Source organism: Pezoporus occidentalis, unplaced genomic scaffold (assembly GCF_034315485.1).
Source record: "Pezoporus occidentalis ecotype Australia unplaced genomic scaffold, CSIRO_AGI_Poc_V1 ctg199, whole genome shotgun sequence".
In the NCBI taxonomy this organism is placed as follows: domain Eukaryota; kingdom Metazoa; phylum Chordata; class Aves; order Psittaciformes; family Psittacidae; genus Pezoporus; species Pezoporus occidentalis.
In genome coordinates this window covers 642,509-900,573 of record NW_026913844.1, presented here as the reverse complement: position 1 = coordinate 900,573, position 258,065 = coordinate 642,509, and the positions used below count along the sequence as shown (strand labels likewise).

At 47.2% G+C, this 258,065-nt stretch overlaps 3 protein-coding genes and 1 long non-coding RNA gene across 9 annotated transcripts; 1 reads left to right on the top strand and 3 right to left on the bottom strand.

The window, feature by feature from the left end:
* Positions 1-1,824: 1,824 nt before the first annotated feature.
* On the bottom strand, positions 1,825-42,521 carry POU2F3 (POU class 2 homeobox 3). Of its 4 annotated transcripts, none has more exons than XM_062617627.1 (14): positions 42,177-42,521; positions 38,247-38,300; positions 37,388-37,456; positions 26,594-26,628; positions 14,024-14,128; positions 12,680-12,782; positions 9,472-9,554; positions 9,170-9,352; positions 8,642-8,783; positions 7,631-7,767; positions 5,819-5,980; positions 4,223-4,289; positions 3,497-3,608; positions 1,825-2,584 (listed from the first exon to the last, which is right to left on the bottom strand). In XM_062617627.1, exons 1-14 carry the CDS (start codon positions 42,460-42,462, stop codon positions 2,545-2,547), a joined length of 1,578 nt encoding a protein of 525 aa, XP_062473611.1. In that variant the 5' UTR covers positions 42,463-42,521; the 3' UTR covers positions 1,825-2,544. The 4 variants fall into 4 exon arrangements, with proteins under 4 accessions (XP_062473611.1, XP_062473610.1, XP_062473612.1 ...); XM_062617626.1 differs by having other exon boundaries at positions 3,497-3,629; positions 42,177-42,520; XM_062617628.1 differs by lacking the exon at positions 38,247-38,300 and having other exon boundaries at positions 3,497-3,629; positions 42,177-42,514.
* Positions 42,522-46,478: 3,957 nt separating this feature from the next.
* On the bottom strand, positions 46,479-54,575 carry OAF (out at first homolog). The gene is made up of 4 exons (XM_062617624.1): positions 54,324-54,575; positions 49,167-49,301; positions 48,512-48,692; positions 46,479-48,059 (listed from the first exon to the last, which is right to left on the bottom strand). Exons 1-4 carry the CDS (start codon positions 54,558-54,560, stop codon positions 47,785-47,787), a joined length of 828 nt encoding a protein of 275 aa, XP_062473608.1. The 5' UTR covers positions 54,561-54,575; the 3' UTR covers positions 46,479-47,784.
* Positions 54,576-82,598: 28,023 nt separating this feature from the next.
* Positions 82,599-104,936, top strand: TRIM29 (tripartite motif containing 29). 3 transcript variants are annotated; one of them, XM_062617619.1, is made up of 9 exons: positions 82,599-83,640; positions 90,705-90,800; positions 92,019-92,252; positions 92,615-92,813; positions 95,639-95,722; positions 98,519-98,578; positions 99,793-99,894; positions 101,020-101,096; positions 103,902-104,936. In XM_062617619.1, exons 1-9 carry the CDS (start codon positions 82,783-82,785, stop codon positions 103,962-103,964), a joined length of 1,773 nt encoding a protein of 590 aa, XP_062473603.1. In that variant the 5' UTR covers positions 82,599-82,782; the 3' UTR covers positions 103,965-104,936. The 3 variants fall into 3 exon arrangements, with proteins under 3 accessions (XP_062473603.1, XP_062473604.1, XP_062473605.1); XM_062617620.1 differs by lacking the exon at positions 98,519-98,578; XM_062617621.1 differs by lacking the exons at positions 101,020-101,096; positions 103,902-104,936 and adding an exon at positions 99,979-100,114.
* A 15,302-nt stretch (positions 104,937-120,238) lies between these two features.
* LOC134163068 (uncharacterized) lies at positions 120,239-206,510 on the bottom strand. Its single transcript, XR_009964550.1, has 4 exons — positions 206,168-206,510; positions 154,552-154,873; positions 129,212-129,327; positions 120,239-120,406 (listed from the first exon to the last, which is right to left on the bottom strand). It is a non-coding gene; the product is annotated as an uncharacterized LOC134163068 (long non-coding RNA).
* Positions 206,511-258,065: the final 51,555 nt, after the last annotated feature.

The window sequence follows — 258,065 nt, the reverse complement described above, 5'->3', positions numbered from 1 at the left end:
TGCATTGGCTCACCTTAATCCGCTGTGGGTTTTATGCCATCCAGAGACAGGAGAATTCCCATTCCACCCCCTCTACCTGCACATGAGTACAGGTCGTACCCCACCAGCCTCCAGGACAGTTCAATGCAGAGGCTCATATGAAATTAATCAGGGGAAATACTCAAGTGCAGTAGCAACCTCAGTTCTCTCTCCAGGAACAAAGATCCTGTGTGTGAATAAAAACTGGTTCCAGTCCCTGGGTGTTTTGAAACAGCAAAGAGGTAGCTGAGCTTAAATGCAGTTGTTGCAGCACTACAATCCTGTTGTAGGATCGTTCTCTTGGCTGGAGGAGAATGCGTTTTCACTTCCAGAACCCTGTCATTAAGGCACACCATAGAAGAATCTGTCATGTTTAATTCCTGTCACTCTAGCTGTAGAAGACAGGGAAGTTCCCACAAGGAAGTCCCTGATAGAGACAGTAATAGGAACCTTAAGAACACTGCCAAGAGAATCCACCCACGTGGCTGTACTGAACCTGTCCCAGCTTCTCTTCACAATGATTATATTCCAATAGTTCATTACACATCTCTATATGTAGTGGGAAAGCAATGGAGAACAAGGCTTGAAATCAACCCAGCCAGCATGCAAGGAAAGGAAGGCAGAAAGAAGGGCCATAGCAACCAGGAGAGTCGGACTAATACTTCCCGTCTGCATGTCTTTTTTTTCCTTAGCATGTTTTTTAAATCACACCAGATTTTGTTGCCCCAAACCAGAAGTTTCCTTTAATTTTAATGTTTCCATTGAAAAAACAGATACGATGAAAGTGTTTCGAGTTAGAGGTGAAAGAGTGGTGATGGGGAAGGCAGGAAGCAGAAATACAGTTTTTCCCTTGTTTGTATTAGGGCATTTTGGAAAAAAACAAAACCAAAATAAACCCCAATTTTATTATTTAAAAAAAAGAGATTTTTTTCATTTCTATTTTCCCCAAAAATGCTACCCTATCTTCTCCAGTTGTCATTATCAGTGTCTGCTTCTGTAACAAAACCTTACTTAAAGCAACAGCTGCTGTTCTAGATCAACGTGCGTGTAGGGCTCAATACTTTGCGTGAAGGTAGCTGATACACTCTTAAGGTTCACAGACTCCCTATAGCAATGATTCATCATGATGAGTAGGATAAGAAACATCAGTATTTCACCCCCCCCAGCAATGAAAAAGGATAATATTTACTTTAAAAAAAAGCTCACATTTTGCCTAAAAAAAAGTCCTCAGGAAAAAAAAAAGGCTCCTCAAAAATATCTATTTACAATATCAGGTACTCATTTACTCTAGTTCCACTGAATCCATTACTTGTACCCATAGACAACTTGACCAGGGACGGGTAGCACTCAAGTCTGCTTTAAATACCCACCTCTGTTCAGAGGGACAGTTGCAAAGTAACTGCATTTCCCTGGTAATGCACTGTGAAAGGTGACGTTTCCTACACTTTGGCATCCCATGAAGTTAAGAACCACTTGCACACACAGACCTCGAGATCAGCAATACAACTTCTCCCCCCAGCACCAGAAGAGCATGCTGCAGGGAACAGGCAAGCTCCATGACTTACAGTTCAGGAAAGGCCGGAACACAGGCACACCTCTGCTCCAGGTTGGTTTTGTTTGGTATCGGAGAGAAGCCAAAGGATGAATGAAAGCAAAAGGGAAGGTCAACACTAACCCTTGTCCCATCAAATCAATGCAAACTGCTTCTGTGTGCAATGGAGTCAGAAACCCAAGGTTTGCAAACAGTGACATCCTCCAGTGGGGCATTGAGGCCAGTTGTGAACAATAACAAGAGCTGGACACGGATTTTGCAAAAGACAACCATTTTTTTTTTTTTTTAAAGGAAAAAAATAAGAAGGCTCTAAAATATTAATAAAAAAAAAAATAAAAAGGAGAAAGAAAACTGGGGAGGAAAAAAAGCCCCTTTAGAAAGAGAACAGAACGGCTCAAAGCGAAGCAAGTTTGGTAGTGGGTAAAGCACAGTGCCATCAACCTTGGGAGTCTATTGGAAACCAAGGCTCACAGCTAGACACAGGTCTCTGGTGAAATGAACTGGGTAACCTCGGCTCAGTTTGGGGGTTTATGGTATGTGTGCGTGATAGTAACAGCATGATAGACCCTTCTTATGGGAAGCTCTGAAATGAGCGAGAGGGGAAAAAGAGGGTCCTGACATAGAAATCCTTCCAGATCAGAGATTGCCAGGCAATCCAGTGTGAATGCAGAGATTTGCAAGCAGAGGGCAGTGTTTCATGCTAATAGTGCTAAGCAAGGGCTCGTTCTTGAAGTGAATGCCTGGAGGAGTATTACAGTGTCACTGATGGCGTCGAGAATCCTTGGGGAAGGTCAGCTGCAGTTTGAGTCCCTGGAGAGTTCTGCTGCTATGGGCTCCCTTAAACAAGACCTTCATTTGGCAGCATTTTGAAGGCACTGGAACACCAGATGTTGCCCCAAGCATTGTTCCTAGAGAAGTTGGTCCATAGCTAGAAGTCAGAAGCTCCTTTTACACATGGTGGAGGAGGAGTCATCTCAGTGGAGGTAGGTAGGTTGATTCCATCGGTACCAAGATCTGTTTGCAACATAGGGAATCAGAGCTACAATTGCCATGTTGTTAAACAGCATCCCTTTGCAATAAAAGGCGTTATTATTCTGTAACCTTAGTTTAACTTGGCAGCCAGTGAACGATCCTTATAGAAAAACCTCTGCCTTTCGAAGCAACACCTTCAATTGTGCTCAGGATTTCACATATTACCTGGCTGTTGGACTTCCTCCACGTAAGAGAAGGTCTGATTCACAGCACAGGATGATCTATGACTCAAAGCCCAGCAGCTACAGGTAAACGCCCTCTGCTCCCTGCTGCCTTCCTATTAACACAGCGTTCTTTATGTGATGTAGCAGGAACTGCAAGTGCAGAGAGGCCTGAGCAGCTCAGACTGCAGCAGAGGCATGTTCAGTGAAATAACCACAAGTGCTCTGAGCCTGTATGTGTGGCTTAAAGCTTTTGTAACCTCTAAATGCAAGGTAGAGGAAAATCGTTGCTCTTATTTCATCTGCCACCGTGGAATAGTTATTCTGCAGCAGTCCCAAGTTATCCTACTGGGTGGCACTGCAGGAGAGGAAAGTGGCTGTGCAGGGGGTTATCCAGCAAAATAAGCTTTGCTCTGCTTCCTCCACACAAGGAGCTAGTTTAGGGCAGTCCTTAAGGACAGTGTTTCCATTCAGTCCATCCTTTTTTAACCAGCACAGGGTTTTGTTTAGGAAAAACTTGATTTACTATTTGTCTTCAAGCTGAAAAAGAGCCGTATCCCAAGAAGCTTCAGGTTAGATATGAAGCTTTATGTAAGAGCATGCCACCATGTAGTTCCACGTTGCTGGACTCTCTAAGGGCTTTCATATTCTTCTCTAAGATCCCTTTGCTTTTCTCCCAATCCCCCCCAATTCCTTTGCCAAGGAGCAAGCTGTCACCCCCCCAGTGCCTTACCCTGAAGAGTTGAAACCAGTAGAGTTCATTGCAGCTTTGGAGTTGCTCTGGGCTGTGCCGGGGCTGCTGGCATGGAGTGCACTGCCAGGGGACGAGGGCCTGCTGGAGTTCCCTGGGGAACACGATGATGTTACTGCGTAGCAGAGAAAGCACAATAAAACCGGGATCTCCTTTTCCTGCCCCGCACAGCCCAAGCCCAAATGGTCCCATCAGATCTCGTACCCATCGTGTTGCTCATCTCATTCACTGCCTGCCCTGCAGCAGCAAGGCAAAATCCGTGCCCCAGCCACAGAGAAACAGGGTGGGCTCCAGTACTGCTGTTTCTGTAGTACTTGATGGCTATTAGTGTGAATCACACTTCTCAAAGGAGATCTGACAATGTTCTGCTGAAGAAAGGCAGTAACCAGTAACCTACCCCCAAGCACTCCTCTTGTTTGGCTTCTAGGCGTGCCTGGCTCCCAAACCTAAACATCCCAATAAAATTTGCCTAGGATTATCCTGGGAATGTTATCATGCCTGGGAAACTTCCCATGTCTTTGTTCCAGCCAAGAGACAGACTCAGCTGGTTTTATCCCGTGTACACTAGTTATATGGGGGTACTTTCCCTGGCCAAACCCAAGGGTCTTAAGTGGCCTGCAAATGTGACCTAGAAACCAAGTAGTCAGAGAGCTGGAGCAGAGGAAGGAGGGAAGGAATGGTGAGTGAGGCAGGTTTCTCAAGGCTTACCAGTCCCAGGCATGGTGTTATGCACTGGATTGACGGAGAGGGGCCCCAAGGACCCTGAGGTAGAGACCTAGAGAGAAACAGAAGCAAAGAGTAAGCAGTTGCCATTGTGAGGGTACAGATCACAAAGCACCGCTCCTTTCTCATTCCCTTTAGGTGTGTGGGCTCCCAGGTAGACTTCTTAGCCACATCTGAAGCTTCCAGAGATATTTCTGTTCACACACTAGTGTAAAAGCACCATTCCCATATCCAGGGCCATGGAAAGAAACCAGAATAAGTATTAGTCTATATATATATGTTTAAATTTGTGGATCAGCTATGGAAAACACTGAAATTATCAAACACAACCCAAACTTCCTGGAAAACACAAAATCCGGTTGCTAGGAGCTGCTGCCCTTTGGGTGTTTCACATTGGATGTCCCCAGTTGAAGCTTCCCAGCTCACCCGGGTCTCGAGCCCAAATCATCCCTTTTCCTTCAAGGAGTTCTTGATGGGTGAGAACTCTCAGGTGACAATTAGTAATGTGGTGCCTGCAATCAAAGCGAGCCTGGGGCGTTCGTTGTTCAGCCACGATACTCGAGCTCCGTGTTGCTCAGAGTGACTGATGAGCAAAAGGCACACTTTGCACAACGCATCCACAGGGAAATTATTCACCAAAGCTGCTGCTTCAGAAATTCATGGCTTGCAAGCAGCGTTTTGTGTCTGTGACTGTGAACCCAATGTGTTGTGCAACAGGTGACCAAGCTCCTTGTGATGTTTTCCTGCCTTCTGATGGAGAAGTCAAAACCCCAGATTTCAAGATAAAATACTGCTTGCAAATATGTATTCTGCCTCCCACTCGCATGTGCTTCAGCACTAAACACCGTAGGGAGGTTCCTGCTGCTTTTAGATGTGGAAGCAACTATTAAGCAGCAGAAATACAATAGTAGCTTGTTATCCACAGTAGCCACTGACGTTAGGTCACAAGGATACGCTTTCACCATCTCTCAATAGTTTCTCCTTTTTTCCTCCTTCCTGACTTGCCAAAGTGTGAATGCACAGCAGGAGAGGACAGTTAGCACTATTTAAGTATATTCAGCATCTCTGCACAGATATAAACCAACAATCATGGTAAGTCACCATTACATTTCAGAACTAAATTGAAATGATTGGATGTTATTCCATGGAATGCTGATTCCTTCTCCATTGGCATTGGAAAGCTTTTCTTTACCAATCTCAGGATTGAAAGTTTTGGGATAGCACCTCTATTCCGATAAATTACCTACAATTAAACTGACCTTCTAGGAAACTTGCATTTTCTTCCTATTGTTCACTAATAGAGTAAAGGTAAATGCTCTGTAAGTGTGGGCATGAGATTCCATTCAGGTTGTGACGTGGATTATATGTGCAATCCGTGGCTAGCCCACCTTTCTCTCTGCACATTCCTGGAGATACAGTCACCCACTGCACTGTGAAGCGGCCTTGCCAGCCACTGAGGGACTTGTGTGTACAAGGAAATGTCCCGTTTCCTTTTCCAGCAAACCCTGCTGCATTTCCCCCCTCCCTTTTCCCTTCTTGTTTGAGCTGGAATGTAGAACTCCTTAATCCAAAGCCCCTCACCAGTCTGGAGTTGTAGATAGGTGATTTGATGGGGGATGGTATTGGGCAGCTGATGCGTTTTTCCTTCTGACGCCGGTTGCAGAACCAGACCCGAACCACCTCCTTCTCCATGGAGAGCTGCTCTGCTATCAAGGATATCTCCTCTGAACTGGGCTTGGGGTTCTGCTGAGAAAGGGCAAGAGGTTAAAGAAAGTCCCAAAGAGCTGTAATTTACAGCATCAATGAAGGGTGGAAAGGCAGAGGACAACAGGGTGGGGTTGGCTGTAAACTGGGGAGGGGACAAAATGTGCTTCTAAATCAAAGGGCAAATATTTGGGTGGGAGATTATGTCCTGTGAACCAGAAAGTGCCTCTGAATCGACATCAAGTCTCATGGAAGCAGTGGGGGGTGAGTCACAGTACCTGGACCTGTTATTGCATAAGGCACCACACTCTTTGATCTTAACAGCACCCTAAATCATTGCTTGGGGGGAAGCTTATGGCTGCTGGTGGTCTTATCACTACACAGGACACACAGGCTCCAAGTGCTGTTTGTACACCAACCTGCAGCATCTCAAGAAAGCCATTTCATTGAGTCATACAATAGTCAGGGTTGGAAAGGACCTTCAGATCATCCAGTTCCAACCCCCCTGCTATGGGCAAGGACACCTCACACTAAACCATGTCACCCAAGGCTCCATACAACCTGGCTTTGAACACTGCCAGGGATGGAGCATTCACAGCTTCCCTGAGCAAGCCATTCCAGTGCCTCAGCACCTTCACAGTAAAGAACTTCTGCCTTAAATCTAACTTAAACGTCCCCTCTTTAAGTTTGAACCTTGTCCTGTCACTACAGTCCCTAATGAAAAGTCCCTCCCCAGCATCCTTGCAGCCCCCTTCAGATACTGGAAGGCTGCTATGATGTCTCTATGCAGCCTTTTCTTCTCCAGGGTGAACAGTTCCAACTTTATTCTCTTTCTTCCTCCATCTCTCATTTATGAAGGGAAATAATAGTACTCATCCTTTCTTCTGAGCCACTTATTGTCTGCTGCATTTGACAGCATTTAGCTCTGTGGGTTTTGATCTGAGTTGGAAACTCAAGGGTCAAAAATACCTAGCATGGAGATGCCAAGACAGTTCTCCAATTGCAAAGAATGGCTCATACTAGCTAAAAAAAAGAGGTACCGATAAAGATGTGACAATGAGTGTCTTTTGTTCTCATTAACAGTCTTAGAGGGAATTGTGATATGATCAGATATGAAGGAGAAACCAAGAAAAACAAGGGCTGGTCAAACCCAGTTTTGATGAGCATTTTTCAATGCCCAGTTTAGTGCTACTGATTTCAAGCTCTGTTTGCTCTCTGCAGTGATTTTTTTTTTTCTTTTAAAATCTTGATGCCTCAAAACTAAAAGGCTCCACTTGTGAAGTGATTCAGCAGCAATTAATGGAGCAGCTACTTCTGGGTCTCAGAATACCTGCTTAATGGGGCATCCTTTCCATGCTACTACGTGGCTGCGCTGTTCCTGTGGTACAAGGTCACAACTCAGAGAGAGAAGGGTGCAGGAAATCAGCTTTGGTTATGGCACTGGTCAGTGAATGAGAATGGGGAGCTGTGGGGATGAAACTAATTCCTTTAAAACTCCATTTATCAAGGAAATAATGGGATCTGATTTCTTTGGTTTTGACACTTTTCCTGTTATCCCCTTTCTTCTAACCTGCTATCAAAGCAAGCAAACAAACGAGACCTCTCTTCTTGAGGATTCAGTGCTACTATGACCTAGCAAATGCCAAACCCAAAGAGAGCCCACAACGCATGGAAAGATTTTCCCCTCACATCTTGAAATCTTTTCTCCAGTGTGGAGCGAATGTTGGTCTCAATGCTGGTTCGCTTCTTTCTTTTCCGTCCAAACATCTCATTCACTGAGGGGTAGGAGTTGGGAGTGCTCATGGAAGAATCTAAAGGAGCAGATTCTGGGGAAAGAAGGAGGTCATTGAGAAGACGATGAGTTATTTTCACTCCTTGAGCTTTTCTGTGAAATATAGCACCTCTCAAAGTAAGTAAAATGTTCCTACATTGTGTCCTTCCTCTGATGTTGATTTAAATGGCTCTAACAGTCCCAAATCCATCAATGATGGTGTCCAAATCAGGAAAGAAATAGGAATGCTAAAGTTTTAATTAACACACTATTTTTCCTTTTCCAGCTTGATTTCCAGCCTCCTCCGACAGGGACCAGGCATTTCCCAGTGCCTTAATTTCACACAGTTAAAGATGCTGACTTAAACCCCATGGATCAGGTCTCATGTAGCTGAGACACCTCCTGGCTTGGTAAATTGGTCACCTCCCAAATGGCTGTGTGAAGCACATTAGACTAATGCCATTCCTAGACCGGTTTGCAGCCAGCAGAGGACATCAGCCTAATCCTGCTCCTACTGGGGATTCCCCTTGCAGTAATACCTTCCTTTTTTAATTGCTGCCTAAGGGCTGATCTCTGAGCACTTTCCTAGGAGTCCCTTCCTATTCTGGTAGTTTACATAGGGAGGGACTGAATGGACCAGCCCAGTGATTCACCCCAGGCCATGCAACAGAGCAAGAGGTGATGCGGGAAGTGACCGGCCCAAACACCAAATCACAATGTGAATCCCATATTGCCAGGGAGAAAAGACAGATGTGGTCTGATATCCAGGCAGCTGTGTGATCCACAAAGTAGTCTATTACCAACTCAGCTATGGATATTGAGAGATCTTAGCTCCAGCTTTGATTTCCCTGGCTTTCATTGGAGGTTCTCGGGTGGATCCTCTCATCCTGGCCAAGGCTGATGGCACTGATATACGTGATGTCACCTACCTGCATCACTCAGCCACTTCTCGAGCAGCGGTTTGAGCTTGCACATATTCTTAAAGCTCAGGTTGAGAGCCTCGAAGCGGGAAATGGTGGTCTGGCTGAAGTCATTGCCATAAAGCTTCCCCATGGCAAGTCCAACATCGCCCTGCCAGGGAAGATGCAAATCACAACGTGAGCTCAGAAAACGTCTTCCCAGCTTCCTGCTGCCAGCCCTCCTCTCAGGTTGCTTCCAGAATAGAATCAGCCTGAGTTCCAAGGCCTGCCTTCCAAAGAAAGTGTATTCTTTTCCCATGGGAATCTACCCTACACCCCTGAGTCTTTCTATATTGAAGAAGGTTCAGTAATGAGATCACGGTAATGAAGCAGCTGGAAGGGTTTGTCTGTTATGTGCTTGGAAGGGGATTCTCCAAAGGAAGCCAAACTGTACCTAACCCAGCCCCCAGTGCACCCATGCCTCTGCCACAAGCTCCCCCAGCCCAACAAGTCCACATCACAAGAGACACCGCTCTTCCCTCTGATGGGGCTGCTCACCTGCGTGAACCCCAATTTGATTCGCCTTTGTTTGAAAGTCTTTGCAAACTTTTCCAGCTCCTCCAAGTCACTGGGCTCCTCAGAAGCTCCTGATGGAGTTAGGTGCTTTGCCACTTGCAAATGCTGGGGTACATCCAGGTGGGGTTCAACGGATGAGCCAGGGAGGCCAGAACGCCCCACAGCCTGTTAGAATGAAGATGCATAAAGTCACGACGACGGAATAGTACATTTGTCCTTAATGAAGCGGCACCTTTTGTGGATGGGTGCTTCTCATGGTGGGATTGTATGTTGGGGCAAGTTACCTGTGATGCCAGGCTGGGTCCTGGCTGGGAGAGGAGAAGGCTGCCCTGTTGCTGAGGGAAGGAGAGGATGTTTGGCTGCAAAGCTGAGGAGACAAAAAGAGGCAGATGTGATCAGATCAGCTCCTTCATCAGCATCTAGGCAGCTGAACATCACCCGGCACCAGAGCGCCTCAGGAAGCTCTCAGTGGAAAACATCAGTTAGCTCTTGTTCAGAATATGAGCATTTCAGCCATTACAAATGTGGATGGCTCCAAGTTGGATTATGAGAAAGAAAAGGTTCTTCCCATGGCTTCTTGGCCTGAAAGGGATTACTGCAATAATGATATAGGGAAAGTATCCATTGATCCCAGCATGGAGCTAGTTAATCTAAGGCTGAACTAAGGCACAGACATTTTACATAGACACCTAACTTTGATTTCAGATGCCAAGCAGCACACCCCTAGTAGTGATCTCTCCCAGTGCTTAATCATTGCAGCTTTTAGAAGAGTGCATCTTCTTTCCAATATAAGCTTTTCTGACTCCAGCTTTCAGCACTGATCTTGTTAAAAGTTAATCTCATGAGCCTACCCCACTTTGCTTCCTACTCTACATTTCATTTTGAAGCATCATTTTGAAGCCATCTGACCCTTTCTTTTCTGCTCTACTGTATTTCAAATAAATTGAATTTCTGTTGGAATATATAAGCTGACAGAAAATGATGAAAAGGAAAAAGAAGGGGAATCTATAAAACTAACAAAACCCAGTATTATGGAGACTGCATAATTGTTTAGTTGACAAACTGCCTAGTACAAGCCTGTATCTCTTACAAGCAATGCCCTGAAGGATTAAGGAGTGACCAAAGCAGCGTAGTTCCCTAGAAATGCAGTCAGATTCTTCAAGTCTGTTGTGAGTGAAGCCTATAGAATTCAGCAAGGATTTATTACCTGTCTTGAAACAGTCAATATGTTCTATTGATTGCAACTGACAGTCACAGGGAAGCTATACAAATTTATGGACTCCTGCTAAAAGAACTGGGAAAAATATCTCCCGAATCAATCACTCCCCCCTTTCTGACTTCCCTCTTTTAATTTAGATCTGAACGTGCAGGATCCCATTTATTTATTTAGATTGGAGCTTCAATAAGCCTCCTCTAATGCTGGAACAACTTTGAATTTCAAATGCAGGCTGGTAATGAGGTGCACATTTTGAACAGTGAAGGTAATTAATCACTGGAATGGCTTGCCTAGGGACATGGCAGATGCTCTGTCATTTGGAGTCTTTAAAATCATGATTGAACACCTTTGCAAAAGGAAAGCTCTAGCTCAAATGAAAATGATGGGCTGGAGTCAGGAATCACCGGTTTGACAGCTGATGGGACCAAGGCTGTGTTTTGCTAAGATGAAGACTTCAGCAGCGATATTTTGGCTGACAGTATTCCCAGCATCTACCTGGCTGCTTGCTTCCATCTTCACAGTACAGAGCTCTCACCTCCTTATTTAGGTGCACCAGCATTAGCTGCTTTAAGGGCTTTAATAATCACATCAGAGCATAATGAATCAGATCTGGGGACAGATCTGGTTTAAAACCAGCATGAAAACACAAAAAAACAAACCAAGATGTGTGCTCACAGCCAGGTCCCTTTGGCCATGAAACCCATGGACCGATGTACCCACCAGTCAGACCTCAGGAACATCAAGGGTTTTCCATGATGGCCTGAAGGACAACTTCAGGAATATTCCATGCATCTCTTTGGTATGAAGAATGCTCCACTGTATCTGTAGCAAACAACTAATTCCACAAGAAACAGTCTATGCCTTCACTTTCACTCCCCACTGGCTGTGATTGCCCATGGCAAAGGGTCATTAAAACTTGGCAATCATCTGGTCCAGTGGAAGTGCTTTTGCACAAAAAGCCAGAAAATCCAGTCTTTATCATGTCTGGAACCAAAAAGGGTCATGGCCAAGCAAGCGTCCATGTGTTTCAGGGGTTATAGCTGCCAAAAGAAGTCACTTAACACAAAAAACTCACTCTATAAGCACAAACAACAGTTTTGCAGTATGTTTCCTATTATACATGAATGAAAGCAAGCAGTGAGCAAAAGATTATCCTGACCCTGCCATTCAAACTAACTAAATACTAGATTATTGGGAAATATATATCAAGTAGTTTCTTTATACAGCACTCAGCATCATTTGGCTGAGAATAGAGTTTTTATGCTGCCAAAGACAAATAGGTTTCCCACCTGCCTATAACAAACATTTTCTTTTGGGGCTTATGTATCAGTAGAGTCAAGCTGCAGAGATTTTAAGGTTTTAAATCTGAATTTTGGGTCACGTGGAGGGACCTCTGTGCTGGAATAAATCAAGAATGTGAGCAAAGGACCCACGTCCCCTTTCATCTGTCTGTCAGGTTATGGATCAAGGCCTATGTTTGTCCGTCTACAAGCAGCATAAAACTTTATCAATGGCATGCTTGTATCCCCGTTGTTGGAGAAATGCCATTAAAATTGCTAGTATAAACAGAAACACAGAGACTTTCTCTAGCAGTGAGTTTAGTCCGCAGTGCTTTCATCCCTTTCATGGGTCTGATTACACTGGGTTTCAGTAGTTCTGCCTCCTGTCCTCCTCCATGGCTTGGAGCAAGATTTGGGAACAACTGCTGGCAACTCCAAACCTCTGAGCTCTCATCCCCGGGTTTCTCCTGGCTAGGTTAGACCTATTTGTTCTAGTACCAGCGCCATCCTTCCATCAGAGCAGCTCAGTTCCATCCACGGATTTACTCTCTGTAAGGTACCTGAGATCAACTCAACCTCTCATCAGTTTTCTGCATGAAATGAAGAGTGCTAACCCAGCGATGCTGGCAGCCCAGGCAGGCTGCAGCTGCTCCCCACGGAGCAGGCTCCTTGCCCTTTTCCTGAAAGCCAGCCGGAATTCCAGAGGTGCGATCCCTACCAAGTCTGCAAAGAGCGGCCCCAAGGTGGCACTCTTGGTGTACACAAGCCGCAAGGTGCCAGGAGCATCTCTGGGACTGGACCCTTCCCGCAGCAACTACACGCGTACGGGATCATCCCAGGTGTGGGAAACAGCATCTGGTAACGTACAGGGTAAAGACGCCATCATGCTTGGGTAAAGTAACAGACCAGATTAAAAGCAACAGCAAAGAGAAGAGAGGTTTTCCCTAGATAAGCATCTGCTTATAACAACACCCCTTCAGCTTTTATTGCTCTTACCTTGTTGCCCGGCCTGTGATTGAGACAGAAGAAACTGGGGAACTGACTGCATATGACCAGGAAGCAATACAAGCTGCTGCAAGGTGTGGAGAGAGCTCATATCCTATAGGGGGAAAAACAAAGGGAAGAACAAATCTCAGATGTCTGCTCTTCATACAGCATACAGAGGTGCTGGCAATCAAACCCTGGTTGTCAGAAATCACAGGGAAACCTTTGGGATTCCAGTTTCTTCCAGGTGGTTTAGAGAGGGAACTCCCTAAAATTCCACAGGGAAGCGCAACTGACTGTCCCATCTCACCGAGAGCCTGCTTTCCATGGAAGGCTGCTTTCCCAGGCAGCCGTGTGCTGGCATGGGAAAGAAGCAGTGCCCAAGAGAGCCCGATTCACTGCACCTACAGCAAATACACTGTAATGAACACAGTGACCAGATCTAAAAGTGTTTCCTGATCTTTGCTAGAGGAAATGATATGCATCCATCACATCAGGCAATCCTGAGAGATTAGGATTACATGCTAACTCTCTGTCACATTAGTGGGGTCCCAGCCCCAGAACCTTTGTTGGGAGTAGGGGATAAGAGTTTGCATTTGCTTGGGATAGACACAGGCACACACATGCAGATGCTCCAGTAAAACCAACTCTTTAGAAGTATATTTTTAAAGGAACTCATTGCTCAATCAGAGCTCCTTGAGCTTCCCAAGAACTGTTTTGAAGCTTTGGGGAAATTGAACAGTGCCAGATTTTGTAAGGGATCTGAATACCCTGCAAAAGAATAGGGAAGATAGATACTACTGATTGCTGAGCAGCTGCGTGGCCTTCTGGCATCTAACTCACACTAGCTTTTAACAAGAGTTAAGTGCTCAACTCCCATTTTTTACCTTAGGAAAACATCCCTCAAGGAATTTCTTCTCTGGGTGTAAATCAACTTGAGGCAATACACTCAAGGATGGATATACTGGTTCACATCAAGAGTTACTCTAGCTGAGCATCCTGTCTCCAGCAATGGCATTAACCAGATGTTCACGAAAGAGAAAGCAAGCATATCTAACACTTCCCCTTGGTGTTGTCTCAGCCTTCAATTACTTTCAGTTCAAGAGATTTCCTGAGTTTACCTATTTAGTAAACCCTCAAAGGAAATCATTTTCAAGTACATGTGCGGTCTACCTTTGAACCCATGTGTAACCTTCTATGGAAAAGAAAGAGGCTGAGGAGGAAACTGACTTTTGCCAACAGACTCCTTTCCAGTTCAGTGTCCATCATACCCTGAAGCCTCCTCTTGTCAAAATACTAAGTACCTCAAAGTGCCACTTCAGATCTCGGAGTCTGTGAAGCACTGGAATCACTTACCCCTGCAATTTGGCTTCCGGGCATCATTGATGATCCCTGCACAAGGTGGCCTGACCTAGGGGGGATTGTAGATTGCAAGGAGTCACTGAGGTCTTCAGTTTTAATCTGAAAAAGAGCAATGGAATTGTAGCATTAGGGAGCAGAGGCAAGGGGATGCAGGCGGTGTGGGGTGCCTAGAAGGATGAGAGGCAGGAAAGGATTGGGAAGGGGCTCCTTTCAGGGGAAAGTTAAAGGTCAGGGCTCACCGCTTCCATCCCTGGCTTTGCAGTAAGACACGATTGTTCCCCCACTTTGGCTCTCCAGTTTATCACATGTACATAGTTTTCCTGCTCTACCAAGCCAAGGGAAGGCTCGCAGTTCGCTCTATCAAAATACATGAATTAAAACACTCCAAGAAGTAATCAAGTCCCAGTGGCTTAGCGAGGTTTAAAGCATGTGAGCGCTTTCCTCAGATGGAACACTGAGTTATTTTGTGGAGTTATAAAGGAAGACACAAAGCTATTATCCTTTATAGATCACGACTCACAGCTCGATGGTGGGGCTGGCTACACATAGCCTCTCATTTTGTTCTGGAGGTAGGAGAGAATGGTACAAGATAATGGGAAAGGAAAGGTCATGAAGGAAAAGACCTCAAAAAGCAGCGTAATCTTCCAGATCTGAAAATGCAGCACCCCAGGCACCAAACATTTGTGCTCAGCTTCTATCAGAAAGTGACAAAACCTGTACTCATCTGGCAAAGGAAAAGCTGCTTTCTTAGCTAGAACAGGCTGTGGAGAAAGAACTGGAAAACTTCACTGATGGTCCAGTGGTCAAAGCTTGACTTATTTTAATGCTCAGGATAGATTCCAGTCCACAAGAAAATCACGACTTCTGAGTCCACATTCTGAAGAGAAGAATTTACCCAGGGACCAGGGCTGTAGGGAACACAGCTGGGGTGGTTCTAGAAGGTTTTAGGTTCATTCCTGAAAGCTGTATGAGGAGTTTCTATGCACAGCTACCACGCACAGGAGATGGAAAAGTCACAGAGAGCTCTTGTAACACATCTTGTTTTAAAAGAGATCAAGCAAACAATTTCCAGACTTCAGCTCAATTTTTTCCTAAGCATGGCACTGCATGGAACAACATCATGAATCCCATTCCTCATCTAAGCCCTTCTAGCGCAAGAGACAGCTTCGGTTTCCACAAGCTGGAAAAAGCAGGACATCATCGGGAAGGAGAAGGCTTGGAAACCCTGTCCATGGGCTCAGCAGCTTAGGCTCACTCTGATTACTATGGCTGAACCTCAGCATCTCACATCAAATTACTCCAGAGCCCGCAACGAGGGTCACGTTTGCCGGGGTTTCGTGATGCTGTGGGCTTTAGGTCATGCAACCTCCTACCAGCAGAGGGGGACAAGAAATTCAGCTTGTAAAAGGAATGGCCCAAGCAAGTATTTTTGGTTGAGGGACGTTTTGTTTCAGTTTGACTCAAGCAGAAGAGCACGCAAACCACCACAGGAGCAAAGGAGAAAACACCATCGCAAGAGGCTCACGGCTGAGAGCTGGCCACATAACATCACCCTCTGCGCTTTGGAAGGCACTTTGCAAAGGGAAGAGACTTGCAACATCTCCCTTCGTTACAACTATAGCTCTGGACACTGCCGAAACTAGTTTTGCAATCCTACCAGCTCCTTGCAACAAGAGTTACCCATGCTACGAATTCCAGTTCTTTCCTACCTTTCAGGTTGGCATGATCATCCCTCTTAGCCTGGTGAAAAGAAAAAAATCAGACGGAAAGATCTTCTTGATCGCTATCGATGCCGATAGTGTCAAAGCTGCTAAATGTTAGACAAAAGGCTCAGGAGGATACACCGTTACCCCTGAGCCATCCAGTCATTGCAGGCAAATGGGTTTATGCACGTTTTCCGTTCTGAGGGCGCGTTAAAAAGGAGTCCTCCGAGCCAAAAAAGTGAAAAAAATAAATTACCCTTCCTTGCAATTCATGTGTATCTGCCTCACACAACGCAGTCATCCGAGCCTCAACAGTCCCAAAAAGAAGAGTTATCCGCGTCTTAGACAACAAGGCACTTGATCCCGCCTAAGTTATGATCCCAATAGGAGTGGAGTGTTGAAGAAGCACAAGCCATTTCCAAACTGAAATCAATTTTTACAGCTGCCAAGCGGAATGATTTGGAAGGGTTCCAGGGTGAAAGGGGTGTGTAGCTGCATCCCAGCATCGCACAACACGAGAACGGGAGGTGGGTTTGGCAAAGGACCGGTTCCCGATTTAAAAACAACAACATCTCCCACTGCTCCTTCCCCCATCCCTGGAATTCTCTGGCTCCCTCCTGCGCAGTGGGCGGGAACCTGGGTGTTCTTGACAAATCCTTCTCCCCTGCACCTATTTTCATTGGGTTCGGGCTCAAATTTACCTCTCCCTCCTCTTCCTCTCCCCAACAGGTCTGCAGCTGGCTAATTGTTCATTAGCAAAAGTTCAGGGTATATCCAAAACTTTTGGGATGGTTTATGCAAATCCTGCACCTTCGTTTTTGTTGGTTTTTTTTTTCCCCTGGCTAAACCGGCAGTATTACCAAATGTACATTAAAAAAACCAAAACCCCAAACCCCAAAAAACCACACACATTGTGGGCGAGGCCTCTCAATATCATGAGACTCCCTTAAAATAATGTAAATTTCCAGTTAATAAAACAAGGAGAGGAGCTGCCTTCTCCTTTCCCAGTGCATCTGCCTCAGATTTGCAGGCATGTGCTACAAGCATGAGAAAAGTCTTCTTTAAGGATCCAAACCCAGTTGAAATTATCACAGAATCACCTCACGTAGGGATGTGATGAGAACCCTGCTGCAAGCGAGCAAGAGTGATTTGGATCCCACTGTGGGTCTTCAGGACCTTGGCTTCACGTGACGATCAGGCCAGATAAATGGGGAACGAGAAGTCATTGAGAGCAAATCTGAGTTTCTTCCCATTGAATTCGATTTGGGGATGTAACACAATCTAAGGAGAAGCTTGGAGAGCAGCGGGACCAGGTAGCGCACCGCGAGCACATCCTGTTCACAGCTCACAGCTGAGGCGAGGTGCGGAGCCTGGGCTGCTGGCTGCGAATTCAGAGGCACCTTCTTCCCTTTGGGCTGCAGGGGAGTCTCCGGGCAGGGCCGGGAGCAGCTCCGAGCTCCTCCCGAGGAGGTAACGGCAGGTGGCGGCACCGGAACGCAGAGCTAAGGAGGGCTCTGGGATAGGAAAGGAATCACGCTTGCAAATCTCAAGTGGATGTTTTCGCAGCCTTAAAATAGGGTCAGCAGCCCTCAAGCTATGGGAGTGAAAAACACAGGAAGGGTGACTGTGTGGAAAGAGAGTCCTTTCCTTAGTTGGCTAGCACATCTGCTGGGCCTGGGCAAGGACGGGTTGTTTCTTCCCTATCGCTGGCCTAAACGCAGAAACAAAAAGCAAAACAAACTAAGAAACATATTGAGGGTGATGGAAAGTGATCAAAGCTCTTCAGCCTGCTTGCGTAACCGATTTGTGGAAGGTGTTTCATAAACATTTCATAAGAAGGAGAATTATGAAGAAAACATCTCCCAACCTGCCTGCAATTACTGCACAAACTCTTCCTTACCAGTAGGAAGAAGGGGAGAGGGAAAAAAAAAAAAGTACATCTGTTTTGTAACTGATCTGTGAACTTTTGGCAAGCGTTGGGCTCATGAAAACATCCTGCAGACATATTGAAAGCCGTACAAAGCCAGCCTTACACAAGGAAGTTGCAAAGATTCACCTTAGCAGCTCTGATTTCACCACGTGGAAGGCCATACCCTTCCAACAGACTGACCCACATTCGATTCAATGAACGGATGGTCAGATCCCATTGGTTGGGCAGGATGCTGGTTGCAGCCCATCTCTTATAAACCCAGTTTAAACACTGCTCACTGGTAATCTGAATTGGTCTTCTTCACCTATTGGACACCAAAGCAGGCAGCTTGAATGCAGCTCCTTTGGATGAGCACTTCTGATGTAATGTAAGCATTGCTCCGTCATCCTGCTCACAAAGGTGGGACCCACTGACTGATTCAGCACCCAGAGCTTCGGATGCGTGCCCCAGATCTAGGTAAGAGATCTCCATACCCTGCCAGAGTGGGGCCGTTAAAGCCATGTCAGCCTTCTCCAGCACCAGGTAGTAGGCAGCAACTGCGGTCATCAGTGTGAGATAGAAGACAATCGTATTTGTTGTGTAGTTTCTATTTAGACGGTAGCCTCTTTGAAACAGATATTTATCTGCCTTCATATCTGGCTTATCTCATAGTCAGCAACTCACATCTGTTTAAGAGGTTGACTTACTCATATCTGTCCCTCCTCCCCTCCTGCAGAGTGCTAAGCCTATTTCACTACGTAGCAGAGGATCAGGTACACTCAGACTTTAGGTCTTGAACCAATTGTCCCTCACTGAAAACAAACAGCGCAGGGCTCAGTCACTCCCAAAGCACCATTCAATACAACAGAGCCGTTTGAAGCTGCCCAAATTGATTTGCCTGCAGTCAAGGGAGGAAGCGTTAAGACAGAAGCAGGTATGAAAACTGAATCCAAGGCTATTGCACTTAACTAAAGCCTTCCCACCTTCCAATGGCGTAAGTGTACTTCTCCGTGAATTACCCGCACACGTGGGCACCATAAAATAAAAAACACACTAACAATAAATTATAGCAATAATAATAATGGGCTTGCAATTACAATTTCCACATGTACTATCCTGCACATACAGCAAGGCTGAACAGACTCGCAGGGAGAAAGCAGCAAACCCTTATGTATTCACCCTATAACACTTGATGTGCTTTCACAGGGAAGGGGGGGATTATTCAGGAGCAGGCAGCATGACAGAAGGGAAGTTAATCTCATGCTGGATGTCTAACAGACTATATCCTCAAACTCAGCAATGACAGCACGCTGGAACATTAAAATGCAATCCCTAACCCTCAACACACCTGCACCGCAGCTATATGAGGCTTTTGAGTTCATTAATTGAGGCCTGATCTGATATGCTTTACCCTCTGAGCTTCAGCTCGGGACGTGAATAGTTGTGCCTTAGCTGTAAGTAAAAGTGGGGGTGGGAAATCAAAACTAACAATAAGCAAGCCACATGCTTCCCCAAAGAAAATGAAGAGAACCACACTGAGCTCTGCATCCACAGGCTTTCTGATGCAGCATCCCTTTAGTGTTCCTGCAGTTAGAGAACAGGGAAAAGAAGTAAGCTGCCCCTCTCCCCTGTGCCGGCAATAAGCCTCAAAGTGACCACACGCAGCACAACAGGCTTCAAAAGCAGGTGCTGGGCGAGGGAGGGGAAGAACCAAAACCAGAGGTGGGAAGAGCACCTGCCCTGAATGGCCACGCTCGTATCAGCGCCTGCTCAGTAGGTGCATCCTGACCAAGGGCTGCTCTCCACGTTAGAGACTGCAGCCTCCGCAGGAGCATCAGGAGCGCAGGAGCTAACTACTGCTTTTGGAAGGTGATCTGTGTCCAGGGAGCACAGAACTCACAGAAAAACACTGAAAAGCAACCACTTGCAGCATCTTCACTCTTACTGTTCGTCCTTGGGCACGGGGCACCTTCTCTGCAAAGGCCTGTGGGCATGCCAAACTGGACATACTGTTAAGAAGGGGAGGAGGATATCCCATTGTCTTGGTCAGAACGGTGAGAACCTCCAAACAAAAGCATGGAAAGCAATTTTACCACCATTAAGGCTGCCAGCTCGCTCATGTCTCCATTCCAGGACTCTCCCTGCCCTTTCCTCCCTAGCCATCCTCAGGCCAGGGGTCCTGCCCTTCTGCCCCAACCTTCTCATGCGTTGCAGCGCTGCTCCCTGCATTTCTCTCAATTTCACTTGCCCAACTCCCAAAGCTCTCCAGAGCTCCACCTCTGCCTACACCTTTGTGCTTATCTTCTTTGCTCCCACCCTGGGCTGCATCCCTGCCCCTTTCCTTATCAATCCGATTTCACACACACCAGCCTTCATGGCTTCTCCCATGCCCTCTTGCATGCTCACACAGGTTCCCCAGAGCCTAATCACGTTCCTGTTGAAGTCAGCAGCAAAGCTGCCTTATTGGGCTTCTCTGGGGCCAGACCCAGACCCTTCACCATTCTCCTGCATGAAAAAATCTCCCCTTTCCATGGATCTCTTCTCTAGAGGGAGGAAACTGTGATTGTTCTGGATTCTCTGTGCCCTCTGGCTTCCAACCAGTCACCAAACATCTAAATACCTGGCACTGCCTCCCTGCTGTACAGTACTGATGTCCCCAGCTCAGTCATCCACGAGGAGGGCAGTGCAATGTCCACCTAATGAGTCATGGGGCAGGTAGCCCTCTCTAGCAAGGCTCTTTCCACCACATCCCGTACTTGAAAGGAATTAACTTGGAATCAGACGGCTCCCGTGACTGGGGCTGGCTCCATCCCAGCTCCGCAGGTTTCTCTGATTGGTTCCCAGTAGTTTTGGCACCAGTTGCTGCGCCCCAGGGAAGTGGGACACAAGAAATGAAGCTAGAGGGATTGCATTAAATACTCACAAGTAACATAATTAAAAAAGAAAGGGAGAGTGAGAAAGATCAACTTTGCTGGAGCATCACAGGTTTTCATTTTGGGTGGAGGGACCGAAGTCTAGGTATTGAAGGGAAGAGGGAGCTCAGAGCCAGTTCTGGCACATCTTGTTAGCTATGGGCAACTTCCCTGTGTTGGGAAGCAAGGCAAGAGGGCTTCTTGCTAGGAGAAACCCAATGTCTGACTCCTAAGGGGCTGAGCTGCCCCAGTTCACCCCACTGGTTTCACATGGAGCGCGAGCAGATCAGCCCCTCTGGGAAGGGAGAAAGCGCGCTCTGATGTCAGGCTTCCAAAATTAGAGGCCTCTCTTGAAACCCCATCACCTTCACTTTCTTGTGCTATGACTTGCCCTTCTGCAAAACGGGTGTAGGGCCCCACCCTTGCTGGGTGGTGCAGGCTTGTGATTGAATTCTTGGGGCTCCCCAGATGAAAGGCCGTCAAGAACTCGGAGTCCTCTCCTTATTACCGATGAGCCATTCTCCAGCAGGCACAAGAGTCATCTCCGTGCACAGTAGTTCGTGCAAGTCACCGCTTAAAAGGGTGCCGGGCAACCTCAGTAGTGGTTTGACAGCGACAACCATGCCTTGAGCTTAGTTTCTATTGTGGACACAATTGTTACATCCCCCTAGGCAGGTCCGTCCTGGGCTTGTCCCCTATGAGCTTAGAAAACATCTCCCAAAGGGTGATAGAAGCCCTGTTGGAGCAGGGAGTTTGCACAAAGAGATGTCTCTGTCTCTCCCTCATCTCTAAGATAGCTTAGAAATGGCTGTACAGGATACATTGCCAGTGGACCAAGGCCACAAGTGTAGGAAATGCCTTATGAACGCAGGCTGCTCTTAAGCCTGGAGCAGGAAAGCAGTTTATGAACTGACTGCAGCTGGATCTTAAGGACCCAGCCATGTCTGAAGCCAGTCTGGGTTGCTGTCAACTGTCACTGGCTAACATAACCAGCAGTCTCAGTCCAGCTCTTGAGAAGAGGTTTTAAAAGGCCAAATCCTCCTTCCTACTTCCATCCCCCTTTCCCTCATAAGCTTCCCTAGAGACTCAGTGGCCTGTTTTGGAGTTCATTCCCAGCCATCTCATCTGAGGGCCTCTGCAAGGCACCAGAACAAAACTAGCTTGAAGAAGGGGTTCTTTTACATATCTGTCCTAAGCAAAACAGTGCCATATATAGAAACAGAGGACTTTCCCTCAAGCCAGGGCTTTCTCTGATGCTTTCCCAAAGGGCTGCATTTCAATGAAGAACCAGAACACACATACAAATTTATGCAATCAGTCTGTCCCTAGGACAGAGCAAGGAGACTTCAAAAGGGAAAGGCCAAGGTAGTGTTCAGCTTAGCTGCAGTGTCAGTCAAGGCAGACATGGGGCAGCCGGGCTGATTTCCAGTTCATGAAGGCTCAAGAGATGAAAAACAGATGCAAGGCTTAGGCTGATACCCCGAGGCGATGCAGAGAAGAAGAGAGAGTGAAATCTGAATTGATCCCCAGAGGGGAGAAGGAAGCAGGATGTGAACCTCCCCTTGAGAGGAGGGCAAAACAGGACTGGGATGGAAATCTGGAGGGCAGACTGAAACCTGAACTACCCACAGGGAAAAGCCAAGCAGGAACAGAAATGACATCTAGGGAACAAATGAGATTAGGGGGAGGTGGGAACACAAAGTGGAATGAAAAACTGAGAGAGATCCCTGGGGGAAGGGAAGCCCTGATTGAGCAAAATTAAATCTGCAGGGAGTTTTGCATCCCAGATATTAATAACAAACTACCTAGCAAGTTAGGCCCTTCTTTCCACCTTCAAAAGGATGGAGGGGAGGAAGAACTTGTCTGTGGTTGAGCACAAGACTATGAATCAGAGAATCAGAGTCCATGTCCCAGCACTGCTAAGGAGCAGGTCCCTGGATTACAATACACCTTAATGTCCACAGGCAACTCTCCTATAAAGCATCCATTGATTTCAACAGCAATCGCAGTACTCAGCATCTTTGGGAAAAGCCAGGTAGTCAGTCTGTGTCTGCTTCATCTGTAAGGCAGGCTTAGACACCTCCCTACCTTCAGAGGCACCGGGATTCTCAATTCACCAGCAAAGAACCTTCAGACGTGTGGGTGGAAAGTACCAAACAGGGGCAGAGTGTTAGTAATGGCACTGAAAAAGAGCCACCAGTGAGTTTACATCTCAGGTGCAGTTCGCCCACTCTGATTTCTCATATCATGCTTCTACAGGACATCAGCTATGAAGACCTGAGACAACTCACTGCTACCCCATGTGCAAAACTAAGTGCTGAGCTAATGTGTGTAAGAAACACGAGGCCACTTCAATTGCATATCCTCTTTTCTTATTTTGTTCAGGATGCTTCTGTTTGCGTTCTGAAGACCCCTCCTGCCCCAGCAAGACGTCTCCAAGCTACCTACTTCCCCCAGGTAAATCCATCCTAAGATCCTACTTCTAGGAAACCTGTGGGAAAGAGATGTACATCCCTCTTAAATCCCCTAACTGGTGCAAATTGAAGACAATAAACTAATAGGAGGAGAGAAACAACAGGAAGATTCAAGCTGTGCTAAGCCCAGCCCTGGACTAGCCAAGCACATTAACGCCTGCTTGTCTGTCTTAAATACGGTAAAGCCTCACACAGGATCACCTTCACATTGATACAAATATCAAACCTGTCATTAGCATTAAACAAATGATAGCCTGTCTGCAAGGGGTAGCCTTTTGCTGGAATGAAATTGCACGACACATTTGGATACAGAGCACATGCACATCCTGCTAAACCTTTCCTGCCCTGGCCACACATAACCTGTCAGCTTGATTTCAGGGCAGGCATTCTCTTCCAACACAGTGTTTGAGAGCATGAAGGGGCTTGGAGAGCACCTCTCATTCCCTTCTTTGGAAGTAGGGGAGATCCAAGCCTTTGCTCCTCCCTAGCTCTCCTCTCGGAGACTGCATTGCTGCAAGGACCGACAGGTGACACGATCCTACACATCACTTCCTAGTGGAAAAGAAGTCAGTGATTCAGCATCTGTGTATTTTCCTCCTCCAGCTGCAGACCGATGCACAGCACTATGTGCTGGGCTACCGTGCACACAAGCCCTGTCGTCTCCCAAAACCATCATCTTTAGCTCCGTATGCGTATTCCAGAAGGCAATATGAACTGCGGGCACAAGATGAATTACCTGGGTCTCTAGAACAGCTCTCTTCAGAGCAGCCTACAAAAACAAACAATGCACTGTTTCCTTAAAGGCTCAACACTGCATATACCAATGGGGAGATAAACCAAACCAGACCGCAGCGGCATCACCACATTAGAGCAGGGAAAAGTTCTTGTTTCAACACTTTCAGTCCGACCTTCCCCTGGTCCCACACAATGTCCTTTCATGGCAAGACTCTGAGTAAATCTCCGAGTTCCTCAGCTCTGTTCCTGACATGCTCTGGACACGATCCCAAACCATTGAGAAGCAGATGGCCCTCTCCAGGTTGCCAGCACTGAAGGTGAAAGTTTATTACTATCTCTTTGCATTTCCCTTGATATAAACAGGAAACAAACAGCATTAGACTCGCTAAATGAAAAGCCAAACCAGATAGGCAAGGCAGAAGATGCTGCTTTTTTCACACACACCCCTTTCCCTCTCATTCACATACAAATTACTGTTGCATCCAGGTGGGAGGAGAGGTTGAAGAGTGGAGGGGTGGGGGGGAAGAAACGTTTGCCAAATAGGTTGAGGGATCAGAAGGCAGCTTTCTCATAAAGCACAGGGCTGACCCACAAACTGCCTGAAAACCTCAAACTCCACAAGAGTTTCCCTCCTCCCCATTTTCAGGGTGAGAGCAGCCACAGCAGGGAATTGGTAGGCAAGTAAGGGGTCTAACCAGGTCACTCCACCCTTCTCTTCCCGCCTGGAGCGTAACATGGGAGGGAAACAGACCTGAAATGTAGGCCATCTACAAAGACTGGGGGAGAGGCTTAAACGATGTGAGATTTATGATCTTCAAAGGGATTAGCGCCCAGCACTCCAAATAAAGTCAAAGAGAGCTCAGCAGCTCTTGCATTCGGGTTGCAGTTGGGTTTCAAACCATACTTCTTGGGCTTCAGTTTGAGAACTTGAATTGCAAGGTAACAAAAAGAAGAAAGCCACCCAAAACCGACCTCAAACCCCAAACCAAAATTAAAACCCCACCAACCTCCACCCCCTAATCAAAGAGCTCAGCACCTGATCTCACACAAAAACACTCTGAGATTTCCATGTCTCCCCTCTTCCTCTTTCTCGGCACTTGAAATTTGCTTGGTGAATTGAAGATGAATTCACCAATAGCTGAGGTTAACCCGAAACGTGAGTGTATAACCCATGTGCATCTGGGCTCCTGCTCATTTCAAGTAGCTGTAATCATAATGGCTCAAGTCTACCCATGGCCTTGCTTGCTCCTGCCTGCGTCCACTCGCATGGACTGTTACAACCCGAGCCCTGGCATGGCTGGAAGAACGCTTCATGTGGGGAATCAAACCAGATTAAAGAAAAACCCCAAACAACACAAGAACACAACATTAAAATAAGCTTTCTCACAGGCTTCTGCTTTTCAAACCTCAATAGGTCGCCAGTCAAGTTTGATGCTCAGTGACACAACCAGGCACAAATGAAAGGGAGTTTGTAGCACCCTTGTGGTGGAAGGGGAGAAGAAGTGGATGCTACAAAAGGCTGTCACAAAACCCCAATCTCTTTTTGGGAGGTGGACATTTCTATGAAGCTGAGTCTGGCCCAGACCCTACTGAAGCTGTCTGCCCCATCTGCTCACTCAGTGACATGCAGAGGACTAGGACCTCTAACAACGGGTCAGATCATCAGCGGTTGTAAATCAGCACTGCTTCACCACAGTCAATAACGTTTCCTTGATTAACCTCAGCCCAGCTTCCAGTTCTAACATCTTTGTGGTGCTGCCATAGGAAAAGTTTGCAGTATGCAGCGATCTTCTACTTTCATGGCTTATTTCTGTCTTGGGGGAATTTTCTTTTATCACTACTTATAAGCAGATTGGATTCCGCTCTTGGCGTGCAGAAAGCCTGTGCTCTGGGCTCTGCAATCCCCAGAGCTGGAGACACAAGTCTTTTTGTTTTCAGCTCGGTATTCCAAAAACCTGGAAGATGGCTGAACGTGTTAAGACACCTTTGATAGGAAGTTCCGACCCACCCAAAGCCAAGAGCAGCCAAACCAAACAAACAAACAGCAGCTTGCTGACATCTGTCAGACCAGAGCCACCAAGGCAAGCTGGAAGGACAGAGAAGTCACAGTGAGAAGCTTCAGCTGCCCATCTGCTGCGAGTAGGAAGCCTTTGCATTCAAGGAGACAGGGGTTGCTTTCAGCTGTATGAAACAGGAGGATAACAACGACCACAGCAAAGACAACGGTCCCTGACATGTTTGCTTGCAATTAGGGCTCGCTTGCCCTGCAAGAAACACTTCCTTTTATCTGCTGTCCCTTTCCCCACTGTCTTACATAGAGGAATCTGTCATTGGAGGCAGGCCTGGTCTTGACCTGTGCACTCCAAGACCTCAAACCACCTCCTCTTCAGTCCTTGCTGATACTCCTGTGAGTCAGCCCTGTGCTCTTAGGCTCACATACCACAGCGCTTTCAGCGCCACTGTCACAAACAGTGGAAACGCATGGGGTTTTGGGGTGGGATTTGCACGTTTGCCAGTGTAACTGAGGTCCCTTTGGTTTCTAAATGACAATGGGAAAAATTAAAAAGCCAGAAAAAGCCTGAAGCAAATGGTGATTTAAAGAAACTCTATAATTAACTGAACTTCTGTGAAATAGGAAGGCCTGGAAACCAGGAGTTTAATCTGTCATCCTATCCCACAAGGGGAATTGCGAAGAATTTATGTGGTCTCTTTAATGGTAGCTTCTGACCTAACAGTTTTATCTCTTAGCAGTAGCTGCCTGAGACTCAGCAAGATGAGCAATTAAAAAACAATAAGGCAAGAAAGCAGGAGAATACCAGGGAGCGTCTTACCTGCCTGTTAAAGTCCAGCCCATTCTGTTCGTTCCCTACAAGAAACAAACAGATATCTCAGGATTAATGACAGCACTGATATAACTTTCCCCGACTTACAACACACATAATCAAAGACACACGGCTGGCCCAGCTCAGTTTGCTGTAAGAGCAAGGAGAGGAGGAGGAGGAGGAAGGTGGAATCAACGCGAAGGCAGCAATGGAAATACAAAGGCAGCTTTTGCAACGTTTGGAGGTATCAGCCTTTGCTGAAGTTAAACAGAAGAGCTTCTGCCCCGGAGATACCTGGCCAAGCAGTGAGGGTGGGGGAAAGCTCACTGACTGCAAGGGAGATTCCAGCAGAGGTGAGCTGGAGGACGATACAAATACCCAGGGAAATCCATGGCCATGGCACTGTACATAAAAGAAGAATCGACTGTGGGAGAAGCTAGCAAACAGGTGGCCGAGGCTGTGAACAGGGATCTTCGGGAACCCATGTGGCACTGAGTAATTACGGGATATCTAAAGGAACAGAGGGTGCCGTGGGGTTGTGCTCAAGAGGCGTCTCCTTGATTCCAAGAGAGATTGGCAGGCACAGGGGGAAAAAATCAGACAGGTTTCAGCCTGAAGGTACCGCACAGGCCCTCACTCATTCCCCTTTGATGATAAACATTCCCCCCCCCCTTCCATCACACCTGCCAAATTCATCAAGAATATCACAGAGGAAAAGTTGTATGCTCCATAGATATGAATGCTTTAAGGGATTCCACGAAGCCTCTTTAGTTGCAAAGGCAACCCCAAGAAACCCCTTCCCTTTGCAATCCATTCCCTAAGTCATTCTCTTCTAATCCAACTGAGCTGGTGGTAAACAGCCTGAAATTGCTCACATCCCACAGGCACAAGCCCCCAGGGCCTCTTCCTTCTGCTCTTTGGGTATAACGTTCCCCATAAAGCATAGCCCATGCCCTGTGATCTGATCAAGCTTCAACACATCATGTTTTTTCGGGAGTTCATTTCTCGCTTGCACAAAGTTGGAAAGTGGTTAATAGAGCTTGTGAAGGCAGGGGTGCAAATCCAGCGCTCCCACTGACTTGCTTTCTTCAATGGAACAAGCCTCTGTCCTATATTAGCACACAGTTTTCCAGCTTGCACCATATACAATATTCCCAGGCAAGTCAGCATGGCTCTTTTTGACCCTGAGGGGGAGCATGCTTGGTGCAATTATTAGATGGCAAAATGTTTTAGAGTCAAACCATAACGATTTCATGGCACCCTGTTCTCTGCTATCTAGAAACAGCTCTGGAGATGTAATCTTCAACGTGTTAGCAGCGTTGACTGTGGAAGCTGAACTGCCTTTGTTGCTCTTGTGAGGCTGAGCTGTAGCTCTTCTCCTCCAAGCAACACCACAGCACTATTTCATGGCAGAACAAGCTGTTTCCCCCCCAGCTCTGAAATCTCCTCTATCTTCTCATCATCTGCAACTCAACCTAGATCCAGCTCTGCACCTTCTCCCCCAGCCTGTCTGCATTTCTGCTGTGCTAGAGCCTGCCCTCACTTCCTGGCTTCCTCCAGACCTGCTTCTCAAAGCTTTTCCTCTTCCCAGTCTCAGGTCTTTATCTCCTTCCATGTAATTCCCTACTCTGCTACAACCTCCAACTTGCCCTGCGCTTCCATGCCTCTCACCGTAACCATCTGCTCCCTGACCACCCTTCTCCAGCTGCTCCTGCCGGGGGAATCGGTTCATTCATTGCGTTCCAGCTCTACGCCCCAAGAGCCAACAACTGCACACAGAACGATGGGAATGCTGATAGCGTTAATAGATGATCGCAATCAGTATCCACACACCTGAGCAGGACGGTGTGAGGATCTTCAAGGCCTGCAGTTTCTACCTTTGAAACCCTCGGCGGGTTGATGCAATCTAGAGGCTGTAGCTAAAGGGAAGAAAGGCAAGAAGAAGAGAAGGAGGAAACAAAGTTCCCAGGCGCTAAAGCAGAACAGGAAGGAAAAGGTTATCTTCTGGTTTCTCGGATACAAGAGTTTTGCTCGTGTTCAAATGCAGCGCTTTGATGAGGCAAGATCCAAAGACCTTGAGGTTAATCCCTAGGTGCCAGTGCTGATGGCTCTGAGTCACTATCGTACACCCCCAAACCTTGGAACTTGAGACACACAGCTGGAACAGAGATGCATTGCTCTGCACTGCTAACACCACATCCAAGTTCTCCTGCGTATTGTTTCCTCCTCTTCCAGCCTTCCCATCTCTTACTTTTTCCTCCCATCACCAGCATGTGCAGCTGACAGGCTTCTGCCTTTCTTTTTCCCTTGTTCTCCTACAAGGCCAGACACAGCTTCCTGCAAGTCCTACCCTCTGCTCTCTTGCACATCCCACTGCAGATCACCAGGGGTGTTTGGGAGCATCTCAGCCAGGTATTCTGTGACAGTGAAGCCTATTGCAAATATGCATGGAGAATGACATTAACTCAGTCGCAGCTTGGGCGTCTAAGTCTGAGATAACTGCCCCAGGCTGTCTTGGTAGACAGCAAGAAGAAATAGGCACCTCCAGAGGCCATTCATTTGACCTATCTTAGACGCCTATCTTAAGCTGAGATGAATGGCCCTCTGGAGATGACTATTTCTCTCCATTGACTACAAAGGGACCCAGGGGCAACTAGTTCAGCCTTAGATGTCCAATAGTGAGATACTTAAAACGGGGCGAGGTTATTTCTGTTCCCAGTGGTTATGTAAATAGCAGCTGGATACACAAATGTCTTCAATGTTTCAGCAGAAGTGTTTGTGCACAGATTTATTTGCAAACAAATCTTGTCTTCGTCTATTTCAGTAAAAGCTTGAGTTTGAGCAAAACTGAAGGGATTCCAGCTGCAAGCCAAGGTTTGGGTGCAGTGGGGACAACAATTCTGCTCTTTCTCTTAGATCAGTAAAATTTCTTACAAATATCATCAAATTAGACTCGTTTTCTCACAGTTTCCATCCACCTCAGGACTCGCACTGAAGCAGTCATTTCTCTCCTTAAAGGAGCAGGCTCTTCAAACAATGAGGATCTGCACTTAAGATTTAATCTTTTCTAGCTCCAGGAGATAAAAAGAAAGGAAAGCGTGTAAGCGGCAGCAGATTCTCTGCTGCTGTAAACTGCCAGGACTCCACTACTGTTAATGGAGCTTCACACCAGCCAGCAACTTGCCTCTTGCTACACCAGCCAGGCACAATGGATCCAAAATATCTGCTAGGTGCAGTCCTCGCTTCCTTAAATTCCACCAAGCAGGGGAAGCCCTGGCATTTAAATGGAGAAGGATCACTCCGAACCCCTTGCACTGCGGTTCCCAGCAGGTTCCCCATCAAAGAAGCCTTCATTGCCCTCTTTACATGTGTTCTGGACAGGGGAGGGAAAAAGGCAGCGATAAGCTCAGCACAGCAGGCAAGGACTCTGCTGCTCTCCTTGGTTCACCTGGCAGCTGTTTTGCATAGCACTGGCATCAGATCTGGTGCGAGTTTGCCTGGGGAGGTTTCTCTGGGGATGGGAGCAGCAGAACAGTTCCGGACAGCTCCCCCCCCACCTCACCCGCTGCCATTCCCCCCGCCTGGAATGCGGTGCTTGCTCTGAAAACCAAAGACAAGCAAGTGCTCTATCAGAACCGACACGATTCCCACTGGAAGCTGCTGAGCCAGTCCAGCGCTTGAGGATAAGAGCACCGGAACGGGAGAAAAGTAAAATCAGGATTGCAATGCGCCTTCATCTTTGCCAGGTAAACACATGCAGGAACATGCAGATGTCACCTATAGGGAGTGACAACCGCCCGTGGCTTCTCACCCCGTGACAAAAACAGGGCTGAAACCAGAAGGCTAACCTTATACCCCTTCCCACCCAACCCCACACTTAATTCACCCCACGGTTTGATCTCAGCTGCACAGAGGGACAGGGAATTAAAAGGTGATTTCAATCTTGAACAGGTGTTGGGGAATTCCCACAGGGAATCAGTTTTGTGCCGCGTGCATCTAGGAGGGAAATTCGGAACAGCTGAACGGCGATGGAGGAACAGTGCCAGGCAGACACCAGGCAGGGGATGCAGCTGCCTGGGCTTAGATGTCTAACTTTTAGGTGTCTAATTCAGAGCCAATTGCTCTAGGCTCCCTTTACAGCCATGGAGAGGAAGCAGGCGCTTCCAGAGGGCAATTCGTCTTGCCCCCGAGGTAGACGGCAGGGAGATGAATCACCTTCTGCAGATACCTATTTTCATCATTGACTGTACAAGGAGCCCAGGGTGAGCAGGTCAGACTTCAGCCTCAAAGTATTGAATATCTAAAATTAAGATGAATCTCACCTATCCTGAAGATTTTAGCACTCCAGCTGATAAAGCACAACACCATCAGGGACTGGCAAAGCAGGCCAGATGCAGAGTGCCTTTCAATGTATGTTTTCTAGGAGCTGAGAAATTCAGCTGTTAAACTGAGACAAGAATCAAATCTCTCGCCTCAGACAACACAGGAAGATAAAAGATCACCCATGAGTGGGTAAAGAGCAGCCACAATTATTGCCACTATAAAAAACACTTGACCCACACACTGGAGATGGAGCAAAATGCTCACCTGCACTGAGAATAATGTATTCTATTAAGCAAAAAAGATGCTCAGCATCAAATACACTTAGAATTTCAATTCGCTTCAGAGACTCAAGCAAATCCCAAGTCATAGCCCTCATGCTACTCTTCCCAGCAGTCAGACCAGCTTCTCCTCCAGAACTAGCAGGGAAAGGAGCTCACTTTAATCACCTTCTCTCCATGTTAGTGGCTGCTCCCAATTCCCTCCAGCTGCATCCAGTGGAAGCAGAAACTGCAGCTGAGCAGACACCAGTCAGTTCCCTGGATCCTGCTGGGATGCTGCTCCCAAGGCTTAAGTGCTTTTGAAAGGGAGCAGGGGAAAGTGTGAACAGGATGGGGAGTTTGAGGCAGGCGGATGGAGCTGCAGCTTTCATCTTAACCATTCTCTCTAAAGACAAAACCAGACCAAACCGGGGCATCAAGAGCATCGCCATGGGAAAGTTAAGGCTGGTTAGTGAGAAAAGTGAATCTGTGCTGACTCAGTCAGACAGCTACAGACTCCAGGGGAAGCTTTCACTAAAGACAAGTGTTTCATTTGGGTGGAAAGCCCTGGGTTACAAAAACACCTTTCCTTTGTCAGCAGTGCTTCAAAGAAATCCCATCTTCTAGTCCCATTGCAGCTCCAAGTGCGACGTACCCTTCGTGTGGAGCAGGGGGGAGAAAGGAGGACAAGCAACTGTGGGAGACTGGGGCAGTTTCCAGAAGGAAACCCGAGGGCAGCAGTTGTTCCCACGGAAAACATTTCACCTGCAGGTGCTGGGAGAGGGCAAGCCTCTTCTCTTAGACCAGAGGCAAGAGGCAGATCAGACCAGCTCTTCCTTTGCCCCTCTAATTCAAGTCAAACCAGCCTTTTGTTCCCCTTTCCCCTCCCCATCGTTTTTTATCCTCTTCCATAATGGGATGTTTAAGGGGAAAAAAATAATAAAATATATAAAATATAAAATAACCCAACCTCAAACCCTAATCACCTTCATTTGAATTTCAAATACCCCCCCTCCTGGCCTCCCCCACGCCCCAACTGACTCGGAGCTGGGAATATGGAAATTTCTCCTGCTCGCCTTAAATGTGGCTGTGCTATGAAAATCATCAGCCTTATGCAAATCCTAAGCAGGCCCAATTGCCATAGCAACCAGCTGTTTCCAGCCCAACTGCTGCTGCTTTCATTTATCCGGGGCTTGTCCTGGGGCTGTGCATGGCTGCAGGGGGAAGAGACAAGAGAAATCCTGGAGGCTTTGAGGGAAGTTTCACCAGGGAGAGCAAAGGCGTAGCCAAGGACTGGGCTCAGTGTGGGGCCAGGGAAGGCCAAGTTTCCTCAAAAGGCTTAGGGCTGGCAACGTGCTCCCAGCCCCATATGAAGAAGTAACAAAAGGCAATAGAAAAGCTCAAGCTGTTGCAGCCTTTAAGCTTGCCTGCGACAAGGAGTGTCCCTGCGCACCCACCAGCTCACCTCACACAAGCCATTGCATTGCTCAGTCTGACATCCCTCGCTTGTGCATGTTTCCTTTGGCCCGAGTTGGAAGTTGACTCGGACGTCAGAGCCATCATACCCTGTCCCAGCGTGAGCCATTGCCTTTAGAGAGACCCTATCCCAACACCTGCAATTGGAATGCGATGAACAGCCTTCCCAGGGCAGAACAGGGCTCTGCTCTGCCCAGAGCTGTGCACCCATCCCTAGGAAGAGCAGCACCTGCATCACAGAGCTTACACCCAGGCAATGAGGTGGGAGAAGAGGTCAGGACGTTCACTTTGGAGCCGAGGAACAGACATAGACTTAATTAAGTTTGCGGCAGAGAGACAGACTGAGACATGGTCTCTGCTTTTCCATCTGCCCTGGTATGGATTTAATGCAAAAAGCACGGACAAAGAAACCGGAGCACTGGGAGGAGGTTTGTTTGGAAGGAAGCTCTGGTGTCCAGTTTAAGAGCTGCCCTTGGGCTCTCTCCTCCACTGCCATGGGACCTTAGGTGTCTGGCAGCAGCAGAGGAATAAAGTATCTGATGCTGACATCCCTCTATAGGCACAAGGTAGTTGAAGTTGAGGATGCAGGGTGAGAAGAATGACATGCATCGTGTCCAAAAGGGACACTTTGCAATACCATAGGAGAGGATGCATAGCTCCTTACCCTTTTCATTTTCTGGGCATCTAAAGGAAAGGGTCTTTCTTACTGTCAGAGAGAAGGCATCTGCCTTATTGCTTCCCAATGCACTCAGATAGGTTACCAGAGGTGTGAGGGCTATATAACCCCGTTACCATGGCCACCAGAGCCCATCTTTCTGGCTCCATGTGCCTTCCCCAGGAAACCCCACTCCTCTCCCTGGCTGCTGCTCTTCAGGATCCCAGAGCTGAGCAAAGCCATGGGGTCAGCCAAGCACCACCAACCCGAGGAGTGATAGCGACTGCTCCCAAGGCAGAAATAGTGCTGTGGGGCTGCCCTATATTGCACCCACACATACACACCCCAAGTGCTGGGGTGCCCATCGCACCCCGCCCTGGGCTCCTGGCAGGCTGGCCAGTTCCCCGTGTTACAGGGTGGGGAGAGAAGATGTTCGGAGCGCCTGCAGCTATTCAGTTACCGATGGTTGTGTTTGAAGAGCTTCCCTATCGCCCTTTTGGCTTCCCCCCCATAGCCTCAACAGATGAAATCAAAGGGAAGTAGCTTTGCTTGGTGTAACCTGTTTTGATCAAGCAGATAAACGGGGAACAAGTGTCTGACACAAACAAACAGACAGACAGAGGCAAGTCCCACCTCAGCATTTTGTTGCATCAGATAGAGAGCGCTTAGATAAACCACAAGAAGGGGGAGATCTCTGCCTCTCGGCTGGAAGACCAGGGGCGACACTCTGCAGTGCCAAGCCCCCACAGTTCCCATAAAAAAAATCAACCCAGAACTCGCTGGCAGGGCTTTCATCAGTTTAAAAAGATGAAAAGAGCTCCGAGCCAAGTAGAAAACTCACGCTTGTCATTACCCCCCATGGAGTCAGCGGAACTGCCTGTGAGCCCAGCCACAGCCGAGCATTAAACCGGGTTGGCACCACACAGGACAGGGTGAAAAGGACCTTCAAACAGCAGAGATGACCCGGTGCTCCCGTCGGGGCCGACCTACACAGCTCCTGGGCCATGGGGGAAGGCGGTTGAACCTACATCCCATGCAGGAGGGGCTCATGCCTATCATGTACCTTGATAACAAAGGCAGAGTTAACACCAAAGAAGAGTTGATTTACAGGACTGTTTAGGGTATGTGATATGCCTTAGGTTTATATATATATATTTTTTCACTCTGTTTTCTGTGAAATGGCAAAATTTCACTGTAACCAGTAGACATGGAGGGGTGGGTGAAATCAAGCAAAGACAGGGGTTTGGAGAGCATCTTATTAAATAGAACAACTTTGAAGCCTTTCCTGTGGAATTGGTGTGGATGGAAAGAAAAAAAAAACCCTTAACTTTCCTAACCCCCTGTGAAAGATGAACCGTTTTGCCAATTTTCTCTAAAAAAGAACACCCCCCGCTATTATTTTAAACACTTTCAAAGTAAAACAATGCCCCAAATTACCCTTCCCCCCCCCCTCCCCAAGCCTAGAACTGGCGGAGATATGAAAGGATGAGATTATGCTTTTGACTACTGACACTTCCCATCAGATCTTCAGGCATCAGGTTTAGATCAAGGGCTGGGTTTACAAAAGCATTTTGGCACCCAGCTCCCTTCAGTACTTTTTTAATTCTTCTTGGAGCCAGTCTGCATCTTTTAGTGATGAAAGGCCCTTGTAAATATGCACCTCGAAGGATTTCCATTCTTTATAAGCTCTGTTATTGTTAGGTTGGTAAACTGCCCTCTCCTTTGGGGGTAACAAGAGTCCCGGGGAAGCTGTGTGGATTGGGCCAGTGCATCAGGAAACGGGTCTTCAATTAAGGAGTCATTGGGAAAGAGATTTTCCCACATGAAGCTAGTAAACAAAGCGCTGAACTAGGAGGTGTTGCAGTAAATATTCCTCTACCGACGTGGATAAGGGCAAATAAAAACTTCCAGGGAAGTGCAGTACAAAGGGCTCTGTTGTTTATAAACAGAATGGTCGGGAAGAGGAGAGAAAAAAACGAAGCCTGACGATGATGCGCAGAGGCTTTAGGTAAAGCAGGAAGCCGACCCTCCGTGCGCTTGGCTGGTGGGGATTGCCAGTGGGGCTGATGTGCCAGGTTACAGCGCATCGACTGCTGAGCAAGAGCTTGTGGTCCTGCCCCGAGCATCCCGAGTTGCTGTGGGACAGGAGCGCTTGTGCTGGTTGCTAAAGACCCCTATAAGCAGCTCGTAACTGCCTGTAGAGTTTCTCATCATAGCCAAAGCTCTTGTGGTGATCTCCGGAGATCCCAAACGGATCAACCACTCACAGGCAAAGTAATTTAAGCAGGTTCCTTGTAGCAGTCCGCAGGGAAGTGTGGCTCTTGTGCAAATGAAGGCGATTGACTTGCTCTGATTTCCCTGCTTGATTTGAGGGCTCCTGGAGCAGAGCGAATGCTGCTGCAAACGTTTTTGTTATTTTAAAACAAATTGACTTCAACTTCTCTGCTTTCTTTTCTCGGTTACCACCCGAAAGAGGTGCTACAGCTAACACTAATGGCTCTCTGGGAAGCTTAAGCTGAAAAACACATTATCCAATCAACCAGGGTGCCAGCTTCTCACCTATTTAACACTATTGACTGCAACATCAGCAGCCAGAGTCTCCCACTGCATTGATGCGTCTCTCGAGGAAGCTTTCCCTAATCTTAACTCAGCTTTGCTATCCATTAATTCTGCATGCCAAGACGCAGGAAAGACATCAACTTCAGGATTTGTTTTAAAGAGCTCGGGATGTTGGGGACATATTTGTTGCTAAGTGGCTCGGAAACAGTCTCCTTCAAGAGACGGTTTGGAGTCATTGAAAGCCCTGAACAAAAGCTGACCGGACCAGAGTCAGTCAGAGCTCATGGCCGTGAATAGAACCAGGTCCCATCTCTACCTTAGATTATGTCAAATAACAGCTTAATAGCTAAGAGCACAGAGGGTTTCTAGTCCTCAGTGTAAGGTGTAAATAAAGGGGCAGTTTTAGCCTCATTAAAACATTCCTGGAGCTCCCTGCCTTTATCAGGGTCTCTTTATTTATAAGTAATCTCAAATGACAGAAGAGAAACAGTAAAAATCATTCCATGTTAATCTGCTGTTACACATCCACACCCCCCCCCCCAGGTTTAGGGCTCTTCATTACTCAAAGAACAATGATCCTTCTACATTATCTCTACCAGCTTTGGTGTTGAAGGTGTTTATTTCCAAGCCTATAATAAACCACAAGGTTTCTAATAATCTTAATTTCTTACACCAAGTGGGTGCTAAAAATACTTCTTACTGCTGTTTATTTGCCTAAAAAGGAATCTGACCATGAGCCTCTGTGAAATTATATTCCTGTAATTTCACAGATTACAGGTGGAGGCAGTCAGAAGTGATGCCAGAAAAGACAGAACTGATTTTCCTGGTGTGTATCACACCTTGTGGCAATGCAGAAGCTGGCTGGTAACCTGGCAGAAATCAGTGCTAACACCAGCACTATCATCTTCAAAGGATCACCCTGTTCCTCAGCTTTACATATGCAAGGAAAACTGGGGTTTCCAGCCTGGGAGCAGTGAGAGTCTGAGCAGCCATCGGGTGGGAGCAATGAAGATGAGAAACCCAATCATGCTTCAAGGTGAAGAGCAATAAATTTTTGCTGGAACTACCTGGCTGGATTTGAATATTCCCCAAATCCCTCCCATTTTTCTACATACATGTGGCCAAAAAAGGCTTAGTCCCCAGGGAGTTTTGTCTACAGAAGCATTCCTGATATGAACCCTGGGTAAGACGAAGAGGTGTTTGTGCCAAACAGAGTGGACCAAGACTATTTCAATAGCATTATTCCTTTGCCAAGCCATAAGCATATTTCCATGCTAAAATCACAGAGGACATTACTGAGGCACAAACTGATTCAGTGCTGCTACAGAAGGCTCTTGCATGCTGATCAAGATACAAACGCAATCCTAGCCCAGAGCACATTCTTGATCAACTCCCAGGCTGGTTGGAAGAGCTCAATGTACCAGCAACAGGAGTCAAGCAAAGCACAGGCAGAAACTTCCAGCACCCATGCCCCCCATTTCTTTGCTTTCCCCTCCCTCCTTGCTTGCTCCCCACATCCCAGACCCTCCTTACCTGGCTCCACCTGGTCAGGTTCATGCCGAGTATCTGTGGAATCTGCTGCATCACCGCTCATCTTGATCTCTGCAAAAGGAGGCACAACTGATTTTAATAACAGGTCACAGTCCCAGGCAACAGGCACATGTGGCTTCCACTAAACAGCACAAATGAATGTGTAATTATAATAAACCATCAGACTTTCAAATTTCTGATTCCTCAACATACAGTCACTAGAATATTCATCAGCTCCGAGGATGCACTTTCCCTCCTGTTGCTCTTCGTATCCCTCTCCCCCCTCCCCAATTTGCTGCTCTGCTCTCACTTCTTACATTCCTTCTTCTCCTTCTCCTCTTCTTCCACCTTCTTCTCCTGAACAAGGGATGAGGAGCCATTAAAGCACTGAGAACACTCTCAACCCCACAGACCTCTCCCCTAAGCTTTATATAGACTTCCCAAGCCAGCTGGTGTGGCTCCCAGGTTAATGCTGCGCTCACACCTGTGGAGGCAATGGATCCCTCTCAGCCTTCCCTTCTACATCCTTTCCTTGTCCCTCAAGATGGCTCAGCCAGGCCAGTGCTTGGTGCTCTATGAAGCACATGCATGGAGTACCGGTCTCAGAAAGATGCTCTAGGGAGGGTAGTGAAGTCTCTCTTCTCCTCTCCTCCTTTGCAAACCCAGCTTGTTTCCCTTGGTACGTTTGATCCCTATGTGCACAATATTTACCCTGCTTTCTCCCACATACCTGTGCTCACAGCCCTCGCAAAGCACCAAGAAGCTGCCTCGCTCCAAAGCGCTGTCCCCAGCCCAGGAGCAAGAAGAGTGCTCCTGCATGCTTCCCCCCATCCTTATCAGTGCCAATAGGTTTGTCATTTACCCTTGAAGTGATGGCCGCCACCACACCCGGGGCCACTTTCTCCTTCGGGGACAGCTGAAAGAAAAGGTGGGAATAGTCAACTTCACACTAGCTTGCTCATCCCCTCTTTAAGAGTCAAAGTCCACACCAGGGAGAGAAGGAAGAATACCTATTCAAATTGAGAGGGACAGGACACCCCCCTCACCTCTCCTACCCTTCCCATGGGGATTTTAACTCTTTCCCGGCTATCTGGGGAATAAAACCCCCAAAAGATAACATTTTGGTCTGAAGAGCTAACTGATTTGCATGTGCTTCCTGCAGCCAGTCCCTGCCACAGAGCTCACCCCATTTGCATCGGGTAATAACAACACTGTGGAAGCGGGACCGGTGTTTGCTGTGGTTTTGCCGGGGTAGAAAAGGCAGGTGGAAGCCTTCTTAAAGGCATCATGCAAACCTTTTCCTCTTTCCTAGAGATGCTTGTCTGATTTCCTAGCAGCCAAAAGGGTGGGGAGAATCCTATAGGTTTTTATACCTATTTCCCTCTATTACTCACACTAAAGCAGGCAGGCCTTTCTGTTTTGTTTGCTCAGGTTTTCCTTTCCCCTAATCAAACTTCCCAGTGTACCAATAGCTCCTTTTTCGGCCAAAATGGAAAAAGTTTTGCTTTGGTTGAAGTTTGAAAGTTTTTATTCAGCAAATGAAGAAAGGAAAAGACAAGATCTTATACCAGGGACCAAATGCAGAAACACTCACATACTGAACAAGCTTCTTTTCCTGCATTGAGGAGCAAGGTGGAAAAGGAGAGAGAAGCGACTTGTGGGATTTTCCTCCTCCTCCCCCCCCTTCAAATAAACCCTCTGCAATTAAGACATGAAAATTTAGTGGGGCTTCTAAGCATTTCTACTGCAGGAAGAGTAATTATCATCAGCTATAAACATCTTCTGGTCTTGTCATACTGCCAAGGGACCCTAACTTAGGCAATCTACAAAGCGCAAAGTTATACTTGGTGCCAAAGAGTATCTTAAAAGAGAAAGCTTGATTCTCATAAAATAGAGGAAGAGAAATCTTGAGCCAGGCAGAAGTTCAGTGCCTGCTTTAGTGAGAAAGAACCAAACCAAGATATGCTCTGATTCTCCCATATGTAGAGCAGAAGTTTATTTTCACACATATTCCTCCTAGGTACACAAGTTATTGCAGTTTAAATACCATGGGGAAGACAAATAACGACAGCAAGCAAAAGAAAACCCTTTTGATCAGAGCCTGATCTCAGTGGTGTGGGGCTGGCCACCTTTTGTACGCCTATGGACAGCAGTGAAGGCATCACCTTCCAAGGGATCCTTAAGAACAAGAAGCAGGCATACAGAAGAACCACTTTCCAATACAAGTGTAGCCAATATATGGGCAACACCTTATTTATTGACACCCAGTATATATATCTCATATATACACCCAACATATACAGTCCTCTACTATAAACAAGGACAGAGTGATGCACCTGGATTTGACTGTTCCTTCCATCTTGCCTCAAGACAAGAGACAGGCTGTGAGCCTTTGAGCCCACCCGAATGCAGGCTCCTTCCATGCAGCTTTGCAGGGCTGGCAACAAGCAGGGAATAAGCAGGCTTAGGAAAAAAATCTCTGGGAAAAATAAAGCAACTTAGGCCTGCCTAAGTCCTAACCACAGAGCTATTAGGAGCCGCCACTGCGGCCTGGGCCATATTAAAAATGTGCTGCTCTACCTCAGCTAGCAAACATACCTGGAGTAGGGGTAGTCTGGTTTGTTCACCCAGACCAGTGCAGACACTTCTCTGGGGATGGATCTGCATCTCTATTTTTGCTGAAACAAACGCTGTCAGCAAATAAAGCTTTCCCAAGCCCTAGGAATATCCTAGTGGTTGTTCAGACACGGGCACTAGGGTAAACCAGCCTGATGACTTTAAAAGGGAAAAAGCAAGCTGCTGGTGGTGGGAGCTCAGCTTGGCTTCAGACCTGAAGCTGATTTGAATTTTCTGTGCTTTAAATGCCCAAGCCCCTCTGGAGGTGAAGTACCCAAATGCCTGGGGAGGAGGTGGTGGTAATGCTGCTGCAAGGAAACCTTCTGAGCAGGAAGCAGGGCATGCAACGCCCAAGCAGCCCACCTTCACCATGCACATTGTGTCTTCACAGGCAGGGAAGAAGCAGCACCTCTGCAAGCTCTTGCTGCTTAGGGACTCCAGGACTGAGCATGGCAGTTGCCTTTGCAGAAGGGTGAAGAAACACACACACACACACACACACACCATCAGTGCTAGGGTCTGGCACATGAATTTGGGCCCAACCTGGTGTCCCTCCATGCAAAAACACCGCTTAAAACTGATGCCCGTCTGGAAGGCAGCAGGGTGGGATGATGTGGGAGAATGGAAGATCAGCACGCACCCGGCTCTGCGCAGCTCCCGGCCAAATCCACCCTGGGAGTGATGCCACTGGCTTTGACAGCGGGCACAGTATCGATCTGGGGAATCTTCTCATGAAGAAAGAGTCGCCCACAAGCCAAGCAGATGGGTGGATAGGAGCCTGCGGGGGATGCGTCCCCGAGAGACAGCACACACAAGCACACCCAGCGCAGGTGCTCAGACTAGTCGGGCTCACACGCCGAGCCAAGACCACGAGCCTCACTCCTCCCGCAGCCTCTGCTCATGGCCGGCATTGGGGCTCCCCTGCTGCCTTCCCCATGGCTGGCACAGAGAGCCTGCCTGCACAGTGGGGTGCTGGTCGCCTCGGAGGGGCTGCTGGTACCCCAGAGCCAGGGGGAGGTTGCAACGCACCCATGGAGCAGGGGCTTTGGCCATCTCTGCAGGCTGACACATTGTTAAGTGACGGCATTTCTGCAGCATCTCCCTTGCCCTGCAGGCCTGTCCACGAGCCCACCTTCAGGCAGAGCCTGTTGAGGGGCTGCAAGCATTGAGCATGGACCCCTGGGTCTCCCCTTCGCAGCAGGACCACCAAATACCCGAGTTTCACTGCAGCGTGCCAATAGGTACACAAAAGGAACGAGACTGATGGAGGTATCCACCCTCTCCCTTCCAAACCTGGGGACAACACGCAGTGTTTTGTGCTGCACAAAGCACTGGACATAGGTCAGTAGCAGGGTACATGGCTCCCAACACCCCACTGCCTGCCCCTGCCGCAGAAGGGGCTGTCAGTATCTGGCCTTCATTGCTTCCACTGCTCTGCTTCTGCCCCAGCATCATCCTCAGCCCTGGTATACCCGGAGATGCAGTCGTTCCCCTCGAGCACAGGGGCTTGAGCTGGGGCAGAAGTTAAGCTCACTCACTCTGTTTCTGCTCAGTCTCCAAAGGATTTGGCAGTGATTGCTCTGGTTCCCCAGCTGATTGTATAGGGGAGGTCTGCTCACAGGAGATGTGAGGCTACCCAAGCCGTATCTCCAGATCAGACCCCCTAGAAGGAGTCTGTCCTCCTGAGTATCCCTGTTCATTCGTTCCTCACTCAGCCCAGTCTCCGACAGCTCCCTCCTCATTCATTTCTCCCTCCTTTTCCCTCTTTGTCATTAACTTTTCCCCTTCCAACCCATGTCCTATCTCACTCTCATTCACACACACACACCCTCTCACTCCTCCCAGCTTTATCCCACAGGTCAGGCACTACACGCTCACTTTCCAGGTACCCGAGAGACTTCTGCGCTCTGCTCCCTGACCCACGTTAGGGCTGGCAGCGTGAGCGATGCGCCCACATCGTGGGCATGGCTTGGCAGCCCCCTAAGTAGGATCAGGGCAGCATCCATCCCCAGGTGGGAATGCGGGCACTTAGCCTGGCACTCCAGCGGGAGAGAAGAGGAGGGAAAGGAAGGGAGGGGAGGTCACAGGAATCACAGCAGCCCCATTTCCTGCCCAAGCCCACGGTCTCAGCCACACGGCGAGCTCCAAGCCCGCTCCTTCCTCAAGTGCTCTTTACCTGCGTGCACGGACTCCAGGTTCACCATCCTGCTGGCGGAGGGAAATCCGCGGTGCGCCCAGCCTCCTGCCGTCAGCCCCAGGTTGCCAGGGGCTGCCAGTTTGCCCTCCCTCCTCTGCCACCCGCTGCCTCTCAAACCGGGCGTGGGTCCGCTCCCGAAGGGACCTAGAGCTCCATTGCCTGTTGCCATGCAGGGCCAGGTGAGCATGCGGCTCCACGCCACGCCTCGCCCCACCTCCGGCTCCCTCGGGTGCCCTGACACCCAGCAGCCTGGCGCCTGGCCCATGCAAAAGCTCCCATTTGCATATTAGTAACTCGGGAATAGATGAGTCCCTGCAGCGCTACCAGGGCGTGGGGTGGGGTGGGAAGGAGGGGAGGGAGGAAGGAAGGTGGTTTTGCCCGCCCTCAGCTGCACAGATACACCCCGCAGCACCTGCCTGCTGGGCTGCGAGCGAGGGGCTGCGTCCCAGCTGTGCCCTCGTGGATAAGCTTTGAGCTCTGCCCTTTGCAATGCATGGGTAAGAGAGGCCGAGGCATCCGGCCAGGATGGGCAGCACCCGCAAGGGAAGGTGTGCACGCTGTGGGAACAGTCCCCGTCCCCCCCCCCAGTAAGCAGAATGTGGCCACTGATAAACCCCAGGGTCTGCTCACAGTGAACCTGTGTGGCTGAGTCTTTGCATCCCCTAAGTCTGGGCTGAACCTGAATGATGCTGTGTGAAACAAGCAGCACGAAGAGGAAAGGTGAGAGCAGGCAGGTAACCTGACTTGGCTAAAGACACGTGGCAGGGTTAGGATCAGCACATGGAGACTCCCCTTTCCTGCTTTGTGCTCCGTGTGGTACATCAGTATCCTTAGAGTATAGGAGAGTAGCAGCCTCTTCCTTCTCCTCCTGCTCCATGCTGTTTAAGCTGCAGTATTTAAGAGACTTCCAGGGAAGCCAGGGGGGAAAATCCCCTAACGTTGGCTTCTTCTGGAGAAAGCCACCAGGGGCCAGACCCACATCCTATGCTCAGTGCTGGGATGGTGACCAGCAGTCACCCTGCCTAACCCAGGCACCGTCCCTGCTGTGCGCTACCTTGATGCTCCCAAATCTTCCCAGGGGTAGCAGGACGCCTGCATTAAACACCTGAGCTCCGGCGCTGCTGAAAGCGTTAACACGCTCCATCGGTAGCTGCCAGGTACAAGCTATCACACATTCATCTCTCCCCGGCTAATTCACGTTCCAGGGCTCTCGGCTTTCCCACATACTGCTCTCCCTCCCTGGAAAGACAGGTTTCTCCGAAGAGATGGGTGGGTGGGTGGGCGGGCAGGCTCTCCAGCCTCACCTCCAACCCAGTGTGACCCAGTTATGGGGCTGGAGTGCCTGCCCTCGGCTTGCCTGGTCAGACAGGACATCCTCAGGAGAGGGCAATGTGCCGTGTGGAAAGGGTGGCTGTGTTAAACAGAGCTCTAACGAGGAAAAGGTGGAGGGGAGGTGAAGGAAAGCAGGGAGGAAGGGAAGTTCTCAGGTCAGGCTAACATTTGCAGGACAGGGCGCAGGGCTGCTTCAGTGCTGCTCCAGGAAGCACAAAGGTGACACGGGGTGGTTTGTTATAAGCTGCCGGAAGGGCTGGACTCCTGCCACCAATCCCCAGCCTGTGGTGGAGCCCCAGCCATTCAGGCCCTGATCCTCGGGGCCTTCCTGGGCCTATTTTCTAGTGTTTTCAGCATGCCCCCCACGTCTGGGTTTTCCCCATCTCCAAGGCTGACGCGATCAAGTGTCTTCACTGCGTCAACCACGGATTTGCTGGTGGCTTCCAGCCAGCTTGAAGGGCTTCTAGGGCACAAGAGAAAGGCTTTGGAAAGGCTGGCGACCACGAGAGCTCTCTCCTTCCCCCCTGCATCAGAGCACCTTTTGTACACCGAAGGGGAGTTACACTTTACTCCCATCTTTTCTCTCTGCTCCATAGTGTTTTTCCCTTGCTCCCGAGCGGAGCAGCCTGTCCCGGAGCCCCAGGATGTCTGGTGCTGCCCGGTGGCACTTTAAGCCGGACAGGAGTCCGGGTACCCTCCGGGTGGGGATGCTCTGCCAGGGCCGCAGTGCCCTCTCCTGGCCCCGCGGGGGGCAGCCAGGTACGAGCGGAACCTTCCGTCCCCTCGCTGTAGCTGCTGCGATCTGGTTCTGCTCACTTTTACCTTATGGTCAGTGAAACAATCAGTATTTAATCGCTTTTCACCACAAAAGCTGCGGGAGAAAAGCCCTTCACCTGCGTACTCTTGGCTTCAGTGACATGCTATGCAGGCAAGAGAGAATTCATCATCCTTATCAAGCTACTCAAAACACCTCTGCTACCCAGAGAAAAAAAAAACAAACAGAGGATGGATCACAACATCCTCATTTCTGCTGTGGAAATAGGACCACCTTCTCCAGGCAAAGGCAGATTTGCTTTTCCCTGAGATGGTCACTCCCAGATGCCAGCGGATGCACTGCTTCTTTTACTTTGCCATGGCCATCAATGACTCATCTACCCTCTCATCCTCACCGTCTGTATGCTCCTGCTCTCCTGCTGCCAGTGTTTATTCCCCTCCTGGAGGAAGATAAGCTCTGCAGACAGCACTTGATTTATGGGGTATGGCCTTTGGACAGGCCCTGGAAACGTGAACTGCAGAAAGACGTTACAAAATCCCCCACTTTCTCCCTAGCAGCAAGGATTTATACCAGCTCTCCCGGCCAACTGCGCCTTCTCTCCGTGCCAGGAAGATCTCCTGTCTCTGCTCGCAACAGCTGCTTTTCCAGGGTGTTATTTAAGCGCATCCAAAAGGGGGATTTCTCTTTGTAAGGGCACACGCAGTGCAGCGCGGTTCTCTTACAGCAAAGCAGGGGAGATAGGGAGACCTTGCAGCGCTGTGACTCGGGGCATGGACCACACGCACCCCTGCACCGGGGCGCTGCGGACCCGGCTCTGCCCGCCCTGGCCCGGGTAAGGCTCCGCCGGCAGCGCGCACCGCAGCGCCGCGCTCCGCCAGCGCCCACTTGTGGCGGACGGGAAAACTGCACCCCCGGGCTCCCTATCCCAGGCAGCGCTCCCCATCGACTCTCAGCACTGCCCATCGTTAGTTGGAGCTCATGTCCTTCACTTACCGGCTACTCCCAGAGCCCCCACGACACAGCATTGGCTTCTGCTGCACGAAAAAGCTCGAAACACCCTGCAACCTGCACTGCTGAATATGGGTCGAGCTCATAAAAGGCTCCTCCATCACCCCACAGAGCTGAGGTGATGGTCTGGTTCTGCTGTGCACCATGCTGCTTGACCAGGGTGTGCTGGAATACTTCAGCTCGGTGCTGCTAAAATAACTAAGGAAGGACTGAGGTGTTTCTACAGTCCAGGCTCCCCAGAGCCTTACTGCTATAAAATAAGCATATCCAAGCTCGCCAGGATATGACCCAATGCTCCCAGAGGGAGCTCGTATCCCCTCCCAGCAGCCCTGCACAGGAGGCAACAGCGGAAATGGGCTCCACAGGGCTCCCAGGGGAAAGGCGCACAGCCACCCTGCAATCCTCTCCCATTCCGACTGCAGCCCATCTGCCCCCACAGCTGGATTTAACTCCAGAAAGCAGGGACAAAGTCCCATGATGTCCCGCTGCAGCAGGACAGAGGCAGCAGAGAACATACCCTGTAAATGCTGGCCGTGAAAGTGATAAAGAAGCTACTTCAGCTTCCCCAGAAATCACAGTAAGGGGATCGGCTGCCTTGGTGGCTCAAGCAGAGAAGGGCTGAGGTTGCAGCAGGGCTTGTCCATCTCTGCATTCACCACACTAGGGGGAATCAGCACTCCACGTTTCACTGGCCCAGAACTGCCGCCCTCATCTCCCCTCAGCTATAGCTGCAGAGGAATAGACAGAGAATACTTTATGGAGCCTGCAGGACCCAGGCAAGCCTCCAGCCACCTCTGCATCATAGCCCCTCATGGGACCCCCTCCCACATCACTTGGAGAGAAGAGCAGGCACCACAATGGGTGACCCGAGGACCTGCTTCTACTGCTGGTCTTTTACTTACCAGAGTTTGGGCTCAAAGCTGCATCAGTTGCTTGAGGTGAGTCAAAGCTGTCTCCCTTCTGTGGGGCTGACCCAGCAGGAGGCTCCCCCCAATCCATGAGGCTTGAGACTGACCCATAAGGGAACTACTCTTGACCAAGAGCCCAAGCAACTGGAGCCCACACAGATTACAATGCACAGAGAAACTTTTACTACAGGGATCCTATTAAAAAAAAAAAATCAGTTTATTTAACCTTACAAACGATAAATAATTTGTTTTAAAAAAAAATCATTTCAAGTGTATTTTACTTCATGTTGCAATATTAAAATACCTTTCCCTTCTCCCCCGTTAAGTGATCAATACAAAAATAATTGTGACCAAATCTTTTCATCAAAAATGTCTGTGTTTTAGGCAAAAAGGCACATTGTGAAGGCTTTTCACCCGGAGGTACAGGGGAACACAAGGACCCCAACAGCCTCCTTCCCCCCCACCATGCTTGTTCTAACTGGAATGGAAGGGGATACAGGAGCCAGGCAGCACTTCTGCAGTGCTTTTCGCCTGATGCCCTGTGGGTATATACCAGGGCCAAGGTCAGCTTCGGTGTCACCCCTGCTCTATGCATAAGGGAAACCAAGGCACAGCAAAGCAGTACAATTACCTAAGAGCTTCTTGTGAATAGCTGGCAGAATAGGACATGAAACTGGACGCAGGTTTAGAATGCTGCCTTCTTCAAAACAACAGCGTGAACCCACCTGGGACCATCCTCCCGCCCCCCTTGCAACCACAGCGTTGTGATGGTAGCCACAAGTCTCTCTAGATGCTTCTCTCTCAGTGGGAGAGTCGCAAGACCAACACAAAAAGTTGGGCCTTCACTAGTCTACAAAGGGATTAATTAAAGCCCTAATTACTAGCCCTTTAGGGCCAAATGTCATCGCTGGGATGTATCCCTCCCATTACATCTTCTAGCCACGGGAAGGATTTAACAGCCAGTCGGGCACTAGGAAAAGCTACAGGCAGGCTCTTGCTTTGGGTAGGCTTCGTACCTTCCTTGTTCAGGGTATGTGGTCCCTTGGATCAGCTGTTTTCCCATTGGGAAACGCTGCTGTGTCACCAGGAGATGGTGAAGGGGCTTCTTCGGTGTCAGAGATGTTTGACAACCCAGGTCATCGAGACCATTTGTCTCCCTGCCCTGACCACTCATCAGGATGCTTGAAGCTGGTAACTGATCAGAGCTGCTCCCTTTCACATCGGCTAACTGCAGAGCAGGACAACACACACCCCTCCCAGTGCTTCACCCTAGAAACCTGCATCTCCTGCTTCTTCCAGGGAGCAGCATCTCCCAGCAGCTGGCAGGAGAGCATCAACACAGTGAGCTGAGCCCGCTTGTCACAGTATGAGGCAGCATCAGGTGGGGAGGGATTCACAGAGGGCCAGAAGGAAAGGCACACATACAGAGCTCTCCTGGTACAAGGCACCACTGTGAACTGTATTCCTTCTTTGGAGCAGCCAGCTCCAGGAGGCCCTTAGCATCACAAATGGTGGCTAAGGAGGGCAGATGAGCTGCCCCTTGGGAAGATCTGGCCTGGCTCTGCTAGGTCTCCTCATCCCAGAGACACAGCTGCTTCTGTGGCACATAGTAATCAAAGGTGTAGCCCTTCTGGCAGCTGCGGATGCCACATTTGTAAGAGGAAACCTTGCCCCCAGCATCACGACTCTTGCAGTACTTGAGCATGCATGGGTACCACTCGATGCTCAGCGTGTAGCTGCAAATGCAGGGCTTCCAGCGGTCTGCGCACAGCTTGCAGCGCTGCAGGTCAGGGAGATCTGACGTCTGGGGCAGGACCTCGAACATGGAGCCATCCACCCCTGCAGGAGAAAGCAGAGAGACATTGGTCAGGGCACTGCCAGAAGGTGGGAGCCACCAAAGCCAGCGCTGCTCCGTCTGTGCCGCAGAATAGAATGAGGTTATACAAGGGCTGCTTGGACACGAGGCTGAAGAGAAACCATGGGAGAACAAAGGGCCCTGGGGAAAGAAAGCCAAAAGATACACAAAATGCACTAAGAACATATTTCCTTTGGGTGGTGGACCAGGTGAAAGGTTACCTTGAAGATACCTGCCTAACTAGGTTCACTAGGAGAGCACCACCAAAACAAGTCAGACACACTAACATAAAGACTACTGCGATGGGACGTGCAAGTGATGTACACGCCTTATCCACTGTTAGAGTTAGAAAGAAGCCAAAGTGATCTGTGCTGATCACCAGAAACCTGGCAGGATTGATCCCAGCAGAGAGCCAATGAAACCGAAGGAAACTCACCTTTCTCCAGCCAAAATTTGACATCTTCTTCTCGGGTGTAAATCGCTTCTTTGGCTTCCGCACAGACATTGTGGATGTGAGAGCTCAGCTGGGCCCCCTTGCTGAAGTTGACAGCTACGTCCATGCTGAGATGCTCCAGGCCACGCACCTCCTCAGCCTGCCGCACTGTCCTGGGATTCTTCTGCAGAGGATAAAACAAGGAAACTCGAATCTTGGCTGCAACAATTATTCCTTACAGCATGTTGTGATTTCATGCCAACACAAGATGGGCAAATGGATGTTGCTCTGCAAATGCACCGGCATCTTATCTGGATGGAAGGCACTTAAGCTTCTGTTGAAGCTGAAACTTATGCTAGTTTCTCTCTGCTTTGATTTGTTTCTCAGTGAATCAGTACTTACTTCACTGGGCAGTGTGGGGCAGAGATTTTCATGCACCTATCCTTCGATGCAGACTAGGCTGAACTAAATCATGCCTCCTTCTAGTACATTAGTAGAACAGAATCAATACTGTTGGCAAACTTAGTTTAATACAGAGTCTCTCAAGCAGGAGGAGTGGTCAAAGGTAGGTCTAATAGCCAAACAGTCAGGCAGCTGCCTGGGAAGGGTACCCAGAAACCCTGGATGCACTGGGATATGGAGCTGGGGTGCCTCTTACCTGCCGCAGCTTTGCCATAGACTCGCTGGGGATGATCTCGTTGCGGTGAAGCCGTGTGACGAAGCAGAGTGCTTGGAACTGGCTCTGGCCCCTCTCCAGCTCCCCTAGGATTAAGGCACGGAAGATCTTCACCTCCTGATAAAGAGATAAATAACGGGACTGAGAATCACAGCTCTTTGGCATCACCGGGGTGAACCGAGAAGTCAGGGTCAAAGAGAAAGGCTCCAGCCCAAAGAGCAAAGTCAAAGGGCTCATACTTCTGCTACCTGAACACAGGGGTGTAGCTCCCAGGTTCAATCCCACCCAAAAGCCTGCAGCAGAAATAATCGGTGCCTATAAGGAAGGAAGGGTTTTCGCAATCCCACTGTGGCAAGGACAAACCGCTGCCAGGTCTCATCCCACAAACAACAGCTGGGGGTTTCTGTCCTTTACCAAGAAGGGAGGCAAACCTCCAAGGAGGCTCGTTTTGTTAAACAAATATGAAATAGCGATTATCTCCATGTAGTACTTAGGGCAAGCAGACCCAAAATTGCTCTGCAGCCTTCCCTCGTTTGTCCCGGCACAGTCCAGGCAGTGATAAGCTCCCTCCCAAGTTGGTTCAGGTCCCAAAGTGCCACTTACAGTACACAGAAGGATTCAGTAACATTTCAGTGATGAACTCAGACACAGGTTTTAATTATTTAAGTGTTTCTGAATACATATAGGAAAAAAAATGTGCAAAAATCACTGCTGGATACGCTCATCGGTAGGGGATGGAAGGATGCTTCTTCCTGCATTTCCAGTCCTGCTGTCCCACTCCATGACACCTAAAGCAAGCCCTGCTTCACCCTTATGTTGCAAAGCCTTGTTTGGCTTTCCTTAGCTTCCCGGCTCTCCCTGCCCTGACTGTGCAACCTCAGGTGAAGCAAGACCCAAAGCCTGTCACATCCAAACCACGTCCCGCTTCTCACACGGAAAGAGCCACCGAGTTTTTCCTGCTCAGAGAGGGCACCATTCCCTCCCCACCAGCACGAGCGGGGTGAACCAGTGCCAAGGCAACAAACGACACCTTTAATTCTGGGTCTCTGCAAAACTTCCCAGCAGGGAACAAGCCCCAGCAGAACATTGCCTTTGCAATGCGGGGACTCTCCGGATGAGCTCATCATGGGGGCGATGAGAGTCCTTGGCCCTGACCCGCGCTCATGTGGCGGGTACAGTTACAGCTATTGTGCAGCTTCGGATGACACACGCTTGGTGCGAGGGAGAACAACCAGTTCTGCAGCCCTGCTCTAAGCATGGCACTGGAGGTAACCGCAGCCTTGGCCTTCACAGCGAGCAGAGAGCAGCTCCTCTTTCCTTAGAGCAGAAAGGAAATCAGCGCGCAGCTCAAGCTGCCTGCACCCACCAAAGGCACTTCCTGCAAAGACCAGCCTGCATGGGGGAGCAGGGAACTCATTGAACTCCTTACCTCCTTTCCCTCCAGACAGTCACCTGGGGTGCGAGAACAATTCAACCTCCATTTCTAGTCCATTATCCAGTAGAGACTTACAAGCTTGTGTGGTCTAGATCTGAGCCCAGCATCTCGACTTCATGTTGAGTGGAGCAAACCAGTTCCCAGGGAAATAAATCATTTCAATGCCTTCCTCCCCGCAACCCATTCTGCTTTCCTGCCAAATTTCCCTCCCCAAGGACATCAGTGCTGCTGTGGGACCACTTTAGGCTTTGTTGTTGCATGCCTGCTCTGACTGGGGGATACACGCAAAGGGGATGTGCTGCTCGGGGCACCGGGTAGCACTGGCACTCCTGGGCCAATTCCTTGCCAGGTCAGCAGCGTTTGCTGTGGTCAGGGCCCTGCTGCACTGCCCCAGGGGAGCAGTTAGAGCTGGCCAGAATGTCCTTGTGCTTGTACAACACAGAGAATGTGTTACTGCATCCACGCTGGGGGCGGACAGCCAGCTGAGTTGCCCTGAACGGGTAGGGGTCACGGTTTTAACCCTTAGAACTGACTAGAATGAAGAAACTTGGCTGTTTTGCCTCCTATATCACAGTGTGTACAAAGGTGAATTAAGGATGTGCTGGGAGGGGGGGGGAACCCACATTTTCAGGAGCAATAAGGTTTGACCCTGATTCTTACAAGAACTGAGCAGCTGGAAACCCTCACGTTGCTCTGAGATGCTTGGAAAAACATCCTCTAGTTAAGCATCCTCACGCTCAGCACCCACAGCCTGAGTGATGACTACAGGTAACTGTCAGAGGCCACTTATAACCCTCTTTTATACTTGTGGTATCCCTACAGAAGAGAGCCTGCTTTCCAAAGCACACAGATACAATCTTTGGACAGATGCTTTCCTGTTTCATCTGTCATTTAGCACCTAACATGACAGAACCCCCAGGCATAAAGAAGTTCTCAAAACAGCCCCCACCAGAATATCACATAACAGCAGCTTTCTTAACAAGGAAACTGAAAGGACTGGCAGCACAAGTGTTAAAATACCATTACCCATGCTTGCTCCCTTGTGTTTCCAACACAACTTTTCCAGCCATCAAGAGCAGAAAGAAAGGTTTCTATATCTCTGTGCTGACCTTGGACTATAACCACCCACTTAGTTCGCAGGCCACTGCAGAACAACTGGCAAGATCATGCTATTCAACTTAGACGCAACATTTAGGGGTGCTGTCTCCCTCACTCGAAAGCATTTCATGCCTGACAACACTACACAGGAAGAGAAGAAGCGCTTTCATCACATTCACTATGAGAAATGAAGTGATCTTCACCACTGCACTGCCCAGTTTGGGCTCCCACTGACCGCACTAGAGGACAAAACTGGGGTGCTCTGAGGACACGAACCCTTCAGGTTCAGCTCTGGAACAGAGCCAGGGGTAGAAGAGCAATTAAAATCCCAGCCTCTGTGGGAGACTCAGCCACCGCTCAAGTCCCACCCAGCTCCCACCACTGTCAGAGCAGAGCAATGTGCTGTGATCTCATTCAAAGCCCTTTCTTCTCCGGTCTGGCAGCAACTCCTTGCCAGCAGAGGAGAAGGGAAGGTCTGCCTTTGGACTAACCCCCTGCAGTTCTAAGCCAGAGAAGTGGAAAAATCATTTGTGCAAAACCCCAGCATCCTGGCCGCAGCATGACCACACAATCAAGCTTGGGAAAGCCAGATCAACAACCCCAGCTGCTTTTACCCAGGCTAAGAGCCTCAAGACCTTCTCTCTGGAGAGCAGCACTTGTGTAATCTTAGAGGGATGAGCACCAGAGCAGGGAAATGCCTGCGTGCAGCCAGAACAGGTCAGCAGGGGAAGCCTGGCCAGGCAGCTGCCTGCTCACATCGTTACTCACTGCACCACAAACTCATCTCCTCAGTCCTTTATGGGTTTTCTAGCTTTTTCCAGCTACTTTCCAGCAAAGCCAATGAACAGAGACAACCGGAACACAGTCGCTCTAAAACTGAGCATTAGCAGTGGACTCCTGCGAGCCTGATGCTTGCCAAGCCTTCCAGCGACCATCTCCTGTGTCCTGCCAGCAGGAGCTGAGGGGATGCATGGAGCTAAGGATTTAACACACTCAAGTCAAGAGATGTTCAGAGAAGCAGCATCTAGAATCAGCTCAACTATAATAAGAATGAGAGTGAGATAAGAGCCAACATACACTCTGTTGGGTCTGTAGATGAGACTTGAGAGCAAGCTCCCCTCAAGAAGAGCTCAAGGAAGTGAAATGATCAGCAGCTCAGGACACCAGAAGTCCCTCTGTCACATCCCACTGATCCCAGAGGCCCTACTTAGAGGAACTGTAATGAGTTTGAATTTCCCTTGGCCAAGAATACACTACAGTATGCAGGTTTTGCCTTAAAAGCCCTTCCTCCCTCCCTGAGCTTCCCTGATGTGCCATGTCTTGCCTTTTTTCAACAGGAATCATGGGACTGCTTTCCTGCATGTGTGCTGCAGTACACAGAGCACTGCCATCACCTCCAAAATCACCATGGCTTTTGCTAGCATCTCACAAAGAGGAGGGCTCGCCCCTGCATCCTCCACTTGGAAGAGGACCATCCAAGAGGCTTGCAAGGAGACTGGGACCAAAGAGTGTAGCTGGAAGCAGAAGAGGCACCAGAACCATCCCTGGCAAAAGGCTCCAAGGTTCACAACAGGTAGGGACACAACGCCTTCCCATCTCATGGCTTTGAGCTTCCTCCTGCTGCAAGCCAAAGTCCACGGAGCAAACACTTTGAATTGAGGGTTGGAGCAAGGTAACACCTCTGTGTCACCGGACATCCCTACCACCCACATGGGGGCAAACAGCTCTTCCCTAAGCAATATAAAGCTTGATGCACCCAGCCAGGCTTGGTGTGCTCTGAAGCATGCCAGGCTGGCCCAGAAGCTACCATTTACTGCTGAGAAGAATGGGATCTTGGGCTTCAGCTCAGCAGGTATCACTTCCCTGCAGGGAAGCCATCTCTTGCATGCTGGGCCAGAATGAAAGGTTCCCTTATGGGGGGGGCTGTTGTCAGTCCCACAGACTGCTCTCAGTCAAGCATCTCCCACACCACAAACACACACGTGCACCCAAAGGCAGTGGGAGTCCCCTTAAGGAACTAACTGTATCCCACGCACATCGTGGAGAGAGATGTCCTGGAGATAGATCAGAGCATCAAAACCCCATCCAGAAGGGTCTCCCCACCGCAGAGACTCCCTGCCCAGGGTATAGGTGTAACAGCAGCCTGCTTAAAAGGCTTGGAGCTAAACATGCATGAACTGCTCTGCAGAGATTGCAAAGAAAGACCCCAAACAGTGCTGGATGGACTTTTCCTTGCACAAGCAAAGGGACCCTCCATCCCTCAGCCAGGGTCTTCCCAGGCTCCAAGTCAGTCCCAGCTCCGAAGGGACCTCGTGTACCGCTATCACCATCGCTCACTGCACAGAAAGCACACACTCTGCGGAGCCCCGACCCGATCCTCTTGCCGACCCCCGAGGTGCGATGCGCCAGCATTCCCACACCGCAGCCTTTGATCTCCTCGGGGAACCACCGTGGGAGACGGGACCGGCGGACAGCGCTGCGGGTTTACCCCACCGCATCCCTCCTCGGGGCTGGGGGACCACGGATGGAGGCAGGCTCCCCGCGCACACATCCTCCTCGGGGAACCCTGCTCGCCGGGGATGCGGGGCCGGGCGCCCGAGCCCTACCTGTCTGAAGTCGGCGGTGAGGGTGACGAGGGCGCCGTCAGCCGTGCGCAGCTCCAGGCTGATGCAGTCGGAGCCGCTGTCGGCCTGCAGGCTCTCCTCCGTCACCTGCCCGCCGGGCAGCCGCACCCGCACCCGCAGCTCAGCCCTCGCCGCGGGGCCGGGCGCGCCGGGCAGCGGGGCCAGCGCCAGCCACAGCAGCGCGGGCAGCGCCGGCAGCCGGTGCCGCGGGCCGCGCATCCCCGCCCGCCCCGTCGGGGCACGGAGCCGGGGCCGGCCGCTGCGGGCTCACGGCAGCGCCGGCATGGGGCGGGCGGCGGCGTGCGAAGGAGCCCCGCCGCGGCCCCGGCCCCAGCCCCAGCCCCAGCCCCAGCCCCGGCCCCGCTGGGGTGGCTCTGCGCGGAGACCGCTCGCCCTTTTCATTCAAGCCCTCGGCGGGCTCTTCCCTCGCCCCCCGCCCGTCACTTCCTTCCCCAGGCCCAGGGACCTGCCCCACCGAGGCAGCGCGCCGCCCCGCCGTTAAAGGGCCAGCGCCGGCCCACGGCTGCGCCCGGACGGGGAAGGGAGAGCGGGCAGAGCCCGCAAAACGGCCGGGGTAGGCAGCTCCGGGCAGGGCAACGGCCCCGCTCCCTCCCGTCCGCTGGGTGCGGCGGGAGGATGGAGACAGACGTCCCCTCCGGGCAGCTTCGGGGCAGCCCTGCGCTTGCTTTGGGTGTTTTCCTACAAACTGCAGTCGGGAAGGAGAAGGGAGGGCAGCGTTAACAACAAAGCCCGGCTCTCCCGCCTGTGCAAACGTGCGGTTGTAGTGAATCAAACGCCATTTACATGACTGCCCAGGCAGCGCACCGTTACAGGGCTGCCACGACCCGTGCTGGATGTGTTCCTGCCCCTGAGCATGTAACGTGGGCCACTTCAGGTGGTCCTCCCCAGGCGTGTGGACCTGGGTCGCTTCAGACTCTGCAGGTCACAGTCGAAAGGCTCCCGATCTGCCCTTCACCACCATCACCCCCTCCCCGGTTCCGCAATCACTTCCAGATGGGCAGATGCTCGTGAAGGGCCCCTTTGATTTCAAAAGGTCTCTCTGCAAACACAAAGGTCACTTGTGGCAGGCAAGATCAGGCTCTCAGTGAAAGAGCTTTGCGAGGAGGAGCACAGAAATAAAGAGGAAACAACCGTTTAAATCCACGCTTCCAGGCAGAGATCACTCTTCTCCAAACAGTGCTTTTTGTGGGGCCTCACGCAAGTTTTAACCCTAAATTTTCGCAGCCTCCTTCAAATTGTCTCCTTGAAATGCCCTTCAGGACAACGGCAGTGCTAAGAATGAGAGATGGGGAGAGGAAAACGTTAAGGGGTACACACAGGGGAGAAAAGAAATGGCTCAGCTTGGACGCAAGAGAGGAAGGGCCCACAAAGTAGAAACATACAAAGAAGGCCCCTCTCACAGCGTATTAATTCAGGATAAAGACAGGAGGACCCCAGCAGGGGCTGGAAGGAGTAGTGCCATGAGGTCAGTGGGCACAAATAACCCTTGGAAGACTTCCAGTCCATAGGGCTGTACTTGCTTCTCAGCCCAAATCCGGAATCCACTTCCCTGTGGCACAAGGGCTACTTCAGGTCCATCAGCTTGCAGCTGAGCCCCAAGCACCAGAGCACAGCGCGGTCCCCTCTCTGTGCTGGACGTGATGTGATGAAGCACAAGGAGGGAGAAGCCTGTCCTCTCTGCAGCAATACACATTTGTAGGAATACACTCTTTCAGCAGTGCCCACTGGGTACCTGCATCCTGGGCTGCAAGAGATAGTTCAGGAGCGTTCCTCCCGTGTTGCCAAGCTAAGATTCCAAACAGTGGCAGGCGAGCAGAACTGAAGAGCAAGTAGCTCTTTGGCACATAGCAGAGAACAGAAGAGTAATGAGGAAGGAGTGCTTTGCTGAGATTTGAAAGAGACCGAAAGCTGACAAGGGAAATGGACAGACACTGCTGGTCAGTATCCCAGCAAGAGACTCTGAACGGGTTAGTGGCGAGTGGAGATGTACTGAATGGCAAGCACAGCTCAAAGACTCTGGGACAAAGTGAGTGGCCAAGCAGCACTTTACTGGTGTCGCTCAGCCTCTTTATCTTTGCCGTTTGCTAGCGTGGGACAGTTCTTCGTGCACACAACCTCTTCTCTGAACTGCAGGAAAGGTGAAACATGCCTTACAGTTTGATGTTCCCATTGCAGGTTGAGTTACTGAGTTACATTTAGTTTTACTGACTGTTAATGGTCTGGGCCAAGAGTTTCTGTTGCGTGTGCACACTGCAGTGTTTTTCCTGGGAGGAAAATTCCATTAAAATACCTCAGCCATGTTTGAGAGCAAGGTTAAGGGGGAAAAAATGCTGTTAAAACACTCTGTGCCGTGCTTTGTTGTGATGTTCCAGCAGGGCAGTGCGTGGGAGCAGGGATTACAATCTGACACAGGGCTTGCCTTGATGCCTTAGATGAATTCTTTGTCATCCCCAGGGAAAACCGCTGATGTTTGGCCAAGCTACAAACCTTCCTTCCCTCTTCCTCAAAACTTCATTTAGAGAAGCTCAGTGTCACATCAGCACCTTGGAAAAACAGGAAGGATCTTTACCTGGGCTTAAAGACAGCCCTTGCTTAGAGCCCTCACAGGCAGGGGATAAACAGAAACGGAGAGCGTGAGAAGTCCGACAGCATCCCACACTGTGGGTAAGCTGCATGCAAGAGCCCTGCTTTTCCTGCATGCAAATACACCAGGCAAACAAAAATGCTTGTAGCCACCCTGTCTTCACCACTTACCACCCACTTGCTATTGCGTCCAGGCTGTCAAACTGGATGATGCATAAATACCTGCACCATCGTCTCCCTTCGTCCGTTCCAGGAATACATCTGTCCTGTTCCTCACCATCCCAAAGAAATCCACAATCAGACTGTTGCAACTCTCTCTTACGCAGCCTAGGATGCTTTCTGCCCAACCAACCCCCTGAATACAGGAGCATTTAAGACCAGAGAGAATGAAAGCCCTTTTCCCTTGCTGTTTCACCCCAATGTGAGTAATCAGTCAATACTCTAGAGGCCATTAGCATCTGAAGTTTACTCTCCCATGGAGGACAGTAATAATGACTGCTACTTTCTCATCAACTTACTGAAAGGCTTTGTGGGCAGTTTTCTTATTATGAGCATGAGACCAAGGTATTTAAAACACCACAACAACAGTACCACCAACACATCAAAGAGTGAGGATGTTTGTTCCGAAGGAGCTGCTTATTCTAAGAAACAATCCTGGTACCCGGGCAGTGGGGAAGAGCACCTGACCTCAGTCCCACACAACTCTGCTGTTGTGGAGACAAGCTTCGTCACTGCCGGCGTGGTTCCCCTCAGACAGCATGCTGAATCAACAACCACAGTGGTTCCCAAGAAGCTCTAGGGCCTCCAGGTTGTCTCTGCTTCTTCAGAAAGGCCTCCTGTTTGCCATTTCAAGCTGCCTTTGCCTTTGGAGGCATCACGCAATCTGTGGGACAGAAATGCAGTACAAGAAGCCACAAAGCAGCTAGGAAGCCCTGGCTCTCAGGAAAGGTGCACCAGTGGGGTTGCACTGGTGTTAATCTCAGCTGAAGCTGGTGCAGCTGTGGTCAGGGATCAGACCCAAATGTTCTGCCTCCATCTCTTTAATCTTCCGCCCTTCATTTTCATGCCAAACTGAAAGAATCATCAGTGCTGTTTGAAGGATTCAGTCAGGGCAACTATTTTTGGGATCTGAACACACAAAACCCAGCTTTTTACTATTGGTCACAGCATTGCAGAGCCAACAGAGCTCTGGGAGAGTTAACTGGATGTTTTTTACTCTCTTAGTCCCCAGCTTGTTGTCTAAATCCCAGCTATTATCAGGAGTATTACTACAGAGGACCTATGGCTTGATCTGAAGCTCTGGGAAAGTATTTGTGTTGTGGTGCTCAGTAAAGATCTTACTGTTACAGAAGGGAATGGGGCTTCAAGTCATTTTTCATTAATTAAAAACTATTCAGCGTCCCTTTTGAGTCTTCCCTGCTGCCCCTCCTGAATGCCCTCCTTTTCTTGGCAATTACATAAACCAAGCTTCTGAATGGTGTTTAAAACAGCTTTACTCTCTTTAAACAATGCCTATCATCTTCTATTTCTGACCTGTTTACGACGCTGTTCTCTGTCTTGGGCAATTAAGAGGTTGAGAAGTACAGCAGCCTGGGTGTAATTAAATGATGAGGCCCCAGTGGCGGGGCACTGGGAAGTTAACTGAGTGCTCAACCTCCACAGCCCATGCAGACTCTCTTCCAGAGATGCTCATGTCCTGATGAGATGCACACTAATTGAGATCCCATGCTCATTCATTCAGAGGCTGGATGCAACTGCAGGGAGGATGAGAAAGGCAGAGGAAAGGGGGAGGAGAGCAGTTGGAGAGGTTCTTCGCCTGCACAGAAGGGGTTCTGCCCCTTTTCTTTTGGATATATTCACGTGAAGGGGCTCAAAAGCATGAGCCTGCTCCTGCTGTGGTCTGTGTGATAGATAGGGTAGGATAGCGAAATGCCACAGAATATAACACCCGTGAAGGCACAGTACAGATAAGGATCCCATAAGAGACAAATCCTCAACTATGGGAGCTAGTGGGGATTGTCCACTAACAGTAGTCAAGATCTGGGCTGCCCTTCCTTGGAAAGGCCACGAGAGCTGGAAGGATCGTGTGGAAAAGTCTGGTATGTCTGAGGGAGAGACTTCAGAGTTCAAGCTGATGGTGTACATCTGGGACCTACTAAGAAACGCTTGGGAAACTCTCCCTCGTGATAGACACTGTTCTATAGCTCCTTATGGGAGCAATAGCTGCTTTTGTGATGCATTGGCCGTGGATGCCTTCTCCTCTTGGATCAGGGGAGTAGAATTTAGTAGTTTTTGCAGGGTCAGTCTTTCTTTTGCACTGAAGATTTGGGCAGGCTTCCCTATTGGTGCAGCTTCTGGAGGCAGAACAGAAGTTGTACCTGAAGAGATGAATTCATACTCGTTTTGTGTTCAACTGGTGTAATGGGGAGCACAGGCTTGGTGCTCCTTACTTTCTCCTGCTCCAGCCTTTTTCTGTCCCGCTCTCACAACTCTGCTCCTTCCTTTAACATCTGGATTCAACTACCAAGCAACAGGCTTTCTGTAACACATTCCTGGCCTCCCTCACTGCTTCATGCCTCATAGGGTTTGTCCTGTTCACAGAGGGAATAAACACAAAGAGGGGGAGGGCAGAGAGAGACAAAGAAGACGCAGCAGGACGAAGGCACTGGTAGGTGAAAAGCTGTTTTCCTTTCCTGAACCCAACTCTTGGCCTGTTTGACATGGGCTCCGAAATGCCACACGAATACAGGAATCCTATTCAAACCCGCTGCAGAAGTCTTCTGAGCCTGTCCCATGAAAGCTGCCCTGCAGTAATCACTGCCGTTTCCAGGGATGGGGAGGATGCGATTATCTCACTCAGAGGTTGGCTTTCCCCCCAAAGCACATGAATTTAGATCCCTTCTAGCTGATTTCTTATGCCAGTATGATCAGAGCTGGGCAGGAAATACAAAACCAGGTCCTCTGTGGCTGTTAAAAGTGGCTTTCCTCCGGGTGTGATCTTGGCCGGGATGCTGGGGGACAGGCTCTTGCACTGGAGCTTCATGTCCTGCAAGACCGTGGCTCAAAATGAGGACTGAAGGGGCATGGCTTCACCCTGGTGCCTGCTTCCCTTGCACAGATACCATCTCAGGGGTACCAGCAAGTAGAAATGCTGAAGAGGGGGATGCCACTATGGCTGGGGTTAGCAGCTCTGAGCATTCCTTGAGATATGTGAGTATTTTCCTGGAAAAAGTAAAGTGGAGAAGGAAATGCTTCCTCAACTCCCATTTGCTTCATGGTTAGGGCACTTGCTTGGACAAGAAGACTTGCTTGGAGCCTATGTCACCCAACTGGACGCTGATCCCAGAGTCTTGCATCCTGGGAGAGCACAGTTCTGGTTCCCTGTCATGCCAGGAAAGTGTGCTCAGCTTCCCTATGATGGTGTGATATTTAGTGTACAGGAAAGAAAGGAATAAAAATGGTATCTCACTAACTGGACTTCCACTGGGTATTCTGAGGAATCCAGTTAGTGAGATGGTCTCCATTACATTCCTGCTGGTGCTGACTTGGAAGAGGTTAATTTAAATCAGCACAGTTTGTGCTGGAATGATCCCAGTGGAAATTAGTGGGGGAAAAAGCAGGTGGTGAGTTCTTGCTTCATATATCTAATTGGGATGCTGACCAAAGTCTAGATAAAGCAACATCGGTGTTGAGTTAAGCAATATCCTTTAAAACAAAAAGGATGCAAATCTTCCATGCAAGACAAGCTTAGTAAAAGCGATACTATAAATCTAAGTGAAATCCTCAAACTCCAAAGGGATATAAATCTAATTAAAGTGATATACACTGTAAATTCAGCCAAAATGATATCCATCTAAAGAAAGCAATGCAAATGCACCAGAAGCACCATAAATAAAACCAAAGCAACACATAAGATGTAACGGAAGCAATCTGAAGCCTAAATCAAGCGATAGAAATAGAATGATATGAACCTAATTAAAGTGATTTATAAAATGGACATTTTGAGAAGAATACAGAAGATGAGAAGAGCTGAATAGAGGGCCCAGGATAGGATCACGAGCCACAAACACCTGCAGCTACAAAGACTAAACCAAGGTTAATTAGGTGCTGTGCTTCAGGGCAATCTCCAGTTGCAGAAGGGGTCGGGAAAGCTGCTCTTCTCTGAGTACAACACTCGAGTCGCTTCTGACCCACATTATGTGAATGGCATGAAAGGAAAATGGGGACGTTTTGCTTTGGGTAAATGTAACAGAGCGAAGATAATGCCAGCTCTGTTCACAGGAACCCCCTGAGTCTTCCAGCCCAAGGTCCTGGGAGCTTTGGGGGGTAGTTAGTTAAGCAGGAGTTCATGGGAACAAGCATAATCCCCTTGCACAGTTGAATGCACTCATCTGACTCCATCAGACCTGACGCAGCAATGTGGGCTGGGAGAGGCAGCCCCATGTTGAGGGTCGGCTCTCAAAACAGTCAAGAGAGATCGGAATCAGTTTAAGCCCGGAGCAAAATTGTTCAGTTATGAACAATAAGCCCCTCCTTCCCCCTTTCCCTCCCGTAATTAAAGGCCAAACTGTCCCAAACCTTCTGTGTTTGCACAGAGCCACTGGTTACTATTTTCCCCTTAAACTGCAAATATCTCCTTGGTAGTTTCCATTCCCATAAAGGATCTTTTGCTTTTCACGTACGTCACTTAATAATTGAGCTACTATGACCCCAATACAAATAATTAATAAGGCTGTTGCTTGACTGTAGGGAAAAAAAAAGATCACTTTCAGAGAACAGATCTGCTCAAAATTCTGTCTCCCTTTAGCTAAAAGAAAGCTCTGCCTTTTCATTCTGAATAACAAACCATCCTCAGTTCGGCTTTACAATTGAGCTCTTCCCTTCTAATCTTATTCCAAAGCAAAGCGCCATATGTTTTATGCTTACGAATTCAACATTTTCCCGTGCTTGAATGCAATTTGGCATTCGAGCATCTGCAGCGGCCTGAATTTCAAGTTTTCCAGAAGAAAGGAAAACATCCATTTTGTGCACACTTAGAGAAAAGCAGCAACCCCCAACCCCACCAGTTTGGGTTAGAAATCAGCCTGGAGGGAAATGCAAATATTTCTCTTGCAGATGTAGCTGGAAATGTTTCCTATGCTTTCCTGGAACATTAATGCAGAATCAGGCAGCCTGTTGGACTGATGTGCCCACTGAATCAAATAGCTTTGTAAAAACCCCAAGTTAACCAAAATGCCTCTTCACTGTGTGCACGGACAGATGCACTGCATTCAGTGTCACCTAATCTTGCTCTCCTTAAAGCTCATTGGAAATAGCTTTGCAAGCTATTGTTATGTTATATTCTTCTCATCACAGCCATGGGTCTAACTGTAAGTGAGGCTGGCGGCACTCACTCCCTGCTGTGGGCTCCAATGGGGGAGAAGAAGGGGTAGAGCTGGTTCGGGTCCAGGTTATAGTGCTAGAGTTGATCATAGCTCTGTCCTAACTTGTGCTGGGGGCTGCCAACAAGCCATCAAAAGAGATGATGGAAAGAACCCCCCCTGCCCTCCTTGTGCCAGCTCCTGCAGCTCCCAAACCCTGCTGCTGCTTTGGCTCCAGCTCCTGGGTGCTGCTATCCCTGCGCGTGGCTCCTGGAAACAATCCACCCTCCCTCATCTCTATCTTCCTTCCCCAAGGTCCTCCTGCCTGATGTCCCCGCAGGCAGTGAGATGGAGGCAGGCCAAGGGACAATCTGTTCCTCATTGAGGTCATCCTGCAGCTTGCTGCTGATGTGGCGTTTGGGGGATGGAGCTAAAGAACTGTGAAATAAAAGATCTCTGCCTCCGTTCCAGCACTGCTGGGGACTGCTAAAGTGTGAGAAGCACCAGGCCAGCGAAGGAAACCGAACTCTTCCAGGTGACCCTTTATACCCCCCATCCTGCTCTCAGACCGGTGGCATCCCACCGGCTGGGCACACTACCAGGACTTAGAGGAACGTTTGCTGTGTCTCTATGCAGTCTTTCCGAGGTCTGTTTCTGGTTTTGCCTCTCCCCCAGTTCCTTCAGAGATGGGGCTTCCCCCACCACTGCTCCCAAAGGCCATGATGGGAAACTGCCCTTCCCCACAGCCCATTGGAATGACCCAGCTCTGAGTGCAGCTGCAGAGCTCGGGCAGTTACCAGTGAAAAATCACAGTTGTCTGAGAGTTTCCTGTTGCTTTGCCTCCCCCCCATTAGGAGGTGGGGAAAGCAGGAATGCAAGAGCTTCAGAGCTGGGAAGTTTATTCTTCCCTCCGTTGCATCAAAGGCGAGATGCTTCAGCCTTCCCGTTCTGTGGCATGCAGGAGAGATCAGCAGCAAGATTTGGGAAACATCCTATACCAAAATCCCGGAGCTCCCAACTCTCCCTCGTGAAAGGGCTGGGCTGTGGGTTTCAAATACCCCAGCGTGTGAAGAGGTTTGGCTCGAGCTGTTCCTCTGGAGCTCGGGATGCGTCTTTGCAGTCATGTGGTGGAATAAAACCAGAGCCTGCTATTACATAGCGATTCATGGGAGCAGAGGAGTGTGAAAGAGAACAGAAAGGGGGCACGAGAGCTGGAGGAAGACAGAACTACTGCTGGGAAGACTGGCAAGTCCCCTTTGTGTGCCCAGGGTGCTGCGGCATGGAGCTCAGTGCTTGGCTAAGGACAAAACAAGATGGTCCTGCTTGTAGCTGCCCTGCCAACCCCTTCCAGGCTGGGCAGCAGGCGAGTCCCCAGGAGCGCCAGGCCTGAGGGCATACATCCCACTGCTCATGGGGTGCTGCTGGAAGGGAGCCTGTAGCCCAGAATTAATTGAGTGGCTCTCAGCACCGTAGGAGAAATCACATTATATTCCCTTCACAGCTCGTGGGGCAGGATCGCAAGAGAACAAGCATCCCTGACTGGGATGGAGCCACAAAAGGGTCATGGCACTCTTGTCTATATTAGCAAGGAAAGAGATACCTTTTGCTTGAGATAAAAGGCACTAACCCCAGCGGGAGGGAGGCAGAGCCTGGCACTTTGTGCTCTGCCCCTTCAGAGCAGAGGCAGGAGAGCACAGAAGCTCATGAAGAGCATGCTGTACCCTGCACAGAGGGGGTCCACTCCCTGCAAGCATGCTTTTGCAACCCGGGGCTGGATGAGGGAGGAAAGCTGCATCCCTGGTGATGCCAAGCAGGTTTGTGGAACCATTGGCAGCAAAGCCTGGGTTGTGGAAAAGAAATCTCCTTTTCCTTCTCATTGACACTCCTGCCCTAGGGTCCTAAGGTCTGCCCCAGCTATCTGATGCTGGAGTGTTTCCTGGCCCTGACCAAAAGCTGTTCCCATGGGAAGAGGCCAGCCCAGCTGCACCAGGGGATGAGGAATGACCCCTGGTCTCCAGCTCCAGGAAGCCATCCCGCTGGTTTATGATTCACGGCTGCAGGAGTGTGGAGGCTGGTACATGCATGTAGGCTCTTGCGTGCTAATCGCAGCTGAGGATGGAGAGGCGGGGAGGTGGGAAGTGTAGGGGGATGAATTCCTGATCCCTGGCATGAAGAGATCCAGACAGCCCGCTGAGTCAGCGCAGGGTCAGCAGGGTAAGGCCAGACAGGCTTTTGAGTCCCCCAGCAACTGGCTTTCAGCTGGTGCCTTCCCACCACCCAGCTCAGCCCTTCGCACAGGAACCACGTGTATGAGGGGAGCTAGCTTACCCCTTCGCCTCCCTTTCTCACCCGTAACCTTAGCTGGAGCCTTTCCCCGCCATCACGTGGAGAGCATGGCTCCGTTTCAAGGGACAAAGTGCAGGAGTTTCTCATTAACAGGGAATGAAAACTGCCTGCTGTGATCCAGCTGCAGCAACTCCACCGAGGAGGGAGAAACAGCGCTGGGGGGGGAAAGAGGTAGGGAAGGAAATCAAATAAGCAACTGCATTGCAAAGCCTGGGCCTTGTGGTGCTGCCCCTGCACTCCTTTCCTCGTGCACCCCACTGATGCTAGCATACCGCAATGGAGAAGACCTTGCTCTGCTCCCTGAGCCTCTCGGGGGACCACAGTTGCAATGACCTCGACTTCTCTGGACACACAACATCTGTCTGGGGCTTCCCTGTCTTGCCCACGCACCTGCGGCCCATCCCATGATGTGGGGAGCAGGAAGAGCACTGCCTTCCCTGGGTATTTAGGAGCAGGGAACTGCCTGAAGAGGAGGAGCAGGAGAAAGGGAAGCGGTTGCTGCAGTGTTTACGTCTCCCCGTTATGCCCCCCAAAAGAAGAAACTGAGATTTGATTTCCCTGAGGCAGCTTGTGAAGAATTTACCCGGCATTCAAAGGAAAAGGCCTCTTTATTTCCCACCTACAGACTTGGCTGCAGAACCAGCTTCTTGCTCTACAAGAGGAAAAAACCCCATATTGTTAGTGAGAGCCCACTACTGCCAAACAGACAGACCCACGTGGGCCGGGGCTGGGAGTAGGAGTGAGACAGGGAGGGAATGAAGTGGCCCTTTATCTGGTGCCTGCGTTGGGGCTGATGCATAGCTAACATAACTGGAAAGGTCATGTTTTGTAACAGCCTGAAGAGGGGGATCTTCCCTCTGGGGGAGCTAGGGGAGGAATAAGGAGGAGCATCTGATAAGGAAACAGCCAGATGGTCATTGACTTACTTGTGGCCTTTTCATACTGCAGGGGAGAAGAGGTACTATGGTAGGATGTGCTCTGTGCCTCACCTAACCTCGTGAAGGGATGGGAGAGTGTCCCAGCCAACCTCCTGCAGCAGCAGCAGATTCCCAAACCATGGGGATGAAGGAGAGATGGAGTGGCTGCAGGAGAGATGGGGTGAGAGCGCGGGGCGGAAAGGAAAATGCTGGGTTTGAATAAAGAGGGAGCACTGTTTTCCTTCCACTGCACTGGCTCAGCATCAGGGAAACCCAGTCCCAGGGGGACTGTGCTTGTGATTGTTTATGGTGAAGTGAAAGGAGCTGCTTTCCTTTTACCCCCAACACACACATCCACTCACTGGCACTTTCTGTTAGCGAGCTCATCTAAAGGGAGCGAGGACCTGCCAGCATCTGCTGCAGCATCCCCAGTCCTCCCCTGCCCAAGGGAAGTTACAGACAGTAGAATCATCCTTGCATTGTCCTCCCAGCAAACGCCTCTGCTTTCCCCCAGGAAAAGGTGGTGGTGTTGGCCAGGGTGGCAATACCGTTCCCTTCCCACCTCCTGGTAGAACCTCTTGTTGAGGGTGAAAGGCAGGTTGCAAGAGACAAAGCCCTGATCCTATTGCCATGGAGATGTTAATTCAAGCTGAGTTCAAAGGAAATTTGTTCCAGCTAAAGCTAACAAGCCTGGCAGGAAAGCCCTGCTGTCAGTTGAAAGAGGCCAGCTTCTCGTAAAAGGGGAAAGGAGGTGGGGTCAGAAAGAGGGGCCCCATTCAAAACACAGGCTCCAAATAGATGCAGTCCTATTCCCTGCCTTGGAGCAAAACCTTCCCCCACCACCAAAGCCACCAGCGGGGCAGCAAGACAGCAGAAGATGCCGGGCAGCCTTCCCGTGCTTGGAAGCAGCCAGGAGGATGGAGAAGCTCGCAGAGCTAGATCCCACCCAGGGCAGATGTGGCGAGCATGCACGCAGGCTGTATCATTTTGGTCCCCCTGCTGTGGTCATGCTGATGGTGACAGCAAGCACAAGTCCCAGGCAAGGCTGGCTGCCTCCTGCCGTGCACCAGCAAGCAGTGGAAGCACAGAGGGAACCCCTGGCACCAGTGGCAGAGGTTTTGGTGCCACGCAAGCATTAAATGCACCATGTGATAACCAGGGCAGGACAGCGAAGGGCAGGAGAGCTCTTGCTTAGTGTGGCACTGAAGTCGGTCAGGTTTTCACGTTGCCGATGCAGTTTCAGGGTTAGTGGAAGCATTACATTTGGGGTAATGATTAATCCTGGTAGGTGAGGCATGTCAGTGGGGATCAGCTCGTGTGGTTGTACCGGGCTTTAGGGAATGCTTTGACTCTGGGGGCTGGTGATGAATATTCACAGCCCTTCTGAGGATGGGTCGGACTGACCTGGTCGTTGTTTGGCACTGCTGGAGAGCGTAGGGGTCCATACAGAGCATCCGGGGAGAAAGCAGGTGTGCTCTCCCACTCAAAACACCTCCAAACTGAGGAAGTGACTCAGGGAGGTGCGGGGAAGGCAGAGGGCACCCTCTGGGGTGGACAGGAGAGTGCAGAGCTGCAAGGTCAATAAAGAGCTTTGCAAGAGATGATGAGGCAAAGAGCTGCCAACCCCCTCCCCTGCCCTGCAGGAGCACTTTGAACATCTCCTACCCTGAGTCAGAGCAGGAGCGGGCCTGCTTAGTGCAAGATTTGGAGGAGAATTATGAGCAGCCTAGCTTAGCATTAGAGACATTAACTGTGGTTAGAAATAAAAGAGCAAAACCCCAAACTCAGAACAGACTCTTCCAACTGAGCTACAATATCTCCCCATCTGCTGCTCCAGTGCCAAGAGGCAAAGCAAGCACTGGAGTCAAACTGCTGCCTGCCAACCAGGACAGCAACAGGAAGAGAGGAAGCTTTTGTCTGTAGGAGAAAGGCAGCCCTGGAGAAACTCCTGGCTGGCAAAGAGAGGAATTAAGGGAGTCCTTTGCAGCTCCTGCCCACTGCTGGACCCTGAGATGCCTTCAGGGCTTGGAGGAAACTGCTAGCTCTATTTGCCATAGCATCCCCTCCCACTGGCCCCTAATCCCCATCTCCCTTCCCCTCCTTCCCATCTCCATTGCCTTCCTTTGCTTCCCCTTCCTTTCTCTTGTGAGCTCACCCCGCTGCCGGGCTCAGAACTACGTGGCAGGGAGCAGTAAGAAACTGCTGACAGCCGGTTAGTGCTACGGGTTTCACATCCCTCTGGTTTAGCAAGGCTTGGGCCCTCTCCCACCTCCTCTTCCTTCTCTTTCATCTTCCCCTGCTTCCAGGCTGTAGCTTGAGGCAAATGCAGGAGGAATTTGCTAACGGACAGCACAGAGACTTCGCACAAATCAGAGCAAGGAGCGTTGTCCCTGGTTCTAAGCTTTTCCTCTCCTCCTCTCATCATCCCTTCCCCAAGCCCAGGCTCCTCTCCTTGCCAGCTGGCTCCTCTCCTCCTGTGTCAATGCTGAGAGCACGAGGGGCTCCCTCCCGAAGCAGCGCTGACTTTTGGCCTGCTCAGCAACGTGCCTGAGCAAGAGAAGTAAGGAAAAGGGGAAGGACAGACTCGAGTTACTGTGAGCTCTTAGGGCAGTGAGAGTGCGTGCAGTGAGGCGGATGAGGAGACCTCAGTAACAGCACTGATAGTTGGCATCCCTCCAGCCTCGCTCGTCTTTGCACTCAGATGGGGTCACAGCATGCCCCTGGCTGCACAGCCCAGTGGCAGGAGAGCCAAGAGGAACCCCCATAAACCAGAGCCTGAAGTGCCTCTTCACTGTGCAGTTAGGAAACCTCCAGACACTGAAGGGCACTGCTGCCTCTATTGAGTCCAACCTGCTCACCCTGCCTTGGACAAGGCACTGCTGAAGGAACGGGCAGCACAGTGATTCAACTGGGAGCCCAATGCAATTAGACCCCAGGGTAAAGCACCTCCGTGGCCACTGCTACCAGCACAGGCGTGCATGTAAGCTGATCAGCAGCAGTGCTTCTCAGGAGCCCGGTCTCCTCCTCCAGGAACAGGAAAGGATCTGCCCAGAGTCATAGGAGAAACTACATCACACACTTGCTTCCTTGAAATAGCTTGAGCTTCATGTTAGAGCAAGTCAGAGAGGCTGGTTATTTCCCCCCCTCCCTTCCCCAGGCTCTATCTACAACTTGATTTATCTTAGGGAAGAAAAACAACTAGGTAGAAAAACAACTGTCCCTCCTAGGCAGCCATAACCCATTTCATTTTCCATTCACATGTAGCCTTAACTCTTCGAATGAGGAAAGAGGTGGCGTTTCTGTAACCCACTACACCAATCTCTCCCAACCCAGTCCCCTTTTTACTTGCAGGTATTGAATGAGGTGCTTTGGTCCTGTGATAACTGCACCAAATGAGATGACACGGGGTTGTTAAAAACCCCGATGGAAGAGATGTGATTTCCTCTGCTTTTCTAGAACCAGGGAGGAGAAGGCATTCCCCCACAGAAAGTGAATCCTGTTCCTACCAGGAACTTGTCATTTTCCCCTTGAATACCTTCACTTGCCCCTCATTCACCCCTTTCCTCCACTGATGATGAAGTCATCATGAACAAGGCAATATTTAAGACCCTCCTTAACCTCTACCCCATGCTGATTGCAGAGCATCACCATTTCTTCCTTCCTTCCTTGCTCTCTTTGTTCTGCACCTGAGGAACTTAGGGCTAGTTATTTTAACGCCCATTGCAAGGCTAGCCAGGTTGGCTTTTGACAGCTCTCATTGATTCCTCCACACGCCAACCTCCAAGCTGCTGCTTTCTCTGCTGATCTGGCTTGTTTCTACATCCCCTGCAGGCATTCTGGTGGCTGTTAGCATCCTTTTGAGGTGGTTATTCATTTAGCTGGAACTGGAAACCTCCCTTGGAAGGTGCCCCCACCCCCTGCATCTCAAACAGCTTAAACTTTGGGCTTTTTTTTGACTTGGGAATATTGCAAAAGTCTCCCCTGAGCTCCCGAGTCCAATTTTCATTCCTGTGGATTTCTTTTAGCCAACAATGATTTGCCTGTTTGAAATCCAGAACCTTATTTGCAAGCTTTGTTTATCTTTCCCTTTCAATCTAATTGAATCAGGAGTTAATCTCTGCATCCAAGGCTGAATTTCTCAGTACGGTGCCCTCATCGCTTATCAAAATCCAGGCCAGGGCAATACCTTTCCTCACTGGTTCAGTGGACGCTGGTGAAGAGATTCACCCTCTATCACGTGCCAGAATATATTCCTTACTGGTATTAACGACACTGATTGTTCATGCTAAATGAGAGACTTTCACTTCCTGAGGAAGAACACACTTTCACTCTGTATCAGGCAATGGACTCTGTCCGTGTCCCAGTCTGACCCTGGAAATCTACACAATGCCAGGACCAGCCCATCTCTCTTCCCCCACTGATCTTCAGTCTAATAGATCCCTTTTATGGCATGTCAGGACATAGAACTCCTTGCCGTAAGGTTCTGTATTGCCCCTTCTACCACATATACCCCTAGGGAACTGTGATTATTTCACATCCCATCTCAGAGCAAGGTTTCCAGCTAGCCTGCTGTTTCTGCACCTCATCAGACAGATACTGCAGGGCATGGTGCAATGTATCCGCTGCCTGGAAAGCAGGGCACACTGCAAGACCGGGATCAAATGCAGTTCCCTGAAGTAGGGATCCACTGAAACTGGGATTCAGCACAGAATGGACAAAGCTTTTTCTCCTTTCTCCTTTCTAATTCCTCCAGCTCCAAAAAGCAGAGTTAAAAACCAAGGCTCTATGCTTAGAGCACTGTTTCTGTTCAGTCTTCCTCTCAGCTACCATAACAGCAACTACTACATACATAAGTGTAAAGAAGCAATGCAGGCACAGGGCGAGAGTACAAAGCATGCCACGCACCAGTACCTTGCTGTAATGTGTGGCAGGGCTCATGAAGCAACAAAGAAGTTTGCTCCAGTGTCCTTACATCCCTGCAAGAAGCAAACAAAGATAACCGGTGCAGAACGCCAAAGGGATTTCCTTTCCTCCCTCTTTGATCTGTATTTGAGTTCCTTACTCAAAATCTTCTGTTTCACCTCCTCATGTTTCTGCCCCTTCCCTGCTCTTTAATGGATTACTTCAGCCTGCTAAGGTGGGCATCAGGCCAGGCTGCTGAACGATACTGTTTGCTTAGTTTAGCACTGGCTCCTGTCAGAAGCAGCCCCGCTGGCTGAACATACCGTTTGTGGCCATATGTGGTGTTATTTACATGGGGAAGGGAAGAAAAAAACCCCATCTCGGTGAAATATGGGCTGAGAGAGAAGAGAGACACAGCAGAGCAGGGTGGGAATGCGCCCATCTGAGAAAGCCACCCCAAGCCAGACTGTGGGAAGAATTAGCACAGTGCTCATGGAATGGAATGCTGCTCCTGAAGCAAGCTGCGAGGGTCTGCAGCGAAGCCTTACAATGGGAGAAGGAATTGCACAGGCTTCTGGAATCACTGCACGGAAGCTCAGCTACCAGCTGGGAGACTAATTTAGTTTCTGCTTTTTTCCCTTGTCCCCATCCTCCCTCTTTCTCTCTTTGAATAGGAGAGCAATGCAGCCAAGGGCTCAGCTCCAGCCGGATTGTGCAGGCTCAGAGGGGGAAGACTGGGTCACTCAGTGAAGGAGTAAACATCATGGAAAGCTGAAGGGGCTTTCTTAGGCTGTGCTTGAGCTAAAATGCTGAAGAAGAGCACAGGAAGCACTTGAAATCCCCAACAGGTCCCAGCCTGTCTGCATCCAGTTGCGTTACCCATTGAGAGGTAGAGCAGCCTGAGGACTGCTCTAAATCCCACAGCAGCCATGGCAGGTAATGAAAGCAGAGACAGGCAAGGGCTGAAGGTGGTGAGTGCTCTGTTGTCTTCCTGCTGCTTAGCACAGCAGTATTCTGCTCTTTGAGTGGTCCCCAGCTCCAGCGTTGCAATTGTGCCACCCCAAGCCCAACCGATCTCTTCCCAACACAGCCCGTGTCAGTATCCTGATGTGTTTGCCGAGAGATGCCGTGCCAGCGGAGGTGCCATCCTTTGGAATAAGATGTAAACCCAACTGTCTGACAGCCTGGACTGTAAAAGTTCCCTTGGCAGCTCCTGCCAGTGTTATCTTCCTCCCTCAGCCAAATTCCAGGTTAGAAACCGAACAAAGCAGCAGTGATGAGCTGCCAGTATTTTAATGAGCAGTTCCCACAGACACCTTCCTAGCCCTGCCTGTGATGAAACTCCACAAGAGCAGGTGCACGTGTGTGCTCCCAGAAAGGGAGCTGTATTTACTCCTCACTTGTTCAAACAGCAGCAGTTACAGAAACCCGCTCTCATAACCATCACTCAAGCGGGGAAGTGGCTTATTTGGCAAAGAAATTGCCATCAAGAGCAGTTTGCTGGAGATGTTTACATTGTGTTTCTGAGGGGATAATGAGTGTGCTGATAAGATAGTGTGGGGAACTAGCTGACTCGAACGAGGGGGGTGTATGTAGATGGGGAAGCTGCAAGCTGTATTCAAGATGTTTGGGAAATACCCTGCTGACACCCTCCAGAGGCAATAGCGTTTACTCTTGAGCACTGATTTCAGGCCGCTTAGGGAGAAGGTCTTCCCAGGACAGCAAAGCAGGACTGGGAAAGCTGGGATTCCCAGGATTATGTTTTTCTCCCCCAGGAAGGAATCGGGGATGTTTTCTCTGCTGTAAACCCAGTCATCCCTTCCCTGCAGCTGGGGCATTCCAGCAGGGAGGAGGAGAGGAAGAGGCACTGGGCAACCCCCCAAGGAGCTGAGTACCTCCTGATGATTAATCATGGATGCACCCGCCCTGTCAGGGACCTTGGCAGGACAGGCATGGACCAGGGGAGCAGCACAAGGAGAGGCTGGCTCCAACACAGGCAGATCATTGCTCCTTCTGTGCTTCGGGACCTGGCTCAGCAGCTCTCTTGCTCCCGAGGGCTGGCTGCGTTTCAATGGCGGTGCATTTAACTCTCTAGCAAAGCACAGAAAAGCCTGGAAATGAGCTATAGTAAAGCTCGGGTCCTGTCCTCTGCCCCTGGCCTCGGGGAAGGCTCTTCCTCCTCCTCCTCCTCCCGACCCATCCAGGACACGGAGCGGGTTCCCCCATGCCCGCGCTCCGGAGGCTCCGTTCCCCGCGGCGCTCCCGATACCCGTGTGCGGGTTACGGGGGACATCTAGCGGCTGGCAGCCGTACCGAGCAGGGGGCCCCGAGGATGCTCACCCCATGGCACCCCCGGTGCGAGCTCCTCTCCCACCGTTCATCGCCCTGAGCTGCCCCTCTCCATCTTCAGTGCTCGCACACAAACCCCAGGACCACGGAAATCACGCAGGAGGAGGAAAGTGGGGCTCAGCATCTCTGCCATCCTCCCCAGACCACATCCTTGCACAAGCTGGCTGTGTAGGAGAGCATGGTGTAGGCATGTGGCTGCAGAAGGTGAGTGGGGAGGAATAAGCACCTCCCGTGCACATCTAAGCTGGACTTTCACATCTTCCCCAGTACGGTGCAGGGCATGGGGATGGGTCAGAGAGATGCGAACACTGAGTCTGGGAAAAGCTGTGCACTGAAGCCTGCCAAGCGAGCGACATGGGAACCTTCCACGGTGTCCAAGAGATGTTCAACCACCAGAAACACCCTTTTACAAGTCAGCAGCTCTTCAGGGTGCTGGGTGGCATGCACCCTCCTCAGCGAGAACCAACATGTACTTCGTGTGTGTCCACACGTACACGATGCCTCTCTCCCTGCTGCCACGGGACCAGGATCTCCAGGAGAGGTACAAGCAAGTGGGTGAGGTGGCCCTGGGTGGCACTGTGCCCCCCTGACATGGGAACTTACCCCAGAAAGCTGTGCCAGCCAGCCCAGAAGGCAGGATCATCGCTGCCAGGGTGCAGGGAGACAGGCAGGGAGTGTGAGGCAAGGGCAAGCATGCCCTTCCCTGTACCAGAAGAGAGCTGCAGCTCCCCCAGGCTTGCAGCTTTCTCACCCCATCTTCCTCCACCCCCTTGGCTTTCCTTCCTGGGTGCCAGCCAGCCCCATGACGCTACGTTAGGCTGCGTTTGGACTTGATGGAGCCTCAAACTTAAACGCAATTAATGTAACAAAGGCCAGCAGCTAGCGCATGCATGGAGCCAACCGGAGCAGCAGGGGCAGCTCCCCGAGTTGCCCAAGCTCCAGGTGTTCCCTGCCCATGCACAAGCAGCATCCTTTCTCCACTCCCTGGCATTCCTGCAGCCCGCAGTGCTGCAGTGCCAGCACATGGCTCAGAGCTGCCTGGGAATCTCCCCCATTAGTTTTCCCTCTTTCACAACTATACCACCAACGAGGAGGCCAAATCCTGCCTCTCTGCCAGCGCTCGGTGCTGGAGAAGCAGGCTCTGCCAGGAGGTAGCGAGGTGGGGAGTCAGGAATGCAGGAGCTCTGGGCCCTCTGGGTGCTGGGCACCTTCCAATGCTCACATGCAGCTGCAAGAGCTCCCCAACCTCACTGCCCTTCCTGTTCCGCAGGGCCAGCAGCAGTGACAGTGCTGGCTGGCATGCAAGGCAGTGTGGCAGATGCCTGGCCTGAGGCTGTGCCCCTTGCTGCTACTGCCAATGTCCAGCCTGCTACCCTGCACCTTATTATGGGCACTTAACTGACCACACAGTTAAGTGGCACCGCAGTGACAGAGCTGCCACCAAGGCCAGAGGAGAGCTCCACATGCTAGCCACATAGAAAGCCCTGCCCTGGGGAGGTAGGCGAGAGGATGGGATGGACAAGCAGGTATCCATGGGCAAGGATGCAGCGGGTGGCCGTGCACGGGCCACCAACAAGAGGATGATCTCCCCTGACTTTGAGTCAGGTCCAGGGTTCTGGAGCTAGAGAACCCTGCACAGGTTTGCTTTGTTGGGTAAAGACGGAGAGAGGAACAGCTTTTTCTGCCACCAGACCACATAGGAGCGAAGCAAAGAAGTCCCAGTTGGCAGGAAGATGGAGGCTGGTTAGAGGGTGGTTGTGAGGGGGGATTCAGGGTGCAGGGGACTCTTCTGGGCTGTTCAGAGCAGTGAGGATACATCTGGAGAGAGGCAGTAGCCAGAACAGAGAGCTGGGATGGCAGGATGAGAGGTGAGCCTGGAGCTCAGTGGGGCTTGGAGGAAGGTATAAACAGGTGCTGAAGGACTGTGAGCTCAGTGCCAGTGACGTGAGAGCTACCGTGATCAGCATTTCCCCAGCTCCTTTCCAAGGCAAACATCAGACATTTTCCATCAGACGCTGCTTTCTTTGCATGCCAAATTTCACTCCCATTTGTGCAAGCCAGGGCCAGTGTCCACATGCTCCTGTTGAATGGCACATCCCTTCCCAAGCCCCAGACACTGAGCGGCCGCTGACAGAAGCAGATAAGGGACCGAGGAAGACAAGCTGTGTCAAGGACTGCCTTCTCTCTACTCCCATCTCCATCTGAATGCCAGCAACCCAAATACAGTCTTTGTACTGCTACCGGGAACAAAAGCAGCCTTGCTTGCTTCCCTGCACCTTGCTGATCCTGTTGCTGTCCTCTGGAGATAGGGATGGCATGACAAAGTCATTTACCAGGCAGTTGCCACCACCCTAAAACCAGAGGGTGGGATTCAGCTACAGAGGGATAATGCTGACCAAGGGCAAGCAAGTCCAGGCAAGGCACGCAGCGCAGCACTGCTCCTGATGAGTAAGAGTGGTGGATGCTAACCCTCCTCGAGGTCTGGTCCTGACCCAGCTTCTGTCACGTTATCCTGTATTCATGGCAGTGAGCAAGGGAGGCTCAGGCCCCAAGTTCACTCTTATCTAGGTTTTATACTTCTCTCCCAGGGCTGTTCTGATATCTTTCTCATTCCTCCTTTTCCCAGTGTTTTCCCTCTTCTTTGTCTCTCCCCCTTCACTTCTGCCTCGTTTTTCTTTTGCTGTCATATTTTTTTCCTTCAGTATTTATAGGGGAAGAGGGGAGTAAATCAAGACACACACGCACTGGATGTTTGTCTTGCTCAGTCACAGAGTGAATAAGCGCCCTTGTTTCAACATGTTTTCCTAGTGAACTTCCCAGGGGCTTTTCAGAATGAGAATTCCTCTGAACAACCAGACGCAAGAGCTGAGCTCTCACTCATTTGCCCTGCGTGGTGGCCTCATTCCTCAGGCTTCCCCCTTGTCCTGCACTCCTGATTTCCAGGAACCCAGCAATGACACAGAGCGGGGCCCACCCACCGCCTGCCCTAAAGCCTCCCTGGCAGGTAGGGAAGCCCAGCGAGGTGAGGCTGCAGCTTCCCAAGTGCTGAGCTGTCTCCTGGTGTGATGGAGCAGCAGGTCTCACATGGGCAAAGCCTCCAATGGAGGTTTCTGTGCAGGGAAGAAGCCATGGGCAGCCAAGACCTTGCCTGCTGGGGCTTTTCCACATCTGCCCTGGGTGGGTGCGGGCTCCCCATCCCTCTAAGCAGCATCCCTCTAAGCAGCATCCCTCTAAGCAGAAGGGTCTCTGAGCCTTCAGCTGGGATCTGACTTGAGACACTGAGGCTCTTGCAAGAGGTGAAGGAACATTTAGGAGGGATGACACTTCCTCTTAGCAAGGAAGACACTGACCTAAAGCTGATCCAACAAGCACAGGGGCCCCTCAGCAGCGCCTGGACTGTGAAGAAGGACAGGGAAAGAAGCATCTACCCCTTCCTTCGCCCCGTTCTCACTCCTGCTCTCCCATCATGCTGGGTTGCTCAGTGGCCACGCAGACCTGGAGACACCTCAGGAGGGACAGAGCCACAGTTTCTGTCTCCAGGGCAGGCCATGGCAAGGGGTGCTTCTCCATGCACAGCTCTCCATGCTACCCTTGCTAGAAACAAGCACTGCCTGGAGGGAAGCTTGGCTTGATATTGCCAAAGACAGGTGATTTCAGAGTAGTTTGAGTGTTAGGGAGACTTGATTAATAGCTCTCTGTCCTTTTTCTTCGCCTTTCAGCATTTCTTGCTGAGATGCAAACCTACAGAGACCTGCTGCTGTGGACAACAGCAAATGATGCTAAAAGTTACTGTTTCCAAGCATCAGAAGCTAAAAAAGAGCATCCTCACAGAAGAGTACACTAAGAGATCCTGGGGGCTGTGTGCTAACACCTATACCACAGGTCCCAATCTCTCCTGGAAGGAGTATAGTCTGTTGCATCTATTTGGGTATCAATAAATCCTGTTTTGCCAGCTGCTAAGCGTGGAATGTTTTACTACTTCTTCTCCAGCCCCAAAATCATGAGATGATACAAGCTGTCAATTTTACATACATAATATCTATCTCTTGTAGTAGGCTTTGTTCCTGGAGATCCCAGAGCACTTGAGAAGATTATGAACAGGTTGGAGCAGAACAGAGAACTGAATCACAGTCTCCCGAGTTTGCCTGTGGAACCATCCATGAAATCACAACCGTGTGGTTACTGAGGCTGACTGTGCCCAGGCTGCCAAGAAGCCAAAAAGGAATCTGCTGGCCTACAGCAGAAGGTAACACAGCTCCACTGGCCATTGCCAATCCAACCAAGGAATATTCCTTCCCGATCCCAGATTTGGAGATGGGGTTTTTGTGCTGAGCAGACACCTGAGAGGTGCACCCAGCTCCACCCAAGCTCCCCATCTCCGGTTGTGCCAATCTCCAGCGCGTGAAAAGGAGGTGGAAAAGAAAACAAAAACTGAAAACCAACGACACAGAAACCAAGTTAATCATCAAAGAAGGGGGGTGGGAGCAGGAAATCCTTCCTGGCCTCTACAGGCAACCAGCAGAAGCCTTGAAACACAGGCTTAATTAATGAATTAAAACCAAACTGGACATGGCGCAACAAGCCTTGTAAGCACATTGAAGGCATGCAGTATCATCCATACAGTTAGGCAACGTGTTGATGACTGCAGCAAGCTGAATACAGTTCAGATCCTGGTGCCCAAGACTGTTTCAAAGGCCATGCCTGAACTATGCCCCTGTGATGTCTAGAAATCTTCTTCTAATTTCTAGCCTATATTTTTACATGAACAGATTTACCCTGCTTGATCTTACATGAGAAGTGCCCTTTGATTCAAACAGATGTTCCTCCTTAGCTGGTATTCCCTTCCTTGTCCTCCCTACGAATTTAATGCTGAGTAGTCATTTTCCCCTTCAGCCCTTTCAAAGTTGAAGACTCAGCATAACCACTAGAAAGGGGTCCTCCCCCAGGCAGCACATATCCTCCAGTTAATGCCTGTGTCCTGTCACACACCCTCTCACTCCTTCCGTGATTCACCCTCCTCCTGCACGCTCACTGAGTATCGTTGTTACACAACGGGCACTTACATCGTGCCTGTAACTTGTTCCAATAATTAAGATTCCCCGTGGTCCAGCTCATAGCCTGCAGGCCTGATATAAGCCCTGGGAAGCTTGTGATTGTCCTGTCATGGTACCCTGGAGGAGCTATTCAGAGGCTCATGCTACCCCAAGAATTCACACCCTCGTATCTGAAGCCAGGTCCTGACCATCCTCACTGAGCTCTCGATGCATGCTCCCTAGCATGAAAATGCATCCCCCAAACAACTTGGTTCTGTTTTCCTTCCCTTCATCGCCTACCCTGCAACACACAGCTGAGTATCACATGAAGGCGGTGAGCCCATGTTGTCACAAGTACCTGAATGTAATTTTATGCCATATAAATTGAGTCTATCTTCTATAAATCACCTGTATGAAGCTCTGAGAGTATCTGTAGATCTGCTTTAAGCACACCTGCAGCATTGTTTTTTAACCCTATATACCAGGGTAGCTCTGCTGATCTATCTGGATGCATTGCTGACTGAATGTGATACGTGTGAAAGCAACACGAAGCCTTGAACTTGTTTTGCCTGCTCTGCTCTTACCCTGGGAGCTGGTTAATGCATGGGCATTGCTCAACGGTGTCTACATGCTCGATGGGTTGATTTCCTGTGTTTTCTTGTAGCAGGAATAGCCAGCACACCATTTTCTGGGCTGTGGATTTGTGTTACATAAAGGTGCAAGAAATGAGAAAGGACTGAAAATATGTAGGATGTGAAAGGCAGTGTGGATTAGTGGGTAGAGCACAGAGTAGGCAATTAGTAGGCAGGTTCCCTGCTCCTAGTTTGGTTGGAGTTACTGTGAGAACCAGGGCCAGTGAATCACGGGCTGGTTGATCTAATTCTCTGTGACTCCCCATGACTTCATCAGTCACTGGCGTTTGAAACTCTGCTCCGGAGCCTGTCTAAAGGAGTGCCCCAGGCTTGGCTTAACTGTTTCTATTCTATTTAGTTTGAAATGGACCCAATATTTTCACTTTTTCCATCCTGGGGAAATTCTTTCTAGCCACGAAGAGTTTTGTGAGCACATCACACAATGGAAACACTTGAGTACAAGCAATAAAGTACTTAAACTTACTGGTTAACAATGAAAAAAAACCCAGGTTCAAAACAAGAACAAAAGCATCAGCAAAAACATACCGAGGATTTAAAGGGGTCACAAGCATTAGAAATAAGAGAATGAACCAACAAAAAGGCTGCATAGCAACTTCAGGCAAAAAAAAGTGTCACTTTTTCCCTGCACCGTTTCAGGCGGTTCCACAGTCCATGCCTCAGTTTCTCTAATTGCTCCATGGGGTTAGCAACCCAGACCTATTTTGTGAAGGTGTTGTCAAGTTTAATTTGTGAACCTTTGAAAAACGCTCCGAGTTTTTCAGATGAAAGGCACTGCAGATGCCAAACGTGGGTGGATGCTCTGAGTCAGAGGCATAGACATGGGCATATTGTGTGATCGGCTTGACGCAGTGCACTAGATAGGAGACAGTTGTCTTCTGCGGGAAAAGTAGGGATAGCTAGCACAGAAATCACAGAAGATGCTTACACAAGTGTGAACTCATGCTACAGAAATCAGGAACCTCCCTCCGGGAGGCGGAAAGATAAAGCCTACAATAAAGGAACGTCCAGTCTGTACTTTGGCTTCTAAATTGCCTGAAATACACGTGTGTGCACAAGTCTTCTAAATAGGGTTGGGAACCGAAGCACAGGTTGTCTGAGAAACTACCCTTTAACTAACAAACTGCCCTTTAACTGCTGTAGTCCTCCTGTGATTCCCAGGCAGAGTTAGCCAGCAGTGGCAGTGGTTACAAGCACCATGTGCTCCTCAAATCTCAGACAGGCGTGAACAGCAGATTTCCCAGGACAGGCCAGAAATAACAAGAGAGACATGAGCAAACAGTCCTTTGTCATGAAAAAAACCACCACGATAAGGTGTGATGAAGTGCAGAAAGAGGCTGGGGAAAAGGTGGGCTTGGCCTTTGGCTACAGATCAAAGTAGCAGGGTGAGTGGCAGCAGAGGTGATGCACTTAGCTCTTGCTGGTCACATGTGGGCCTGCCACGCTGTCACAGGTATTTGCAAGCAGGACATGCCCAAGGCACTAATTCCAGGCACGCGGGATGCTTGAGAGTGAGCTGAGGGTAAAAGGGGACCAGTGAAAGTGTCCCTGATACTGATAGGGGATGAGAGGACAACAGGGCTGGGAGGATGACAGGCGGAGGGAGGCTGACATGCCATGGGAGGCCAAAAGGGGGTGGGAGACCTTCAAGGAATCCAGTTTGCACTTGGCTGCATTAGTCTGTGTGTGCGTATATGCACAACCTCCCTCTTTCTGTCTGACACAGCATTTAAGCTGAGGATACTCCAAAACTAAACAGCAAGGACAGATGCCACCCCTTCAAAAGCCAAAGAAGGACCTGCAACTTTATGGAACATACCAAATGTTTTAAAGGCAGACAACAGCCCATCTGATTCTGACTGGAGCAGCAGATGATAAACATTACAACATCTTACATCCCAAGCATGGCCATACTTCACCAGTACTGTGACAAATGGAGGAGCTAATACCATGGCTGGCATCAGGGTAGGTCAGGCAAAGCACAGCCATAACCTGACTTACTGCAGGATGCCAGGCTATATGTGCCTCTGCATGGAGAGGAGAATCAATAATTAACCTCCTCCTGGGTCCAGATACTCCCAAGCCTGCCTCAAGTAACAGGATTAAACTCATTTACTCTGGATTTGCATCAGTAAAACCAAGATGAAAAAAATCGGTCCTTAATCTTTTGACTGCCTATTCCAAAATCTTCACAATCTTTCCTGCCAGGAAAACAAGAGAAATCAAGGCCACCTTCTTCCAAGTTAGACATTTTATAAGGTCTTAAGTTTTAGCTGTTTTTCTTCCTCAAGTATTAATGCTAGTTTGGAAAAGCTCTGCTGATTCTCTTCTGTACACATGAGAACAGGCAGCTCCACCCTCCAGGGTTTTTAATCACTTGGAGATCTACAGGACTGTTAATGCTATGAAGATCAGCTCAGCCCAGGAAGCTGGGGGAAAGAAATACGTGATTGTCAATCAGTGCCTTCCTTGTATGAAATTTGTTTTGAAAAAGTAGCATTGCCCTTTGCTATGCCATAGAATGAGGAATGACTCACAAAAGACTATGGTCCTCTTAATAAAAAACCTCTCCATTCAAAATTACTGAAGAAGGTGTGGCCTTTTCCAACAACTATTATCCAAAAAAACCACTGTATACTCAATCATTTCTCATCTATAGAGAGCTATAATGACATACAGGCTGTAAGAGGGACAGGATCTATGAGCCAGGGGCCCTAACCACATTTCTGTTGAAGAGGAGAATGTTTTCTCTTTCCTTATCTCTTTTTGCACAAAGCCCTTAGAAACTAGATCTGTTAGACAGGCGCTTCCTGGCTATCTCATTCTCATATCAGACCCAAAATGTATGCTGCTCTTGGTTGGGGTTGCACCTCTATTTCTTCCACACCTCAAAAAGTGGTGCTAAATGTAAACCTGGCTTTTTACCTCCAGTACTTCAGACACTTCCAGCCAGGCTTTTGTTACAGGTTTAAAAGGAGACATTATTAAAGCCGGAAAATCATATTCTCCAGCAACACCACCATTGCATTCTGTGACAATTAGATTAAGCATAAATCTTAGGCATGGTTAATTTACAGCCAGGGCATTAATCTCAGAGCAATCTCTCTGAAATTCAGAACATAATCTATGCTAAATTGATACGATACGAGTGGAAGATCAACCTCCTTCTTTTCAAGATGATGGCATTCACAGTGCTTGTAAGAAGCCTTTTCTTCTAAAATCTTCTGTGAGTCCAACAAGTTGAACATTTCCCAGGAATACAGCTACTGGAGACAAATCTATTTTTAAAACCCTTTCCCAGTTCTTTTTTCTTGCCAGAAATATTTTTTGCCTCTTTAGCTGTAAAATATTTCTCCTTCCAGGTACATTACAGGTATGTCTCAGTTCAGTAGACATTTATGGGAAGAGCTACATCAGGTACACCTGAACCCTTCCCTCAGCGAGACCGTACAGTGAAATAGGGAATGGGGGTTTTATTCTACTCATCACATTAGTGGAGATTACATGGCCTGTGGGAAAAACAGCACTAGCCCATTTTAAGTTCAGGTCAGGCTGTGTTCTTCCCTGGATGGGTTATTTCTAGGTCTGGATGGACGGACCTTGCACAAACCCAACATCAAAATAAATATAAAGGTAATAGGGTCTTTTAAACCCAGTATTATCCCTGTGTTTCCCCTCCCTGTCCTACTGAATGCAGTAAGCCCTCAGGGGAATCGAGTTTAAGAATGCTTTATTCTAGGCGTTCATTTTAATTACAGCCATAATTATTTCTGTGCATGGGTATGACCCAGTTAACAAACCCATCTTCTGCATCTCATGGTCTCTCCGACCCTGCCCATCTCTGCGAGGAGGTAACCTCAGCTCCTGGCAACAAGGAGCAAACTTATTTTTGAAACAAGCGGTCGAACTGGTTGCTGCATCTTAATGAAAACGATTTTTAAAGAACCCAACACATTTCTATGTATATAAACAGCCCTTCCTCCCAAACCTGGTTAGACAAGAATGTTCCTGGGTGTGGACTGCCTTGTATAATTAACTGCACAGCTGTAGCTTCTGATCCCTGGTAACTTCTTTCTTTCTCCCTGCGTCTCCCCAACATAATCCAGGCGTTCTCCTCCTCCCTGCTGGAGCTCCAGGTGCGTCACTTGGGCAGAAACTTTCCAGCATTCTATCGTCATTCCTTGCTGAGACAACGACTGGGCAGACATACCCACTTGGGGCTGAGAGGCAGGAACTGGAGGATAGATTAAGTGGTGAAGCTCATTTGCCCTGTTCAGACGATGGAAACGGGGAGCGCAGCAAGGACAAATGGTACCACTGGGAAGCCAGAGGATGTGAAGAGCCCATCTGCCCCCAAAAAGGAAGAAGAAGTGAAGAAGAACACAAACGCTAGTGGAGGCGAGAAGGAAGCTCTGAAGGGCACCGGCAGCGCATCTTTGGAGACAGGGCAAATCAAGAGCTCCCTTTTCTCCGGGAGTGACTGGAAGAGGCCCATCATTCAGTTTGTGGAGTCGTCTGACGAGAAGAGATCAACCTACTTCAGCATGGATTCGGCAGATTCAAAGAAGATGCAATATGCCAGTGGACAGATAGGGGAGATGAGGAGACCACCGCTCTCCTTTGCAGAGAAGGGCGATCTCAGGAAGTCCCTCTTCAATTTGGATTCCAAAAAGAGCTTCCTGCCTAGCGAAGGGGAAGGGAGGAAGTCATTGTTCTCTGGGGGGCAGATGGGGGACCTGAAGAAAACTTCCCTCCCTCTGGTAGAGACAGGCGACCTGAGAAGACCCCCCTTCAACAAGCCTGACAGAGCAGCCGGGTCATGGCCCAGGGTGAAGCTCGAGGATGTTCTGTGCGATTCCTGCATTGATAACAAGCAAAAGGCTGTGAAGTCCTGCTTGGTGTGCCAGGCTTCCTTCTGTGAGCTGCACCTCAAGCCCCATCTGGAGGGAGCAGCTTTCCGGGACCACCAGCTCCTGGACCCCATCAGGGACTTTGAAGCAAGAAAATGCCCTGTGCATGGGAAGACCATGGAGCTGTTCTGTCAGACGGACCAGATGTGCATCTGCTACCTCTGCATGTTCCAAGAGCACAAGAACCACAGCACAGTGACAGTGGAGATCGAGAAAGCAGGAAAAGAGGTAATGCTCTTTTTATTGCACGTTGCCATCAGTCTTTCCAATGCACCTCAATATTACACCACAGATTTTGCTTTCCAGTCTCTCCTCAAATCATGTCTGCAATGTAATTCTGGGATGCAGGGGTGGTGGATGGGAAGCGTTTACTGGAGAATGGGTATTGCCTCGGTTCTGCTGCCATGGGGTCATTGTTCTAATGGCTGGTTACAGCAGCATAGCACTGGACTGACGGAGTGGAGAACCTGGCTTCCACCCCTGGTTGCAGCACTGACTTTCAGCAGAAGCTGAAGCAAAGCCCAACGTGCTAAGTTTTGCTTAGTGATCCACTCAGCCAGAAATGTGGGCACGGCTCAAGTTCAGGACCTCCAGAATGCAGGTAACTGGAGGGGTGGCTGCTAGGTTACTATTGGAAATCGCCATCTCAGCTACTTAGAATGAGATGATGGGTGTTTGCTTTTTCTCTTCTGTTCCGGATATAGTAGTGCCAAGAGCACCTATGGGAAGAGTATTTTGAAGCTTAGGTGAAGAAAAATCCCTGGTGCAAATACAAAACTCTGTAATTTCCTCTGACATGTTACTAAAATAGGTTTAGAAGATGGATATCAAAGGAGATGAGGCTGGTGTGTGGGGCAGTGCTCACTAATCAAAAGTCTTCCACCTTTGTTTGCTTCAAGTCTCATGCTGTTTGATTTCTGGGTGGACATATGATTAGTCCACTAGATGCAGTAAGGATCAGGGTCTCACCGTGTTTGGTGCTGTACATCCCCATACTAAGAGCATGCTTAAAAACCTTCTAAGCAGGCAGGACAAGAGAGATTACAGAAAGGAGCCCCATGACATGCTAATGTAAGCCAATTTGCCTAGAGTCACACAGCCAGTCCACGACAGAAACTGGAAGGGCACTGAGTAAGATCTGCTAAACCCTACTCTTAGGCACAGTGCTCTGATGTGGTGAGCAGGCAAATAAAAGTGCCCGCTACTAGAAATTCCAGAGTTATCCTTAACTTGGAAGAAGGGTTGAACTCTCTCTAAGGTGGTAGGAAGATGTATCTCATAAGGCTGAAATAACACCTTCTGCAGAGCTTCCCTCCGTCTTCCTGTGCACGTATTTTGTCTCTTCTTGCAATGTCATCTCCAACTTGCAGACTTACTGAAACCAGACAACATTTCTTCCATGTCTCAACCAGTCTTTCATAAAGAAATTCCTGCAGGGCTCGCTAGCCTGCTGTTTGTTTCATAATTGCTTATTCTTGTGTTTTTGATGTCGGCTCTCAACATAGCATATGCTGACTCTCATAAAGCTGAGTCTGGTGTCTGCCAGGTCGTCCAATTCCTCTTAGCTGTTTCTACCGAAGTTAACAGCTGCTCCCTGAGGAACCAGAGCTAGTCACAGCCTTCTTCCTGTGGTTGGATGGACCTAGGACACCTTGCTCTTAAAGGAGCTGTTCTTTACCTAAGATTTAAATGATGTTTGATTTCTTTCTCAGAATCCTTTTGCCATTCTTGTTAGCTCCATGCTTCAGTTCCTGTGCTGCCCTTTGCTGTTTCTGCTGCTGCTAAGCCTAAAGGATTTAGGGCTTTATCAACATGAATCATACACATGTGCAAGTTTCTCCTGACAACGAGTTTTGATCATGTTGTGACTTGAGTATTCACTCAGACAAAAACAATTAGCAGGATAGCTGCTGCTTGCAAATGTTTATTCCTAGCCCCGATTTATTCACCCTAGGTGGAGCCTTAGCAAGAACCAGAAAGAGGAATGAACATTTCCAAGTCCCTTTTTTCCCCCACCTATTCTTTTCCAGTCTTGCAAATCAGCTGAACCGGGATGCGACCACAAATTGGAAGAGTGGCAAAGTATGGTTGGTGCTGCTGGCCTTTGTGGAAAGAACAAACGAAAACCCCACTCTAGGTCACCCCCCATCCTTGACCCATTTTACAGCTTGCATCCAAGCATCTCTAGGGTAGCTTTAGTACCTCCAAATTCGCTAACTGTACCCCTGGCTGGTGACCAAAACACAGCGTTATCTACAGAGGCCCTTTCACACAGTGTGGGTTGTCAAGGAACAATAGGTTTATCTGCAAAGGTTTCCCAGTCCTTGGCTGTGCTGCAACTCCAAACCTGGAGAGGATTCCAGCAGAACTTGGTGTGGGGGGACGTATGTGCGTGTGCTGCGATGCACCTAAGCCTAACCCTCAATCTGGGTGCTCAGCACTGTCACATAATAAGGTGTAACAAGCTTGTTTTAGGCAGATCTATTCCTTTCATATGGCAGAATTAATGCAGGTTACAGTCTCTCTCATGAGTCTACCTTTGTTATAGGGCCTGTAGGGAAGAAAGGTGCTTCGGTTCAGGGTTGGGAAAGCAAGGGATAGTTTAAGATCCTTGTGTAAAATTAGGTAACTGCTTGCTCCACAGTGCAGACAGAGACAGTACAGCTTAAGAGAAAAGGAATGCAAACAAGCCAGTAAACAGACACCTACTAGTTAGAGCATTTAGGCAAGCAGTGGAAAGACTGATTTTTGTCTGTGAGACAGAGGGAGAATGCAGCAGCATATTCCACTTTCCAGGAGCCTGGGGTAAGAGGCACTCATCCCCCTTTTCCTGGTGTGCTGACAAGACAAGAGTGAAAGGCACAGGGGGTCAGACAGCTTGGCAGGGAATCCCAGTCTTTTTTTTCCTGATTTTCCACACAATGGTATTTGCGTTTTTTTACCCAGCAAACCCTTAATGCCTTCCCCAGAGCCACTTTGCATTAGTTTCCTGCTACAGATTTAGAAGCAAAGGAACACCCCCACCAGAATCAGCACAAGAGACAACCAAGAAAAAGGCTGTGAGGCTGGGTAATAACCACACACACAGCTGAAAAGCGGAAACTGTCAATAGCAGCTTGTACACCCAAATAAAACCCTCTGGCCAGCTTGATTTATCAGCAGAGCCAGAGCCCCCCTTTTGGACAGCATCCTTCATTTTGAAAGGGGATCCTTCATTCAAAACCTGTTTTACAGGCCTAAGCTCAAAATGAAACAACTTCACATATGCCTGCCAGTCACAGAGCTGTAAATAACCTGTCGTTACTATCCAGCACCAGCCTTAGTACTCAGCACGTCAGGTCAGTTCTAGTGAAAAGCACTTTGATTCTCTTCCTTAATTCTTTACCTTGAAAGCAAAGTTCACATTGCAGAGCAGGTTTAAAGAGGCAGCAGAGAACTGCTCTGCAGAAACGGGACCTGGGTGTTCCTGCTTTCAACAAAGCCACTTTTAAAAGGGGAGAATTCACAACTTGGGCTTTGGAGTCAACCATCCACAGACATGCACCCAGAGGGGCTTCCATCTGAGCCCTCTCTGTATTGTTTTCACTGTCTGAATAGAGAGCAAACACGAGTGTGTTGGCCCTTTTCACTCATGCAAGGTTAGGGGCACAATGTGGCCATGAGACCTTATCTACACAAGTTGTGGTTGCTCTGTGGACACAGCTTACAGTAGATGCTCTTTCCACAGTGATGGTGCAAGTTACCTGCAGGACGTTCTTCCTAGCTGGAAGGCTGGGGAAGCTGACCTGCTGCCAACTGATCTGCCTGTTTGCCTGCATTCTGCATTAGTGCCGCTGCAGCGAGGGCAGAACACAGGGGAAACCCACCAGTTTGTCATTAAGGAATTCCCTTCAAACGCTGCAAAGCAGAGAGCCTTTCCTGGCCTCCGCTCATGTCGTGACTAGTGGCATTAATGCAGGATGCTGGCAGAATCTACAGAGACTGTAGCCCCCTGACACCCACCTCTGCTTAACAAAAGCTTAGACAGAAAACTGCAATGGCAAAAGCAGCAGAAATAACGTCCCAAACAGCTTGCTGACTTCTCAGCGTGCAATTTCTAATACAGGGCAACTGGTTTAAACACTTCTCTAGCTTCATTATTGCATCTGGTTGTTGCTGTCAGGTAATTAGCATAGCTCTCCCAGGCTGGTGACACAGGGGTGTTCCCTGATTCAAGGCCTAGGTTCCCAGAGCATTAAGGCATGATGATGCTTGTATTGCTGCCTTGCAAAAATGAGTCACATCGTGATGCAAGACCCATAATCTCTAGGTCCTTCACAGCACAAGGGCTGGGTTCAGCTGTGGATGTACACTCTGAACTTTCACTTAGGCCTCCTGACTGTCCTAATTAACCTAGACTCTTACAGAGGATCCTCTCTTAGCTCAAAGACTCTCAGTGCCAGTTTGCTGTAGTCAAACCAAATGCTCTAAACCGGTATTTCCTACAGCTTCTTCACTGTTACTTCTACACTTACAGTGGGTGGAGGTGCTATATCACCACCTGAACACCAGGTCTCACCCAATGGATTTGTTCTGGGTGGTCCATCACATAAGGGGATCAGGAGTTCTTGACCCTGGAAAATCTGAGAAATATGAAGAAAGCTGCGAGAGAAGTTTCTTGATAGGGAATAAAGTGGAGAAGTGGACAATGCCTAGTACCTGTAGCCAGCCTATTGTAAACGTAACACAGGATGTGCATGGACAGCCAAAGCAATCTTTCAACCAGTGCCAGACTGATCAAGGCCTTAAAAACATCACTTTCGCTTAACCCCGTATATTGTGGTCCATTTCTAGAGCACCCCTACTGAATAAGCCTCCTTGTACCCACATCACCAGTTCCTGCACTATTCCACAGCCTCCCTGAGCCTCTTTTTAGCATCTTTTATGCTTAATGTTTAAATGTTTGTACTACTGTGCAATGGAACACCTCCCTTGCTGGTGTCTGTGCTAGTGTTTCCTTTTGCCCTCATTATGGGTGTTTTAACCCATGTTGAACCTGGGTGACTGTGGTGTTTGCATTCTGGGTATTGGAACTACCTCTGTAATTTCCACTTGCAAATCACAATTCTCACTCTAAATGGTAGTGTGGGTCTGCTCTTAAATAGTTGTTACATCCCATCCCAGAGGCACCCAAACTACCTTTCTGGGTGAAGGGATATTATAACTGCAAGTTAGGAGTTAGGATCACTTTTGAGCAAGTAATAGTTTACAAAACTCCTTTGATACCCATCTTAATTAAAAAGTACTATAACAGCATAATATTGCTATCAACATGTTTCCATCCACCACCTGATTCTTTATCCTGTTACCTTTCTTTTCAAATCCCTGTGTTTGAGAGTGTCTTCAGAAAAATCCCTCCACTCCTCCTCTGTATGATTTCACTCATATTCTTGTAGTAGGAATGCCCTGATATTTAGGGGTGAGGAGGAAGGAAGACCTCCCATTGCCCAGGAGATGCGCTTTTTATTTTGCTAACAATTAATGCCATCTTCTCTGAACCCCTGTAGAATATGAGCTTCAGCTCATCATGGTATTTACTTGACTGTTGAAGGCTGTCAGGGTGTATGGAGAGTATTTCGAGGGCCAGTGCTCTCCACAAACAAGGACAATCACAATGGCAATGTGAGGACGCAGCTCTTCTGGCACTGAGATACCTTTGAGTACATTTGCCTTTTTTGTTCCCCCTTGCTTTTGTTTTATCAGGCAATACAACAACTATCAGATTGTTTTCCCTCTATAAATAGAGATTTTGCTAAATTGGAACAGCTAAAGTCAATGGCTCTCAGATGCAGCTGTGCATGATTCAAACTTAAGAGGATGTTCAGACACTATGGTGACTGACACCAAGACAAGAGCCCTGATGGGCTGATTTCCTTGGTCTGAGCTGTTTGACAGCTTGTTGCATGCTTTTCTTCATCGTGTGGTGCTGTTTTCTACTCCTTGAATGGAGAACTGAAAACCTGAAAACTCCCACCCCAAGGGGAACCACGATCACAAGGGAAGCCTCAGGTTTTCATGCTGTGCTATCTTCTTGAATGGCAGCAAAGCAGTGGGAACTACCACTTGTGTTTTAACCGCAGGGAGACCTCACTGTGTCACTTGCTGCAGGAGTGGATTTATCCATCCCTATCTCCCTTGCCTCTAACTGTTGGCCTAAATGTAAGTGCTTTTGGGTAATACAACCGTTTGCCAAAGGATCCCACATGAACAGCAGGTTTGCAGGACTTTCCCAATGTGACCCAGCTCGGTCATGGAGCACAGGTAATTCCTGCAAACTGCATAGTTCCTAAACAGCTCTTGGGAGAGGTGCTCCACTGCCAGATTGCCTGTAGTTACAGTTGTGCTGTGACCAACCTGTACACACATGAAACACAGAAAGGTCTTGAAATGCGTAAACAAAGGCTTTGTCATGATCTGTTGGGCAGGGACGTGGTGAATGTGAACGACCGAGGGAGGGGTTGCCCAGAGTTAACGGCGCAAGGCATTACCAAACAGCCAGCTCCTGTTTAGTAACGTCCAGAGACATGGCATGCACACCACCCGGCATGTTACATCAGTGCATAGCTGCCCAGCCCTCCATGGGCTCCAGTTCTATGAACTGCCTTGCATGCAATTGTCTGGTCTGAGCTTCTCTGGGAAGCCGCTGCAAAACGAAATGCAAATGAAACCCGGTGAAGTTGCTGATCTAAGCCAAGCAATGGTTGACTACACCTCCTCCCTCCTCCTTCTCTGTTTTTTATTTTTTCCAAGCATTCCCCAGCTTCATCATAACATGAAAGCTCTCAATTCAGAGCAAATTAATCCACAATCCTGTCTAAACAGAATTCCTGCCGGAGGCATCGTCCTCTTGTTGCAACACCCGTCAAACGTCATTCCGTAATTACATGAAAACTGTTATTGCTGCAGAGGCACACCCTGGGATGGGCCCTTCACTGCATACACAGCTGAATTTTGAAACAGGCCTCTTCCCCCTCCAGCTAATGACTCTAATGTGATTAAAAGCGGCACCATGACGGTAGCCTAGTAGGTGGGTGCTTCTGCTGCTGTCTTTGCTGAGGGAGCTGAATGTCTTGACCCAGCGAGAAGCTCTGGGATGCTGTCCAGTGTCAGCACATGATCTCCATTTCAAGCAGTGCCAGGAACCTGTACCTCCCAGCTGTTATTGTTCAGGGCCAAATGCATAAGTGGGAGCAGAGCATCTTTGAAGTAGGCCACCCTCAGCCCCAGTTCATGAGACTCTCCTCTCCTCACAGGCTGAGCTTTCACTGCAGAAAGAGCAACTGCAGCTGAAGATCATTGAGGTAGAAGATGAAATCGACAAGTGGCAGAAGGAGAGAGACCGCATCAAGGTGCGTATGGGATATTTGTTTCAGTTCACATCTCTCTTTCTGCTGTACTTGTCGCTTTCTTTTCCACTCTCTCACATCCCTCTCCTCCTTTCCCCAATTTCTCTGACACAGCCAGCTCTTATTCACTCCGTCCCTTATCCTCACTCTCTCTCATCACTCTCCAAAATTCACTCATGCCAAGTCTTGGAAACAACAACTCCTACTAAATTACCATTGCAACATACCCTGCAGGAGATCAAGAAGAGGCAGCAGAGCCTTGTTACAAAACGATCCAAGGCACCTCCCTGCTTTCGGTCCCTTAGAGTTCTATCACTGGTAGCCAGGCTGATTCGGAAACAAAGGTGTGCTGCTAGACCACACACACAAACCAACTCCAGAAGGGTTCTGGATTGCCCAAACAGAGATAAGGCAACAAGAAAAGATGCAGTCACACCAGCAAACACCTGATTTATGGTGGAACAGCTCATTTCCATACAGATACAGGGCTCTATTATTATTCTTTCATCACGCTAAGGGTTGGACTATAGTCGTGGTGTTATTTTTGTCATTTATACCCTAACTGAATGGAGGAGTGAAAACACAATTTGAAGACACCCCAGAAAATCTGCATAACATTAATAAGCAAAGCCATTCTTCTCCCTTTTATGTGGTACACGTACATTGTCTTGGCAGTTCTGCTTTATTACCATTATTACGATTATGACTATTATTACTATTATTACTGTTATTATTATTGGAAACCTGACCTAGAAATTTTAACTCTGAACGGAGTTACATTCACAGTCCTTCTGAGGGATGTTTCAGAGGGACCTAGAGGTGAGGTTTGTAAGAAGTGTTTTAGCACCTTTCACCCTTGGCAATGGTGGGAATTTGGTCCTCAAGTTCTTGAGGAGCCAGAACCATGATTTAGAAAGTTAAACAGTGGTTTTAAATATCACCAAGGAGTGCAATTCAGGAACTGAAATATATGCTCTTATAATCAGGAAGACAGCGTGCCCTTTAGATTACATACACGCAATTATTGCAAGAACAAGTATTACTTCTCTGGTGCTAAGACTTACATACCCAGAGTCTCTGTAGTCACAGTCTAAATGGGAATGCTTGGACATATCTCCCCTACTCTGTTTCCCTCTGTCAGATGACTCCCTGAGAAGTTTAACACGTTATTTCTCCTGCCTCTTTCCTGCTGCCTCCTCTCTCTGACCCTTCCCTCTGCAGAACTACACCACCAATGAGAAAGCAACAGTGGACCAGCATTTCAAAGAGCTGATCCGTGACCTGGAGAGGCAGAGGGATGAAGTGAAGGCTGCCCTGGATCAGAGGGAGAAGACTGCATCAGAGAACGTGAAAGAAATCGTGGATGAGCTGGAAGAGAGGGCAAAGCTTCTGCGGGAAGACAAGGAGAACAGGGAGCAGATCCACCAGATCAGTGACTCCGTGCTCTTCCTGCAGGTAACCAAGATCTCAGTTTAGTTTTCTTTCTGTGAAGACAGTATTTGTCCCAAAGACAAATCCCAAGCTGGTGTAAGATGCGTTTATCTCCACCAGTTCAATGCACATTTACAGCAGGAACCTACCCTGATATTCAAAGCTGTCTCTGCTCTGGTAGGTGAAGAATGAGCCTCTGCGTGCCACCTCCTGGTGCTTTTGTAGGTGGCTGGAGCTCACAGGCAGAACATTTGTCTGCCCCCTCCATCTTCCCTGTTCTCCTTTGCACTTCATACTATTTGGAGCCTAATAATAGCCAGTTTCCTAGGATCTAACCTCCAGCTCTTTATGTTCCTCAGTAACCTCTCTTCCCTTCTTTTTGGCAGGAGTTTGGTGCTTTGATGCGGAATTACGTCCCCCCTCCATCTCTTCCAACGTACAGTGTGCTGCTCGAAGGGGAGAGCATGAGCCCATCTATGGGACTCCTCAGAGATGACCTCCTAAATGTCTGCATGAGGCACGTGGAGAAGATCTGCAAGGCAGACCTTGGCCGCAACTTCATAGAGAGGAACCACATGGAGAATGGTAGAGTATCTGAGATCTACCCCTTCCCTCCCTCCCTTGGCAAAGCCTAGCACAGAGTCAGAGATGAAGTGTGATCAGCGTGCTCTCATAGAGCAGAAAGTAAGCAAAGACCTAGTGGGAGAAATACTACCAGTAATGGGTTAGTACCACAGCCCTGCAAAGAGTCTTCCGAGTCTTGCTTTCCATGTCTCCCAACTAGTTCTGCAGAAAGAACTTGTCTTGCATCAAGCTTACACATAATTTTAGGGGGACAGGGAACTAGAATGGGATTCCACAGCCGAGTTTCACTTCCTAACTCTCCCACAAAAAGCTTCTGTAACCTTGGGCAGGTTAATTATTCCCAAAAGATGACCTCCTGAACTAAGAATAACAGGGATTGCAATTAATAGTTATCTCACCAGGCCGCTATAAGGATATAATCTATTAACAATTGTGGAACCTAGATACCAGAACAATAAAGGTCAAGAAGCTGGATAGGTAACATGAAGATAAATTGCACCCTGCTGTTCAGGAGGATGCGTGACTCAGAAAGATGCAGGGATAATCTCAAGTCCAGTTCATGCAATACAAGCAGCTGAGGAACTCTGCTGCAAACCTGCAAGACCACTGATGTTTCATGCAAATTCACAGTACTAATTCCTGCCATATTAATACACCACCTTCTTCCTGGGCAACAGCCATGTAAAGCACTCCAATTTCCTTCCAGAAAAGACAAATTCACATCAAAAGATGATATGATAAAGGAGGAAGGGAAGGAACAACCAAAAAAATATCCTCTAAACCAAAAACCCAGACAAAAAGCAGCCTGTTGAAAAGATGCATAGCAGTCAGAACAATGTGGGTTCAGTTACTGGTCAACATGGCAATGCTTTTCAGAGCCTGGGTTTTGTGAATCAGCCTGCCTGCATTCACAATCTAGAGCAGTAAGACTGAAGGTGACAGGGGGCCAGAATACATTTAGATCTGTAATGAGAATCACTAGTATTCATCAAGTGACAGCCTGCTGCCTCCCTACATTAAGGAGAGAAAGAGTAAGCCCCTGGCCCCAAGGAGCCTGCACTGCAAACAGTTCATTAATGTTTATCTAGTGCTGTCAGTCTCCATTAGACATGAATTAGATGGAGCAGATTCTTCTGGTCAGAACTGAACTTCTTAGTTCAAAGTGCTCATGATACATAGCTAGAGTTGGATTTTTTAGCTCTCCCTACCCTTCAAGTAGCACCAGAAACTGAACATTACTCATCTTCCAACATTTAACGCTGCCACGTACCTTGTTGGATTCTCAGTGCTCTCTTTTTGCCAGTCCTGAAGCAAATATATCTGACTTGGCTATTTGTACAACCCAACAAGCGTATGTTCAGTCCTAATGGCTCTGGATAAAAACTGACTACTTCTTGATCCTTCTTAATCGGGGCCCCTTCCATATTACTGATGTCAGAAGTCCTGTGGAATTCAAGTGGCAATCTGTGGGATTCAAGTGGCAAAATACGAGTGGGGCAACAATTAACTACTGCCAGAAAGGTGGGCACTTAGGGCAACTTTACCAGGGATTTAATGGACACAGCTTGGAGTCTGCCTAATGAGAACAACAATGGTATCCACTCAGCTGGGAAATGTTATTTAAGGTGAGTCTCAGAAGCTTCAGAGCTCTCCGTTTTTCAACCCACAGTTACACTTGAAAGAGGACAGCACTCTGCATCTAGTGACTGCAAGGAAATAACTCTGCAATTACTTAATGGATTTAATTAACTCAGACTCCCCCTGAGTCACTGCAACAAATTCATTTGCAACTGGCTTGATCTTCTAGTGTAAAAAACTTCCCAGGAAGAAATATTGTATTAATGGAACGAAACCAGCTTAATAGCAGACTCCAAAGGGAATCCACTTTCTTTTAGTTGTCATAACAGGTACCTACTTAGTAGTGTGGCAAGGAGGAAAATAATCAGAGAACATCCAGGGATTTTAAATAACACAAAGATAAATGGGAGAAATCATATAAAAGTTTGTTCAATCACTTAAGAAGCAAAGAATGGAACTAGTGAAACACAGGAAACAAATTCACCCCCTTGCAGAGAATAACAGGTTTATAGAACACTTGAGGCCTTAAAAGAAAGTATTTTTGTGAGCATCTCTACTGATAGAGAACTAGATCCTGTGGGTCAGTGTCAGAAAACCAAGACCAGGCTGTGTAATACCTGGGAAAAGGGTAGGTTTCATCTACTTTGCATGGAGCCTGAAGCAAACATCCTTGTCCGAGAGCCCAGGAAGTCAGAGCTGTTTGCAACTCAGGTTTAGCATTGTGCTTTAAAAACCGAAGAAAGCAACTGAGCTCTCCTGACACTGATTTTCTTGAGCTTTGTAGCACTTGCAGTTCAAGATCTGCTGGTTGGAAGCCAGCACTATGCATAGGTTAAACACATAAAAGAAGCCAAACCACTGCTTTTGAAGTGGGATGCAGTTTTAGCCACACGGCAGTATTTTGGTAGGAAAATGCCTCACCCTCAAATCTCCCTACGGATTTTCAGGAGATAGAGTACCTATTGAATGGCCAAATGCTTCAGCTATGCTATGGCTCTGAGGGAGCTTTCTCCTTGCTCCCAGCTTGGACCTCTGGGCAGCTACAGCACTGCTTTACCTCCCAGCCAAATAGCCCCACAGAGGTATTAAGAAATAACAGATAAACTTGTTTTCAAAGAGCAGAACCGTCTCTCCTGCAGCACTTGAAGAAGCAATTCCAATCTGTTATCCCCTTCCCCCTATTCCCGTCCCTATATCAAGATCACTCAAGAGCCACCTCCAGCTCATGCCCTCCTCTGCTTCTCCAGGTGACCACCGGTACATGATGAATAACTATGAGTGGAACCAGCCTGACAACTTGAAGAGATTTTCCATGTTCCTGTCTCCCAAAGGTATGGCACCCTAATGGTGGCCTGGCTTCCTCCAGACTGGGAAGCAGTGAGTGCTCAAAGCCTAAGCAAGGCAATGCCTTTAGAAACACAAAACCAGGAAGGGTAGCACAAAATAAGTAACCAGATTTCCTCTGGGCTCTAGACCTGGATTTGCCAGGTGTTTACAGCTGCTGTTCTGCAAAGCCAGCTGGTGGGCAGTGTGAAGGGATATGCCAGCAGTTAGCCCTGGCACTCCCCTGAAGGCACATTTGGAGCGCAGCGTTGCCTGCTCTGTTGTTAGGGTTCCATGGGGATAACCCAGATCCCAACACTGAGCCCTTTGTCTGTATTTTCCGCTTTGCCCTTCTCCACTGTTCCCAGCCCATGCCTGGCAGCTCTCTGGCAGCCCTGCCTGGCGCCATGGGGATGAGGATGTCCTTTGGAGCGGAGGCAGCATTCCCAGTTGAGCATCAGCAAGACTTTAGCTGGACTGGTTCCTTCAGGCTCCCCAAGTTAGGAGACAGGCTCCTCATCAGAGACTGCAGGGGGGCATTTTGCCAGTGGTGGGTTTGTTTTGCATGGAGCCTGTCTCCAAACACTGCCCGGATGGTTATAGCTGCTGTGCTGCCCCAGCTGCTTCAGAGCTTTACAAGCCCCGTGCTGTCAGGAAAACACATGTTCTGCTAAGTGGAGCTGCAGATGCTCAGGAGAGACCACAGGCTCAGCCGTGCATCCAAAACCCTTTTCAACCTGAAGGGATTGGCGGTAAGTTAGATCTAAAATTGCATGGTCTGAACCCATCTCCACCCAACTTCAGGTTCAGGTGGAAACAGCCCATCGTGCATTAGAAGAGTGTGGCAGGGTATGATGGGAGGAACACAGTAGACAATGCTATTTTGCCATCACTGCTCCCACGTGTGTGAAACCTGACATGGCAAAAGGAAAACCAATTTGTGACAGTGCTACTGCATGGCATGGCCTAGCTGCTCACTGCTCCAGATCAGAGCAGGGACTTCCTTCTTCTCCTCCCTGGATAATTAATTGCTAAGACCTAGGAGCAGGGGCTTACTGGCTCCCAGCTGGGATCCAGCATCCCAGCTTCCTGAAGGATGTGCCTAGAGAAAGGAGGGATGAACAGGAAGTGCTAGATAGAAGGTATCTTATTTAATGCTCTTTATTGGAGCCAGTGGGGACACTTGCTGGATGCAGTCAGCTAGAGCATAGTGTACAGCAGCTTGCAGTCCAGTGGGCCACTGGTCCAGCAATGGGTTTTTGAGTATACACATAGTGGGGGAGCACTTCTGCCTACGCACATCTACCTTTTCCTCAGGGCACAGACAGGTTGCCTTCCAAAACTCCTCATTCTATGTTTTCTACCAACAAAGTCACTTCATCAAAAACAAAACCTAAGCACAATCTCTGCTGAAATGGGGTTTGAATAGCACAGGGTTCTCTTGCCAGGATGAGGACTCAGGCATGACAGAAAGGAGCCAGCTGCTGAAACCACACTGATGGGGTGCTTGGGAATGGAATGAATCAGTAGGCAAACAGGAGACATGACCCATTTAGCTTGCATGCTGCCTAGCAAAGGATTATCTGATGAATAATGTGATGTACCCATAATCATTTAACTCTCTGGAGATTTCTGTGCACTATGTGTCGTGTAGAAGTCCAGCAATGCCTCCCATTGCATCTTTTCTGAGGAATTCCATAAAACGGGATTTTAAGAAACAGAGGACCACCCTTTGCATTGCACAGTACACAATATCCTTGAATATTTCATGATAGCTTTGTAACACACCCTTTTTCTCGCTAGGTTGGATCACTGCAAATCCTGCCTGAAGCCACAGTGGCAAGCGTGTTGGCTGCATTGAGGAAGGCTACCCAAGCTGTGCTCTGTGCTAACCACAGATGCCCACACTAAGAAACTGCTTGGATTTGAGCTGAACCTATAGGGTTTTTAAGCCCTGCTTAAATTCAAGGAGACTTTACTGCCCTAGTCATTAAAAACAGTATCACAGAGCATCCGCTTGCAGGGTGTCCTAATGAGGCAGAGGGGAGACATAAAAGATTTCAAATGCTGCCTAAAAGACAGAGGAACAATCTGTTCCATTGCTCGGCACTCCTTTCTGTCCTCTCCACTGAGCTTTCTTCTCCTGATGTGGCAAACAGCTTGGCCAGAGCCAGGAGGAGGTTGGAAAGATCACCTCGTGCCTTTGGAAGTCTTTGGATGAAGAGTGGAAGGGATTCGGGCACACAGAGGGAGAGCCAACTGCTTAAACAGGAGCATTGCTTATATAGGAAACAGGCCACAGGATGGCAGCATAACAGCTCCAAGTACTCACCTCTTCCACCTCCTGCGAGTCCAGTGCCTCACTAAAGGGGTACAACAGCGCTAGTCTCCATCACAGTATGATGCGTTAGTGAAACCCTAGAGTGGCTGAGACAATGTGTGCTGGAGCAGGAAATGTTCCTCTCTTGTGTCTCCTTGAGCTCCAAACCCAAGCCTCTGCCTGCACGACTCTTTGCAGAAGAGCCATGTTGAGTAGACAAACCTGAGTTGGCAATCTAGTGCAGCTAAAGACAGTTCCATGGTGGTTAGTGCTTTGTTCTCTAAATGAGAAGGCTGTCCATCATTCATTCCCTAGAACCCAGAGAAAAAAAGACCAGGCTTTTCTCCCCTCCATGGACCCAGATTTCTGGTTTGGGGCTGCTTTCCAGACTGGTGGGGACTGTTCCATAGAGCAGTGCCAGGCACAGGCCTTTGAGCCAGCTCATCAGGAGCCAACTGCTGAACTGGATGCTCTTGTTTTACAGCCAGTTTCAACCCACGATCATGGGAATTTTCCTCCTTCCAAGCGACTGAGGAAACACTTGGTACGGGTAATTCCGACTTGAGTGTGAAAGGATCTAACCCCCCGTGCCACAGCTTTCTAGCTGCCTAACCAAACCTCTGCTTCCCCTCTCAGCTGTCCTGTCATCTGTCACTCACTGTCTCACAGATCCATCTCTTAGCTGGGTTATCAGCACTGTCTGCATAGACCCAAACTCAGGATCTCACTGCTCTAGATCCAACGTATACAGGAGGGAAAGGCATCCCTGTCCTCACTGTTCAGACAGTGAAAGAAGAAGATGGAAAATACAGATGCCAATCTGTAAAGATCCTGAGATTCCTCACCAAGTGCCATCAACAGGAGTGCCAGCATCATCCAAAGCAACCAGTGGAGGATGTGGTGGATTCCAAGCACCCACAGCCAGTCTCAGGAGCACAAGGCAGCTCTTCTCCATCAAACACACACCTTTTGCTTAGCTTATAAGAGCCTGCCCAAAGTTGACTGTACAGCATCGAGCACGATGAGGAGGGGATGCTTTGAGCTAGTGTATCAAGAACCCCAGCAGCTGCGAGTCATGCCTTTTCTTCCCAGATTCCCACCTTCCTTTTCCTTGCCTGTATTTTCTTTCTTTGCTTTGTTCATGCTCAGAGGGTCCTGCCTTGCCTTTCATTCAGAGGCAGCCCACAAGCATCCATGCCCGCTCTACCTGGGGGAGCTCTGGTGACTCACAACCACACCTAAGTTGTTCCTGCTTTTCACGCCACAGGCAGGGCTGTTTCCCTCTCATCATCCTTGCTCTCAGATTCATTCTGGCAGCCGGGGCCTGACCCCAACGAGGGGAAGCCTTGCTTTAATTTCTATGGGCTTTGAATAAAGCCTCAACTGCTTGGAGGCAAGGGAGCTTTGGCAGTTACATGGTTTTGCCTTGTTACTCCTGTCTCTGGAGATGCAGTTTGCCTGCCAGGGAGCTGTTGCTCTTCAGTCACACCTGCACTCTGGGTCTCTCAAGAGAAAGGCTCTTCCCTGCCTGTCTGGAGCACTGGGATCAATTCACACTTGCACACTGTGTACACTAGGACCCCACAACTGACTGCACTCATCTGCCTTTTCTTACCAAGAGAAAAGGGACAAAGCTGTTAGTTCCCATTTCCCTCAAGCCAGTTGAAGGTAGTTTTACAGGGTGTGTTTTGAAATGCTTAGGCTTCCCCAGTGCAGCGTGCAACACCATGGACTAACACAACCTCTTCTATCTTCCAGTCGGCAATGGTACTAAGCTGCCTTTTCAATTCTCCTCGGTGGGACAGAATCCGCCTGGTGACTTCAGCAAACAGTCTGATGGGAGCCTCTTCACTAAGACCGGTACTAGGCATTTGGTATTTTATCCCTTCCTTCTTGCCCTTTTTTTAGGTGATAAGACATTTAATCCTCTTCTTGCTCCCCCAGAGAAGGCCTGGAGCAGTCCTGCACCTAGCCCATATCTCCTGTCCTGACTGTCAATCTCTTAGATACACACATGTTCACACGAGCAACTTACTCTGCTGAGCCAGGGTAACAGGAGTTTGTTAAAGAGTGTTAAAAAAACATTAAAAAGTTATATCTAGTGATATCTAGCTGAAGTGGTCTTAAATTTTGTGTGCAATGGGTAAAGATGAGAATTTTAGGTGATTTTAGAGGCACAGAGACCAGGCAAATACAATGGGAGGCGATGCTTGTGGGCATTTACCCCTTTTGCTTCATCAGGGTTTTAAAAGAGCTATCATCCTGAAAGAATAATAGCCACTAAGCACAACCTTTAAAACAATGTGCAGTATCTGCCCGTTCTCCTTCATCTGAACCAGAATCCCCCATTCACCATCCCATAATCCTCTTTTCACTGCTCACTAGTTCAAGGGCACCAGAGGTGGAATCCAAGAGCATCAGCACCTGCCAAGCAGAGCCAGGTCTGATTAATCTCTGAATGGGAGATGGTGGGGAAAGGCCATTGTCTGATAGGGCTGGAACCGGTTGTGATTCAGCAGAGCTGGTGTTATTTTTGAATCAGAATGGAGCTGCTGTGGTAGAAGAGGGTTAGGACTTATCACACTGCCAGAGGGACTGTCATTAATTTCTGACATGAAACCCAAGCCTTGGATCCTTGCGGTAATTAAATAGCCTCTAGTGTTCTTTGCAAGAGTCAGAATGCTTAGCTCGGGACTTGGCCTAAATTTAACTGGACTGATTGCATTCCACCTCTCTGCACTCCTCAGACAGTTTAATTAGGCAGACCTTCTTTGCTTCCTCTTCCTAACTGATTGGGTGGTGGAATAGAGATCTGTCTGATGGCTGCTGTGTCCCACACCCCAGAAATGGCTGCATTTCAATGTTAAGCAATGCAATACTAATTACGTGGCACTTCCAGTCCTGCTACTCATCTTGACGCTCGCAAGGGGAGACGGGGATGGTGGCAGGGACTGATCTATAACAGGTTGTTTTGTGTTGTCACAGCTTATCCTTCAATAGTGAGACATCAGTCTGCAAAGGTGACACCACAGACATGGAAATCCTCTAAGCAGTCTGTCTTGGTAAGAAATATACCCTTGGTGTGAAAGCATGTGCGCAGCTTCAGCAAGACAACTATCTGCTTTAGGGATACCTGAGACTTAAGAGACCAGGGCTTGGGTTCTTTGGAGATGGGAATGTGAAAGCTCCAAGGCACAGCTTCTATTGTTTTTCCCCTGTGGTTAACTGCATCCGCAGAGGGATGCAGGTTAACACCACTGCCACCACAGCTCTGGGTCGTAGGAATAATCTACACTTCAAAATGACGTATTGAAGGTATTTTGCCCTGGTCTAAAATCTGATCCAGGCTTGTAGAAGCTATAGAAATACTATAGCACACATGCTGCAATCTGTAGTACTTTTCCTCCCAGCATGGATACCATATACCCTTGGTCCATGACATCTAGAAAGCACAGATTGTGCAAGTGACACCATATAAGGGTATCTTGCTAGTTACATCCTACACTGCACAGATGCGATATCAAAACTGAGGGGTCAGACTATGACCATAAATCACTAGAACATCTGTAAGTCACTCGTAACAATGCATTATCAGGGGCAGAGAATAGTGGTATTTTAGGTCTTATAATCTCAAACACACAAGGTTAACAAGCAGTTAATGCATAGCCACAGAAACACAAAGTTCATCTATTTTTCTTAACGTCCATTCACACCGTGCTGCATTAAGATCTTGCATGACCTCAATTGAGATCGTCAAGCTTTTGCCCCCCGTCTCCACGGATGAAATCTGTGTTTTGAATTCTGATTCTACATTTGTGAAAGATTATTTACTGTTACTGTTTCCTGGAAATAAGACTTGTAAGAAGCAGAGGGTCAAGAACTGAAAGGATTCCCACACTGAAGGAAGAAAGCAGAGGAAACACGTAACAGTTAGAAAGTGGCTGGACTGAGGTTTAGTCTGTACTAACTTCTCAAGGCCCTACCAGGGGATGAATGCCTGTGAAAGGGATGTACCTGGGTAGACTGTTTCACAAAATCCAGCCTTGAGTCTCTGGATGTGCTACAGCAAAATGTACCTCCTAGGAACAGCAAGGTTTTGTAGTGTCTTCTGTCTTGTGTTTTGATCACTGCCTTTGTAAAACATCATCTGCTTCATCATGTGTGTGCTCAGGTGGAGGATCTTCCCAGTGATTTTAGATACCAACCTGCTTCCTAATGGTGGTGGTATACAGGGAAGTCTGGTCAGGAAAGTGAAGTCTCTATAGCACTGGTGGATGCGAGTAGGGTGGTCCTAGCGATAAGCATCCTGGTGCATGACAGGCAGCATGCTGTGCTTCATGAACACAACCCATGCTTTCCTTAATCCCCATAGAGACAGCCTGGATAACTTCTGCCACATCAAGCCATCAGGCTTTTTCTTTCTCCCTTTCTCTCTCATGCATACACTTGTGGTGGTTATTTTGGTTTTATAGTCTATATTCACCAGATAGGCCTGAACTTAACAATTGACTTGATAAATATAAGCATTAAAAAAAGTCCCAAAATAGAAATACATGCTCTGGACTGCAGGAGCTCTGCAGGAGCTTTTATGGTCTATTGGGCCAATAATCGACCTTTTAAAGAGTCTTAAATATGTATTTAAGTAATACACATTCGGAAAGTGTCTGTAAACACGAATTTTCACAAAGGACTATACTGTTTAAGGAGGAATGTCTTTTTAACCCACAGGGAGTCCTTTAAAATGAAGCCTCCCTCTTTCATATCTTAATTATATTGGAAATTAAAGCCATAAAATGAAAAGAGCTTCAACAAAAAGGAACATTGAGCACGAGGTATGGGGAGTCAGCACTGAGCAGGAAGACGGGTTGGGCTGGGTTTGCTCTGCCCTTGCTTCCAGCCTCCTGCCATGCCCCATATTAACTACAGCATTGCACAGAATGTTCCTGTGAGTTCTCTCCCACCTTCTGTAAGCAAGATCTGGGCAGTGGGTCAAACCTAAGACAGATAAGGCATTACAAAACCACAGCTGTTCCTGTTTACCGTGGGCACCATTTCACCAGTGTAAGCGTATTCTCATCCAGGCTAGAGATTTTGCCTTGAACAGTGCAACCAGGTACCACAATCAATTAATGGGCTTTTGTGTTTTGTGATCATCCCAAGCCAACGCTAAGCTGTGCAGCACAACTTTGCTTATTAGTAATGGTGCAGATAAGAATGGAATTCCAGGGGTAGGTCCTGAGGAGAAGAGATATTCGGGACTACAGTAAACAGAGCTAGAAAGACAGCAAATGGCAATTGCTTTAGGCTCTGCCGCTATCTCTCCCTTACACTTCTGTTTACACAAGCGTTCAGTACTGGGCCCTGAAACACGTGCAGGTGTGAATACACAATACACCATTGTGTGAGGGTTTCCATGCACAAGAGTTTGGGCACGAATAAATACCATGCGACTTAGTTGATTGCTCACATAACTGTGCATGGCTTTAAATGTGAAACCTCCCGAGAGTTCTCAGGTTAGTGAGCAATTAAAAGACACTGACAGAAGCATAAAAATAAAGGTGACATTCCTCTTCTCCGAGAAGCCTCTCATCAAGCCGTGAGTCACAGTCTGAGATTTTATATGATGCACAGACTCATTTGGCTCAGGAATGAGGTCCATGCAAAGCATGTGTATAAATCAAAAAGCAACATCACTTGCATTTGATCACTTCAGCACCTCCAGTAGTCAAATGAGGCAGTGATGCTCTGCAAGTGAAAAGACTGAAGGTGTTAAGCTATGTATGGTTGGGCTACTTAGGAGGGTGAAGAATAGGTGGTCAGAAAAAGAAGGTAGGTCAAACTCACATGCCCCAAATTCTCCATTACAGTCACATTACCGCCCCTTTTACGTCAACAAAGGCAATGGAGCCACTTCCAACGAGGCACCTTGAGTCCTGAAGATTTAGGGAAGAGCTGGCAGCACTTGGAGTGAAGACTCAGCTGCGGATTTTCATGGATGTACCTGCTACTATATTAACCTTACTGCTCTAATCTCTGCCAGGGAGAGGGAAGGTGCAGAAGGGAATAATAGCCTTTACTAGAGGAAACAAGGACTTTTTCCAAATCACCTAATCGCCTTGAAAGCTCCGCAGGCCTTAACAACGTAACCCCATCCTCTGCTGTCACCTCCTTATTCCGTCTCTGTCAATGCCCTTCCTTTTGCTTCTGCAGAGCAAGCTGCTCTGCTTCTCCTGGGAAGCATGCATGCTTGGGTAGCAACCCCTCCAACTCTATTGTACCAGTTGTCCCCTTGTCCTAAGCGTGTTTATATGACCATAGCCATTAAGTTCTGATGAAGGTCCTATGCTGGGGGGGCCCAAAGGTCTTCCTGGAATGAAGAGGCCCCAGCCAGCCACTGGGACAGGCTAAAGCTCTTCCCTTTCCCCTTTAGCCTGTCACTCAGAAACAGGGAAACAGCTCTCACTGGCATCAGGTCCAGTGCTGCACCTCCCCAAGACCCCTGCACACTCCCCCCCCAGCCCATGCCAATGGCAGCACACTTCCTCAGAGCCCTTCATCAGCTCAGCTCTTGCTGCCTACAAAAAGCCATCCAACAGGACCCAGTCAGAGCTGCTACAGCCCAAGGCCAGCTACTGGTGGAGGGCAGAGAGGCTCTCTATCCCATTAAAGTACCCCCCCAGCCATCTTTTCAAATTCAGGGATAAAAAAGAAAATCCATCCTACTAACATAAGATTGATTAGATGCCATAGGTGGTGGGTGCTTTTTCGTTTCGTGTTGGCTTTTTTTTTTAATTCCCCTAAACCAAAATTGATTAATACATTGTGGTCTAGGGCTTGTTTTCGGATTTTTGTTTTTTTTTCTGCAATGGGCAATGAGAATTAGTACCATAGCTTTTTGCTCAGGATAGACAAACCACAGCAGCACCCAGCCTGCAAACCAGCCAGGGCTGGTTAAGCTTTCCATGATCTCACTGAGATTATTTTCCTTCCCCTTGGACAAAGCTGAGAGGTTCGGTCCATGCTGTGTAGAAACCTCCCTAGGCCAGGCACTGGGAGCAGATGGCCCATTGCAGGATCAGAGCCCTCACACAGTGATGAGCAGCTGCCAGAGAAACAAGCCCTAACAGCTACTTTTCATGGTTTGCTCTGTTCAAGCAGTTTTTGGAATGGCTTCCCCCCACCTTTCCTACCCCCAAATGCTTGCAATACCTTGCTGAGAGGTCACACCTATTCACTCTCTGAAGATGACTTTCTTGCTGGGCAAAGATAGTGCTTTTTAATGCGACACCTCAGAGAAAGCTGGTTGCTCCAGAATACCTGAAACAGCTCTTACCATTTTGTTCCTAAATGACGAGAGGGGAAGGGGATAGCATGGCAAGGAAGGATGTGAAGAAAAGGAAACTGTGATGGAGTTGCTAGGAAATACACTGAAGGGTTTGAGTATGTGTGTGAAAGGATAAAATAAGTCCTTCCCCAGATCTCACTGCTTGTTTTGCCCCTGAGCAGGCATCCAACAACCACTTGTGTCCCTTATGTCCCAGTGAAACCTTCTACCGCCTCCTTTCATTTCCCAAAACGTGGGTGTGATACTTCCCTCCTCTTCCAAAACCTGGATATTAAAGTCCACCCCTTCTTTCCTGCCCTATAGAAGGCTTTTTGCAGTGCCAGCTGGGAGCTGCACTGCCCCTCGCCCAGCACTCAGACGTAAGAGCGTCCCCTTGTCCCACTGCCCCATCCCTGCAGCCTGTTTGCTCCCTGTCCTCTCCTCACTTCAAGGGCCTCACTCAGACCATACACACATGACTTTCCACACCGGCACATTCCAGCAACAGGAATGGAGCTGCTCCCTATTTGTGTAGCCTGGGAAGATGCCGGAGCCCCCTTCCAGCCCCACTGTACCTCACTAGGGAACCAACAGCGTGGCTTCGAGGTGTATTGTGCATGAACTGTTTTTATCGTGTTTGTCTTGATCAGCAAAGCAAGAGGAATTCCACCTCCTCAGACAGGACACGACTGCGCTGATGTAAGTGAGGCCCTTCACGTGTGCAACATACTGCAGAAATAAAGGAGAAAGCTCCATGTCTGACCAAAACCAATGGGGATGAGGTCTGTCTTTGGTGTTTGTGTGCTTGCAAGAGCCTCAGTGAAGTTAAGCCCCTTCAAGAGCCTCTTCAGGCGAGTAAAGGGTTTGGAGAACCCGTTTTCCTAGAGGCTTTCTTTTCACAGCCTTATGGATGAGTCAAGGTCATGTCAAACCATCCCACATCCTTGAAGGTCAGACTGATGGATGCAATTGGAGTATAATCCTTTGAGACTACCCTGCAGATATTCCCAGCTAGGTCATTTCCCAAACAAGTCCTCTCCCCTGCCAGAGTTAAACCTCACCAGTTCACACTGAGGAAAGCTCTTGCTCATGCATGTGCTGGCCAAAATCAGCTTGGAAAAGACCAGGCTAAGAGGACACAGGCTGAGGTGCTGTTTTGCCGCAGCCTGAACCTGAGTCTCCCTGAGAGGTTGGTTATGGGCACCACTGGGGCCCTATATCCCCTTGAATCCTTGTGGAGAACCAGACCTCCGTTTCTGCACACCTCACATTGCTTGCCTGTATCACGGCTTCTCTTGTCTCTGAAGAAAAGAATAAATCTCTTGCGGGATGCTCAAGATGTGGGTTCAGGGCCAGACATGCATAGATGTAGCCCTGACAGCCACTTAAAAGTGCAATTGCACATGTGAATCTGTGGGGATAAGAACAGAGGCAGGCAAGGTTTATTCATATACCCTAGATACACATTCCAGAGGATGCCTGGCATATTTCTTCTCCCAGGTACCACATACCAGCACTTTCTCCCCAGACATTGCTGACAATCATTCACAAAGAGCAAGGATACTACCAATTCACTTGAGAAGCCAGTAAATCCTCCTTGTTTACCCCACATGGGAGTTACCAGGGAACAGAGCTCAGCTCTTTCCCATCAATTCCACTCACTGCCTCTGTTACTGTTATTACTGTGATTAAAAAGCAATCAAAGAGAAATCTTCTTCCTGTCCTGAAATTGCTGCAAACGTCTCAGTTCCACCATTTAAGCATGAGAAGAGCAAGTTACAAGCACGCTCTGCACTCCTGGACTCTGCAACACTAGAACGGATAATGGAGCTCATCTCCTGAGCAGTCAGAGGCAGTGAGCAGGACTGGCTGTGCCGGTGGCATGGGGATGGAGTAATGAACCTCGCTGCTGCAGGGCTGGATGCCTGCTTAGGGAGTCTAGTCAGAGCAGCCCCAGACACACATAATGAACTTCAGAGCCTGGAAGTGTGGCCTGAGCTCAGCGCTGCTGCATGCCCAGCTCGGGGGTCAGGCATGAGCTCTCCATCCCAATGAGATCTCTGGGAAAAGGGGTGGGAGTGGTGGGTCCCTCTGGTCCAGGCAGAAGGATGGAGGATGCTTGGACACCCAAAGCTGGGCTCGGTGACAAAATGTACAGTCAGTGTGGCTCAGAGGGAGAAGTGAGCAGCTGTGACACCTCTTTAGAGGGCCTGGATGCTGATGAAACCAGGAGAGAGACCTCTTTAACACCCAGCAATTTGTAGAGGCCAAGGCAGCCGGTCTCAGTGAGCCGCAGTGCTTCAGAGCCTGGCTCTGCTGCCGTGCTGCCGAGATGCAGGGCATGGTCCTGTGCAATGGGCTACCTGCCTGTAATCACAGCCTTCTGGTAATCAAAAAGGACTGACACTGACTATCAAGCAGATAAGAGCAAGCTCATGCTGAATTTTACTAGGCTATCTGTAACTGCGGGCTTCTGAACTAGAACGATGTGTGATCTGTGTTAGTCCAAGGTAAACGTAGATAACACAGGGACAGACCCCCTTCTTGGATGCCAATTGGCTTCAGCAGTCAGTGAAGAAGCAAAGCAAGTAGCTCCAAAAGCTGATCCTCACTAATCACCCATTCAGCTCACTCAATCAGTTCTGTCACCACAGCAAGACAGGCAACAGTTTTATCTTTGTACATATCAACCATAAAGTTTTTAAATGAACAATTCTTCAGGGGCATAAACAATAATAATAAAATCTAATTGCTTGTGAACCTTTTAGGTTTTGCAGTATTTTAATGAGATAAATTTGCCACTCTCTTGCACAAAGATAGCACAGAAATAAAGGTTTTGAATTTCCTAATTAGCAAGCGTAAAATACAGGGACATGTTCTTAATAAAACTATTGGGATGTTCAATCAAAGAGTACGATAGCGTTTGAATTCTCATTGCTAAGGATCTGATCTTTAGACTTGGAGCTTTTCAGGCTACAAACCTTGAAATGATGCAGCTTTACAAAGCATTTCCTCCAGACCGTGATGCACTGGACCAGCTCACCATAGCTCACAGGCTGACAGATAGAAAACACTCTGCTGCCCAGTACAAGCGAGGCCCATGTCTCGACACAGACACCCATCCATAAACCAACAATAAATACAAACCTGGTTCAATATGCTCCTTTTTACCCCAGCTAAAAATCCTCTAACTTGGATTTTGAAACAACTCTTAAATAACTCAATAGAAAGAATTTTTTAAGTCATTCTAAACAGAAAGAATTGCAAGGAAACCCCTTTCAGGTTAATGTTGTCCTTAAGCTGGGAAATAAAAACCATTTAAGCCAGATAAAACATGCATGGATAGCTGTGGTAATTAATTTGCACATTTTACTGCACTTAAACTAGTAATCTTACATACTTCCATTAATCATATATTTAGTCCTGGCTGGCATAGTTGCTACGCACTGTCAGACAAGGCTTCCTGCATGTTGCAGTAATGAAGGATAAACGTTTTGCCCTTTCTATCACTCGTTATTACAAGATCTTCAGTGGTTTGGAAATACGAGGTTTCAACACTTTCTCCCTGGGAAAGTAAGCAAATATGGCCTCACCAGGAGACACAGGCACAGACCAAAGGGAGCAGCTTCTCCTGCGCTGCTGATGCTGAACTCTGTGTTTCAAGGGGGATTTAAGGCAGATTTCATCAAGCTCTGCCTCACCTATTGGTTGGCCTAATACAGATGCTTTACAACAGCCTTAGCCAGTCTCCCTTGGATTGCAGTGTTGGACAATCTTCCTATAGCTGGTACCCTAAACCTGGTTAGCCTGATTTTGATGAGCTTTAGGCAAACCTTGACAAGTCCTAGGTGGCCCCAGCCCCTGTTGAAGCTGGAGCTAAATAAGCCAACAGATCCCTAGTCTCTGGAGGTGTGCCTGCTTTGCTGCTGTCAGGAGCTGCTCATCAGCCCCTGCCTGCATCAGCAGCATCAATTTGCACTGGTTTTATTAAACAGCTCAGCTCAGTTCCTTGTGAACTGCTTTTGAGTCCCTGCAACTCAGGCTCCTTAGGACAGCATGCACAGAAGGTCTTTTTGTGGGATCTTTGGGAGAGACCTGTCCCAAACCCCATGGCAAGGGCATTAGCACTCAGGAGTCCAGCCTTGCGTTTCCCTGCTCCAGCAGTTTGACAGACCCCATTACCTTTTCACATGCCATTTGGCTGCTGTCAGAAGGAAGAAAGCTTCTTAACGGGGAAACCTTTAAAGGCCACAGCCTGCATATGTGTGCTCTTTATGTGGAGCCTCCTTCAAAGGAAGGATTTACTTCACATTTTCTCTTTCCACTCAGGACCTCCAGGGGACGATAGCTCCATAGCCATGCTCTCCTGCCTGCTTAAGGATTCTGTGAGTACTTTCCCATTGCAAATCCTGGAGGATTTAATATCCACTCTGTAATCTACTGGCACCAACAGGCATTATCTAACTAAACCTTAAATTGAAAATGCTAGTCTTTCTATTTTCCCCAAGCAGTTGTGAAAAAGTCGGGTTCTCATAGTCCGATGTAATTTACTCTCACTCTAATTAAAATACACTACACAGCTCCTCCTGGCAAGATACTCAGCTGGCTGATGCTGGGAATGTCAAAGGCACATCAGGAGCTGGCGGGTGGGACAGCAGTGCCCTGGGTCTCCCAGCCTGACTCTGCTTTATCAGACCTGCCTCTATTCTGCTTCCCCACCGACAGCAGGAGCAGCATATGCTGAATTCTCCACTCTGTTTTGCTGAGGTTCTGGTCCGTCAAGTTTTGGCTCTACTTAGCCCAAGGATTTTCACTGAGAGCATCCAACTCCTTGTCCTAACCTATTACCAAACTTGGCAGCAGTGATCAGCAAGGAAACTCTTCGGTAAGTGGTGGGAACTGATCGGTGTCCACAAAAACACCCTCCAGCCAGCTCACTTCCAGGGCGTCTGATGGCAACAGAAGATGCTACCTGGCTAGGCTAGCAAATACACATGACTGGGCTTGCAGTGGTGACCTGGTGGGGAAGATAAGGCAAGAGGGACCGGACACACACATTTAATGCAGACAGACAAAGGGCAATGATACAGACTCGTGACCTTGACCCTTCTGTACTGCCGTGTGTTTCCAAGATAAAGAAACACATTAACTGTAGCTCTTTCTCCCTCTCATTCATCATACTCCATTTTGGCTAAATCACCAAAGAACAAACTCCAAGTAGCAATATTCATTTACAAGTCCCAGTTTTATTAGGAAAAAAAGAAAGGTTCAGTCCCAATCAAGCTTTTTGTATGTATCGGGTTTCCACATGGATAGGGTATAGATTCTGCTCTGTAGTAATCAATCCCTATGGACACACAGCAAACGAAAAATGGAAACTCTGGGGGGGGGAAGCAGTCAGGAGATGCAAGAACAAAGACAACGTTAGGCTGAATTGCAGAGCAAGTCCATCTGGTTCAGAAACCTGTCTGACAGTACCAGATGCTTCGATGAAGATTCCAGTAGACAGATGTGTGATAAACTGTGTTTAGGGAGAGCTATTTCCTCATGACCGCATCAGTTAATACTTAGCTTATGCCCTTAATTAATACCACTTTTAGTATTTTTAAATCCTATTAACTACATATCTGATGTGGCTTCCTATTACTATAATAGCTGAGCATCAGCATCAGGATTTCTGATGCATTTATTATCCCAACACAAGTGTGAATCCCCGTTTTATGACCACTGGGAACAGGAGCATAGAGAAGGTGAGATTTGCTTAAGGTCATAAAAGGAGTTTGTAGCAAGGCAGGAACTTGAGGTCTAATCTCCAGCCAGGAGAGGATTACTTTCCTCAAACATATCTAATCCCATTTTGAATCCACTTGTCCCTTAGCTCAGGAGTAATGTGGTAGCAAAGAGCTCTACAGTCTCATCTCATCAAAATGCTTCTCTGAGAACAACATCATAGCACATTTGAAAACCACTCGCCAGATTAAGGGTGTTAGTACTGCGAGGAACACAGGATTACAGCACAGCTCCAACTTCTACCTGAAGAGACTACTGGCATCACTGGGAACCTTGGTCTTGCCAAAGGAGAAAGAGGATGTGATGGATACAGGGATTTCCTCCACCTTTTTTGCTCTGGTGTAGCGCGTTTAGTGGGACAAGAACCACATAGGCCGAAATTGTGTGCAATGCTCAGGAGATGGTGGAAAGAAGGAATAACGCACACGATCAAAGAAGTAGAGGAACTTAAACAGAGTAACATGTTTTCTGGGGAAAATTAATAAGAGAAAAGAAAACTTTCCCATCTGACACATTAATTATTTGATACACTTTTAGGAAAAATAATTTCTGGGAGATGCAGTAACTGAATATTCCCAAATCCATGCACTTCTGCTAACAGAACAGCTGCACAGGAAGCAGAGGGAAATAATCAAGGTCAAAAAACCCACCCCAGCGTATTCTCACATTCAGTAGGCATAAGGGACTTTTGCCCTTCATAACTAACATAACAACTTTGTGTTTGCATTACTCAGAGAGATGATTAATTCCTATCTGAACCTTTCTCGATGCTCCACTTCCATCACATCTAATGCACCGTTTCACTGGGATATGTAGAATTAAAAAGAGGTCTAGGCCAAAGGACTGACTTAGACTAATGAAATACATGAGCAAGGTCACAAACCTCTGAGCGCAAGCGAAAACGCAGAGCTCATCTCTCAGACCTGGGACAGCAGCTCTGGGCTCCCATCTCTGTTACCACAGTTTGCATTAAGACATGGCAAGGTGTTCCATACTGAACTAGCCAGGTAGGAGTTCAAACCTGCGTGCTATACTATGGTGCTTTATTATTATGGCTGTTAGGAACATAAGGCATCAGTTTTTATCATAAGCTGATAGAGTTAGCACCAGTCAACCCAGTTATGCTAATTGTTAGGAGTTTTTCTAAGGGTAATATCTTCTCATTCCATAGATAAGACAGGCTAAGTGTGTGCAGAGTCACAGTGGCTTGGCTAATGAGCAGTAATCTGTTAAAGGAGCAATTAACTTCAGAAAGCAGTCCATGCTTTCCCTGGCAAAGGGAGGGACGGAGTCCACACTCTTCAGTTCCTAAGATGCTCTTGTCACTTGTGGTGAGGAAGCATTTGCCTTTTTCTGTTCATTTCTAGCCCCTAAAGCACAACGTGGAGAAGTCACAACACCAGCCACGTGACAGCACATAAACTGGCTGGTATCTAACAAAACTCAGTGGCCACACATCAGTGCCCTCTGTGTGACCAAGGCACTGGTCCTTTTCCCTCCTATTTCAGACAGTCTCAAGGCAGAGAGCAGCCTGCCCTCAGCAGCTCTTCCTTTTGACACCCAGACGGGTTTAAAAGAGCCCAGCCACAGCAAGGAGCAAGGCTGCAAAGTTCCTCTCCAAGACAACTGCATATCAAGTAGAAATCACACAAGCACTCTTGATAAACAGCAGGCAGCCCTGCTCCTGCCAGCTAACAGGATTAATCTAAATGCACACAGACACAGCTGGGCAAAATCAAAACATAGAGCAGAGACTAAATTACACCACTTAATGGCAAAATGTCTTTAAGGCTCCCACTCCACCTACTGCCTTTCGCCTTCTGCTGCAGCCATGGCAAGGAGGAGAAGCTGCATCCCTGCCCCTCCATAGCTCAAGTGGCGAAACCCAGCCACCCGGTTCTTATCAGAGCAACAGGTAGGAGAGAGCCAGGTCTTCATGGATGAGGAGTCACAGCTGCTGAAGGGTCAAGAGATTAGCTTTTGAAGCAGTAGTGATGGCAAGGTCTCTTCCAAAGGGAGAGGGCATGGCTCTGTGGTTAGCACCACAAGATACTGAGGTTCTTGTGGCTCTGCTGCCAACCAGTTAATGCCAGAGTTACCCAGTGCAGCACTGAGCCTGTGGTTCACCCAAACCACAGGAAGCAGGGCTTTAACGCCAAGAGAAAAACCTCCCCATGTTACAGCAACAGAGTAGAGGTGAAATAAAGAGAAGTGTGTGTTCAAAAGGCTAGAGTCATTTTTACATGGTTGGAATTAAAAGCCACTGAGGCAGTGTGACACAAGGGGTCTGTGGATTTCCTCATCCCCCTGACACAAACTAGGGGATCCTGAGATTGAAAAAGATGGAGAAGACCTGTCATAGTTTCCCCACATTGAGGTCCCTGCCTCTATGGTGGGAGGGAGATAGGAAATGATACAGCTGCAATCACCACTGTGACTTGGAAATGAAACTCAGGCACAGGGATTGGCTTCCTGACTCCATACCTCAGTTTCATCCTGTGCACATCTTATTTATCTTGGCTCTCCCAAACCTCTGTATAGAGTTAAAGAAAAATGTAGCTGTCATGGCTGGTGCCCCAGCATCAGTTTCCCAGAGCTTATGGTGCTGTGGGCCGGGAGATGCAGAAAGTACTACAGCAGGCACCAGCTGGATGTAAGCTGACAACCTTGTGAACACTGGGAATGGTTTGGGTTAGCTCTGCCCCATAGCCACATCCCATTTAGAACCAGTAAGGAAGGCTTTGTGTGGGCTGGCTTCATCCCTATTGTGCTCACCAGAAACAAGACAAGCAGTCATCTAGGAGGTAATTGCCTGACTCACCTCACGTGAATTGTTGTAGCAAGCAGAAGCTGAATCTCCTCTCTGTGAGAGCAGAGAGACCTCAAGATGGCCAAGAAAAGGTCATATCAAGCTGTGGCAAGCTGCCCTCCTACCAGCTACTGATCCAGGACAGGTTATGAGCTCTGCTTCAACTTCAAACCTGAGTGAGCTACTTCCAAGTGTTTCCTCGTGATACCTGTGCACTGAAACAGACCATGATGATGTCTGGTATACCATGGGGCAAATCAAATTTCCAGCTCAAAGGATGTTATTTTCTTTAATCTTTTTCTTTTCAGAGCATTTATTATTTTGCTTTTTCAGCTGCTCAGCATTTTCCAGCCTGGAAGCAGGTCCCTGGAAAAGATAGAGCTGAAGCTCAAGCAATGTAGAAACTCACTTCCATGCGAGTGGCTGTTTCCTCCCTATGGATAATTGTAAGTCTGTACTTCACAGCAAAAGGGAAAGATGCTTTCTATTTAAAGCAGAAGGATTAAGAGTTCAGGAAAGGAGGATGAAGAAAGAGGGAGGAAAGGTTCTTGGAGATGTAGGGAGTTGAGAGTGGAGATAGGCTGGCATTTGGCAGACAAGAAATTACACAGGGCAATTTGTGCTAAGAACTATTCTGACCCATTTTAAATCAGTTCTTTAGAGTCTCCCCTGAGGTACCACAGTAATTTCCTTCAGCTTTTACTCAAAGGCCAGACTCTCCTTTAGGCAACTTCTTTTTCATGGGTTGTTTGGGTTGATCTTAAATGGCAATTGCATTACCAGTAAGACCAGTTGCCTTTATTTCTGCCAATCAGCACGCTACAAACTCTGTTACCTGCCATAGAACACAAGGTTCCTGCCTGGGGCTTTTGTTTCAGCAGCTTTTAAACCCCCGAGTCCCATGTAAACTTGATGCAATGGCCAAATCCCCAGCTGGGCTGTCTACCACACCTCATAGCAGCCTTGTACAGCACTTCAAAGAAAAGCCTGTTTGGCCTCAGCTCAGGGCTGCAGAGCAGGATGCTCTTTGTCCTGGGTCAATCTGAGCACTTCACTAAGGGGCCACTGTCCAAAACGTATCTTTGTAAGTCTTTCCAGGTGCCATGTTTCCACCAGAAAGCACTGCATTTCTATGGCATTCTGAGGATCTTGCCTATTTTTCCTTCCTCCATTATTTTAAGCATCACTTGTTCAACTGTTCTTGTCAGGCATTTCTAGTTCTAACCAAAAAAAAACATGTCTCATTGCTTGGGTTCATTGCAGCTGAGGGTTTGAAGCCCCCTTGTTCCATGTATTTGCATTGTGTATCTTTCAGTCGCACCACATCTATGTCCGTGTGCACCCTGTTCAGAGAGATCAGACTGCTGATCACCTTTAAGACCTTCTTATTTCCCCTTTCCCTCATATTCCTCTTAACAGAGTGATGCTTACCTGCCCTTCCCCTTTGCAGCATGTTTGAAACAAACAATGGCTTGCTTTGCATGCGTTTTCTCTTCTTCCCTAAGAAACCACAGAGACAAACCCCACAGGCCCAGAGCAAACCAAGAAACCCTGCAGTACAAATAGCTAAAAATATTTCTTACAATAGTCATCTTGTTATTCACATATTTGTTCCCAGCCTCCCCATCTAATTAGACTCTGAATCCCATATTCACTTACGCTGGCAGATAGCTCCATTGTTTTCATGTTTTGGGTCTGTGACTATCTGCAGAGCTACAGTATAATCCCATTTACGCTTTCGGTAGGCAAAACCAAAGAGAAATGAATGCCCAAGCGAGGAGGAGCCTATTTGCAAAGACTGAGGATGGCCAAGGCAATTCTAATGCAGTTAATGCTATGGACTCAAATATGATGCAGGGCTCAAATATAGGGCAAAGAGAGAAAACCTTATTCAGTCCATAGATGTGTTGGATCACATGAGGCAGGAGCTAGGCAATTACAATACAATCCAAAGAGAAGTTACTGGATACCAAAAGAAGGAATATCATTGGCAGAATCTGTACATTCAAGTGGAAACATCAGTGGGATATGACAAATACAACAGAGGCAGGAGGAGTATCCAGCAGGTTGTACAGGGACTCGGATTACCCATGTTTTAAGAGCTTCAGTGAGCTGCTGTCTCCACATGCGGACAAAGCTGAGGGGAAGAGAATCAGATCGTACGTGAGCTGTCTCCTGTGCGTGTGCAACGTGAAGCAAGCAGCCCTGAAGCAAACCTGGAGCAAATGTGGCTGTTTCTTCCCGGCTCAGATAAATTATGGGCTTGCAGAGAAGCCAAGACATGCTCAGGAGGAGCAGACTTTGGGATGCAGCCACAGAATCGCCAGTTCGGTAATCGATGCAAGGCATTTGGCACGACAGCTTCTCAGCTGGATTTGTGAGCTGAGTGTTGGCCAACCACTATAGCTCCAAGCACATTAGTAGGGATGTGGTCATAAATCAGTAAGCTCCTGGCCCAGCAGCAGGTTCAGTAGCAAGGACCACACCAACTAACATGAATGTTCAGCAAAGAACGTTGGGGGATTACCCCCAAAGCATGATATAAGCATAACAAATGAGAGAGAGAAAAATGCCTGAACAAGCCTTTAGGGTAAACCTGAGTTGTCTTCTCCACACATTCGAGCAGCTACATCTACCTTCCTGGCAGCTGAATATCTGTCCCAGTATCAGGGTTGGGTTTATTGCTGCTGCATCTTCACAGATTCAAAAGTAAAACCAAATTCTATCAAATCAGATGACTTGATTTTGATTAAGGGCAAAGGGGAAGGGGAGAAGAGGAAGCTGTGAGAAGGCAGCACAAAAATTAAATGATCTGAAAAGAGATGAATTGAGAATATTTTCTTCTAACTCCCTGCCTGCTTCCCTGCCGTGTGGAAGGATGATAACATCTACATCTGAGGGATAGAAGGAAGCGTGCTTCAACAACGTGTGCAAAATCCATTTGCCATTCCGGCATGAAAGGGGCTATTGAGATGTGTGGTATTAACTGAGCTTTTATCTGATACCCTGCAAACTTTTGAAAGTCTCTTTTTACCCACAACAGGGTCAACAGCCACGAATGGTGTGGCTGAGATTAGGCTGTGCTGCTGGCACCGAGATCGCATCCTGGCATCGTGTCTGGTACAGAAATAAACTTATAAGCTTAGGGTTTCTCTCCTGTTGCTTAATGCATTAGACAAAAAAGCAGCCAAGAAAGAACCCTGATGTGCCATGGACTAACACAAGAGAAGCTAATGGCTAGAAACTAAGGAAATTCTGGCTCCCGAGCCTTGCCCTATTTGTTTTTTAAAATGCAGCACGCAAATTACCTTGATTTTTACGAGGTGTTTCAGGGAAATGCGCTGGCTCAAGGGGCTGATAAGAGACCACAAAACCTTTCCACCCCTAGGTTAGAAGCAAACCTACCCTGCTTTGTTACCAGCAGGATGTCACAGGGGGCTGATAACCTTGTAATTGGCATGCAAGTTTTAGGCTGCACAGTACTAAACCTGTAATAGGGGAATTGTAAAGGAGGCAGCAACATCAATTATTGATCCCAAATAGAATTAATAAAGAATGAACATTTACTACAGCTGATAAAATGTTCCATGCAGGATCTTTATCCTCAGTACAGCAGCAGAAACAAGACAATAACAGGCAGGGGTTGTTTAGCATCCCCTTCATGCCAAGCAAGACATGACGCCTTGTTTCTCACAAGGCAGAAGACTATGGAGCTGCCCAGGACACGGAGTTGGTTTCCATCATGCAATCAAACTTGAGCCATGCAACTATCTGATTCAAGCACTGGGTTTCAGTGCAGTTGCCCACCCTTATAGCTCATATAGGGGGAAGCAACGTGCTGTTCTAACCCTTTGCAAGCCAGCTGCAGATTTGCAGACAGACCTTGAAGCAGGCTGCTGTGCACAAGCAGAACTGGCCAGATTCTCTCCTCAGGTAAATAAACCCTCTGCTCAGAAGGCAGTGGTGAGGTTTAGGTGAGGGCAGAATAAGGCAGCTGAACCTGAAAGCACACGCAGGTTTGTTGTTAGTGGCAGAAGCATAACCATGTCCTATTGGAAGGGATGAGTGGCACTCAGGGTTCCGTGGTGTGCTTTACTGAGCTTTCAGGAGAAGCTGTCTTTCCCCTTGCCATAGAATTTCAATAGCAAACCTCCCTGGGTATTACTGTGTTTCAAGGCTGCTCTGTGTTCAGGCACGGGATTTCTCTCTTTTGAGGTTAAGATGATTTCTCATTTAGTTTGGATAGAGAGTTGCTTCCCCAGGCAAAGCCTCTCTGGAGACCACAGCCTCTGCTTGCTGTGGACATTTCCATTGATGATACTTTTCTTACCCCATCCTTTTGGTGTGGATGTGATAGCACCTATGTACATATTGTCGGTTCACACAAATCAAGCCCCATCCAGTAAAGCTCTGATAAGCAGCAGAGACCAGATTAAGGATAAAGGACTAGATTGCATCAAGGCTGTGCAATGCTTTGAATTCTCTTGAAGTTACTCTGGTTTACACCACCTGATGGCATAAAGCAAAGATTCTCCCATTGCCTTGAGGCAGGATGTTTTATGACCGAGTTCTATTTATTTGCACCCAAACTAAACTAACCTGCATTACGAATTATAGCTAAGGGAGGGGGTATTATTCTCCTTCTTCCAGAAAACTTTGCATTCATCAAAGTTAATTGTAATCGGCCGTGAGCTCCCATAAATAATCAGATGTATTGCTGAGACACAGAATAAATCCACCCAAATTATGGTAATGAGCAGGATTCTGGAAAAGTTTAATCAAAACTGTGATAGAGAATCACAATCAGCAGAAAACTGCCTCTTCTTAAAGCTCCCCTGTCTGCAGTCATCACAAAACCCCTAAACCCAGGAAAGAGTGGAGGCTTCAAGGGTTGGATGTCGGAAATTAAATCAGCAAGGCACTACTCTCCTCTATGCATCTTCAGGACTATATTTATGTTGTCATCAGCATTGTGACAGGAGTACCATATGTCTTGCTGCTGCTTAAACAGGACCCTAGGAATGATGGGATAAGCACAGGATAACAAGGTTTTGGGCATCTATACTAGACAGGGTTTTATACAGCCCTCCTCCTAAAAACCTTCCTATTGCACAGTTAAAGAGCAGCAGTCATCACCTTGCTTGGGCTTTTCCCTTTTATCCTGTAGCTCCAAACAGCAGTTTCAATACATCACTCCTGCTAAAAGCTCTGTCTTTCAGATCAGCTCCCATTTTCTCTTACAAAAAACGGGTGCTCCACAGGGTGGTCTCCCCTCTACATATCAAGGGGCAGAAACTCCCCCAGTCCTCACTGCTTGGGTGATAAAAAAGCTACCATTGTATCCTCCTGCTGCCATTATTGCTACAGCCCTAATAGCTGGGAACTGCCCATGTTCACAACTGATTGCTGTGAAGTAGCTGATGGGATTGTAATTTCATGTCTTATGTTGTCAGGGAGTAACTGTAAACTCAATTAAAAGCTGAGATCAGAAGAAAGAAAAGAAAGGAAAGAAAGAAGCAGGGGACGTGTGTATCCATATATATGTATGCGTGTGTGTGCCTGGGACAGAAATGATGATTGGTGTCCCTGTGCCCCACAATAGGAAGTATCTGCTTTTGATGAAAAAAGGGGGATTCAGAATGAGCTGAGGAAAACCAGGAGCATGACTGGGAAGGAATCCAGCTGACAAATTACATTGAGAACAGATCCTTCCAGGCGCAGGAGGCAGCGAGTTGCAGTTCTGATTGAATAGACTTGTTAATAAAAATACATTGAACAAAAAATGAAACGGTGAGCAAATCCTTTCAAATAACATTTCAGTCCTGACTTAAATCCGTGCCTTCGTTTCTGTGCTCCCCCTGTCCTTGCTCACTCAGCAGGACAATAGAAGAAAGTAAAAGAGGTGCAAACAGACTGAAGCCTGTCATGTGCCCCCCCCCCTCCAAGGATATAGATGGGGAGCAGAGGTGTGGAAGGACATAAGCCACAGCAGCCTAAAACATCTTTTCCTTCCCATTGCTTTAAAGTTACAGCTTGTTTTCCTGGAAGGGGAGGCAGCAAATCTTGGTCACTGTATTATATACCTAGCTCTGTCCCATAACAGGACAATACTGCACCTTTATAGCAGCAACACTTGTTTCTTCTGCTTGTTTTCTGCTACATCAGCACCCTAGAGGTCCACAGCAGGTCCCCACTGTCAAGTATAATGGCTAGAGAACTCTGTTAACCAGGAGCATGATCTCCATCAACTCCTGTAAAGAGAGCTCTCTTTATGATGACTCTTCCTGAACAAGTTGCTGGGGACTCCATGAAGCACCAGCCTATCTGTGCTTGCTTCACGTTGCTGCTTGGACCACTGTTTTCCTCCCTTCTTTAGCACAGAGACATGGTGAGCACCACTGGAGGGCCCACGTGTTGTTTGAAGGAGTCTATCCTATATTTGCCACCCCCTGGAGTTAAAATATAATGAGATTTATAAATAATAAATAAATCAGCAATTCTTTTTCATGTCTATAAAAGGCCGTTCTCTAAGGCTATAGAACCTTTAGAATTTCTAATGGAAGTGCAAGGGGAGAGCTAGAGAGTGTTTCTTCTTGATTTTCAAGCTACAGACATGATTTGTGGAGGTAAAGCTACAAGAAAAGAGAAAACAAGCAAATTAAATGTGATGAAATCAACTCTTTCAGTCCAGTACGGAGGAAAGAAAGAAGGAGAAAAGTGAAGTTTTGCATGGAACCTCTTAAGAGAAACAGTTACATCCCCTAGACAAACAGATCAAGGTTTTTTTAGTGCATCGACAGCATGGCAGTTTGAGCAACTCCTTCACATGCAACAGGGTGTTGAAAACATGAGCTCAGTGTCTGACAGATCAATAAAGAGGGAGACTAAATGGGGGAGAAGATACTGAAAAGCACTTATTAACCTGGGTCTTGTGAGTCTTTCTGTGTTGGAGAAACAGGACAGACTGCCTTTAGGGTCATTTAGTTCAATGTGCAGGGCGTAGGGTATTAATACAAATCCTTCCATATCTGAAAGACTGAGATACTAGCAAATAGACTGATATTCAAGCAAAATATCATGGATGAAACTAGTGCATCTGAGTTGAGGAAGAGCAAAAGAAAAGCCAATATCACACCCCCAGGTTCTGTCTGAGCAAAGCCTGCTCTGCCTTCTTCCTTCCTAATGAGGCGTTTTACAATGCTGATGGGAAAACTCCCTGGTGGAATAGAAGCACCAAGGTGGGAGCTAGGGATACACTAAAACTTATATACAGCAAGATGAAGGCAGGCACACAGGAAGGGAAGCAAAGCAGAAATGAAAGGGAATCAGGTTGACTTGCTCTACTGCACAGACCTCCACATTTGCTGTGGCTGTTTACTTCCATCACCACTTTGCTCCCCCCTAGAGAACAAGCCAGACCAATACAGACCCATGTTTTTTATTTACTAGAACCTTCTATTCAGTTGCCCCTGGTCCAGCAGAGCTTTTTTTGCCTTTGTTTTCCCAAGCACCAGAACAACACTGCTAATCCTACACAATAATATTAATGTAATCAATATGATTATGCCCATGAGAGAACGTCAGCCACTGTAAAACAACACAGCCAAAGGGATCCAGTAACAGAACAAAAACAAGGACAGGAGCTTATTTTCGGATTTGGTTTGTTCTGCTGTCGTTTCCTATGCGTTTTTTCTTAGCACTATGTAAAATAGGAATAGGTAGAGCAGAATTCTTGGGCACTGCCAAAGAAAGCCAGCCTTTTGATAAGGCTAAATACCAGAGGCTCGAGCTTAAATATTTGCTCTTCAGGCAATTGGAAGAACATACCCAAAGCTGTGACTTCCCCATTGAAACCCAGGTAAGTGCTGCCCAAGCTGCCTGTCAGTCAATGTTTGGCTGTGTGATTCTCTGTCTAGTACCACTCTGACAGGGGAGATTGTCAAACTGAGCCTATTGCTGCTTGGCTGCACGGTGCAGGCGCAGCAGAATCTGAGTATTGCTGTCCCAAGACAGCCGTTCTACATGGACTGTGACTGATCAGCACAGGGCAGAGGCCTCGCTTAGAGATGACAAGCACTAGTATTTCTTTACACTTGAAAGGGCTTGGACCAAACACAGAACAAGCAGAGCATCTGCGATCTTGACAGCACTGCCCCGCAGAACTCCAAGTGATTTTCTAGTGCTCTCACAGCCATACCTGGATGCGAACTTGAATGCTGCACTCACACTCTGAGACTGCATTTGTGGAATGAGTCATTTCCTGCCAATCTGGGACAACCTGGGGTTTGCTTTTGAAGGCATGGAGTTTTCTTCCTTGAGCAGTGCAGAATGCAGGAGCTGGCAGGGGGGCTCGGCCGCACGTACAGTTGTGTCTGCGCCTCGTGTTGCTAGGCGGGTTCTTACAGCATGATCCTCACTCTGATAATAGCTACCAGCCACCCTGCACACAGCCACATTGCTGAGAAAACTTCTGTTTAAGTTCCCCTTTTGGGGGTCAGCATCTCCCGGTTGGCACAGCCAGTCCCTTCAGTCTTTGCCTTCGCTTCATCTCTTTAAATCTCCCATTACTCCCTCTTCTAAAAGCTCTGAGATGGTCCCCAGAGGCCATACAAGAAATTGAATGAAGATTAAAATGCTGATCCAGCGCTGCTAATACCCCTCAGGAATTACACTAACATCCACTTGGAACGAGTCCCATCTGGATAACAGCAAGAAGTGCTCAAGAACAAGCCCTGAAGGTTAGTCGACATACTAGCTTTCTCTAGATCTCACGTCCTCTTCGACTTTCACCCCTTTTCCCTGGTGTTGAGGAATAGCCTCGAGACTGTATGCAGTAAAGCTCTGACAGGGATCACAGGGCTTTAGCCAGGTAAAAGCTGCCCCTGGTCTCAGGGCTGTAATGAGCCATGGACTAAGAAATGCCTGGATGCACTTCCAGGATGCCACACAGGACGTGCAAGTGTCTCATGCACGACTGGCCAAGTCCCCTTGCCTCCCTGAGGGGAGGAAGGGTTACAGCACAGCTAGGAAATCAGTGCCATTTAAGAAGGGCTGGACTCACATTGATCAGAAACAGAGGGAGCCACTCAGGTGAACAGGAGAATTTGGGTTGCCCCTTAAATAGTACTGTAAGCATAAAGGGCAAGGTTCAGCCCTTCCAGTGGAGATAACTCTGGCACAACCACCTTATCCAGTGACTGGAAACCAGCAGGGAGAAATGGACACTTCTTCAGTGTGGTTCATCTCCTCCTGAGATGAGCTCTTTGCCTGACTCACCCCCAGTTTCGCTTTGGACAAGGTACGGCGCTATACTCCCTGCTTCTCTTGTGCTTCTGCCCTCTTTCCTATCTGCAGGCAGTTCACTATTTGCTTCACCAGTTCACCACATTCTCTTTTAATGCCTTTGTTTTTGTCATAGATTTTGATGTGTGCGTGCACTTGTTAAATCTGGGCAGGAATGTGTTTGAACGCTTAGCCAGATTAGCCTGGGTTCTATTTCTTCTTGCTGAGACGTGCACTCCAGCCCTGGCTGACATTATATTAGTTGCTCCTGTTCCATTATCCATTTACAAGGAAGTGGGGGTGCGTGAAATGAAGAAAGCTTCATATGCCTTGCAAACACCTTTTATCTCCCCTTTGATTCCTCACCAGCCTGTTCCAGGATCAACATCCCCTTTGAGCTAGTAACCCTGATGCTTCTTGCCTCTCCCTGTTATCATCCCTGTCCAGGATGTTACTGATTTCCTGCTCTATCCTCCACCCCAGGCTCTCCTAATTTCTCCTTTTCTCCCTGGCTTGCCAAGGTCACCCCCTCAGTGTCCACATTATGAGCAATGCACTTTTTGTCTCCTATCCTTCTCTTCCCTGTATACCCAGCCCTTGGTATCAGCCCAGCAATCTGCAGTCATGGGGCTCAGGTCTCCATCAGCCCACTAAATTCCTGCTAATCCCAATGCCCACAGATGAGACGTTTCACTCTGGCTCTGATAGCCTGTGTTCTCATCCACAACCAGCTATCTCCAGACTCTTAGTCTATACAGTAATACTCCAGTTTATGGGGTCAGGATGCGGTGAATCTGGGATGCAGCAGAGCTGCCTATGGCAGTGGCCTGATTGCACCTTCCTTCGTTTTGGAGTAATAAAAGTAGCAGGTACCAGGTGCCTCTTGCTGCCTTTCTGTGCTGGCAGGTTATTTATATGCAAATTTCTTGCCGGTGTTTGCTGCTTATACACAAGATAACAAAACCTTCCATGGAGATGGGGATGGGGGAGAGGCATGCAAGAGCCTTTTGATCCAGCCAGGAGAGTTAATACAGTATTATTCACAACCAATTAGACTTTTTCAGACAGGAAGGGATAACCGTACACTGAGACACAGTTTGTTAAACTGAGATTGCAGCTGGGGCTTGGGGAAGGCAGAGGAGAAAAGCCCCTAGACAAGTATTCAGCTACAATTAGACCATATGAGGATCAAAGAAACACCTTCTTTGTGATTTATGTCTTTATTTGCAGTGATGCTACGTGTATCCCCAGTTTCTGGACCCTGCTTGAGTTAGAGCATTACGTAGCCAAGTGCATTGGCAGTCAAGTTACCTGCAGACCTCTCCAGACTGGTAGTGTGTTGCTGAAGGTAACTCACAGCCATGTCCTCTCTCTGTGCCTTTGCAAAATAAGCTTTGATTAACTGAAATATAGATGCTTTAATATCCTTAGATAACAAGTATTAGTGTGGCTGTGAGAACAGTAGAATCACAGATCTGAAGAGGCCACACTTACCAATGAAAAGCCACTGTCTACCCAGAATAGGCTGCAATTTCTCTACGAGCAAAACTGTATCATATTTAGAGCCCATAATAAAATCCAGAGAGGTCCTGGGTCTTTAAAAAAAACCTCTTAGCTGCCCATTACTGCCGAGAGTAGCATCTGCATACCCTGCTCTCAAACTGGCATTAGCATTAAGTGTTGAAGGCTACAGGTTTTGTTGCCTGGGTTTTTTCCTGGGAAGGCAGGAACAGAGAAGATGGAATTTCCTGGGAGGCATAATTTATTTCTTCCGGTAGAAAATGAGCAGTTCATGACTAACGCCATCAGCTCCCTGGAAATCAGGGCTGCTTTCCAAGGGTGCAAAAACCAGGAGCTTGTATCCCTCCACTCTCAGGCCAGTGCACAACATGCAGGCACCACAGCTCCGTACGGGAGTGAACCGCTTGGCCTCACTGCTAGCTCTCAAGCTTTACCTGTCGCCTTCACCAGTTGGGCAGCTGCTACCTCCAGGTCTCACCTGGACACAGGGATGAGCGGGGCAGTGAATACAAGGACTTGTGTGCTTGCTGCTCTGTGTTAAGCAAGGAAAGCAGCCTGGCAGAGGCTTTGCTGCTGGCTCCTGCCTCCCTCCAACCCTCAAGGGGCCATTCCTGGTTTTCTGCCGCTCCTAAGAGGAGATGCTGATGGGTCAGGCACATCAGGCACTGTGTAAGCCTGCCAATCCCTCCTTCTGCTTTCCCAAAGAGGAGGACTAGAGGCACTGCCTGTCACAGTGGATGTACCTCACCATGACAGACCCTGTCAGCTCTCGCTTCCCCTCTCTTGACAACATCAGGAAGAGGCTTCACAGAGCCTCAGGCACTTCAACCTGTCTTCCTTTCCAGTGCCTGCCACTGCTGTCTAAGCACGGAATGGTAGAAGGAAAGAAAGAGGATGAGAAAAACTACTCCAAGAGGGAGGGAAAGACCAGCAGAAGAATTCAGTGCAATAGAGCAGCACTCTTGACCAGCACATAGAAGCCAAGACTAAGCTCAGAAGCACACTCCTCCCTCTGACCATCATGTCTATACTAACAAGCCAAACAGGCAGCCCTGCTCCTTCCTCCACTGCATCCTCCTGCCAGCCTCATTTCCTGCTCTGCTCAGCAAATGCCTTTGGGATGGAATGGGACCTCAGCAGTGCTTAAATAAACTCTAGGCCTGATTTGACCCCAGCTTATGCCAGGCGAGGTCACCAGCCCTACCACAAAAGCAGTGTTGGCATTACCTCCACCTCCATCCTGCTCATCCAAGCACCTGCTCCTGTTTGGGCTCCATACTCCTATGGCCAGCCACACCGCTGCTCGGCTTTGCCAGCTGGCCAAATCCCTGCCCTGGGGCTTTGGAACAAAGATGTTGGTTGTAGTTTTCTGTTTGCTGGTGCAGCACTGGCAGAGGCTGAGCACTGAGTCTGCTGCTTCCCAAGAGGATGTGATGATCACTATGGGATCCACCCATCCTCAGGAAACCCTGTTTTCAATTGCAGTTTTAATTACGGATTAAATCAGGAGTGTTGGTGTGAAGTTAGTCCCCCAGCCAGGCTGACACAAGCAGCTGTTTTGGTTTACTCATTTCCTGTCCTCCCTTTACCTCTTGGCTGCTGAGTTATTGATGTGTCTTCCAAAGACATAGTGCTGCCAAGCCCTAAGACGCTTATTATATCATTTGTTTGGCATTTTGGAGCTTTTGCATGGTCCAAAGCAACAACCTGCAAACATGCACACAGACAAATCCCTGTTCCCCTTCAGAGCTCCAGAAAAACATCCTTGCAAAGAAACCAGTGAAGCAGCAGCTTTACCTGGGGGCTGCATCTCTAGCCCGTCATGATAAACTACCCTTGCTCCTTGACTCATTTCTGCCTGTGTTCATTCTTTATCTCCGAGCATATTTAATTTATGCTGTCTGAGGAGAAGACCCCCTTCCTGCCGAGCACTTAATCCACCATAGGGATTGAACTAAAAGCTCCTAACCAAAACCACTATACAAGTGAGATATTTAACTCACTACAGTAATCCCGTTATAACAACATCACCAACTCCAACAGTACTGAGATCTAACTTGGCCCAAAATCTCTGTATTCAGGTATTCTTCTCTCTTTTAAATCCTTGCCTTATCAAAACTAGGAGTGTACTTTGGGGACTATTCCAGATTTCAAGCCTGCTTTAACGCTTCAACTCCTTGTGACAAAGGACACCTGAATAACTAAGGAAGTTCTGATTTCCCATGCATCTCTAAGTGAAGGAGAAGGGAATCTGGGTCCTGAGACCTTCATGATTCAGATCACCTCACCATCTCCAGCCCATGCTTTCTGGTGAGAGAAGAGCTTTAGCCTCACAGACAGTGTCCCAGGGACACAAACAGGGATTTCATATCGTTACCTCTACCTTTTTTCTATGGAGTGATACTGAAGCAGAGAGCTTATGGCAGAATGGATGGCTTGTGGGGCAGAGGAGCCTCCTCTCCAGCCTCTGGTGCGAGTCAGACCTGCCCACCTTTGACACATGCAAGGAAAATGGATGAAGACCTCTCCCCAGACTCCCTCAGCAGATGCCAAGTGGACTGCAGCAGGGCATAAGCAGACAGAGGGAGCAGCAAATGAGTCTGACGAGCTCCATTTGCTATCCTGGTGAGTGACTTCCCCTGCAGAGATAGAGGCTGTGATCTCTGGAGGAAACTGTCAAATACTACTAGGAGCTGCACAGGGATTTATGCTGGCAGGGCCACGATATTTCACTTCGATGACGCTTGCTTTCTTAATATTTTAATCATACTGTTAACCTCCAGACTTGAGAGACACAGGCGGCTGCCACCCTTCCCACTGTGCCTTCCGCTGATGAAGCCAAGCCCTGCAGCACACACCACGCTGACAGCGTTCCGTACAGCATCACATCGCACCAGAGACCAACTGGGTCCCATTTGTCTTCCACCAAATTCAGCGGTGCTCATGCCTCAGAAAAGGAGCACAGAAGAAATAGGAAAGAAAGCCCAGGTCAAGGCAGCCAGAGCTGCAGAACTCACTTCTGCATTCCTTAATAACCTAAATGCCACGACACACTTGCTTTCCAACCCGTTCCATGCTGCATTCTTATGAATGAATGGTAATCAAAGCAAGAAAAAGCAGAGTAAGGCAAGAACCCCCGAGCGTTCAACCCCACATAGGATCATTTATCGCCTAACAAATTCCTTACGATTTCAGTGACTCAGGAAATTTATGTCCTTGATCTGTTCTGCTTTCTTCCCTCAGGTTGCTTTAGCTTGGGAGCTTTTGGGTTCGTTTTAACTGTATTATCCTAGCGTACTCATATCCTAGGGAAACGCTTCCAAGACTTGTGCATACAGAGATTTTCGCAATGCTTGTGGACACATTTGTCATGGGACTGCATACTTGCAGTATCTGATAAGGCAGATGATTTCCTCTAATCCAGGGTCCTGTGTCATATTAGTGTAAACTGAAAATCTGCATTGATCATATGCAGGTGGTGTGTTTGCCTGATGCTCGTTCTGTATGCAAGAGTAACCAGGCTCTCTCAGAGATGTACAATGGGTATGAAAGAGGAGCCCGTTCTATAGCAGAGAAAGGCAGAAAAGTACTAAATGCTTTCTTAACCCGGGAATTCAGACATGAACACTGTAATGAGTTTTCCAAATCTAAATAATAGTCTTTTCTAAGAGCAAGAAGCAAGCAAATGCAAGCCCCAGACAGGGGGAATTACAGAGCAAGTCAGAAGGCAATAACAAGACATCCCAGGCTGCTCCTCAGTCTGTCAAATGGGTTATTCCCTATGTTCTGCATGACACGAGATTGCAGGCAGGTGTCTGGCCGATCACAGGAGACAGGGTGATAAATCCTTCCTGCCACTGACTGCACTCCTGCTCTTCGCCACTGTATTTTGACAGGGAGAGAATTGAATAGTGTCACTAACAGACAGAGAAGGAATTATAAGGTTCATTTAGAAGGCAGTAAAGAGGGAATTTTCAATTTCCTTTTAAAATCACAACATAATAATTCTTTCAGTGTTTCAACAGGAGAGCAGGAGCCAATGGGACCTCAAAGTATTTCAGTATTGGGATGGGTCCTTACGCCATAGTTGAGAGCACAGCTTGGAGACCACAGTGGGCAGAGGAATTCAGGCAAATAGAAGGGTTGGTGCACATTTGTAACACCTGCAAAGCTAAAACTATGGCCTCTTTATACTGAAGCATATTACAAATGGGTAAGGAAAAGACCCTTTTCCTTAAGGAGCATAAGGAAACAGGACACTGTACTATCACGGGGGAGCAAAGCCCTGAAGACACAAGATGACAGGACCAAGGCCTTGTTGACAACCTGTGGCAGTACGAAGATCGGATTCCAGGTTGGGCCCAATTTTAGTGTGAACACAAAATCAGGCTTCTGTGCTGTGTGTGTGTGCATATATATTGTATAAAAGTCTAGAGTGTGTACGTGCTCACCCATCAGTGCACTGTAGGGAGGGTACACGTGACAGCATTAAAGTCCAAGTTCTGCCATTAATTCCTGTTGGTTCCTTGTATGAAATGACTGTGATTTCAGGAGCATTCCTAGAAACCTGGAGCAGATATTAAGCACGTATGCAAGCATTGATTCATGTCTTTGAGTCAGTATAGATTGGTATGCATGAGCGAGGACAAGGTCTTGGAGAGGAAATGAATACATCCGCATGCCAGAATTATGGAGTCACCAATGGAACAGGCACATAAGCAAAGTATACCTTTGCAGCATGCTAAGCAAAATAATCACAGGCTTTCTCAGTTAACTGTTTTCCTATTCTTCTTTCTATCACCATGTGAATAGCTACAAACTGGCCTCAGCTGGATGCACAGCGAGATGATTGATGCAATCAACTTGTATGTAATTAGTGACCAAAGTAATAAGGGCAGTCTCCTAATGTTTTGTTGGGATCTGATAACGATGCATATACATCACAGAGACATACACATGGCATTTTCACACACATATATTCATAGTTATGCCCACGGTTACATGAATAAGAGCCATGAATAGTCCTGAAGGCTCTAGTTTGCTGTTGTGTTAGGAGTTTTGGGGGTATGCCAAATGCTGATTGCTGCTACAATGCAACAGTTCCTGTTTGGATCAGAAAGGCCACACAAAAAATGTATCAACTGTTACTTAAATTCATTGTGCAATTTCTACTCTTTTCATTTATTCTATTTTATACCAGCATATTTTTCCATGATATGGACAAGAGTTTCATTTGCTAAAGCTAAGTGCGATGCCACAGAAATCAATAGCGTAATGATAAACTTTCTGTAGCTCGGGATCTGATTCCCAATCTTTTATCTGAGTTACAGTATTGATCGGTGGAAAAAAATGGATTACACATAATACAGGACAATTAAATGCTATGCAATTAGCACTAAGCCTCAAAATGACTGAAAGACCAAGGAATAGACCTCAGTAATCAGGTTTTGTTCCTACTTTTTTAAAGGATGTAAATCCTTAAGTCTCAGCACTCAGGCCAGCCTCTAATTGGTGTATGTTAGGAACACACTTTCCCTATGAGCAAACAGTCCTAATTATCCACTGGTGAATTCCTCTCCAGCATCTGGAGCAATTTATTGTGGGAGGTAGATACTGTTCTGGTAGACCAATGGTTTGATCTTCTAAGGCTATTTGTCTGGGAAACTAGCCAGGCTTGAATACCAATTATCTCATTAGAAATCTGGACTAAGTCCATTGACTTTATTGGGAATGGTTAAATTTGGAATAACTTTCATACAGTGGGCTCATCCAGACTAAAATGCAAATTGAGGACAATATATTTCAGTCTCAACTAGAAGGACCTCTAATACAAGACCACTGGGAATAGAATGAGAGAACAGGGAGCGCATCGAATGCTGTTCTGAGGTAGTGGGACAAGAACATTCCTGCCAGGAAAACAGGTCACAAATTAGTTCCATGAATCTCTGTATTTTGCTGCTATCATTAAGGATTTGTAGATGCAGAGGGGGAAAAGAAAGGGCAATTTAATTTCTTACTTTGGAAATAACAGCGAGGCATTCACCGGAACAAGAAATGTTTTTGGATACATTAAGCTTGACCTTTAGGTTATGCTATGGTAAAGCACTTGGCTAATATTATTCTTCAAAAGCACTCGAGCAAAGTTGCATACAGGCCTTTATTTCTGGTACATAAGCACTGTAAGTTTGATAGCTCCCTGTTAGCTGATCTGTGGCCATAGGTCACTCTCAAATCTTCATTTATGTCAGGTAATGCCATGCATCATTGATTTCAATTGAGGAGATGCTTATTAATAAGATTTAGTGTATTAGACTGTAAGACTAACAGAAAGACCATCTGTGGCATCATAGTGATCCAGAAAGCTGGAATAACTCCTTGCATCCCTATATAATTTTCATTAGATGCTTGCCATAGTTTTCAGTGTTAACAGCTTGTTTAGGGCATCAGCTTGTTTAGACCTATTGCAGGTCTGATGATCTAAGACCTATATGGAAAACTATGTGAAGACTGCAACAGCTTCTGTATTACAAGACATTAAAAATGTGAAGGCTAGATTAGTTTTGGAAGAGGATGAGTAAAAGGTAACATGACGGAGGCATGTAAAGTAATAAATGGCACAAAGAAGGTCAGCTGGAGGCTCCTGGTTTTACTTTTCATAATACAGGAACCCAATTAGATTAAAAGGCTATTCATTTAAAACTGATAGGAGGAAATACTCTTTTCACATACAGCACTATTAGGCAGTGGAATTCATGAGCACGAGGTATTACAGAGACTTTAGGATTGTCCCAAAAGAGGGAGTGTTCACAGAGGCAGAACATACATCTTTAGAATAAAAGGTTTAAAGCGGATATAGACTCATACCTTAGGCTACACATTAAGCACAAGAGACTTGGTACAAAGCTCAGAAAAGCTGGCCCAGATACTGACTTTCATTTCAGAGGGATTTGTTCCTATCCGTGGCACCTTGTTGATGAAGGGAATGCCCTCATATAATTTCATTCCTGGCCATAACGGGAATGATTAGCTTTCTGTCCTCAGCAACTGCAGCAGTAGTTTTTGGTGTTGCAAGTCCCAGACTAAAGAAGCCATCAATCTGAGTGTGATGACAGTGACAGAGGAGCAAATATCCCTAATTCCACTCTTGAATGAAAAAAATTCAGCCTTACATTTAACTGACAGAACCTTATATATCTTTCTGTCAGAAAGATGAATAATTATAATAAATTAAGAACAACTTCTTAAAGAAAACCTTTAGAAGGCACCTTCTTCAAGTTAAGTAACTGTAAGAAGACTCAGGCAATAAGACAGTGCCTCATCTTGGTGACTGCTCATCTGATATCCCAACACATCCGTTACGGTAATGATGCAATATTGTTTTCGCATTGTCATTATTTATTAGCACACCAAAAAAAAACGTTATCCAGATTAGGCTCCTATTATGCTGGGAACTGTGTATACACATGGTAAGATAAGTGCTGCTAAAAAGCACTTGTGATCTCAATTTAAATTAAGCACAACAGGCATAAGTAACAAACAAATGTAGACCATGAGAGAAAATGGCTAAAAGCTCTAAAGATAAGTGCCCAGAGGCTCTTCATCTTTGCTGTTCTTTTTTAAGAAACATAGTAAATGAACTGTTGGGGAAAAAGTGTCTTAGGCACGGGGCTTGAAGTGGATATATCACTGAAAAACAAATTCTGAGAGTCATAATCATAAACATTTATACAGGAAATCTGATGCTGTGATTTATGCTTATCCAATCAGGGATTTAAAATATGCCGTGTAACCACAGACAAGAATCAAAGCTGCTCCAAACACACTTATAAAGAACTGACAAGCTTTAGACCAAGATTTATCAGTAGAAACTATTTCGGAATATCGTGTTGCCAATAGACATGTTTCAGAAAGTTGCAATCACAGAGTATTCACAGAAAGAAGAGTGGATCAAACTGCCACCAAAATCCATTCCGAATCAAATGAATGAGGACTCGAATGGAACTGTTTTCCCTTTGAAAATGTCATTCTTCCAAAATCAAAATATGTTGTGAAATTGTGTTAATTTTGGCCAGGAGGTGTAAAAGAATATCGACAATGATGACATGTCTTGGTTTGGAGTTTTAGAATAAGAATCTCGGCTGTTTCTTTGTGAGATGATTGAAATTCCCCTTTTTCACCTGATAAAATACAAATATCAGCACCAAAGCAAAACAATTCTGTTTTGAAAGCTGGCCAAGTTCCACCTAAAACCAAAGGGTTTGGTTGGTTTTTTTTCATCCATTCCTGTTACATCACTGCTTATAAAAACCTGCTCATGTCTGAGCTAAATGTATTCATGAACCCATCTGTTAGGTCCTTTTATAGCTCGAACAAGACGACATGGGCTGAGACCTACAAAAAGTCATCCTCAGAACAAACAGTACCTCTCTAGAGCTGGCTGCAGGAGGGAATCCATCCTCTGATGGGTTTTGAAGCTGAATTTGCTTAGAAATGTCAAAGAGTTTGAAATACATCTCCCTTTCTCCACTCCATTTTGCAATGCTGAAACAAAACTCAAGCTGTGCTTTACCCTTCTGGGTTGCATGTTTGCTTTTACTTGCGCTGGACTGCTCCTGTTCAGAGCCTCATACCCAGTCATAGAGATATGCACTACCGAAATCTTATCTTTTCTCTGGCTGCATAGCACATGTGGCTGAAGTGTTTTGGTGCCTTTCAGTAAACCGGAGAGGAACTAATTTGGTTCAATCTCTAGTATTAAGTAGCCTTGGCTGGGAAATCCCATTCTCCCACCTTCTTTTTCCATCCCATTTTTGAGCTGCTCCCTCCATTCCTCCTGGCTATTTCCTGCCATTGCACATGATCTGCAGATGCGCAGTCCTCTCAAGACTAGGGAGGAAGGATTTGACAAAGGTCTCTCAGGCAAGGCACTCTAAAAGTGACAAAAACCTAAAACCCTGCTGAGCTAAATGCAACGTGAAAAGGGCAAAGCTAAAGTCGGCTCAGCAGAACCAGTCCCTCCTTTTGCTCAGAAGACACTGTCTCAGCAGAGACCAGGGCTGGCCTGCTGTTACCTTTCAGGTTTGAACAACAGGACTTTTAATGTAGCACTCAGGTGGGAGAAGGAGAAAGTCTGTGCCTGGTGACATTTCTTGTCTCTGATCTCATCTGTGGCCGCCGAAGGTTCATGTGGCATCTTTGAACATGGTGTCTGTCTGGAAGGTGTCACACTGCCAGCAAACATTCTTAAGTGGCTGAGCCGTAGCATGAATTCAGAAGGGAAAACCTGTTATGCTTAGCCTGAATGTCTGAATTAAAAGGAAGAGCTGAAGGTGTTAAGAGCAGATGTCTCCCATACTGTATGTCCCTCTGTTTATTACACAAGCAACCTACTGCTTTAACCCATGCAGAAATAACAAAGGTGCGCAGCCAAAAAGAGAAGTCTCAAAGGGAGACAAAAGCTCCAGAGATTGACTGGGAGGTCTCTGAAGATGTGGCTTCAGTATTAGCATGTGGGGATCATGTCAAAATCCACAGGGGATTGACCAGCAGATTTGGGCTGACGGTTGATAGAAACAAGATCATCCCTGCAAGGCCGGGCTGCATGTTTCAGCTCCTCCACTCCTGAAATAAGTAGGACAAGGCTCTATTGGGTTAAGCTTGTTGTATGGAAAAGTAGTGTGGAAAGCAAACCAGCTGACCTGCATTCACACCAAAGCCTTTTTCACTGCTCTCCCGTGGGGGTAAGGTGTTTCATCCCCTTCTGCCTCTGTCCTCCAACTCACAGCGCACAGTGAGATTTGGAGAGCAACAAAACAATTTAGCTAAGTATTTCACACGTAAAGCAAAACTTTGGCATTCATCAAGCAAGGCATCCACTGAGAGGGGTTTGTGGGCATGTGTGCCCGTGAGTGGGAATTCTTAGGCTCAGTGAGGGACTGGGATGATTGGCAGGAGCCACTTAAAGGCTGCAAGCCAAGCACAGTAGAGACACTGCTGAAAAGATGGGCATTTGGCACTACATCACCTAAGGAAACAAAGATGACGAAGGTGTGGATTCAACTCACACATCCCTGGAAAAGTCCTGCTCATTTCCTCACCAAATAGGCTCTAAATACTGTGAATCACCCAATTCCCAATTTAATCCTGAAAGCCATTCAAGAGAAGGAGAACAGCAGAGGAGCATCTGTGCTGGTAACGTATACTGGGACCCAGATACTGAACATCATTTTGATGCAAATTAAACTTTTTCCCCTTCCTCATTCTTGCAGTTGACAAGAATCTTCAAACAACTACAGGGAAGGAAACAGAAGCATTTGGCAACACCTCAGTGGTTGCTTTCTCCCAGACAGCTGCTTGAGTGAGGTTTTTATCTGCCCAGAGGTTACAGCTGACTGGTTGCGCTAATACCATCAACAAATAACATAAGAGACAAACATCCATTTATCCCACTCCTGGTCTCTAATGGTGGTCACCGGCAGATGTCTGGGAAAGAGTATAACCACAAGACAAAGGCTGTGCTGCCATCCCAGCTTTCCAGACTCCTGGAATGTGACTGCAGGATGAGGTATCTCAAGGTGTTTTCTAATTTCTCCCTGTAGCTGCAGTCCAAGCACGCAGCACCCACCTCCATGGGGTGGCAGGGATATAGGCTCCCTTTATTCCCTATGATCAGATCTTCATGGCAAATAAACTGCAGCGTGGGCCAGAGAAGAGCTGTAAAAGAGCAGCAGCTTGGATGCCGAGGGGCTGAGGATGCATGGCTGCATACTCACAACAAGGAAGGCTAGCTGCAGCTCTAGGGACCGCTCTCATACGTCAGGATTTCAAATTACATTCTAGTGCCCCCTTCGGATCAGAATAATATCCTCTGCTTTGGTGACAGCGGAGGGACCATGAGCATCTCTATTGCTAACAAATGATTTTGTATCAACTGTGTCTTGAAAAACTCTCCAGCAAAAGAAAGAGAAGAACTCACATCTTATTACTGGATTTCTAGAGAGTTTCTTGGGACTTGACAAACAAAATGCTAGGAGGGCACTTTAACTTGCTACTTCTCTGCTTGAGCTCATTAATTAAGGGCTTGTATGAAAGAATCCCATAGCTCTCTCCAGGGGTGGCCAGGCTGCTCAGAGTGATGCTGCTGCTGTTCCTTCAGGGCTGTTACTGCAAAACACGCCTGAACTCTGAACTAACAAGAGAGATGGGAGTAGCAGCAATAGGACAGCAGAGCACTTGCATCCACAATAAGATGTCTCACCTGAGAACATAGTTTTCCCCTATTTGCTTTCCCCTGCTCCAGATTCCTTGCATGCAGGCTCAGAACACTGCCCATTGGATTCACACTGAAAGGACCAAGCAAGGAAGCACGGTGTGTGTATATGTATTTAAAAGAGGGAAAAGATCACAAATCATGCACAGATAGTAACTATGATCAAAATGCTAAATAATTGACAACAGGCATAGCTATATGTAAGGGGGAATGAGTACACATAAGGTTTCCATGAACATATTTAGGTTGAGAAATGGAAGGTTTCTATCCAGCAGAGCCATGAAGCTTTGAAAGAGGGAGGGCAGCAGGGAGGGCAACAAGCAGCCTACACAACCTGGCTCCTTTCAAGGCAGAGTCTGAACAAGACACCACCATTATATTTTCACAAGGAGCCCAGAAAATAAGAACTGCAGGGAGGACTAAAAGGAAGACAGAAAAATGACCTTTTAAAGATCATTTCAGATGAAAGAGCATCATCTTCCATATCATATTACACTTAAGATTATATACTAAGGTACAAAAATGTCCCTAAATATCAGGCTGGGGCATTTACAGTCCTAGTTTAGAGATATATAGATCCCAAGAGCAAGACAAATCTTCATCTGTCAGTGCTCCAAGCAGAGGGAAAGTCTAGACACTCCTGGAGTTTCAGTTTTGCTCTGTTTTTTCCCTCCTAAGCCTCTGAAGTCAATGTCACAGAAATCAGACCTGGAAAGGGAACTTTTTGATGAAACTTTGGGATAACCACTGATCTTTTCCTTCCTTTCTGCAGTGGGGGGGGACAGGAAAAGGTATCTCCAAAATCCTATGGCTCATTTCAGTCCATTTGGGCTGCAGAAGCTGCCTGCAGCTTTCCCCACCCTATCTGCAGTTAAACTGGCTGCAAACTGAGAAGCAGCCCTGTCACCCTGATGGGAATATCTGCCATGAGGGACTTTGACATTGCTGTTTTCAACCTCTTTCCCTCCTGTCCTTAGCAAGCAGTTTCCAATCGTCCAGCATTTCTCATCTCTCTTCCTCTCCCCTTTAAACCTATCAGACAGATGTTGCTGGTAGTGAATTCCTTTTGGAAGAGGGAAAAAAATCGGCTCCTTCCATTTTCTGAACCTCTAAGCTTAATTAGGCTCATCCTGCTCCTGTCTTGATGACACACAGGAAACTAATGGAACCTGCAGCCATTTCAGACTTCCACGTGCCCTTTGGGAGCCTACAATTACTTCCACTATTGGGCTATGTCAGGGATAAGAATAAAGGACTTTAATTATTGACCCTGCTGTGCTGGGGAATGGCAAGAAGATGGATATTTGGCTACATCACACGGTCAGCACAGGACCCTGACAGCAGCATTTGGAAGGGAATACTGCAGAGGTTGTCAGGAGCAAATAAATTCTGAGTGTGAAGCCTCCCAGCAGCCTACAGAAACCACAGGTCTACCTGTGCTGGCAAATGAGCCAGGGCAGCATGATGAACAGTGCCACTGATGCTCATGGGACAACTCGTGATGCATGTTTCTGAGCATCTGCACAACCCAGTCCTAAACAGGAGTATCTGAGCATCCACGGACACACCTCTCCATGTACAGCTCCTGACTTCATTCCCATTTGCTTTAATCCTACATAACGCCTCTGACTTGGTGAATGCAAGCTATTGCATGACCTTGAGGGTGAGAGAGAAGAGAGATTATGTACAAGAAGGAACATGGAAGTCGACAGGTTTTTCATCAAAGGTATTTTCCTGGAGTAAAATACTTGTACATCAACATAGAGAAAAGAGCAGAGATAAAAATTAAGGAAAAGAGGGTTCTTTTGGAGAGAATCAAGTAAAATACAGGAAAACATTCACAACAGAAATCATTTTTGACAGCAGAAAACATTAACCCCATGTTTTTTCATGTTCCAAAACTGGCTGTGAGCACACCTCATCCCAGGTACGTACGTGCTTGTTTACAGAACAATTCCAACAAACCTATTTCTCAGAGAAGCAGCAGGAAGCCAAACAAAAGCATACTCCAAAGCACTCCCCTCTGCCATTCATCACTATTCACTTTCCTGCTAATTCCAGCACAGAGTTCCTAACTTGTGGAGCTGCCAAGGTTCTTTACTGCTTTAGCTTGCATCAGTCCATGACCACAGCTGTACATTGGGCCCTATTCTAATATGTGGCACGAAACCGGCTCTTTCCTAATGCTGCTCTTTTCAAATGAAAACTCTGAAATGCTTAGGATGGGTGAGCTAAGTATGTCAAGAGGTTTTAAACAGACCCAGCTTTCAAGTCATTATTTCCAGTAAATAATTCACTATTTCATGTAAAAGAGGTGACATTTATTACCTATATTTTTATGGAATACCCAATGAACTTTTGTAGAAAGTGTTTGTCTTCTGATAAATCAAACCCAAAGAAGAGAGGATTTGTCATATCTCTATTGATGCACATCTATATTCCTATCAAACGTATTCGGTGTAGCTATTCCCCAGCAACGGCAGCGTTACATTCAGCTGCAAACCAATGGAACTGGGTCTTTATGGACCTGCATACCTGCCACTGTCGTGTTTCACATTCCCCAGCAATGCGTCACACCCAGTTAGCATAGAAAGTGTGTGGGCTGCACGCCATATGGAGTAACGCGAGCAATTGAGGGAGATACGAAACATCTATTTGGAGCTGGATTTAGCCAGGAGTCAAGTTCTGCTGTTTGGGTTTGGGGTTTGTTGATTGTGTGTTCTTTTCTAGGAAGGATTTTTAACTTCCATTGGGAGAAAGGTAAAGAAACCCCGCATCCTGCTTCCCCCTCCCTATACTGGCTTATTTCCTTATGTCAGCTCATAACACTGTTCTCCACAGCTCTTGGAGTACAGGGCAGCTAAAACTAAGACCCACAATAAGGCTGTGTAGTTATGAACTATCTACAGCAAGAAGGCAGCTTCATCTTCCCTATCCAGAGCTTCCCAGACCATAACCTTTTGTCTTTAATATATCATTACCCATCTCCAAATCTGGCCACCACCTTCTCTTAGAGCTCTCGTGATTCTCTCCCCCATCCTGCTGAGGGGCGAGTGAGTGAGTGGCTGTGTGGGGCTGAACCACAACATGTTTTTAAGACACACAAAACCAACAAAGCCTGACACTATATGTAGGTGTATATGATGTATGAAGGACAACTTCACTCAATCCTCCAGCTGAATAATGGCTCTTTAGGTAATTAGTATCAGATATTTTTAAACAGATGGGTCCCTCTGGCTGAGGGCAACTATAAGATGAAATCAATCCTGAACAACGATTCTAATCGTTTCAGAGATCTTTGTCTCTGCGGACAAAAACCTGCTGTCTTCCTGTGAATGTTGTAATGATGAGAACATTAATATTAGATAATTACGACTTTGAAAGATTAAATGAAAAAGGTGATGATGAGGAAAAAGGCATTATGTTAACTAAAACTCCTGCCCATGTAGGATGTTAACACTCATCTGTTGACAGATTCAGGCTGGAATAAGAAAAGCAAGAGGGAGGGAGAGATTGTTTCTGTCTTTGTCCAAAGTGGCAGAGGTGCAAGTGTGAGGCAGGGACTCCCAGGGAAACAGTTATTCGCACAGAAAAAGGCTTTTCATTGATCTATAGCAGAAATGCTTAGCCCCTGTTTACAATGCTTTTCATCGTCAGAGCTTTTCATCTTTTTAGTGCATGTTCAGCACGATTATGTTCATAGCAAAAAACACAAAGCACTTTAAGAATCTCTCTTTGAAGGATCTCAGGATGCCAGGGAGAACATCTGCCTAACCTGTGATATGGATGACTTGTCTCATCTAGCATCAGAGAGATGCCATTGTACAGGTCCGGGGCGCAGGTGGGCAAGCCTTGAAGTTCGAGCCCAGCATCTGAAGTCAAGATCAAGACTGAGCATCTGAAACTACAAACAAGAATCAAGGTAGCCACCAAAGACGTGGGGATGAAGAAAGGATCAACGAGGGGAAGATCAGAAGATGGCAGTGGAGCAAGCTGAGAGGTAGAAAAGGAGCAGGCTATAGACATCAGATGCTCCAGCTGTCCTCCCATAAGGCAGCTCTTGTTCCTCCATTTTCTCAAAGCTACTGCTCTCACTAGTCCATTACCTACACAACAAGGAACAGGAGCAGCTTCACACATCCCTGACACTGCCAATCTTTCCTTACAATTCCAAACCTTGCCTCTTGCTCCTGGGATATGCCCAAACCAGAGAGAAGCACAACTGAAGAGGTCGAGACCAACTTGTTCTCGCCTGTGTCATAGAATCACAGAATCCTTTGCTGAAGGCTAGCACAGGGCAGAATTTTAATTGCTTGCCCAGCCCCATTCCAGGGCAGGAAAGAGGCATGTTTGAGTCCTACCTCTTTTTATTTTGCTTGCTCTGAAGGAATTTTATGAATATAAAAACCTTACCACTGTGTAATAAGCACAATCCTCTTAGAGCAAATCTGACAGGCACCGAAGGTACCTTAATGGATGCATTATTTCAAATGTTCTCTTGTGTTTGATATTTGGCAAACAGAGGGAAATGTGATTAGAGGATGCTGGGGACACTGTATAGCTGACCTGCCTTCCCACCTCTCCTATTCAGATTATTTCCCCCCTGTTGGTGACCTTTGAATCTGGCTCTGATCTGGACCTGGACTAAAATTTATGACCCTTGGATGAGAACAGTGAAAGAGTTTGTGTGTGCTAAATTCCTTTTCTTCTCCTTTAAAAAACCCCCAGAAAGTTCTTAAGTAAGCCTCTGTTAAATCCTTTAAGCCAGTTGCTTTTATCTATTTTTATATGGAATTTGAGGATTTATGTCTTTTTTCCCCCACCTCCCTGTTGGTTCCTTTTTGATTGAATTACATCAGGAGCTGAGAGTCACAATGTTCATTCTAGCTATAGTAAAACTCCCGTTAAACTCTAAAATCACAGAAAATGCATCACACATCAGCACTGATTGCAGCAGTGATACCTCTGGGTAAGGATACCTGCAACTCATTCACCCTCATCATTGTTAAGGTTATAATGCAGATTCGGCTTGCAAGCTGGTGAGATGCTGCAGTTTTTCCAGCTGCAACCAGACACTAATGTCCAGCCATACCAGGCTATCCATTAGGAGCCATGCTTTTACCTTTGCCTTACCCTACTTGATATAGAGAACATTGTGTTTGTGGCAGACCACTTGGGAGTTCCATGGCTTGGGCAAACCTCCTCACTACTCTTCCTTGAGGAAGATCAGGGCAACAAATCCTCATTATCATAATGACAGTACTTAGGACAGGATGATCTAGGAGTACCTGCATTCAAGGAGCAGTCAAGTTCCTTATCCTCCATCACCCCTCACTAAAGACAGACCTGACCCCCTCCTCTCCGCAGCAGGCTCATGGGATGCAGGCAGCCAGAGTGCTGTGATAAGCAAGGAGAGGGAAATTCCTGAGCTGTCCCAGCTTCTGCTGTGGTTATTCAAAGTAAATTATGTGTCAGAGAAAAGTTGGAAGCCACACTATGCAACAAAGGACTCCTGAACCTGGATACTTCAAAAACTTGATTGAATACATTCCGGACTTCAAATTTCACGGCCCTGAAAAACTCCTATTGATTGTAACAGCATAGATCAGGTCCTGACGCACACTGATTTCCATTATCCTTCTCCCTCCTTCTGTTCTGCTTCTACCGCCCATTCTCTTGGGATGCGACAATCCTATTTTAGCATACTGCTTCCTCTGCAGGGGATATCGCTTCATTAGCAGTCTCAAAAGGTGGGAGGGAAGCGAGTTAGCTCTGGGACATATGGCTGAGACAGATCTATCCCTGGTGTAAATTCCAATAACTCAATGCATTCATGTGTTCTAGAAGCAAATCTGGATTTGACCTATTTCCACACAGGAGACATGCTCTCAAGTTCTTTGCTGGGTTCTGAGCAAAGCAGAGCCCCATTATGGGTATGCCATTAGCCTGCGATGAGACTGATGACCAAGGATCAGTCATCTGCAGACAGAAATAGAGGGAGATGAAAGGACAGAACAAGAAACACATTCTCACCCTTATCCTCAAGATCTCGATAAGGAAGAGGCAAGACAGGTAAAATTATGATAATTTGCCTTCTCCCCTTCAGTTCTTTCCTCCATACCCCCCCCCCAAAAAAAAAAACACCTTTCAAAGAAAGGAAAGAAAAAACTCCCAAAGCCCCCAAAAAGCACATTTTCTCCATTAAGCTTATTGATGGTCTCAGCAGACCACAGCAAGATCAAAGCAAAAGAGAGGAAATCAGCCTCTAATTAGAGAAATAACTGAGTACAAGACAAATCTCACAAAGCAACACAAAGCATGACATCGATGGGGATGAAGGCACAGCCAGACCACACCAGTGCGAAGCCATCAGCATTCAGGAGACTGCAGGGAGCAAACAGCTTTGCCACAACAGGGTGACAACAGACTAAGCTCAGTCTAAATGCCTGTTCCAAACAACATATGCCTTCAGTGTGGATCAAGCAGAGAATGTGACAAATTCCTGTGTGGCTCCCATTTGCCAAATCTAAAGAGGCTGATCCAATGTTCACCAACGTCACTGGCTCAGCCTTCCTTTATCTCAGTGCTCTCATCAGCCACTGCTTCCTAGCTCAGTCATCAAGCTTTTAGGGAAGTTTGCATACCCAAGGCACCGGATATTCCAGCAGTATCCTCACTTTATGCCCATAGGTATGGTGCCAGGGGAATCTCATTGCAAGGAAGCTGTGCAACTATCTTGCTTATACGGTCACTGGAGTGTTTGTTTAAGGCTTGATTTTCAGAGGTGCTAAGCAACCTGTGGAGCTTAACAGGAGCTGCTATCACATTGGAAAAATCAGGACAAGAAACATACTGTCACGCCAACAGGCTGTGGGCTGTACAAGTCAGTAGGAGGATTTAGTTCTGTTGATCTAATGATGGGGGGCATGGGTGTACCAACTTGTTCATCACTCCTGGCTGTTAGTAAACACTTGCACATCCCTCTCAAACTAAATACATCTCACGTGCAGATGCACTTACACACGGATAAACTTGCACAAATATTCATATAAATTCAAATTAGGGAAATATTGACATGACAGGCACTAGAAGCACTGCCAAAACATAAGAGGAGAAACCTGTCTGAGGGAGATATGATTAAGTAGCCAGGTTGAACACACACCGCTTCACCTGGCATGGGAAGTGGACAGATACAGCATAAAAAGTGGGGAAAGCAGTCCTGCATCACCGCTTATGCCAAGGCAATCTGAGGCAGAGTCTGGGTTTCCTCAGCCAATGCAGTCTCACTCTGCAGCACATCCCTGGCACCCACTCCCTGCCTCAATGAATCTGCTATGCCAAAAGCTCCTTGTATTGCCAGGATGCTTTCTGGAATGCTCTTTCTTCCACCCAACACAGGTTGTTCCTTCCCTTCCCTGAAGTATGTTTCCTTGTCAACTGTCATATAATCCTGTCTCCTCTCGTTGTCTCACACCTCTAAGCTTTTCGGACAGCAATGTATGGGAGCGAGCCAGAGTCCCTCAGCACCTTGGCAGGGCTGATGGAAACAAGGCATCGGTGCGTTCTGCCTGCGCTGAAAGGTCCGCAACCGGTTCAGACCAACACCAGCAAGAATTAAGTTGCAAAGCTACAGGTTGTAAGAGACGTGGGTGGAAACAGCTGGGAAGGGTCCAGCACCTCAGAAATGAATCATGCAGAAATCTGCGCTTGGAATGGAATTTCCCTCCAGGTTATGAGGGTGCAGCTGACGGAGACAGTTGTGGTTGGGAAGGAATTTTCCCCAAGGGACCTTGGCAAGGGTTGAAGTTGAGGAAGGAAGGGAAAAGAGATAAATATTTTCCTCTTGAGCACAAAGCAAGAATTCAGTGGATGTGCTCTCACCTTTATGGAAACATTCCTCTCTAACAGTCCTCAAGTCCCTACAAACACCAGTTTTGAATGGCTGTCTCTTAGCCTTTTGAGCTCCTTTTCAGCTCCATCTCTAACACAGTACCATGCAGGAGAACCCTGAGCCTTTCCTCAAGTGTATTTCAGCTGACCCCTCTACCAGTTCCACAACAACATGAAATGATTGGGTTGGGTCAGGCTGTGGGTCCATCTATGCAGCTCTTGCCTACCTCAAAAAGGGATGGTAGCAAATAGTGAAGAGCAGAAGGTGTAAACAATTATTCTATGGATTATGGAGAGCAGGGAGCGATGATGCCAAGAGACTTGATTTTATGCATCTCCAGATAAAAGCCAAAGCGTAGAAGATCAAAGCTAAATACTGCTGCCTGCTGCATGCACATTGACCTGTTGTTCTGTGCTACTAAGTTATTTCTGCTTACAGGAAAATGAATGTTTAAAAAACCCCTGGTTCTGATGCACCATTAAAACAAAAGGCACTTGCTATTCCAAATGCTCACAGTAGCTGCCTCCACAGGTGACTAAGTAGACCTCTAGGAAGATATCACGTTTTGTTTGCATAAAATTATGAGGTCTCGAATAAAACTAGATATTTATGACTTCTCAGATTGCCTCTCCTCCCCAAGTTTGCTGTGAGCCTCCTCCAGCTACTGATTCAACAGTGAATCATGGCCTCAGTCCCTGGGTCAGGCAGGCAGTGTTTCTCACGTGGCTGCCTTTATGCTCCTTGATTTCTTCCATGAAGACAAGAGACCTTTCCAAGTAGCACCCCTGTGGCACAGAGACGTGAGCAGAGGGACTGCTGTAAAGGTAGCAGTGCTGACCATTCCTGCAGGGAGACATGGGCTGCCATGACAAAGGAGAGAAACCTATACTTTCATAGCAGTCATCATTTCTTTGCATTCAACCCTCATGAACTTCTATCTAGCTGCTGTCTGTGGACAACAGCTGTGTTCCTCCCCACTAAACCCACTCTTCAGGCAATATATAATCATATAGACACACGTAGCTCATATCTATGTGTGTCCAAGGGCAGAGCCTAGCGGCTGGTTAGAACAGCACACAAAGACAAGGCAAAAGGGGTTAGGCCAGGAAGTAAAGGAGAATACAACATCTATATGAAAGCACAAGCATTTTAATTAGATGGCAGGACACAGTTACTCACATTGGAGTTTTGCCAGCTAATATCCATGCAAAATACCCACAGGTTTGAATGGACAAAAGGTTTTGGTGAGCGCTGCTTTGTATCAGCGAGGACACAGCTATCTTGCTCAAGGACAAAGTACACCAATCTAGGTGGACTGCAGGGCAGCCAGGCAGGCTGATATCTGCCCCTGCAAAATGCAAGTCGGAGCAATAAAAGGACAAATGAAAGAGCAGCTCTCTGATGGAGCAAGCACAGGTGACCGTGGTGGAAAGAATCAAGGGACAGAACACAAAAGAAACCCACTTTTCCCTCTCCAAACACAATATTAAAACACATTTTGGGCCAAATTCTAGACTTCAGCTTGCAGCAAACCTGGATCTTACTGAAAATCTTCTATCTGCCTCTGCTTCCTGACTTCAGCCCTAAATGACAGCAGATACTTGTGTGTTCGTCCACATGTTGCCTTACAGAGCATCAGAGCATTGGAAGAGCTTTCCTTAAGTGCAACATCCCACTCACTCAGATCAGCACTGCAGTAGAAAAGAGTATGGTGTTGCAGGGAACAGCATATACCTTTATAGGGCAAACAGAAGTTGAAGTGGAGCGGGGGGGAAAGAACCCAGAATCCAGACAGGCAGCCCACCTCCTGCCCCATGGGAAGGTTTGAGTTAGAGGATCTTGCCTTGCCTTGGCTGATTGCAATTACACCATCCGCTGTCTGGCTGGAAATAAAATGAAATTGCAACGGAGTTCCAGCTTTAATTGAAATTTCTTGGGATCTGTTATTACACGGCAGTGATTGTTCTGCAGCACTAATGAGCCTTTGCTCAGATGATTATCCAAGTGTCTCTCCAGTTGCTATTTCATTATTGTATTATTAATGATCAGATAGGATTGTCACAGCTGAGATGAAACCTGAACATCAGACAACAGAGCACTACGGCAGATCAGAGCACACAAACATGACTGCTTTGACACCTATCCCCCTGCTATGATGGCTGTAGCATCAGTGCTGGTACACGAAACACAAAGTGCGTGTCGATTTTGTTGGGAGCAAGTGGGACCTTTTATGTTTCCTTTTTGGTACACAGCACTATTAGCCTGTGTGAACCCTGCCATCCAGATAACCTTTTGTGTCCGGTTCTATGTGAACTGCTTTGAAAGCTGGTACTCTCCAGACTTTTCCTTCCAGGAAAGGCTTTTGTTCTTGTTATGCTCATTTTGTGATTCCCCGAGTGTCCATCTGGGTTTCAGGGCCTGAACTGATCACTGAAATAGCTATAACATTTAGGAGTTGCTTATCCAAACTACATTCTGTTGCTTGGAAGTAATTCAAACCCCCCTTGCATTCAACAGATTGCCCTGTATTGAGTCCTGCATGAAATCAGGCGGGATCCTGCAAGCTATCCACTTGGCATAAGACTGGGCCAAGACTGGAAGCTGTTAATTTTGGCAGGAGGAGATCTGCAAGATTTGGCAGTATAGAGAAAGACCTGGCTCACTGCAGCCCTAACTGCTTTGGGAAGTAGGTTTCCCATGTCTCCAGGAATGCAGTTGTACAGGGTACCGATGCTGAAAGGACATAGCCACATCTATGTGCAGTTACGTGTATAAGACCTACCACTCTTCCACTGCTGGTTCTCTGATGGAGAGATAAGCAAACACACAACCCATTTCCTCCATCATCTTTGGGTCTCAACACCACAAGTCAAAAAGCCACCATTTATAGAAAAGCTGCAACAGTGTAAAGAAGTTTATAACCTCAGGTTCACAAAGAAAAAAGGTACATTTTCAGGCACCTGAAAGGCTTATTTCCCTTTCTAAATAAGAGTAACACACCCCACATTTCTGCTTCACATACAACATATACAAGATCCACACAACATACCTAACGTATGTACAACATGAAGCACGCAACCTCACAGTGTAACCCACCACTACAAAAGACCATCCAAACCTCACTGCTCATTGTCAGCTCTTAACTGGCAGGAACACTTCAAACAGGCAGAAGCATTTCTCAAACAACTCCCAGCAACACTGCATGTATCCCTCTGCTAACACAAATCCTTGAAATACATAATCCTTCTTTGCTTTTGACCAGAATCCAGGAGCTGGTTTTGGTTGGTTGGGATTTTGTTCCTAATTTCACACGTTCCTTCTGCTGCGATGTTGGGCAAACCACTTTTCTATTTCAGTTACTTCAGACGGAAAATGGGGCAAAAAGTTCAGCCTCAAAGCTGGATGGCATTTCAGTTTCCTTGTGAAACGTAGCCAGAAACAGGAAGGGAACAGTTTGAAAACAGCAGGAAATAACTGCAAAAACCCAGGGTGAGTTAAGGCAACAGTTTCAGTCAACAGAAGTATCTGTACTAGATTCAGAACTGCCAAAACCTTTATTTTTGTCACTACAATTATTCCCCCCCCAATTATTATTTCTTCTTGCTGTGTTCATAAGTTAAGCAAATGTATTGTTAACCCATGAATGAAAGATAATGGCTCCCTTAGGGCTTGCTGAGTGCTTCAGCCTCTGTTAATTGTTTAATAGGGTTTTGTTGCCTAAGATCCTGAGCATGTGTTAGTAATTGGACAAAAAAAGTTCATTTCCTTGCCATTTGGTTTTACCATTAAATAAATACTCAACCTTTTTCAATCAGGATTACAAAAAGTTTTATGATCTTCCTGGGGGAAAACATACTGCATAAGCACTTGGTGGTGTTCTTAATGGTGGTGAAAGACAATCTACATGTCCAGGAATCACTGTCTTAAAATGCTGTTCTTGCTCTTATTTTCTCCTTCTCGCTCAGAAACACATCACACACGATTAGATCATTATGGTCTATCAATTTGTCATATTTCAGCAATTTTTTTTGCTTTAAGGATCCAAGATGAGAAATCACTAAAAAGGTCTAAAACTAGAGAAAAATCATTTTCCAAAAACAATTGCTCCATTTCGATGTCAAAACACACAATATTCCTCTCCTTTGAAAGAAGGTTAAAAAAATAAATCTCATCACCCTTAGCAGCAATCATTCCGCCTGCGAGTTTTGCACATTTAGTTGCAGATGCCTTTCTCAGGAATGATAGTGAAGCTTTAATTTACATGGCAGTTGCTTTCCTTTTGAGGCTCCACCTTAAAACAAACCCCCATTTCAGGATACAGCCATCTTGTCTATTTGTTTAATCTGCATTTGCACATACGTATACACATGTTACTGTGAGGGTGGCTGAAATTAGAGAGTAGGTGAGATTCAAGAAGTTCCTTGTTGGGAAGGGGATTGGCACAAGCAAGCGAGACCGTTGCTTTCCAACTTCTCAGGCAAGCCTGGATACTGCAAAGCAGTATCTGAGCCAGCTGACTCAAAGCTAGTCTAGATATGGCTATTCAAGCATCTCCCCTGTTCATCTGCAAAGCAGACTGGTTGTGGTGTACAAGAGCTATGGGATTAGCTCGGGAAGAAATAAAGGTATGATGATAAGACAACACTGAATTCAATTGCTGGCCCAGACTGACTCCCAGAGAAAAAAGCAGTCCCAAGCCGTGACTTCAGCTAAATGTGTTTCTGCAAGTTCTTCAGTGTTACTGGCTATTCCCTGCATCCCCAGACCATTAGCGTGCCACACTTGTAACTCAAGGCAGACAAAAAGGTCCCAGTAGCTCCCATCTGCCCCACTAGAAAGGATGAACTGATTATGTTCTACATTCAATCACAAGAAATAATCAATCTGTAATTAAGAGACTCCTCTCCCACCCCTCTATCAGGTCTTTGCCTCATCTACCCTTCCATCCCCCACCAAACCTTCCAGCATGAAGTCAATTTAATGAAATTTCTCTGTATCAAATGACCAGTTTGTAATAATTATATTTTCTTCTGCAATGGCTGTAAAAATGATTTAAAGCAGAGAAGGCTCCAATTTATTAAGCATCAAATTTTCTGTGGTGAACTTTTAACTATGAAAAGAGCCTTGAGACTGAGGGAGCTCTCCTCCCCCACTCTGGGCTTTGCCATTGCCCTGAAATATTGATGGTCTGTAGATGAAAACTTGACTCCTTTATGAAAATAAATGAACCCTGTGGTGGGCAGAACCCAGCTGCGTTTTCTACTCTTTCATCAAGCCTTATGGCAGAATGGTAAGGGAAGTGGGGAAAGAAGGATAACAAAACCATGCTCAACCAGTTCAGTCCCATATTTCCCTAGCTAATATTAGCACAGGAAGGTCTAACTGCTGGGTATCTTCCAGCTATCAGGGAAAAGCCCAGAGTCAGAGGGAGTTCAGGTTCTCACTGTGGTGCATCTAAGCTTGGTGAGCTTACAGAGATGCTGAGAACAGAACAGTCATCCTGAACAACATAAAGCTTGTGGCTCCTAGCCCTTGAAGTACCAAAATCCCAATTCAGCTGTGCTACCATGTGTTTGCAGCTCAGAAACTAACTTTAGGGAAAGCTTTGAACTTGGGGATTTACTTCTTTCAAGACGCAGCTCTCCTCTATGGGGTTAACTTCCACATTGACTACGTGCCCTGCCCACTGGTTTCTTGATCTCTGACACATTTGGATTTCTTTCAGGCCTTCTACCCTTCCATTAAGACTCTTCTATTGGAGTCACTCAGTTCTGTTCACGTTTGAACCCTTTTCACAGCAGAAGCCCACGTGACAGGCTAAAAACCACTCAAACTCCTCCACAACTTCCTTGGCTCTAACTAGGACCCTTTCCAGTTTAGCCTGGGACAAGCAGGCAGCCACGACTCTCCAGTCAAGTTGGTCAATGGTTAAAAGCTACCAAGTCCCAGTCAGCTGCTGCTGTTCTCTGAATAATACCATAATCCTCTTGTTCAGGCTGTGAGCCTGAGCGCAGGCAGCCCAAAATAGAAGTGGTAGAAGAATGAGAGAATTGAGTCCATGCCATGCGATAAGCATATTTCTTCAGGGATAATTATGGTGAAACAGAAAAACGCAATACTGCTTCTTTTTTCCCCCCTCATTTTAGTCACTCAGAGGAATGAAGGTGAATTCAAATCTGCCCTAACGCAACAACCAAGCAGCTCCCCAACACCCCCAAAGCAAAGGTTTGCCTGAAGTTTTTCCCTTTTGTCACTAGAAGTTTTTTGCAAAGTCCTTAATTTATTCTCTGGTTTCTCCCATATGCACCTCAGCAGCTCTGAGAACGAAAAAGGCAGTTTTCTGTAGCACAGTAGCAATTGCTGAAACAGCTCTCAGCATGGAGTTCATTGAAATGCAGACCAACTCGAGCACTTTCTTTTACCTTCAGCTGAACAGAAAGGGAAATGGCTTCTACTAGCTGATTGACCTTTCTGCTGAATAGGTTGTCTTGCTCCAAAGCTATGATCCGTGACCCCGAGGTGGAGTGGCATGGAAAGCCATGGATAATTATAACCCAACAGAACCATCGTTGCTAAAACAAGAGGGTATTCGAATAGCTGGTGCTGGTTTCCTATTTAAAGCGGCAAGCAATATTCACAGTAACCGATCCTTCCCATCTTTCTCCTCCTTGTCGTCCAAGGAGGAGGGCATGGATGCAAATGGCAGATTTCTTTAATTAGAACAAGGGGTAAACTGGGGAGACAGAAGGAGACTGAACAAGCCTGGCTCTCAGGGGAAGAGATTATTTTAATGAGACCTAATTCTATTACATGAAAGATGATGAACAATCGATGTGCAATCATGCTGACAGGATGTGGTTCGAGATTTTAGACTTTGGTATGCATGAAAAACCAGAGTTTTCTACACCTAGTGGAGAGAGAGCAAATATGAAAGAAAAGATAAAAGGAGCTGGGTCCTTATATAGGGTAATTGGCACAATTTGACTGTTTTCTGATTAATACCAGTGAAAGACATGGCCGAGAGTGTTAACCTGCCTGTTGCTTACCGATGACTGTTGAAATCAAGCATCATGCTTCCAAACACACTTGTTACATGAACCTCCACCAGCACACCTACAAAAGGCTGTTAATTAAATTCATTGTCTCCGGTAAACGGAACCCTAAGGGCTCCCAGAGGTAACACACATCTTGGCACAGAAACAACACAACTGACAGGAGCATCTGCCTTGCAGAAAATTACAGCACACACATAGTGACATTAAACAACAGAGAAGCAGCCAAGTCTCTTTGTTCCTTCCTAAACAGGGGCAAAGCATCAGTCACCAGCCCCTGGCTCATCTCTGGACCAGGCTAAGTTCTGGAGCAAGTTTTGCAGGCCCTGAGGCTTAGGATCAGGTTTGCAGCCTGCACAGAAAAATCTCACTCTGGCTGTAGCTCCAGTGAACCTTACTGGCATTTTTTGTCACGATCTCCATTCCTTCTGCCACATGCTGGGTATTTCTAGTCAAGTCAAGTCAAGTCTTCCAGTATCTGAAGGGGGCCTATAGGGATGCTGGGGAGGGACTCTTCATTAGGGACCGTAATGATAGGACAATGGGTAACAGGTTCAAACTTAAACAGGGGAAGTTCAGATTGGATATAAGGAGGAAATTCTTCCCTGTGAGGGTGGTGAGGCACTGGAATGGGTTGCCCAGGGAGGTTGTGAATGCTCCATCCCTGGCAGTGTTCGAGACCAGGTTGGACAAAGCCTTGGGTGATTTGGTTTAGCGTGAGGTGTCCCTGCCCATGGCAGGGGGGTTGGAACTGGATGATCTTAAGGTCCTTTCCAACCCTAGCTATTCTATGATTCTAAGTGTACAATAGCATATAGCTGCATAGCCTTATATTACATGCTTAGGCAACTACTTGTGAAAGCACATCCTCTATTTGTGCATGCCTGCTAGTTGTATGTACATTCATGTGGGTCACGCTCTCAAAAAGAAGGTTTTCATGTGTCTAGCTTGAAGATTTCTGCACACAACAGCCTCCTGTTCTGTCACATTAGTCCTCAGAATCAATTTTTGCTTTAGAAGCTAATGAGGCCATTTTTAACAAGGTGAACTCAATCACACCCATGGAAAGGGACTTAACAGCCTGATGATTTCCACCAAATCGACTAAAACAAGGCATAACTTTCTCCTCAGCTATTTACAACAATTGCTGGATGAGCTCTAACTGAATAAATCAGATGAACCCCAGCCTCTTCAGTGAAGCTTTGCCGATATTTGGAAGCTGAAGATCATGCTCAGAGACCTTGGGAAGGTCATTCTACAGACTTTCTAGAAGGATCCTGTCTCCTTTATCTTGCACAAGGTCTCGTATCCCAAGGGATGTATTAATGTTCTTTCTTACATGCTGCCCACAAGCTTCTCACAATTTGTTTCATTTTCTTTTTATCTACCTCTGACAAAAGCAGACATAAAATAGTACAAACCCATCTTACCAGCATTTTAACACTTAGATGGTCTCAGTTACTGCATAAAGGCCAAAGAAGAAAGCTGCCCTGACCTCAAAGTTAATATCATTTGAGCTTTTTACATCGATCATTTCATATTTATTACTACATTCCTTTATGATACAGGCACACACAAACCTCCCTACAACTCCATTGCTGCGGTGGAAATTTCACTCTAATAATGAGATGCCCAAGTGCAAACAGCTGATTATTTTTAGCTTAAGAAGCAAGAGGACAAGCAATAAAAGAGCAGGAAAAGTGCATCATGAAATGTACTTTGTTCATTTGACAACTGCAGTTTAGTTATAATTAATTATGATAATACTTTATAGCATAGCAGTTAACGCTCTGTAGTATAATTTGCTAAAGCCTCAGTAACATGAAGCATCCCCTCCAGCCGTATGCTGCTAAACCTTTACTATGTGCTAGGGAAAAGGCTGACATTTTGGGGGTGAATATTACGGAATAAGGGTAGAAATTACAAGTTTGCTTTGGGAGATCTGTCAGGGTTACATACACAGAGACAGGGGCTGTAGCAGCTTTACATTTGATTTCTAAGAGAGATATAAGAGCTTGCAGAGATCACTGACACCGTATAGAAAGAGCCTTCTGTTGTCATTTCTCTAACCTTGCAATACTCTCCTGACAGCATCCTTCCTCCGCTGATGTCATTTTAAGATGAAACCCTCATCTTTTCAGGTACCCAGGCCTACAGAGAAGGGGTAAGAAAGCTTCTCTGAAGCACTTCTATTTTGCCCTAATAGTTTTCTGGATGGCAGCTCAGCAGGGAGGCAAGGCACACAACAGGCCACAGTCGGAGCGAATCCTCTCCATCTTCCAGAGCACTGGTGATTAACCACTTCTTGGAAAGAAGTGACACAGAGACATGAATAAAGAGATGCTGGCTGCTAGACTAAAAGTGCAAGTGGAAATTACTCATAAGCCATGGGATTCAGAGAAATCCGTGATTGGTAACCGAGCATATAATAACTGTATCACCAGAGGAGCTCCCCGAGTGCCCATCTCTCCTCCTCCTCGCACCGCTGCAGGCACCCATGGTGCCTGTCAGCTGCTGCGCTGAAGCTGAGGGAAAGCGATCGGGATCTGGATGGAGACTGACATCTCCCCTTTTAGGCAGTGAGGTGGTCTCTTGCATGATATTATTTTTACCTACTGCTAAATGCAACCACTGTTGCATTTTGTAAAGTCACCTAAAGTTGGAAAAGACCCCCAGACATCACCTAATCCATCCTATTGCTCAGAGCAGGACAACTACCACCAAAAGATCAGGCCAGCTATGGCTCTGTATCTCTCAAACCTTCCCAACAGTGCACCTTGAAGTAGCAAACTTCAGTCTTGCACTGCCTTGATAGCAAAGTTTTCCCTAATGGATTCAGCTTGCCTGGAAAGCCTAGGAGAGATTCTTATGTAAAGAGACCTTTAAAAGTCCAAACTGAGCATTCTTACTGTATAGTGCTTAGTACGAAACACTAGCTGTTGTTTTCAGGACCATAGTAAGAAGCAGAATCCCTTCAGACTGCTTAAGTTTGAGTGGCTTCATGTTCTTCCTCTGCAACACACTCCCTCGTGCCTTCCTTCTCTTGCCCAAAATCTCCTACTATGTAACCGCTATAGTAGTCATTAAGGAGGACCCAACCTCCCTCTGATCCTTAAGCTGTTCCCATAGCATAGGTAATAATAAATATAGGCAGATTTCAGTATAGAAGAATTATCAGGTTTCAGTGGCTGTAACAATATCTGAATTATCAGGTGAAAGCCTTATGGAAAAGCAATTAGGTAATAACAGACTTGTATCAGAGTCATCTTTTCACACTGCACTGCAAAATCAGGACCCAAAATGAATTTGATTGGATTAAATAAAAGAACCAATCTAGCCTCCTCATGATCTCCTACACAGAACTGAAGCTTTAGAGAGACCTGAAAAAGCAATCATAACGTTTTGTTTCAAGATTTCCTTCATTCCTTCCCAATCTTAGGATAAGAAAACGAAATAGGAATCACCTCTGTCCACCTTCTCTCCCAGACACTTTCTGCTTTATTGCATTTTTCAGGAACTTATCAGAAGAATCTCCAGACCCAAAATCTCACCAATAAATGAACAAGGTGAAAAACTGACCTCGTTGCTGCCACTGATGTTTCAGAATGCAAGTGTGGAGGAGTTTGTGTTGCTTGTCCATTCCCAGACTGCCTGGAGCTTTACAGATGACACAGTTGATTCAGGGTGTATTCTGTATCCAGCAATCTGAATAAAGCAAAGGCAACCAGCAGCCCATGAGAGCCACCTGATTTACCACAGCTGTAAAACAGATACCATCTACAGCAGTCCCATAACAGAGTAATGCTAAATTCTTCATTTTGCACCGTATTTTCTGCTCTTTTTCCTTTGTAGGATGCCTTTTATTCAGCTTCCTGTATCTTCAAGAGGGGTGCTTCACCTCCTGGAAAACAAAGGAAGAGCTGTTAGGAAAAGGCAGAAAGGTAGTACAGACAGACAGAGGAGTTTCCTATGTAGGCTAGGGGAAGATGAGAGAGCAAGGGTTAACAGGAGGTAAACTGCACAAGGTCTTCAAGTCAGCAACAAACCTACCAATACTCAGTGATTGTCCTGGGATCTGGAGAAAATTGCCATCATTTTAAGGAAGAACATTAAAAAAAATAGAGAAAAAGAACGTTCCCCCCCCTTTCTGTCCCATCTGAATCTATCTTGATTCCTCCCCTTACATCAGCAATCTAATGACTGATTCTGGTTGAAACCAACCAAACAAAAAGGCATTCTCTGTTGGTTTTGGGGAAGGGATGCGACATGCAAACAGCCAGACTGCTCTTTAAGTGGCCAATGGGCAGACTGGGAGCTGAAAACACAACTGAAAGCAAAACAACTGAATTGTACAGACCCACCACTAAATTTCCTAGCAAAGGCAGGAAAGCATGAAAGCAATGGGAAGGAGTTCCAGATCACATGCAGGACAGCACTGGAGGTTCAATGTGATAAATTTAGGCAAGCCAAAAGGTTTGCCAACTTAGTTTACATTTTTACTCTGGTCCCTTTGCTCCTTTTATTTCCTATGCACCTGTGATGATTAATATCCGAAGGTATTATTGCACTCCCGATACTCAAACCAAGCAATTTCAGAACCTGGAGTAAGCGCTGACAAAAAGGAAGGGTAGGTGGTGAGGTCAAGCTCTCTCGCACATCCAAGCTCTTTTTCTATTGACATTAATACAGGGAAGAGCTGAACGCACAGGGAACACACAGGAAATGTCATCTTTGTTCATAGACTTTTGTATTAAAGATAAGACCTGAATATTTATCTTCCCTTCCAGCCACTTAACTCCACCAGTCCATTAGCTCGGGGGCAGTCATGTTTGACTTTGGAGAGTAATGACAACCGCTATGCCTTCAGGATCCCAAACATCTACCAACCCTTTCAGGTGCCTCTTCTCCTTTCCTTCCTTAACTGAAGGTGTGAACATGCTGCAGAACTGAGAATCAAAGGGAAGAAAAAGAACCAATATTTTTTTTCTTTAAGCTTGAGGAAAAAAAAAAACCCAACCAAATAGTTCAGCAAACATTATTTAAACTAAGGGTTTTATAAAGTGACTTCTGCCCCTTTTCTAAACTGTTTATTCTCTCCTCTCTCCTTACTTTTCTGCCACTGACTGACAGCTCCCTGATAATAGATTCTCTCAGTTGGTAGGCATGTTTTATGATGTTTCATTCATGGCACTGCGAACAAGAGGGTCCCTCTGTACCTCCTCCCGTTTCTCTCCCTTTCCAATTGCCTCTAAGAATGATAGCAGCAAAGAGTGCAGAAATCAAAGGAAGTGCCTTCACATGCACCGTGTTCGTGCAGTAGCAATAAAGTGCCTGTTTCCTAACCTGCAATGAATGCTTCCACACAGGAAAAACAGAGCAGGAAACTCAGATTAATGCAGAGGACAAGTAATTATTTTGCTCTAAGTATGCGATGTGCTTCTCAACACACTCAGTGTGGCCGTACTTGGCACCACCAGCCCTGTGGTACCCCAACATGGACCTGCAGCTCCAGAACAGTGGCACCTCTAGAGCAGAACAGCTCATGTTAAAAGCTTATTGTATTATTTCTTAGGCAACCCAAGGGATCTGACCACTCAAATGGCAGATGAATTCAAAACTGATGGGAGATGAGAAGATAACCACGGAGTCAAACCGCTTTTGAGTGAAAACAGCAATTCCTTTTCAGCCTTGATCTCAATAAAATACTTTCCCTTTGTTGTGCAATCAGAACCTAAGACGCAAATTCAAAAGAGGCTCAAAATAAGTCCGTATTTTCTGCAAGAGCATTTTGCACAAACACTGTGTTTTCCATGTTTACTTTGTTTGCCAAAATTAGACGTGAAAGCCAGAGCAGCAGGATGGGAGACACTCCCTTGGTTAGAATGACTTCCACTTTTCCTTGGGGTTTCTTACTGACAGTGTAAATTTGGGGCTTGTTAACACATTACAAGACATCAAGCATCACACAGCTTTTAGGTTTTCAATCTGCTTGTTTCTGTTGCTTAGTTGTGGTGATGGTTTAAATCGGAGGAGGAGGGGGAAGCCTTTGTAGTGGAAATGCTGGCTGCCTGTCTGCGCTGGTTTTGCTTTCAGTTTCTGAAAAAGGGAAAGAAAGGTCCTTTCTAAATAAGGGGAAGTCACCACCACCATCAGGCTTGGAAGCTGGCGCTGCAGAGGGGCTCATCATTTGATTCAGCAAAATCTCTAGTAACAAAGCAAAGAGGGAGGGTTGCGTTTACTCTGCTAATCCTAACTTCCAGGTTCAGCTCCCTGCTTCGATAAAGAACCCAATGAGGTATTTCAGGTAGCAACTTTGAACCACCTCTTTAAATAGATTAAGCTTCTAAATGTCTCAGTAGAAATTAGGCACCTAAATGTCTTCGAGGATCAGAGCCTGGTCTACAGCCAGATAAGATTTGCAGGAGGATTTCTGTGCCTTAGGCTGTGGATAGTGTCTGATGAGACTCACAACAGACACATTGCAAGCTGCCCAAACCCAGCTTGGCACTGTAGCTTCCCATCAGAAAAATTGGAGATAATAACACTCTCTTGTCTTACCAGGGTGGAGGGAGGAGAAAGACATTAAAGATGGTGTGATGCTCACCTAATACAGCCCTAGGGAGCAGTTAAGTGAGATTTTTCTCAAGTATTTTAACAGAACAGCTCTACTGACTTCACTGGTGAAATGGAGCCAATTTGCACAGCCCAAGGATCTAGCTCTTGATGCTTCTCTAAAGCTTCTAGGACTACAAATGAAGGCTGCAGGTATCACAGGCACATCCTGCTGTTTGCTGCTACGTAGAGCGGCACATAAGCAGGTGTAATAGCAGTGTGAAGTTTCTGGTGACACTGCCCTCAAGGTAGGTAGCGTGTAATGTGCATTTCCTTGCTGGCAACGCATAACAATGAGTAATAATTCTTCTGCTCGTGGTCCGGGTGGGAACTGCAAGGTGCAGAAGCCCTCGCAGGGTGGAAGGAGTCATAGAGAACTTGCTCTGGAAGTAGGTTCAGCTCCAGCCTCACTTCTGTTGTTAGAGCAGTTTTTCCTCCACATGATCTGGCACATCACAGCATCAAGAGAGCTGTACAAGACCTTGGAGTTCACTGTGCATCTCAAATGCAGTCAGATTCCTGACTCTTCTTGCCCTGCCCTTCAATCAGAATCTGCAGCCTCTCCGTGATCCCCAATCGAGTCAAACGTTCTCTTTTCAATGTCTCACAATAGGTTGACTCAATTTTCATCACCTTCCCCCTCTACAAAGCCCAAGGTTCCAGACTGTCAGGTTTCCCCCAACTGTGTATTTGCCTCTATCTTGGTAAGCTGAACCAGTAGCCTGCATACCAATGTGTCTCTTCCCAGTGCTTCCTACTTTCAGATTCCACCAAGATCTCCACTGAAGATTTCCTAGTGCCTACAATAGATTCATTCCTGACGGACACACAACTGCCAGAGAAATCATGCCCATCCCGGACTTGCAGCACTCCAATGTGACCTGTGGGTATGACCAACACTTCCCTCTGCACAAGAAATAATCTTTCTTGGTCATTTACAGCAACACTCTTACTGCTCACCAAGCCTTTATACAATCAGCAGCTAGGCTTTTTTTAATGGTGGGTATAGTTAAACCTTCAAGAGGAGAAAGCAAGAACAACCCTCGAGTCTTGCAGTTAGAAACCAACATAAGAAATCTGACTTGCAGCTATGTTCACATTCAGAAAGATCTGACGATAAATCCCACAGGTTATAACGAATAACTTTAATCCCTCTACAAGGGAAAAGAGAAGACGGGCAGATACAAATAGGATGAAATGCTGGACATCAGTTTGGACTGAACAGAGCATATCTGCAAAATGTCACTGCCAGTCGGCACACTTAGCCAACTGTGAGGCATTAAACTGATGCCTGATGCAGGACTGAACACAAATGGCATGCTCAAAGCTGGGACTAGCAGGGGACATATTCTCCAGGTGGCAAAGAGCAGGTTGCTCTGGCTAATTACTAGGTAATCAGGTCCACTATAGTAGTTTTCTGAGCAGTAACCAATTTACCCTGCATAGGTTTCCCCTGAGGTATCTCCTGCTCATATTGGATATTTCTTGATTGAGGGTTTTTCAGTTTGGTAAAGTAAAAGCACCTACTGTGTCAGCTTATAAAAAAAGAAGTCTGAAATAGCATCAAATGCCCAGCATGTGGTTGGTGGTTGCAGGGGAAAAAAGGAAGTCCATTCCAACGCAAGCATGGAATGGACTTCAGAGGAATCATTGAAAGCCTAACTATGAAAAACCCACTCTGACCCCTTTCTGGCAAAGCCTGTTGTGACAGCTGCAACTCCGGAGTAGTCTTCCATGCCCAGAGAGGTATGGCTTGGAATAATCCATCATAATTTTGCATTTAGACGCAGAAAACTTGTTTAAAAATGCACAAAATCAACCAGTGCAAAAGTGACAGTTGGGGAAAAACCAGCTCATTTGATATATTTCCAGAGAGCGTTGGAAAGTTCTGCCCCAGCCAGAGGAACTTCATACCACTGTCTGAATAGGACAAGGGAGCAAGCCTGAAATAATATGCTTCCTGAAAGCTGGGAGTTACAGCTGAAATGCTGATGTCAGCTTTGTATCAAAGAGACTTAGAATAGTCATTTTTAGTGCCAAGCTGATATTCAAATGTGACAGGGCAGGTAGTCTTTCTTGAGAGGATCCCTGGAGGAACAGAAAGGAGCTGAACTCCAGGAACCCAGTAATTCCTCTGGGAAATGAGGGTAGATGGAGAATATGGGGTAAGGGACTCATCTCCATTCTGAAACTTCTCTGGACTTGACAGAAATATGAATGGGATTTAAGTATTGTGCAAATCTTGGAAGAGTTTAATACAGAGCTAGAATGAATTCAGTTAGTGAATATAGGAGATAATGGGAAGGACCAGTTGGTACATATGTTGTTTTACGCGACACGTCTTGAATGAGATTCACTATATTTACTAACCTTTCTGCATCGAATGGTCAGGTGCCTCAATTCAGCTAAACTTAGCCTCTCTTTCAGCCTTAAGACATAGCTCTATAAAGCATATGAGAGGCACACCATGATAAATATATATGTTTTGTCTCTGCGGCAGCCTGGAGCTGCCCCAAGTCAATGCACATAGAAAACTGAGACAAATCAAATGGCTCAGCTCCAAGCTGGCACCATACAAGGTAGCAGAATTTCTCAGACAAGCACACAAGGGCTGGGGAATTTTAATACCTTCTTCCCCTACCAGTAATTTCCAGTGTTTATGCTCTGTGGAGCTCCTTAGGAGTGTCAGAGCAGAACAAATGTCATTTTTAATGGACTTGCTAAATCATAAAAACCATTTGCAAAATTGCATCTGATTAAAACAGGAAAACGTTCCATTATTCACCAAAGGATCCCAGGCAGCCTGCAACTGTGGGCTCCACCAAGAGAAATCTTGGCCATCAGGACTTGACTTAAGCAGCTAAAAGTAGTCCTATAATGTACTCCAGCCAAATACAGAGGCCTTTTCCTGGAACAAAGCTTGGCATCCGTCATTACATCACTGATTCCTGTAGCAACTTATCAAAATGCACAACAATCTGCATTACAATGTACACGCATTGTCATTGCTCCTATTCAAATGCTTCCGAGATACAGATCACAGCTCCCTTTGGGAGAACAGGCCGGCTCTGGATCAAGCCAGAACATTTAATATCTAGGGTGGTTGTCAATAAAGGGGCTTCCTATCATTTATCCCCATTCTACCCTGCTCACGTTCCCCCCCCAAAATGCCTCTTGCTCCATATGGAAGGGGAGTAAAAATGGAAAGTTCTTTCCCATATGGACAAAGCAGATGTGATATTAGTGCATATATTATAAATAGGAGCTGCTTTAGAGTAAATAGCACTAAAACCAGAAAGGATTCCCATCAAAATTATGTTTTATCATTTACTGGTGAAAACAGAGAGGCTTAGCTCTAACTATGCTCTCTAGATGGTGATGCAGAATAATTATGCTTTAGTTTACCGAGCATGTCGCCTTTGGTAACAGTATATTCCGAGAAGTGACAGAAAATGATTTAGCCAACACACACACCACATCTAGGTAGCTGCCTACATCCTAGATGTCAAACAATACATCAACCTTTTACTGTCAAGCTGTTATTTAATTTCCAGGGGGTTTTGGAAGCATATTCCTTCTGAAAAGCATGGGTTTTATTTTATTTAACTTAACAATGCAGCTTCAGGGGAAGAGGTAGGAAGGGAAACAACATTATTTTCAGAAAGGCAAAAACATACCACTGAAAAACATCCAAAGCCAACACATTTCATTTCAAAAGGACCCAGACTTTCCATTGTGCATGTCTCAAAATAGCAGATTAAGTTCTGGTTTCATGATGGCATTTCTATGACAGAACTGATATATGTATTGCTTTCCAAATGGGTAGAACACCGCAAATAACTTCAGGATTGAAAGGTTTTGTTGTGAGGTTACCAAAGCTGATTGTGTCCCTTGTGGGTGCAGATAGACCCTAATCTGACCACCTTAGCATGTCTAGTTTCAGGATTGTGACAGGAAATGCAGGATTACTCACTGCACTGACTGATGCCGGCAAGAAGGCAAAGGGGATATTCCTCTTTTAGTGCCTCCAGATATGTATGCTAGGAAACAGACTGATACAGCATCTATGCACATGCTGCAAGGGTCTACTGCAGACTTCACTGTACAGAGAAATTCACCTGTCACGTGTCGCCTGGTAAAGATTTGACCAGAGCCAAGAGCTCTGGATAAATGGATAAATTCATTATGGTAAAGGTGCTTTGAAATAGTTGAATGAAGCTGTCAAGTAAGAGTAAAAATCAGACTATCAGTGCTGCTGCTGTATTTTTCCCATATGCCAGACAGTGTCAGAGAGATGCTGAAGTTCAGCTTAAGCAAATTTCCTGCCATTGCGCAGTACAGCTTTCATGCAAAGGTTAATAACTCCTGATACGTTCTGTGAACTCAGCATTTCTCCTTAATTTCAGCTTGATGTACTGCCCTTTTCACCATGAGCACATTTCTTCCTGCCTGCCTTCCTTTCCCTAATCAGTTTTATCAACACAGCCTCAGGTAAAGAACGGCTTTCAAGATATGTGGACTACTAGATAGAAATTCTTGTTTAATGCAAATGATAATGGTCAACAGAAGCCTATTAATAAGCTACAGAAAGCCAACCACGGCCCAAAATCACAGCTGATGTAAACAGAAACAACAGTGTCAACTTGCACCAGAAGGAGTCTGCTTTTGCAAGTTTATAAATCTCCATGCTCTTTAATAAACAAAACACTAAATCATTTTGCCTGAGAGATGAGAATATCAATTATATTGCTCCGTATCCCTCACCATACCACTGATTTGTGCTTCCCTGTTTTAACCTAGGGTTTTCAAACACAACTGAAATCTTATGGCTCCATTCTACGGAAGGGAAAACTGAACACCTTCTGAAGAGCTAGTGGTCAGTAAGCTATGGGAATGCAACTTCTCATATTCACCCCAACAGGCTACAAATGCCACTCTTACCATCCTGAAAAAACTCATCTCTTCTAGCCTAAGAGCGCAGTCAGCAGTCTTGAAGATACTCATTTTCACAATCAAATGACTTGATAGTGTCTCAGCACGTCTATAGAGAGACCCTGTGTCTCCTGGTGAGTCTGGAAGATGGCAGCACAACGTCTAATCTTCTGGATTCCCTACAATGAATAACTCCAAGAGAATAAGATGCATTACATTATCGTATAATTCTGCAGGCACTATACTTAATCCTTTGCTCCTACCCAACGAACACCTTCTTTTGAGTTGTATGCAGTTTGGGACTGGGCTAGAGTAGAAGAAGCTGGGCAATTAATGCTCACTGCAAGACCTTGCTTCTGCTAGACTGGGAAACAAGGACCCCAAATACTGTCAAGCTTCTTCTCCAAAAGGCCACTAAACTGGACAAGACCGGGGTGAGTCAACTGTGTCTTTACAGTGGTACACACCTTTTCCCAAGGAAGGATGGGCAGCCAATGCTCCCTTGTCTGCCAGCACCTTCCCTGCAAGGTGCTGTTAGAGGTCACACTTCTCTTTCTGTGGTGAGGACACCCCAAAGTGATCCCTTGCTCCCCAGGTTCTCAACACAGCCAAAGCAGCACCTGACCAGTGAGGGGCTAAAGTCACATCACTTAAGCACCCTATTAAACGAAAAGCAAGGACAACAAGCAACAACCCTTCTCCTATCTTATCTGTTGCAGAGCTGCAGCTCTTTTAACTTAACACTAAACTAGGGACAATGGGAGCTGGAAACACAAGCCTGAGATGAGCAATTACCTCTCAAACGATTGCAAACATTATTTACTAAATACCCATCTTTGGTTTACAAGCACTGAGATGGTTCATGAGCAAGTGGAAATGAATCACTGCATTAGTTTTGGTTTGCCCACACGCTGCCTTCTCCCTGAGAGGTTTACTGCAACATTAATTTGAACTCTCCCCATTAAGATCAGTCACTGCCATGACTGGAGAGCAGAACTTTGTAAGGTACGTAGAATAATGTGTTGCACAAGGAAAAAGCACAACTCAGAAAGATGATAAGAGCAAAAATTGCTTCACTCTTTAAGGTCTACAGAGATATGTAGCAAGATACGGAAAACCACTTTTGGTATGGAAACTTCTCAGCCCTAGGTAGCAAGTAGCACCTAGTATTCTTGCTACAGGTTTAACTCAGAATTGAAAACCAGAAAGACAGCAAAAAAAGCAAAGCTGAGTTTTTCCTGGTGATTCTCCTGGGTGTGATGACAGGAGATTCCCTGTGGAAGCCATAGGCTCTTTGTCACAGGATGACTCATCGCTGCTTTTGTAAATCCACTAATACCCGAGATCCCAGCACAAACATTGGAGGCAGGAATGTCTACACGCAGGAGATCTCTACTTCAGTGAACTGCAGAACTGTAGCCAGGTCATAGCTTAGGCACTGCATATGTCCTAGCTAATGACTGCATGGGATGTGCCAATAAACCTTCTGCAAAAGAAGTAAGGAAACCCCCATGAATATCTCAAGAATAACATTCAGTCAAGGACATACCTACTGCAGCTTTGAAAGACTGCAGCCAGAGGCAACAACAGAACTGAGCGGATGATAATCACAGTTTCTCTCTTCAGTATTCATTCTGTAAGATTTACAAGCCAACTTTGACCAAAATGGGGGAAAAAATTAAATGAAGGACTTCTAAAGATGCAAGGAATTAATTACGTGCCTAACTACACTGCAGAAAGCATCAGAAGTTTTCCTTTTAATTTCCTGCCCTCAGTTCCCCAGAACTTGAGTTAATTTTGAGCCAATGTATTTCAAAGCTCAATTCTTCTTCAGAAAAGCCTGATGGAAACTAATTGATGTAAGGAAAACTCGAGCGTGACACAGAAAATGCTTCTCTCCCAATCTCCTTCTTGACACTTCATGGTGCGAGAATGGCTGGTGGGAACTTGTAGTTCATCTTGTTAGCACAGATCCACCAGATCCTATTCTCAAGTGACACTTCTTTCCCCTAAATGTCCAGCAGCCACATAGGAACATGGGGAAGAAAGGACATAGAAAGTCTCAAATCTTTCTAGTTGTAACAGACCAAAAGGAATAGATTTGGAACTTATAGAGAAGGAGAATCTTTCATCCAGTGGCCCAGCTACAAAATGCCTTCTCTGGAAATTGCCATCCAGGTTGATGGAGCAAGCTCATGGCATTGAAGGCTCTAACCTTTTCCTTCTCCACTGCTCAGTCGGTGTCATTGGGTGGGAGGAAGAGACGCTATGGAACAGAAGGAGAAATGCTGAGCAATAGCTCTGTGCCTTCTGCCAGGCGCTCCTGATCAGTCTGCCCATTTGCCTTCCTCCACATGAGGAAGCTTTGTTTTGCTTTGTCTCTTTAGACTACAGCATAAAAACAAGCCAAGAAAGCAGATATAAATGTCCACAACATGACAAGATTATGCTACAGAGCTGAGATGTGGGAAAGTGAGAGAGGAGAAGAGGTACTGATAGCTCTTAATAGAAACCACAGCCGATAAACAGTAAAGAACAGGGAAATCTGTGCTTACTTCTCACAGCCCTGTTTATGCTAACAAAGGCTTGGTAATGAATTACTGGTAAGTGGCCTCCTTTTGTGGGGAATTATTCAAGCAAGCAGGTGCAGCTTAACAAACATTTATCTTCTTAGGGCTGCAAAGCACTGCAGGAGACACACTAAAGGGACCATAAGGCAACAGCTACTTACACTGGCATCCATAGTGCAGTGTTAAGAGGTGGCAGCATGCACAGGCAAGAGACTGTTGGGTGTATGTGGGCTGGGAAGATGGCATCTTCCCAGTCATCCATCCCACCTGATGCAAGCACCAGCCCTAAATTCAGCATCCCAAACAATATAGCCCTTGAAATCTTGTTGGCCTCCATAAAGCTTATATTATCGCTGAGAAGCCCATTCCTAGATTGAAGAACATGAGGAAAAGGGTTTGAAACCCTAAGCTAGGATTCTGCAAGCTGAGCTCTGGGTACCATCAGCTTTGCTTGTAACTTCTGGCAAGGCACATCAGGCCCGACTGGGATAGTTTTGCATTCACATCTTCCCAGGGTTCTCACATCAGTTCCTCTGCTTTGCCTATGCTGGAAGCAAAACCCCATTTTTGCTTGCAAAAGACTCAGGCCCTACTACACTACTCACCGTTACAGTTCCTAGATGGATGACTACTCTCGCTGCCACTTTAACCTGTCACAAGGATTTGTATCTGCCTTCATTACATCCCTTCCAGTCACAGTATAATTAAATCCAATGTTACTTTAAGTCTCAGTGAGCAAAGGGAAATTCAAGAGATTTATCAGAGTATTTTTCAGAAAGAGTTCTAAAAATATTCTAAATAGACCAGAAAACCAGATGAGTGGCATTCCCATTTATTACAGAGCCAAGCTCTGGATACGCAAACCAATTGAGTTGATAGATAACACAGATCATCTGCCTCTCCTATTTCATTCTAGAAGCTCTCATTCAGAGCCAGAGCAAGATGCAATTCGCTCCATTATTGTCTCACTCACTGGAGTCTATTTTTGGATGTGTGTTTTCAGCATGCTCTCAAGGGGTGTGCTGTTGTCATGACTTTGAATTAGGTTTTTCCTTTCTCAACATCCTCATCCTATGATATATTTTTTGGAGCACGTGTGTCCTAAGATACTCTTCAATTCTGCCCTTCCAGAAGCCTATGAGAATCCTGTCGCTGCTTTCATGCTGCAGTCATGATGTAATCACAGACATGGAACAGAAATTTCCCATATGATTCTTAAAGCCTGGACCAGCTTTTCATTATGCATGATCTGACGTTTACAAAGCAGTTATTGCTGTTTAAGCCCCTCAGCTGTTTGCTTCTGGCCACTTCAGCCCCGATACAACAGCTCAGCTTTCTGCATCAAATACGTTTGTCTATGCCTGTTTTAAGAGTAACTCCACAAGGTTCTTAGCAAGCTCATGTTCTGACTGTAACCTTGCATGCTTTGTCACAGCGGCATAGGTCTACTGACTGGGCAGAACTTAGAGCTGGTTTACATCAAGAGCACAAGAATGAAAGCAGACACTCGTCATTTGCAGCTGGGCCAACCAAGCCGTGCAAAGGGGATGTGAATATTCCCATCGGAGCATCCAGAGAGTTCTGGTCCAGGGACACCTCAGCGTTAGATCAGCGTCACTTTAGCTGCTACTGAGATTATTTATTATAAATAAGTGATGCAATAAAATAAGGTGCTTGCTTTCCATGGTGTAAATGACCTTGAAAAGGCACAAGAGGGCGGTCAGTCTCTGAGCCTTGACTGTGGACTCCTGCTCTGATTCAAAAACACTGAGCTAGTGCCATTTACTGACCTTGGGGCAGCAGTTCTGCAGAGCCCAGGCTGCCAGAGCTGGTGCCACATCAGCACCCTCTCCACACATGTTCATGCATTCCCAATCCACTTGGGTCTGACAAGCACCAGTAGCAGTCAGCTCACAACCAGAGGCATTCAAAGCTCCTGACATACCTGGACTGTTCACAGGGCTGGAACACAGCCCCCAGGAGAGGTAACTCATTCAGAAAGCAAGAAATATACAAACCAGTGTAAGCTCTGGAGGAACCCAGCTTGCAATAGATTGCCTGAATAAACTATGAGCAAAGGGAATGCGAAATGGGCAGTATGCCTGCAAGATGGAAATTACATAGGGAAGAGGTAGGTAGCACTGGTGGAAGGAAAGGATATTAAAAACAGAGCATCATGATTCAATGCCAAAATTATTAGGAAAGCAAAGGAAATACACTAGAAAGCAGCATAATCCGTATCAGTCACTGGATGCTGTTCTACTGGGGAAGGCTGGAGGTGCCAAGGTTGAAAAGCCTGCCATTCATCATTTTTGATTTAGTGCTGTACAGACAAGAAGATGCATTGGTTGTATATGCTTCTATTGATCCCTCAGATTTAGTTTTCTAAACTTACTATCCATCACCCCCACCAGTCCCGCTCAAATTCCCCTTGAGAGGAGGCTGAAGAGAAGAAACTGTCCCATCTCTCAAGACCAAGGACCAAGGTTTATGAGAGCCAAGGACATATGAGAACTTGGGTTGATCCACTACCTTTATGATGGATTGGCAGCATTTACAGATACTGCTTTAGGATGGCTTTGCTGAAAGGCAAAAGAAGCCTTGAGGAAACTGTGCTCCCAATCCCACTTAGGTGAGACAAACTGTTCATGAGAGGGATTCATCCCCAGCTCATGCACCACTCACTCCACTAACACTTCATTCCACCTCCATGGAAACCAGCCCTGAAAAACCACCTCCTCCTCCAGTACAAACCTGAGCTTTCTTTCTAGCTTGGCCACAAGTCTTGACATCAGGATTTAAGGACACATAACTTTAACTCTTTTCCCTGTTCAGCCTATACTCAGTTATTTACCAGGGAGCAAGTATGTCCAAGCAGCGGTACACAAGGAACGTGCGAAACAAATGCAAACCTTGCTTGAATTAACACTAGGGAGAGGCTGCAGGTTAACCATACTGTTGCTGCCTGTACCACAAGTCTTCCTCTGCCACTTAGCTCTCCCGAACCAGACCAACACAGCCATAAGTAGTACTTGCTGGCAAGGATAATACACAAGAAAGCAGGTTAAGTAGGTACATGGGATCTCCTAGAGGAAACACAACAGGTCCCACAACTCAACTTTCATTACTGGGTTCTCATCTAGTCTATGGAAACAGAAAGGCTCTTTTAAGAGCATCACTGGCAAAATAGGGAGGTATGAATGTCTTCTATGTATCAAATAGTTATTCCTCTGTTGCCCCATCCCAAGCAAGAACACTCCCTGAAGTCAATACCAGACAAAACTCATGAAAAGCAGTGGCAGTTTTGCCCCTAGCAAGGACCAAGAAAACATCCAGTGAATTGTTTCAGTATTCATATCCCACACGTCCAGCTATCGGTTTCTTTTGCTGTGCTCTGCAACACGTCTCGCAAAAGCGTTGATGGATCTGACAGTCTTGAATCCATCAGCTTAATTCTTACAGAAGCTCTGGAAGGATCTTGAAAACAAGGCTCACAAAGCTTCTTCACCCCAAGCCCCTTTCTTGTAGAAGACGCAGATGTTAAGGACACAAAGGATTATTCATTTCCTCCCTTTCTGAGGTCTCAAGTGCAAAGAAAAGGAAGCCAGGTACAAAGAGACCTGGAGTTGAAGAGCAATCTGTCTATGCTCAATAAGAGATGGTAAACAAGAGAAGTTGTGCATTACTAATCTTCTGTTGCCCTCCAAACTCAAACAGCGGCAGCGTTAGGGGACAGGGAGAGTTTACCAACCTATAAATGGCTCCAAGGGAGAAGTACTCCCTGGGGGAGGGAGAAGTGTTTCTGCACAACAGGTTGCATGCCAGGAAATCTCAGCGTTTGGAAGAAAGCTGAAGGGTTTTCAGAGAAAGGTCTTCAGACAGCTATAGAAACTGGGTCCGAGTTCTGTTTCTGAGAGTTAACTAACCCCCCTTGCCAACGTGCCACGAGCATGCGAAGAGTCCCAAACACATGCTTTGCAGTGAAGGCAAGCACCAAACAAGGAGAAAAGAAAGCAGAAGCTAACTGTGCCTTATGTTGCATTGGCCCAGGTACATGTCACAGGTTCAAGCTAGAAGTGCAGCCAGAACACAGCCAGAAATAACCTTGTCTGGAGGAACAGCCATGATATAAGCTTTAGGTTCAGCAAAAACCTACCTATATACCAAACAGCTCTACTATTAACCAATTACTGAGAGGCAGCTCTGAGCAGCAGTGCTTGCTGGCATGACTATTATAGCTGAATATTGCAGGGCCTATTAATGGGAGATAAATTCACGTATGGGAAATTGCATGCAATTAGAGTAATTTTAGCAATAGCTCACCATGGAACTGACCTTTGCTTTCACAACAGAGGTCCAAAAGAAATACATTTCATTTGTTGTGGTATAAAGCTTTTGTTTATGCAAGAACCAGAACTTACCTAAGCAAACCATGATGTGAACCAGGGTTTAGAAAACGGTCTAGTACTTAAGATCCCTGCATTCTATTCTAATCTTTGTCATCAACTCAGTGTTACAGTAATTTTGTCTTGCTAGGACTCATTTCGCCCATCTTTAAGGCTTGACTGACTCAACGCTTCCTTGTAGTTCTCAAATCTACCTTTCTTTTTATTTGACACTTCCCTTGTTTGGTGTTGACACCCTCACAGCACTTACAGGCTATTATCAGTTTCCATTGATAATCCACCTTGCAGTCAGCTGAGCAGTCTGGTGGGAAATCAAATCATTCCAATGGGGAAATTCCTTTATTAGGATAAATATTAAGGGTCTTTTCCAAGCCTGCTTTCTACGGCTGATGCACAAAGCGGTCCCTTAGATGGTATCTGAAAGGCTTGAGCTAGTCTTAAATAGCACTACCATTTCAGAGGTGACTTTAACCAAACACAGACATAAGCAAATCTTGTTGTCTGCAGCCAGTCAGAAGTGAAGGGACATCAACCCCAACTCTCATTATGTTTCCAAGTCTTACACATCTTCTTTCCTTTTCCTCCGCTGTTTTGTGCACCCAGCAGTGCCCCCTCATTGCTTGCCTAACCTCAGGGTCTGTAGCTACCAGTCAAAACTCTTGGATGTCTGGCATTGTGGGCTTAATACACAAAGTGCTTATTTTAAACACAGACTGATGGCTTTTCTCCTAGATAATGATGATTGATTCTGTTTTCCATCCTTTGTCAAGGCTCAGCACACGCCTAGAATTTTAACTAGTGCTTCTTCTGATAGGTCCATGCATCCATCTGTTCCTCTGGATCTCATTCTCCTGCTTTAAATAATGAACTTTGCTACATTCAGAACAATCTATTAATAAATAACAATCTCGGAGATTACACAAGCCAATTAATAGTAATGCAGCATCAGGAACAGAAGTGATAGATGCTGCTGAATGGGAGAGATGTGGGAGGGTGGTGAAGCTGCCAGTCCTTGTACACACAGGGTGAGCAGAACTCTACAATAGCTGGGGGGCAAAGTTGTGCAAACAGTGCCATAAACAAGCTCACAGTAATTAAGCATGCACGCACTCCTTTGCAAGTTAACCCTAAGCAACATGAAGCAGGGAGCAGAACTGCATTAGCCTCAATATTCTCTAACACACACAGTAAAAATGTTATTTGCAGCTGCAGTTCAGGCACATCAAAGAAAGTCCAGCTCAGTGAGCACTGGGAATAAAATACCATTGATGAATTTTTCTCCTTTAACTTTTTGTTTGAACATAGCATGACTGACCTGGTAAAAGACATCAAGGATCTCCTAAATCTGCTCCTTCCTTTGTCCTACCAATTGCTGTGGTTTTGCTCCCACTTGCAGAGATACAGCAAAACCCAACTGGCATTGCATCATTCAAGATCCCAGGTAAGGCTTGTTCACTTTCTTTGCCTCGCAGCCCAGTGGCATGTGAAGTAAAGGATGAGAAATAGGAGTAGCAAAAGATAAGACGACATATAGGATACAAGGCATCTCGCTTCAGCTAGTAGACTCAGTGGGAATACCTGAGTTACCCATTGCCAATGAAAAGGGACAGAAGCCTTCACGGAATGACCGAGCCCATCCGTGATCTGGAAGAGCTTACTCCTTTGGCATTACGAGGAGATGATGCATCACCCATAGACAGCTCTGTCAGGTCAAAGGGTGGCTCTGCAAGGCTACCCAGTTGGACAATGCCACCTCAAGTTTGCTGCTTCTATTTCTGCCTTCAGTTCTTCTGTCCTTTCCCCCTTATCCTTTCATTTCTCAGGCCAGCTCCTGTGGTTTTTTCCCTCATTTCTCCTCCTCTCAGCCCTTCATAATGACTTAATCTGCCAGGCAGTGTGACAAGAAAATGAATCGAACACAGTTTTCCTGCACTCCAGATTCATTTGAAGATTTCTCCCAGATGCAGCTCTAAAGCCCCAGATTCTATTTCCCTTTGACATAATAACAGAATTAGTCTCATATTGTCATACATAAATTACTTGGAAGGCCAGTGCCAGGAGAGAAAGAGGGAAAAATAAAGAAGAATAGAACTCAAAGGAAGGCGTGACTGTGACAAGCAACAACAGAATAACAATAGGTGACCAGTGGGTGACATCTATCATATCTGACAAACAAGGAGAAAGCCATCTCTATATCAAACATAAGAATTATTTACCTCTTCCCTCAGCCCTTAAGCCATTAAACCTGATACTGAGGATTTCTGAGTCTCGCAAAGGACACACAAAGCCTAAATAACTCACAGATTGAAAAATATTACCTCTGACTTCCTTTAGCTGGGTGCTTTTTTCTTCCTCACCAGACACCATTCATAGAAATAACCCCACTGCCCTTAGCTGGGAGAAAAAGACTGCTCCTGTGAAAGCCATTAGAGATGAGAGCTGGACAATGTCCTTCCCATCCCCTTAAACTGGTTTAAAGACTGCAGCTCCTCCAGGCTTCTCTTCCTAGGGGCTGCTGGCTGGGACACTGCATGCAATCACTGCTCCTCAGTGCAAGCTCTGAGCCTCCTGCTCTCAAACCCTTACAGCTGCCTGTGGGTTTCAGAGCTCCGGAAAGGATAGCTCAGCCTGTGCTGTATTGGTTCAGCTCCTACCTGTCCACCACCAGCAGCTTGAGAAGAGACAAGCAGAGCCAAGTTAGCCATTGGAAATGACCCAATTCTCTCTGGGGTGAGAGGCAGTGTCAAACAGGCATGCGATATTGGTCTCTTCCTGCCTCACCCAATGTTGCCTTTCAAAGGACTCTCCTCTTCCCAAAATCCAGACCTAATTTTGTGGGTTTTGGGTTTTTTTGGGCCAAGAGGTGGGGGAGATTTAAGGAGGAAAAAAAAGGGACACAGACATCAGCCACATTCTGAAGCTGGAATGAGCTTGAGCACTTGAAGGAAGTCAGGTAAGATGACTTGGTGAGGCTCTCCTTGACAAAAGTACTTGCAAAGAATCCAGGTAAGTTTTGTCAGTTGAAATTCCAGGCTAACTTTGAGGCCATGTACTAAAGGGAGCAAAAAGCCTAGGAAAAGGGGCAAACACAGATGGTTAAAGTAACTCCTTCCTAGAGAACTGCAAGCCAGACAACTCTTAAAGACCGTGCACAACACTTAAGGCACAGACACTGTTTTCAGGGTTGCTGAACACAACGCACTCAGTGTCTGTGATTGAACACTGTATTTCACCCTTTTTTTCTGCCTGCCTCACCACTGATGTATGATCATGCATCAGCCACGTATGTACATGTCACTGCTGATTGTCATTTGAGTGGCACTGTGCCATGGGAAGGCACGCTCAATGGCAGAGCCCTGAATTCTCTTGAACAGCCATCATTTGAAGCTTTACACCGCATCTCACTCTTCACCTACCGAAACCATTCCTAGTCATAAAACAAACTGACTTGAACAGAGACTGCTCTGAATTCCCAAGGAATCTTGACAACCTTATGTCCTTGATTAGGTGGCTTCTGCCCTTCCCTTTTGGTCATGCAGCAAACAGCAAATTGACAGTTAGGAACTGAATGTAAGCGATGAGATGTTGAAGATAGACGCCAGCAAAGGGCACTTGAGTGATGGATTCATAGCAAAGCTGTGAATACCTGTAGGCTGTGCCAGGTACTCTGTTATACTCCAGCTCTGCTTTGAAACCCTCAATTAACTTCACTTGCTAGGGATGAGCAACCGACAGGATGCTCACAAACCCCAGAAATTCCAACACTGGAGCATCAGTTCTCATAAGTGCTTCTAAGGGGAAGAAGAGAGTGAAAAAGGCCTGTTTTCCTCTGCTGACCCACCCTTTTGTTAGCTGTGTAAATACTGACTGCAGAATGACATTACTACGCCCCATAAGAAAAAAGGTACAAGGAGGCCCTGAGTTCATAAACACAGGGGGGAAAGTCCAGACCACATTGCTCTGTAGGTGACTAAATACCAGCCTCAGGGATGCTGAACTTCAAACCAAAGCCAGGTTTTATGTGCCTGTTGACAGAGTGAATGGGTTTGTTGGTCTTTCTAACCCACCTCTGAGACAGTAAAGGTCTTCTGAATCTATCAAAGGCATAACAAAACCTAGTGCCTTATCGCTGAAGCGCTCCAGGCTGGAAGTAGGACATGCCTTATACTTTTCCAGCAGAAAATGGGGATTTGTGTGTGTGTCCCTCACCAAAACTGCCCATCTCCATCTTAAATACAGAAAAGAATAAAACCAAACCCAAAACTCTCTTAGTCAAGGAAACATTACAAGATTATCAAGGTATAACAAGGTATGTTTCCTGCCATGGCTATACAGAAACCGGACTCTTAATGTCCTTTCTGCTTTCAAAAATCTGCAGAAAATCCAATTGATCTTAAGTTTACCCACTGTTACAGAAATAAGCACAGTCAAGAGCAGGAATGGAATCCATCAGGGAACCATTTTCCATGCAGTTTAGGCAATGAAGAGCGGTTCAGCATCACAGCCTGGAGACCCTTGCAAATGCAAGCACATGGGAAGCTGTTAGGAGTTTAGAAGATGCTCTGAAGAGCATCTTCAGATGCCTTTGCTGACTTTCAAATCCTGAGCTGCTGGCACTGCATGAAAACCCCACTCCCATTTCCTTCCAGGAGGTGCCAAAGCCCCTCAACAGAACTGAAGGAACTTTCCATAGCAAGAGGCTGGGAGATCTCTCTCCCTCCTCCTTTTCCCCCCATTCCATGAATAATGTCAGCCATTGACCTTTTCAAACACAGTGCTTGATGTAAAATATTACGTTACAGTTATCACCAGTACCAGTGGAGGAAGGGGCTGGAGAGAAGTCTCAAGCCTGCTAGCCTGCCACATAAAGGGCTCTATGGTTGTAACAACCTACAAAGGAATTTTATGACTATATCTCTGGCATTTAAAATTAATATAGTTATTAAGAGAGAGATTGTTTTACAGCATAATGGCTTTTTAACAAGGTGAATGCCATGAACCCCTGCCTCAGAGGAGAAAAAGAAGAAAGGAGGATGGAGGGTCTCCCCGTGCATTTGTGACCCTTGAATGAGATCGTAACAGAGGAGTTTTAAGGACCAGTTGCACCCCTCAGTTGAGACTGGATTTTAATCTATGCCACTTCCTTGTTATTAACCCTCTGACTGCACACGAGGTCCCTGAAGAGCAGAGGAACAGGACAGGTTTAGCCAAAAGATGCTTCTATCGGTGTGATGACAGGCTGATGATGGACTACTCCAGGGCCAATAAGCTCTAGTTTCATCTGTGCTTTCAGTCCTCCTCTTCTGCCCTTGTTTCCTCAGCTGTTCAGGAGGTATCTCAGTACAAAACTGTCTGAACAGTTTGTGCCTATGGTATCAAAAAGCACCCCTGGAGTAGGGCACAAAGATGAGGAGCCTGCACTGATTTTAAATCACTGACCTTTATTGCTGCATTTAACCAGATGTTTTGTTGGCTTTGGTGTTTTTATATAGAAACCAATGACTCAAGATGCGAGAGATGCATTTTGCCACTGGCTCAGTAATAAAAACATTATTTGCAAAGCTACCAGATTAAATTCTGCTAACCCAGGCATGGTCTATTCACAACAATGTCCCTTTAAAACGCCACAGACTGTGCTGCTTCTTCCAGGGGCTGCAGAGGTGCCAACACTTTGAACTGATGCATTTTGAAGATGTTTTGTTCAGGAGGCTGGGTTCTCTCCTTGCTCACACCAATTAGCTTTGCTACAGGCAGGATGCTTTCAAACCAGGGTGCAATCACATTCCTCTGTATGGAGAGAGGATTTGACCGCAGAGTATTGTGCAACATGTACCTGGTAAAAGCAGTGCTGCAGATGAGCTAAAACATTGTCCAGCAGGGCAGGAAAGGTCTATCTCTGGCAAACTACTAAGTCCCAAACCCTAGAATTGTAGTTCCTAGATGCATTGGATGCTTTTACTTGCTACAGCTCAATTTGTTGGACTGCAAGCATTTAACCAGGCAGTTTGCCTCACGTTATAACAGTAACTACATCACTTACAAATCTTTGCATCATCTGCAATCTAGCCCAGAAAACTGCAGGGATCATCAGCTAAACCATTCATAAAAGTATCTTAATTAATTGCCTTGGACCAAAATAATCCATCCCTGGGGAACCTGCTGGAAGCAGCCTTCTTCACTGATGCTGTCCCTCGAACAACTGCCTTTTGAGCTCTGTTGCTGAGCCACGCTTTCATCCATCGAACATGAGGCTTATTAATTCCATCTCATGAAAGTTTTTCTTAATCAGAATATCAGGTGATACCAAGTGAAATGCCTTAGAGGAAACTAAGGATGTGCCACCACCACCGCTGCCCGTACCAGCCAGATCTGTGTACCTGCCAAAACAGACAACAGGTTTGTTTGATGGGGCCTCCCTCAGAGGACACTGTGCTGACTCACATCGGGTTTATTTTTATGCCTTGGTTTGTTCCTGCCAAAATACCAGATCAGCCATCCCTCTCTGTAAAGCAGGTTTGACCTCAGACTGCTGCTTCTCTCACCATCTGGCTTGCCTCTTTTCACCCTTATTTAGTAAAGATCTCGCAAACACACAGGAGGATTTGGCAGAACATCTCAGAGACAGGACTGTGAAGGGTTTGCATCTTCAGCTGGGCTAGAAGCCGTATCACCACACAGGCACGGGCCATGCTCAAACATACATCCCTTCTCTTTCAAAAGACCTTACTAGCTGATGTAACTACATGTTTTCCAGACACCAGAGCTGGCTTGCATCCAGCCAGATCAGATCAAGGGCAGAATGAGCTCATGTCTGTCTGTATCCATTCATGTAGATGTTCCCGTAAAGGGAGAAGAATTTAAACTCCCACCTTGGTTCATAAGTAGGCATCTGGGAGCTGAGTAGAGATGGGACATTGTAGCCTACATTCAATGCAGCTAGGTATCAGGTATGCCTTCAGATGGATAGGAACGTCTTCCTTTTTGGGTCATTTAGGTACCCTGACAAAACAGTGTACATAAAGGTCAGCACTGAGACAGTGTAAAGCTGGTGACACAAACTATCTTTCCATTATAAGAGCCAGACGATTTTGATTCTTTATGTCCCTGCATAGCATACCCAGAGAATTTGTGGAAGCAGCCAAATCTCACCTCAGCTTAGCTGTTTAATAGGGGAGGAGGAAGATGCCTTTATTCCAGACTTCTGAAATCTCCTGTGTTGCTCCTTCCTCCAATTGAAGGTTCTCCCCTAAACCTCACAGAAAAGCAGCCACCCAGACAAAAACAATCTGGAAAGGGATGTTATTTCCAGGCTACACTTGGGCAGGAGATAGCTTCCCTTCTGTGAGTGTCATCCAGCAGAGCAGGCAACCAAGCGGTTAAATTTCAACATCATCCTTTAGAAGAAAGAGGGACTACTATTCACCTCCATGAAGCTATCAGCATCTGAGATGTCAATGGTTCTCCATTTTCTTCATCCTGCCCTACCAGAGCAACGTCTCCCACAGCCTAAATGGTGCTGAGGCACTGAGGCACGCAAGACTGGCAGTGCAGGGTTAGCCCAGAAGAGCAATGTACCTCTCTGCTTTACAGGCAGCAGGCACTCCAAAAGTCTTTGCAAGGAGAGGGAATAAATAAGCTCTGAGTGACACAGTTTTTAACAACAAAATCATTCTATGGACAGAGTGTGTAATGAGCTCCAGTCAGAGGAAGTTATGGAGAAATAATTTCCTAGTACCTGGAGCTAGCAACCACTTCATGGATGCTTTCTATTCCTAGGTTGTAAATTGATTTTATACATCATTTATCAATGGAGACCTGGCTGTATAATAGGTATATTTTAATATTTATGCCTCTTCACCTTCCTGCTCAGCAAACAAATGGGAACAATAGGATATGGTTGGTGTTACAAGTCACTGGGATATCTCCTCCTGCTCCTAGGTAAGGGTGATGAAGGTCTGCAAGTGACAGATAAACCCAGAGAAATTTGATTATGTTATGCAGAAAGAATGGCTCCTGTGTTACTGAAGAGGATTAAAGAAGTGCTCAGGGCCTAAGCTGTGTGCTACATTTCCATATATTGCCTTTACAAGCCAAAGGCACCAGCATCCAGAGGGACACACACCAGGCCCCCATGCCCATAGGGCTGCAGGTATGCAACACAGAATGTTTCCCCAGGACTGTGCTGCCTTGAAATGGATGTGCTCAGGCTGTTGCATTGCAATGATCCCTCCAGATCATGCTAAACAAAAGGAGCTGAATGCAGACAGCAGGAAAGGTATATCCCTGCTTTGGGCAAAGGGCATGGCTTCTGTTCTGTGGCTATTCCGCAGGTGTGGAAGGATGGGTAGCAAAGTGCCTTTGCACCTCCTCTAAACACTGACCTGCCCTGCTTTTAGGCATCTATAGCTTTCAATTTCAGTGGTTTACCTGCTGGGAAGCACCTATTCCAAACGTTTTCCAAAACATTTCATGCCTGTTTCTATTTTCATCAAAACTGTAAGTAAAACCTTTGACAAGTTTCTTCCTTCGTGCTTGGGCTATCAGCTGTGCTACAGTATACCCAAACAGGACTCCTGCAGAAAGATCTTGTGCTAAACCCCACTGCTCCAGGGATGAAGCATTAATATTCAGCAGAGAAAGTAGGAAAATACATTTACTCCCTACTCACAGCTAAAGCTGTTCTTCAGGCAGCTACTTAATCTGTGGACAGTGCGCTATTTTACTTCCAGAAAGGAGATGAATACTCAGAGCTCTCCCACTGGGTCTGCTTCAGAAAGCCAGACATAATTCATGGTCCTTCAAGCCAGAACCACATTCACAGGCTGCTGACAAAGCCTGTGTTCTGTCCTATAGCATGGTGATATACCCCTCCAGAGCCATAAACTGAGGGAGTTACACTCCACAGCTTTCAATTGCAATAATTATCTCCCCATTATTGAAGCTGATTAGATGAGAGATACGCTCTGTGTTAAATACCATTTTTGTTTATAGAGATAAGTACAATCAGGAAGTATCACAACCTCAGCCAACAATAGCAAGGCAGGAGCAGCTGAAATACACACCTCATTTTCCTTCCCACACACTCACATACCACAGTTAATAACAAGATATTGTCAACATCTTGCAGCCTCACTTAGCCCTGTACCTCAAAGCGCCTTCCTGGCTCCCAATGGCATTTTGCCTTGGGAAGATGAAGCAGAGGAGTGAGATGACTTGAACAACAGCTGTACAGCAAAGCACACCCATTGAACCCTTCTTGCCTCTGCTTTAGCCATGAACCCAAGTGCTCTTTTTCAAGGGCATGCAGGCCTTGAAAGGCAAAACATGGAGCTGAACGTTGTAGTTGCATCTCTACAGCTTAATGCATTACTGTGTGTCAGTCATGCGTGCTCTTAGCTTGCAGGCAATGAGGCTTAACATCATACGCATTCCTTAAAAGATTAGCCACCAATTTATCTGCCTTTACAACTAGTAATTGTGCTCAATATGGGGTGGAGAGTGGAGGACAGCAATGGTTAATCAGGCAAGCAAACAACCTCAGTTTGACAGCACACCTTAACTTCATTGTCTCTTGCCAATAAAGGAGAGCATTAGTGAAAATTCAATTGAGAGGACAAGGCATAATGTAGGTAATGTAATGTGCCCATCACAATCTCAGACTCCAGGTAATAAGTATCTGATGAATGCTCTGGAGAATGGGAGCCCTGATCACTGCAAGCAGGAGGCAGAAATAAACCCACTGAATAGTTCTGCTTTGAAGTAGTAGGAAGTCATAAGGATCCCAAGGATGCTCTTTCCCCCATTCTTATCTGGCACTCTGCCTCTGCTATTTGTCCAGATTTTAGTGAAAAATCCCAAGTTTCAATGAACTGGAAGGCCTTTGGATAGCAATGTGGCTTTGCCTATGTTCTGATCTTAATATCCCATCTCCTGATAGATGCTAGCTTAGCAATGACCAAGTAGATGGAACCTACTTTACAATGCAACAGATTTGAATACATTGGCTAATTAGACAAGAGAAATTCAACAGCATTCACCTGGAACTATCAGTGGTATTAAACCAGTAAGAGGCCACTTTCCCCACAGTGGCTTCCAAGGTCACTCAACAGAGTTATTCAGCATCAGAGCCTCTGGATTTATTGGGCTTGACATGTCAATTTGATCCTACCAGGCCACAGGCCAATGCCTTGGAGGAGCCACAGCCTGTGGCAGTGTTGAGAGACTAACCAGAAAAGGAGCTTTGGAATCACAGCTATGCCCTGAGCAACACTGGCCTGACAAACGTCATTGCAATGTAGCTAGGATGCTGCAAAGCCAGAAAAGGGGGTGAGCAGCCACAGCCCTGTCCCTCGCAGGAGGCCACAGAGTTTATTTAGAAGGATGCGTTTAACCATTCCACTTAAAGGAAAGCTACAGTGTCGGCAGAGGAAGCTGGGCTTGAAAAGAGAGCCTTTTCCTACCATCCCCTTCAGCAGCAAGGCTGACATGTGAATCAAGGTCAAGTCTGTTTTCAAACACAGGGAGGAATTTGATGGACTTGGTTTTGTGCTTGCACCAGCGCAGCTGCGTGATGGGACTCTGAGACTGATGTCTCACCAGGTCAGCTGTGCACTTGACTCATACTTCCTCAGACAGTTAGAGGTACCAGAGAGAAAGCAGGAGGTCTAAGCTTCCTTCCCAGCTCTACCATGAAGACCTGCAAGATCCCAGTTAAGTTACTTAATCCTCCTTAGCCTTTGTGCTACTTCTGTTTGGATACAATGCTAGCATGATGGAGAGCTAGTGCCCATAGGAGCCCGGGGCACTGGAACATAACTAACCATACTGATGGAGAGCATGCATAAAAGAGCATCCAAAAGGCTCCACTGCTGACTGCCCACCTGCCAGATGTCTCATTCAGAGCCAGAGTCCCAAAAGCACCCCAGTGACCAGTGTCAGGGCCAGATATTAAACGATGCATGACTTAACCAGCAGTGGCGGCTGTCTCTTTCCTGCAGAGGTCCCCATCCCTCCTGCTTTGGTTTGTCACAGTAAAGAAAGGGACAGGGAGATACAAACTTCATGGCCCCTTAGTCATCCTCTTCCTTCCTTATTACTCCCTCCCCATGACCCCAAGCAACACATCTTGCTTCTGGGACTAAACCCATGCCTCAACACCTCTGGCCACACACATACCCTCATATGACTGAAAGCAGCAGAGCCCAGCCTGGCACCACAACACTGGTGATTAAGATCTCCTCCCCCAGTCCCCACTATCCCTTTTTAACCCCTCAATTCCCACCAAGCTTCTCTTTGTCCTAAACCACAACTTTATCCCACTGTGGTTCCCTGGGAGCACTCAGGTTGCTCCTCTTCTGAAGGGACTCTTATTTGAAGACTAAGTCATTGAATCATTCTGTTAACATCCCAATGACAAAGAAATGTTCTGGTACATAAATAGATAGATATTCATATATTTATATACCCTGGAGAAAGGAATATAGATAGATAGGTAGCAATCCCTGCACAGCCTTTCAGCCCCTCACACTTTCTAATGGCTCTGATTCCTTTTTGTCACCACTTCCCTATTCTTATACTGGTGCTTGGAAGGATGCACAAAGCTAAATAGGCCCTGGTAACTCAGCTTGTAGGGCAGAAGGTCCTTCCTCTCTTTGCCGTGCCTGTCTCTTCTGATACACTGGTACATAGAAACAATTTTGCTCCTAGATGGGAAACATACCCTTACCTTGAAAGATCAACTCGGCTTCCCACCAATGCATTTGTAATCTGTCACTCCATTCTCCGAATACGTCAGTCATCAGTAAAAGTGCCACCTGCCTCCTGGTGCTTGGGAACAAGAAAGGTGGGAAAAGGAGAGGAGATCCCAGCACCCTTCGGCACAGATTAGGTTCAAGGTGCTGTTATGAAGGAGAAAACTAACACTAGAGAAGGGACTCTTCCCTACACAGCACCTTTGTTGTGGCCCTCAACTTGATTATCTGACAGAGCTACCAAGAATAAATCCCTCCTGTCACTAATTTGCTTGTTTTAGCCACCAAGATCCTTTGCAAAGTCCAGAGAACACAAGGATATAAAGTGGCTAAAGCTGTCCACCTGACATCAACATTATGCATCTGTACCGTGTAGTGTTACACAGACATACCTTGTACAGAGCACTGAAAAACAACCCCTGCTCCACAACACTGACAATCTGAGCAGGAGTTTTGTCTATCACCTGCTCCTCAACCTATTCCTAAGTAAAAAAGAGATTGGTATTAAAGCCACCCCTTTCTACCTTAGGTGGCCTTTGCTACCATTCCAGTAGGCTCATGGGTGGGTGGATATAGAAGCTGAATTAGAAACCTTGTCTCCATAGCAGGAATTGGCCTGTGGGGCAGTGCATTACAAAACCCTAAATACCTTTTAGCTGCTGATTGAAGAAACACCTCTTCCACCATAGGAACACAACCATTTCTGGGGGAGAACCTGGGAGTAGCAAAGGGACGCTGTGATTTAGAGCCATGTCTCCCTTGGAGGCTATACCTAATGTCAGTCAGGAACTTTTAGCAAAGCTCTAAAGCTCACAGCATATGCCTGTATGGCTGTGGAGAAAGACTCCTGCTACTTCTTGATTGCAGAGCAGAACCTCTGTGCCTGCAAGCTCCAGGAGGAATCCCTGATAGCCTCATTCAACAAGCCCTCAGGAAAGAAACGAGGTTGAACTTTGTATTCATTGATTATGGTTTCTCCAGACCTTGGATAGCACCAAACGCCAGCTTTTCACCCAATCCCTTTATCTCTTTTCTTTTTGCCTTGAGCTGAACTGCCAGAAATCATTTTTCTCAGCTCATAAACACATTTCCATTTAGGAAAAGAAGTAACCTTTGTTGCAGAATTGCTTCACCCTTCTTATCAGTGAGAGCTCCTATTCTTCAGTTTCTACAGATAAGGATTTCCCAAGGGAGATGGAAGCTGCAGGCAAGCAAAAGGGGTTTAGTGCAGATTTCTCCCCCTCCCCAAAATACACCCTGGCTTATCCCCCTGTTCAGCGTCAATAAAAGAACCTCAGTACAGTCTGAGTCCGTTGGTTGAAAAACCATTACAGAGCAATGGTTGATGTTGGGAATGCATAGGGGACACCATCATCATCTTTTCAATTACCATGCGTTGAGCAGTATTTCTATGTTGCAGATGGGGAGCAGCAGCACAAAAGGTTTAAGAAACTCCTCTGTGGTGAAACCAGAGAAGCTGTGTCAGAGCTATGCCTGCTTTCTCTCTCTGAACCTGCCTCCTCTGTACTCTCTAGCCACATGTCTAGTAGTGTAATTTGTTATCAAGACAGTACTTTTTGGAGTATTTAGCTCTCTTGAAGTATTTCTTTACATATTTAGCATCCTCTATATTGCAGGAAAACATCAAAGGCAATTTTTCATGGCATCCCATTTTTGATGGAGAACAATACATGTTCTTCATCTTCAAAACTGGTTCGCTTTTACTGGATGATTAGGATTGCCATGTACATCTCCCATATAGCAGCCAGGCTGTGGGAATGGAATGTGCCTACCCCTATTCCAATGCTACTTCCCATCTATGAAAATCTAAAGCTTTAGATCCTTGATTCTTTATCTTCTCTTGGGAGACAGTGATAAAATGCATTCATTACCTCTACTTCAGTGGATGGAAAATGAGGGGAAAGTGGTTGTTTATTAGATGTTGAGAAATACCAAACCCTTTTAACTTGTACTCTAAAGAAAGGGAAAAAGGTAATTTTCCAGGAAGATCCTGTCACTATTTGAAAAGAGAGAGTAAAAAAGACTGCTTTTATTATCCGTTTTATTTATGGTTACTTCATAACGACACAGACAAGTACATTAGTTGCTCAGCCACTTCCCTGCTGCTGCCTTTGTAAAGACAAAGGAGCAATCAAATGTATGCCTGTTCGCTAAAAGCTGAACTCTACAGTCAACTAACGATGACTTTCATGTGTCTGACTTGGGAAAAGAGGTGCAGTACGGAGAGTTAATGTAGATTTATATGATCCTGGACCTTAGGGCAGCAGACTGTAGGGAGAGGGGTCCACTCTCAAACGCTCAGCTTTGGGGCTGAGAAATGAAACTTGGAAGGGTTTGAGGGGACTGAATGTCCCAGTCTCTGATATTTGCTCTAATTGAAATTAGTATTGGTGTCAATATGGGCAAATGCTGGAAGACACAACTCAAAATAAGGGAACACAACGCTGTCTCTATAGCAAAGTCCTTCTTCAATACTTTTCATACTTAAAAACAAAAGCAACGCAGATGTTACACAGTGTGTGAGCTGGTGTCGGAAGAGCCTTCTAAGCTGATGCTGCAGTGTATAACATGCATGGGAAGAGCAAACGATGGGGACAAGAGTGGAATAACATAGAAGGACAAGGCAATATTCCTTCCTGACCTCTCTGAGAAGCCTGAGCCATGGCATTTGACAGGAAGACTACATCTATTTAAATCCAGCAGGAATTTTTTGATGGTTGATATAGATTGTTTGGTCACCCTGTACATACTCTGATACAGCTCAAAGCTTTCTTGCTACCAGGCGCAGACAGTTCTTAATTAAGTGGCTTTACTGTGTAGTTATTTATACTGCACACAATGATCTCTGGATCCAGTTCTGCACCACTAGGGTACTGTTGACTTGAATAACAAGTACTTAAAGAGATGGAGGCCTTTTATACACTGCTGTTTAACGTGAACGAACAATACATGCCATGAACATCACAGCAGCCAAGAGAAGTGATTCAGCTATTAAAATCTCTTTCTAATAATTCAGAATTGACTCAAAGCTATCCCAGACATCCTCCTATGAGGTAGTGTTAATATGCTATTAACCTATCACGGAGCAAGCTACAGCTATGAAAGGAATTGGAAGCAAAGCAATACATGTGGGCAAAGGAAATACAGGAGCATCAGGGCCTTGGACACTGGGGCAGGATCCTTTACAAGAAGGGAAGGGCCAAGATGTAAGTTACCACCACTGGTTTCTTCCCTTCAGCAATATCCTCAGGCATTCTCCAGCAAAGAGCCTGTAGCTGTCCTACACCTTTCTGCACCTACCTAAGGTTTGTGTAACAGGTATTGTATGCCCAGAGAAGTGCAACAGGTTGCCACTGTGTAGGTCACCTGGTTAATGCATCACTTCCCACCACAATCTGCTTGACACCTATTCACTCAAGCACAGTAAGAGCCAAGCTGTTTTCCCTTTGCCTGTGTTCCATCTGGCCTGACATAGCTTCAGACATGAGGCTTGGGAAAAGGAGAGAAGCATCCTCTAGCAGCGTGTGGGAAGACATAGGGCAGAGATCTTCCTTTGACTGGAGGAGTGGTTGCAGGGGAAGCTGGAAAAGCAGGAAATATACAGTGTAGAGGTGTGTATTTGCACAGTAGATTGGCTTTTTTTCTGTGCAAAGATGCCTGTTATGTTTAATAGCAGCTCTTGGATTCTCCAGCACAGTTAAATAGGAAGGGTAAGGGGCTTTGGTCTGACTTCTGAATACACTTAATCCATTGTGCTCTTTATGAAGCAACTATCCCGACTATGCCTTAAGACAGAGCTGCTCTACCAACTCAGGCAGATTTGCAACAGCTAAGAGCATGATTTTATTAGCACCCTTCAGGACAAATACGTGGTCTTTGCATCCGTGCTCATACAGAGTCCAACATGGCCAGGAACCAATAAGGAATGAAACACTGGGTACCAGCCTCTCAATTTCTGCTTCTCATTTTGACCTGAAGAAAACTCCTTTCTCTGTTTTGGCTTTCTGTTGTTCTCACATTGTGCTCTTATTATGGTGTCTGAATGCAGTGCAGCAGAGTGGCATCCTGACCTCTGGTAGGGGCTGTCAGTGCTGCTATAATACATATGCACACAAACTGTAGCTGGACCATAGTTTCCCTGTCTGCTGTGCATTACCCACAGTGAGATGGCTGCCACAGCAAGAGCTTTTTAAGTGAGAAGATGCACTGAAAACAGGTTGCACAGGGAGGGAGACAATAACTACCACCTACCAGATGTTATGGTCTTCCTCTGGTTCATGACAATGGCATTTGATACTTGAGACCATAGTGGCTGTTACACATGAAAGAATATACAGCTGAGAAACTGCGTCAGTACAGGAAGAATAAAAACACAGTGCCCCTCATCAAACAGAGTATGGACTGGCTTAGAGAAGAGAAGCCAAGAGCAGGACAGGGAGAAAAGGCAGCCACCAAGCCTAAAAGCACCAAGCATGCTGCCTTGATCAGAAAAGCTCTGATACTGGATTTAGGGAAACAGAAGAGGAAAAAGATGCGCCCACAAACCACTGCAGCCTCATCTGTCTCTGACATGACCAGGTACATTGGGCACTAAGGAGTTTGCCGCTCGATGCTTTTCCCTCCGTGATTGATAGCATTTCCAGAGTGGTATAACTGCACTGGACTTCAATGCTTTGGGGTGATCTATGGAGCAGCAGCAGCTTTCAAGTATTTGGCACTCCAGCCCTGGATTATAGGAAAGAGTAAAAATTGAAGCAGCTCCTCAGAGCATCGCCATCTGTCAAGGTGTGTGTGCACGCACAGGGCTTGTGTAATAGGAGGGAGCAGCTGAGGAAGGGCAGCTGGCTGGTGCAATGCATCACTTCTCTTAAAAATGAAGACACTTCAATTTGTTTCCAGAAGCCCCAGCTGCTCACAGGAGTGAGAAATTGGGTGACCACGCTCAGGAAACCAAAAGGGGAAGAAAGAGACAAGCGAGGGAAGAAGCAGCAGACACAGAGGATGTAAATGTCAAAGCAGGAGCCTGCTCAGGACACACCGTCTTGGAGACTGAAGGCAGATGAGAATGTTGGTTTCAAAGCAGGCAGTCCCCATTTCCCATGAGCCACATTGCAACATACCCTCTCTCTTATGGAAGTTAAGCATCTGTGAAGCTTGAGCCATCTCACCCAGCATTTCCAAAGGCAGGGGAAGGCATAGGGTAGCTTCCATACCCAGTAACCAAGCATTTCACTTGCTATGACCCAGTACATGGAGAGCACCATGACCAGCTGGGGCAGACACTAGCACAATGGGGTTGAAATACTTCCCAAGCAGCGCCTGACGTGGCACAGCTTTGTTCTGAAACCAGGGTATTGTGACCTGCAATCACAACAGTAGTTTTTAACCTGAATTTCATTCCCAGCAGTTCTCACTTCTGCATTGGGATCTACAATGCAGCTGCGTTTCCAAGACTCTCCTTTCCTGTGCCCTAGGTTTACTGTGACATAAAGGAACAGTCAGCCCCACAGCTACTGGGTACTGGTACTGCTTCCTTAGCTGCAAAGGCCTGGATCCACACACCATCAAATTCCCTGCCTCTCTTCCCCAGCAGAAACAATTTGCCAGCCTCAGCGCTAACATAGGAATCCTTTCAGTCAAGTTGAAACATATCCATAATATTCATTTGTTAAATACACATCCACTAAGCAACACTGCCCTGGTCCAGGTGCAGGGGCCTAAGTAAATCACAGCATGAACTAGGAAAAGGCATTTTTCTAGCACCACTGAGCTGACCTCAACTCATTTATTCACTGATAACCACCACACGGAAGCACTCAACACCCCTGAGGGAAAAGACGCTGCGCATCCCATTGATCCCAAGCTTTTTCCTTACTTCTCAAAGCAGCTCTTATTTTTGTTGTGTGACTGCATTCACAGAGCAGAAATCACTTGACCAGCTACAAAAACCCTCTCCCTCACCCACCTCTTCCAAGGAGCCGAAGCTGTAAGGAATCGCAAGCGTGGGCTCAGTCGTTACAGGAGACATGGGCAAGCCACGAAGCGCTGCAACGGGAGCCCAGTGTGCTGTTATGAAAGGTGACAGTTATTGCTGTTGGACAGCATTTGAAAATGTGAGTAATCATCAAGGTGTCGTTTGTATCCCTTCTCTGATCAAAGCAGCAAAGCGATGGACAGCAAAGCATCAGCTCCTGCAGGGGAAATACGCGGAGGTGCTGAGGAACCCACAGCACTGATTTTAGGCATCCAAAGCATTCCCCAGCTGTCAAGAGAAATTTAACTGTTTATGGCCTCCTGTTCCTGTGAGCCATTAGAAACCAAACAAACAACAGCTGCTTCCTTCTCCTCCTCAGCATCCAGCAGCACTGGGTTTGTTCATTATTAATTCTGGGTGGCATTTATAGCACAGGGGTACAAAATCCCCATCCCAAACCTTGTGTTAGATGCTTAAACGTTCCTAGAACAAACATGTGCTTGCTAACCCAGTGCACTTCACAGCAGTTAGGAATGGCATGATGCAATTCATCTCGAAATCTTAACATATCCAAAAGGAATCACTGCAGAAGAAATTTCATCATCCCTGTCCAGGCAAACAAAGTGAGACACAGCAAAAGCCAGGCAAGGTTCCCATTCCCAGGTTCCCCGAGTCCTGGGATTCTCCATGAGACCACAGACAGCTAATAGCACAATGCTGTCTTTCTAAGCCACGCATTCTCATGGCATGGGACAATAGATCCCAAAAGCCCCTGTGATGGCTTGAGGGTTTAAAGATGGGGTAGAAGAGTGCTGAGATCAGGCCAGATGTTTGATGGTTGCAGTTATACATGGACCAATAACACATTAAAGCGTTATTTCTGAGCTGAGGTCCGCCTCCCTTTGTGATGTGGCCATCTGATTTCCATAGGCTGCTTTGGAAATGTCATCCTCAGCCACTGTGAAATGAAAAGGCCAAAGGAGAAAATCAGAAGCCTGCGGCTCAACATGCGCAGAGGGAATGGTTGCTGCCTACGTTTGCAGAGGGTTTTGCCCTAAGAGGAATAGTATAATCTGTCCAACAGGAGCAGCGAGCCTCTTACGGGGTTCTTCTGTTCAATCACCCATCTATTCCTCCTTCAGAGGAAACTAGGAGGATTTCTGTGCTCTGTCTAAAGACACATGCACCCTGTTCCCCTCTGCTTTGCTCTGTCAGAAGCATGAAACCTTTAATCATCAGGGGACAAGCTGAGGATGCTGCATCACCCCTGTCCCTAGGAAAGGTAACACTTGCAACACAGGAGTGATGAAGAAACTGGATGAATAATATGGCAGGCAAAGGACTTTAGAATTGAGCTTCTGCTGGTGTGAATGTCCATAGAGGGACAGGGGAAGGAAGAGAGCCACCTCTGCATTTCTATTCACGGGACAGCGCTGCATCCTGCTGTGCAGCAGCACACACCAGCCATGGGCCAGATTTATGTCACCCTGGGATGCCCACAAGAATGACAGCTTCCAATTCATGCAACAAGCTGAAAAAGGCTTAACTGCAGGATACCAATTTTTGCCATTGTCAGGTAAAGGCTTTCAGAGCCAGCTCTTCCCAGTTAATTCCAGTTATCACACTGATAAGGGTTGGGAGAAGGAAGCTGGATAGCTACAGGTGTGGCCAAGGATGGCTCAGCAACACCTCTCCTTTAAAATCATGCTGCTTTGTGCCTAACACCAGCATCCCTACCAACATAACAAATGCCCTTTTGGAAGGAGGGGACAAAACCCCAGCTCTCCAGTGCAGCTCCATCTCTTTGGTGCTCTGCCACCCCACAATGAGTCTAAGTGTTCCTGCACTGGCTCTCCTCCTCCTTGACCCATGGCCATGCCCAGGGGAGCTTCTTCACTACTTTCTTTTGAGACAGTTCGAGTCTTGGGAATATTCATCACTCTGACATACCCCTTAGCTACAGCCTCTGTATAAAGCCACCATCCATCTTCCTTGCTCTGAGCTGCATACTGGGGGGCCTGGACATATACCACTGTAGGGAGTACATTAAGGAAGAGAGGGGACATCTCCCCCCACCATCCATCTGTGATGGGTACAGAGACCTCCAGCGATTAGGCAAGTGGCTGGCTCTGCTTTCAGCCAATAGGTTCAGACCTTTGAGCCCTCATAGGAGGGATTAATGTCTTCTTTTCCTCCCCTTGCCTTTTAAAGTGCACTCTATTACCTGTCCAGCCACACTGTTGCATTTATTGCCTCTCTCCTGCTCCACCTAATCCTTTGCCACCTGTGCTTTCACACCTCTTTGGAGATAAGGAGCTGTAAATGGCTTTCTTAGCCAAATGGGAGGCTATTATGGGATTAAGCACAGCAGATGCTAGAGGCCTTCACATTGCTCAGCAGATTTACCTGTGGAAGCAGAACTATTTGGAAGCATATGGATGTTAAAAACCACCACACACACTTACGCAAAGCTTTATTCCTTATACTGGGAGAAATAGTTTTGGCATCTGTGTGCCCTTTCCTCACCTAGCTGTGAAACTCAGAGCACATCAAAACCACTCCTACTCAAAGAACCCACTCCTTGTTCTCAGAGACAAAAGTGCCACCAACTGAGCAAAGTAACAGCCTCACTTCTGAGGGCTAGCTCACCTGGGCATGAGACCAACATAAGCTAAGCTAATTCCCCAAACCGGGCAACGTGGTTCCTTATGTTACAGAGGATGGAACAGAAATGAAGCCGTGCAGAAAGCTACCCAGTGAAAGAAGAAGGTTTTTTTCTCCCCCTTTATCTAAGCCTTTATAGAGTTATGCAAGCTGACTTTATCTATTGCAAATCCTCCTTTCTGTTGTCAGCACTTGGAAAGTTAAAGTCCTTAATTCTCCTACATACACTATATGCTAGGTTGGGTAATATCAGTTTTATCCTTCCTATAATGAATCCTGTTTCCTCTGCCATGGCTATTGATTTCAGTCTAACACCTCAGCTTGTTTTCTGTCGGCTCTGACATCTGCCCCTCATCTAACCAGGCAGTTTTATCTGCGATTCTCTTTCTTGTTACTTTGAGATTCACTTTGTTTTGCCACATAACAGAATGACACTGGGGTTTGGCATCATGGTGGTGCTCCTTCCACAGCCTCTCCCTTACAGCATTCCACCTACTCCAGGATGACAGAGCAGACTCACTGGCAACAGCCAGCAATAGGATAATGCTGAGGAGGAGGATGAAGGACATTGAATTATTCCCTTATTATTATCACGGAGTGATGCATTGCAAGGCATCAGCTCTCAGGGGGAGCACTTTCATTGCCAGCTGAATGCAGCAAGTCAGACTGACACAGCAGCATCCTCTATTGGAAGATAAGTACCTTCCCCAGGTAGTTCAACTTCACATGGTGGGGCAGCTCACGACTCACTTCACTAGCAAGCTAATGCCTGAAAGACAAGGACAACCCACATCAAAAGCCCTGAGAGCCTTCCAGAGCAATGTGGTCCCTTAGAAACATCTTCACATGGCTCTTGCCTGGAGCATCTGCATCAGTGATGGGGCACTTGAGGAGAGACAGCTGCTCCCAGGCTCCTTCAGGTGCAAGGAGGAGGTGCTAAGAGGTAGAGGAGTCAGGCATAGGAATAAGGACAAGGAAGTGCCAGGATGAAAGCTGTCTGTGTGTGTGCATCTGTGGCTCTCTAACAGCCCAAGCACAGCTTAGAAGCTCCCTATGGCTGGCCCCAGAGGATAAGTTGTTGTGTTAACATCTGCAGGGCCTGCTTCCAGCTCACACCATAACAGAGCATGCTTTTAGCTCTGGAGGTCACAACGCTTCTTCTAGCGACTGAACTGGAAGTTTAGGTAAAGTTAGCCTGAGGACAAGAGCAGGAACAACAGCCTTACTGTTCTGAAGGTCCTACCATTGCACTCAGCATGGTGCTCATCATGACTAGGAAACCAAGCTGACCACTGCCCTGATCACCCCACATGCTTGTGGAGGATTTCAGGGGATAAACAGCAGCCACTGGGAGAACTGCTAGGTCAGTGAGTACCATTAAATCCAGGCCCATGGAGCTTATGAAGACACATACCCACTCTGAGCTCACAGCATTATGCCTAGTCCTCCTGCATGGTTCTTTTGTGAGCTCTCAATCTCATCCACGATGGATCCCTGGTTTAGAGATAAAACCTCAGCAGCCCTACATTAAACAACAGAATCCATCAGCCTTTCTGGGCCCTGAAAATCTCCTCTCCCAGTAACCCAAGCAGCAGCCTTTTCTCTGCTTCACTTGTTTAGCTGCCTTTCAAAGGTTTAGCTGCAGAAGAACCGAGTCCAATTTTGTTCTCAGTCACGCGGCGATGACTTGGTGGTCTGCTGCATCTGCTCGGATGCAGAATTGAAACTGGCAATAAATTTCAGACATTGCCCTCGGGAGCACTAACTCTACAGCTGAAGGAGGGAACAAACAGCAGCCATAAACAACACCCTGATGGCTAAACGGAAACAGCAGGATGGGAGCATCTCTTTGCAGGTGGTAAAGCCTCTCAGCAGAGAGGCCAGCATTCACACCAGGCATTTTCCTCCACCAGCAGCTGTGGCACTTGTGGGCCCCAACGCCTGAGCTCCCATGCACTGAGCACTGCCTGGCATCAGGTCAGAACAAGTGGGACTGGTGCTCTTACAAACCACTTTTGCATCAGCTGCTCGTTCAGCACCCAGCCAGGTATCCAAGCAAGACATCCTCCAGGAAGGAGCTCGCTCCTGATTCAGAGCACACAAAAATGAAAGCTAGCCTTACAGTGAGCCCAAAGAGCTTATTGCCTGCACTGGAAATGATCTCCAGCAAAATCACTTCCATCTCACTCAGCTGCATGTTTTACACCATCATCTGTTTGCCGTCAGAGGCAGCCACACAGCAAAGATCCCTTTCACCATCTCACAGGCAACAGCCTTCACCTCAGAGACCTTGAGGACAGGACACAACTGGTGGAACTGGCCAACTCCTTCACTCTGCTCAACCACTGGCTCACCTTGCAGCTATTTATAGATGTGGTATTTGGAGTGGTAAGTCTCTAATAATACATTGCTTATTCCTGTGCTGCGAGAGGATGCGCGCTTAACCCTGCCAGCTTCTACCTTGTCCTCAAAACCCAGTATGGGCAACAGAGGCAGGTCAGGCTACAAGCGACAGATGCTGCTCAGTGGGGCTAATGGTGCAGGGAGACCATTTTCTCCCACTTGAGAGGGGTCAGCACATTGCTCCTTTATCAATTTGTGCACAAAGCTGAGAATTGATAAGGGAGATCAGTGCCTCATGCTTCAGTTCCTACAGTCACTCCTGGAGTCACTTTATAGCACATCTCCCTGGTTTTCCCTTAAGTTGCAATAGAAGGCTTAGAAGGTCAGCTCTTCCTTTGCAAGAATATATTAGATTCATTATCCTTTGACAATCTGATTTGGAAAGACTACGTGACTTTGCCAGGAAAATGAAAAACATTGCGATCCAAGAGATAGTAACAAGGCTGGAAGCTAGAGAAAGGATGGGGAAGTGTTCAAGGTAACAGGACATCCCAATGCTACTTAGAGGGGAATAATGCTCACAGGTGGGATTTTCCTGAGGTTGGAGAACTGGGGGAGGATTAGGCCAATCCTTGTGTGGTGCAGCTGATTCACCAAAGTTACTATGGAGCAGTTTGATGCAGTATGGCATGAGAGGGCTTCAAAGGGAGACGTGCTGCTATTTGGACCTGAAAAGGGAGGGCAGAATGCACAACTACGCCATGTTATTCCAGACCGACCTATATCGGGCCTGCTTTACTTCCCTGAGGCATTTCACTTGCCTGGAGAGGCAGATTGATGACTTCGTCTCCTCTCATCAGGAGGGAAACATGCAAATCGACTGGAGCCGAGTGGGGAAAAAACAGGCAACTCCTTTCCCAAAGTACATAGAAATTCCAGCCCCAGAAGGAACATTCCGTGTTCCCCCAGCCCAAATTAATGCAGACATCCACCAGAATGCTGCCGAAACCCCCTGTTGTCACTGAGCGCTGCCTCCACTGACTTACTCCCAAGAGCTGCATCAGAGCTGGAGATGGGCTCTCTTTTCCCTACCTGCCCCCCATATCCCCTCCCTCTCATCACCAGTAAATCTGAGTGGACTGCAGCATTAAACAAAGAAATGTTACTTTAAAACCTTGTATGATTAAAGGACAGGCAGTGTAATTCCATAGCTGTTTAAAGTGAAATACATAAAGGTTAAGTTTAATATCAGGGAGATGAGATTTCACCTGCTGGGGCTGTCGTACAAACCTGGACCAAGGATGCTCTTACAAGAGCCCTTGCCCGGGCACACTCCACAGCCTGGCATACACATGGAGAAGAGCTGGTACTGATGGTAACCTGCTGGTAGAGGACCCCAATAAGTGGGCACAAAACCCCCTTTGTTAGCTCAGGGATAGAAGATAGATGCATCTGCTTATTTCAGGTTGTTGGTTTGCATTGCCTTTGCTAGCTGCACTGAAAAAGTGCTTCATGTTTTGTAATCACAGCTTCTCTACTTGCTCATCCACCTCGCCTAGTGGCTTCTCTCTATCCCAAAGCCCTCCAACGCCTGTGTCCTTCCTGACCCTGTCCATTCCTTTGGAAATCACTCTGTACACAGCTATTCAGAAAGCCTGAATACACCTGCCTTTGAGTTCTGAATTGCTGCAGCCTCACTACTGCTGCATCACTGACAATGTGAATCTGCCCAAACTAAAAAACACCCAACAGGAGACACTGCTGCATCTGAAACTGTGCCCAATGACAGAGAACAAAAAGAAAGAGTAATGCTTACCCCCCAGAGACAACAGTACCAGCATCAAGCTGGCTGAAGCTGCTGCTGCTGGCTCTGGCCCTTGAAACCCATGATGGAGAGAGGAAGAAAGGGACGGACATCAGTGGATTGGGCAGAGGGTACGTGGAGGCCAGCTTCATGCTGGAGTCCTAAATGAACTGACAAATCCTAATGCAGAACTCGAGGCAGTTGTTGTTAGAGGAGAAACCAGCAGCTCCCATTAAAATTCCTTTTCAAGCTTCTGCCAGCCCCTAGCTCCACACAAGCTGCTCCTTAGTCAAGTTTCTGAAGGGTGAGTTTGGTTTGGGATTACTTCCAGGCAGCTGAAATAGCCCTTGATACACCCTATCCTTGGCACTGTAGGGGTAGAGGTCATGAGAGCAGCTTTTAGAAAGCTTGAGCTCCCTGGTTAGGAATCTGACTGAGGAAACCTGTATTTCCCTTGAGATTAGAAAGGGCAGGTTGAGGGAAGTCATCTGTCACCAGCTGCTAAAGAGTAACATTAGTTTTCCCTACTAACCAAAATGACCATAGGGCTAAAGCATCGCAAGGGGACACCAGAAATCTGTGCTCTTGTCTCTGGCTCCAATTCCCTCTGTGACCATGACAAGTCACTTCATTGTTCTGTAAAACAAGCCAAACAATCCTTCCTCTCCCACTCTGCCTGTCTCATTGCGATTTCTCAGCACAGAAAATGTCCATCTCCTGTCAATGTGCAGGATGGCACCTGAAATTAAGCTGTCAGGACCAAAGTGAGCACTGCCTTCAGACCCCTAGGAGCACAGTTGCTTAACCAAGGGTCTTAAGCTGCTGTGCAGTGCTCAGCCCAGCACCCTGTGCCCCAGATAGGAGTTAGGTGTTGCTATACCCCTTCTAAGACATGAGCAAAGTGAACACGGGGTTGCCTGCAAAGGGGCCAGCAACAGCAGCCTAGCTCAGCCCCTGTCCTTACCAAACCTAAGCCAGCTGTCTTTATGCCATAACCCTCAGGCTCTACTGATGCCTGTCACCAAGCATAGGTAAGAAGCAGAGGCATCCATGAGGATGCAGGGTTTTATTCCCTGATCCTGCTTGCATCTGGGGTGTTATTGTCAGGAAGCACAGGCTAAGACTGCAGTTAACCCAACTTCAGTAGTAAAAGAACTCACCCTCTATGGGGTAAAACTATGGCAGCCTTTAGCAGAGACTCCTTCAGAGCTTCACTAGCAAGTTGCTCTCCCAAAAGCTCATGTTGCCAAGAAGATCAGAGCTGATGCATTCGTAGTGAGTTCAGAACCAGCAGTGAAAGAAACAAATGTCCAGGAGACGCTGGGATGCTTGTATATTCCCTCTGCCTAAAGCTGGTACCAGCAGCTCTTCTAGAAGGCTCAGAAAGCCTTGCAGCAGGTGGATAGAAAATAACCTTTCCCCAGGGAAATTTCCTTCCTGACCCTGTTTAATTTGAAGCTGCCTGATGCCCTGAAGCATGGAGATGAACACTACAGGGAGAAACGCAAGGTAGACAAAAGGGTGCCCAGGGGAAGCAGCAGCTACCTGCCAACTGACAAGCTACGACTTGAACCGTAAACCAGTCTTCAAGGGAATCTAAAGACATTTAAAAGTGCATTTTCCTGCCATAAAAGCAAGATGCTTTCCTCCATGGGAACTAAAGGGGGGGGTGAGGGGGGGGTGTCTCCTGGGCTGAGTTTAATTTCCTCTGTAATGAAAATTAATAGCAGTGGTAAAGATTGAGGCAAGGAGAAACTATAGCTTCCACCCACTCCATGGCTATGTGCCTGCCAGTCTACTGCCAACCTGCTCCACACTCAGAAAACAGGCAGTCACTACATTTTAATTATGTCAGTAATACATTTGCAGCCAATATCCCCCTTGGAGTCCGCACAATAACCCTTTAAAGTCGTCTTGCTCGCTGTGACATAGGCCACAACACTCCATAACGTTTCCATAGCGTGGTCTCTTTCAGTACCTGGTACCGGCTCTTCTCCCTACTCTCACCCCTCTCCTGTAACAGGCTGGCAATGAACTAGAGCCAAAACAAGCTACAATAAAAAGCGAGCCGCGTGCTGGTTGTAGGAGGGAGGGAGGGGTCGTATTTGGATCAGGAATGCTGAATCACAACCAGATGCTTGCGTGTCGAGTCGCATTCCTGGCAAAGGGCAAGCTGACCTAACCGATAGTGACCTTCAAATCCCAAATCATCTCGTCTTGCTGGAAATTACAGCAGAAGGGAATCTGGAAGTCGACACACTAAAGCCAATCTTGGGACAGGAGGAGCTGGATCTGCTCATTCAGCAGCGTAATAACCCATTCTATAGATGATTCTAGGTAACAAGGTCAATTAAGCACTTGGGAAACAATTCTATATTGAAGGCAGTAGAGCCTGTTTTATTGTTTCCAAAGAACTACTTCTGCTTGAAGTGAATTCAGTGCTGCTGGTAGAGGCTGATTTGCAAATGGCTGTCCTCCAAACAGAGGGAGGAAGATCTTCACCTCTCTTTGGCTGATGTGCCTCCAAGTCGTAAAGATGATTGCCAATCCTTTCCCCAGTGCCGCTCTCTGCTGCAATACTGAGAGTCAGTCGAGGAGAATCCTATTCACATCTAGCCAATGCTTGAAAGATGCTTATGGGCGAGGGAGATTTCACTCTGGCAAAACGTACCAGCTCTTACCTTGCAAGGAACAGACACCAAAGGCACTGAAGGAAGGCTCCATTTGAAGTCTATTCATAAAGATTATGAAGAACTCAGGGAAGGACCAGTGGAAAATGGACAGCTAGTACAGGCTGACTCACAGCAAGTCTGTTTCCAATATCCATATCCCCATGATGGTGCACATACAGAATGGCCCATGCCACTTTTGCAACATGAAGAATGATCCCATTTGGAGCACTTCTCAGTACTGATTTGCAAAGCGACAGAGCTGAAGATGAGTCTGCCTCTGTTTCCTGTCTTCCCTCCCTAACCCACCAGTTCTCTGGTTTTCTCTGTTGACCCTGCAGTATGGCAATGCTGCTTCTAACCTGGCCTAGCCTGACTCAAAGGCTTCCAGTAAAACACCTCCTTAAATTTCTCTATATCTCTATTTTGCCAAGCTTCTGCCTACTCTTGCTGCTTGCAGCCATTTCCCCTCCCTGGAGAAAAAATGCTGCATCAGTATCTTCATGAATTACTTTTTCCCCTTTTCCCCAGCTATGTTGGTGCTCACTGTGATCCTCTCAGTCCTAGGATAGGATGCTGGAAGGTCAGTGCAGTTTATAGCCACAGTGGGGAAGGAGCAGTGCTACCAAGATAAAGAGCTTCAGCTCTGCAGGTGATGCAGTGCTCTTCTTCTTGAATCAGGACTGGCCCACATGGACTGAACAAAGAAGGGGCTGCTATGTGCTGGGTTTACAGACAGAAATTAAACAAACACTATTCCCTTGAAGGCTCCAAGATCCTTGTGCATTTCTATTAACAATCTAAAGGTAATTTCTCAAGAGATTAACTTTGATGCTATAGCCAGCTCCTAGAATGGGTAATTACATTCTGTCCCCACTATCACACTTCTGTTCTGAAGGTTGCTTGCCTCCCCTTCATTACCGAAGTCTAACACGCTTGAACAAGTGTATTCTGGATGTCAGGATGCATTATGAAGCTTTATTCAACACAAAAGGAATAAAGGCACAAAAAGATCAAGTGATGTAAGAGTTTATGAAGATCCAAGGGTCAGACCTAGAGCCTCCTACACTCCAGAGGTGGTTTTGGGGGAGAGGCAGCAAACTGAATCATGCAGAACCTGCAAACCCTGTTGTACTTGCTATTGCTTCTTTCTAGCTTCTAAAGGCTTTTCAAGCCAGGGATACATTCCCTTGCACTGCAGCTAGTGTCCCATCAAAACTGCACATAGCCATCTTGCTTTGTGGGAAAACACTCCATCTCTTTCCCACTTTTCTCTGTGTTTCAGGCCATTAATCTCTAACCACAGCTGGCCACTTCCTTTGGAGGAACACTCTCCCCTACCTCATAGGACCCACTCGGTGCTGCTGGTTCTTCCCACTGCCCCTTCTGCAGCCAGAATCAGGTTCCCACTTGGTCACCCAGCTTTCTATGTCTATAGGGCTGCTCCCTCTCAGCCAGGCATGACAGGCCCCACCAGCACTGGGCATTATAAGAGTTAAGCTTACCAATACCAGAGAAGCAGATTAAGGGGACTGGTTTACAGGCATCAATCAGTGCCATTTACACAAGTGTCAAGCTACGTATAGAAAAAGAGGCAACGTGAAACAATCCTTCCTGAAGGTTTTTAGCACTCTTTACAAATTGCCGTGGTGAATAACTTGTTGCCTGTATTTATCCCTTTTCTGATTGTCTCTTAGCTACAGTCATCCATCTTCATTCCTCTCTGCTTGCTCCAGACACTCTCAGCTGCTACCTCATTATTTTACATTTGTACTGTGCCACTTGGCTGTGCTTTGCTCAGATACACAGAGCAATCTCAAGAGGACAGATTCATCCCTGGGGCAATGCCACTGGCTTCAGCGTGAATCCAGCACGGCCTTTTACACATTTCTCCACATCTCTCCAGTTAAGACAGCATGTTTGCAAGAGATCAAAGCATTGGCACCAGGACATCTGGGTCCCAGCCAGGACAGCGCTACCAACAGCCTTGGGAAGTAAAGCACCTGCTCTGTAAAGAGGTGGTTTTATAGGACATGTGGTGGGGCTCCACTGAAGTACTTGTACAATGATGGGCTCAAAGGTGTTTGAGTCGGGTAAGATCTTAGCAAGCCCAAGTTTGGCCTTGCACAAGACAGCCAGCTCAGCATCTCATAGCAGTGTCAATTCCTTTGCTTGAAGCCCAGGTCTCCTTCACTTTTCAAGTGCCAGCAGTGCAAGGCACATGGCTGTTATTCCAACCATCCCTCTTTGAGACACGAGTGGCAAACATAGTCCATTTTAGAAGGAAACTGCTTCAGATTTCTCTCCATTTGCTCAAATGGATTCACTGGCCAACATCTCAAAAAGCACTGCTTCCTCCAATTTGTACTCTCCTGCCTCATTTTTATTTGCCTGCAAATAGCATTCAAGATAGTGCCTGTATGAAAGATGCTATGCAAAATAAGCCTGTATTGTTATAAGTCTCTTCCAAAGTACAGCCAATATAAGTACATTATTACAGGCTACATGTAGGTGGTTTGAGAGTGCAAGCTTGCGTAGGAGAGAGGAACGATTCCCTTCACAGCAACCATCACTGGGGGGAAACTGCAGCTTGTATTCAAGTGGTCAGGCTATAGAGGGCTCATGTCCGAAAGTCCATAACTTAAAAGGTCAGGTTTTGTTAGAACATTGACAAGATCAAGTCCCCAAAGCCCTGGAGATTCTCTATATGTCTCTCCAGAGAGGACCCAGCCACTTAAGACAAAATAGCAGAGAAATGCTTTGGTCAGTGGCTGCATATAAGTCAGTGGTGAAATCCCTGTGCTGTGCCATGTAGACAAAAAGTGATGGAGAATTTGAAGCAGTTCCTGTTTAGGTGTCAATGGGATTAAGGCAACCACACAGAAGCAATGTTTTGCAAGGATGACTACTTTGAGGAAGAGCACTTATTTAAGGCTAAAGGAGAAAGGAACACTGAAAAACTTAAAGTCTTTGTTGTGCACTTCCCACTAAAGAGCCATGTCAAGGGTGCACCTCGCAGTCTCCCCTGCAGCACATCTCACTTGGAGCTCCCCACAGCTTGCTGAATAATCACAGGTACACAGCCTTCCTGGCTACTTTTCTTTGTGACTTTATGGAGGAGCAGAATCCAGTCAGGTATGGTTGTGAGGAGCACTCCTCAGCTTCATGTCACACTCATTTGTTCTCACTGAAACAATCTTGACTTCCCAAATACAGTGACAAAGGGACCGGTACCCAGAGTGGCCCCATGATCTCCATGCTGCCAACCCACTCAGAGACAACCTAAGAGCTCTTCTCTTCTTCAAACCAGGGCCTGTCCCTTGCCTTATGAAAGATCTCTCCACCCAGCATATTCCCCAAGCTGAGAAGCTGTTCTTATATTAGATGAAAGCTCCGCCTGGGCACTTTGAGTTTTATTATGTTTAATTCACTTTATCCATCCCTAATTTCCCTTTTGCTGTGTGCCTGTCAGGAATCCACGTCTCAGCAATTCACTGAGCAAGAGCAGCCAAAGCATATATCAGGCTTCATAAATAGTGCCCCAGTGGCTCAGGCTTGCTGACAGTACTGCCAAGCAACACTGATGTATTGTGATCTGCCTCAAGAGGCACAGTCCTCCGGGGTTAGACAGGGTAACCATCTTCCAGCTCTGCTTCCCTGTTTGCTCCTCACTGCCTCCCCACCACAAGCCTTTCTCCCCCATGCTCTCCTTCTGCTATTAATGGTTGTATACAGTAGCCACAACAGAACCCTAGCAATGATCTAAGTGCCGGGGAGGGATTTGCTCCCAAAGCCTTCAAACAGATGGCAACGGGGAAGGGTAAAAGGGGGTTGTGACCTGCAGCTTCACAAGAAGGCAGAGAAGCACAGAAAGATGAAAGGAATTGTCCATTGGGAATCTACAACCCAGTCACTGCCAGCTGATCCCCAGATGCGGGCTTTAGGCACACAGCAATCCTGCTTGCCGGCAGGGGAAGCAGGAGCATCAGTATTACACACGCCTTCAGATGCAGGCAGGCAGCACCACCCCGAATAATCCCACAGAGGTTACACAGAAGGCCATGTTAAAGACTTCCTAACAGGAGCCAAGGATGTGCAGAGCTCATCTGCCATCCTAATACCTAGGACTGTCAGTGCAAGGGTTGCTGTTCACCTTGCAGCTAGCTTAGAGCCTGAATTCCCCTAAACAGAAGATAACCAGGTTATTACATGGAAGCAGAGAGGACTAGGAATTGAGCTCTGCCCATCCAACCACCCATTCTATTCATGCCTATGGAAAACAAAGATTCATTGTTTCTCATGGAAATAAACTCCTCCCCCTCATGTTTTGACCCCTGTATATGTAATCCTATCATTTGTGACTGAGCAAAACATTTACCTCCCTGCTGTAAACAGAAGCACACCATTCAAAGGACCGTGTGCATTGCATTCTTATTGTCTTCCCATAATTATGTTCCTTTTAATAACGTTTCCCTTGAAATAAGGCAAGGATCCCCTGCCTCGCTGTTCCTAAAAAGGAAATTCCAAGTCAATGAAGGGCAAAAAAAAACCCCAACAAGGACATCAAAATATGGAAGCGATTAAAATTTACAGCCATTAGATAAACAATCACTATGTGCTGCTGATTTATTTTGCCTTTCCCAAATCAATTTCCAAGTGATCATAAACATGAACTCGCATCTGGCATTAATAGCTTCGGAGCTGCGCATCAGCCATTTGGCAATAAGCCTGCAAAGTCTGTTTTCCCCCATGCATCCACAACAACGCGCTCCCCAATGAAGCTGAGCCATCTGAGAGGACAAAAATCCCACCAGGTAGGGGGATGGTTTTCAACACTGCCATACAGACAGCGTTTACAATTCAAATTTAACATCCTCTTTCCTTTTAAACCAACCATGACTGAGCTTTGGGATCACTGAACCTTTCTGCATCTACCAGAACCCTTAGGCAGGTGGATATAAAGCCCGACTTCCCAAGTCTTCTGCTTTCAGAGCAGAGGACAGGCTGAGTTGTCCTCAGCTTTATTAACTATTTATTGTTGTCATCCCTACTGAAGCAGCACATTCAGGTCCCAGCTGGGATCAGTCACTCTGTGCTCAGCTTGGCACACACACATGACAAACCAGACTGCTCTTCGGGGTGCAGGCTCTGCCACGTAACACCCACAAAGGGGGTTATCAGCTGCCAAATACAGACCCATCTCCCCGTACCTGAGCAGGGTTTTTGGCAAGAGACAGGTAGGAGACAGAGGAAGATGTGGATGTCCCTTAGGAAGGTGTTTTGGGGGAAGCACGCTATAAGGGAATACCAGGAGCTGGTTTAGAGTTCCATTTTGTTTCTCCGTACAGTGGAGCTGAAGCATAACTGCTCTTATGGAGTTATCTCTTCCCCCTGGCAACACAGCATGTGCCCAAGTACACAGCGTGGCACAGTGGAAGGTAAAGGTTTACTGACAGAAAACACAACTTCTTATGCAGAATCACGCTAGAAAATAACTGATTTCAGGACAACCACCAAACTTTAACGCCCAAGGAAATGAATTATTGAATTGTATTTTTAAAGCACAAACCGTTTTTAGTTATATGTAAGAGAATACAGTATACTGGTGGTTGCTTGGGGAAAAATAAGGTTAACTACTGAAGTTGTAAGACAAGAGACTGTCAGACACAAGTGTGTTCGGTCAATGACATGGTACTGCTCCCTACACTCAGATGCAGCTTTTTAACTACAGGGGAAGCTAAAGTTTATGTATAATATTATGATGTATGTATATGTATAATATTATGGTCACTTCCTAAAGTGCTAGATCAAGGTGGTGTTATCTGCCCAGCACATTGCTGACACAGCAAAGAGCCCATCTCCAGCCAAGTGGCATAAGCAGACAGATGGGCAGAGGGGAAAGATACTGTGCAAAAGCAAATCAAGAAGGAACAGTTTTGTCCTCACAGAATGCAAAGCTTGTGGTTTCGTTTGGTGTCTTTTTAAACTGTTAGCCTTGGAAGTAAGGAAGGGAAAGGAAAAAAGGGAAGCAGCAAAGCTTCCTGCTGGCATACAGAGCTTCCACTTTCCACAGGGATGCACTTCCCCATGCTGGCCCTGCATTTTGCCACTGTTCTGTGTGGCTTCAGTCAAGTGATGCAGGAAGCTGTACAGAGAGCAGAGCTGATGTGATCACATCATAGTTGTCTCAAGCAGTCAACATAACACTTGATAGTTATGCCCAATACAAGAGGTTTGCTGCCATATGACTTCTCGGGGAAAGACAAATTGCTCCCTGTCATCACCTATGCAGCCTTGAAGGAGTCTCACTCTGCACTTGAGAGAAAAAGCTGCTGAAAACAGGGTCATTTGATTAGCTGCCTTAATACTGTCACTGAGCTCTTCCAAAAACTCAGTCCTAGGGAAGAACAGGCAGTGAAACATCACAGCAACGTGCTTCCCTTCCTAACTATTACAACAGCAAACATTGCCTGACGCACTGGATCCTTCAATCCACATTCATAACAGGCTCATCTGGAGAAAACACCCCTTTAGGTAGCCTCTGTTGTTGTTGCATTTCTTAAGAGCAGGAAAAGATCTGACAGAAAGCAAGCCTTGATACTGAAATATTCGTATTTCTTCTTTATTTGCTGTTGGAGTAGAAGAGGATTTAAGTTTAGCATACTTCTACAAGGCCAGGACCAGACACAATTGCTATTACATGCATCGCAAAAGCCTTGCTGCTGATTTAGTACTGTTATCTGTGAGCGCACTCTAATAGAAGCTGGAGCACGTGCATGCACACAGGAGCGCCTAAAAACAGCAAAGCAAAGCAATTCCCTGTTAGTAGCAATACAAGTCAGAGTCAATCTCTTTTCACCCTAAAGCCTCATTAGAAGAGAGGTTCTTCTGGCCTTGAACTAGGAGTTTGTATTAGCTTTCAATTACCTAGTGTACATTTTAAGGACTTCCCCAATTACCTTTGCCAGCTCTCGCCCATTACAGTCCCACAATCGATATATGGGCTATATTCCTTTCCCAAACTCCAGTGGAATATAGAAAGCAATCAGCCTAGGGAAAGGGGGCATGCTTTCTCACCCTCTAATATAATGTCACCCCCTTCCCAAGCCAAGCTTTCTTTGCTCCCCGGATTTCACTTCAGCTCACTAACGATTATTATCTCCTCTAACAATAAATAGAAAGACTCTGGCTTGATTCTGCAAGGATATTTATTACCCAGGGTGCCCTTTGATCCTGTTTAGTCTAATTGAGCCTGGCACACAGCTCCAGGTTCCTAATGTATTTCCACCATAAACTATATTTGCAGACAGATGGAAGTTACATGATTGCCTCCTTTCGCTGCTATTAGTGAAGCAGTCAGCGCCTTTCTTTTACTTACAATTTAATTACAAGGCATATGGAAATGTTGAGAGCACTGGAGCCAAGGCCCTTGCATGGATTTCAGGGCTCATTCTTTCACCTCCAAGGCACCCTTCTTTCCTTTTCCAAGGCTCAACTACTAAAACAGCATCTACAGGGCAAGGAACAGAAGCTTTTCTGGTGACAGCTGATCCCCATCCCAAGCGCTTCTCTAGCACTGCCTTGCTGAAACAAGCAGCTCAGATAGACATGCCTCAACTGTCATCAGACTAGTTAGTTTGGGCAATGATCTTAGCATAGCTGGAGGTACTTAGACCTCATCAGCTAATCACCCAAGCATTTATTCTACAACAGCTCTCCGAAATGTCAGAGACCTAGTAAAAATTGAGAGGCTTTAACTCCTGCCTGGTTTTAAATATCAAGATGCCATTAGCTGTGCTCATTGCCCTCCAGGAAGTAAATGGGAGGAACGATGGCTATTCCTGGGCTCTTTGCATCTGTCTCTCATCTTCCTCCTCTTCAGATGCCCATGGGGAGAAAGACTCTGCTTTCCAAGGGCTCCACTCTAAAGCAGAAAGGCACAGGCTTCGAAGTACACAGGACCAGGAAAAGCTGGATGACTGATGCCTTTAGCCATTATATTTCTTAATGTGCCAAAGCACATTATCTATGGCCAAGATGCAAATACCTTCTGGATGTTTTAGGTGCTCCTAGTGCACTGAAAAGGCCTTTCCTGGTAGTGACAGCATCTTCTAGTGATCTTCCAGAAAGGGCTCAGGAAAGAATGACATGGTCCCAGTCTGAGGGCTCAGGGTACAGCTGTGACAGACAGCAGCAGCCCTTGCCAAAGGGAGTCCATTAGGGTAAGCTGTACTGCAGCTCAGCCTTCCCTGCTGTCTCATTATCTGAGGTTTCCTTGGTTTATTGTACTGTTTTCAAATTGAACCCACAATAAAACAAACCTGAGAGTGGAAGCAAACAAAAGAGAATGGAAGAGGGGGAAGGGGAGGATGGAAGCTTGACATTCATTTCCCCCCCCAATAATGACACCTGACATTTTCTGTTGTTGAGAACGTGACAGTTGTATTCAGGAGGATAATTGAACCTCTGTCAATTAGAGAAAGAGCAGATGAAACCTACAGTAAGATCCCTGTAACAATATATAAAAAAAGATAAGAGGAACAGACAATGAAAGCCAATGTATTGTTGAGTGGTCTTGAGCACCCTGGGCCTGACCTGTCCTGAGACTGAATTGTATCCTACTGTGTAAAAGGATAGCCATGAGCTTTTTGAATAACAATGGGAACACAGTCATCAGTTGCCTCTGACTTGGAATCATCTCCATTGTCCCAGAGACCTTATGTACCTCACACAGGGCCCTATAGCTGTCACCTGCCACCATGTCCCCTTAGCCCTTCTCTCAAATCAGCAAGTCAGTGCTCTGTGTCCATCCTGCTGCACTGGAAAATTCCACCTTATAATCAATTCAAAAGCAAAACTGCTATGTGCTAAATACAGACGGGGCACTTGTATTGCCCCCAGCATCATCATCGCTGTGCTGGATTCCAGCCCCCAGCCTGCTGGATTCTCAATAGCTGTGAGTCACCATTAACATCCCTCTGCTTCTGGGGTTTTATTTTCTCTCCTTATTTTAACCTCTCCTTGCACACTTTCTCCTTCGCTTTCCTTCCCCTTGCCCAATGGCAGCCTACATTTCTTTTCCCGTTCCAAATTTCCATTCTCTGTTCAAGTCAATTTAAACAAAATTGCTTTATTGGTGCCACTGAAAGACAAGGATTGCAAAAGCCATTACAAACGTGTAGAATACACATTATGTGAAAAATATTTAAGGAAGGAATACTCCGGCAAATGGAATCAATATACTCCACAAAAAGCATTACCGGGAATGGAGAAAGGAAAACGAGGAGCGAAGTCAAACTCTTGTTAAGTGCACCACAAGCCTACTCAAAATTCAGAGCTGATAACACGTTAGCACATAATCAGCAGCATTCCAGCTCCCACTGCTGCGCTCACCCTGGCTCCCATGCCCTGACTCTAGCAGCAGCCTTTCTCAAATCAATGATCACTTACTATTTCAAGGATTCTGGGCTGAGAACGAGAGCAGTTTCCTTCGGATCTCTTTTCCCTGCACTGCTGCCAATAAAACCATAGATCTCCGTCTCTGTCACTTCTGAATCACATTTCAGATGTAGCAGGCAGGCGCTGGGGATGCGGAGAAGTCATTTGCATAGTAATTTTAGACCCAAAAAGAGAATAAGCCTATGGCCATTTTTAGAAGGAAGCCTTGTACCAGATCTGCCTCCAAACGTGTTGCCTTGTTTGCCTTGGTCTTCTCTATAAATCATTATTACATGCCTAGGCACATTGCTGGCAAGGAAGGCTCACACCCAGAGGAGCAAGCAGACCCATGCTTACAGCCTGAGAACTGTGCAATTCCACCCTTCCTGGAGCAGTCATGCATATTTTCCCTCAAGCCCGTTTTAGCAAACCCCTTCTTTTTACCTTATCACACAGCCAGCTACAAACCTCTGCCTGGTGCACTTCAGAGACGTTGAAGCAAACCGCATGCTGCGTGCGACATGGGGCCACTCAAGCAACAGCAAAGCTTAGAACCTAGTCTCCAGCAACCAAGGGTGAGGTTTCAAAAGCTAAAAGCATCTGAACTGTAAATGGACGTTTTCAGAAGCTACAAGAAATCTGGAGGCCAGATTAACACTTGGCACAGCAGCTTCTCTGGAATGGACCTAAAAGGGACCATTACTCATCACTGGAGATTTCCACTTCTTCCTAATCTTTTCCCCCAACCCACTTTTCCCATTTCCCCACACCTGAGCACTCCAAGCAGCAATGCACACTGCAGTGCCAATGGCCCCTTCTTTTCCCATTACCCCACCATGCTGGAGAGCCTTGCTTTGAGATGCAAGACACTTCATTGACTTCTCTTCTCCTTTGCTACTCTTGTTGGATCATCAGCTCATTTTTCTGACAACTCCTGGATGCCTCAAGAACCCCAACGCAGACAAAATTCTCTTGCCTCTAAGAAATTAAGCCTTACCTGAAGAAACAATCACTGTGTGTTCCACTTAACACAGAGATTAAGAGGCCCCTGCTAATAGTCCACTTCCTAGAAGAGAGTGTGTCAGTGCTACCTCCCCACCACTACACTGCCTTGCTCACCTTCACAGCACTTGTGGGGCTGCAAGGAAATTGCACAGCTTTTAAAGACAGCTTCAATTTCAGATCATGCAAAACACAAGAACATGTTTTCTCTTCCTCTCCTCCTTCCCCCTGCATACCCTCTCTCAATGGTTTTGGGGACAAGTGATAATCCAAGTGAGGAGATGATGCTTGTAAATGGGAAGTTATTCTCTCCGCACTTTCCTTCAGAAGTGTTTTCTCACTCCATTTGCAACAAACAAGAGTGGATTTTAAGGATGATGTGCCCACTGCCTTCAGACATCAGTGAGTAGATAGATGAATCCTCTCATCTCCAAGCTGTGGATTTGATCCTGCCCATTTAACACATCTGTCTAGGTATGATGCGCTCAACTCACCACCACAGTCATTGGCCAGTTAAACTCTGAATGGCCAGTGGTCCAGAAACAGGTTCCCATGAAAAGCCATCAACTGTTTTTGACTTAAAGCACACACAGCCCCCTCTTACATGCCACCTCTCATGGGAATTCTTCAGAGTGATGAGAGAAGGAAAATTCTTGCCTACTCTTGTGGAGGTTGCCAATGAAAAAGGAAATCTTTCTATAGGAAAAGTCTCTCTTAGTATTCTTTGGGATACAGTAGTGCAACAGTGAGTAGACCATCTAAGTAACCATCTAGATGCATTCAGTTCTAGCCCTGATGAACATCTTGCATTCTTTAGTTATTACTTGATAACTGTTTCCTGTTTTTTTTTCCATCTGCTAACTGAAAAGACACTTTCTCCCCTCTGTCCCCATTCACAGCTCTCTACATGTGCAATGTAATAAAGGGCAAGAAAGATAAAGCTGCAACAACCATCCACTCATCCAGCAACCTGCTCACAAGAACAGCTCAAGCTCTGAACCAGAACCTTGAGCCCCAGCAAAGTTACAGCCTCTTGTTCACAAAGTCACCTGTCTGTAAAGGATCCCAACCAGAAATGATGCAGAAGCATCACAAGAGTGGGAAGAACACCAAAGACTGTCACATTTAGAGACTATTTGCCAAAACTCCATCTCTGGCATACCCTTGCCATTTGTTTTCAGCCAAACCTCCAAGTTCTATTATAAATTACCACTTTACAATTGCAATGACTTCAGGACTCAATTTTCTCCCTTGGGGAAACAAGCACTACAAACTATAATGCATTTTTCATGTTAAAGTGGACTAATCATTATTAATAGGGGTAGTTACCTCCTCCTCTGCTTATGTGCCCTTAACAGCAGATAAAATGCTTATAAAATAGTTTCCCATTTATTATCTATTGATTGCTTTCTTCCAAAACATACTATATCAGGGCTATCACTACGTGGGACTCATTACCTAGAAGGTTTTGGTCATTGACAAATCTGGAAGACCTTGCACTGCCTTCAACAATGGTTTGTAATGTAGCTTTTGTCTCCACTTTTCTGTATTTGCTTCTTACTGCTCTCCCCCCCTGCAAGCTTCCAAATAAAAACTAATTTCATAGCGTACTGCAAACAAAGCATGCCCTAGAAAGGCCTCAATTGAAGTTATGGATGATGCTCTTAAACAGCATCTTCACGGCTGCTTTTACCAGACTAATTTCTCAGCATCTGGCTGGGAGCAGAACACCGCTCTAAAAGGGAGAGAGATCACAGACCAACTGCCCCAGCACTAGGGCTCTCCATTAGTCTAAGCTTTCCCAATTATAACTGTCTACTCCTCCCCCCAAAATCCTCATATCTTACTCTCAGAGACAGCAGACACCCACACCGATTAGGTGAGGGCAGAGAGATGCTCATTGAGATGCAGACAGATCCATTAAGAAGAAGAACACTGACCCCTGAGAAACAGGAGATCTGGACAAATTCTTGTGTTCATCCTTCCTCTGCTTCTCACTGTCACTGACTCAAACCCAGCTCAAGGAGGTAAGGGCAGTATCTCCACAAGAAGGTCTGTCTGAAGGACAGGGATACCTTGCCCTTGTGTTGGGCAGTCATGTATGCAGATAGGTCACCTGAGGGCTGCCAGCAAAGGAGCACATTGGGACCATGGGCCCCGAGCTGCATCAATGGCTGAATGCAGCAATGATGCCCATATGTATGTGACAAACCTCAGCATGCTTTGTGTGTGTCATCCAAGACAGAGGCAAGGATGACTATGCAGGCAGGTTAACAGAGAGCAGGAGAACAAGGTGAGAGGCACCCTTCTTTCTTTACAGGTTGGAGTCCCATAGAGACCACATACTTGCAAAGAGAGCAGGGTACACCAGAACATGTTGCCCTGCTGAAGAACAAAAAGCCAGCAAGGTGCCCATTACTAACTTCCAGAAACAGAAAACAACCAATAGTACATCAGTGCTTTTCCTTTCCATTTGTCAGGTTCCTGCGGTCTGAAATATACCCTCAACCCCATTCTCTCATGCAAATGTTTACTAGGGCCTATTCCATTATATTCTGGTTTGTGGCCCCAGAAGAGCCCTTCGTTCTTTATACTAAGAATACCTTATAGAGTACATTATACCTTTCATTCTATATACTAAGCTGACACTAGGTCTCTCCTTCCTCCCACCAGCCTACAAGGCTGATAGCTCCTAGACTACCTTGGCAGCAGGAGGTACCCACAATTTTCCAAGCACTGTCTGTCAAAAGCACTTAAATGAAAGGCCAAAGCAGCGAGTTCCCTCAGCTCCAGTGGAGAAACAGCTGCCTATTATACCATTCATGCCATGAGCTGAGATTTATTTACTGTCTGGCTAGAGACAAGCAAATGGCTGGTACCAAAAGACGCACTGTGGTGCTCCAGCACAGAGCCCAGTAATTCAGCAGTGATGCTCATGCCTTGTTCCAGCAGGGAGAGACGAGACAAAGGTAACAGCTCCAAGGAACATGCTGAAAGCTAACCCGAACTCATAACAATAAATGAGCTAGAAGGTGTTTTTCCCCTGTTCACCTACAGCATGAACTTTCTAGCAGACCCCTCCACTATTAAAAGCAGATCGAGGTAATTTGAGTCCCAGGAGAGAGGACAGGCGACAGTTCTGTGACACAGGATTTCTGTATCCCAAGTCAAACCCCACATTAACTTCTGCAGAGCTACTGGAGTCTAAGAACTATGCTAGAAGACAAGTCTAAGACGATAGTCTTGAAATCTGCAGGAAAACCCTTCCGAAATGAAGGCGTACCATAGTGTTTTCTGTCACCTGGGGGTGTGTGAAACGCAGCCTTTACAGAGATTAAAGTACTATATAATAACTAAAACAGGAATAAATTCTAGGCCTGATGCAGGTGAGAAATCACTGAGAATATTTCCACTAAAGCAGCCAATCCGGTCTCCAGCTCCTCACTGGAAATGTGCTTTAAGACAAATCTCTTGCTCTAAGACAAAGCTCCAGTCTTAGAAAACAAGAAGAAGATATGCCCTCTGATGAATAACTACTACTCACTTGTACTTTCAGTTGGTTTCTAACATCTAGTACCCCACTAATTGAAGACGATTTTGAACCCTAAACGTTATCATTTAGCATTGCATTTATCACCTCTTTTCCTCCCTGGCCCCTGAAATCTCCAGACTGTTTAATCAGCAGACCTATAGGAAGAACCAGTTACTTAAAGGTACTTGAGCAAGCAATTCCTTCATGTCTTTGTTGAGATCAGAGGACCAGAGCACCTTTGCGAATCTGGCCTCAAACTTTACGCTTCAGAGACAGAAAACAGAAGTTATCTACCAAGGAAATTGCTGTAATACCCAAGAACCCCAAGCAAACTAGGTCCTTGCTATCCAGACAAACAACCTAAGACTAAGCAACAGGATGAAGCACTTAGAGTAAGGAACCAGCATTTATCCTTTTCACTGAAGCTCACTGAAATGAGCAGCATTATGGTGAAGGTTTTGGAGGGGCAGAGCATGAAAAGGATTGGATGGTTATTTCCCAGTTTTCTTTCACCCTAAGCTTTGAAAGAAGTTTCTTGGTGGAAACACGTAATAAAGGACTTAGTGAAAGAAAAGCAGTGAATGAAAGCATTGTACATCCATGCTGTCTAGTCTGGATGCTTGGTCTCTCAAGATGCCTTTTGTTTTCTGCAGGTTCCAGCTCAGAGCAAATCCTACCACAAGAGGCATGGTAAGAGGCAATCTGGCCCTAAACAACATGAAAACACAAGTGTTGCCCTAGCCATGCAACTGCTCCCAAGTCCCATGTGTGTGCTCAGCCACCCCATTGAGTCAGAGACCAGCTCAAGATAAAAACAAAATGAGAAGGCTACTAAGAATAATGGCAAATATCAAACCTCTCTGTAAACCCTAGGAACTAAATAGCATTACACAGGGGTGCTTTCAGTCCATGGATCCATAAGGTTTTGCTTTACTTCTGTTTAGAATTTGTACTTACCAGTATAACTTGTGGCAATCTGGAAGGAATAAGACTTCTCAAGGATATTTTGCAACTTCTACTTAAGCTCAGTCTGTCTTTATATTCACTGTCATCTAAACTGTGAATATATTTTATTCCCCCCCATCTTTCCAATTTTGTCATCTACCATCAGTGTGCCTATGTGCAATGCTGTCTAGATGGGATCTTTATTTCTGATTCAGGAGCTTCACCTTATTGTATTATAATACAATACATAACAACCATTACTGGGTTGGATAGCAAAGTTAATATTTCATTTGCTGTGGTTTATGTCCTGATGGTTTCCTGCTAACATCAGAGGTAATTCTCACACATTTCCCTGGGAAATGTAATGGGGTGGAAAGACATTCCCTAGCTCCGCAATAACTATTCTAGCTGAGACACAGATGGAACAGGGACTTGCAGAAATGCATTGGTGGTGTCTATTCTGGACAGACTTACAGCAATTTATATAAGATTCTAATATGTTTGTCAGGAAGACAGACATTTTCCTCTTTTTCCTTCTGTTTGTTCATAACACAAATGAGAGAAAAGGAATGGATGCATTTACTGCGGTACAATCTTTAAGTTACTGGCGTGGAAAATTGCATTGATACCTCCCGAGTAAAATGATCAACTTTATTGAACAGCACCAAAAGCTGAACATTTGCATGAGGCTCCTGGAAATCTCCATCTCCTCTCTGTGAGAAGTAAAACAGGAAGTGGAGCAATTTCATCTGGATGTTCTCCAAAAACTTAAGAGCCCCATTTGAGACTGATTTATTCTGGGGGCAGAGGAAAAGACATTGATTAAGGGCTACACTGAAATAAGATGTAAAATTGAAGACAAATAGAGCTGAACATGCCTTAAAGAAGGGGATTTGATGGTTTATCAGTCTGGAGTATATAATATGGTCCTTCTAGCTCCAAGTTGCCAGATTGAATCCGTTAGCGTGAGGATTTTAATACAGGCCACAGGCTGCCTTTGCCCTTTATGAAGATTCCTAAACCACACCAGAAGAACACTTTTTCCCATAGTAGAGGTAGACCATCCTCAGCCCCAACAGAGTTCTCACCCATGTAATCCTGTCTCAACAAACCACCTGTCTCACCAAGGCCTGAGCCCCAAAGCTCCCTTGCCTTGTGTGAACATCAGTCTCAAAGGCATCTCTTCTATGGATGCGTGCATGTAAGTCTATCAACACTTCAAGAACAGTCTTGCTGTTGGGCACCTCAAGCTTGGCACACTCATTTCCAGAAGCCCTGGGACCATATGAACCTCACGCTCCCCATTTCCTCTCGTCTGCCTGGAACATTGTGGGCTGACCTAAGTCCTTTTTATCTGAGGCAAAGAAGCAAAAGCAGGTAGTAAGCCACAGCATTCTCAGGACTTTCAGTATGATTCAAAGGAAGAGCTGCCTGCAATGCCTGTCGGCAGCGTGGCTGGCATCCTGAGCAAGCCTCTCGCACCCCTGAAAAGGAAGCTCAGCCAAAGGTGGGAGGCAACACAAATAACCCAGGGGTCACAACTGGCACCAATCAGCTGAAGTTTGCATCCCCACTCTCTTCCTCCAAGCAGAGAAAGCTAAAGCAGACCCTCCAACACGAAAGCTATGGTCCTTTTGAGCTTAATAGGCTTGGTCCCATGTCCCACTCCTTCTCTCTTCTCTACCCCTGCTTTTCACTCCAAGCCCTTCCCTCCCCCTCAAATTGATTTAATTATTCATCAAGTGGAGCTCTAGTACTCTAGCTAATCTCTTGCATTCTTTTCTTCCCAGTTTAGGTGAGTGACAAAGCCATAGTGATGCTGATTAAAGTATTGATCAGCCTGCAGCATTCGCCATCTCAAACTGGAATAGTCACTGTTAGTCAGTCCCTATTATACCCCAGGGCATCCAAGCTGCAGAGATGCTTTGGTCTGCCTGACAGCTTTGCTCTACCTGCAAGAGCAGAGGCACGACTCCACTCATTGCTAAGGCACATGCAGCAGAGTCCTGCAGCCTGGCTTTGACATCTTTCACAATATCAGCATACAAGAGGATAAGCCAAGTAACCTTTCCCTGTCTCCTCTCCACACTGCGTGGCCAGACACACCATGTAGCTCTGCTACCCCAGGACCTGGGATGCTCTCTGTGCAAGTCAGCATGAACAGACTTGTGCCTGTCTCTTTCAACACCCAAGTCTCTTTGCAAATCCAGCTTTTGGTTCAGGCTCTCTAAGGAGGGGACACAACGTGATCATGTTTGGGCAGAACTTGCCTTGAAGATTTCAAGAGGCATGTCAGAAGAGAAAGCAAAGGAGGGATGCACTCAGCCCTAGCCTAAAGGCAACAACAGCTGAGCTCTGAAACAGCCCAATGACCAAATAAAAGCAGGACTCATCTGCAGCAGGAACTGGTTTTACCAACCTCTCCTCTTTCCTCCATCAGCTGTGACCCCCATAGTCCCTCTTCCCCCACTGCCTCCCTGATGTAACACAGCTTTTGACAGACACATGTGGCTGTGACTAATGAAGCCACTGGTTTCACATTCATTAAGGGGTTTTTGGTTTGCCATTCCTGGACTCTGCAGCCTTGGCACTTGCTGCTTGTGATGTCTGACATGAGAGGAAGGGATTGGGCTCTGAAGCTAGCGAGGGTTGGGAGAAGCTGTGGAGGAAAGGGCACTGCATTGTACCATTAGAGGACAGCAACTTACGATCATCATTTAGCTTTAAGCAGCAGGAGAAAGAGTTTCTCAGGCAGCTATTTTTGACACCAAGGATTTTGACAACGATGCCTTCTGCCCTTCTGTGCTGCCTTTGTGCCTGTTCTGCTCTCTAAGGAGAATTTAAAGGTGAGCTATAAAGCAGGGAGAAAGGGAGGGGGGAAAAAGTAGTATATGTTGGCCTAAAAAGCTCCTGTATCAGTGATAAGGGCAGGTTGAGAGCCTGCTTCCCACCTGGTGGATGGCCTGTATTGATACCAGTGAATACTTTCGAGACAATATCTCACAAGGCACTTGTTGAGCATCTTGGATTCACATGCAGAGGGCAGCAAAGGGGTTGAGGCTGTAGCATCTCCAGCTGTGAGAAGACAATTCTAGCCTTCTGCTGCCCTGAAAAGCTTTGAGTCTCAGCAGCCACAAGCCCAGAACTCAGCACCTGTGTCTACCCCACATCCCCAGGCATTTTGGTCAGCCTGATGAGGTGTGTTCAACACCAGAAGAACCCACAAGTCCTGGCTCCCACTTTCAGGTTCCTCCCAGCTTACTCTTAATACTTGCCTAAAAGGAATACCCCCATTTTGTCAGATAGGGGAGCAGGAGCCCCTTTGCTTCTAAGCCACAGCACAACCATGTTCCCATAGAACCTGACCCTAAGGGGTCATTAACAATTGCAACACCTATTGACTCCAAATGAGAGGCAGAGGTTCATGGTATGCCTCCTTCCCAAGCAACTCATCATTTGAGAGCATAACTGGTTCCCTTTTGACAATACAAAAGGAGGGTTTCCTCAATAAGACCAGCTGGGCTGAACACGAAGCATGTGAAGGCTTCACTTTGCAGCTTTCAAACCTGGAGCCACAGGGCTCTTGGGAGAGGTATTCCTCCTGATACCACGAGATATCTACCAGCTTTCAGATGATACCACAGGAGACAAGAACACACGAACCTGCAGAGGCTTCTGCATGGCAAATCCCCTCTTTTGCTATATATATATGTTCTTGTCTTTAAAGTGATTTCAATATACTGCATTAAAAATTGTCATCAAGTACAGGAAAGCCCTCAAACCTGGGGGCACAGTGAATTCAGAGCATCAGTGACAATTTCCCACTTCTCCAGTCTCTCACGTCAGGCTGTGTTGCCTGCAGGGTTGAGATCAGGTCTCTGTGTGCACATATATATTTTCATCTAATCACTGTTGAAAACCAGCAAGGCTTTTCACACACTTTAATGAAACAACTCAGTGTGTGGCTGGGCCAACAGGGTATCTCTTTATCTCCCCTTGCCTTCAAGGGCAGGGGAATTCACTGACATGAGCTACAGCCAGAATTCCCGAGTACCTTTGAGCCAGTCACTTGCATGCTCTGCTTTCTCATCTATGAAAGGCTACCCAGGGCAAGCTGCCTCCATGTCCCAAGGGCATGCCCTCAAACTCAAAACCCATTGGAAAAGCTCATTGAGGCACAGCTGAGTACCTGCCATGCTGCCACAAAATGAGAGCTCATCTTCAGACATCCTTGCCAGGTGTATTTGTGCCTCAGGTCTCAGGACAGGGCAATCTCTGCACTTCCCAGCAGTTTTCCATAGCCTGACACCTGCTGAATTTTGCAAAGGAGATTGAAGGCAGGAGGCACGAGCTGAATATGCGACAAAGTCAGGGCTGACTCCCATTTCAGGTCTCCAGGAACCTACAAGTGAACATTGCATTCCACCATCCCATATTCTCCAAGGACCCTGCCTCTCCCTCCATTGTTAGAGGAGGGTTCCTGTGCATGCAAACACACTTTTAATAGGAAAACCACCTTCAGCAGAAGCACAGAGGTAAACATCTGCTAGAGCACATCTCCTATCACAGACACTGCCATGCATGTACAGTGCAGAGCCCCATTTGCACCCTGAACCACCAGGTTCAAAGCATCCTGAACAAAAAGGAAACTCCCCAGGGCCCCATGTCAAGATAGCGATGACTTAAGATCTTGCTGCACCATCTTCAATATCCTTACCCAAGGAGAACATTCCACTGCACAAGGCTTGCAGGGAGCTTTCTGGGTACAAGAAAGCTGTGTACTAGGGCTCTGCTCTTTACCTTTCCCAAAGGAGTAGGGAGAAAGGGATATACACCCATGCCAGAGAAGAAACAACGTGAAAAGTCTCAGTATCTGTCCTGGTGTAGCACCTCCATCACCTACTTCTAACTGAAGCCTGGTTGCACTGGATGGAGTACGTATCCAGATACACAGCTGCTCTCAAGTGTTTTGTTGCTAAGCAGACAGACAAGCAAGGATAACTGCATTTGTCCTCTGTATAGAAGGAAATAATACACATGTCATACACAAAGTTTTGTGTCAGGGATGGGATTTTTACCAACTCAGTGTGGGTGAAAGCCTTAACTGAGTGGCCTTTTTATCGCCTCCTCTGCTCTAGTGGAGCGCTGGCATTTGGAAAGACAGGGTGGAGAGGTGTAGCTTTTAGGAAGTAGGATGTCATGTCAAACATTAATAGAAGTCAGCAATTCCTCTCTGGAGATGCAAGAAAGAAACGCTTAGATAACCAGACAACTGCATCTCACTACATTAGATAATCCTTCAAGGGCACAGTGAAGTTCCCTCAAGCAGGCAGGCTCCCAGCCACTGCTCAAAACCAATTCCTTAAGCTTCAACTGTCTGAAAACAAGCATGAAACAGGAACAAATATAGGTATTCACATCAGCCACACTGCAGACTAATGGTTCTAGCCCCTCTTGGTGGTGGTCAGGGAAGAGAAGCTCTCTCCAAGGCGTGATTTACAAAACCTGTCGGATGAAGGACCAGAACTAAAAGTAAAGGAGATTGGGAACTGAAATTGAAGACCTTGAAAAGGGAAATGAAGGCCCTTGAGCCTGACAAGGATGAGGCTAAACCTATAAATCCAAGCTCCCAACAAAGGATTTGCCAGATGTGCAGCCGAGGGAATCTGGGAAGAGCAGGACACCAATGACAGGCTGCCCTGGCCTTGCTGGAGTCACTCCCAGCCCTGCTTGGCCCCACAGGTCCTCGTGTCCCACTTCTCCCAGCTAGCACCAATGAGCCCAAGAGAAGGAGCACCTGTACTGGTGTCAGTGCCACATCAGTTGATGGAGGCACACGGAGGTGTGGAAGATGCAAGAGATCATCGCAGTCCCAATCCCTGCTGGCACAGCCACTAAAAATGAACCTTAAATCTTTCAATCCTGGAATACTACATCTGTCTCCTTCATAGAAGAGGCTGTGAAGCAGGGAATGTTTTTTCCTTCCTCCTCTTTCATCCATTTCAAATGTCAAGCCAATTGAAGCCAGTTCTGAAGGGCTAAAAAACCAGGCCTCTTGCAGCTCCACAGCCCTGCCTTACACCATGTGGGGATCTTAACTCCTTGTTTTGTAAATAAGTTCAGGGCAGCTGGAATAATATACCTGTCAAACAACAGGGAGCTTCCAATTTCCCTTGACAGCATCAGCTCACATGGGCTGCCTGCCTTTTACAAGAGCCTGCCGGAAGGAATCAATCCTTTAAGCATTTGTTGATGTATAAACATGTACTCTCTTGCTTCGGTGTGTTCTAGCCATTGACCATGGACCTGAAAGAGATTTCACCTCCAGTCATCATTTCTCATTTTGGTTTCAGTCCAGCCCTAGTTCCAGCCTTCCACTGTGAGGTTTACTATAGGCAATGCAGGTAGGTTGCCCACAACCTTGACTTCAGTTATGACTTTGTGATGTGCTAATCAGTTGAGTTAAAAGCGGCTTGTCTGCTAGACAAAATCTGACAGGGAGTTTCTTTTGGGGTAAGTTTGCTGCTTCCAAGATGAAAGGCAGGGGTTTTCAGTGGGAAACCCGTGTACCTTACCTATAACAAGAAACAAACACTATTTCGGTTGTATTTTCCAATGGTCTCCATACTGATGCATAGAGACTCATTAGAAAACTTGAGTCCATTGAAGCAAAATAGTTAAAGAAGAGATATAGGGCTCTGCAAATAGAAATCCTTTCAAGTTTACAGAGCACTCAGTTTGACAGCTGTGTCATGGCAAAGCCCTGGTGGAAATCCAGTGTTGTAGCTGGCTGTTGCCTCAATGTTCTGCTCTCAGAGAAGCAAATATACCATTATACAGTTTGTATAATAATCTAACATTCATTGCTATTATATACAATACATATATACTACATATTAAGTAATATAATAATATAATGTCAATTGCTACCCAGGCTCTCAAAACATGCTGTACACTTCAATGAATGAGGCTGAACCCTGTGCTCCGACAGGTATAGAGGGATCCACACATCCCATTCCAGGATGGAGAAACTGAAGCTCAGGGAAGTCAATGTTTGCTCAGGGTCAAAGTATGCCTGTGCTACAAGTGGAAACAGAAGAGATGGCACAATTCAATACATGGGACAAGCCTTTGGTGCTACAAGCTGGAACAAGTCTCTGTATGTGTGTACAGCAAAGGCAGCAGGAGCTTGATTTCACGCACAGGATCAGCCCTTTGTCTTTGCAAACCAGCCTTTTTGCCTTGTTACTGACATATCACAAAGGTGCAAAGACAGCAGCAGAACATCTGACCCAAACCAAAGCCAGCAAAGCACCTGGGCAACAAAGTTCAAATGCCAACTGCGATCTGGTTACTGAGAGCTGCTGCTTAATACAGCGAGGAAGCACTCTGACCTCTCTTACAATGCTGGAAATAAAGGAGTTGAAATAAGCATAGCAGCAATGGTGGCAAGTCACAGCAAAGTAGGCTTGATTTACTCTAGTAAGGACAAAACATGAATCCAATAGGTGAGAGTGAATTCCATGTCTTAATTGCAGGCTCACCAGGCTGTGACCCATGTTCCCTCTAATCCACCATCCTGTTTTATACAGTGGCCAGATGCAGGGACAAGAAAAGAACAGAGCAAACACATCCAAGTCTCCCCTGATCTCTTTGAACATTGATTTATCATACCATAATACTGAGTGTAATTGCATTAAAAATTACTAAGACTCAAAACTAGGACTTGGACCATTGAACATAAGCTGAGCCAAATGATTTTTGCTTCTCTTCAACTCAGTGCACTATCAGCTCATTTACTAGGCTAAATGATCAGAAATTCAGCAGCTCTGCAGAAGGGTTTTATAATAGTCCCTCTATCAAAGGCCAGCCCTTTGCTGCTTGAGCTAGCAAAACAGCTCCTGTCAGTAGAATCCTATTACCCCCCAGTAGAGTAGGGGCTGCAATAAGCATTTTACAACCTCATTAGGAGTCGGTGCCTGCAGATCTAAAGGACTAGAAAAGCCATGAGCATCACTGCAAGCCACACCGCAGCTGACTAACAGCACTAGCCAAAACACTGACCAAACGTCTCCACTTTGTGTCAGGAAACAAAACCGAGTGTTGACAAATAAACACACAGAAGCTGTGCTGGGCAAGAGATGCTCCAGTATTTCCCTGCGTCTGGCTTTTGCTTTCTGATGTTGAGACATGCAAAAAATCCCTGCTATGCCCAAATCTGGGAACACATCCCAGAGCGCATGGAAGGTGCCAGCCCTTCCAGCAGGCACTGGCTTGTCACCATTCGCCAGCAGAAACCAGGGCACACAGAGGGGATGAGCAGCAGGCTCTGCAGAGTCACAAGCAGCTTCACTTTAAGCACCTGAAAGAGCCCTTTCCTATAGCCTGCCTGGAGCAAGACAGGGGCTGGAATGGGCCAAGGGGCTTCTCCTATCCCATTCTTGCTGGAGTCAGGGCTATGGAGCTGAAACACAGGCAAAATCAAGCCCTCCACTGACTTATTCTATAGCACAACTCAAGAGCAGAGCTGGTTTCCCACTCGCCACAAGGGCAGGCACCTGATAAAAGCTGACCTCATCGCTGCCTCCCATCCACAACCCCTCCCAGCAGTGCCAGAGCTGTTTCCATTTCTCATCACTGCTCAGATGATCTAAAGGAATACGATGGGACGCAAACAGCAGCTCCTTTGTCCCAAAACCACTCCACTCTGGGTCTGCATGATGCGGAGAACCAGTCCCCATGCCTCAGCAGCTTATCAGATTGTATCCTCCTTGCTGTATCCCTTAAATGGCTGTGACATTCTCCTAGCGTGCTCTCTTTCCCCATGTCATTCAGTGCTCCCTCATCTCATTCAGTTATTCTGCACAGTCACTGCATAAGGATCCATGTTCTGCTCAGAGATAACTCACTTGGAAGTCCCAGTGCTCACATTCCAACAACATATCTGCCTCCAGTCTGTCCCATTTGAGGGCTCCATCTGGAGACCATATTCACCCTCAGAAGATGCAGTTACAGGCATCTACCTAATGGGGTAGTTTTAAGCTGTTTTATAAGCTTTAGGCTGTCTTTATTTAAGTCCTAAAACTCCTCTTCCCAGCCCAAATCTTCCCTGGAGCATTCCACACCTTCTGCAGTTGATTCCCAGCTCCACCTGCCCCAGGTAAGTTGCATTTTGATGGTGGTTGCTCACTGTTGAAGTCACCTCACCATGTGGGGGATCTAGTGTGGTTGAACAGGCTGCAGAAAGAGGGATCTATTTGTCTCAGTGTAGACACTGACCAGGAGAAGGTCTTCATTTGAGCTTCAGTTCCCCAAGAGAAATAGGTGTTCTAAAGAGCAATGGGTCCCATCCAGGTCCCAAAGTGGACTCCTAATATCAGGTAGAAGGCCTTATCTCATCTGTTCTTCTTTCTTTTCACTAAGACAATACAGATGCACAGATTGTAGGTGCTGCCCACTCAATGCTGTGGTGTAAAGAAAAACCATCTCAACCAAAATGCTTGCTTTGGCAATGGGAAGCAGGGCCCTGCAAACCAGGACTTCCTCCCCAGCCCTTCATACTATACTGCAGGTCTGCAGACCTGAAGGGGAAGGATTTAGATTACACTCCCTAGCAAGGCCTCGTAGCGAGATTGCCTTTGGCTGCAAGCAGACCAATGCATTTGCAAAACCCCTACACCATCCTGAGATGCCACCCGATTCCATTTAGGGAGGTTTGCTGCAGAGTCCCCCTTTTGCAGATAGGCAAGAAAACAATCCAAAGCAGGAGGACTGCAAGGAAAGCATTCTGGCTCTCACAGGCAGTCTGAATTGCGAGTCAGGATGAGACAGCAGAATAGAAGAGGGAAGAGAAGATGGGCAGCACCTCTTCCTCCATAGAGGTGGTTAGGTTACATTGCAGTATTGCAGAGAACACTTTGGGAAGCTTAGGGAGCAGCTAAAGGTTTTAACCACCTAACATTAAGAATCAAAGTCTTTACAAACACAAGAAATCCGTCCCGTGGGTCTGGCATTGATGGGCTTTGCCATTTGGGAAGGTGTTAGCCTCTAGCGGAGAGCTTTCCCTCTGATGGGGAGAAGGTTTGGCCACTCCAGCATGCAGGTGCTGTGATGTTTTATCAGGACAGCAGCATGCTGCAGTGCAGATGCCATAGGGATCCTTTTAGCAAGGTGTCGTGGTTTAAACCCAGTCAGGTAATTCGGCCCTCCCCCTGCTCTCGGAGGGACGGAGAGGAGAATCAAAAAGAATGCAACTCCCACGGGTTGAGATAAGAACAGTTTAGGAACTAAGGTATAACACAAATCACTACTGCTACCACCAATGATAATAAAGGAAATAACAAGGGAAGAGAATACATCATCTCACCACCGGCCGACCGATAACTCGCCCCCCCCAGCCCGACCAAGCTCTGACCGACCTCCTCCAACCCTGCAGACTCCCAGCCCTTCCGGCTAACTCCCAGTTACATCCTGGGCATGACGTGCTGTGGTATGGAATACCTCTTTGGCTAACTTGGGTCAGGTGTCCTGTCTCTGCTTCCTCCTGGCTCCCCCTCCTCCCTGGCAGAGCATGAGGCTCACAAAGTCCTTGGCCAAACCAAAACATCGCTTGTTATCAGCTCTGTTCCCGAGCTGAAAGTCAAAACACTGCACTGCACCAGCTACCAAGAAGGGGAAAAATGACTGCTACTGCTGAACCCAGGACATTATCCACCCCTTATTCCATACCATTCACGTCATGCTCAGATCCCACATTTTCAATATACCATCACTCTTATCCCAGTGCACTCTTATCTTAGTGCATGGACCAGTCCCTATAAAGCTGCTGAGTCCATCTGGTCCATGATGTCAGGCTCCATCTCTTGTAGTCTTCCAGAGCAGGAGAGACTGTGTGCAGTGTTCACACTCTGAATATCCTGGGCAATAGTGTCCATTGCTAAGTCCACCCCTCGGAGTCCATCTCTTTTGCATCTCTGCCCTGATGGCCTGAAGTGCCATGGGCCCACCAGGCTCAAAATAATTCACTGTCCCCTTCAGCAGCTTCTGCAGCTTGTTGCTGGGGACTCCATACAGCTGCCTTCCATCTCCAATGCTTCCAAAGCACTGGAGGGGCCCAGTGGACTAGATACTTGCCCATACTGTCCCACACACCCTGCCACTCATGACTGTCCAGCCTTGGAGAAAACCTCTTGGTCCCCTTATATCCTCGTCTAACCCCAGACAAGACCCAAACCTGACTCTGCTTAACCTTTGAGATCAGACAAAATGGTTGTGGGTAGAACACAGTCTGTGTGTGCGCCAACATGCTGATCCCCATCACAATCAGCAAGCAGGTCCCAAGGATACTCAAAGGCCATTCAAAACCTTCAGAACTCTCACACGATGCTGCTGTGCTTGTCACTGGGGCTGGTGTAGCAGCTGTGCTTGCCGGCTCTCCCACCATCAGCTTCTCTTTTCCCGAGTCCAGCTCTTCCTCCTCTGCCTTGCTGGGAAATGCTGCGTGGTCTCCTGCATCCTCCTGGGGCTCGGCGGGCGGCTGCCGGGGAATGCTCTCGGCCGTCGCGGGGCTGGGCTCGGCCGCAGGGCTCGGCTCCGCCGCGGTGCTCGGCTCTTCCGCGGGGCTCGGCTCCGCCGCGGGGCTCGGCTCCTCCGCCGCCTTTTCCCGCTGCTCGGCAGCCGCCTCCTTCCGCTCCTCGACCGCCCCGACCTCCTCCACCGGCAGCCGTCCCCTCGCGGCCTCCGGCCCCGCTCCCGCCGCCGCTTGGTCCCCGGGGCCGCTCTCCCGGGCCGCTTCAGCAGCCGCCGGCTCCCGAGGCCGCTCCCCCTCGGCTCCCCGCAGCCTCACGAAGATGGAGAGTAGGGTGAGGGCCAGGACGGTGAAGAGCAGCCGGACGGCCACGTACAAGTCCACGGCCACGTCCGTCCCGCCCTGCTGCTGGAGCCCGCCCGTATTACAAGCCATTGCCATAAAGCACAGTGAGACAAGAACCTTAGCCCAAGCCCCATACTTGATAAACACTATCACAGCAAATACCGGCTCTACGTAAGTTACAACATTCTGAAGCTGTGAGATCAAGCAAAACAACTCTGAGACCCAATAAATCAGCATTGTGACGAGTGACTATTAATCCAGTCAGATCTGATCTCAACCCTTCGTGCCCCACGTTGGGCGCCAAAAAGAACTGTCGTGGTTTAAACCCAGTCAGGTAATTCGTTCACTCACTTCCCCCCCTTTCTTGCCCTCCCCCTGCTCTCGGAGGGACAGAATCAAAAAGAATGCAACTCCCACGGGTTGAGATAAGAACAGTTTAGGAACTAAGGTATAACACAAATCACTACTGCTACCACCAATGATAATAAAGGAAATAACAAGGGAAGAGAATACATCATCTCACCACCGGCAGCAGCCCGACCAAGCTCTGACCGACCTCCTCCAACCCTGCAGACTCCCAGCCCTTCCGGCTAACTCCCAGTTACATCCTGGGCATGACGTGCTGTGGTATGGAATACCTCTTTGGCTAACTTGGGTCAGGTGTCCTGTCTCTGCTTCCTCCTGGCTCCCCCTCCTCCCTGGCAGAGCATGAGGCTCACAAAGTCCTTGGCCAAACCAAAACATCGCTTGTTATCAGCTCTGTTCCCGAGCTGAAAGTCAAAACACTGCACTGCACCAGCTACCAAGAAGGGGAAAAATGACTGCTACTGCTGAACCCAGGACACAAGGGAAAGCACATTAGCAAAGCTGGTGCTCACCACAGGATGTTTGAATGAATTTAAGCTATTTTGACAGATCACCAGTTTAAGGGAATGATGGTTTGGGGTTTTTTTGTTAGTTTTGTAACTGCTGGCAGGAATGAGAGGAAAAAGGTCAAATTCTTGCTCTGCTCCTAAAGAAAAGGCAATGATTACACTCGGTTATGTTATTAGCTATCAGAGCATCCACAGGGAAGAGTGTTTTTATGAACTCTCCAACCATGCACAAAGCTTCAGAAGCTCACATTTTATGAGACACCAGAGGCTCCGGCATAAATCACAGGTCTGAAGGAAAGCTGGCTGCATTACTTCTGCAGCTCCTGGAACTGCTTGTTTAACAACATAAAGGACATGAAAGGCAAGTAATACTTGTATACATAACTATGTGTAACCATAGGCAAAGCTCTGCGCCCTGTTGCCCGGCTCATGGTGCAGAACAGTACCACTGATGCCAGGGATGCTCATGGGTTTACAGCGATACCAGAAGTGGGAGGGTATCTCTCAGTACTTACCAGACTCTAAACTGAAGAAGGCAGAAGGGTTAACTGAGACCAGAATGTCCTGGGATGATTCTGCTCTGGGCTAGCGTGTACTTAAGCCTCCCCATCTATCTTTGGAGCTCCTTAGCATATTTGCTCAGCCTATTTGCATACACAAATATAAACTGTACTCTCCAAAAATTGCTCAAGCAGAGTCTGGAGCAAATTAAACACTGAAGCTGAGGAGAGAGAGAGGGGGAGAGAGTGAAAGATGTAGCTATTGCATGTTCTGGGCCTGTAGCAGACATGGCTCTAAACAAAGTGACTTGCAAACATTAAGCACTAGGAGAAAACACGGAAAACATGACAGGAAAGTCATGCTAGTCTAAGAAGATGCATGAGTGGTTTATTTCTGCATATTTTTTCAGCTAATATGGAAAGCTGAAGCTGTCAGCTTTCGCTATAACCCCTGACAGGGATTATATCTAACTGCTGAAAGACTTAGGGACAGAGCAAGGCACAGGACCTGACCCAGCATTTCCTAGAATAAGGAATACTACTGATTTCCCTGGCCTCCAATCGAGCTTTGCCTGGCAAGAGGCCTCAACTGCATTGGTCCTGCAGGTGTCAGCTTCAGAGGGCCATGAGCTGGGCAGGCTGTGTGAGCAGATCCAACCCCACAGCTTGACTCCAACGGGGAAACACGTTTTGTGTCAAAAGCCAGATGGGGAAAAGGCTGCTTACACTGGTTGGTCCATTCCCCTGCCAAAGCAAGATGCTCCGCAGCACAGCAAGTCACAGCTGTGTTTGTGGCTCAGTGACACAGGAATGGGCTACTGGGATTCTTAACTCAGGGCTGTAAATACTTGGGATTTCTACCATTCTGCCCCAATCTCTGATAATCCAGGAGAGGCAAAAAGCACCAATCCAGCAGTTAAAGATGGAATGAAAGGAGGCAGACTGTTGGTACACACTCTTCCTGCTGCCTGCAAACCAGTACCAGAAGCCCTGAAGAGAAGCTTCACCTAGTACAGGGCAAAAAGCAGCCAAATTCACTTTTAGCTTTCCCTCACCCACCTAGAAGATGCAAAGCCCCCTCTATCATTAGCACTGCAAAACATCTCCCCAGTTCTTCCATTCCTCAACAAAGCAGCTGAGAATAACCCAGTTCCTTTCCCCCATGACAGGCAAGGCTGTGAGCACCCAGACAATGCTGACTTGCAGTATGATGCTCCAGATGCATTACACCACAGAGGGACTGGAGAGGATATCATCATGCAGGAGATGGAAGAGGAACTAATGGAAAGATGGAAGAAAAGAGGTTTCAGACTGCTTTCTAGCAGCAAGTCTGTTTTGGGAGCAACGGATTTATCTCATGGGGACGAGGAGGTGCTGGAGTTTATCCAGGCTGGCAGTGTATGCCGTGTCTCAAAGGGAGGGGTAAAAAAGACCAAGGAAGGAAGCTCTTCTTGTCATTCATTGTGCCCCTCTCAACCCCTGGCTGCTGGAAATCAGCTGGGGTAGACCAGGTAGAAAGAAATGCAAAGGGACCTACCATAATACCACATCAGTTACAACCATCAGCCCACAGTGGAACAACTTGATCAAGTTCTTCCCACTGGCCTCTGCAGATAAATCACATTGAGCTCAAAGCAGCTTTCAGAACACTGTGCAAAAAAACACATCTGCCCTTTACAAGGATGCAAGTTTTTGTGACCAAGCCCTCAGAGACACTTGTTTTGATCAAGCAGTTCCAAAACCATCTCTACAGACATCAAAACCATCTCTACAGACACAAAACCATCAAACAGACCCAGACCCAGCCTCTAATCAATGAGCATGGGTGATTTCAGCCTATATATCTATGGAAGCTTTGTCAATGAAAGCAGACCTGACACTACCAGGACCTCCATGGCTCTATTTTGCCTTTGCTTTGTAACTTTGCCTTAAACACGCTGCCCCATGGCTGGAGTGACATCCCCACCAGCCTCACACCATCCCTGTTGTCCCATCAGCAGGAAAACCATCTCCATCTGCTGAAGTGTGAAAAGCAATCCAAGATTTTTTGCCCCTGGATTTACAGCTTCTGACTATATCTGAGTGGAGATGGTTGTGATCTCCAAATGCACTTGCAAGCATAACCAAACATGCCAGCATTTTGAATTAGATTAAAACATCACAGTGGTGGCAGATGCTCGTCCTATTTGAATCAGCAGAGGAGTGTCCCCCCCAACAGGGATTTTTCCTGGAGTTTTCAATCTTTACCATTCCCAAAGTTGCTTCTATTCTTATTACACAAGGAAAGAAACTTGGGAGAAAAAAAGGATTGTGCCTGGGGGAACTTGGGCACATCCAGTGACAAAGATGGGAAGAGATCCAAACAACTCACTGCTGCTTGCCTTTGATCTGCTGCATAATTCTTGTGAGGCCAAGGAGCATCTTGGGTACATTTCTAAAGGAATTACAGGGGAATCCTGGAGCTGAGGTTCCCAGCGAATAGCACAGCTACACACAAAGGGTTCTCAAACATTGCAGAGGAGCAGAGTGAGGAATCCTTTTTGTTCTGGGCATGTAACGTTAGAGAACCTGTCAGCTCCCATTTCATTTGATGACTTGGGTAAATCTCCCTCTTTTTGTCTTTTCCCACTTTATTTCATTGTTTTGCCCGAGAAACACTTGACATGAAAAATGAGAAACAAGAATTGCATTGTCAGTTAGAAATGCATACATGTAATGAATTGTAAGCTAGTTAACCCTCTTTGGGTATTGAGTCTGCTCTTTACCAAGGAGGGGAAGCACGGGCTGCTTTGCTGAAGCCTATAGAAGAGAAAAGAAACCTGCCAAATGAAAACTGAACCCAGGGTTTCCTTATTTTAAGCCCTCATCACAGGGCTGGCTGGAGCACTAGGATACAATACAATTCTTTCACTAAGAAGAGGCTCCCTCAAAATGCCCCTTTTCTGCACATGAAAAACTTCCCTATCTTCATGGATCACCGTTTTTATCAGGAAGAGAACGTAAATAATCGAGACCACGAGCAAACGCAGCCTTCCCAAACAGACGGCTCCAAATGTTTTCCTTCCTGGGATCCCATCTCCCATCAAAGCCTTAAAGATGCTCGTGAAATATTTTCACTCACTGGAGAAGCGTTTTTATGAAAAAAAAAAGCATATTTTCTGAAGCCAAATTTGCATTTTTCAAACAGCTGCAGTAAATCCTTATCTCACAGGGATGCACAGAGAGGAATACTAAGCTCGAAACGGTTTTAGAAACAGATCTTCAGCTGGCATAAATCAGCCCAGCTCCACTCAAACAACAGACTTTGAAGCCCAAATGTGCATAATGCAACTCCAGAGAAGCTATCCCAACTCAGAGCAGGTAATCATTTGGCTCTCTACCATCCCACACACACAAACAATAGAAGACATTACAAGTGACACATTCCCAACTCAAAGCAACAAACGTTTGTAATCATCCCAGCTGAACACCTGGGTAAACCTACACTGCTTACACTTCAGCTCTTCAGCATATTCATCAGCATCCCAGCTATTACGCATTAAATGCGTTTTAAATCTTCTCCACCAAAGACGTGAAACAATGAACCTTCAGTCTCAGCAACAAGCACCAGCAGCAAAGGGTAGGTAACAGCAAAGTGGGCTGCTATTCAGCCTGCCGCATTTCATCGCTGTTGCCTGTGTTAGTTATACATGCTGTTGTCTCTGCCTCTTTCTTTGTAGACTGTGTAAGTAACTTTTATCAGTCTCCAATGAGCATAACCCAGGGTGTGCAGAGCCAAGAGACACTGGAGACTCTCTCTACAGCCCAAGGGAGCTCAAGTGGAGAAGCTGTGGCAATTACAGAGCAATCAGACAGAAACACCAAGCCTTACATAGGCAAATCACTCAAAAGGAGTTATCTGGAGAAGCAAAGGGCTACTCACCAACTCACATTTGCCTTCCAAAGCAGTCCCTTTACTAATCTTCTGCAGAATGTGACTGCAAATGGTCTTACACCGAGATAAAGCTGCTGGTTTTAGTAAAACCATCCCGACTTCAGCAAAGAATGCGTGCTTTCACGGGACCAGGGCCTCTGCTACTGCCCCACGCAAACAGATGGAAGCCACATAACACAGGGTGCTAATGCATCTCTCGGGTCCAGTCAAGATAGAGGCCAGCAGATGCTAAAGGAGGACACCTTGAGTAATATATTAGGAACACCACAGGGTTAGGTAGACTGACTCAGAGAGAAACTTGGTGGTCTCAGCAACAACAGAGCTCCCCTTCCCTATTTTACATCCTAACAAAACCAGACTTCCTACCTCATGCAGCCCTTCTATAGGAACATCTTGGCTGCTGCTTGCAGCACCTCCATTCTGCCTCGAAGGATACTGAGCCATGCTCAGTGTGCCTGACCTTACTGAGCAGCAAAGAGGGAGGAACACAGGGACAGACTGGAAATGCAAAGCCAACAGATAGACATTATCTTGATACTCTGCATAGCCACCACAAGACCTCCTGAGGCACAGCCTTAGCAAACTCCCATTCACCCACCACTGCACACTAAGGAGGAAAGTCCAGGGAGAGATTTGGGGCTGGACTACACAGACAGCAGAGCTTTCTCTAGGTTTCTTTGTCCTCTCCTTGATACAGCCCTAGGATGCCCTGAAAGCAGTAATAAATAAATCAAGAAAAAAGAGGAGAAAAAAGTGCTGTGTTGACACTTCTGGGCAGATGAGGAGGCAGAGATGGAAATGAATTACTGTGCAGCTGCTGTCTCATTGACAGATATCACTGCTCTTTAAAACGCACTTATCGCGCTGACAGATCTACTGCATCCTTCCACTACCTCCCCCCAGCACTCCAGGCTGGAGGAAGGGACACGAGGCCGAAAACCAGAAGTAATGGAAAGTTTTCCTACCTTATCATCCACGCAGCTCCAAGGTTCAGGGAGGCGAGTAGAGCAAACAGGAAAATCACCTCGCACCTACAGCACACTGAGGTGCGGCTACAAAAAGAAAGAACTAAAAGCTCAATGAGAGCATAGAACAGGAAACAACTCTGCATCTGCAACACAAAAGGCAGGAAGAAGGCTGTGCTCCTCAATAAATACTTGCACCGCTAAGGCGGTGCCCCCAGGTGATGGTGCTGAGGGAGGCATCATGGCCTGATGAGAAACAGCTGGGGAAAGAGCGCCTGAAACGTGGTTTGTTTGCAATCACGACAGCTGACTCCGATGCCGGGCAGAGGTTGCAGGTGGAAGGTAGCATCTATAGGTGATTTTTAATAGACTGAAGAAACTGATACGTGACTTTGGGAGAAGATGTTTTCCCGAGGAGAAAACTTTATTGTCCCAATTACTGAATCAGCTGTGTTCCCAAGTGAGGCTTAGGACTGCTCCGATTACTTTTACCTGATGCTCTATGAAATAATCATGCTGTTTCTGCTGGTTTCATGTTTATCCTACAGGACTCCTGAAATCCCAGTCCAGTTTCACTCTGTTTACAGGAGACAAGACACTGTTTGAGAGTGAGTTTCTGACACATCTCTACATCTCAGGTCTGGAGGGAGAAACTGTTTCTAGCACTGCTGAAGCATGAGACCATTAGACATTGAAGAAGCTATGCAAATGCACATCCCTTGGAACTGAGTCCATAGCTTCCCCGGAACAAGAACCTAATTAAGAATGTATTTAGGTTTGCAAAGTGGATAATGTTTTTTTGTTCCTGTTCCTTGCTTGGATGAGTGAAAAGATACTCCTGTGCCAAGCCAATTCTCAGTTGTCCCTAAGGAATAGCAGCAAGTACTACCAAAATTGCACCATGATGCAAATGCCGACTGTGTGTTTGAAACTTTCCATCTATTAATATTTATTGAAAAGACTTGAAATTCCTTAATTCCAACAAAAAATACCCGGGAAAAGAGTGGCTTGAGCAAAAAGTTTCTCTCATTGTGTTGCACTGGCTGAGTTCCACCTGCAAAACTGGCATCTAGACCCAAGCTTCAAATGAGCTCCAGCTGAAACCCATCTTTGATCAAGCTTTGGAGAGAAGGAAAGAAAGAAGAGCCGCAAGGTCTAACTAATATTCAGAGTAATAGTGGTAGCAAGGGAAATGCTTTATGCTGATCGCATGGAAAACAACATCAAAGCCTGAACAGTAAAGTGAATTTATTAAATTGGCCCCAAAAAGTTTATTTTAAAATCAATCCGTATTGAACCTCCATAACAAAGAAATCATAAACTCCTCGCAGTGTAATGAACTTAAATTGACCTCAGCCACTCATCCTGAAAGATGGGATGCCACTAGTCAACAGACAGCCCTCTCTCCTTAATCCATATCCTGCTTGATTCAGAAAAGCACTAGCTGTGTAATTTAGAACACAATCTCCCCAGTCTAGAAGTAAACTGCCCTCTAAGCAATCAAATTCAGAAAGCACTAAACCAGTCCATTCCCCGGTACATCACCGGTTTAGAACACAGTGACTGTTTTATCTATAAAGTAGTTAATGGCATAAATCTAATACCCTGTAAAACACTCTCTCTCAGAGAAAGGGTGCTGTGCTATCAAATTCCTACAGTCTACCAATTAGCATCTAGAGACTCTCCAGCCTGGAGTTTACTATCTGTGGGCATTAGCACCAACAGATCTGCACCGGATCCAAACTAAAATCACAACCCACTCTAAAGCTTGATGTCTGTCTTAGATAACAGATTGGATCAGCCTTTGGTTGTTTTCTGAGGCTCAGGGCCACACAGACCTCCTCTAACAAATGTGCAGCAGGTTCTGACCGGAGTTTTTCTCAGGGCTGAGCAATCAGCGTGTCCCTGGCCTATGTGGATTCTCTGGTGCCTATTACTGCTGCTGTGCTCACACCACAGCTGTTCCTTTAGCTGGGGAAGTAATTTGGGGTTCATTCTCCCAGCTAGAAAAACCCATGAGAACTTCACCAGGGATCTGCTGAAATCAGGCAACAGTTCGAACTGATTAGGAACAGGATTGGCACATAGATAGAGATAGAGCTGGGCTAAAAAATGCTGCCAAGTTTGACTGTAGCAAAGAACAAATAGAACACTGAGCAAATATCTGTATGCATGTGTACGAGAAGTGTTATCCCCCCTTACACTCAAGGAAGTCTTTACTAAGCAGACCTCCCAGATTGAAACCCTATAACCGACCTATGTTTGGCTGTGGAGCACCCCAGGCCTGGGGAGTACCATGTCAATACCAATTAGAAGTGAAGGGACAGAGGTTTGCCTGCGTCAGCACTTTTACATGTGCAATTAGTCTCCCAAACTGCCTTGTGGATAGGTGAGGCAGCCTGCACTCGGTGATAGGAGAGGGATGCCATGTGCATTACAAAAAGGCTGGACCTCGCTCTGGGCTCCAGCCACTCACGGAGCCAAGCGGCTGCTCAAAATCACATTAGCTCCTTGCAAAAGTGCTATAGCAAGGGGAAAACAGCGAGAAGAAATTGGCATTGCTCTTCCCCTTGCCTCTGGGCTCCCGCAACAACTGCAATCACTCTTGGCTCCGTGAAGGCTTGCCTTGAGAGAGGGATATTGAAAAGGTACCACAGAAAGGAACAGACTGCCTCGCATCACCACTCTGTGAGAGTGTAGGTGAGCACTTGAGTGCTGGGGTGCCTTGCAGGTGAGTTGAACATAGCATGTCTATGGCCTATGGGGTCCATGGAACGCACAAGCAAAGCCATCAGCCAGCTGCTATAAATAAAAAGAAGAAAAATGTGGTGAGTGCAAAGAGAAGGACGTCTTCATCCACCTGCTTCTAACACTGCATTCCAATAGGAAACAATAGGAGACTCGGATCCAGCTGGCCGCATCCCAGTTGTGTGACCCTTGTGAATGGCAGCACACTGATGTCCTGAGTGAGGGGTTCGCAGCAATCCCTGGAGAAGGAGGGGTTTCTGTGAGGTTTCACCACATCACCAGCAAAGCCCAGTGTGCGGAAACATACTGGAAACAAAAATTCCACCCACATGCCCAGAACAAGTGTTTATGGCATGAGAGAGCTGTCTTTTCCCTAGGCACCTGCCAGACTTGGCTGGCTCTGCTGCTCCGGAAGTTGCTAAGAGTGGCATGAAAGTGGAATTTGAGGAAACAGCTTGAAATTAAGCACTAGCTATTTCTGCTCCACCTTCCACCTGGGTAGCTGACATCCATCAGAACTGTTCCCTTCTCTGATCAGATCCTGGCCAGAACCCTTGGGAAGTGCTGCTCTGAGGACTGTGGCCACATGGTTGATAGCTGCACATCACCAGGGCCAGCCTTATGAAGTTTGAGGTGCTGATTTATTGTGCTAAGTCTCAGATACTGGATCAAAACAGGACAGACAGGATTTTCGGAAGCTTATGGGAACTTCACACCTCAGAGGCATCTCTCTTTCTGTGACAGCCAAAGGGGCCAATGACAACAGAAGTTATTAGGGGAGCCTACCAGACACACAGGCAGACAGCCAGCAGGTCGCATACACCTTGCTTCCCTCGGGAGTCAGGCTTAACTTTCTAAAGAGAAGCAACCAGTAGCACAATATTTTCCCTACAAGCCCCATCTTTATTTTTAGAGCTTAACCAGAAGAACATTTTGCCTCCCAATCGGATCAAAATGCCTGCAAATGCACAGGGGGCAGCTTTGCTCCTCTTTTCCTTTCTTCTTTTGTAAGTGGAAGAGTGGAAGCAGTAAGGAGAGTGGGAGGAACAAGGCACACGTACACCTCGGTGCTGCAATGGCCCAGCGAAGCGACCGCGCTGTTATCAGCGCTGCTGTGCGCGGCGAAGAATGCAGAGGCAGAAGAAAAGCTCCATTTAGAAACGCATTTCATTTACATTTTTGTAACAAAACTTCAAGGTTCTGATGTATCATAAGGGCTTCCCTCAGTTCAAAGAGCGGAATGATTAAAGCTCACACAAGCGGTGATTAAGAGCCATTCTCCCTTACCGATGGAGGAGCGTTTATCATGCAAAGATTTACCTTCCCCTAAGATAAGACTTTCACAGCACTCTGTATTTATATTGAAGCCACAAGTGTGCGGGCAGGGGCTCCAAGACTAAGGAGACAAGATGCAGCCTCATTTCCAGCTGTGTGGTTAATAAACCACCCTGCAACCAGAAGCATAGATGAACCTGTGAAGGAAGAGTTCCCATACGTGCTAACAGATGGACATTATCCATGCTAAGAAACAAAGGCCAAAGCATTGCCCATTGATCCTGTGCAGATTTATGCCTGCTGAAGACCTAACCCCTTATGTGACTGGGACAAGGAAAACCCTAAGGGCCCTGCACAGGGCTCTCAGCATGGAACAGGAGCGAAGCACTGGACAGCAGGACTATGGGTAGACCGCTTAATCCTGCTGTGCCTCAGAGCCCCCAGCTGTACAACAGGGGGAATAACACTCCTTTCTGCACATCTTTTGCCTCCCTCCTTGTGTGAGGTTCCCCAAGGCACCCCCCACCGTAAGGCCCAGGTTGCGATTTAGACAAAAACCCCAAAGCCGCCACATTCTGAGTTAGATCCATCACACTGGTAGAGCCACCAAAATATCAGCATAGAGTTTACCATAGGCCAACACACAAATGTAATTTGAAGGGGTCATCACCCAAACGCACAGGCTCTCTTGCTTGTAAATCTGGCCTCTTCAGCACCAAGAGAAAGTAGTATCAGACTGAAACCCATCTCGTAAGCCTTATGAGGAAAATGGATCAAGAACTGGATAACAGCTCTCTTCAGACTCAGGAGTCAGATATTTTTGAGAACTAGGTTGGAAATGATCCAAATGGTATAATTAAGGAGTTAAGATCAAGTTAAACTAGACTTAAATAGCTCTGAAACAGTATCAGACACATTCAAGTACAAAATTGTTCTGCATTGCGGCACCATTTGGAGGTTCTGGCAAAGAGGTCCAGGTTCTGCCATGATGCTTATCTATATACTAAGATAGGGCTTAAATTCCCCAAACCTGATAGATCTCTATTATTCTACACGCTGCCAATACCTCTATTGAGAAGCAGTTGCTGCCACGGTGTCTATGTAGCTTTCACCTTCCATTTCCACATGGGAAGGTATTGCCCAATCCATATACTAACCTGGAATAATAAGGGGTAAAAGGACTGATATGGCAGCAGTCAGGACCTTCGGCATGAAACTCTTGGCTTACACCCATGCTTGAAAGTTTTAGCCTGCATCAAGCAGAGCAAGAGTTAAATCATCCCATAAAGATAAGATTTCATGTGTGGGAAACAGCTTAAATCTGTTCCAAAGCAATGAGCAATATTGACCCCCTTCACTGGTGTGACGCTGGAGGGTAAGAAAGCTGGGGACCACTCAGAATTTGAGGCTTTCCAAATTGGTTATCCCACTTACCAATCTTTGCTTGGTCCCAAAGCTTCTCCCTTAAACATCGGTTAAAGAACGAGCATTTGGAGACCTGAAGGATGTAAAAATAGCCCGGATTTTGTATCTTTGTGATTCCTGAACATAAGTCACAACTCGATTTGGAGCATATTAGATCTTGAATTACATATGTATTTTTTTCCTGATTAAGAATACATTTGTAGTGAAAGGAACACTGTGCATTTGATTTGCAATGCTGTGACTAGGTTTAAGATTGGCCAAATACAATGATCTATGTCTGCTTTGTTCTCCTCATAGCATTTTTCTGGCTCTTTAGTAGGAGGTTTATGGCTTTTTGTGCAATATGAATTCGGCAGCCTGTATTTTTTTTCTTCAATAATAAATACAATGTTTACAAGAATAAAACCTCAATTCCAGATAGAAATATGCACCCTCATATGTATGTCAGTGCCGGGGGCTCTGATCTCTTCCCATCGGTAAGCACCAGGAGTAAGCTCACAGATGCACATCGTCCTCAGAGGGTTTAAACAGCTGGTCTTGGCTCGCAGGGAGCTTCACAGACCTGTCCCTGCTATGGTACAGCTCATCCCAGCAGAGTAATGCTCCTGTGTGAGGAGCAGGGAGGCTCCTGCTTGCCCGAGGGACCTGTCAAGTCCAGGGCGCTCCATGGCACATGGGTCACACGCCTGGGAGGCCAACAGCTGCCGTGTGCCACTTGTCACAGTGCTCCTTGAAAGAAGGGTCTTTTGAGGTGATGCTCAGGCGAGCGGCAGCAGCATACAGCTGCTGGTCCCTGCTCGGAGACCCTGGCACCAGCACACATGAAGGCAGCAGTGCTGGAAACAGACAGGCCAACAGGCCCTAGAGGGATGCAAGCTGGAAGCAGACTGCTAGCACTAAACCAGCTCGTTGGAGCTCAGCTGGAAGTTAGGTATCTCTTACAACACGGCACAGAAAGAGTACGATGGCACAGAGGCGATGCTCCTGCAGCAGGATAGGTCCCGATTGCGTAGATGCACCAACAACAGCCATAGCTCTACAGGCACAAAGTGATTTAGAGGAGGATTCAAATCCCCATGGCTTCACAGTCCAGCTGAAACATGGCAACCAGCTGGACACGTCCCAAATGTCAGGTTGGATGCATCAGAGCTTCCATTGACCTCTGAGCTAACACAGTTCTTTCACAATTGTGCTGCCAGTTAAAATTACAGCTACCAAACTAGAAAGGGGGTTGAAGGCATTGTATTGCCATTGTGAAGGACACAGCCTGCTTGTGTTTACCTCACCTGGTACTCAGCAAGTGACCCAGAACCAGGAAAGGACAGGTTTTAATACACTTGTTACTGCTAAGCACAGTTATAACCCAGCCACCGTATGATCACACTTAAACCAAAACTGCAGATGGACCCTTTTGCTGCCGCATCGCCTTAATAAATGTGTTTGCAATAGCAAAGACAAATACATGGTGCTGTAGAAAATGACACCAGAGAAGCTGTGGCCAATGATCAGAACTAATGGATCACTATTTAATGATAATACTTAGCACTTGAATAGGTTCGAAGCTTCAGAAGAGCTGTGCAAACAGTAGCTAATTAATCCACACAAAATCCCAGCCAGGTATTACTGGATTCTTTCCTTCCTTACACAATGTTCAGAAGATTACAGCTACTAATTGTCCCCAGGGTCACAGTAGGGGAGTGTGGAGATTGCTAAGGTAGGAGGAAGCACCTTCACGTGGATGCGAACACCTCCACACACAAAATGAGAGGTTCAGGCCCTTGGAAACATTAATTGAGCTAATGATTCATCCCTTTCCAGTGGTCCTAGGGGCTACTATTATTATTATTACCCTAATCTTCACAGGGAGGATGGAAAGGAGCATCAGAAGATGAAGAGCCCATGTAGGGGCTTGGTAGAGGAGAGGGTTAGAAAGCAGACCTCAGGATGAGCAGCAGCAGTGTGAGGGTGGCTGAGGAGCAGACACTCCTTGAGCAGTGTTCCCCAACCACTCTGCTTCACTGCACATATTCAGCCACACTGGGCCCGAACACCAGCTGTCCAGGTAATAATAGAGCTAAATCCCTCCTCAAACACCCAGGCACCTCCTCCCTCCGGAAAGGCCATTTGGCTAATGCACTGCTTGCACATGTTAATCTGGAGCAGGCTGACGTTGAGCCACCCCCTCCAGGGCAAGGGCTGAGCAGATGGAGATGCGCAGGAGATGCGCTTGTGGGCTCTCTGAAGGAATAAAGGAGAAAGCAGGAGCACGTCCCTCCATCCCCGGGGTACTGGCAACACGTGGAGACCCCAGGAGAGGTTCCAGCCCCTGGCACTGACGGTACTGATGCTCTGCTTGCAGGCTCAGGGCAGACTCTGGGGCATGGGGCTCTCTGTGTGGTCAAAGGCAGGAGCCTGCCCCAGCCTGGCCATGGCTTCACCACTACACACCCTGGAAAGACCAGGGAGGAAGAAGCAAGGGATTCTCTGTTGCTCGGTGGGCAGTGTTTGAGTCTCTGGCTTGCCATAGAGCGACCGAGCAGAGTCTATGTCCATTCTGCCACTGTCACACTGAGGGACTGCTTCACCAGTTTGCTACTGTTCTCACTTGCTTTGCATTTACGGTATAAACTCTTCAAGGTTTCCTGTTAAGGCTCCATGAGGCACATTCACTGTGGTCTCTTACGGATGGGCTCACATCTCTCCCTCTTCACTGGTGTCATATGTGGCTGTGGAGTCATCATAAGGGACAGAGAGAGATGTACCAGCCAGATCTGTGAGCTTATGTGGCTTGTTCCTTGTGCTGCTAGCTCAGACTAGCTGCTGCAACCAGAAAACCTGCAATACTTCTGTTCCACAAGGAATCTTTCAGCTCATCCCCTTCCCTGCCTGCCCTCCAGGACCAGCTCAGACCACTTCCATCTTCATGAAATACCAGGTTTGATAGATCTGAGCCCCCCCGAGTCATCACGGATGTCTACAGATCCCTCACTGTGCACTTCTACAGAGCAAACAAAAGGAGTTTGCCTTTCCCTTTTTGCATGTGGTTTGTGATCATTCAGCTGGGCATCACAGTACAACTAACTAATCTTCAGGCTTACAGGGCATTTTGCCATCAGCAATTCAGCACAGGGGAGGGAAATAAAACGATCTCTTTTCTTTGTCGCTGGCCGTCACACTAATACCACAGCACTGAATGGGATCAATGGGAAAGTGCTGCTACACTTCCTTAATGCTTTATTACAGGCACCAGGGTCCTGCTAAACAGCATAATAAAATATCAATAAATAGACTGTTTGCTGTGAAGGCTCCTTCTGCTTCTGCAATTTCTCCACCTCAAGCGCAATCTCTGCAGTTCAGTACATTCCAGCATAGCCAAAGGGTATTCTGGCTTGCAGGGAGAGATGGGAATGGAGAGATGGATGAATGAACGAACGGATGCACTGGCAGCAGGCACAGGGGCTCTGGGTTTCAGAAGCCGGGAAGAAATAAGCACATCACCAGAGAAACACTGATGCCCATTAAAATCGTTCTGCTTTCAGCTTCCTACAAAACCCCCAGTTGCTCATGTAAAAGCAAGACCGATTCCCCTCCCTTATTAAACACCCTAGAGAAAAGGAAGCACAGCGATGTTTTTTAAGCCAAGATTTTGGGGATTTTGGTATGAAGGGATATTGCACTGAGAAGGTCCTCAATACAGGTACAGGAGTAGGGAAAACCAAAAGATAAGAAAGCCTACGTAAATCATTGTGATTAAACGCAGACAAAAATGGGTCTTTGTGAGTGATGGCAAAAGCAGGCTTCGACCTTCCCACAGAGCAGGAAATCCTCTACCCAATCTGCTCTTCTAACTCGCTCCGTTTTGGATATAATCTTTTCTTTAGTGCCTCTGCCTAGAATATCTCAGCAAAGCTCCTCTGCTGAGAGACAGCTGGCTCTGCGATGCAGCGTGCTATAACAGACCTCCTTTTTTATTACTAGCTGGTGGTCTACCCAAGCCTTTGGGTTAGCGAGGGCTCCACGCAGCCTGGCTCTGAATCAAAGCCAGCCTGTGCCTGAAAAATCTCTGCTGACCAAGGTCTGTCCTACAGCCTTCCCCCTGGGGGCTTTGGCAAAGCACCTGATAAAGATGTCTTCAGCGTGTCTGACATCAAGCTATTATGCTGTTTACAAGAGATCTGTCACAGACAAGTGCCTTCTGCATGGAAGCTGTTTCCTCTCCAGGCAGAGAGCAGAGGACATCCTAAATTAGCTCCTGAGAATGGAGTTATTCCAACACACCCAGACACAAACTGAGCCATGCACAGAGCTGCATCCCATTGAGTTTGGCTTACAACCTGTGAATTTTCTCTCCCTTTCCTTCTTTGCTTGGCTTCCTGACCTTGCAGTTTATCCAGAAGTTCAGTGGGAGAGAGGGAAAAATCTGGAGGGGGGGTGGGACAAGGAGGTGGCAAGGCTGAGAAATGCCTGCTGGGAATGCTTTGGAAACCACCCAAAAGTAGGAATGCATCGCTGTGAAGAGGACGGTTAACAAGAAACAAAGCAGTGAGGAGCCCTGCCTCACGGGCTGCAACCCGTTCCTCCTCTCAGACACACATGCAAAACCCAGGAGCCCAGTGCACGAGGGTGGCTGCAGTTTATCCTCCATAAACCAGGGTCCCCCATGGCCTCTCTTCCCCCGTTGCCGCTGCGCTGCAGAGCAGAGCGAGGTGCTGCGCTCCCGCATGTGTGCGCGGAAGGGGGGGAGCAGCATGGAGTGGTGGAGGGTTCATCTCTCTAATCATAAATTCAGCCTTCCATAAACTCAATTCCGTGATGCTGCGCCTGTGACGTCAGTAAATCACAACCATAAAGACGGGAAGGCAACAAGAGCATGCAAAGGGAATGTAAATGCAGCCGGGAAGCCCGGGCCATCACTCACATCAGGTTGCTGCTGAGCTCAGACAGGAGAGGCAGAGATAGCTGCACAGGCAGAGATGCTCCTGCTAGCTCCTACCCTCTGGCATTCCCACCAGCCACCCAGCAGAAGGGAATGGGAAGCATCTCCCTGGAAGCTGACTTAGCTGAATGGATATTTGGGTTCAGTGGAAGACACCTGGCAACTCCAGGTTTTTAACAGCCGGGTTTCATCATCTCTTGTCTCTCTCTGTAAAAGCTGATATTCCTCTCGTTTTAATGACCAGATTTCCCCCAAAGGAACAGCATTTACTGCACATTTGACACCTGCTGTACAGAGCTGGGTGCATAGCAGTACAAAACGATGGTGGCTTGTTCCTCTTCATAACAGGTAACCCTCTGCACCCTTTCACACCCACTGAAAGGGCTTCTGCCTTGTGCATTGCAACACACAAAACCTCCTCAGATCCCACTGAGAAGGGACTGCAGATATTCTCAGGGGTGAAGGATGAGGCATTTGTGGCCTGACATCTATGCAACAGAACATGCAGGAGAGCTCTGCCTCCCCTTGGGCACTGAAAACATCCTGCTCTGTGATCACGGCTGAACTCACCCTGCACGGGTCTGCCCAGATCCCTTGCTTCTTCAACAGCGGATCCCGACCGGGTTTCACATCCAGGTGACCTTCTTCCAGCTGGCCATCACATGTGTGGCTCTTGGCAGCACAACGTGACGCTGACCTGAGCTTCCCCCCTGCACACACTGCAGAGCAGAGGCCAATCCAGCAGCGGCTTGCTGGCAGCCCCGCGGGTAATCACGATGAGCAGGCAAAGCCTGCTATGCCCTCTGCGCATGCAGCGAGGAGCCTCCTGCACCCCCTTCCCGGTACCCCCTCTTTGAGCCCTGCCACACCAGCACAAGCTACTTGGGGTCTGGCCCCCTCTGCTTTGCCCCCCTTGCAGGGTGGCTTTGTGAGCCCCTGAGCTGTCACAACGTGAAGCTAATGCTGTGTGACACGGTGCTCCCAGCACATCACACGCTGAAGATGAGACCAGCTGAGGCTGCTCCTTGCTTCCTGTCCTGGAAACTTCCAGCACCAGACACACAAGTCTCCCCGCAAAGAGCCTTTCCAGGGTGATGGAGGGATTCTTTCAATGCATCTGAACTGAGCCTGTCACAGACTTCACCGCCTCTTTTCTCCCCGGAGCAGTGTGCCTAACTCAGCGGCAGCAGATTGGGTCACAGGCTGATTCCTGCTCTGATCCAACCAAACCAGGAGAGGCAACATTAGAGGAGTCTCAAAGGCTTCTCCATAGTAGAGGCTGGCTGTATCGCCCTTGGCTGTGCATGGCAAAAGCCGTCAATAAGGGCTGCTAGGAAGGAAGCTGGGTGAAAGATTCTGCTCTCCCTTCTGTAGAACAAAACCTCATCTCAGCCCTGCAGCCTTCTATTAATTGCCTCCATCCCTTCTCCGTGGAGAGGCTTTGTACAGGAGTCACAGATGGGCAAGGGCCCTTTCTATTTGCAGCCATCCCAGTGACTGTGCTTCATCCGCTTGCTGATAAAATGCCCCTCACCAGAGAAACAAAGAACAGCTTCTAAAATAATCCATCCGCCCTCTACCTCCAATCCACGCTCCACTTCTGATTGACAGCTTGGGAAAGTTCCTAATTATGTCCCCTGGATGCTTTGGAGGCCACCCACCCCTGAGCGTGATTTGATGGCTCAGCGAATGGATGGCCTCGTTTGCACTGATTTATATTACAGAGCCAGATCTAGCCTCATCAGCCTGGCTTGACCTAGTTTTTCACTTGCATAGGTCAATAAAAACACAGCAAATAGAGCTAATCAGACACTGAGGATGCACAGTTAATTTGGGCTGGTCCAAACTTACCGGAAGGCTGCAAACGCTGCTGTCATGAGAAAAGAGAGAATAAATCTTTGCCTAAAGAGTCAAAGGGAATTGTACACAGAACAAAATGCCATTTCCAGGACAGATAATGCAAGAGGCTTTCTCTTTCTTTTTATGGTCTGTCTGCATGCGGCGGATGCTGCACAATCCTCCTTCCCCTGAAAGCAGAGAGGATTTGTCCCTCCTCTGAGCTGGGGTTATGAGGAATCACCAAAAGGGCACGAAGTCAGACAAAACCAAACAACCAAAAAACGTGTGCAGCTGGCTCTAGAGTGTCCAAATAAACCCTGGGTAAATGCCAGGCTGCCTTAGTCGCTGGCTGTAGCGGGACAAGGATGACCTCCTTTAAACTGCCTGGGTAGTGAGAGGAGCAACCCTCACATCAGAGGGCTGGCTGCTTCGTGGCGCTGTGCCATTGCCGTGGGCACGGAGCCGGCGGGACCTCAGGCAGCAAGCAGGCACACGGGACACAGACACTGCAGGACGTGCCTTGCAGAGCACACGCAGGCAGGGACATCCCAACCAAACGCCTGGGTTTCGTGCTGACTCACACGTGACATTAGAGAGCTCTGCAGACCAGGATGCGGGGAGATGTAATGCCTTACAGCCACACACATCCCGTCCTTCCTTAGCCCAACGCGCCACGTGGATGTGACGTCTGCAGTCAGACATCGGCATAAATATGTCCAAGGCAGGATGCTTACACATATCACCCATGCATGGAGGTGGGCTTGCAGGGACCCAGCCATTTTCTGTCCTCGTATGGACATTGTGTCCCTCTCTGATCCCACTGCAAACAGAGCACGGGAAAGGTGTGCTCTCTGCTGATGTATTTCCCCAGGTAGTCATACAGAAGCACCAGTCACAGTACACGTGCTGCTCTGTCACAGTAGGTATGCAACAACACTCTGTGTTAGACAGACCATACAGATGTATGCAGCACAAAATACACCCCATCACACAAAGACACAGCCTACAAACTACTTAATGGCTCTCACTTAGCAACCTGCATGCTTCCAGCACCTTTTCCTTCCAAAAGGAGCCCTGACAGCAGTGTTAACAAAGGACCATACCTGTTAAGGTGCTCCAGCCCTTTGCCTACTACCAACCTGTGCTCTTGGCCCTCCTCTCTCCTTCCTCTTTCCTCATGAGAATATCCTCATGGCTCAAGGGAACAAGCCCAGGCCTGTGATAACCTAACGAGGGTATCTCACATCCACCTGCTATTATCGCCACACACAGGGGATGACAAGCGGAGCCCACCAGAGCTCAGGGCTCGCTTGGTCTAGGGCTGAGGTCAAGAGTGTTCGTTTCCATAGGGAAACGAATGGAGACGTGCAAGCCTGCTTTGCAAAGCAGGCAGGAGCCGATGTCTTCCCATGGAACACTTGCCCCAGGGGGCTATGGGGGAGCCTGCCTCCCTGTCTGCAGCCGCTGCTGCCACTTCCACTCAGGGACTGCGGCTTCAGCGCTGCAGGCACTTGGAAGCAGCCTCATAAGGGCAGGAAAAGGGGCCAAGGTCACCCATAGCCACGCTTGCACTGCAGTGAAGGCAGTCAGGCAGAACCCCATGAGAATAAAAGCTGGCACCAACAGCGATGAGGTCTCTGCTTCTGAATGGAGCTGGGATGCTCAACCTGGACTCAAAACACCCTGGGAAAGAACATCAATCCCTGCAGGAACTGAGCAGCTGAATCCCTGCGAGGTAAATGGCAGGGCTGTCTGCATGGGGGTGAAGCAGGGAGAAAAGCAGGGTCGTGTGGAGTGGATGGAGGCTGAACTGGCCCACTGCAGGGCAGTGTGGATGACTCCTCTGCTGAGCGAGTGCCTGCTGCAGGGTGTGCAAAGCCCACCCAAGCCTGACGTGTGGAGACCAGGCTCTGTTCCCCACTGTGGGGAGAGGGTTTACCTGCCACCAGAACAGCACCAAACACTGCACCAAGCAGCAGGCTCCGGTTCTGCTTGCCCGTGTGCTGGCTGCTGTCTCAAGAGATGCTCCCATGTTTGCAGTGAGGGACAAACAGCAGCTGACAAAAGCTATTCCCCAGCAATTGGCCTCAAGAGGCCCGTGAAGGCTGCAATTGCTGTGCTGCACTGCATCCATGTTTGACTGTAGTGTTGCCAGGGCCGGGGGAAGGAGCAGGAGCTGGATGCACAGGGATATGCTTGTGTACGTGTAGGAGCTCCCGCTGCTCTGGTTACAGTTCATGAGGGTATTTCTGCATGGAGCCTCCTCCTGCTGCACAGGGAGAACACAGCTCTGAGACCTGGTCCTTGGCTTCAGCTTTCTACGTCTTGGCCCGCTCTTTGCAGCAGTTCCAAAGAGCTGGGTGCTTTCAGGGACTCCTTCTTTAGGGAGGGAGTTGTGCAATCCCAGATGCTTGCATTGACGCAGCCTAGCTTTCTGTAAGGAACTGTTTATTCCAAAGATAAGAGCGTTTAGGTCATAGCTTGGTGAAGGGAGGTCTGTCAGCAAGGTTCTGCTCCGAGGCCAATGTCATCCCCCTTGCACAAAAGCAAGTGGGATACATCCATCCAGGAAAGAAAACAGACTCCAGTGTTTAAGTACATTGGGAATACCCGGATTGTATTTCCCCCATTTCACCACCATACACCCTAACTCTACTGTCCCTTAAGGCAGGGCCAGGCCACCAGCTGATGCTAGCATCCGTGATGCTTGCCCTCCCCTGGCCTGAAGGAAAACCTTGCTCTGGTGTGCCACGCTGCCAGGACCCCAACAAAGACTCAGTGCTTGCAGAGCAAACTCATCTTACCGCCTCCTGGCCCTCACCACATCCGCCTCTGCAGCATCGCCCCTGTGTCTCTGGCGCCGGAGCATCAGTGTAATGTGATGTGACACCTTCCCCCACACTTTGTTATAAATATCATGGCTCACTGTAACTGTGTCTGACACCCCCTTGGAGGCATCTCCTCCTGCTCCCAGCCAAGACGTGGGCACGTGCAGATCCCCCCAGCGTGCATTGTCTCTCTGACGGCAGGGGCCTGCCCTCCATACCCTGTCCTTCCCCACCAACAGCAGCAGAAACAGCAGAGCCAGCACTGATGGGGTTGTGTAGGGTGAGCCGTCTGCAGGGATTCCTTTGTTTTCAGCCTGACTCTCCAAGAAGTAACACTCCACATCACAGCCTTTCCCTTTTGTTCTTCCATTAAGATGGATGCCAATGCAAGCGACAGGGACTTGTATTTCCCCGTGACCAAAGCCTATTACTTATTTGGAGAGCAGAACCGTCTCCTTACCACCATACATACCCCACCACTTTCCCCGGCACCCCCTTCTTAGCTTGTAGTTATAGGAAAATGCCACTAGATGTCTGTCAGGGTCCTACACGCTGCCTGCTAGGGGTAGCCCTGGTAAACAAGGCTGGGGTGCAAGCTGTGCTGAAAGCTGTCTGCTTCTCACTTCATTATCCCAGTGAGGCTTTTGGATATTATTGGACCTGCGGAGAAATCTCAGTTTTCCATTTATTTCCTTCTAAGAAATGCGGGGAAGCTGAGTATTACCTCTGTGTACCATAAGCTCTTCTCCAGTTTCATTGCAGATGCTTTTTAGGCAAGTTTTAAAGCGCCTCCTTAGGACACAGCCTCGATGTAGCTACCTCCATTAGGGCTGCTTAGACAGGCTTTCACCTTTACCCTGCTGTAGATAACAAGATGTTGTTCCAGTACCAGCCAAGAGCAAACCCAGCTGCGCAACCCTTGAACAAGCCCTTCCTAGGAGGACTGCTCACCCAAAATCAGTCCTACAAGGACAAAACATTCATGCAGCTCATGTTCTTTGAAGACCTGAGGATGTCTGGCAAAAGCTACATCACTTCATCATCATCCCGCTCTCAAATGAGTGCGTCCTGAACCGACCTCCTAATGACATCCCTGGGCTCATCCCTCTCTTGCCTCTCCAGCCTTTTAATTCTGCCGTTATCACCTTCTTGTCCCGAGGGACCTGTTCTGCTCTGTTGGAGGGTGGGATGCCCATTGATGGGCTGTAACTGCAGCTGCCTCTGCTCCTGGAGCCACCCGTAGTGCTGGAGCACAGGTCAAGTCAAGGAGCCGCTGCCCAAGAGCCATCACTGAGGCTTCTTCTTCCAGCGAGAGGGCAGCTGCAGCGTTATGGTTTCACCTCTTGGGTAACTCTCTGCAGCAGATGCAATGCAATTACCGTCACTGATGTAAGCACAATTACTGCTCAAGCTGCTTGAGAGATGCCAGCTATTTTTCAGAGGAAATTTTGGGAAGGAAATCATCTCTTTTTGTGTTTTGAGGAATTTCAAATTTCCACTCTCTTCTTTTTCTCTCAAAAGCAAAGTACGAGAAACAGCCTTCTCTTAACACTGTTGATGTAAAAACATATTAAGGAAACATGAGGAAGAAAAAGAGGAATTTGTATGAAAGAAGCTATCTTGGAATAGAAAAGACAGTATTTTACATATTTTACTTTCTTTCTTGATTATATTTTTCTCTTTCTTTTCCAAGGGTATTTATCTTTCTATGTAATAAAGTTAGCTTGAAAATAATGTGAACCAGCCTTACATGCAGGTCTATCCTGCAGAGGTCAGGATAGCACAGGAGCCTCTGCATCCAGAGCTGTGTCTCCCCATGGCTGCACAGCCCAATGCCAGGCCAAGGAGATTGTGACAGTCATGGAGATGAAAAGCAAATTTCCTTCCCTTTGGCCCAGTATGGGACCAAAGGAGACACGCTGTCAAAATCAACCAGAAAGGCACCCGGCTGATAGCTGGCTGGGAGAAAAAGGTAGCTAAGGAACACAATGGAGAGGACAGAGAAGAGAGGCAGAGATAAGGTACATGGCTTCCAAGATGTGGGATGTAATGAGCACAAAGCATTTAGAACCGCTCAGAAGTTGCATCTGAAAAGCTCCCCTGGCTGATGTGTCAAGGAGTTTCCAATCGCCTTTCAAAATCTCCTCTTCTCTCTGCTGCCTCTTGCTCCCTTTGTAATGGGTGGCTGTTTCTAATTATCTGTAAATGTTAAATGTTCCCTAATTCAATCAGAACAACTTGTTCACAGATGGCAAACCCTTCATCTGCTCAGCTTTCAGCGGAGTCTCTGACTCAAGAGCCATTGATCTCTTAGTTCCCAGAGAGGCTGGCTGGAGACATGCAAGGGATGAGGAGAGGAAAGGAATGTGTCATGTACAGGAACACTTTCAGGTCTTCCTGTCTTCCCTTGACAGCTCTCACACCATCCTCTGCTCCCCCACAACCCAGTACTCCGTCCTGGGCAGGATACCACCATCCTTAATGCTGGCAGATGCATGGCTTGGGTTAAGTCTCTCCTCCTCTCCCCACAGCCACATTAATGCTCCTTGTCTCATCTGAGTGAGCAGTCCTGCTCAGTGCCACCTCACCCCACCTTGCAATAGGTATACAGTGTGGCATCTTGGACCCTGATGCAGTTACATCATGGACCTTGCGGTTCATCTCACCCTGCATCCCAGCTCCTGTCACCGCTATGCTAGCTCATGTCACACTCATGCTTAGCAGATGGTGATACCATTGGACTCTGCATTTCTTAGATCATTTTCTACTGGTGAATGGCACATGCCAACACTCTGGGTCCTTTCTCATTCCTTGCTCCTAGCACTTGTACTCAGTCATATTTATTCCCCTTGGCTATAGCACTTTTCCCCATGCTGCCATCCAAACTTGTTGGCTGGGGCAGAAAACTACTGCCCAAAACCTAGGAAACAGGAATCCTAAATCAGGTAATCCCATTGATGTCACTGAGATCTTCCATTTACACGGGCATGGGGGACAAAGCAGGGGGGTGGTGAGGTTTTCTTGTTAAACCCAAGGAAACTCTCTTTACTGCTGGTTCCTAATGATTTATTGAAGCATCCAGTCTTCCGCTCAGACCTCGAAAAGGGTCTCGCCTTTGATCAACCAGTGACTCACCATCTGCAGCCGAGGTGATTTACGACAAGCGCAAGCTATTTCTGCACATAGAAGGAGAGAAAAAATAGGCCTCATCATCACTGAGAGGGTGGGAGGGATGAAAAACAAGCCACCCACAGGATAATGCTGGCTGGGCTGCTCCTCCCCGCTCCCCCCAGCCCCGCCGCACAGTGCGTGGCTCCCCACAGCCAACACGCTGCTGCGATGGCTTGTGTGGGGGAGACTCTTACGTCTCCGACAAATGGATCCATGCCAGGACAGGAATAGGACAGCTTAAATTATACTCTTTGCGTTGCTTTGTGGGGCTGGGTGTGGGTCTCCATCAGCCGTGCTGACAGAGCGGAGCTGCGAGCACGTGGGGCCGAGAGGATTGGCAGCTACTGTCGAGCACATAGATGGATCATGCTCTTTTCAATGCCCATCTTTCCCTCCCTCATGGCATAGACAAAATGTAATCACTTCCAGATCAGGAAACTGTATTTCCTGAAGCCTCTTCTTTTATTTTCCCAAAAAGCTCCAGCCAAATCCTGCCAGAAAAATCCTTAAAGACCCCTACCCTCTTTCCATGACATGCCTAAAACCTGAAGCATCACCTCCAGCATCCTCCTAGCCTTCACTTTCTGACTCCGCAAAAAGATGCTTTTAGCTAAAAGCCTGTGATTCAAACCAGACTGTTTAGAGAAGGAAAACGTTTCATCGTGCAGGAGGTGAGCAGATTCGCAGCTACCATCCAGCCACCCATGAGAGACTCCCAGCACAGCGAGCGGTGCAGAATCACTGCTCCATATCCTCCAACAACTGGCTACGGAGAAGCAAAGTCATTAGAGTGTGCATTACATTCACTGTAACAATCCTTGGGCAGAAGCTTCATGCAGAGCCCCACTGGGCAAAGTGCTCCACTGCTCAGGAGCAGTGATTAGGGCGAGTTTGTTAATGAAGCAGATTTTAGTGACTAAAGGCAAATGGAGAGAGAAGAGAGAGAGAAGACTTCATCAAATGGCATAACGTGGGCTCGCTGCAGCTGATCTTCAGTGGACATAAATCAGTTTGGTGCTCCCAGCTTTTATCAGCCGAGGATCTGACCCACGGGATGTGCGAACCATTGAAGGGCATAGCACCAATCACATCATAATTAAAGGGCTCCTCTTTGGCAACTGGCTGCTGCAGATCTCAAAGCAGTTTGCAGATGCCCAAAGCTGCTTTAGAGCCATAAAGGTTTTCCTCCCATTTCCAAGCTTGCCTTTTCCGTACACTCCCTGAAGGTTCAGCTGCTCTAAACCAGGGCGATCCCCCCCGAAGCAGAGGAGCGGGGTGTAAAGGGACCCTGACTGCAAGCACAGTCAGCCCTGCTGTTGTGATCTCACCGGGCCATCCGCCTCTGCAATGAAAATCAGCATCACCCTGTGGATACCAGCAGAATGTGACCAATTTACTCTGTCTGAGGCTCTATTCCCAGCTCTATGGTACACGTTTTGCCCTGTGTGAGAGATGAAAGGGCGGATCGGTGCTCTTAAAAGGCCCAACATGGTTTCACCAGTGCACAGATGGTGTGTACAGCACACACAGCATCCCCAAATGCAGAAAAATATGCTTCCTGTTCCCTCCTTACCTCTCTAAACTGTCATCCTCCTCCCCACATTCATATGTAAAGGGCACCCTAACGCCCTTTACACCATCCCCTCAACGATGTAACTCCACCACTGCTAATACCCTTGGAGTTGCAAGTCCCTGCTCACGTACAAGTTCAGCACAAGGCAGGGAACCTGTGTCCCTGTTGCAGTGCAGAAAGGCCATAGGGGAAAGGAATGAGCTAGAAGTGGAGAGGGCTAGCAAAGGGCAAAATAACTCCTGTTAGATGCAGGGAAGATGTCCAAATGACTCCAGAGCACTTCCCAGAGGACCCAGACACCAGGCTTTCCAATGGCGTTCTGGTAGTGCCAGCCTTTATCCTCTGTTATCCATAGTGTGAGCTCTTCCAGGAGCTCTAGTCTCCCTCCCGATGCTGAATTACTTGTGACAGATTAGGTCTGATGGGAGCAGGGATGGATGGCTTTGGGGAGGCATCTCTCTTTCCTAGGGGAAACCTGGGAATGAAGGGAAAGAAGACCTCCTGTGGTGCTAAGTGGGGTACAAGCACAGAAGAGAGAAGTAGAGAGATTGCAATCAGATCTTACGCAGGCTTTCCACATGTCCTTCAGGCACGAGTACCTCAGTTTGGCAAGCCCTCCGAATTCCCTGCAGTTAGCAGTAAAAATGAGGCATTTTCCCAGCCACCATCTGATCCTCTTCATCAGTCACTGCTCTGCACTGCCCACCCACCCATCCCTATTCATCCTCAAGATAAAGCCACTCAGCCAAGCCCCTTCCCATACAGCCCTTCATCACTGAGAATCGATTTCCTATATTGACTGAGCAGGCCCCAGCCATTAACAAGTTCATTTTCCACCACTTAGATGCAGATGGATTCCCTCAGGAGTCCCAGGGTCACCAAAGTTTCATTAACAGACCCTGTGAAAGTATTTAAAGGCATTAAAGAAAAAGGACTCACTTGACAAATGGAGTGAGCCCATAGCCCTACCCCTCTCAGGTTATCTTAAAAGATGAAATCCTTGCTGCCTGCAGAAGGACAGAAAGCTCTTAACAGCTTGTCCCTGCTATTATCCATCTCACATCACCTCCAAAGAGGGCCAGATTCCCATAATGCACCAAACGGAAACCATTTATGCATTTACCTAAGCTCTGGATGAGCATGCTCCAGCCACTAAGGGCTTTTGGCCTCCAAACTCTCCTGTTAGCTGTGACCTGCTGTCTGGTGGCAAACTGAGGCACGAAATGATGAAGCCTCAGGCCCAGATTTGGATGCTCAGGTACACTAGCAGGTGGTGGTGTTACAGACAGGCATCGGCAGCTCTGCTGCAAAGTGAATTCTAGTCCCAGTTGCTTGCATCAGGGCAAAATAGACACGACTGTGCCCTACCTGGCCTTGAACACCACACAGAATATTACATGGGAAAATGTGTGTCAGAAATACAGACTAACAGAGACTCCTATATCGGGAGCCTGTCTCTGCTGCTGGAAGATTTCTGTCTTCTTGCCATGGATAAGACATGCTGATCTCCACTACCATGAGACCCCATGTAGATGCTCTTTTAGCTGTCACCCTATGAGAGGGCAGCTTGGAACCCGGAACCATCGCCAAAGCTCTGCCAAAAGCATGGAAAACTGAGCCCTGCAGACAGCTTCCACTGGGAGCTCATTTGTGTCGAGAGCTCAAGATACACATGTGAAGAATTTGCAAACAAGAATGCAATGTGACATTTTTCTCCCTGCTTGGAAAGGGATGACTCATGAAGTCAGCCTCCAACTCTTCCTGTGTGCCAGGGATGGCGAGGTCTTACAGCGTTTGGAAGCAGAGCCACATTACCCCCAAACACTAGGAGGTAGGGCAAATCAACCTCACTCCCCCAGGTCTCCCCATTGAGGAGGAATCCAGGAATTCCCATGGTTTCCCATGGGAAGACTGTAAAGTACCGTAGATCTACCGTATTTTTCCTAGTATTTTCCATCCCCCAACCAATCAGCTAGTAGGAATTATCAGGCAGGGGCTGGCTATTTGGCTAGCTGCATGGCTATTTGGCTTAGTTGAGTGAAAGCCATGAGGACAAATGCTCCTCCAGCTCTCCCAGGGAGACGAGCAATCAATGCCTCCCTATCCAGCATCTCCAGAAAGGTCCCATAATCTCCTAGGAGCTCAGCATGAGGAAGGTGACCTCCTCCCTCCGACACCTGCAGAAAGAAAGCTCATGGATAGGGGAGAACAATTGCTCCCACTGTTGGACAGGAGGAGGGAATTGGCCCATGAGGAAAGGTCTGTCCTCTGAGAGAGAACAGCAACATCATTCCGCTGGCCCCTCTGCAGCGACTCCAGGCTGACAGAAACATTTCCCTCGGAGTCCCTCCAGATTCACATCTCCAGCTCCTGAGACCGCAGCAAAAACCCCCTCAGTAGACAAGAGCCAGGCCCAGTTGGCATTTCCAAAAGCAGGCTGCAAAGGGGATTGCTCCAGGTTCACAACAGCACTGTTTGCATTAAACCCCTTCACCTTCCCTGGGACGGTGGAGGAGCATGCACAGGAGACCTCCACTGCATGCACAGCCTGGCGACGGCCTCCCCCTGCTCTCCAACAGGAGATTCATTAATGCCGACAAGGTAAACTCAGCCTGTATTATTCATATCTGTATCTATCAAGTATTTATGCTGACAACCCAGAGGGCGATAAATCAGCATCACCGGGATGTGTTGATTCCTGTGGCTGATTCTGATGCTGACAAGGCTGATGCCTGCCTCGCCTGCTGGAGAGGGGCAAAGGGCTCTGCTCACAGAGGAACAGCTCGTTTGTGACAGCCAGAAATTAACAGCCTGGCTGGGAGCAGGCGGGGGGAGAGGGGACAGACTTTGCTGGATGTGCGTCACAAGCAGCCGGCACTGGATGGGGAAGGTGCTTGTGCAGCAGAAACGTGTCCCCACCTGGATGTGGATTTAAACAGAGCTCACATCTGCCTGGGAACTGCTGGGGCTGCCTTCTGTGTCCAGCCACAACAGCACGGACTGGGCTGCCGTGCTGCCCCACCAGTCGTGTTCAACTCAGTCCAGATTTACACCAGAAACTCCCACGTCTGCTCTGGGCTTGCTGTAGATTTGCATTGGAGTTGCTCCAGAGGCGCACCTTGACACGGGGGAGTTGATTCCAGCGGGGTGACAGTGGAATCGGTGCTCTGCTGATGGCAATGTCCCTCTCCAGGCTCACTGTGGTGTCTGCAGGAGCACTGCTCCCCGTTCACAGCAGCAGCTCTGCTGCCACAGCATCAAATTTACACTCTGGTGCTATTGACTTGACAGCCTGAAAATGAGACAGGCCTGCGAACCTCTTGACTTCTCGCCCTCTGATCCAGAGATCAGGTTCCAGACGAGCTTATGCAAGAAAAGGAGCGTATTTGTCCAGCTACTAAAAGCAAAGGGCTTATTTCCACTTGTAAATTTACAGCAGGTTCTGAGCCCGATTCAAATCCAAAGCAGAACATGTCAGTGAATTTCTAATTCGGAAGAAATCCTCTCTGTGGCTTTTCCCTCATGGATGACTGCACAGCAGCTTCTAAACCCCTCAGACAGAAGTCTATTTGGGGTATTGGGACTCTGTGTCCTGCCTTCCTTGCCACGCAAGGGCACTGCCAAGGCACTCAGGAAGGCAGGGCTACAACACTGTTCAATAATGCATACCATTTTCTGATACGATAACCTCTGAGGCTTGTGAATGCTCTGAATGAGCTGTGTCAGTGCCAGAGAGCGTACCAGTTCAGATGTTGGAGCTGAGAGACAAGTGTGGAGAGAAGAGGGGGAATTCCCCTTGCTGGTCCTCATTAGCAGTGCCAGGAACACATAGAATGGTTTGGGTCGGAGAGGACTTGAAGATCACCCAGTTCCAACGCCCTGCCAGGGGCAGGGACGCCTCACACTGGACCAGGTCGTATTTCCACCCCTATTTTCTTTCTCTAAGCCATCGTACCTCTGAACGCTCTGTCTAACCTTGACCACCGGACCCATGTGTACGCAGCCATCCCGCCGCGATACCGGTGATGCCCTGCCCGACGGAGCCGATCCTGCTGACACTAGGTGGTGCTCGGCCGTTGTGCTCGGTGCGGCGGCGCCCGGGGCTGGCGCTGGGGCTCCTAACGTGTTCCTTTGCATGGTGTTCGGCCCTTTGCTCCTCCGGACAGGCTCCCCTCGCCGTGGTCCCTGTGCCGGGCAGGATGGACACAGCCGCATCCTGCTGCTCCGGTGGGATGCTTGCACTGCCCCTGCTCCTGCAGCTGGAACGCGGGAGGTGCCCCCGCAGCACTCAAGCCGTTTGGAACCCTTTCCCCTGCCTATCAACAGATGGAGCCTCCACCCCTCTTCTGCCGAGCTCTGCTCCAAACTAAAACCATCTCCCAGCAGGAACTTCAGCATTAATGGCTGGAGTGGAAGGTGCTCGTTGGCACAGAAAGCCGAGAAGAGTGGCCCAAGCCGCACATGGATGCTGCTCGCAGCAGTTTTACCCATGCAGGAGCACTTCGGACCAAATTCACGCTTAGTTTGTTGCTGCTTGGATTGAGAGGCACCCAGATCTGCTTCTGTTGGGCATTTCCAAACGCGGGTCCTACCAAGCCCACCAGCTTTGCACTTAGAGGCCCTTTCCACTGAAAGCCCATAGCGGAATTCATACTGCTTCCTGCAAGGCTGGTATTCCTAATCTCCCTGGGCTTCTTTTCTCCATGTATAATGAGGATTATGGACTAATTCCTGTCTCACAAGGGGGTGCTGTGGGGATTGAGAGGGTTAAGGCGCTCAGATAGCATTGCAAGAAGGCTATTACAAACCCTTCAAGAGAGGGGGCCAGTAAAACCCCACTGCTGTTTGCAGACTGCTTACAACCGTACTTTACAATCAGCTTCCCTTAACTGGGAGGCAATTTTCTCACCAGTTCAGATTTAATATCCTCTCCAGCTGCTGGCCCTATCCAGAGAACAGCAGGACAGGAGTGACTATCAGCACTGAATTGCCTTTCAAAAGGATAGTGCTTTCAGATCTGAAGGAGTGTCCGCTGTCTGTACAGTGCCTACGTGTGCATACGTATGTGTGTTCATGTAAGCATGTAGGAGGCTGTATCAGGAGAGCTCAGAAGTGAACCCAAGCAAAGAATCAGCTCAGGAAGCCCTTTGCTCCTCTGATCCCTCATTGTTGACTGCGCTGCAGACACATCATGTGCGTTTACAGATGAAAAGGCAAAAACAAAACCGATGCTGGCTTTAACATTGCCTTCAGCACAGCCTCCTGCACGGATTCAAAATGTTTATAAACACAGAACTCAATGCAATCAGCGCTGCAGCAAGTAACACACCAGGTACGCAGCGGAGACACAAGCATCAACTGCACGCCCAGCTCAGAACGACAGGCCTCTGCTGGGGGCTCCTGATCAAGCAAAAGCAGCTGAAAAACCCCACAGAGGAATGTTTTCGAGAGCATTTCCTCCTCCCCTTCCTCCCCTCTGGTAATAATCAGTGTATAAAATTATATAAGATGTCCATTCAAGTCCAAGAGCCTTTCAAGTTGCAGAGCTCTGCCAGACAGTGCGTGTGCAGGGAGCCACTGGAGAGTGGCCATGGCTGCAGAAGGGGAGCGGAGGCACAGCCCCAGGCATCAGGGAGGAACTGGAGTTCACCAGTGTGGGGGAATTCCTGGGTGACATTTCCTCCTCCGTGGCAGCCCCGAGGATGGAAGCGAAGTGGTCCCCTGAGGGCAATCCATCAGCTCAGCCCCATTGTTCCTGAGCATGTGCTGTGCTCACCCCAGAGCAGATAGGAGCTGCATTTCCAAAGATTTGGATGAGCCATTTGCCCTGATTCCAGCGCAGCCCCCGGCGAAAGGATGTGAATCAGCTCGCCAGGAAAGACCCCATCCAAAGGCATTGTGTCACTGCAGAACCCTTACCAAACCCATTCCTGTGTCCTCCAGCACGCTGCCAGAAGACTGCGCTCAACCACGTTAGCCACTGGGGAGGGACACGCGAAATGTCCTAGTACAGCAGGTTGCTGCAGAGACGTTACCTCACATGTCAGCATCAGCAGAAAACTTGTGCTGGCTGCACAGCCAAAACGCTGGGCGGACAGAACAGTGCTCAGCTACAAGCAAGCCTTGTTTTTCTCCCAGCCAAATGTTGTTTCATGCTTTAATGGCAATTTTCAAGAACCGTATTAGCATGACAACTTATGTAAGTGTCAGCCAAGCAACTACACCGTTTCTAGTATCTGTGCCTAAGACAGATTTCACAGGGGTGTAAGAGGAAGGGGCTGGTGTAACTTTTGCATCTCCATTCTGACGGCTCGTCGCTATCTGAAACGAGACTTATGCCACCCCTGAACATCAAGAGTGGGTAAATATCCCTTCTGTACAGCATTAGGAATGATTTTCCCCATTTTCCCATTGTGGAAGGGGGATTCCTCACAGGCTGTCTGAAGCACCAGGTAGGTTATTCTTGTCTCTCTTTGTTTCTTATTCATAGTGAAATATGTTTATAGAGTCATGAAAGGGATTTCTGAGCATCAGAGTGGTTCGCATGTCCCCACACTAAGAGTGGAAAGGATGGGCAGCCTCTGAAACCCCTGCCCTACTATTGCAGGTACTATGGTATATAAAGTTGATAGGGCTCCTCCATCACATCTCTGGCTGGGATGCACTTTAGAAACCTACTGCTGCGAGACAAGGCACAAAGCAATCGGCTAAACCAGCTGATACGGCAAAGCAGAAGGCAGCCTCATCAGAGGACATGCACACAGAGACCTCCCTAAACCCAAAAAATCAGTGTGATGCAATTAAATATGTTACATATTATGCTCTTCCTCCCCTGGAAACGACAAAAACCTGCCAAACTGAAGTATTCTGGTCCTGCCTTTCCTGCTCATGCACAAGTCCCCTTGGGCTTCACGGAAATTTTGGACTCACAAAAAGCTGCAGAACAGGGGCCCCATGGCACTGTGTAATAAATCTTAGAAGTTAACAGCCAGAACTGTGCCAAATGTGATGGGTTTTGCTTTGCACAGGATTGGGAAAATAATACATTCTGGCTCAATCAGTTAGGCCTGATGCACCAGGGCTAATGTTCTACTGCTGCTGCTGCTAATGGAGTTATGTTTTTGTCTCAAATGCTTGAGGTCTGTGATTTGGAAGCCTGAGGCCCAACGCTCTATCAAATCTCCCCCTATTCTTGAAGGGAAATCTTAATCGTACCCCAGATGGAGCAGTGAAATGTCAGCTCGCTTAGATCAAGCTATGATCAATCCTGAGGTTTTCCTTTGGTGATTGATCTCAGTGTGCAACAAACCAAGAGGGAATTCCCTGCTTTGGCCATGTCTGTTCTGTGTCACCCCAAAACCCCCAGGCACAGCGTTCCCCTTCCTAGCAATCACAGTGAATGACTCGATGAATTCCAGTGTTTGCCAAACCATCGCTGCTCCCCTCGGCCAAGCAGCACCAAAGGGTTGCCAAGGGTGAGAAGAGACCTGCCTGGCATACTGCATAATCACTGCTTTGGCTATTCTCTTCCCTTTCATACAGGAAAACCTCCAGATGCTGGCCCTCAATGTGTGAAGCGAGGGTACCCGACCCAAGATGCCTCTGCCTGGATTCACATAAAGTTTAGAACAATAGTGCTGAGGTCTGGCCTGCCCCATGCACCTCAGGTGCCAGTGGCAACACACTAAAAGGGAGATAGGAGAGTATAACACTGGGGAAAATGAAGTTGGAACATTGTGCGACGTAGGGGACTCGACTGCAACTAAGAGAGACCTGCCCAGGGGAGTAATGTCTCATTGGAGCATCTCTTTAATGGAGTCGGGAAAAGGAATAATGAGATTTTATGGTTTAAAGGTGAAACCAGATAGATAAACACTCCAAGGACAGGAAAATCAACCGCTGAAAAACCTGTTGCGAGGATGCCAGGAGCTCTCATATCTTGTCTGTCCACAAGGACAGGGTGCTCCTAGCTCTGGCCTTGGAGCTTTACACAAGAGGCAGGAGGCAGAAGTCATCAGAGCAAGCTCAGCGTCCGCTCCACAAGCAGGATGTCCAGAGGAATCCCAGTGGCCTTAAAGTCTGTGAATCTATTAACTAAACCCCATTACTACGTAATAACTTTTGTTATTTTGGAACAAACCTTGTATCTGGCTAATCCGCTTTGTTACAGAGCTGCCCATCCTTCCCTCGAACAGGAATTAACTTCTAAAGGAATTAAAAGAAGGAGGAGACTGCTGAAGGGGTCCTTAGAGATATCTTTTTATAGCTGCTGCCTGCCCCCCCTTTCCCTCTTCCACTATGTGTGGTATCCTTCCCCACTGATTCTGTCCTTTTCTGCTTGCCAGGCATTGATTTGTTCCCGTGTTGTTCTAATGGAGCTTGAAATCAACGTGACTTTGTTGTTGGTTGTTGTCATTGTTGTTCACATCTTTGTTTGGGGTTCAGCATCCTTGTGGAGGCCAGGGCAGCTCAGGAGCTGGCATTAGCAGG

Bases quoted from the DNA above. Each gene is read 5' to 3' on its own strand.
- POU2F3 (XM_062617626.1), bottom strand. From the start codon at position 42,462: ATGGGCCAGGCGCCAGGCTGCTGGGTGTCAGGGCACCCGAGGGAGCCG. The intron at 7,768-8,641 runs GTAGGTGACATC...TTCTTTCCCCAG, and splicing joins GAAGTGGCTGAGTGATGCAG to AATCTGCTCCTTTAGATTCT. The intron at 3,630-4,222 runs GTAAGCCTTGAG...TCTGCTACGCAG, and splicing joins TAACACCATGCCTGGGACTG to TAACATCATCGTGTTCCCCA.
- OAF (XM_062617624.1), bottom strand. From the start codon at position 54,560: ATGCGCGGCCCGCGGCACCGGCTGCCGGCGCTGCCCGCGCTGCTGTGG. The intron at 48,693-49,166 runs GTAAGAGGCACC...TATCCTCTGCAG, and splicing joins CTATGGCAAAGCTGCGGCAG to AAGAATCCCAGGACAGTGCG. The intron at 48,060-48,511 runs GTGAGTTTCCTT...TTTCTCCTGCAG, and splicing joins CAAATTTTGGCTGGAGAAAG to GGGTGGATGGCTCCATGTTC.
- TRIM29 (XM_062617619.1), top strand. From the start codon at position 82,783: ATGGAAACGGGGAGCGCAGCAAGGACAAATGGTACCACTGGGAAGCCA. The intron at 83,641-90,704 runs GTAATGCTCTTT...CTCTCCTCACAG, and splicing joins TCGAGAAAGCAGGAAAAGAG to GCTGAGCTTTCACTGCAGAA. The intron at 92,814-95,638 runs GTAGAGTATCTG...CTGCTTCTCCAG, and splicing joins GAGGAACCACATGGAGAATG to GTGACCACCGGTACATGATG.